Source organism: Schistocerca americana, chromosome 3 (assembly GCF_021461395.2).
Source record: "Schistocerca americana isolate TAMUIC-IGC-003095 chromosome 3, iqSchAmer2.1, whole genome shotgun sequence".
Classification (NCBI taxonomy): Eukaryota; Metazoa; Arthropoda; class Insecta; order Orthoptera; family Acrididae; genus Schistocerca; species Schistocerca americana.
The window spans coordinates 702,631,799-702,920,156 of NC_060121.1; positions in this window are offsets into that span (position 1 = coordinate 702,631,799).

Here is a 288,358-nt window from a genome sequence, read left to right on the forward strand (position 1 = left end):
TGCCATGGTATCAGGATATGGACACGGTACTGGTTACAGTACAAAGGTATCATTGTCTATGTTACGTCACTGACATGATTAAGGTTTTTTACCATGTTGTTCTAGCTTGCAGAGCCAAATTGTAGGACTGGTTGATTTGATACATCAATACATAATAGCTCTCATTCAGATATTTATTTAGTAGCTGTTTATTTTAATAACTTATTGGCAGTTGCTTTTATCATTTTTTCTGTACAATTAAATCTGTTATATCACTACTCCTCACTCACAGACGCGTCTTGGGAGCTATGTAGATTGAATGTAGTATAAATGATTGCTAAGATCACTCTTTCAGCACATGGTTATTGAAATCATGCTTTGTGTGACAACGAGATAGTCATAAGCATGCATTATTCATTGTTGTTGTTGTTGTTGTGGTCTTCAGACCTGAGACTGGTTTGATGCAGCTCTCCATGCTACTCTATCCTGTGCAGGCTGCTTCATCTCCCAGTACGTACCCGGCCGGAGAGGCCGAGCGGTTCTAGGCACTACTGTCTGGAACTGCATGACTGCAACGGTCGCAGTTCCGAATCCTGCCTCGGGCATGGATGTGTGTGTTGTCCTTAGGTTAGTTAGGTTTAAGTAGTTCTGAGTTCTAGAGGACTGATGACCTTAGAAGTTAAGTCCCATAGTGCTCAGAGCCATTTGAACCATTTGAACCCAGTATGTACTGCAGCCTACATCCCTCTGAATCTGCTTAGTTTATTCATCTCTTGGTCTCCCTCTACGATTTTTACTCACCATGCTGCCCTCCAGTACTAAATTGGTGATCCCTTGATGCTTCAGAACATGTCCTACCAACCGATCCTTTTTCTAGTCAAGTTGTGCCACAAACAACTCTTCTCCCCAATTCTATTCAATACCTCCTCATTAGTTATGTGATCTACCCATCTAATCTTCAACATTTTTCTGTAGCATCACATTTCAAAAGCTTCTATTCTCTTCTTGTCCAAACTACTTATCATCCATGTTTCACTTCCATACATGGCTACACTCCATACTAATACTTTCAGAAACGACTTCCAAACACTTAAATCTATACTCAATGTCAACAAATTTCTCTTCTTCACAAACGATTTCCCTGCCATTGCCAGTCTACATTTTATATGCTCTTTACTTTGACCAGCATCAGTTATTTTGCTCCCCAAATAGCAAAACTCCTTTACTACTTTTAGTGTCTCATTTCCTCATCTAATTCTCTCAGCATCACCCAAGTTAACTCGACTACATTCCATTGTCCTTGTTTTGCTTTTGTTGTTGTTCATCTTATATCCTCCTTTCAAGACACTGTCCATTCCGTTCAACTGCTCTTTCAAGTCCTTTGCTGTCTCTGACAGAATTACAATGTCATCGGCGAACCTTAAAGTTTTAATTTCTTCTCCGTGGATTTTAATACCTACTCTGAATTTTTCTTTTGTTTCCTTTACTGCTTGCTCAATCTACAGATTGAATAACATTGGGGAGCGGCTACAGCCCTGTCTCATTCCCTTCCCAACCACTGCTCCCCATTCATGTCCCTCGACTCTTATAAATGCCGTCTGGTGTCTGTACAAATTGTGAGTAGCCATTCGCTCCCTGTATTTTACTGCTGCCACCAGTCGACATTGTCAAAAGCTTTCTCTAAGTCTACAAATGATAGAAACGTAGGTTTGCCTTTTCTTGATCTAGCTTCTAAGATAAGTCATAGGGTCAGTATTGCCTCACATGTTCCAATATTTCTATGGAATCCAAACTGATCTTCCCCAAGGTCGGCTTCTACCAGTTTTTCCCATTTATCTGCAAAGAATTCACATTAGTGTTTTGCAACTGTGACTTATTAAACTGATAGTTCGGTAATTTTCACATCTGTCAACACTTGCTTTCTTTGGTATTGGAATTATTATATTCTTCTTGAAGTCTGAGGGTATTTTGCCTCTCTCATACATTTTTTCACCAGATGGTAGAGTTTTGTCAGGACTGGCTCTCCCAAGGCTGTCAGCAGTTCTAATGGAATATTATCTACTCCCGGGGCCTTGTTTAGACTCAGGTCTTTCAGTGTTCAGTCTTCACACTGTATCCTATCTCCCATTTCATCTTCATCTACATCCTCTTCCATTTCCATAATATTGCCCTCAAGTACATCGCCCTTGTATAGAGCCTCTATATACTCCTTCCAACTTTCTGCTTTCCCTTCTTCTTAGAACTGGGTTTCCATCTGAGCTCTTGATGCTCATTCAAGTGGTTCTCTTATCTCAAAAGGTCTCTTTAATTTTCGTGTAGGCGGTATCTATCTTAACCCTAGTGAGATAAGCCTCTACTTCCTTACATTTGTCCTCTAGCACACCCTGCTTAGCCATTTTGCACATCCTGTCAATCTCGTTTTTGAGACGTTTGTATTCCTTTTTACCTGCTTCATTTACTGCATTTTTATATTTTCTCCTTTCATCAATTAAATACAACATTTCTTCTGTCACCCAAGGATTTCTACTAGCTCTCATCTTTTTACCTACTTGATCCTCTGCTGCCTTCACTACTTCATTCCTCAAAGCTAACCATTCTTCTTCTACTGTATTTCCTTCCCCCATTCTTGTCAATTGTTCCCTTACGCTCTCCCTGAAACTCTGTACAACCTCTGGTTTAGTCAGTTTATCCAGGTCCCATCTCCTTAAATTCCCACCTTTTTGAAGTTTCTTCAGTTTTAATCTACAGTTCATAACCAATAGAGTGTGGTCAGAGTCCACATCTGCCCCTGGAAATTTCTTACAATTTAAAACCTGATTCCTAAATCTCTGTCTTACCATTATATAATCTATCTGAAACCTGTCAGTATCTCCAGGCGTCTTCCATGTATACAATCTTCTTTTATGATTCTTGAACCAAGTGTTAGCTATGATTAAGTTATGCTCTGTTCAAAATTCTACCAGGTAGCTTCCGCTTTCATTTCTTACCCCCAATCCATATTCTCCTACTACATTTCCTTCTCTTCCTTTTCCTACTATCGAATTCCAGTCACCCTTGACTATTAAATTTTCGTCTCCCTTCACGATCTTTCTTTTATTTCATCATACATTTCTTCAATTTCTTCATCATCTGCAGAGCTAGTTGGCATATAAACTTGTAATACTGTAGTAGGTATGGGCTTCATGTCTCTCTTAGCCACAATAAGGTGTTCACTATGCTGTTTGTAGTAGCTTACCCACACTCCTATTTTTTTTATTCATTATTAAACCTACTCCTGCATTACCCCGATTTGATTTTGTATTAATAACCCTGTATTCACTTGACCAAAAGTCTTGTTCCTCCTGCCACCAAACTTCGCTAATTCACACTATATCTGACTTGAACCTATCCATTTCCCTTTTTAAATTGTCTAACATACCTGCCCAATTAAGGGATCTGACATTCCACGCTCCAATAGCTGCATGCCCTCAGGAAAAATTACAGCTGTAGTTTCCCCTTGCTTTCAGCCGTTCGCAGTACCAGCACAGCAAGGCCATTTTGGTTAGTGTTGCAAGGCCAGATCAGTCAATCATCCAGACTGTTGCCCCTGCAACTACTGAAAAGCTTCTGCCCCTCTTCAGGAATCACACATTTGTCTGGCCTCTCAACAGATACCCCTCCATTGTGTTTGCACCTACGGTACGGCTGTCTGTATCACTGAGGCACCTCTACCTATTAAGTGGGAAAACCCATCAGTAACTCAGTTCCTTGCCACTTTCTGTTACTTCATAGCTGCCTGCTCCAATGACTAGCAATAGCAAAGTCCCCTGGCATCACTTGCTCAGGAGATTATGCCCTTTTAATTGTATCCTTAACAGTCTTGCACTTTTTATCAACATTTCCAAACGGGATGTTCATACCCATTTTTGCAACATTTCCAAATATATGTGGCCTCAGATTTTGGCTGTCTGCATTGTTTGCCTTGTTGTAATGGGAAAAAAGTTTCAAATGACCTGTATGTGATTGAGGATTATTTACTTGTTTCTGGTTATAAACATTGTGCCATTGACAATAACAGTAGGGATGAGCACAAGATTATAGCACTTTATTGGAAGATTCTTTTGTAACCAGAAAAACACCTTTATTCGCATAAGCAATGAATTATACATTGTGCCTTGTCAATTGGTTTCTCCAAATGGTAAAAGAAAATTTTGTGCTCTAGATATGCTTTGTGTGCTTTATATCTCTACTGTGTAAACTATGCAGGATGCGGCAAGCATTTGCAAGAATACACTGAGTGCATTATCTGTCATCCTGTCCATTGTTGACAGATTTAATGATTTTCTTTGGTGAAATACTATTTGATTTTGGTTTATTTTTCTCCTCTGTCCACTGTATTTTATGTCCATATATTGACTATGTCAGCATTCACATTTGTGCTAGTCCTTTGCGCCCAATAAAAAATTGAACCTGACATCAGTCTTTGTCTATCTGTATAAAACAAATAATATTCTCTTAGATAAGTTTCACTATCTCTTTCAACTTTAATTAAATAATTTATATACAGAAAATGTACATGATATAAATGTACTTATCCTGAACTTTCTACGACAACTGACCACTTTTTTTACAAGAACAAGCAAATTTAAACATCAACAGCATTTAAGACAGCATTCAAAGATCAATAAGTATTTTATATTCCATGGTCATTTTCAAAGGCTGTCTTCTGGTTCACAAACAGTGGCAAGCAAGTGCACCCTGCCACTTGTTGTTCATTATATGTGGGTATTAGTTGCATATTTTATGTGGGGATTCGCAACTGCTGGGGACAGGCTGAAAATTGATCTGATGACATATGTGGTTGGATAGAAAGTTTTCTAACAGACAGAGATCAGTATGTTATCGTGAATGGGGTGACTTCAACAGAAACAAGCGTAACTTCAGGTGTGCCACAGGGCATCCGTAATAGGTCCGCTGCTTTTTGCAATTTACATAAATGATCTGGTTGATAGTATTGACGGTGGCATTAGACTGTTTGCCAATGATGCTGTAGTCTACAGGAAAGTAGTATTAAATGAAAGTTGGAACAAATCAACGAGGATTTGCAGAAAACAAATGCATAGTGTAATGACTGGCAGTTATCTCTCCATTTTAGTAAGTGTAACCTACTGCGTATAACAAGGCGAAAATCCCCATTAATGTACGAGTACAAAATAAATGCCCGGTCTTTGGAAGCAGCAACATCCATGAAGTATCTGCATGTGACTATTCAAAATGATCTCAAACGGAATGATCAGATTACACAAGTAACCGGCAAGGTGAACTGTAGATTGCAGTTCATTGGTAGAATCCTGAAGCAATGCAGTTTTCAACAAAGGACATTGCTTACAATTCATTAGTTTGCCCAGCCTTAGAGTATTGTTCGTCTGTATGGGACCCTTACCAGTTGGGTCTGATTAAAGAGGTCGAGAATGTCCAAAGAAGAGTGGCAAGGTTTGTGACTAGTACATTTAGCCATTGCAAGAGTGTTACACATCTCATAGAAAGTTAGAAGTGGAAAACACTTGGAGACAGACGACACGCTAAACGGAAGGGGCTGCTCCTCAAAGTCTGAAATCCAGTCTCCACCGAGGATGTAGAGTGCATATTATTACCACCAATGTCTAAATCATGCAATGATCACCATTCAAAGGTAAAGGAAATTAGAGCTCATACTGAGGTGTTCAGGCAGTCATTTTTCCCTCGCACGATCCGCGAATTGAACAGAGGGTGGGAAATATGACTTTGGTGGGAATTGTGCCCTCCGCCACACACTGTTTTGTGGGTAACAGAGTATATATGTAGATGTAGATTAAATTAATCTCTAATAGGACTTGATACAACATCTGGTCAACCTCATTTATCAAGGTGATGCATGTCTCTTGTCAAAATAAATCAAATGTAGTACCCATAACTGTAGATAATTTTCTTAAAAATTTAATGTATGGAAGCTTATTGAGAGAAATACAGTTTTTGTGTGCAGTATGAGTGTCTTACATCTTTAAAATGTTACAGAAATGTTGGTAGACAGTGCATCATTTCAGATAGAATGTGTGTAAAAACTTAATGTATGGAAGCTTATTGAGAGAAATACAGTTTTTGTGCGCAGTATGAGTGTCTTACATCTTTAAAATGTTACAGAAATGTTGGTAGACAGTGCATCATTTCAGATAGAATGTGTGTAAAGTTGTTGTTGGTTATCTGTTAGCATGTTCTATGGACCATAATTGCAATCTCTTGCTATGATGTGGAACAAGCCAGCTTTACAATTGTAGTTTACTTTCCCAGCAAAAAATTTGATAACATTCTACTGATTAAATGATTTGTTATTGACAATATACTGATAAAAAATCAACTACCAAGCTGCGGCAGGAGTACACACACACAAAAAGGTTTAACTTTTACTAGCTTTTGGGGGCACTGACCCCTTCTTGTGACAGAGGAGTTGAAGGGAAAGGAAGAGTTTATGGAAATGGCTGCAACTCATAAAAGTCACACAGAACCCTAGGTCAGGGGAGACTTACTGGACAGGATGACAAGGAAAGGCTGATCGTTGGGGACTGCACTGGATGAGTTTTGAAAACCTGAGAGCTTAACGGTGGAAGACAGGTAAATATGGAAGACAGAGATTCCTACTAAAACAGCATGTACGAGAATAAGAGTGAAAAGCTAAGTGCATTATGTGTAGCAGAGGTGGGAGGGTGGAAGGTGAAAAACAGACAACTCAGAAAATGAGAGATGTAGGAAACTAAAATGGAGTGAAGAAAGGAATAGTTACTTTGAAGAAATGCTGAGACAGAAGAAATTAATATAAATTTTGACAAGGTGGGTGGTGAGAATGAAGGACATGTTGGAGCACTAGTTCTCAGCTGCAGAGTTCTCGGAAACAGACATCTGGGACAAGAATCCAGATGGAGTGTATGGTGAAAGAGGCACAGAGGTCATGTTGTACAGCATGCTCTGCAACAGGATATTGTGTGTTGCATGTGTACGCACTCTGCCTGTGCCCATTCATCCTGACTGATTACTGGTTGGTTATCATGCCAATGTAAAAGGCTGAACAGTGTTTAAGTAACAGCTGGTATGTGACAAGTGTCATTTCACAGGTGACTCTCCTTTTGATAGTATATGTTTCGCCAGTTACAGGGCTGGAACAGGTGGTGGTAGAAGGTTGCATCAGCAAGTCTTGCAGCAGAGATGGTCACAGAGGTAGGAGCTATAGGGTTGGGAGATGGATAAAGATGGAGCATAGGGTCCGACAAGGATATTGTGGAGATTGAGAGGGCAGTGAAAAGCTATTCTAGGTGTGGAGGGCAAAATCTCAAATAGAATGGCTCTCATTTCAGGGCATTATTTTAGGAAGTCATAGCCTTGTTGAAGTAGGTGATTAATACATTCAAGGCCAGGATAATAATGAGTTACAAGTGGCGTACCCTGAAGTTGTTTTTGGAAGTACTGCTGGTACTGCTGAGTACCAGGATTGGATGTGATGGCCTGGGAAATCTGCTTTTGAACTAAGCTGTTGATATAATTACATCCAGTGAAGGGTGAGATGAGAGTGGCAGTGTGTTGCTGTAAAGAGTCAGCATCTGAACAAATATGTTAGCCTCGAATATCAAGGCTATATGGGAGGGAATGTTTGACATGGAAAGGATGGCAACTATCAAGATATACATACTGTTGCTTGTTAGTATGGTTAATGTGGACGGAAGTATGTAGCTGGCCTTCAGTGAGGATGAGAGGATGAGATGAACATCAAGGGAGGCGGTATGGGATTCAAAATAGGACCATTTGAAATGTAATTGGAAGAAAGAAATTTCAACGGGTCAGGTTCCCCATGCATCCATATGGCAAAGATGTGATCAATGTATCTAAACCAAGCCACATTCTGTAGGTCTAAGGATACCAGGACTGCCCCCTCCAAGTGACCCATGAAAAGACTGGCACAGGAAGGAGCCATCCTCATTCCCTTGGCGATACCTCTGATCTGTTTGTGCATCTGCCCCTCAGAGATGAAGTAATTGTTGGTAAGTACAAAGCTGATTAAGGTGAGCAATAATGATGTCATAGGTCTGGAATCAGGTGGGCATCGACTGAGGAAATGTTCAGCAGCAGGCAGTACTAAACATTCATGAATTCTCCTATGTAGTATCGGGACTTGTAATCAGATATGTTATCTCTAGGTATCTGAAGTTAAGTTTATTAGTATTTGTTGAACACAAGTGTGTAACAAGAACAATATAATCCCTAGTAGACATCTCTTCAAACACCATCATAGCTTTTTATAGCTGAATACCTCACTTCTTTCTGTGCCGTACTAAGGTGAAGTGATAGTAAGTATTAATTATTTCTCCTTCTAGTATTGTATTTATGAACATTACTGTTTTTCTCAAACTGTGGCCAGTTCTTGGCAACAAGCTTCATAAGGGAGTAAACATCCTATGAGGTTGATGTCAGTACCTGCTGTTTGAAGAGATGTCTACTAGGGATTATATTGTTCTTGTTACACACTTGTGTTCAACAAATACTTTTTTCCTCAATGATAAGTTATCACAGAATATTACCCCAAAAGACTTCTGTAGGAAAATAAGAAAAGCAGGTTAATTTTTTGACATTTAATGCCTGTAAAATGTGATATTATGTTTAATGTGTGACTTGTAGAACTAAGATGTGTAAGAAGATCTGTAAAATGTGATTTTTAGTTCAGGGTCTTATCAATATGAACATCTGGGATGTAGTGCAGTGGGTTGTGACCACCTTCAACTGATCTCTGACAAATGTCCATGAATCGGGTGAGACATCTGCATAGTCATAGACTGAAATGACTCCCCAGTGCTTTCTGTGTCTCATGGAGTCCTTGACATGAGATTTAGCTTCTGCCAGGGGCAAAGAGAGTATTAGAAGCTTCTAACTAGGTGCCTCTAATTAAATTTCTTATGGATATACTGTTGCTATGCATATGCAGACAATGTTTTGAAATTTGTGTTGTTTTATTCTAGGAGCTTTTTAGAAGAAGCACTCAATGAAACAATTAAACAAAAGGATCAACTGGAGGACCAAATAAGGCATCAGCAGTTGGAAGTGCATTCTGTTTCTTCTAATGAGACATTCCATGATTGCCAGGAGGTCCAGCTATCAGGAATATCAGTGCAGGTTCTGGACTAGCATAGAGACTTAAGTATCACTATCATATAGATTCTCAAATATATGAACAAATGATTGCAAGAAAATTCATTGAAAAAGTACAGGTGAATGTAAAAGTCCACAAACAAACAGTACTCATTTTAAGTAATGTTTTGAGCAGAATGCCTATAATGGGATTAAACCTTCTGTAGCTTGGAAAATCACATTTCTCATATTATAAATAATATATAAGATCATAAATCCAGATAATTAGTAATACAAGCAGCTTATAAAAGCTAATTTTTAATGAGTAGCCCATATTAGGATACCAGTACAAACCTTCTTCGAAGAAAACATCTTCTCAGGGGCCTTAAGAGTACTCTACAACTTATAAATAGTAGAGAAGGCCTTATTTTAACCTCAGTCTTGCTAGTGTTAATCAAAAAGATTATCCTCATGGTATTTTGTGTGCCCTTATTTGATTAGATGGTATGATTTTTCTTGTGGAGTCTTAAGTGTTGCAATATAAATGACATTCCAGTTGCAGTGCTGTATCCATATAATTAAAATAAAAAGCAATTGCTCATATCAAGAGGTTATACACATACTTGGACTATTTATTTTTCTCAGACACTGCAAAACCATATGAGTCAAAATCTTGGAATGAGCCACAAAATACTCAAAAGTTGATAAGTATTTAAAAGCTGGAATCACAACACTTTGAAAATACTAATCATTTTATAGTAAACATAAAAATTTTTATGTGCTTTGTAGGGTTCAGTCAAGTTGTTGATTCAATATTTATGCCTAAAAATTCAATCAAAAACTACAGGTGAATGTAAAAGCCCATAAACACACAGTACTCATTTTAAGTAATGTTTTGAGCATGATGCCTCTAATAGGATTAAACCTTCTGTAACTTGGAAAATCACATTTCTCATATTAGAAATAATATAATAACATAATATATAAGATAATGAACAGCAACAGGTTAGCCAAACAGATTTTTAAATATCATTGGGACAAGGAGTCAATAGTAGTCTGGATTCAAGAAGTAAGGAAAGATTTGGAACGAAACAATATAAGTGAAGAAGATGCAATAGAAAGAGAGATTTTGAAGAAGAAAGTGTTAAAAATTTAAGGATTACAAGGAAGGAGGGAGAAAAAGAAGAATAAAGGAGGAAGCATTGAAATTGATGTGTGGTCCTTAGATGACACAAACTTAATAATGATAATAATAATAATATTTCTATTGGATATGTAGGTATTGCACAGTGTGGAATCAGGTAAGTCTTATATTTTATCTTAAAATTATTGCTTCACAGCATTACAATGATAATCCGTTATATAATATGTGTTCTCTCTTTAGATGCTTTTTGTTGTTGATACCTCTTGAGTTACAACATATTATGTATACAGTATAACAACAATATGGAAAGGACACCACGTAGAGGAGACACTGAGTGGCAGACAGGCACAATGAAGAAGACTTCTACATATAAGTTTCAGACTAAGTCCTTCATCAGATGTAGACAACAAGGCTCACAAACATTCACACAGTGTAACTTGCATACACAAGTCCCCTGCTTTCTCCTGGCAGTAAGGTCCTAATGTATACTGCATATGGTATTACATTATAATTTGTCTTATGGAGCATTTGAGAAAAATCTGTGTGTGTGTTCTCCTTTCTTTTCTGAAGAAGGCCTTGGCTGATAGCTCAGTGCTAAATAGTTTTTCTATTTTGCCTGTCTGCAGCTCAACATGTCATCTTTAGAGTGAGTAGCAGTCTGTTCTTTTCATAATGGTTGATATTCTGACCTGGGGTTTCCATTGTTTGATACAGAGTGCGAAATATAAAATTTGCAGTCCAGTTAGTAAATCCATTTACAAGCTCTTCATTATGTCTAAGAAAAAATGTGCATCGAAGAATGTTGTTACAACTAGCTGTGAGGATGACAGATGCTCATTTTCCTTCAGTGCATGTGGTAGTAAATGAAACAGGCAAAAAGGAGTGCAAGTGTCTCAAAAATGAGATTGACGGGAAGTGCAAAATGGCTAAGCAGGGATGGCTAGAAGACAAATGCCAGGATGTAAAGGCATATATCACTAGGGGAAAGATAGATACTGCCTACAGTAAAATTAAAGAGACCTTTGGAGAAAAGAGAACCACATCTAAGAAGATAAAGAGCACAGATGGAAAACCTGTTCTAAGCAAAGCAGGGAAAGTAGAAAGGAGTATATAGAAGGTTTATACAAGGGCAGCTAGGAGGAGGAGGTATTCAGACAGTTATACACTGCGTATATGCAATAGATGTGACCAACTGTCAGAGTTGAGTGGAGAGGAGCCTCTTGTAGCTGCAGATGTAGGAAACATGCAGCAGTACTCAGCAGTTAGGAGGCCTAGGTCAGTTGAAAAGTCTAACAGAAATAAGAGGGTTCTACTGCTAGGTAGTTCACACGGTAGAGGTGTGTGCCACCAGTTGCAGGAAGTGTTGGGGATTGAGTGCCAGTTCACCAGTATTCTGCAGACTAGTGCAGGGTTGGCTCAGGTGACTGACAGCATAGGGGAGTTATGTAGGAATTTTATGAAGGACGATCAGTTAGTGATAGTGGGTGGAGCAGGGAACATTCTTGATAGGGACGGGGAATATGATGTAGGTGGTGACCTGGTAAAGATAGTTACTCAAACTGGTGGCACTAATGTACATTTTGTGCAACTATTTCAGCGCCATGATTGACCTCATCTTAATGCGGCTGTTAGGTGTGTTAACATGTGGCTGGGCAGGACTCTGATGGCAGAGGGCACGAGTCACATTTAAGTGATGCCAGTTGGGCCTATCAGTAGATCAGACTTCACTAGGCATGGCCTGTACCTCAGTAGATATGGGAAGGGGAGGCTGGCAAAGCTTATAGGTGACAGTGTAGTGGGTGATGGTGAGATCACTCATAGAAAAATTCCTGTAGTAGTTGGTGTTAGAGCTGCACCTTTTTTAGCTGATAGGTATACCTATTTAAAGGAAGTCCCTTTGACTAAAGGGTCACCTTCAGAGGATGTCATGTTTCCAAGTAGAGAAGGAATTAGCATATTTCATCAAAATATAAGAGGTATTATAGGTAAAGTTAGTGAACTGCTTAAAGATGTTGACTGAAATTATTGGTATGTTGGAGCACCACTTAAATAATTTGATAATTTAGAGGCTTCGTGTACCAGGACACAGATTAGCTGGCTGTTTTTCAAGGAGTTCCTTGCAGGGTTGGGGAGTGGCCATGTACATAAGAAACAGTATTCCATTTGAGTCCATAAATGTATCACAGCACTGCACTGAACAGATTTTTGAATGTTGTGCAGGGGCAGTTGAATTTAGTGAAACTAAACTTCTAATTGTTGTTGTTTATAGGTCCCCCAACTCTGACTTTGGAGCATTTCTGCTCAAGCTACAGAGGGTCCTTGATTCAGTTTGTAGGAAGTACCAGAAATTAGTTGTATGTGGTGACTTCAATATAAATTTAGTACATGATGGTGAACAAAACAGGATGTTGGTAGATCTCCTAAATTCATATGATCTGATGCTGACCATGTTTTTTTTCCAATTAGGGTGCACGGGAACAGCAGCACAGCCATAGACAATATTTTTATTCATTCTTCATTATTAGATGGGCATTCTGTTAGTAAAAGGGTGAATGGTGTTTCAGACCATGATGCACAAATTTAATGCTAAAAGGCTTTTGTACTCAAACAAATGTCACATATAATTGCAAACTATGTAGGAAAGTTAATCCAACAGCAATAGAGAGTTTTTTAAACCTTGTCAAGGAAGAAGAGTGGCAGGATGTTTACAGTGCCGATAACATAGATGATAAATATAATGCTTTCCTTGACACATTTCTCATGCTCTTTGAGAGTTGCTTTCCATTAGAACATTCTAAACAGGATACTAGCTGTAGTAGGCAGCCCGGGTAGCTGACTAGTAGGATAAGAATACATGTAGAACAAAGAGGGAATTATATCAAAATGTTAGAAGTAGCCACAATCAAGCTAAATTAGCCCATTACAAACAGTACTGTAAGATGCTTAAAATCGTTATTAGGAAGGCATAGAGTATGTGGTATACAAATAGAATAGCTAATTCACAGGATAAAATTAAAACCATATGGTCAGTTGTGAAGGAAGTGTCTGGTCAGCACCACAAGGTCGATGATATAAAGTCAGTTCTTAGTAAAAATATTTATGTTACTGATAAATCAGATATATGTACAGTATTTAACAATCATTTTCTGAGCATTGCTGGTGAATTTAAAAAAAATAGTTTCTACAGAGAATCATATAACTTTCGTGGCATATGCCTTTCTGAGATTGATGTCTGAAGAACTCTGTGATACAGAGAAGGTGAAGAGTGAGTCAATAATTAAATCACTGAAGACTAAGGACTCTCATGGTTATGGTGAAGTGCCTAGCAGAATATTAAAGTACTGTGCTGCACATGTTAGCCCTGTATTTAGCCATATCTCTAATTTTTCCTTTAGCAATGGTCAGTTTCCTGAACGATTAAAGTACTCAGTAGTAAAGACACTTAATAAAAATGGAGAAAGGGATAATTTAGAGAATTTTAGACCTATTGCTATGCCATCAGTGTTTGCTAAAGTTATTGAAAAGGCTGTGTATGTAAGGATAATTGATCATTTTATATCACACGATTTGCTACCAAATGAACAGTTCAGATTTAGAAATCGTTTAAAAACTGGAAATGCTATATTCTCTTTTGTGTGTGAGGTACTGGATGGGTTAAACAAAAGGTTTCAAATGCTAGGCATATTTTTTGTTTTAACTAAGGCGTTTTATTATGTTGATCACAAAATATTGCTCCAGAAGTTGGACTATTACAAAATGCAAGGAGTAGCTCACAATTGGTTCATCTTTTACTTTAGCAACAGACAGCAAAAGGTCATTATTCACAGTGATGAGAATGGATACGATGTGGGATCTGAGTGGGATACGTTCAAGTTGGGGTGCACCAGAGATCAGTGTTGGGGCCACTCCTGTTCCCTATTTATATAAATGTTACACCCTCTAGTGTTAAAGGTAATTCTAAAATATTGCTGTTGCTGATAAGACTAGCTTGGTAGTAATGGATGTTGTGCACAGCATTGGCTTAGTTTCAAATAGTGCAGTTCATGACATAACTTCATGGCTCATAGAAAATAAACTAACACTAAATCAAAGTGAGACTCAGTTTTTACAGTTTCTAGCACACATTACAACAAAACCTGACATTTTAATTTCACAGAATGGGCATATGATTAGTGAAACTAAACTGTACAAATTTCTAGGTGCTCAGATAGATAGTAAACTGTTGTGGAAAGCCCACATTCAGGATCTTGATCAGAGACTTAATGCTGCAATTTGTACTATTAGAATTGTATCTGAAGTGAGTGATTGTTCGACATGAAAATTTGTGTACTTTCCTTATTTTCATTGCCTTATGTCATATGGTATTATATTTTGTGGTAACTGTTCCCATTGTAAAAGGATCATTTTGCCTCAGAAATGGGCGGTTCGGGCAATAAGTGGTATAAGTTCACGAACCGCTTGTCGACCCCAGTTCACGGGTCAGGGTATTTTGACATTGGCCTCTCAATATATATATTCCTTACTGTCATTTCTTGTTAACAATATTAGCTTATTCCCCAGAATAAGCAGCTTTCAATCGGTTACTACTTGGCAGAAATCAAACCTGCATTTGGATCTCTTGTGCAGAAAGGTGTGCAGTGTACGGCTGCATCCATTTTCAATAAGCTACAACTTGAATTCAAAAATCTTAGCAGTAATCCACGCACTTTCAAATTGAAACTGAAGAGTTTCCTCATTGGTCACTCCTTGTATTCTGTCAAGGAGTTCCTTGAAAAATTAAGCTGATTCTTCTTGTATTGTTGACTGCATTTACATAAACTTATGGATTGACATTTTTTGGCTTCATAAACATTTTATTTTTATCTGTTATTACTTTTATGTTGTAATTTCATGTTCTGATACGTTCAATGACTTTGGAGATTTGCTCCTCCATTTGATTCTATAGAATGTGATGTGTAAATAAATAAATAAAGGGCAATGTACTTGAGGGCAATATTATGGAAATGGAAGAGGATTTAGATGAAGATGAAATGGGAGATATGATATTGCGTGAAGAGTTTGACAGAGTACTGAAAGACCCAAGTCAAAACAAGGCCTTGGGATTGGACCAAATTCTGTTACAGGTACTGATAGTATCGGGAGAGCCAGCGATGACAAAACTCTTTCATCTGGTGAACAAGATATAATTCCAATCCCAAAGGAAGCAGATGTTGACAGGTGTGAAAATTACTGAACTGTCTGTTTAATGAGTCACAGCTGCAAAATACTAACATTAATTCTCTACAGATGAATGGAAAAGCTGGTTGAAACTGACATCAGGGAAGATCAGTTTTGATTCTGTAGAAATGTTGGAAGAGATGAGGCAACTTATCTTAGAAAGTAGATTTAGGAAAGGCAAACCTACTTTTCTAGTATTTGTAGACTTAGAGAAAGCTTTTGACAATGTATAATGGAATACACTATTTCAAATTCTGAAGGTAGCAGGGGTGAAATACAGGGATCGAAAGGCGATTTACAATTTGTACAGAAACCAGATGGCAGTTATATGAGTCAAGAGGCATGAAAGAGAAGCTTTGGTTGGGAAGGGAGTGAGACAGGGTTGTAGCCTATTCCTGATGTTATTCAACCTGCATATTGGGTAAGCAATAAAGGAAACAAAATATAAATTTGGAGTAGGAATTAAAATCTATGGAGAAGAAATAAAAACATTCAAATTTGCCAATGACATTGTAATTCTGTCAGAGACAGCAAAGGACCTGGAAGAGTAGTTGAACAGAATGGACAATGTCTTGAAAGGAGGATATAAGATGAACATCAACAAAATCATATCGAGGATAATGGAATGTAGTCTAATTAAATCAAGTGATGCTGAGGGAATTAGATTAGGAAATGAGACACTTAAAGTAGTAGATGTGTTTTGCTATTTGGGGAGCAAAATAACCGATAATTGTTGAATGTAGACTAGCAATGGCAAGGAAAGCGTTTCTGAAGAACAGAAATTTCTTAACATCGAGTGTGGAATTAAGTGTCAGGAAATCTTTTCTGAAAGTATTTGTATGGAGTGTAGCCCTGTATGGAAGTGAAACATGGACAATAACTAGTTTAGACAAAAAGAGAATAGAAGCTTTCAAAATGTGGTGCTACAGAAGAATGCTGAAGATTAGAGAGATAGATCACATAACTAATGAGGAGATACTGAACATAATTGGGGAGAAGAAAAATTTGTGGCACAACTTGGCCAGAAGAAGGCATCGGTTGGTAGGACATGTTCTGAGGCATCAAGGAATCACCATTTTAGTATTGGAGGGCAGTGTGGAGGGTAAAAATCATAGAGGGAGACCAAGAGATGAAAACACTAAGCAGATTCAGAAGGATGTAGGTGCAGTAGGTACTTGGAGATGAAGAAGCTTGCACAGGATAGAGTAGTATGGAGAGCTGAATTAAACCAATCTCTGGACTGAAGGCCACAACAACAACAACAACAATGTATGGTAGAAAGTATGTTTGCTAGTACTGTGTCTCCATGCTGTGTAACACACAGCAAAGCTTTGCAGTTTATCAAAACTAAATGCTGAGGATTTTCATGAATTCTCTCCCTGTCTGTAAGCACACTGGACTCATATTTGGGGCGACTGTTTAAAGCAGCATCCAGTCATCCAGATTTAGGTTTTCTGAGATTTCCCTAAATTTCTCCAGGCAAATGCAGGGGTGGTTCCTTTGAAGGGGCACGGCAAATTTCCTTGCCCATCCTTGCCACAATCCAAGCTTGTGTTCCATCTCTTAATGACCTCAATGTCAATGGGATGTTGAACGCAATCTTCCTTCTTTCTTTCTTCCATCTGTACACCTGCTTGGATACGTAGTTCAGCCAACTACTTTGTGACTACACTGCAACTTGACTGGTGTTAAGAGTGGTTTTAGGTGATGTAAGTGAAGGAAGGGAGGAGACAGAGAGCAGGAGGGAAGGTTGGACAGAAATTGCCTGATGTCTGTGGGAGAGAGGAAGCAAAACCTTTTGACAGTAATGTGGTGCACCAAGAGCAGTTATGTTTTGTGCAGAAGGTTTTGGAGAAGAATGTATCAGATGAAGAGAGATACTTCAATGGAGAGTGTGTGAGTGTAGGTTGAATGAAGCAGTGTCATTGTACAGAGTTCGTGGTTGATGTGCAACAGTGGCTAGTGGAGTTTGAAGCTGGGAGGGTTAAGGTGTCAAAATATGTGTGGCAGGGACAGTTCCTATCTGTTTGATTTTTAGAAACTAGTAGTTATGGGAAGGATTCAAATGGCATGGGTCCTTCCTCCAACACCAGCTTCTGTGGGTCACTGAGTTGGCATTTCTTCAAACCCCTAATCCTCCTGACCTCAAACTCCACTAGTCCCTACTCCACACCTATCTTAACCACTGTTCCCCTGACCCCTCTCCCCCCCCCCCCCCCTTCACCCCACACCCCACTTCATTCATATTATGGGAAGTTAAATTCTACTCTTCCTTCTATCATTTAACTTTTAGTCAAAGTCTACTCTCTCCCTGTTCCTCTGTTACAGTCTATTAATCCTCTTCTTTGTATGCTACATAAAACTCTTCCTAGTTGCACCACAGTAAGCTCACTGGTTCCAAATTACTGTCCTGTGTCCTTGCTGCCTCTCTCTCTCAGCCATCAGCTACCCTTCCCCAACTCTTCCTCCCAGTCCCCCACCTCATTTCTTCCAATGCCCACTACACTAGACCCAGCTCCTTACCAAAGCTGAGCTACAGTAGTAGCACAATGCTGTCACTCAGGACAGTGTAGCTGTGCAGGTGTGTGTATGTGTGTGTGTATGTACGTGTGTGTGTGTGTGTGTGTTCTATTGACTCTGAAGAAAATTTCATTCAGAATCTCAGAAGAACTCTCAGTCTTGTACGAATGTGTGATCTTGCAGAGATATGAGTGAAAAAGGGTTCTAGAGCTTCCAGCCATATTATGTGTATGTATATCCTAGAGTTTTCAACCTAGTGCTCCTTGACCATTGTCAAGCAATAACTGATTACTATGTGGCTACTGCCTGTGCATGTATATAGCCTCTGTACACTCTGTAACACAAGCACTGCTCTGTCCATTGCTGTGTCAGACAGTGTTTCCCTCCCATACCCCTTTTAATGTTTCTGTTACTGGGTTCCAGTTGCTTGGCTGCATTTACGCACAGTTATTGATGTGTTGACAGATATTTTTTTATATCTGTAGCTTTAATCACACTTTTGCAGGAGCCAGTAGCCTTCATGATAATACATGAGTCACTGGATGTAATTTTTGTCTCTTTTCCAATGCATGTTCAGCTGCTGTTGTATTGTCTGTGTAATGCAGTTGCAAGCACGTAACAAGTTCAATCCAGCATTGTTGTACTGTGTATGTGGTCGGAGCAATATGATACTGTGCACACTCAGGAATCAGGATTTTACTGTCTCATGACATATGAGGAGCATCTAGAAAGTAAGTTTCCCTATTTTTAAAAACAAAGACAACACAGTTATATGAAAAACTTTTTTGGCAATGGATACAGCAATGTTTGAGCTATTTTTTGATACACTTGTCATGTTATGAGATCACCTGTTGTATTCCTGTGTCATAGAAGTCTGCTGGCTGTGAATGGAACCAGCATGTGACAGTCATGTTTAACTCTTCATCATTGTCAAAATGTGGCTGGGAACTGAAATTTCTTGAGGTGCAAGAAAAGATGGAAATCACTGGGAGCAAGACCAGGACTATATGCTGGATGAGCATTTCATTTTGAGCTCATGTGTCAGATTTTTAACACCAACCTGGCACACAATTTCTTGAACAGCAGGTGCTTAGTGACAATTTCATGCAACAAGGATTGCAATACCCATGGAAAATGGCTGCTTAGCTCCATAATCATGGAGTGATGGTTCTCCAGGATGCACTGCCATACCAGCTCAACCAGGTAATCATTGATGAGGGAGGGTCACCCACTGTGCTCTTCATCATGGACACTTTGATGACCTTCAGAAAAAAGCCTATTCAAGCAACATATCATCTGTTTGTTCATGATCTTCCTGTAGACCTGAAAGAGCTGATGAATTTCAATGAGCACTTTGTTTTGTGTATTAAGGAGCCTTATCATGAGCCCCAATTCAGGGCACTGCTGCCATGGTAATGGTACCAGCTGGGACCTGTCCAACCAGAATTTGATTGTCATGTCATAGTTCTGTTGTACATGTACAGTTTTGGCAGTTAAATATATCTACTTTAAAGGAAACAACATTTGGAAACTTACTTTCTGGATACGCTTCATACATACATAAATCATTGACTTAAAGTGCAGGAGACTCATCAGTTTAAATAATGTAACAGAGGTATAAACAATGTCACAAAAAATCAGTCTTAATTTACAAAAATTATTACAAATTTTTTCATCACTCTGAAAAGAAATCTTCATCTCTTAAAAATTCCATTACTGAATCATAACAGGTGTTATTTGTGGACACCAGGAGTTCTATTTTTAATAGGCCTCATTATTTTAGCTTGAGGAATAAAGATTAACTTGATGTTATGTCTCTTCAGGTACCGGCTAGTTATCTGTGTCACTGAACAACACAATGGGATTAAGTGGAAGCTTTATACTGTCCTTTTCAATGGTATTCTGCCTGCATGTACAACCTGCATTTGCTTGTGATATTTGTTGATAGTTTTATCCATACTCACAGAGGACTTTTCATGTTTGCTTGTGTTTTGTGTTATACTACTTTGATGATGACATTAAATTTTGTGCCTAAGTGGATATGGAGACTGAGAGAGCTCTTTGAACACCTCAATAACACCCAGGAGATCACAATGTAAGTTGAAAACTTACTTGAAATCCTCATTTGACAAAAATCCATTGGGTATCTCAGCCATAATATAGCTTGTACAGACTAGTATCTGCATGCTTTTAGCTGTCATCACCTCGCTCAAAATGCACCCATTCTCAAAGGCTTTGGTTTGACAAAAATGTGTTGTATATCTCAGCTATAGTATACCTCATACAGACTGGTATCTGCATGCTTACAGCCTTCAGTACCTCACCCAAAAGCACACTGTTTCAAAGACTTTGGTTCATTGTGAAGAAGCTACCTCTTGTGCAGAAGACATGCCACAAGGCTCAGGTTTCCTTGGATCATGTAATTAAAGAATCAATAGAGATAAAAATATCTGAAAACACCAGTTTGCATTTGAACAATATGGGAGCTGGCCATCAGGATGTTAAAGTGAGTTCAGCAGACTTGGGAAGGCACCTTTGCTTTATACAGTAATGGATTGGGACCAGTAATTTCACAACCAGTACTGTGATTATATAAGTTACTTATTGACAATGGTCAATGAATAACTCAGCCAATAGCTCATGGATACGCAACTACTTGAAGGGACTTGAAGCCCAAAAAGAGATTATCTCAGTCTTGTTTATAAAGCAAGTGCCTACTCAGTGCATCAGCTACATTGTGCATTGTTATCTTTATTTCTATTATTATTTAGATTCTATCAGTTCACTTTTCCTAACCCTAGATATTTTTTAAAAATTACTTTGCAAAGTTGGTGAGCATATTGGTTCAGGAAGTTCAGAAGAGAAAGAAAACTATATGCTGTACAATCAACATAGACACAATTAAGTGAAATGAAAATTTCCCACTCATCCCCAATCGAAATAAGGAGGAATGAGAATTGTCATGACTGCCAAAAGTGAAAAGTACAACTTCATGGAGCTAGTAGTGTCTCCAATAAAACTCTAAAACGTTGTAACTTTAAGCATGTAGTGTTCTGAGTGACTTGGGTGATATATCATTAGTTCAGCCTGTCCCCAGGCAGATCGAATTGCGATTGATAGGTCTCTCTATATGAAAGGCAACTTCTCTTGTGTCAATAGCTAGAAGCCAGTTCATTTGTTACATTATGTTCCAAACTTTTTAAGGAGGTGCTATACTCAAGGATTGTCACCCATATGTTTAGCAATGGGATTCTCATTTCAAAAGGCTGCTTTACTAAAGCATCTATTTGTAATGTAACTGAGCACATAATAATATCTGAACAGATAAAGTATTACTATTTGATATTTGCTGTGAATGTTTAAAGCCCTTTGAGTATGTCAGTCATAATATTCTATTAGAGAAATTAAGTTTTATAGCATGCATTATTCATAACATGCCTGATTGATTTTGTATTTAATAAACAGGATGCAGAAAGCTGGACCAGAATTTTTGAGCTATATAAATTAATTGGGGTGCCACATCACCTGCCTGTGGAAAAATGATAGTTAGCATGCCATAGGATTTGGTCATGGGCCCAATACTGTTCTTGCTCTTTGGTCATGAGTTTTCATTTTATTTGAATGAGGAACCAGGGTAGTCCTTTTTTTGTGCTGATGATGGAAGCATTACTGTAAATCCAAACAAATAAGTATCAACAGTGAAAAAAGTTAATGATATTTTTTACTAAACTAGTAACTGGTTTTGCATCATTGATCTAACTTCAGTCTTAAAAAGACATGGCTCATCTAGATTTTTACAGTCAGAAATATCTTGTCTACTAAGATATATACAGAAAAGTTTTGACAAACTTGTAGGGGAGGTGGGGCATATCATAAGGATTAAGAATTGTTTGGCAACCCATGGCTGCAAACATTGGTGTATGCTGCTAGGTGCTGTTGTACATGAGAGCACTGGAGAGCAGTATGCTCACTGAGTTTTTTGTGGCTTGATGTTTTTCTGTTGGGAGTCATGAAATCTTTCATGTATCATGCTCTGGTGGCATCTGAAATGGATCTTGGTACAGTAACTGTCTGCACAGTACAATAAAGTACACTCCCTGTGTCTTTGAGCATGTCAGTGCTCCTTCAGTGTCATATATGCATGGCATCTGATGGTGCAGACTTCAAGCACCTGTTGAAACATTAGAGCTGTATTCATGTGCTACACCATGTGTGCTTCTTATGTCCAATAATGGAAAATCCAGAATGGAACATAACAATATTATAAAAAGGATAGTTTGTACTCACCGTATAGCAGAGATGCTGAGTCACAGATAAGTACAACAAAAAGACTGTCAGAAAGTGAGATTTCAGCCAACAAATAGCCGACATACACACACACACTCAATCAAAAGCAACTCACACACAGACGACCACAATATCTCTGGCAGATGGATCCAGAGTCTGGCTTCAGCCGCCAAAGACTGTGGTCATATGTGCATGAACTGTGTTTGCTTGTGTGTGTGTTTTTTGTCTATTGTTGGCCGAAAACTCACTTTCTGACAGTCTTTTTGTTGCGCCTATCTGTAACTCAGCATTTCCTCTATACGGTGAGTTACAACTATTCTTTTCATAATATTATTACATTCCATCATTGATTCAAAAGGAGACACTGACTTCATACAACTAAAAGGTTGATTGTCTCTAGTAGAAGACATGCTACAAATGCACAAATGCCCACTCACAGACATGTTCACTCCTATTTTAGCATGTTATTGCTTTTCTGAGGTAACCATTGCTTTTACTGATATTTGCTAATGACTCACTTGGCACCAGACTGAACTTCTTGACCACTGGGGTTTCCCAGGCAGCAGTGCTACATGTAAGGTACAAATACTGATACTCAAGGAGTAACTGTATCTGTAACCTAATAAACACATTCTGTATTAGCTAAAATCTCATTTCTCCTGACTCAATTTCTAATGAGTTTTGGGTCATTCTGCACTATCTCACAGTCTTCTAGCAATGGGAATTCCAGGATGAAATATTAACAATATTAGGAAAAGGCTAGATCAGTACTCACTGTAAAGAAGACCAATTGAGTTGCTGTTAGACACAGCAAAAAGACTTTTACACATTATAGCTTTTGGCCAAAGCCTTCAACAGCAAAGAAAATAAACACACATTCACACAAGGAAGCACAGCTCATAGAAACACGACTGCTAACAATGGCAGCTCTGACTGGAATGCAGCTGTCACGTGAATAGCAATCTCAAGTGGGGTGAGAAAGGGGAGGGATAGCAGGTTACGTGCAAGGAGGGGGGAACGGGGACAGAGGAGATCACTATCTGGTGGGGCGTGCAGGGAGTAGAGACTGAGAGACTGCTGTATATAGTCTTGATAAATGAAGTGTGTGTGTGTGGGGCCGGGGGGGGGGGGGGGGGGGGAGCAAAAAAGGAGAGGAATGGAAAAGGAGAGGAGTAGTGAAAGGGGAAAGATGGTTGAATACATTGGCAGAGGGCATCACAGAAAGAGGTTCAGGGAACAGGAGAAGGGAGGAGATGATAGGTCAAGGGGGCAGAAACTGTTGGGTGGAGAGTGTTGGGACAGTAGGTTACAGTAAGTTGAGTCGAGGATAATTTCGGAAGTAGAGATTGTGTAGTTAGGATAACTCCCATTTGCACAGTTCAAGAAAGCTGGTAGTGGAGGGTAAGATCCAGATGGCCTGAGTTGTGAAACAGCCATTGAAATAAAGCATGTTATATTCAGCTGCATGTTGTGTCACAGGTTGGTCTATTTCATTCTTGGCAACAGTTTTGTGGTGGGTGTTCATCCTGGTGAACAGCTAGTTGGAAGTCACACCAATATAAAATGCTGTACAATGGTTGCAACGGGGCTGGTATACTACATGCCTGCTTTCACAGGCGGTCTGGTCTATTATGGTGTAAGATAAGCCTGTGGCAGGAGTGGAATAGGAAGTGCTGGGCGGGTGGTTAGGGCAGGTCTTGCACCTTTATCCTTCCACAGGGTTGTGATTCATGAGGCAAGCGGATGGGATTTGGAGTGACATAGGGGTGCATTAGGATGGTGTGGACATTGGGTGGGCAACAGAACAGTACTTTAGGAGGACTGGGAAGGATCTTGGCTAGGATGTCACTCATTTCGGGGCCTTATGACAGATAATCGAAGCACTGATTAAAGATGTGGTTCATTTCTTTCCAGTCCAGGTTGGTACTGGGTGACAAATAGGGCATTCTTTTGTAGTTGGGTATTTAGGGTAATGGGAGGATTGGTGGTGTGTGGAGAAATGGCACAGGAAGTCTATTTGTGGACTAGGTCCAGGGGATAATGCCTGTCTGTGAAGGCCTTGGTGAGACCTTAAGCATACTGGGAATGGGAGTGAGTGGGATACTCTTTTTTTTTTTTTTTTTTTTTTTTTTTTTGGGGGGGGGGGGGGGGGGGATAGCAGCTATCAAAATGCAGGTAATATTGGTGGTTGGTGTGTTTAATGGGGGCAGAGGTGTGGATGGAGCTATCATAGATCATTAGGTCTGTGTCAGAAAATGGCACACTGGGTTGAGGAGGACCAGGTGAAATAAATAGAAGGTGCTGATGTCGTGAAGGAATGAGGATAGAGTACTTTGATCCTGAGTCTGCATCATGAAGATATCATCAATGAATCTGAACCAGACAAGGGATCTTGTGTTTTGGGGTTGCTAGGAAGGCTTCATCTAGATGGCCCATTAACTGATTGATATAGGAAGGTGCATGCCTTTGGCCATGGCTGTGCTGCAGATTTGTTCATATAAGTTCCATTCAATGGAGAAATAGTTATATGTTAGGATAAAGTTAGTTGGGTGAATGAGAAATGAGGTAGTGGGCTTGGAATCTGAAGGATGTTGAGAAATACAAGTATAATGTTCAGCTACAGAAAGACCATGGGTACGGGGGATGTTGGACTATAGGAAAGAAGTGTCAACAGCAATGAGTAGGGAACCAGGAGGTATAGGAGTGGGGATGGTGGAGTCAGAGAAATAAGTGATTGATATCTTTGACATGGTGACATGGGAGGCTAGATTATGGGCAGCTGACTGAAGGTGATGGTCAGTGAGAGCTGAAATCCTTTCAGTGGGGACATAATAATCAGCTACAATGGTGATGGGAGGAATGGGGGTGTGTGGGGAAATGACACAATAAATCTGTTTGTGGACTAGGTCTGGGGGATAGTACCTGTCTGTGAAGCCCTTGGTGAGACCTTCAGCATGCTGTGAAAGGTAGTTCTTGTCACTGTAGAGACACCCTCCCTGGATGATGACAAGGCTCTATGGGAGGTTTCTTTTCCTTTTGTCCAAATTTACTGCCCTGTGATACAACTCTCTGTAATATTGCTGTCTTTGATATGAACTCTCCCACCCATTTACTGTATTTTAGATATGCTGTCAATCAAGAAGCAGCTATTTCATCAAGACCCTGCCCTAACAGTTTGTTTGCAGTACCATGTGATTCACCCTATCAGAGACTTTGGAGAGATCAGTGGTTGTACAGTCAATCACTTCTGACGCATCAAGCTGAAAACCAGATAGCTGTTACTCACATGAAAACTCTGTTGTGAATCCATACTGGCACCTTATGACCACGGTATTTCCTTCAAGAAACCTCTTATATATTTGTCAATGATCCCTTCAGATATTTTGCTTATGATAAAGGTAAAACTTAACTGGTCCAAAGTTTTTGGTATTGCCCCTTCGTCCTTTTCTCTTGTATGCAAATAGTACTATGACTTGTTTCTAGTCATCCAGGGGTACACTATTATTTGTACAGAAGTCAAATAGGAGTCTTAGGTAAAGCACAGTACTCCAATCCATGATTTTTTTTAAATTTTCCACTTATTCAGTCCACCCTTACTGCCTTCCTTGTGCCAATTGCTTTATGACAATATATATTTTCCTGTTATTAAATGTAAACCCTTTGAAAACTTCCCTCTCTTGTTCCTTCACTCTTTCTTCCTGCACTTCCCCAGCCATACCCACTATTCTACTGTATTTCTGGTCAAAAACACTATTTTTTGTGCATCCCTAGATATTGCTTTGTTCTCTGTCTTAATGTTTGTAACTGTTCTTTGTTTTCCTTTAAGGCTTCTTATATACTCAGACATACTTTTTTACCCTTCTTAATAATCTCCTCTTTCATCCCCCCTCCCCTCTCACCTTCCACCCCCTACAATGCAACAATTTATTGCTGCATTGCTGCATAACTACTAGTAAGCAGTCTTAATCTCATTTAACTCCTGCATTAGTGTTTCCAGACAAGCCTTGCTCCCTTTTCCTTTGTGATCTCATTCCTCTGCATAGAAAACTTCCTTTTTATTATTCACACTCTTCTACTGTAATAGACTTGGACTTCTGATTATTTTATGACTTTGCATGGAACATGCTTTTCTTCATATTCTAATATAATCTGCTGCAGTTCTGATCACAATACATTAACTTCTTTTGTGGCATTAACCACTGATTGGACATCTCAGCAAAATATATTCTATTTCCTCTATGTTTGCTGTGTTAAATTTGACAACTCTTTTTTCATTTTCTTCCCCCGAACTATTTCTGTATTATCAGAAAAAACATCCAACAAGCAAATTATCACTCTATGTATTTTTTTTTATTTATTTTGGTAATAAATTATGTGTAGTCCCCTCCCCAGATCTGTCTGTTTGCTACAAGCCCATTATTGAGCTGTGAATCCATTTTTCCTTTCTAGTGCCTGTCACGTTTAAATTCTCTCCACTCCCTTCCCCCAATTTTTACACTTCTACCCTTCTTTCCAGACAGGTTATCACAATCCAAGAATCTTTCAATTGAACTCCAATTCCATTCCCTATGCCAGACCAAGCAGTTGTTAAAATGTCATAGTTACCAAAGTGGATGAAACTCTGTTATTAAATGCTTTCTCAATAAAGTTTAAAAAGACAGATAGGAGGGAGATGGGTCTATAATTAATGGATGCTTGTTTATCACCTCTTGTATGAACAGAATTTTCTACTACATATTTCAAACAATGGAAAATTGAGGAGGGAATAAAGTTTAAAAAGATAGATAGGAGGTAAATGGGTCTATAATTAAAGGATGCATGTTTATCACCTCTTGTATGAACATAAGTTTCTACTACGTATTTCAAACAATGGGAAATTGAGGAGGGAATATGGGTTAGGATAAATTACAGCTCACTGCACAGAGAAGGTGCTGAGTACACTGTTGGATATTATTAAACTATTCGACAAAGTTATTTCTCAGATTACAAGTACATAATCACATTCATACTGATACAACTCACATGCAGATACTGAAGCTGGATGGTGGTAATTAGTGATATCAGTTGGGATGTATAGTGGGAGTCCAAAAGAAGTACGGGGTGGCAAATGGGAGGGATAGCAGGGTAAGGGGTTGGAGAAGATATTGTGTTGGTAAGTGTATGAATGTGGAGGTACATGGTGGAGCAGTATGACGAGCTGCTAGGTGCAGCATTGGGAGGCTGTGCTGAAAGAGGGTATGGTGGTGGTGATGTAGGGGTTGGGGGAGTACAGTGCCACATGGTAGCTGCAGGAGTAGGTGGTAATGAGGGGATGTATGGGACAGGCTTGCATATAGGGCTTATATATATGGATGCGACCCATGTCACCCATTCCACACTAAGAAGTCCCTTCCATGCACACTAACCAACCCACATGCTGAGGTCATCACAGACCAAAATTACCCTCCCCACCTTACTGAGAAACAGATATACCACATCTTATCTCCCCAGTCATCTACAGCCCCCACATGCCCACTTATTGGTCACGAAAGGAGCACTACCCTTGTGACTACATAGTACCTAGGACTTGAGCAACACTATGTGGCATTTTTCATGGGAATTATGACTAACAAACTATGTGTTTGTTGCAGGCATCAGCCACTCTATTGTGGTCAAGAGACAGCTGGACAACCCAATTGTTGAGAATGCTGGACAACATAATGTATTTGCATTCCTGAATTGCACAGTTGCAAACTCTCCTAGTGACATACCCTTCATTCTAGTAATTACACTGGCCTCAAACTTTGCTACCCCCGGTCCTCTATCCGCTTCCCTACTACTACTCCAGCTTTACACAGGTCTTTTATCTTCCCAGTGTGTCTGCATAAAGTTTTCCTCTTCTCCACATCTCTCTTCCTCCCTAGGCTAGCATCCGAATGCTGCACATAGCAGCCCACCATCATTTCACCACCATGTCCCTAAATACTTCCACAGACAACATTACAAAAACTTCCCCAAATTGAACCCTACTATCCCTCAGTAGATCACACATTCTTATCCATAAAGTTGACAGGAATGGAATTGAGGGTAGTGTTCTGCATTGGCTTACTTCATACTTGTGCAATAGAAAAAAAAGAGTGGTAGTCTCTGCAAATGTAGCAAATTATTCTTCCAAATGGAAGAAAGTAACACAAGGTATCCTTCAAAGTTCTGTCCTATTACCTATTTTGTTTCTATTCTACTTTAATGACCGAACAGTCGATATAAATGCCCCATTGGCTTTATTTGCTGTTGATACATTGGTATTAACTGAGGACTATGAGTCAGAAAATATCTCTTGTCTGCATCATAAATACATACATCATTTAGAAACATGGGTACAACTCTGTGGATTAACCCTGAATACACTGTGATCCAGTTGAGAGCAAAACAGGCAACATCCCTTGACATTAAAATTAACCATAAAAATCAAAGTCTAGAAGAAGTGGATTCTTTGAAATTTTTTAGGGTTAAACACAGACAAGAATTTAAATTGGAATAAACATCTAGTAAACAAACTTTATAGCTTTGCAATTTGCAATGCAAATATTAGCTAATGCCACTGAAATGTACACATGGAAAGTTTCATACCACAGCTACTTCCAATCAGTTACAAGGCACAGTATTTACTGGGGGAAATTCAAGCAACATAATGCACATACTGAAATTATAGAAAATAATCATTAGAAGCCTGTGCTGTGCATCCAAGGAAACCATGTTGCCCATTGAGAGACCTGAACTTCCAGGATTGATCTGCAACCCAAGGTTTTAAATTCTCTTGCACAGTTCTTACTTGCTGCAATTATGTCCTGAAAATGGTGGAGTGTGCTCCTACCAAAATATCATGTTCAGGTAACTGATGGGAATGCATCCCGGTGACATCATTTACACCCTCATTATTTTGACAGGAGCACAGCCTGCTATTTGCATGACAAGTCTTGAAAATTTCCTTGTATAGTGCTTACTTCCTGCAATTATGTTTTGAAAATGACAGGGTGTGCTGTTATCAAAATATCATGGTCACATAACTTACAAGACTGCAGCCAGATGACCTCATCGACACACCCCAATATTTTGATAGGAAGACACCCTGTCAAGGCAAGGAGTGACCCTGTTGAAATATCAATGGTTGTCAATGACGTCACTTGCTTGTATTCCTATATAACTATGCAGGGCAAGCTGTTTTAATCACACTTATAATACAAGAAATAAAGATAATTTTATGTTCCCTGCTCATCATTTAAACTTACATGTTCTGACTCCCCAGTATACGGGAATGAAAAACTACAATGAACTAAAAGCCAAGAACATTCTGAGTATGGGCCTAGATTCACTGAAAAGAATGCTACATTATGCTCTACTTCAGCAATTCTACTACTCAGTTCAAGATTTCATGAAAGGTGAACTCAATATTTGAGCAGGATGTAGGTTATCAGTTGTCTTGTGATGTAAATATGGGTATCTTTTCACAAAAAGTTAAATCAATGTTTAAATACTGCTCTGACTTATTGACTACAGTTTTGTACCATTGAAACTGTGTTAACAATATTTAACTCTACTGAAACAATTGGCATATATGCATTATTAGATGAATAAATCACAATTCTTCCCTCCACCCCACCTCTTCTCTCTTCTGTACCCTCACTACCACCCCAACTGAAACTCGTTACTTCCTGCAGCTCGGCCTCTGTGCCTGAGATGATGGTGGCCATGTGAGTATGAGTTGTGCATGTTTTAGTGTGTGTGAAAGTGTGCGTTTCTAGAAGACAGGACTTTCAATCTCTGTTGGTCCATTACAACTACAGGACGCCGGGTGGTATGTACTTTTCAATGTCAATAAACTTTACCAACAGCTGTACATTTTAAGATATTTTATTTTGTTCTGAAAGCTACCAGTTTAGGCAATTCACTTTGTCATCTTCAGGCTTCATTTTTTTTTTTTTCAAATCAACGAACTTATGGCACTATACAATAAGCTTGTTGGTTTGAAAAAAATGTATGGGGCCTGAAGATGACAAAATTAATTACCAAAACTGGTTGCTTTCAGAATAAAATAAAATATCTTTAAGTGTATAGCTGTTGGTAAAGTTTATTGACATTGAAAAATAGAAATGACTTTGTGTGATGGCGTAATAATTTTCCTATCTGCCACTCAATACTTTTTCTGTAAGATGAGTAGGAATCCATCCTAATTCATATCACATTTTTCAGTCTTTTAGACTCATGTTATTGAATCGTTAGAGAGGATGTCAAAAGTTAGTTCTGCTGATAGAAGATGCAATCATGCCTAATGAATCTGCTTTTGATGGTTCATTTCCAGTCTTTGTGCCTTCAGCTAACTACAGGGAGAATTTGCTGAACTTAGGGGCTAATTATCTGAGTTTAAAACCATCTTCTTTGCTGTTACTGTCACCAAGGACTTGAATATGATTTGGCTCATTGAATTTATTTATTTTGTACCTAATAATTCTCCAAACTGCCATTTTTTCTGAGGGATTTTTAATTTTGTATGAGTTTTAATCTTTTTCATATTGTGAGGAATTTTGCAAAACTGCTAATAGTGCATGTTTGTCTCTTGATTAGATCTAATAATCTACATGAAGTAAAATTATTTATCTTCCTGGCAGAAGATACTTTAGTTCCAGCTGTTAGTCACTCTTCCTCTTGGCTCCCACTGCAAATGTTCCTTATCTTTTGTTAAGGGAAACTGGATTCATATAGTTATTAGAATATTTTTGTGAAAGAATTATGTCATTCACATGCCAAATGCCTCTGGTAAACTTATTCCTATTGTTCTTTCAGTAAATTCTTCCCGAATAGTGTGACTGAGACAACTGTATAATTCTGTACAGCTGCACTTTTCCCTTCTCTCTAAACCTCATTAATGGGATGCATCAGTGCTGCCATTTGACCATCCAGATTTATTTATTATTGGACTCACATCTATTAATTGTAAGACAGTTGGATTTTGAAATTAATTATCTATCACTATTATATTATGCCCTGCTGTTCTTATTGAAAATATTGTTTTGGAGAACATATCAAAGCTGGAAATCAATAAGTGTAAGTGCCTAGATGAAATCAATATTGAAATCTCCACACAAAATGACTTTCTATGGGAGACCAAGGAATTTTATGCACAGTGTATCATTTAGTTTATGATTATTAAAACCTAACTTTGATGCTAGTTGAATTTAAACAATGGAAAATTCAGGATGGAATAATGGAAATATTACGAAAAGTATAGATTGCTACTGACCATATTGCAGAGATTATTGGTCATAGACAGGCTCTACAAAAAGACTACTATAGACCAAAGCTTTCAGCCAGAAAATCATCTTTGTTGTGGCCAAAAAATTAGATGTTCAGTAACTGTTTTGATGTGCTTGGCTGCAACTCAGCTTCTCCACTGTATGGTGAGTATTAATCTATCCTTTTCATAACTTTGCTGCTAGTTGTCCATTATTTATTTGCTAGAAATTGCATAATATGAACCTTCATCAGAATAAGGCATCGACAACTGTTTTATGTGCGCCAGTTTTAGATATATTGAACTAACATCTGAACTTAGAAGGTTGAATGTGGACCTGTACCTAGTATCCTTGTGTCATCAGCAAAAATTACTCTTTTTTAACTGCATTTTAAAGATATAAGAAGTTATGTCCAGTGCAGGTTTTTAAAAGTATTGTTGATGAATCTTTTGCTTGGAGTTTTGAATTTCGTGTGTAATTAAGATCAGTATCATATTTGTATCAAAATGACTTTGAAAAAATTGCTCCCCATGAAGCACATAAATGGCAATCATTTTTGACATTAACTTTTAATTTCTAGCAGAAACTACAACAATCTGAACATGCCAAACAATCTATGAAGGAAAATGAGAAACTTCTTGTAAAAACATCAGATAAAAATGTTAATGCATGTGAAAATGAAAAACTTCCTGTAAAAACATCAGACAAAAATGTTAATGCATGTGATCCAAATTTTGACCCTGATGAATTAATCAATCTGAAGAAGAGGTTAGTAATATATGAATGATAATTATCCTTTAATTTCAATTGCTTGACATTATTTTACCATTATGAGTGCATCTTGAATAAATAGTGTTACATATGAGTAAATGGGTTTGAGTGTTATGTATTAATATATAGTAGCAACCATATGTATAACAATTTTACCTAATTTTCTTTGAAAATAAAATAAAATAGTGAACAATTCTGTTTCATTCTCATGATACTAGGGTTGTAATAATATGTCCATTTGTTTCCTTCCCAGCTGTAAATAGTACTTATGCTTAGATTATAATGTACAGAAGGTTCTGGTTGATAATTAGGAATTATTTAGGAATAAAGGAAACAACTCACAAAAACACAGATGCATTGTGTCATCAGCAGGTACACAAATGAAAGGTGCAGAGCTTTGCTAACTTTCAGAATGAACTTCCATTTTCAAGCGTGTAGGAAAAACAAGCAAATCTCTACATTGCGCTCAGTCGATGGCCAGCTCTTTCTTGGCAGGGAGGGGTTGGGGGGGAGCATCTAACAGATTGTGGAGGGTGCAGGTAGAGGAAGCAGGTGGCAGATGGCTGGGTATGTGATATCACAGACTAGAGTGTGAGATAGCGGCATACAACTAGCTGACACAAACTGGGAGGGGGTGCTGGGATGGGGTATGGTGTACACACACGCGCACACACACACACACACACACACACACACACACACACACACACACACACACACACACACACACTATTGGATGGGGGTTGGGGCGACAGCAAGTTACCTTAGTTTTAGGCCAGGGAAGTTACGGGAGCAAATATGTGCTGTAAGGGTAATGTCCATCTGTGCAGCTCAGAGAAGCTGGTAGTGGTGGAGAGGATCCAGATGGCACGGGTTGTCGAGCAGCCATTGAAATCTTGCAAGTTGCGCTCTGCTGCATGTTGTGCCACTGGGTGGTTCACTTTGTTTTTGGCAACAGTTTGGTGGTGCCCATTCGTTCTAGTTGAGAGCTGGGTGGTTGTCATACCAATGCAAAACACTGTGCAGTGGTTACAACAGAGCTGATATACAACAAGGTTGATTTCACAGGTGGCATGGCCACTGATGGGGCAGGATAGGCCTGTAATGGAACTGGACTAGGTGATGCTGGATGGGTGGACTGTGCAGGTCTTGCACCTGGATCTTCATCAAGGGCATGATCCCTGTGGCAGGGGATTGGGGGTGGGAGTGCATAGGGGTGCAGACTGGGTGGGTATTGGAAAACACCACTCTAGGAGGGGATGGAAGTGTTCTGGGTAGGATGTCCCTCATTTCAGGGCATGATGATAGATAATCAAAGCCCAGAAAAAGGACATGGTTCAGCTGTTCTTGTTCTGGGTGGTACTGGGTGACAAGGGAGGTACTTCTTTGTGGTATGTTCTTGAGATAGATGTTAGGATCAGTTGTGTGTGGGGATATGGCAAGGAAATCTGTTTGTGCCAACTTCTTCATGGGCCACATAGAGGAAACATTCCTAGTTTCCCAAAACACCAAAACCTTGGCCTGGTTCAGGTTTATTGATGACATCCTTATGATCTGGACCCAAAGCCAGGACACCTTACCCTCATTCCTCTACCAACACCTTCTCTCCCATCTACTTCACCTGGCCGTCCTCCACCCATTGTGCCACTTCCCTAGATGTTGATCCTCTCCTCCCAGATGGCTGAATTGACAGCTTGGTCCACATCACAACCACCTACCACCAACAGTACATAAACTTTGACAACTACCTGCCCTTTCTTACCAAAAACTCCCTCCCATACAGCCTGGCCACCTGTGGCATATGCATTTGCAGTGACAAGAATTCCCTCACCCAATATGCTGAAGACCTCACAAAGGCCTTTGCAGACAGTCAATACCCTCCACAATTAATACACAGATCTCCTGTGCCGTATCCATACACACACCTAATCCTCACGTCCACTCCAAGAACCAGCCACAAAGAAGCACCCACCTTGTCACCCAGTACCACCCAGGACTGGAACGACTGAACCACATCTTTCGTCAGAGCTTTAATTATCTATCATCAGACCCAAGATACTTATGTCCCCTCTCAAAATGCTGTTCTGCCTCCCACCCAGCCTCCAAAACATCCTAGTCCATCCCTATGTCCCTCCCAACCACAATCGCCTGCCACAGAGACCATGCCATTGAGGAAGAGCCAGATGCAAGACCTGCCAAAACTACCCACCAAGCACCACCTACTCCAGTCCTATCACAGGTTTATCCTACCCCATCAGAGGCCTTGCCACCTGTGAAAGCAGCCATGTTATATACCAGTTCTACTGCAACCACCATACAGCATTTTAAATTGGTATGACAATCAGCCAGCTGTCGAGTAGAACAAATGGCAACTGCCAAACTGTTACCAGAAAAAAGGTAGACCATCCAGAGGCACAACATGCAGCAGGGCACAACATGTGAGATTTCAATGGCAGCTTCACAACCTGTGCCATCTGGATCCTCCTGACTACTATCAGCTTTGCTGAGCTGCAGAGATGCAGCATGTCCTTTGCTCCCATAACCTCACTGTCCCCCCCCCCCCCCCCCCCTCTCAACCAAATAGTGTCGGTGTGTGTGTGTGTGTGTGTGTGTGTGTGTGTGTGTGTGTGTGTGTGTGTGTGTGTGTGTGTGTGGACACCCCCACCCAATTCATGCCAACTAGTTGTATGCTGCTATCTCATGCCATAGCCTGTGAAATCATGTGCCCAGCAGTTGACTGAGTACATTGTAGGGAGACAGGCATATGCATGTGAGTGGGTGTATATGTGTATTAGTGTGCACGTTTTTCCTGTAAACTTGAAAAAGTAAGTTTATTCTGAAATCTAACAAAGCTCTGTGCCTTTTGTTTGTGTACCTATCGATGTCGCAGTGCTTCTGCCTTTGGTGAGCCATCTGCTTTATTCCTAAATAATATGCTTTGATTAATTTCTTCTTCATTCTTCCATTTACATTAAAATTAAAGCCAAACAAAGTATAAGAAACAATAGTCACTCACCAGCTGGGAAAACACACACACTTCTTTGTTCTTGGGTTTGCATTCAAATTAAAACTGAACAACAGTGCCATATAAGAAATAATAAACATTCGTCAGTGGAGACAACACACCAATACAGATGCATAGCTGCGATGTGAATGAAGTTACTGTGTGATCAGAAATCAGGTACAAACTTTTACTAAACTGAAAGCATGATTCAGTAATGTGAATTGTCAGTTCTCCAGATGTAAGCTTTCATGAACTATTTATCGAACTGTTGGAGTACCCATTAATCCTAAGCACATATTCCTGGTATTGCATCTTATGTCCAAGGTGATACAGCTCACATGTTATGCTTGTGTGCACTATTGATCATACACCTTCTTTAGTTTTGGAATGATTAATACATTCATGAAACATACAAGTTTGACCAATTGATCAATTAGTACCAGAATCATCAAATGTGAACAATACTGCAGAGTGGGAGAGGTGGAGAAATCAACTCTGGCAGAGCACATGCTATGTGAATGTGATCATGTAATAAAATTTTCCAACATCTGGTTCTCTCTGCTGCCATTCCCATATGTTCAGGAAAACCATTGAAATTCATAAAAATGAATATAGTTTTAACAAGGAAGAAGAAAAGCTCAAGGAATGGATCCTGAATTCCCATGGTGCTACAGATGAGTGTTGCAGGTAACAAAGGTAGAACCACAGCAGTATTGACAAGAGAAAGGCCCTCAGACATTGGCAAGACATGTAAATATAATCTCTGGCCATGGACTTGACTTCTTTGTGCCACCAGCAATGGAGGGTAATGCTTAGAAGATGTCATCCACTCATGCTGGGAGAATGTCAGAAAAATCATTAAGCAAAAGTTGGCAGAAATTCCTGGGATGAAAGCCAAACACAATAAGTCTTACAATTTGACTCTCTCAGATCCAGGAATATGAACTCTTCATGAAAATTGTGTAGGCTGTAATTGGTATGGGGTCAAAACAGCTTGTTGATGTTGTTGTGGTCTTCAGTCCTGAGACTGGTTTGATGCAGCTCTCCATGCTACTCTATCCTGTGCAAGCTTCTTCATCTCCCAGCACCTACTGCAACCTACATCCTTCTGAATCTGCTTAGTGTATTCATCTCTTGGTCTCCCTCTACGATTTTTACCCTCCACGCTGCCCTCCAATACTGAATTGGTGATCCCTTGATGCCTCAGAACATGTCCTACCAACCAGTCCCTTCTTCTGGTTAAGTTGTGCCACAAACTTCTCTTCTTCCCAATCCTATTCAATAATCCTCATTAGTTATGTGATCTACCCATCTAATCTTCAGCACCACATTTCGAAAGCTTCTATTCTCTTCTTGTCCAAACTATTTATCATCCATGTTTCACTTTCATAAATGGCTACACTCCATACAAATACTTTCAGAAATGACTTCCTGACACTTAAATCTATACTCGATGTTAACATATTTCTCTTCTTCAGAAACACTTTCCTTGCCATTGCCAGTCTGTATGTTATATCCTCTCTACTTTGACCATCATCAGTTATTTTGCTCCCCAAATAGCAAAACTCCTTTACTACTTTAAGTGTTTCATTTCCTAATCTAAATTCCTCAGCATCACCCGACTTAATTCGACTACATCCCATTATCCTCGTTTTGCTTTTGTTGATGTTCATCTTATGTCCTACTTTCATGACGCTATCCATTCCATTCAACTGCTCTTCCAAGTCCTTTGCTGTCTCTGACAGAATTACAATGTCATTGGTGAACCTTAAAGTTTTAATTTCTTCTCCATGGATTTTAATACCTACTCCGAATTTTTCTTTTGTTTCCTTTACTGCTTGCTCAATATACTGATTGAATAACATCAGGGAGAGGCTACAACCCTGTCTTACTCCCTTCCCAAGAACTGCTTCCCTTTCATGTCCCTTGACTCTTATAACAGCCATCTGGTTTCTGTACAAATTGTAAATAGCTTTTCGCTCCCTGTATTTTACGCCTGCCACCTTTAGAATTTGAGAGAGAGTACTCCAGCCAACATTGTCAAAAGCTTTCTCTAAGTCTACAAATGATAGAAATGTAGGTTTGAATTTCCTTAATCTTTCTTCTAAGATAAGTTGTAAGGTCAGTATTGCCTCATGTGTTCCAATATTTCTACAGAATCCAAACTGATCTTCCCCGAAGTCAGCTTCTACTAGTTTTTCCATTCGTCTGTAAGGAATTCATGTCAGTATTTTGCAGCTGTGACTTATTAAACTGATTGTACGGTAATTTTCACATCTGTCAACACCTGCTTTCTTTGGGATTGCAATTATTATATTCTTCTTGATGTCTGAGGGTATTTCGTCTGTTTCATACATCTTGCTCACCAGATGGTAGAGTTTTGTCAGGACTGGCTCTCCCAAGGCCGTCAGTAGTTCCAATGAAATGTTGTCTACTCCAGGGACCTTGTTTCGACTCAGGTCTTACAGTGCTCTGTCAAACTCTTTACGCAGTATCGTATCTCCCATTTCATCTTCATATACATCCTCTTCCATTTCCATAATATTGTCCTCAAGTACATTGCCCTTGTATAGACCATCTATATACTCCTTCCACCTTTCTGATTTCCCTTCTTTGCTTGGAACTGGGTTTCCATCTGAGCTCTTGGTGTTTATACAAGTGGTTCTCTTATCTCAAAAGGTCTCTTTAATTTTCCTGTAGGCAGTATCTATCTTACCCCTAGTGAGATAAGCCTCTACATCCTTACATTTGTCCTCTAGCCATCCCTGCTTAGCCATTTTGCACTCCCTGTTGGTCTCATTTTTGAGACGGTTGTATTCCTTTTTGCCTGCTTCATTTACTGCATTTTTGTATTTCCTCCTTTCATTAATTAAATTCAATATTTCAGATTCAGATTCAGATTCAGATTCAGATTCAGATTCTTTATTAGTCATTCAGCATTGTTACATGCAATAGACTTCGTCAGTTCACTTAACCTATTAATTTTACAAAATAAATTTTTACATATTTAAGTTGATATTGCGCATTTCTAAAAATTCTTCTAATGAATAGAATGGATTAGTTAACAAGAAGTTATGAACATTATCTTTAAATAATTTGTCAGGCTTGATTGACCCATTTTTAGACAATTTGTTATATATTTTAATTGCCATATACTTATGACTATTGTTAGTTTTAGCTAATCTATTTTGTGGCAACAGCAGAGAAGTACACGTTCTTGTATAGTAGCCATGCCTTTCATTTGTTACACTTAAGTTAGGTAGTTCAGCAAGTATGTAGTTAACACTGTCAAGAATATATAAGTTAATTACTGTTAAAATTCTATATTTAATGAACAATGGTTTACAATGTGTTCTATTATCTACCTTAGCCATTACTCTGATTGCTTTCTTCTGGATCACCATAATTTCATTTATTTTTCTGCTGTTTCCCCAGAGTATTAACCCATACCTTAAAACAGATTGAAAAAAGGCGAAGCACGCTGTCCTTACGTACTCAAATGTCACACAACACATCAGTCTCTTCAACAAATATATAACTCTTGACAACCTAACCACTATGTGATCAACATGAGAGTTCCATGTTAGACTGTTGTCAAGTACAATACCTAAAAACTTTGCCTTTTGTTTTTCTATTTTTGTAGTCTTTGATAGACTGAACCACATATTCTGGGTCTTTTCCTCATTTAATAGCAGACCATTGGCATTAAACCATGATGTTGCGTTTTCTTTTGCCAATTTCATATCACTTACAAGGTTATCAAGTACATGGTTTACAGATAGAAAAGTTGTGTCATCTGCATACATATATGTCTTTACATCTATATTTCCTGGTAAGTCATTTATGTGTACAAGGAAAAGAAGTGGTCCCAATTTAGATCCCTGTGGCACTCCATGTTGAACCTCGAGTATGTTTGACAGATGACTTCCTGAACTCACCACCTGGTTCCTTTTATTGAGGTATGATTTGATGAGTTTTAAACTTTTATCACATATTCCATAGTACTCAAGTTTAGAGAGCAGAAGTGAGTGGTCAACACAGTCAAAAGCTTTGCTCAGATCACATAAGGTTACCTGTGCGTGCGCATGGTCCTCAAATGCTGCTAGAATGTCTCTGACTAAGAGCTCTATGGCATGTATAGCTGAACTTCCTTTTCTGTAACCAAACTGTGATGCACTTAACATACCATTTAGTTCTAGGTACTCATACATCTGCTTATATATTATGCCTTCAAACACTTTTCCTAGTACTGGAATTAGTGAAATTGGTCTGTAGTTTGCAGGATCTGATTTGACACCCTTCTTAAAGACTGGAGTTACCTTGGATAGCTTGAGAGGATCAGGAAAAAACCCTTCTATGAGACACAGGTTTATAGCATATGTTAATGGTGCTGCAATGTAATGTATGATTTCTTTCAATAGATTGTTTGACATATTAAAAATATCTGTACTGTATGAATTTTTCATTTCTTTGACTATTTTAAGAACTTCATGTTGGCATACCTCTTTGAAGTGTTTCAATGATGATCTGTCCCTATTATGATTTAGGTTTGCTCTCTTCAGATAATCTATACATGTTACATTGGGTTTACTGATCAGCTTTTTGATATCATCAGCACAGCTTACAAAATATTTATTGAATGTATCTGCTGGTATTGGGACTGTCTTGTCGAAGTTTCTGACTTCACCTTTAATAGTATTAATTACTGACCAGGCTGTTTTGCATTGGTTTTTACTATTTCTTATGAAATTTGTGTTGTATCTTAGTTTCGCCAATTGCAACTCTTTCTTATACTGTTTCTTAGTGATTTTTTCGAGGTCCTTAATTTCATTAGAATTGTTTACTTTGGCAAGGCGCTTCAACAGCAGTAGCTTATTTTTTAGATTCTCCAGTTCTTTGGTGTACCAAAATTTACCCTTTCTTGTTTTATGGTATTTCTTTTGAACAAGATGGGCTTTTAAAATATCTGTTAAGTAATTGTGGAATGTTTCATAAACTGTTTGGGCACTGGAATCACAGTTTTGAAATAATTTGTCCCAGTTTGTTATGTTCAGCTGGTGTGTTAGTTTTATGAGATTGTGTTTTGTTAATATTAAGGTATTAGATTTTGTTAACTTTTGTGCAGCCTTGCTCTCATCCCCTTTTATAAAATGTCTTAACTCTACCGTTAACATGGAGTGGTCTGAGAAAACAAATTCCTTTACCTTGGTGGAGTACATATCATGAGCACAGTTGACAAAAGCATTGTCCAAGCACGCTTGTAGTCTTGTTGGTTCTGAATTTACATGATGGAAGTTGTGCTGCCTTAGCATATTCAGTAACTTATTTACACTGGGTTTGTTACATGTTACATCAAAGCTTGAATTAAAGTCTCCCCCAATTACAGTTACATACTGTTTCCATTTCGTTATGTAGCAGAGTACACTGTCTAAATTATCTAAAAAAGTTTTATCATCTGAGTCAGGGGAATGGTAGATACATACTATGATAATTTTCATCATATCACATATGATCCCAGTAATTTCAAAGTGTTTCTCTACACATGCCCAACTAAGATCTAGTTCTCTACACTCTATTTCATTTGAAACATAGATAACAGTACCACCATTGCGGTACTGACATCTGCAAAAACTGTTTCCATATTTATAACCTTCTGGTACATAGTATTGTATTTGTTCCGGTTTAAGCCAATGTTCTTCTGTTACCCAAGGATTTCTACTAGCCCTCATCTTTTTACCTACTTGATCCTCTCCTGCCTTCACTACTTCATCCCTCAAAGCTACCCATTCTTCTTCTACTGTATTTCTTTCCCCCATTCCTGTCAATTGTTCCCTTATGCTCTCCCTGAAACTCTGTACAACCTCTGGTTCTTTCAGTTTATCCAGGTCCCATCTCCTTAAGTTCCCACCTTTTTGCAGTTTCTTCAGTTTTAATCTACAGGTCATAAACAATAGATTGTGTCAGAGTCCACATCTGCCTCTGGAAATGTCTTACAATTTAAAACCTGGTTCCTAAATCTCTGTCTTACCATTCTTCTTCTTCTTCTGCTTTTACGGCCTCATTGGACCACTTCAGCCAATCATTTCTGGTCCTCTTCTTTGGTATTTTCCCCTTCCGAGTGGCCCAGTATCTCTTCATTTGTTCCGATGCTTTTCGTCGTTCCTTATCTGTAAATACCCTTTTCATTGTATGTCGTTTGTCAATTTTTGGTTTAAATCTTATTTCTGTGTCCCTCAACTTCTTTAAATTTGGCGTTTTGTTCTGCAAATCATCCAGAGTTATTTCCAGTTCTTCCATATCCTCTCTTATTTCCTTAAGCCATCCTCCTTGTTGTTTCAAATTCCAGAGTTTCTCAATAATTTTCCTTGATAATCTGGTTTCTGGTGTCCTCAGAAGGTGACCACAAAAAGAGATCCTTTTCTTTCGTATAGTATCAGTGATGGGCTCCAGTTCTCTGTATACCACTTCATTTGAAACTATCCGCCATTGCCCAGCTTTTTGATATTTCTTATTTATGCATGTTCTAGCAATTCTTCTCTCTACTTTTAAAATTTTGTCAATTCTGTTTTTCTGGGTGACTTTAAAAAGAGTTTCACTTCCGTATGTAACCTCTGGTTGAACCACCTTACCATTATATAATCTATCTGATACCTTTTAGTATCTCCAGGGTTCTTCCATGTATACAACCTTCTTTCATGATTCTTAAACCAAGTGCTAGCTATGATTAAGTTGTGCTCTGTGCAAAATTCTACCAGGCAGCTACCTCTTTCATTTCTTAGCCCCAATCCACATTCATCTACTACATTTCCTTCTCTCCCTTATCCTACTACCGAATTCCAGTCACCCATGACTATTAAATTTTCGTCACCCTTCACTATCTGAATAATTTCTTCATACAGTTCTTCAATTTCTTCATCATCTGCAGAGCTAGTTGGCATATAAACTTGTACTACTGCAGTAGGTGTGGGCTTCGTATCTATCTTGGCCACAATAATGCGTTCTCTATGCTGTTTGTAGTAGCTTACCCGCATTCCTATTTTCCTATTAATTATTAAACCTACTCCTGCATTACCCCTATTTGATTTTGTGTTTACAACCCTGTAGTCACCTGACCAGAAGTCTTGTTCCTCCTGCCACCAAACTTCACAAATTCCCACTACATCTAACTTTAACCAATCCATTTCCCTTTTTAAATTTTCTAACCTACCTGCCCGATTAAGTGATCTGACATTCCACACTCCTATCCGTAGAGTGCCAGTTTTCTTTCTCCTGATAACGACATTCTCTTGAGTAGTCCCCGCCCGGAGATCTGAATGGGGGACTATTTTACCTCCGGAATATTTTACCCAAGAGGACGCCATCATCATTTAATCATACAGTAAAGCTGCATGCCCTCGGGAAAAATTACGGCCGTAGTTTCCCCTTGCTTTCAGCCGTTCGCAGTACCAGCACAGCAAGGCCGTTTTGGTTATTGTTACAAGGCCAGATCAGTCAATCATCCAGACTGTTGCCCTTGCAACTACTGAAAAGGCTGCTGCCCCTCTTCAGGAACCACACATTTGTCTGGCCTCTCAACAGATACCCCTCCGTTTTGGTTGCACCTACGGCACGACTATCTGTATCGCTGAGGCACGCAAGCCTCCCCACCAACGGCAAGGTCCATGGTTCATGGGGGGGGGGGGGAGGCAAAACAGCTTATCATGTCCATAATAATAATAAAAAAAGATTTTTCTTACATATTCGTGATAATGTTAAGCCTGTTACATTTTATCTTGGACGTAGCTGTTTCAACTGCAACAGTATTTACACCACTATCTGACTTTTGGGTGATAAAGATGCTTTGGAAACATTGGATGTAACTGGGAATGAATAGATAATGATGTGGTTAGTTTGCATACTTTTGACTTCAACTTCATATCAAAAGCATTGAAGTGCTAACCTTGTCGGATCTGACATATTTGACTCACAACACTGGATCATTTTCACCCACATGTGGATGTCCCTTACTGCTGAGTGATTCTCCAAGCTCTATATTAACATATCTCACAGAATGTTTTGACCAAAGCTTATTGCACCACCCACAGGATAACACCATCTTCACCGTAATGTGGGCAACATTCTCTGTTGGAGCATGATATAATCCTAACTTACACAATATAGATTATAATTCATGCTAGTTCTTGTCCTGTGATAGTTATAAGATGGTGTCCCTTGCAAACATATTTCCCAAGTACATCCAAGTAACAAGTGAATTTGCTGCAGAACATATTTAATATGTGGGAATGTTTGCAGCACTGGCTGGAGGAAAGTTTCAAAGTCTTATCTCTCAGAGTTGATGGTCACAACTCAGTTTGCTCTGAGACTCGGGTGGCTTATGTTGTGTATCCTTAAATGTATCGAGTTATTATGAATTAATGTGTGTTGTGTACTCCATACCACTGTGTCATCTGTCATTCACTATCACTATTTATCAGAGTTCCACATTGGTGACCCCAAACTTTGAGTGAACACTAAAATGGTGCAAATTCATGTCATGACCATGTCGCCATCACTCCTCTGTTGTGTTATGCTGACTGTGAATTTAGTCCACCATACATTGCCCACATGATGAAAAGAGGACATGACACTTCTCACAGAGCAGCCTCATTGCAATTCACAGGGGAAATACAGTGCAATGCAACTTACAATCCTCTTATTGACTTTGTTACAGTATCTACCAATGTAACGTCTACTCTTGCATTCCATCAACATTTTCACAACCTGGACTACTGAGCTGTGCCAACCACATCTTGGCCATTAATGTATGCACTGGACACATGTTCACCCAATATGTGTGCCATCTCATCCACGGTATATGGTGGGCCGTCTGTCCTCCAGTCCATGCACTGCCTGCGTACCACCCACCACCCACCCACAGTTCTTCCCATGCAGTGTGGCTATATTCCAACCACTTTACCAAACTAAGCATTCAACTGCTTTGTGGCTCACACTACAGACAACCTGCACCTGTGCTTCATGATTGTCGAAAGCATGTTCATCTCCAGTGCTGTCATCACAGATCACACAAAGTACGTCACTCTACTCAGCCACATTGGCACCCATGGTGACATTATGTTTTACACCATCCTTGCAGTGCATCTGTGGACAAGTATGAGACCACCAAAACAATGTTCTTATGATGCCTTTCCTAGACTCCTTAAGAGAAACTACACCTGGTACTTTACAATGAGAATTTACAGGATGGAAGCCCCTCCGAATTATGGCAGCATCTTCACAGCAAAGTAGACCCAGGCATCATTCCCAATGAGGTGCTGTGGACAATATGTATCATAAAACTCCCATCCCAGGTGATGATGACTTTACACACCACTAGTAACCAGTCACCTGACACCTGCCTATCCCTGACCAACAGTATTATCTCCATTTCTGGACATAGGCATAATATCAACAAAGCTCCCATACAATTGCATGGATATGCATACTGCACTGCCACGCGCATGATCTCCTGCAGCCACTGACAGTTTGCAGCCCTGCCCAATGCTGCTGTCACAGCGGCAACCATCCCCTGTGTTTACAAAACAAACTCGGCAGCAGCTGCCACTCCCGGTGTTGGCAGCTGTGGATGCTCAGTTTCATTGCTGTCATTACTATGTGTGTTTCGGTGACATCACACACTGCTGTCTTCGACCTAACATCACCCTGACCTGTGAATAATGAGAAAGCCATCGCGACACACACAAAGTCGCCGCCTGCTCACTGGCCTCTGATGTCACTCTGGCCAACCATCTGTATGTCCTCGACCACATCAGTGGGCTACATTTTCTGGTTGACACTGGACTGCAGTCCTGCATGGCACCTCACATGCCTGCCTTGCCTACGTATGAAGACTTCCATCTTTGCTTTGAAATGTAACAGCCCATTAAGGCCTATTTAAAATGAACATTTCCCAGTCTAATTCAGGATCGCACATGCAGACAAAATATGTAACTCGTCTAGAAAAACTTATGACTGAGAAAATAACTGTTTAATCTATTTCAGTACAAAGTGTAGAAACTCTGTAAATGAAGAGAATAATTCCTGTGAAGGGAGTCTCCAGTAATTAATAGAAAATATAAGAGTATTATTGTAATTCCTTATTTGAGAGTTTATTCTCGAATGAAATAACAGACATGTACTAATATTGTAGTGTACATACTGTTCTCGCCAGATATATGTTTATATATGTATTTTCAGTTTTTATATGTAAATTTTAATTGTTAATTAATCAAAAAATGATTTCAAACAATGCCGATGATTGTTCAGGATTGTTAAGAAATTATAAATAGTGACTGCCATGTTGGCATAGAGAGTCAGTCTGGTTTTAGTTTTTGAGCAGTGAGCATGTATCTGCTCCTTTTGTATTGTAAGTATTCTTTGCCTTTGTAATAATACTTTTATTTTGTTTTGAAGCTATAATAAAAATTAACAAAATCAATACAAGATTAAACTTAATCAACTCTCCAGTAGTTGTGTTACAGTGACCTTAATGTTCTCAGGACCACAAATGCAGCAGATAAAATGTAACTATAATCAACTCCATTATTACGAGTAGTTAGAGAAATGTTATAGCTTGATGGCTGGTAGTGGCTCTGCTATTGCTGTTAGGGACATCCAGACACAGACTGCTACATCCAGGGGCCAGTCCTGGGTGCCGATTTGCTAAGGTCTTTCATCTTGTGCCATTACTGCATGCAAACAAGCTCACTAACACACTTCCTGACTGCACTACTGACAGTGCATGCACTTGGCTGCCTCACTGCCCCAATGCTATGACACTGACGCTCCTTTGCCCCACACAACAGTACATACAAAACTGTGTGGACTGCACTGACCTTTTATGCAAATATGAACATGCAAGAGACACTCACTCACCTCCAACAGGACACTGCATCCCTACCCAGCTGCATCCAAACAGCACAGACAGAACCCACAGAGGCTCAATCCACCCTCGAGCAATTCCGTTCCTCATGTGCCAACTATGCTTGCAAACTGCACGTGTCACCTGACACCTCAAGGCACCTGACACAGTCGGCCCTGCCTCACCATTTATCCAGGTCAGAACATTGCCTACTGATTATTTTGTGCCCTCTCCTTTGCCACCTGTTGTCATCTGCACCACACTTGTGCTACTGTCGCTCACCTCCCTCATGTCTCTGTGCCCATCTCAGATGATGCCTGTTGTGTCATGTATGTACCTGTGCAGTATGCTGCCTCCTACTTTGTACCTGTTGTGCAAATTTATACTAAAAAAAGTATATATAATATAATTAATTGGACAAATGGCTCTGAGCACTATGGGACTTACCATCTGAGGTCATCAGTCCCCTAGAACTTAGAACTACTTAAACCTAATTAACCTAAGGACATCACACACATCCATGCCCAAGACAGGATTCGAACCTGCAACTGTAGCAGTCGCGTGGTTCCAGACTGAAGCACCTAGAACCACTCGGCCACTGTGGCTGGCTAATTGGACAAATTAATTTATGTTTTGCACTTTCATCATTTTGATTCCTTATAGATGCAATGTATTTCACTTTTAACTTACATAGATTCCTATATTCACTTTGCTGTTGAGATTTACACAAGTTGGTTAAATGGTTCTCCTTCCACCATAATTAGTTCTCATTTTTGACCGTGTGTACAATATTGATTCTTAATCGGACTTCCTCTTCTGATGCAGGCAGCTACAGTGACATGACATTGGGATAATGTGCAGAAGAAAAGAAAACTTTTGTAGTTTTGCACAAAAATGAACTCTCAGACTTCATATTTTCATAAAATTATTATTCAGACAACATACTGTATCACAAGAAATACGTCTTCTTGCCACAAGAACTAAAGATAGAGCCCTTCTAATAATTGAAGAAAGTTTCCATGATTTTCCTCTCACCTTCCTGCATAGCAAAACATCACTTTGCCGACACTTACAGTGGCAGCACTAGTATTTATTGTCATTGGTAATAAATTTTATTGTAGCATGTCAGGGCTTTTCCTTATATATACCTATACAATTGCCCCCATACTGTATGGTGACATGCAATGGTGGCGCACAGTGTTTTTTATACACCCGTACAGCTTAAATCAAAATTTTTGCCGAAAAGGGTACAATGACCTTTATTTGTTGGCGTATTTTTCTTTGTATTTTGGGTTGGAGATGTCAGCTTGTCTTGCTTACACATTATCTTACAGGAAATACACAACATACATACGTAATGGTAATTCACTAAGTATTTTAGATGACAACACTGCGAAAGCTGGTGCTTGTCCTTTTGGCAACATTGCCAGTCCCTGTGTGCGTGCGCATGAAATATGTTTGTTGGCTGGACAAAGGCTGTTAGCGCTCCACACATTATTGTGTATGGTCATTCTTGCTTCCACTCCTGCTTTAGTGTCACTTTCACACTGACAAGGGAACCTCCCCATCGCACCCCACTCAGATTTAGTTATAAGTTGACACAGTGGATAGGCCTAGAAAAACTGAACACAGATCAATCGTCAATCGAGAAAACAGGAAGAAGTTGTGTGGAGCTATGAAAAAATTAAGCAATATATACAAACTGAGTAGTCCATGTGCAACATAGGTAACATCAAGGAGAATGCGAGCTCAGGAACGCCGTGGTTAGCGTGAGCAGCTTCGGAACGAGAGGTCATAGGTTCAAGGCTCCCCTCGAGTGTAAAGTTTATTTTATTTATTTTCACAAAGTTATGATCTGTCCATTCGTTCATTGATGTATCTGTTCACTGTAATAAGTTTAGTGTCTGTGTTTTGCGACCGCACCGCAAAACCATGCGATTATTAGACGAAAGGACGTGCCTCTCCAATGGGAACCAAGAACATTTGATCGCAAGGTCATAGGTCAACTGATTCCTCCACAGGGAAACACGTCTGATATATTCTATATGACACTGGTGTCGAGATGTGCGTCACATGACAGGAATATGTTGTCGACCCACCTAACTTGTACACTTGGCGAATGGGTAGAAAGATTCTTCTACCTTGCCCAATTTAGGTTTTCTTGTGGATGTAACAATCACTCCCAAAAAAGTGATGAAAACATAAGAGTTTGTAACATAAGCTGCAACAAATGAATTCAACAGTTTCACAGTCGCACAGTTTTTCCTGTGCTCTGTCAAAACATATGTTTTTAATGTTTTAAAATTTTTCCGTGTGTAGACCGTCAAATCCTGCATATGTCCAAGCAAATCCGAACATGTCCTGGAATTTTGGAGAGCGAAGTTGATTATGTGTGAGTGCCTGAACTCTGATAATTGTCAGAAAATAAAAAATTAAACTTTTCACTCGCGGGAAGACTTGAATCAATGACTTTTCGTTCCACAGCTGCTCACGCTAACCACGGGACCACGGCACTCCTGAGCACATGCTATCCTTGATGTTGCCTATGTTGCACATGGACTACTCAGTTTGTATATTTTGCTTATTTTTTTCGTAGTCCACACAACTTCTTCCTGTTTTCTCAATTGATCTGTGTTCAGTTTTTCAAGGCCTATCCACTGTGCCAACTTATAGCTAAATCTGAGGGGGGTGTGATGGGGAGGTTCCCTTGTGAGTGCCGTGCCATCCATTGTAAATCTCTTCTTCTGTGCCGTATCAATGCACTGGTCACTGCAGTGTAAAAAACTTATAACTAACTTAAAATCTACTTGTGTTTCGTAGCTCATAGGCCATGCATATACTTGGTCATCACATTAATTCACAGACATTTCTCATATTGCATTCTTATTTGTTTATGTATTTATTTGTATTCCTTTTATTCATTTACTGCAAAGGAAGTTACTTTGACATCTCCTACAGTACCTTATCTTTTTGTTAGCTAACATGTCCTGTATGTTTCGTTGTAATGATTTCTTTTAATTCTAGTTACAATGTATGTACCTTAGTATTGACACAACTTCGCATGTTGATATAAATGTAATATTATATTCTTTCATTGCCTGATAGTAAATGGAGTTGTTATGTGTTATTATTTATTTTGAAATTGGGCTTGATACATGTGTAGCTTCGCCTTTCTATTTGGTTGCACCATGAGTTAGCCTGTTGTGCTTGTGCAAGGTCAATGTCTCTTCCCTAGTACTGACAGCATGCATTGTTGAGCGCACACAGCTGAGTCGTACGCTGCTCCAGTTTGCATTTCACACTGCATGAAGCTGTATTTCTACACTTCCTTCTAGTCAAATGTTTGTCTTTGCTTACAAAGCAAGAAAATTATTTGAGTTACAAACATTTCATTTAAAAATACACATAATAAAAATTTTTACTTATAAAACTATGACATTTACTTATATTTTATGAGTAAAAAAAAAACAAGCTGCTATGATACTGTGCCACTACTCGTGAAAAGCCTTTAAGTCTGTGAGGGTGGAGACATTTGTCTCTCCCCATTTCTTTCATATACCAAACCAGTAAGTTCCAGGTTAAGGTATTTTTGCAATAATATAGGGCCCAGAGTATGGAAATTGCCATTTTTTATTTAGCTTACTGACCTTTGTCGATTTGGGATGTGTTCTCAAGAGGATTCGTTGACCTTTGAAAAAATGAGTAATTCATTTTAACTTTTTGTCGTATATTCTCTTTTTGTATTCTTCTCTATTCCCTAGTGTAATTACTGTGTGTTTGATTTTATCCTGTAAAGTTAACTCTTTAATAGGTAATTTTGGTGTGGGCGATTCCCATTCATCAGTGGGAAAAACTTACCAAGATGTGTTTAATGCCCTGTGTGTTCATGAATTGTTTCCATTTTCTTCCCACAAAATAGGCTGTGTTGTCTGTTAATTTGACTTTGGGTTTCCCCACTCTTCATAAATAATCCTCTTCAATCCACCTTATGATGCTACTGGATGTAGTGATTTTGATAGCATAAAGTTTGATGTATTTTGTGAAAATATCATAAAGAGCTATTATGTATTTGACACCACCTTTTGCTCTAGGATATGGCCGTGCGATATCCAGAGAAACCATTTCCAGTAGAGCTTTGGTTAGTATGGAGTGTAGTTCTGTAATGCCATATTGGATGGTTTTGTTCTTCAGCAAATAGCACACTTTTTCAATATTTGTGAAACATGTCATCGTAAATTAGGAAAGTAACAAAGTTTGGAAAGCTTGTCTTTACATTTTGTTACTCCATAGTGTCCCCATACTTTGTGCATGTGTTTGATAAATTTGTTGATATATTCCTCTGGAATGCATTCACACCAATTGTTAGAACTTCCTTGCTTCCGGTGAAACAAAATGCCTTTATATAACTGATACCATTCACTTACTTTATGGTTTGTATTCTGGTTGAGATTTTGTATTACCTTTTTCCACCTATTGTCTTGGTGTTGTATCATTCCCGTCTGTTTACAAAATTTTTTGTAGTCTGATTTTTGTGTATTACTTTACATTAATAAAGTTTGGATTTCTGAATCATGTTCAGGCAGTTCACTGAACTCGTCTAGTTCTTGCAGTAATGTAGATAGTGCATCTGCGATAATATTCTGACTGCCTTTTATGTATATTATTTCAAAATTGAATTCCTGCAGGTGCAAACACCACCTCACTAGCCTTCGTTGTAACAGTTTACATGTTAAGAGGAAAGATAATGATTGATGATTACAATAGATCTTACCCCAAAGAAATACTCGAATTTCTTAAATGCCCAAATTACTGCTTAATTTTCCGGTTGTGATGTGGAATATGCTCTTATGCTCTTTCTGCCTCTGATAAAGTTCTGCTGACAAAGCTGATGACTTTGGGTACTGTTTTTCCTTCTTCTTTTTCTTGTATCTGAAACAAACATGCCCCCAGCCCCTCAAATGAGGCAGCCATGCTTAAACAAAAGTTCTTAGACATGTGAGGATGACTCAAAATGTTTCCTGATATCAATGCATTTTTAATTTTGGTAAAGTCCTCCTGGCATCTCTCATCCCATAGCTAAGGTGCATTCTTTCTCAACAGGTTAAGTAGGGCATCGCTATTCATAAGCTGTTGTGGTACAAATTTTTGGAAAAAAGGAGGTTATTCCCAAATATGCTTTCAATCGTTTTTTGTTCCTTGGGGGTGGGCAGTTATGTATGGCATCTAGTTTCTTTTGGCCTGGTAATACCATGTTCTGATATGATATGTCCAAAAAATTTTACTTGCTCTTTGCCAAAGTTGGATTTTTTTAAGATTTGCTGTTACTTTGTACTCTGTAAATCTCAGTAATATCTTTTCCATTATACTTATGTGTTATGCCCAAGTTGATGGGGCTATTAACATATCACCAACATAAATGGTAACTTTACTGAGCAATTCCGGTCCTAAGATCCTGTCCAAAGCTGACATAAATATGCCTGTGCTAATGTTTAAGCCAAAGGGTAGAACTTGAAATTCATAACTCCTGCCATTGCAGACAAATGCTGTGTATTTTCTGCTCTCCTCTTGTAACTTTATTTGCTAATAGAATTTTTTAAGGTCAAGAGTGCTGAAATATTTGGTGTTATGAAATTTTAGCAATTGTTCATCAAATTTATCTGGTTTTGTTCTTACTGGTACTAGAATTTTGTTTATGCCTCTAGCATCTAAAACTAGTCATACTGATCCATCAGGTTTTCTAACTGATAGTATTGGGCTGCAGTATGATGAAAATGATGGCTGTATGATTCCTTATTCACACATTCTATTAATTTCCTGCTTAACTGCTTCACACTTTGCCCACGGTATAGGGTAAGACATAACATAAAATGTTTCATGAGGATAGACATTACGTTTATGTTCATAATCTTTGATTACTCCTGGATTCTTATTAAAAACATTTGCATATTTAAAAAGTAAGTCAGAAAGCTCTTGTCATTGTGTAGCATCTAGAATGTTTGATTCATTCAGTTTTTGGTCTACTAATTCCTGGTTAACTTCAGTGCCAGTCTTGTGTTTGTTATCAAATTTGTTCAACAAATACATGGTGGGATATGAATACTGTCCAGTGACATGGGCTTCTGGGTTTACTGTGTCATACCTCTCTGGTGTGTAATCAGGCTGACAGAAAATCTTTGGTCTTTCCCAAAGAAATGACACTTACCATTACCTATGTCTATTTGAGTTTTGTGGGTTCTAAATTTGTCCATACCCATCAAGCAGCTGACTATAAGTTTGCCTACTATTACAAAATTACACTGCACAGAAAATTGTTCAACTTGCACGGTGATAAGAGCTTGGTGGTTTACTAACTTGGTTTTGCCGCCGTTAGCAGTTTGTACTCTGCAATTTTGTACTGGCAGAACAGGAAATTTATTCTGTCTTTTTAATTCTGTGAAAAATGCTTCAGACATTAAATTAGTTATGGACCCTGTATCAAGTATTAACTGTGTGTCTATACCAAAAATTTTCACCCTGGTTACTGCTTGCACTTGTTCTTCTGGTGTATTTTTCGTCAGTCCTAGTTCATGTTGGTATAGATCATCTTTTATGTCTCCTTGCTCATCGAATCATATGAAACATGTTTGAAAATCTGATTTGCCCCCATCGCTTATAATGTCTATAGTATGGGGCTCGACTACGACTGATTCGGGTTTTCCTGCGGTGTAGTCTGATCTACTTCGGTACACTGGACAGTTTCTGTCAGTTGTACTGTGTGATTGTTTCCCCAGTGTGTATCATTTCCAGTTCATGACATGCTTTCTTGTTTGTTCATATGGCTGTTGTGGAATGTTGCGTTACTGTGATTCTGCTCGGCAAAAGTTGGATGCGGTATGGCGTGCGGCATGGTATTATTGTTGCCTCGTGCCGGCCTTTGGTACAGCTGACTGTTTTTATTTACATGCGGTGAATAGTTGTGAGAGGAGGGATGGAAATTAGCTTGTGATTGGTAATCATTCCTGTTATATGGAAAGTTTTGTTTAAATCTCTTGTTCCTGCCATTTTCATTCCCTTATCCATTATCACGGTTAATGTATCCTTGCAGTTGCGCTTACCAGCCTTGCTATATGTTCACATCTGGCTTTTTGTACTGACCATTCAAGTTATGTTGTTGTGGTATTTGGCTGTCTGACACTCTATTTGTTATTACTTTCTCCTCATATATTAGATCGATTGACTCTAAAATGGATAGAAGATGTTCTGTGTCATGTTCGGGTGTAGTAAATAATTTCTCATGAATGTGTGATGGCAAACAACTTTTTAAAATGTTTAAAACATCAACACAAGAAATAAGATTTGCCCAATAATATCTTTTATTGAGATACTTCTCAAAATACCCTCACAAGCTACCATGTTTGCTATTAAAAGAAGCGGGGCTAAAAACCTTTCGCCTGAGTCTCTCCTGTATGGCTTCTGATCAGTATCTGTCAAGAAATGCCCGTTCAGATTGTAAATATGTGGCACAATGCTCAGCTACCTCAGTTGCCCACAGAAGTACATCACCTTGTATGTACCCAACAACAAACCTGATCTTTTGTGCTTCCATCCAATTTCTAGGAAACACATGTCGAAAAGCACTAACAAATACAACAGGATTCATCTCCTTACCTTCACTCGTAAACATTGGGAATTGACAGTGTCTTAATAGACCTTCCTCACCAAATATAGTGGACAAGCTGTTTGCATTTTGTGCTGTGTTTACATAGCTGTCATAATTATTTACATTTCTTGTAGGTACTGGTTCTGGTGTCATGCCTTGTAAACTTACACTCTGCATTCTTGTCATTACTGCTGGCATTGTTTGTAGGGTTTGCAATGATCTGTGTGCATACATTACTTTGGATTGCTGTGGCTGGCACTTTGTTTATGTATAGAACTTGTGTCTCTGAATCACTCACTTAAGTAGTTGCATATCCTGTGCTCTGTAGCTTGCAAATTGGTGTTCACTTTGTCGATAATATCATTTTCCTTCTGCTGAATAACTTTTTCAACTACACCATTGCTTTATCTATATTCCTTCTCTACCTTTTCCGCTGCAATACTGGTTTTGTCCAAAGTACCTACTTCAGCTTTTGAAATTACATGAGATAAATTTTTAATTAACTTTGTCTCTTTCCTTTTTGGCACAGACTGATTCGATTTCAAGTGATGCTACTTTTAAGGTGAGTTCATCAATAGCTATTGGTATATTTTTGTAATCCTTATGCAGTTTGTTCACTATGGTAGAGATGTTCTTTACTGTGGAAGTTAACTGTGTTTGTGTAGCTTCCAAGTTTGTGTGTGTGCCTTTAATGGCTTTTATTTGTTGCTCTACTGTATCATTCTGCTCGTTAAGAGTGTCTAATTTCTGATTTATTTTCATAGTGTCATTGTTTATTTCTTAAATTACATCTTGCTTTAGCTGTTTTTCCATGTCTCTAAATTTTACATTCATTTCCTTGCGGAAACTCTTTATCAAATCACTGATCTGTTGTGTGACTACATCCTGAAAATCTTTTAAAACTTGTTTTTGCTCTTGTTTTATGTTGTTTATGTCTTGTGTGACTATGGTAAGGTTTTGTGCCAGAATGTCAAATTTTGTATTTATGTCTGTTCACAAATTGTTGTTTGTATTTTTTATTTCAGTGCTCAATCTTTCAAGTTTTTGAAGTATCATGGCAAGTGCGCTATTTTGGTTGCTATCTTATATGCTTTGGTTGTTAATAACTGTACTTTGTAAGTCAGCATTTGAATTTTGTGTGATGGGTGATGGTAAAGTGTCATCAAAAAACATGCTATGTGTTCTTTCTATGTTGTCCAGTGTAAGCAGAATGTTGCTTGCTGAGATATGTGATGTAGTTTCAGCTGTTGTCATCAATGTTTCATCAAAGTTAGAGCTCTGTGAAAGCTCACTAGCACTTGTCACTTTGATTATGTTCATCTCTGAGCTATTTATATGGCTAAGCGAGGAAGACATGGCACTGGTTGTAGTGTAATGACGTAAGTTTCTTATAAATGATTTTATTTCGACATATGACCATGTGTAGACTTCGTCACCTACGTCAGTTACAACCCACTTCAAAATTATTTATATTCTTTTTAAATTGTCTCAGAATGGTTCTTGAACGAAACTGTAAAACATCATTTGAGTTGTATGCACAGAATTACGTCACTTGGGCCAATTGGTTTGCGTAAACTTTTTCAATTTTAGATGTCGTTTGTTTCTCCTCAGAAATTATATTGATACACGTTATCTGATTTAATCGATATTAGAACCACATTGAATAAACTTTTTGAGATTCAAAGTCACGATGAATGCTGTCAAAATTCAATAATCTTGTCAAATATATTATTAATTCATTCACATAACTCTTCATAAATAAATCCTCGGAACACGTATTTCAACTTTAGTAGCATCCACTAGTTTATTATCTTCCTACATACAAACGTGAACCTGAGCCTTGACGAGACAAAACTAACATTTTCAATAAGATTAAACTTCCTATGATATCATTGTTGTAGAAAACATTACAAATTCTCATTTATTTTATTTTTAGAAGCACGACGCAACAACTCGGTTTCAGGATCTTCTGTTGCTCCTTGGCTGTCGACCCGCGACATATAGTGGCCAGCAATTTTCTCTCTGGTCCCGGCAACGAAGATGCTGTCTCCGTTCGTTGCGCCACCCTCTCCGTACATGAAACATAAAAAAAATACAAAAACTTTAGACACTTCACAACCATTACAAATATTACAAAAATACATAAACAAAACTAAATTAAACTTATATCCACCTGCAAACTGGGCTGACACTGGTGGATGGGTGACGCTTCAATTTCGCGTCCCACTACATACCCCACCCACAAGCTCAGCTTGTCAGGTTTTAACTGAAAATAAAACTTTTCCTATATACAATATTTAACTGTTATCACATTTTCCTCACATTTTACGTAATCTAGAGTCCTTGCTCTTAAATAGATTTAATCCTTTTACTACAATATTGTTGTGACTATTTGTCATTTACTCTTAATTGTGTTATTATGGTAATTCATAACCGAATATATGGATATTACTCCTTTTTATTTAATAGTTGCTAGTAAATAATAATCTAGTACGTTCTTTAACGTTGTTACATTAAGACAGAGCGTTCAAATTGTGATAGGTTAGTTTCAGTTTTATTCATTTACTAGAGTTATTCTTTCCACTAATGTATATTACTAATAAGTTTCTCACAATAACTAATAGTACTATTTACTTTACGTCATTCTTTTCCCTAGTGCCCTATTTACGCCTGAGGTCAAGAAGAAATCAAGCAAACTTTCTTTAGAATCTTGGCACGGCTTTCTTTACCTTTGGACACCTTGTTGGGTAATGGCAATTTATTTAGGAGAACCAAGCGAGAGAGCCCCGTTTGGTGTGTTCTATATTAACACTATTACAAATCTCTATTAAGGGCACTCTGCTATGTTCTCATGAACCATATAGCTCTGGACGCCCATGGTCCCTAAAATTATTAACCATCCCCTTTGGTTCCTACTATCCGAGTAAATATAAAAATATTTTTGTAAATTTAAACGTGTGATTTACGTGTTGTCAAGCTTTAATTGGTTACTTTTATGACACACAAAATATTATGACACAAAAACTTCGAACTTTTCTCTCACTAGTCATTAAGTAAAATTTCTGAAAAATTCACTACAATACATTTAGGAAGGGAAATCACGGTAAAGGATGTCTAATTACTGTGCAGGAGATGCTACCAATCATAGCTAAGCAAGCGGTTGCGTAGCAGTCCTACCTCTGCTGCGATGAAACAAACAGCGTATTTCCAAAATTTTCCATAAATTCCGGTTTCACTTTTGATTCCCTTCTGAATTGGTTACTTTATCCACAATAATTTCTGGTTCTGGTTATTTTGCTCCTAGTCACAATGTTGCACATGAAAATTTGAAAATAATTAGTACATGCAAAAAACATTTCATACAATGTCATAATGTAGGTAAGATAGCGGCCACTGAGTGACGCGCGTTTCTTTGGCTCGCGAGTTTTTCCGCTCATTGAAGGTGTTACAGAGAAGTGCGGCAGTCCACAACATGTACATCCGACTAAACAAGTGTTACTTGCCATCATGTGTTGTTCTCCATTGATTACCACAAGTGATAAGTGATAAGTGAGTGAAAAATGGGAAGAGCACGAGTAAGCGGCAGCAGGCGAGGCTACAGGGGCGCAGGCAGCACGGGTGCCCGGTCTCTGGCGGCAGGTGAGGCCTCGCTTCCCGACATCGGGGAGCTCATCCGGTCCCAGGTGAGTGCAGCGCTGCACAGTAAAGACACGCTAGACGTAATAGTGCAATCCATCATGGACTCTGTGACGGCCGCGGTTATGGACAAACTGCAAGAGTCTGTCGGGTGCAACAGCACCGAAATCCAGTCTCTTAAAAAGTCCTTGGCCACACAAGAGAAAAAAACCAGTGACCTAGAAGCTAAACTGTCTGCGGCCACCGATGAAATTGAGCAGTATCAGCGAAGGAACAGCTTGCGCTTGTTCGGGGTAGCTGAAAACGATCGTGAAAACACTGACGACCTGGCCATTAGCCTCGTGCGTGAAAAACTTGGCGTGCAGATCGACGTGGCCAATATTGACAGAAGCCACCGTGTTGGGTGCAGGATACCAGGTGCGATGAAACCCAGGCCCATAATAATTAAATTTGTGTCATACTGGAAAAGAGCTGAAGTGTTTGCTCAGAAAAGAAAACTCACCAAGAGTGGGTTTACCCTGAGGGAAGATCTGACGCGTGAAAGACTAAAAGTTTTGAACACTGCGATCACACAGTTCGGCCTTCAAAATGTATGGACCAAGGATGGCAGGATAGTAGTCAAGACGGAAGGAGGGAGGAAAACGGTGACGAACATGTCCGAACTGAAAGACTGAGCGAAATCTCGTGAGACACAAAGTCTCATATTTTACTCTGTCTAATATAAGTTAATTTTTATTCTTTCTTTTCATATTTTTATGTAAATATTGCTTCGTTATTTCTATATGTACCATAAGTACTCTATTTAAAATCAGTCAATTGTTTCACATAAATATTGCTTCTTTAGTAGCCTATCATAAGTGCTCATTTATATTCATATTGTCAGTCAAACGGGAATTAACATTCGCCATTAACAGGAATCTCCTTAAAACCGCCTTTCTATATCTGTTATTTTCATCCTCATCACTACCACTACTACTACTACTATCTTTTTCGTAACCACTACTGCCACTTTCCATCTTTCTTTTCGCTCCTTTCTCCGATACCTCCAGCTTGTCTTTCACCTTTAGCCCACAGACGCTTGAGTCAGTCACGACCTTGGGCACACCTGTAAATATGTCTTCCCCCACGAAATCCAGCTTTTGTCCCTCTTCCGGCCAGCAGGTAGACGGAGCGCGCTCGGTCCTACAGGTGGCCACAATGGGACGGACCGGTTCCGGCGACGGGCTCTTTGTGGCCCACGCGAATGCTCAGTCGCTAACGGCTCACTTCGACGAGTTCTGTGACCTGTTCTGCCAATTGCTGTTCCATATTATCCTCATCTCTGAAACTTGGTTGAAACCAAACATTTCTTCCGACACTATCCGAATCACTGGTTACTCTCTCCTATGGGCAGATCGTGAAACACGACGCGGGGGTGGTGTGGGTGCCTATATTTGCTCTGATCTGAGACCTACTATACTATGCACATCGGATGCAAAGGACGAAGGAGAAGCAGAGTTCTTGTTTTTTGAAATAAATACATCAAATCAGAAACTGCTAATTGGAGTAATCTATAAACCTCCAAACGTCAGTGCTATGTCCTCCTTTCAGTCTGCCCTGTCCTCGCTCGTGACACTGTATGAACACATAATCATTATGGGCGACACAAACATCGACTTACAGTTAAAATCTCCGCCTGCAGAAAAACTTAGGAGACTGTTCCACTCCAATGATATGAGTTTAACACCGCTGGACCCAACTCATCACACGCCACACAGCCATACACTCATAGATATAATAGCAACAAGGCGACCAGATAAAATAATTCGCGCCAATCAGACATCCGCCCCAGGACTCTCTGCTCATGACATGATTTTCTTAAATTACTCAGTACATACTACCAAAGAAAAATCTCACCTGGTAACCTACAGAAACCTAAAAAATGTTAACCATGATGCTCTTCAAAAGGATTGCTCAGACATCCCTTGGCATGATATAAGCAATGAACCGACTTTAGATGGAAAAATTCGGGAATTATGTCGCAAAATTATTGCACTGTATGATAAACATGCTCCTCAACGCACTGTCAAGGTAAAGAGAGCTCCTGCCACATGGCTCACCACTGCATTACGCCAGTTAATGAATGAACGTGAAGCTGCACATAGGGCCTTCAAGCGTAACCCAACTCCCGAGGTGTACGAAGCTTATAGGAAACTCCGAAATAGAACCAAGCAAAGCGTGAGGAATGCCAAAATCAGACATGCCCGCTCTGTCGTATGCGGCATATCAAAACCTGCTGCACTGTGGAAAAAGCTGCGCAGTTTTGGTATAGGGAAGCGAAGATCTGACGCTGTTTATCAAGCGTCTGCAGAAGAATTAAACGATTTCTTCTCAACAGCCGTAAACTGCCATGCAGCGACAAATTACCAGCCCCAAGATATCAATCTCTCGAGAGACAAGTTTTTCCTAAAACATGTCACTACCGGCCCATACACAAGGCAATTATGAGAATCTCTTCCGAGGCAGTAGGAAATGATGGAGTGAGCATTGGCATGATTAAGAACGTCGTAAACACTATTACTCCAGTTATCACAGACATCTTCAACCTGTCTCTTGTCAGTAGTACATATCCTACTGAGTGGAAGCAAAGCTTAATTCAACCTATACCCAAGACTGACAACCCTAAGTCGCCAGGTGACTACAGGCCGATCAGCATACTTCCTGCAATATCTAAAGCCCTAGAATACATCGTCCATGAACAGCTGACGGATTACCTCAAAACTCATAACATCCACGACAAATATCAGTCAGGCTTTCTAAAGCACCATAGTACAGCAACTGCATTAATCAAAGTAACTGATGACATTAAACATGCTATGGACAGACGTGAAGCTACCATCCTAACACTGCTTGACTTTAGCAAGGCTTTTGATACAGTTGACTTTGATATATTACTAATTAAAATGAAGCAGCTGAATTTCTCAAACAGCGCAATACACTGGTTCGACAGCTACCTCAAAAACAGAAGTCAACAAGTCATTTGTGGGTCGGAAAAGTCATCATGGAAAAACATGCGCTCTGGAGTTCCCCAAGGCTCCGTCCTTGGTCCATTACTCTTCTCACTGTACATTAATGATATTTCTTCAGTGATTCACTCCTGCAACTACCATCTATATGCCAACGACATCCAACTGTACATAAGTGCAAGCCCCAAGAACATTGCTGACGCAGTAGCGTGTATGAGCGCAGATATTTGCTCTGTTTCTCGATGGGCACAGAACCTAGGTCTGAAACTAAACCCCAAGAAATCCCAGGTCATACTTATATCTCATCCAAAGTTAATCAGTCGGTACTTTCGCGAAACAGTCCCTCAAATACTCCCCAATGGTACCCAACTATCATACCAAAAAACAGTAAAAGACCTTGGAATAATCTTGGATGAACACCTAAACTGGGAAGAAGAAACAGTCACAGCTTGCCGGAAATCGCTCTCCTCCCTACATGCAATTCAAAAATTTAGAAAAATATTTCCAACCCATGTTAAACAAAAATTAGTCCAAACACTAGTCTTGCCTAATCTTTACTACTGTGATGTAGTTCAACATGGCACAAATAATGAAAATTCGAGATGCCTCGAGCTAGTGATGAATGCTTGTGTTAGATACATATGCAACATACGGTTGTATGATCATATCAGTCCTTCATACTCCCAGCTAGGTTGGATACGCCCACATAAGGCATGCGATCTCCACACGAGGTGCTTACTTCATCTATTTCTTAGCCACTGGTGCCCCCAATACTTATCTTCTCACATTAAACACCTATCATCATTCCACAACCGCAATACCAGATCGGATACATCTAGCATCTTGGCTGTACCTTTACATAACACAAAATCTTTCTCCGTGTCATTCTCCATCTCAGCCATACGACTATGGAACGCGCTCCCCTGTGATCTGCGTCTTATCCAAAACCACTCAACATTCAAGAGGGAACTTAAGACTTACATATTAGGGACGGTATAGCCACCATTGTTGTGCCCCCCCCCCCCCCCTCATCTTTTTCTTTCTCCTCTCCATCATAGCTTCGAATTTTACCATTCTATTTCTCTTCCTCTAACCTATCTACCTCTTCTATATCTCTTTCACCCCATTCCATCGTCTTATGTTTCTGCTTGATGAGAATAACTCACAAGCTGCAAGAATATAACGAGAAAATTCCCAGCTAGCAATAGGACTGACACTCATAAAAGAAAAATATGTTTACTTTCATATACATAGTCATTATTATTATTATTATTATCATTATTATTATTATTTTTATTATTCTTGATTATTATAATTATTTTTTGACTGTAATAATTATAATTGTACTACTTTTATAATCTCTATTTTTTTTCTTTAATATTAATACTGTATAACATGTTATATGTCCTAATTTTCTGTAGACACTGAAATTTGTTGAATCTGTGTATGCCTCGTTAGGTGTAAGAGAGGGCCTGAAGGCCCTAATCTTGCCAGGTAAAATAAATGCATAAATAAATAATAAATAAATAATTTTGAATAATTTACACAACTGGTTTGATGACTTTCTCAATGTCATGTCACCAGGTCACCAGTTGTGTAAATTTATACTAAAAAAGTATATATAATATAAATAACTGGATAAATTAATTTTATTCACAGTTTTATCATTTTGATCCCTTATAGATTTTTAAGCGAATGCAATGTCTTTTACTTTTAACTTACATCGATTCCTGTATTCACTTTGCTGTTGACATTTACACAAGTTGGTTAAATGGTTCTCCTCCCACCATAATAAGTTCTCATTTGTGACCGTGTGTAGAATATTGATTCTTAATCGGACGTCCTCGTCTGATGCAGGCAGTTATAGTGACATAACATTGGGATAATGCGCCGAAGAAAAGAAAACTTTCATGGTTTTGCACAAAAACGAACTCTCAGATTTCATATTTTCATAAAATTATTACTCAGACAATACTGTATGACAAGAAATACATCTTCTTGCCACGAGAACTAGAGGCAGAGTCTCTCTAACAATTGTCAAAAAAACTGAAAAAAGTTTTCACCATTTGTCTTTCGCCTTCCAGCATAGCAAAATATCTCTTTGCCGATGCTTACAGTGGCCGCACTAGCGTTTATTGTCATTGGTAACAACTTTTATTGTAGCGTATTAGTGCTTTTCCTTTATGTACCTGTACACTGTGACTACAGAAGAGCCTCATCAGTGATGCACCTGCACTTATGCAGTATGCCATTGCACGTGCTGAGCCAGTGCCTGCACCCTGTGCTGCCTGCTGTACCATGGCCTAATCTCCGCAGTTCATTGACCACACAGTACACGTGCACACACCAACCTGACATGGGTAGCCTGGCTCCATTCTGCAGCTGCCATTTGACAGCACCACTTCCTGGGCTGAGCCAGAGCCTGCACGTGGCACTGCCTGCTGCACTGTGTCTGAACCTCCACAGTTCACTGACCGCACAGCACATGCGCAGACTACCACCTTGCTCAGGCAACCCAGCTCCAGCCGGTAGTTTATGCCCAGTGTCATTTCTGCCGCTTGGAACACCAACCGCCACATGGCCCCCAGTGGCAAACTATCAACCAGTGGTTCCACCCTGCATGATCTTTTTGTCTTGTCAACCATTAAGAACGGCATGGTGCACCACATTAACGTCAGCCTGCCGGTTAGTCAGCACCCCACACAAGCCCCTACTGCCTCCACATTGCAAAGGCAGCAGTGGATGAGTTGTTACAAACTGGCATTGTTTGCCCATCAGATAGCAGCTGGACTTCACCTATCAGCCTCATCCCTAAGGAGGGCAGCTCGGTGAGACTTTGTGGGGACACTCATGCCTTACATGCTCGCACAGTCATGGACAATTACCCAGTCTCTAATATTCAAGACTTCACTATCTTGCCAGTGCTAAAGCGTTCATTCTAATTGATTGCAAGAAGGCATATCTGCAGATACTGATGACAGTCACAAGAATGCCATAACCACAACTTTTGGATTGTTTGAGTTACTTTTTATGCCTTACTGACTAAAACACACTGGACAAACCTGGCAGCACTTTTTAGGCAGCCTGCTTTTAAAATTTTGTTTTTGTTATGCATATCTGGATGATATCCTCATTTCTTTTTCCCAGACCTGGTCTCACACATCACTTTTGAAGTGTAGTGACCAACACTAAAAAATGTCAACTCCATCAGGTCACCTTCTTGGGCCACATCATTAATGCTTCTGGCATCTGTCGAACTCCAGAGTGCACCAAGCTGATCCATAACCTGCCACCACCATCCAACTACCATGAACTGTGCCATTTCCTCGGGACAGTCAATTTGCATCACCTTCTCTTGCCCCATGCTGCTGCCCAGCACAAATCCTTAAGCAGCTGGTCTCAGGAAGCTCACATGGTTCACAGACATGTAGCATGCTTTCCAAATGATCACCGGTGATCTGCTTCAGTCAGCCACCTTACCTCACCCTATTCCAGAAGCTCCCCTGTCCATCACCTCTGACACTAGCGATTTACGATAAGAGCTGTCTTTCAGCAAGAGGTCAATGGCTCCAATCAACCCTTGAACTTCTTCTCCTGTAAGCTGACTGAGGCGCAGCACATGTGGCTGGCTTATGACCAGGACCTACTGGCTGTTTACGAACCTCTGCGGTATTTCAGAGAACATATTGAAGGAGGACCCCTTGCCATTTACATGGACCACTGGCCCCTAGCTGACACCACCCAGAGCCCACCCTAGGATGAGTGCACCCACCTTTTGAAAAAGGCAGACAATGTAGTCACTGACTGTCATGCTTTGGTGCCATCTCAGCCATGATCGAATTTGACAAGCGTGCACTGGCTCAGCAGGATGTCCCTCAGCTACAAGACCTCTTAAATGATGCCACCTCCACCCTCACCATTGCGCCAAAGTTCATCCCTGGTTCAATCCTCCCTGTCGCCTGTGACACAATCCAGGGATGCACACACTCACTCTTCCCACAACAATTCTGCAGAATTATTTGTGATTGCCCACTCCAGTGTCAAACCTACTACTCACCTTATAACTGAGCGATACATTTGGCCGCATGTTAAGTGAGACTGCAAGCTGTGGACGAGGGTCTGTGTACTGTGCCAGAATGTAAAACTATCCAGCACACTCAGCCCCTGCTAGTCACCTTCCAGGTACTGCAGAGACACTTCCAGTACGTTTATGTGGACCTCATCAGTACCCTTCACCCATCCAGCAATTACTGTTACCTCCTCTCCATTGTTGAGCAGGAAACACTTTGGGTAGAGGCTATCTCCATCCAAGATGACACTGCTGAACCAGTTGCCAGAGGTCTTGTGTCTACCTGTTTTGTACATTTTGACTGCCCTGCATCCACAACTGTGGATCAAGGTAGGCAATTCTAGTCCTTGCTGTTCGCCAAACTGTGTAAACTATGCAGCATCACCCAGTACAGAACCACCGCCTACCCCCTTCAAGCTAATGGGCTTGTTGAGAGGTGGCATCACACCCTAAAGTCCACTCTTATGTGCCAAGGGGATGACTGGTCAGACCCACTCCCATGGATGCTGCTGGGTATCTGCACTGTGCATAAACATAAACGAGATCTCAGTGCCTCAGTAACCGAGATGTTGTACAGCGAGACTCTATCCCTCCTTGGTGATTTCATCTCTTCTGACTGCCCCCCTTCCCCTCCTTCCCTTGCCAGTCTCCATTCCCAGCTTGGTTGGCAATATCCAGCATCACATTGCCAACCTTCATGTTCCCCACTTCCCTCTGTCCCATACACCACCTAAAATTTGCATCTCTAAAGACCTAGCCACATGCAACCCCATCATGCTGCGTGTTGATACCCTCCTTACTGCACTTGAGCCCCTATTCTCAGGCCTGCATAGAGTTGTCTGATGTGGCACCAAAACCTATGACATTCTGGTTAATGGCCAACCAGTCATGGTCTCCATCGACCAACTGAAACTTGCCTGGTATCTCATCAATGAGCCCCCTGATATAGACTGTATCCCCACAGTGACTTTCCCCCTACTCCCAACCGTCCTCCCTTTTTGACTGTGTCCCATCCTTTCCAGCCACTACTCGATGTATGCTGCTTCCACCTGGAGGATTTTAGCCTCACAGTTATAGAAAAGGAGCTGGTAGTCAAAGAGGGCCATGATGACTCAATGGTCTTGCCTGAGTCCCTAATACACCATTTCCGGGAAGTTCTCACCTTACCTGATAACGTCAACCCCGCAACTCTGCACATGCATTTCACTGATGATGGCTGCCTGGCTATCTCCACTACTTGCCTGCCCCCTCCAGACAGTGAGCACTTCATGGACTCGCCCTATGTGCACATACTGTTTGATACATCTTCTCCACTTACCCCTCCCATACTGACTTACATGGGCTGCACAATCCACCCACCCGCTTTTTCCCCATTTTCATGACTATCAACTTTACATCCTACACTAGACCACCCTAACCAGCACCCCCCCAGTCATTGCCTCCACACTGTCTGTGGCAACATTAGCATTGCTGGCCAAAGAAAACAACTCACAGTCTTATCTCTGATTTTTGATTGTGGCAGAGTGTTATGTTGTATACCCTTGAATGTATTGAGTTTCTATAAAATAAAGTGTGCTATATATTCCATACCACTGTGTTGTCTATTATTTGCTATCACTATGTACTGGAGTTTCACAGATATAAAAATATTCTACATATGGAATTCATTTCCGAGCAATTTCTGTACTAGTTTAAGAGAAGCCATCAGTTTAAGAGAAGCCTAAAGGATTTATTGGTGGCCAACTCCTTCTACTCCATTGATGAATGTCTCAGTAGAACCAACTGACTTGTGTGTGTATATATATGAGTACAATATAGCTTCTGCACAATTTCAGTGCAGTAATGTGTTCATTGTAAATAAGTGTGTGTGTGTGTGTGTGTGTGTGTGTGTGTGTGTAAGTACAATCTAACTTCTTATTACCTATAAATAAATAAAAAACTTTTTTATTTTAATTCAATGCATTAGCATTTGTAAAATGATTCTTTCATATAGCGTTCATTAAAAAATGATGACCATGCCACTTGGGACCTGTGGAACGGTACATTAGCTTTTTTGTTTGAGTTGTAAATATTTATCACGTATTGTTGTTTTTCTGACATGTTCTACATCCTGGAGGACCTCCTCACTACAGATCAATTGGAATGGAAGTAAATCTGATCTAAGCTCCTGTTACATTAGTGCTAACCCACACCTTGAACTTGTTAAGCTCTTCCTTCCTGGTCTTTATGTGCAACTTGTGTCTTGTTTTGTGAGATGGGCTCTGTAGTTAGTGTTACTGATACGTATTTACTCACAACCTCCAACGCACTGGAACTAATGGCGATTTGTGGACTGAGACTGTAGCCTTGCAGTGGCTCCTGAAGATTTTGACTAGTGAAGAAGGCTGATCAAATCCAATCATGTGATGTAGTCCTGATATTAATGCTGAAAACTGTAGTCGCAACTAGGCTAAATCTTTTCACAATCAGTTGGTAAAAGTTTCTAAATGGATTCCTCTTGTTTTCTTTATTGTGTAATGTTATTAACAATGCTTCCATCACAAAACACAACCATTTTTCTTAGAAGTTCTTGTAGCATATTATCCTACATGAAAGTGACACTGGCATTGTTTGTACTGCTCCTCGTTAGTGACAAATTTGTGATCAAAGTTTATGAATACAGATAATTGTAACAGAAGTATGAAATACTTTCTGCATAAAACACAGGGTTATTTGGAAGAAACAAAGACTATTTTGCTACAGATATATATTTACTGAGAACAATGCTCATTTTCTAACCATTTAAGTGTTGTGGAATTATGAGAAAGGTTGTAAAAGAATTGTAGGTACTGTGAAAATATGAATATATCCATCTGTTTATGAACATGTTTGTAATTTTATAATTCCCTGTGCGGCTATGGAATTAGCCGTGAGAAAGTACCACAATCAGATGATGACTTACAGTTTGTGGGTTTTCATTCTATACTAGTTTTCTGTTTTTAATAGATATGTTAGCTCTCTCTGGTGATATCAGTTACACAGCAAGTGCAGGTGAGTAGCTTTTTTTTTAAATTTTTTTCTCAAGAACCACTTGAACACAACAGTAGACAGATCTCTTACTACTCAATGCAGTCTTCACTTAGAAGACCCATGATAACAAGTTTCTGAGCCTTCTGAGTGAGAGAGCAAGCTATGTCAATCAGTGGCATTCTGTTACCAAGAAGCAGCACAGCTTATGTTATGTATGATCTTGCAATGAGTTTTGTGCAAACTGTTGTCAGGTGATTTTACATTTCATCAGTTTTCCAAATATCATTGATCTACAACAGGATATACTAATCCAAATAGGGATAGCTTTATTGCCATAGAGAGGTATGCTGCCTTGTGCATCTTGTTATTTTGGTACTAAAATCAGGTGAATTGGCAGTCAGTCATCACTTCCAGGTATTTCATATTGCTTGAGTGAGGCATAGGTCTGCTGTAGATGATGAAGTGTGAAAACATTTGCAATGCTTCTCACTTTTCTCCACCTGCTGCTACCTGAGTGTCAGCCTCTTATTACTTCAAAACAGAAAATGCTGACGGCTGGCACATTAAAGAACTACTTCATCCACAGGGTAATCTTGGAAGTAGATGAAGATCACTGTGTTTGTAAAAAAAACATTGATATCAGTTATTATCTGACTGTATTGTTCATCACTGAAGATTTTACTGGAGTGCAATGAAATAAGGTTATTAAGAGAGCATGGTAGGCTGAACTGGGTTAGAATGTGATGCCTAGAGATGTGAAACACATTCTTTTACATTGTTCTTTGCACTTATGGCTAGGCCAAGAAAAGACAGGGCACTGGTGATGTCCTGACCATGTTCAGCACATGTAACATTTCTGGCCTGTGCCCACAGCTTGTGATGATAGGAGTTGAACTTTGGCTACTGTTGGGGGAAAAATTCCATCCATCAGTCATTAGTGAAAGTTTCAGTGAAAATACCAATTAGGTTTATATTACATCTTCTTCTTGTCTTGAGCTCTCACATGATGGAACATAGCAAGCTGGAATTACTCCTTATTTGACCACTAGGATAATTTGTCACTCATCTTGCCCTGGGATTCCCAATATTTCTCCTAGAACCAGTCCTACTCATTCTATTTGCTTGGTTATCTCATGTGGGTGGATATCTTGCATCAGAATTTCTTACATTTTCATTTTCTATCTGCCTGACCCTTTCTATCTTTACCACACAATTTGGAAAATCACTAATATTACTTCTGGGAGCTGACAAGAGCAGTTATTTTGTTATTTGAGGAAATTCTTTCTCTAACCCTACAATTACTGATTCACTACTTAATTCTTTGCCGAAACACTTAATCCTATTAATCCAGTATTGACAGGAACTTTTAATAGTTCCTCTCCTGGCATCATATCTCTATTATGGTTTAAGTGGCGCAATGTGGAGTGTGACTTTGATCATATGTAACTGATAGCAAGAAGAGGGTATCATTTAGCCATGGAGATGGCACAATAGCCTCATCTGGTTGGGGAACTACATTAATTTCCATGGGTCTCGGAAAGTGCAGGAGGACATGAGTCTAAGCTGTAATGATCAAGGTGTATATCCTGTATATTCTTCTAAATTTTTAGGCCTCTACATCTACAATAAATTAAATTGGTTGTGCCATGTTCTGGACTTGAGAAAAAGACTTAGTTCAGCAACTTATGCACTACATTTTATAGCAGTGACTGCAAATACTAACACTGTTAAGGCTGCTTATTTTGGCTATTTTCATTCATTGTTGTCATATGACATAATGTTTTGGGGAAATCAACCAGTGGCAAACAAAGTATTTGTCACTCAGAAATAAGTACAATCTGAATTCTAAGTGGAGTGAATAGAAATCATGCATGCAGAAATCTTTTTAAAACACACAAAATATTAACAGTGAGCTCACAATATATTCTACCCCTTAAGTCCTTTTTAATTAAGAACCTACCCATGCACAAAACCTACAGTGACTATGATGGCTATGACACAAGATCAACTTGTATGTGGATTGAAAAAACTTGAGCCTAGTACGAACAGGTATACACTACTCAAGCAAAAAAGTGTTTAATGCACTTCCTATAGACATAAAAAGTCTTACTAGTGTAATGCCACAGTTTAATAGTAAATTAAAAGAATATCTTCTCAAACACTCTTTTTACTCTCTTGATGAGTTCTTTGACATCAACACTTCTAAATTGTAGGTCAGATATTGTACACTGACTTGTAATATTTGCTGTTACCACTTTCTAACTGAACATGATGACCTATGTCAGAATAACAATGTACTTGATTTCTAGAAAAGTTATAACTTAATGTGTGATAACTGTAATTTATTGTTGTATTGTTTTATACCTCTGTTTTACTTTAAGAAGTGCCTAAGCTTGTAACATATTTTGTTCCTTTACATATATTGCAACTTGTTTCTATTAGAATCTATAAGTAAGATACTGTTCCCATATATAATTATGACTCATTCCAAATCCAAACAATTCTCTTGTATACTGGATCCATGGAACACAAATAAATAAATAAATAAATAAAATAAATCACCATTCCAAAATTCACTCAGAATGTTAGGCTGTTCATTCTTACAGCAGTATGCCTCCATAAATGCCTTACTATAGTATTCCCATGTTTTACAAGACTCTCTAAATTCAGCTGCCTGTCAATATGATTCTCCTATTAAATAACTTTGCACAAATGATGTTTTCTCATTATCTAACTACTGTGTAAATCATTGAATAAAATAATAAAATCAAGTAGGTGAATGTTACAATTTCATTCAAAACTGTTGAGCTTCTTACAATTACAAAACTTTGCTAGACACAGAACATACATTATGATATACATATAGGGCTTCATCAAATTTGTTTTCACTTTTAGTAAACTTAGATTCAATTACAACCCAATATTTATCTGTAGTTTCATTCATTTTGATAACTCTTTTCAATAACAGCCACACACTTGCTTTCCACTTCTCATCCTTCTGTATCTATTCTAGTGTTTGAATCTAACTTTCTCAAATTGAGATTGCTATTCATTCTTGTTTAATAATGAATAAAAAAATATGAGTCTGGGTAAGCTACTATGAACAGCATAGTGAACACAGTTTTGTAGCCAAGATAGACAAGAAGCCCATGCCTACCACAGGAGTACAAGTTTATATACCAACTAGCTCCGCAGATGGCAAAGAGATTGAAGAAATGTATGATGAGATAAAAGAAATTATTCAGATAGGGAAGGGAGATAAAAATTTTATAGTCATGGGGGACTGGAATTCAATAGTAGGAAAAGGAAGAGAAGGAAAAGTAGCAGGTGAATATGGAATGGTGGTAAGGAATGAAAGAGTAAGTTGCCTGGTAGAATTTTGCACAGAGAATATCTTAATCACAGCTAACACTCGGTTTAAGAATCATGCAAGAAGGTTGTATATGTTGAAGAGGCTTGGAGACACTGGAAGGTTTCAGATAGATTATATAATGATAAGATTTAGGAACCAGGCTTTAAATTGTAAGACAATCTATTGGTTATAAACTGTAGATTAATAATGAAGAAAATGCAAAAAGGTGGGAAGTTAAAAATATGGGACCTGGATAAACTGAAAGAAACCAGAGGTTGTAGAGAGTTTCTGAGAGATCATTATGGAATGATTGAGATGAACAGGGGAATGAAATACAGTAGAAGAAGAATGGGTGGCTTTGAGAGATGAAATAGTAAAGGCTGCAGAGGATCAAGTAGGCAAAAAGACAAGTTCTAGTAGAAATCCTTGGGTAACAGAAGAGATATTGAATTTAATTGATAAAGGAGAAAACATAAAAAAATGCAGTAAATGAAGCATGCAAAAAGAAATACAAACATCTCAAAAATGAGATCGACAGGAAGTGCATAATGGCTAAGCAGGGATGGGTATAGGACAAATGTAAGGATGTAGAGGCATATATCACTAGGGGTAAGAGAGATACTGCCTACAGGAAAATTAAAGAGATCTTTGGGGTAAAGAGAACAACTTGTATGAATATCAAGATTTCACATGGAAAACCAGTTCTAAGCAAAGAAGGGAAAGCAGGAAGGTGGAAGGAGTATATAGAGGGTTTATACAAGGTCAGTGTACTTGAGGACAATATTAAGGACATGGAAGATGGTGTAGATGTAGATGAAATGGGAGATATGATACTGCGTGAAGAATTTGACAGAGCACTGAAAGACCTAAGTTGAAACAAGGCCCCAAGAGTAGACAACATTCCATTTAAACTACTGATAGCCTTGGGAGAATGAGCCCTGACAAAACACTACCTTCTGGTGGCCAAGATGTATCAGACAGGTGAAATATCCTCAGAGTTCAAGAAGAATATAATAATTGCAATCCCAAAGAAAGCAGGTGTTGACTGGTGTGAAAATTACCAAATTATCAGTTTAATAAGCCACAGCTGCAAAATACTAACACAAATTATTTACAGATGAATGGAAGAACTGGTAGAAGCTGAACTTGGGGAAGATCAGTTTGGATTCCATAGAAATACTGGAACACATGAGGCAATACTGACCCTATGAAGCCGGCCGCGGTGGTCTAGCGGTTCTAGGCGCGCAGTCCGGAACCGCGCGACTGCTACGGTCGCAGGTTCGAATCCTGCCTCGGGCATGGATGTGTGTGATGTCCTTAGGTTAGTTAGGTTTAAGTAGTTCTAAGTTCGAGGGGACTGATGACCACAGTAGTTAAGTCCCATAGTGCTCAGAGCCATTTGAACCATTTTGACCCTATGAATTATCTTAGAAGATAGATTAAGGAAAGGCAAACCTATGTTTCTAGCATTTGTAGACTTTGGGAAAGCTTTTGACAATGTTGACTGGAATACTCTCTTTCAAATTCTAAAGGTGGCAGGGATAAAACACAGGGAGTGAAAGGCAATTTACAATTTGTACATAAACCAGATGGCAGTTATAAGAGACAAGGGGCACAAAAGAGAAACAGTGGTTGACAAGGGAGGCAGACAGGGTTGTAGCCTATCCCCGATGTTATTCAATCTGTATATTGATCAATCAGTAAAGGAAACAAAAGAAAAAATTGGAGTTGGAATTAAAATCCATGGAGAAGAAATAAAAACTTTGACGTTTGCTGATGACATAGTAATTCTGTCAAAGACAGCAAAGGACATGGAAGAGCAGTTGAATAGAATGGACAGTGCCTTCAAAGGAAGATATAAGATGACCATCAACACAAACAAAATGGGGATAATGGAATGTAGTCTAATTAAATCAGGTGATGCTGAGGTAATTAGATTAGGAAATGAAACACTTAAAGTAGTAAAGGAATTTTGCTATTTGGGGAGCAAAATAATTGATGATGGTCGAAGTAGAGAGAATGTAAAATGTAGACTGGCAATGGCAAGGAAAGCATTTCTGAAGAAGAGAAATTTGTGAACATCGAGTATAGATTTAAGTGTCTGGAAGTCTTTTCTAAAAGTATTTGTATGGAGTGTAGCCATGCATGGAAGTGAAACATGGACGATAAATAGTTTAGAAAAGTAGAGAATAGAAGCTTTCGAAATACAGTGCTACAGAAGAATGCTGAAGATTAGATTGGTAGATCATGTAACTAATGAGGAGGTATTGAATAGAATTGGGGAGAAGAGGAATTTGTGGCACAATTTGACTAGAAGAAGGAATGGGTTGGTAGGACATCATTTGAGCCATCAAGGGATCACCAATTTAGTATTGGAGGGCACCTTGGAGGGTAAAAATCATAGAGGGAGACCAAGAGATGAATACACTAAGCAGATTCAGAAGGATTTAGGTTGCAGTAGTTACTTGGAAATGAAGAGGCTTGCACAGGGTAGAGTTAAATGGGGATGTGCATCAAACCAGTCCCTGGACTGTAGACCACACCAACAACAACAACAGCAACAACAACAATAATAATGTCACAGTACTTACTATGTGAAACTCTTGACATCTCACTAGTAACCTGTCATCCATTTGATTGAGGTAGATTTAATCCAACACTGATTTAGATCCACTATGTCCACAAGGCTCACTTTTAAACAGTACCTTTTTGCCACTAATTCCTACTCCCTTTTCACCCCCATCAAGCAAGCCCCTTTCACAGTTTTGTCACTAATTTTGAAAAGATTCTGAATAAAAGTTTAAAATTTAAACACTTTACTTTATATTTCTTCTCAACCCTCTTCTGTTGCCTTGCAGTCCATCTCAGATTATCACCTCCAATATTGCATTCTATCTCATCCATCTGCTGTATTGATTTCTCAAACTTCAGGCTGATCCATTCATTGATTGAAGCTCATCAAATGTAGTGCTGATGTCCTCTTAATCCTATTGGATGAACCCCATATAGTATGGTGTTGAAATCCCTGAATTTTCACTGATTGTTTTCGAATATGTTGCTACCCATACAGTGTCATATGCAATCCTGCTAAGCATTGAATTATACACTCCTTCACTTTCTCATGTTAGTTGGTACATTGTCCACTTTATATAGTAAATAATAAGTCCCGCACTTTAAAACTTGTAGCTGAACCTTTTTATAAGTTCATTGTTTTATTACTACTCTGCCCCTTCACTGTCACTGTCTCTTCAATTTTAAACAGGGTTTTTTTTTTAAAAAAAAATTCATAATTCTTGCTTTCAGTGCCAAGGTGGGACTGATCCTCCTTCTGAGACAATGTGTGTAAGGATACTAACCTGGTGATGTCACTGTAAATCCTCAATGAGATTTCCCACTCTGAAATAGCTTTACTTGGTAGTCTCTCAGTTCAGTAATGAACACAACACCATTGATTTGAGTTGAATATCTTATTACTTTTATTAATATTAAAGCACAGTTCTGCAATGAACAGTTCACAAAAAATCCTCTTCACGTTGTTAATTGTGCCACATGTACAGTACGATTATTAACACTTTGGCAATCGAGTACAAGCGCAACTTGGACAACAATCTACATCTATACTATTCAGACCATTGTGAGGTGCATGGCAGATGGTACATCCTATTGTGTCATTTATGAGGATTTCTTCCTGTTCCATTCTCATATGGACTGTGGGAAGTATGATTGTTTGAATGACACTGTACATGCAGTAATTATTCTGATTTTGTGTCCAGGATCCCTATGTGAGTAATATTGTAGTATATTTCTAGAGCCATCATTTAGAGCTGGTTCTTGAAATTTTATTAATAGACTTTCTTGGGTAGTTTACAACTATCTTCAAAGAGTTTTCCAGTTCAGTTTCTTCAGTATCTCTGTGACACTCTCCCTCAGATCAAACAAACCTGTGGCTGTTCATGCTGCCCTTCTCTGTATATGTTCAATATCACCTGTTAGTCCTGTTTGGTACAAATGCTGTGTTCAGAAGATTTTCTTGAAGTGTGAGCCATTTGTCTCTTTAAAGCTGGACCCATATTTTATGAGAACAGTGCACAGACTTCTTGCTACCTAATCTTGACAGATGCTGCCTTTTGCTGTCAATTTCTAAAATTAATAGAAAAGAATTAGAAGAGAATATAATAGCTGCTGTGATGAGTGACAGGACCAATGTGTGCCCACATTGCCATATGTTTTGTGCATACACTCATTAGGTTTAGTAGTTTGCTGTAATTCTGCTACAATTTTATCATGTTTGCTGAGTGAGAAAGTAATTTGGAAACTTAAGAGTAAGAATTCAATGATTTGGGGCCAGAGGAAGAAATAGCAAAGTGGAAAAACTCTGAACTAGATTCATATTCAGGTAAACTGCCATCTGACACAATTTTTCATTGCTAATATTGTTGGAACTGTAATTACAGTTTAGTTATGCTATATTTGCCCTGAATCTCATCTTCTTTACACATGAATATCATGATGTAGCAGCATCCAACACAGGAATTCAAGATTTATTTGGAGAATATGTGACAATTTACTGGCAAAACAAGCAGGACAAGAAACAAGCAAGTATTATTCTGATTGCAACACATCTCCCTGCATTCCAGAATACTTCAGACTTTTCCACACATAAGCAAATTATGTGTGAAATTGCTCAAGAACTCATGTTATAGTTTTTTAGTGATAAGTATACTTTCTGCCATTATTGTTGTAAAATTTTTAATCTATCAATGAACTAAAATAAAAATGAAAAATCAACCTTTAAGTCTGTTACTTTTTAGTTTGTATTACCCTTTAAGATACAGCTACAACATTATGAAAAGGATTGAGTGCTAATTGCCACTCATTATAAAGAGAACACATTAAGCTAAGACAGGTACAATAAAAAGACTGCTGTACAATTGTCTCCCAACCAAAGCCTTCTTCATAAAGGAAAAGAGAAACACACCAAACACTCACACAAGCAACCATACCTCATGCACACTTGGCTGCTATCTCTGGATGTTTCTGCCAAAATGTGCTGTGTCACATTGAGTGGAAGCTGCAATCTGGGTTGGGGTGGGCAAGTGGGAGGGATAGCAGGGTACAGGCAGGGGGAAGAGGAGTCAGCACTGCCTGGCAAAGCATGCAGGGACTAGGTGGCAGGACAACAGAGAAGGGGAAAAGACTGGTGTATGCATTGGCAGAGAGTGGTACTCAATGATGGTGAGGGGACATACACTGGGAGGAGGTGATAGGACAGAGGGGGCATAAACTTTTGGGCAGAGGGTGTGAAGCTATAGGTTGCCAATGTGACTTTGAGAGCAGAGAATGTGTTTTTAGGGCAACTACCATCTGCAAAGTTCAGAAGAGCTGGAAGTACCCACACGGCCTTGGTTGTGAATCAGCCATTGAAATAAAGCACGTCACGCTCAGTTGCATGTTGTGCCAGAGTGTGAGCCACTTTGCTCTTGGAAACAGTTTGATGGTGGTCATTCATACTGGTGGATAGCTGGTTGGTAGTCATACCAATATAAAAAGCTGTACAATGATTGCAGCAGAGCTGGTTAATGACTGGCTGCTGTCAAAGGTGGCCTGGCCTCTGATGGGGTAGGATAAGCCTGGGGCAGGATTGGAATAGAATGTGCAGAGTGGTTCTATTGGGTAGGTCTTGCACCCTGTGGCAAGAAGTTGGGATTGGGAGTCACGTAAGAATAGACTAGTATATTGTGGAGGTTGGGTGGGTGGCGCAGCACTACTTTAGGAGGGGTGGGAAGTATCTTGGGTAGGATGTCTCTCATTTTAGGGTGTGGTTCAGTTGCTGCAGTCGGGGGTGGTACTGAATAATGAAGGGAACACTCCTTTGTAGCTAGCTATTGACAGTAGTGGGAGAATTGGAAGTGTGTTGGGATATGGCATGAGAAATCTGTTTGCCGGCTAAGTCTGGGGGATAATGTCCTTCAGTCTCGATCCCACCACCTCTTTCCTCATACATGTTCTTAACACACAACTTCTTCTCCTTTGAAGGAAAGGTATATAAGTAAATCTGTGGTATACCCGTGGGCACCTGTATGGCACTGTCCCATGCCAAAGTGTTTATGGACCATCTAGAAGAAACCTTCCTAGCCTTCTAAAACCCCAAATCCATGGTCTGCTACAGATTCACTGATGATATATTAATGTTTGAGGTGATATATTCATATTGGGGAGCCAAGGCATCCTAACCTCATTCCTCCACAGCGTCAACACCTTCTTTCCCATCTCCTTCAACTAAGTCTGCCATCTATACCCGTACACCCACCGTCATCGCAACTGCACAGATATCACTTTGCCATTCCCCCTCCCTGGCAGTGGAGTTGATCTCAGAAGTTTGTGTATATATTGTCCCAGCTAGTTAAGAACCATTCCCTGCCATGTGGGTTGGGCATAAAACATCTCTGAATCATGTTGTGAATCTTTTCGTGTGAACTAGCAGTTGAAAATTGATCGCACTTTTCCTGAGATATTTCATACACTTTCAACCATGATGGATCCAAAGATAGTTTTTTTATTACTCTGGAGTAAGATACCAATTGAGTTCCAGTCTATTTTTACCAATTTGTTTTCCTGAGTAATTTGATTTAGTTACTTTAGCAGTCTGTTTGCACTTGTTGAATTCCATTAAATCTGTTTGTAAAAAGGTTTACCAGCTTCCTTCAATAACCTTTGAATGTTCACAGATATTATTGTCTATGCACTAACTGATTATGGAATTAATTAAACACTGGGAATGTCTCATATATTTCTGTTTCATTGACTCAATTAAGTTCTTAAATTAATGAGAGATGGAACTGGGGGATCAATGAAAGGAGAGTTGATCCTAGTGAGCATTGTTTTGGTATGATAGCAGTCAGTCAATACCACATTCCTTTGTATACCTATCACCAAAGGTATGATTTCCCATGAAACTGTCATTTGCCATTAATGTCCGATAAATTATAAATATGTCTCTGGGCCTTACAATGTCTAAGCTTCTCAATTCTCTTGACATGGTATTAATTTTGGGTTTGTATCATTTCAATGTCTGTTCAGCTCAAGTTTAGTCTTTTAACGTGCACTATTTTTCATTTCTTGTTTAGTAGCAAGGTCACCTTGACAATGACTGGCAAAGATACTAGTGTGATAAGGTCTAAACTATTTTTGGTCCCAATACTCTTTAATAATTCACATACAGTGAATAAAGTCCTAATTCAACATAAAAGTTTCTGTATTGTCAATAAATCTCTTCACAATCGTAAGTATATGATCACAGCATTTCGTTTAACAGGTACAATTACCATTCACTTGATTATCAATGTTCGTACACCCAATCTCCTCTAATTGACTCCGTCTCTGAATTTATCCCAAAATAATCTATTCTCCACCACTCCAATGTCTAATCCAGTTCTAAGAATGCAATTTAATTGGGCTTCTAATCCCAAAATTCCATCTGCTATGGAAGAACTGTGAACACACTCACCACCGCTGAAAACAAAACCTCAAGAGACTTAAGAATGCTGCGCATTTGTTTATATATTACATTCAAAATAAAACACAGATCTGTTATGTCTTCCTTGGATTCCCTTTGCACTACTTTGCATTACTCTATTTTGAATATCTACTCTTTGAAAAATTTTAACTATTACTTCAGAATACTATTACCATTTTTTGGCTCATAGGTCATTTCCTATTACAGAATTTAATCTAATACTTGTTGCTGTATAACCACTCTCTAAAGAGCAGTTACACATCTCCTTTATGTGGGCCTCCTCTCTAACAGCTCTATACACACCTCTGTTCCCATTAAACCAACCAACCAATAACAGTACCTACAATTTTGCAGCTGCCATACCTTTCACAATAAAAAATCCTTCCAATACAGGCTGACAACCTGGGTATGGTGTACTGCAGTGACAAGAACTCCCCTGCCCATTATGCTGAAAGTCTTGCAAAACCTTTCACAGACAAGTACTACCCCACAGACCTAATCCACAAACATATTTCCGGTGGCATAACTGGACACACCTGCAATCTTTCTACCACAGCTACCAAGAGCCAGCTGCAAAGGGTGCTCCCTTTATCACCCAATACCACCCTGAACTGGAACAACAGAACCACGTCCTCTGTCAAAGCTTTGATTAGCAATTATCACAGCCTGATATGAGGGTCATTCTATCCAAGATCCCTCCCATGTGTCCTAAAGTAATGTTTCACCTCTCACTCACTATCCACAACATTCTAGTCCATCCATATGCCACTTCCAATTCCAACTCCACTCATGCTCATAAATTAAGGATAATGCTGATACATGGTGAAACAATGCTCTGGTGGGCAGTTTGAGGGTTTAAATCACCTCGGTGTTGGACCATGTGGTGCATTTGACCTGCAGTCATCACACGGTGGCGCTGGCAGCAGTCCACATACACAGAGATGTGTTGGTGCATGTCAGAGTACGGTGCAACGAGTGAGTGTGCAGACGTTTTCAGATGTGCTAATTGTTACTGTGAGTTGAAAATGGCTGAAAGGACACATATTGATGACATTATGAGGGGTAGAATACTAGGGCGACTGGAGGCTGGTCAAACACAGCAGGTCGTAACACCAGCCCTCCGTGTGTCACGAAGTGTGATCTCAAGACTATGGCAATGACTCCAGCAGACAGGAAATCTGTCCAGGCGCTACAGCACAGGATGTCCACACTGTACAACACCACAAGAAGACTGATATCTCACCATCAGTGCCTGCAGACAGCCACGGAGTACTGCAGGTAGCCTTGCTCAGGACCTTGCTGCAGCCACTGGAGTCCAGGTATAGTCTGAACAGTGATTCTTGCCGGGTTTTCATCTGGCGTGAACCAGGAACCAGATACCAACCCCTTAATGTCCTTGAAAGGGACTTGTATGGAGGTCATGGTTTGATGGTATGGGGTGGGATTAAGATTGGTGCACGTACACCCCTGCATGTCTTTGACAGAGGAACTGTAGCAGGTCAGGTGTATCGGGACATCAATTTGCACCAGTATGTCTGAATTTTCAGGGGTGCAGTGGGTCCCACCTTCCTCCGGATGGATGATAACACATGGCCCCATCAAGCTGCCATTGTGGAGGAGTACCTTGTGCTGTTGCACGACAATGCATGGCCACATGTCAGTCAAAAAACCATGGAAGTGATCACAAAACTCGCATGGACAACATTGAAACACCCACCTTACAGCCCTGACCTGGCTCCATGTGACTAACATCTCTTTGGGAAACTGAAAGACTCTCTTTGTGGAACAAGGTTTGAAGATGATGGCTCCCATGTGCATGCTACCAAACAGTGGCTCCAACAGGTTGGTCCAGAATTTTACAATGTGGGTATACAGGCGCTGGTTCTAATATGGCATAAGGCAGTTGAGAGGGATGGAAATTATGTGGAGAAATGAAAATATTGTGCCTAAAGGATGTATCTATACACTGTAAAACTTTCAAACATGTAGAATAAAAGATGGATTTAAAACATAGTGTGCATTTCTTTTGATGTGACCCTCATATGATCCAACATTCGTTAGTACACTTACGTCACCATAACCAGGTTTATTATGCTAGCCATGCTCTTTCAGTTAAGCTGTGTAGCCTGTTAATGAACAAGATATTGGGTTTGTTTCTTGTAGCTGTCATTTTGGATAGAACATTGCATCATATTTTGGGACTGCAAGTGGGACAGTATTATTTCTTGTTCTAATGCTTCAGCTGATAACTGCTGAAGCACTCTACCCTCTTTTTTGCAGCCAAGATATAAAATCCTGAATGAGCAAACTAATTAAAACATTTGCACTTTCCCATTTAGTAGCATTACGTTCAAAATTAAATGGCAATCAAAAAGTTTCTGTTTGAGGGATTGCTGCTGCATATATTCAAACCAAGATGACTCCAGTGCTGGTATATAAGCATTGATATGTAAGCAAGGAGGTAGTGTGGAGTTTTAACAAAATATTTCAACCATGCAAAATATTTCACAGTAATTTTTATGAATTGCATATGAGGTGGATGCTCAGGTGAGATACATCAAACAACACCTTATAATAAGGAGTTCATTTATTCACCTCTTCACACAAGTAAGGCTTACACAGTACTGGATGGCGGAACTACACAAAGATAATGTTTTGCTTAGTTCAAAGATGATGCTCGGATCGATACTGGTGTCGACCTCATCGGCGCCTCCTGAGGGGCCGGGGGGGAGGGGGAAAGGGGTGACTATGGCGCCGGCAGGGGTGGTCCACGGGAGCTGGACCACAGTCAGCTTGACAGTGTCGGTGGGGAGCTGTGTGGGTAGATGTCGTGAAGGAAGGTCCGGCCACCGAACTTGGAAGTCATTGAAGCGCGCAGGGCAACATACTGGGCATGCTGGTCAGGTGGCAACAGGTAGGCTGGCGGTTTGCGGGAGGAACGGAGCAGTGACGACGATGTCTCTGGTCGGTGTGGCAATCACATGCAGCATATCCAGGTCGACGTCGGGTGAGAGGGGAACACATTTCACCAGGTGGCAGGAAATGACGGAGGTTGTGTCATGAGTACCGAATGAAGGGAAACACATGATGAACAGTGTGTCATCGCGTATTATTATAGAGATGTCGTGGATTACGTCTGGGGGGACAGCCACAAACACCTTGAGCGAGGGTCCGTTCAAGATGGGGGGTCGTGAGAAACCTCGAGAGGGCGAGGCAGGCGACGGCGGAGAGGTCGAAGGGAAAGGAGAAGGGCCCAGTGGCAAAGGCGTGATCATAGGTAAGCTCGATGTGGGGAGCAAGTGATCACTCGACAGAGTGTGCGAGACTGGAGTAGAGGGCAAGGTCGGAGAAGAGCTCGACGATTATAGCTGGAAGTCACTCAACTGAGTGAGTAAGTCCGACATGGAGGGAGTGGTCAGAGGATCATGAGCCATGACAGTGAGTGGCGTGGTTGTGGCCTGAAAGGGGGTAGAAGCAGGTGATGTCATAGGTGTTGGCTGAGCACCAGAGGACTCGGTACGGGCTTGGAGGGGAGCACGGACAGTGTCATCTCAAAGCATGACGTACTTGCAATGGTTCAGAGATTTCGGGATGTGAACCTTAGGGTCGGAATGGCTGGAGGGCGGACGGATGCAGAGATTGATGAAGTGGCATCTGACGCAGTCCATGAAGGAAGGTAAGTCAGACTGAGGGAGAGAAGCAGAAGGGCTCACAAGTTCGCCAGGGAGAATGATGTTCTGGCCGTATACGAACTCAGCTATTGTGTCTTTGAGGTCTTCCTTATAGATGACACGTATGCCAAGTAGCACAAGGGGAAGGGCCTCTGTCCAAAGAGAGTCGTGGCATCGAAGAGCCGCCTTGAAAGTGCGGTGCCAGCGCTCAACTAGCCCGTTACTTTGCCGATGATATGCTGTGGTATAGATGCGCCGGATGCCCCAAATGTTACAAATGTTGAACAGGGCCAACTCAAATTGTCTGCCCTGGTCAGTCGTGATGATAGCTGGACATTCGAAACGCGATACCCATGACTTGACGAAAGCTCGAGCAACAGTTTCTGCCATGATACTGGGGAGGGGGACAGCCTCAACCCAGCGAGTTGTTCGGTTGATAGACGAGAGAACATAACGAAAGCCATTAGAGGGGGGGGGGGGGGGGGGGGAGGGGGGGGGCCAGGGCCGACAATGTCAATGTGAATATGCTGGAAATGCCCAGGAGGGATCGAAAAGGGGCCGAGTGGGCATGAAATGTGCTTGTGTACTTTGCAGTGTTGGCAAGCGACACAGGAGCTTGCCCATTCCTAGCAGTCCTTGTTGACATTTTTCCACACAAAGTGCTCCACTATGTGGTGGGCGGATGCATGAACACCGGGGTGGGCTAAATTATGCAGTGTGTTGAAGACAGCTTGACGGAGTGTGGTTGGATGAGGGGGTGTAACGTGCCCGTACTGTTGTCGCATCAGATCTCACCAGAAATGCCAGGGAAGGTGGTGCGGACGAAGTGTAGTGAAGAGGTAGAGTCTGAAAACAGGTTTTGTGTGTCCTCGTCAGCGGGTTGGAGGTTAGGCAGTTCAGAGAGGTTTAACAGTGAATGAACGGCATCGACTCATGATAGGAAATCAGCAACTGTATTGTCTGCACCCTTTATGTGTCTGACATCGGTGGTGAACTGAGATATGATGTCCACGTATCTGAAACGGTGAGGGGGCGGGTCAGCTGGCGGGTTTGAAATGGCCGCAGCCAGGGGTTTGTGGTCTGTCAAAACATAGAAAGGGTGTCCCTCAACGTCGGTCTTAAAATGCTTGATCACTTCATAGACCACAAGCATCTCCCTGTCAAATGCAGAATATTTCCATTGTGCATTGGTGAGCTTGCTCAAGAAGAACTTCAGAGGCAAGCTAAGGACAGCGCCAATGGCAGTATCAATTGCGTTTGTGGTGATGAAAAGCTGTGCATTGGGATGAGGGTGCACGATGGTGCTGGCCTCAGCAAGAAGATTTTTGAGGGTAGTGAAAGAGTCAGTCATAGCAGGGGTCCATGGAACAGGCCGAGATCCAGAAGCCTTGATGCCTGCCAAGGCGGCTGTCAGTGGAGCCTGAATCTCCGCAGCCCGAGGTAGATGACGGCGATAATAATTAACTGTCCCCATAAAGCGCCGGAGCTCTTTGAATGGTGGAGGTCTGGGTAGGTTTAGTATTGTTTGTACTTCGTCATGGAGTGGTGAAATGCCGTCGGCAGAAACCCAAAAACCAAGAAAAGTGACAGTGGGTTGATGTAGCTGCAACTTGTCTTGTGTGTCCATAACAGTTTGCACATGTCAAATGTTGTCCTCAATGGAGGAGCTGAACACAAGAATGTCATCAAGATATGCAAAGCAGAATTTTAGTCCAAATAGCCCTTCATTGATGAAGCGTTGCCAGGCCTGGGTTGCGGTTTTCAGACTGAAGGGCATGAAACGAAACTGAAATAACCTGATTGGGGTGGTGATTGCTGTCTTCTTGATGTCTTCAGGAGCCATGGGGATCTGGTGGTAGGCCTATTTGCAATCAATGACACAGAACGTGGTCGCACCTGTGAGGGAACTGGTAAAGTCGGCAATGTTGGGTATGGGGTAGGTGTCCATAATTTTCGTGCGTTTAGTCGACGGTAGTCTCCGCACATGCGCCATGACCCATCTTTCTTGGGTGTCATATGAATGGGTGTAGACCAGCTGCTGGCAGATGGTTCGATGATGCCAGAGCTTAGAAGTTAAGAAATCTGCTTTTTAAGGTCGGAGAGGCACTCGGGACAAAGTTGACAAGGTTTACTGGATATGGGGGGGCCTGGTGTGAGGCGAAGCTTGTGAACCGTGCCATTGATGATGACGGAAATGTTGCCGGCAGCACAGGAGGCGGTTTTTTTACAATGTGAGACAGGTGGGGTAGGCGTGGCAAGGTCGTGGTGTTTGGAGTCACTCGGCAGATCCGACGGGAGCCGAGGCGTTGTAGTGTCCCAGGAGTCAACGTGACAAGATGGCTGCCGGCCCAAACCAGTGGCATTGCGGTTGGGTGAGGTTGGTAGAGCTCATTAAGCATTAGTGAGTCCATTGTCCGAGTGTGCAGACTGTGGCAGCACGGTCGAGGTGAAGTGCTAGTGGCGAGTCAGCCATAGTGCCACTAGTGTCAGTGTCATCATAACTGCCGTCTGCTTCACGTCTGCTGTGCAGCGAGCTACCTTAATTTAAGTATTAACTGTATTTTTCTTACTTGTCACTTCTTCTTCCATGTGTTTTTTGCTTTTAGGAAGCTTTAATTGTCGAGTGCTAATAATAGTGTTCCATAGATTTTGTGTTTGTTTTGAATACAGTCAGAGAGAGTCCCTTTAGTCAGCCATAGTGCCAGTAGTGCTAGTGTTTGTTCTCAATACAGTCCAGAGGCAGGTAGTGCTATTTTCATTGTTTTCTACAAGAAGTGTCTAGCAACCATAGTTTAGTCAACAATCAGCCACCTTTAGTGAATTAGCAGTCTAGTTAAAAGTTGATTAACTCTCTAGAGTAAATTGATTTCTTAGGATGGATAGGATGTGTGACTGTTGTGTACGGACACAGGAGGAGCTGGCCACTGTTTGTGAACAGCTGAATGTGTTGATGGCCGTGGTCAGCCATCTTCAGGCTGCTACCTCGGAGTGTAGTGGCAGTGGGGAGTCTAGTGCGTCGCATGGTACACCCCAGGTGTTACATGCTTGACCCACTGTCCCTGCTGTCGAGACATCTTCACGGGTACCGGGCAGGTTTGGGCCACCCTCTCCCCAAGGGGAGTGGCGGGTTCAACGGTGTTCGCGGCGCACGAGGCAGAGGGTCAATATGGAGGCTTGCTGCGTGGTATCGCCCGCTCTGCCTGTGAGTGGACATGTGGCCGCTCCTCCAGCAAGGTCCAAGCAGGCACACTGGGGGAGGGGTTTATTAGTTATTGGGAGATCCAACGTTAGGCGGGTGATGGAGCCCCTTAGGGAAAGGCCAGTGTTCACTCTGTCTGCTTGCTGGGGGGTCTCATCCGAGATGTGGAGGGGGCCCTGCCGGCGGCAAAAGAGAGCACTGGGTGCACCCAACTGCAAATTGTTGCTCATGTCAGCACCAATGACTCCTGCCGTATGGGTTCAGAGGTCATCCTCAGTTCGTACAGGTGGTTGGCGGAATTGGTGAAGGTGGAAAGCCTCGCTCGCGGGGTGGAATCAGAGCTAACTATTTGTAGTATCATTCCCAGAACTGATCGCAGTCCACTGGTTTGGAGCTGAGTGGAAGGCTTAAACCAGAGGCTCAGATGATTCTGCGGAGATCTGGGGTGCAAATTTCTCGACCTCCGCTATCAGGTGGAGAAATGTAGGGTCCCCCTGAATAGGTCACGCGTGCACTACACGCCGGAAGCGGCTACAAGGGCAGCGGAGTATGTGTGGAATGCACATGTGGGTTTTTTTGGTTAGAGAATTCCCTCCTTAGGCCCGACAAGACGTCTCCTGAGATGCGGCAAGGTAGGAGTAGGCAAAATGCAACAGGGAATAACAATATTAATGTGCTAATAGTAAACTGCAGGAGCATCTATAGAAAGGTCCCAGAACTGCTCTCATTAATAAACAGTCTCAATACCCATATAGTACTATGGACAGAAAGTTGGCTGAAAGCAGACATAAACAGTAATGAAATCCTAAACTCAGATTGGAATGTATACCACAGAGACAGGCTGGACAGTGAAGGGGGAGGCATGCTTATAGTGATAGTATCGAAGGAAATTGACGGAGACCCGAAATGTGAAATAATTTGGGTGAAGGTCACGGATAAAGCAGGCTCAGACATGGTAATTGGATGTCTCTACAGGCCCCCTGGCTCAGCAGCTGTTGTGGCTGAGCACTGAAGGATAATTTGGAAAATATTTCGAGTAGATTTCCCCACCATGTTATAGTTCTGGGTGGAGATTTTAATTTGCCGGATATAGACTGGGAGACTCAAACATTCATATTGGGGACAAAGAATAATGTGAAATTTTTTTAAGTGCTTTATCTGAAAACTACCTTGAGCAGTTAAACAGAGAACCGACTCATGGTGATAACATATTAGACCGTCTGGTGACAAACAGACCCGAACTATTTGAAACAGTTAACACAGAACAGGGAATCAGCGATCATAAAGCGGTTACAGCATTGATGATTTCAACAGTAAATAGAAATATTAAAAAAGGTAGGAAGATTTTTCTGTTTAGCAAAAGCGACAAAAAGCAGATTACAGAGTACCTGACGGCTCAACACAAAAGTTTTGTCGCAAGTACAGATAGTGTTGAGGATCAGTGGACAAAGTTCAAAACCATCGTGCAATATGCGTTAGATGAATATGTACCAAGCAAGACCATAAGAGATGGAAAAGAGCCACCGTGGTACAACAACCGAGTTAGAAAATTGCTGCAGGAGCAAAGGGAACTTCACAGCAAACATAAACATAACCAAAGCCTTGCAGACAAACAAAAATTACGCGATGTGAAATGTAGTGTGAGGAGGGCTATGCGAGAGGTGTTCAATGAATTCGAAAGTAAAGTTCTATGTACTGACTTGGCAGAAAATCCTAAGAAATTTTGGTCTTATGTCAAAGCGATAGGTGAATAAAAAAAAAAAATGTCCAGACACTCTGTGACCAAAATGGTACTGAAACAGAGGATGACAGACTAAAGGCCGGAATACTAAATGTCTTTTTCCAAAGCTGTTTCACAGAGGAAGACTACACTGTAGTTCCTTCTCTAGATTGTCGCACAGATGACAAAATGGTAGATATTGAAATAGATGACAGAGCGATAGAGAAACAATTAAAATCGTTCAAAAGAGGAAAGGCCACTGGACCTGATGGGATACCAGTTTGATTTTACACAGAGTACGCGAAGGAACTTGCCCCCCATCTTGCAGCGGTGTACTGTAGGTCTCTAGAAGAGCTTAGCATTCCAAAGGATTGGAAAAGGGCACAGGTCATCCCCGTTTTTAAGAAGGGTTGTCGAACAGATGTGCAGAACTATAGACCTATATCTCTAACGTCGATCAGTGGTAGAATTTTGGAACACGTATTATGTTCAAGTATAATGACTTTTCTGGAGATTAGAAATCTACTCTGTAGGAATCAGCATGGGTTTTGAAAAAGACGGTCGTGTGAAACCCAGCTTGCACTATTCGTCCACGAAATTCAGAGGGCCATAGACACGGGTTCACAGGTAGATGCCATGTTTCTTGACTTTTGTAAGGCATTCAGTACAGTTCCCCACAGTCGCTTAATGAACAAAGTAAGAGCATATGGACTATCAGACCAGTTGTGTGATTGGATTGAAGAGTTCCTAGATAACAGAACGCAGCATGTCATTCTCAATGGAGAGAAGTCTTCCGAATTAAGAGTGATTTCAGGTTTACCGCAGGGGAGTGTCATAGGACCGTTGCTATTCACAGTATACATAAATGACCTTGTGGATGACATCGGAAGTTCACTGAGGCTTTTTGCAGATGATGCTGTGGTATATCGAGAGGTTGTAACAATGGAAAATTGTACTGAAATGCAGGAGGATCTGCAGCGAATTGATGCATGGTGCAGGGAATGGCAATTGAATCTCAATGTATATTCACAGTATACATAAATGACGTTGTGGATGACATCGGAAGTTCACTGAGGCTTTTTGCAGATGATGATGTGGTATATTGAGAGGTTGTAACAATGGAAAATTGTACTGAAATGCAGGAGGATCTGCAGCGAATTGATGCATGGTGCAGGGAATGGCAATTGAATCTCAATGTAGACAAGTGTAATGTGCTGTGAATACATAGAAAGAAAGATCCCTTATCATTTAGCTACAATATAGCAGGTCAGCATCTGGAAGCAGTTAATTCCATAAATTATCTGGGAGTACGCGTTAGGAGTCATTTAAAATGGAATGATCATATAAAGTTGATCGTTGGTAAAGCAAATGCCAGGATGAGATTCATTGGAAGAATCCTAAGGAAATGCAATCCGAAAACAAAGGAAGTAGGTTACAGTACGCTTGTTCGCCCACTGCTTGAATTCTGCTCAGCAGTGTGGGATCTGTACCAGATAGGGTTGATAGAAGAGATAGAGAAGATCCAACGGAGAACAGCGCGCTTCGTTACAGGATCATTTAGTAATCACGAAAGCGTTACGGAGATGATAAATAAACTCCAGTGGAAGGCTCTGCAGGAGAGACACTCAGTACCTCGGTACGGGCTTTTGTTAAAGTTTTGAGAACATACCTTCACCGAGGAATCAAGCAGTATATTGTTCCCTCCTACGTATATCTTGTGAAGAGACCATGAGGATAAAATCAGAGAGATTAGAGCCCACACAGAAGCATGCCAATAATCTTTTGTTCCACGAACACTGCGAGACTGGAATAGAAGGGAGAACCGATAGAGGTACTCAGGGTACCCTCCGCCACACACCGTCAGGTGGCTTGCGGAGTATGGATGTAGATATAGATGTAGATGTTTGTGTTGTCAGTGGCGGTCACACGGCTGTGCGCAGGAGCCGAAGTTGCATAGTTCGAGGTGCTGTCCGCGAGGGGAGTGGTAGGAGCTGTCAGTACGGGAACATGTGATGCTCATTGCGCATGCACACTTGTGTCTAGCCGAGTGTCAAATGCTGCCATGTTAGGGGGGTGTGGTCCTGTGGAACTGTCAGTACACGTTATGGTAGATTGATAGCACAGTTGCGAGGGGTAGCGGGAGGTAAGCACACAGAGGCCTGATTGCTGGGACTACAAGCAGATTCGGCACACTTACAGACCTTGCTCTGTCCTTGCTACACTGACTATAATTCCTTTGCTGCGCCGGATAGCTGGAGCTGAGTTCGTGGAGCTGGGGGGAGAGCTCAAAGTTTTCCTTTGCATAGGCGAGCGATGTTTTCAAGCTCGACAAGGCACTTGTGCATTGTTTCTTGTAACGTCATCGACAGAGCCGAGCATGTACAGATGAGATGAGCCTGGACCGATGTGTCATGGTGGGGGGGGGGGGGGGGGAGGACGGAGGAGGGGGGGAGGGGGGGGGGGCCCTCAAAGTAGCACAGGTGAAGTGAGTTTTGGACGGGTGATGAAACATGGTGTTTTGCACCAGGTCCGGTGAAAGTTTGTGGTGTCACAAGAAGTCAATACCTAGTATAGGTTCCTCAATATTGCACATTAAAATAGTGCACTCGAGTTTGCAGTTTGCGGAGAGTGAGACAACGTGGGAGGTTGAACCCGAGCATTGTAGTTTAGTAGAATTCACAGCTTGCAGTGAAGTATGATGAGGGCAGATGTTCAACAACACTAAGGACATAGGCAGCAGCGAAACATCGGCGCCTGTGTCCACTAGGAAAAAGTATCCCGACGAAATGTCTTTAATATAAAGTCTTCCGTAATTATCCAATTGTTCCCAGAGAGAATGGAGCACTTGGATGTGCCTGTCATGTTGTGCACAGGAGGCGCACCTGGACCTACCTGTGGTTTGTGTTTGGGAAGCAGCAGGGTGGTCTGCAGTTCCGTGCCGCCTCACCAAACAGTGTGTGGAAGTAACAGTATGGGTAGTGCTGCTGCATTTCCTGCGGAGGTGGTGGCTGAGGTTCGGTGGCCACAGCTGGTTTGGTTGCAGGAGGGGGCATGACTGAGGACAGAGCCTGGGACATCCCAGCTATTTGTATACTGTGTCCCGGAGCAAGCGGAACAGTCGGTACAGTGCGGCCCTGGCTGCGTCCGGCCACGGGACGTGGAGCCTGAACCTGAGACTTGCCTGGTGGCTGGCGAAATAGAGCAGTGATGCATCATGTAGTTTGTCAGCAATTGTCATTCATTGCTCGACAGGTTTAGGGGCCCTCTGAGCCAGAGCAAAGCGGATGTGGGTAGGTAGTTTATCTGTCCAGATGGCGAGGAGAGCTGTGTCAGAGTGCAGATCGTCGCTGACCAGGGCCCTTAGCCATCTCCAAAGTTGTGAAGGTTTGTCATCGCCTAGTTGCTCGATGTAGAGCACTTGCCGTATTGCTGTCTCAGTTTAGCGCACAAGCCGATGTAGAACTGTCTTTTTGGCTATAGTGTACCGGGTAGCTGAGTCCAGGGCATCGACCAGGTCAGCAATCAAGTCCTCCTGGTTGTGCAGGTGGGTGATACGGCACAGAAATCAGGTTGATTTGTCGAGTTTGAAATGGTCGAACACTTCATCCACAATTTTGAACATGGTTGTTGCCCTGTCGGGATTGAACGGCGGCAGCGGCAATATGTGTTGTAGAACATTCGGAAGAACAGGGTGAGTTGAATTCGTTGTGGCACTGCCTGAAAAGAGCTGTTGTTGCTGTAGTATTCCAGGAGATTGTGTCTCCAGGGTACGTGGTGATGATGGCTGGCCAGGTGGCAGCGTGAAGGTGACGCATTGTGGATGAGCACAATCCAACGCGACGCGGAATGCCGACATGGGTGAGCCACCATAATGTGACAATTGCGTTTGCAGAAGTTCGACACGTTGTGGGTGTGTTCGGATTGATGTGTCGCAAAAGACCGACATGGATGAGGCACCGAGATGTGCTGAGAATGGGAGTGGAAGCTTGACTGGAGCCGGCGCAGGGGCAACAGGTGAGAAAAAGTTCAAAGTTTGAAAACGCGTGCCAGTCCATGGAAAACTCGATGTACGATCGGAGTTGGAGCCACCTGTGTTGCAGGGAGGCTGTGGAGGTGCGGGCTGTCCAGAAGCACAGTGAGGAAAATGATGTCGAACGTTGGGCAGAATGTGTGAATGTTCACTGTTCATAGACAATTCACTCAAAACGGTGTGCAGATGAGGTGAACGTAGTGGCATAAAACACTGAGGCATAGCAGTAGGACGAAGATGGAGGTCAGGCACAGATAACAAGCCATTGTTCCTGCTGCCGGCTGAGGTACTGATGCAGGAAGGCATGTGCTGATGCTGAACCAAGGCAGGTGCAAGCTGGTTGGATTCTGGGGAGGTTGACCTGTGAACATAGCAGTTCCAGCCACGTGGCAGGAATCCATGTGGTACTGCAAGGATTGCCACATGGCAAACCATTGTCCTGGTGGTGGTAGGTTATCCAACGAAGCATTTGCAGAAATTGGCATTGATTCTGCACTGCATGGAGATCCGTAAAAGGTAACTGCACCATCGACGAGGGAGAGCACATGTGGTGGGGACAAAGGCATCTGATAGCCGGAGTCATGCACACTCCTGACCTCCCTTATTGTTGCTGGCACGAAAACGTCCGGCGAAATCAGCATAATCAATGACTGAGAGGCATCGTGTTGCAGTCCTGGCGGGTGTACACTGCCCGCAACATGATGCATTTTGATCACAAAATCCGGCATTAGGCGTTGGGCCAAAGCCATTGTTCGAATGTTGTGTTGATGTAATACATGCAAAAATAACTGACATGGAGGCCGCGGACACAGTAAAATGGCGAAAATGGAAGATGTTACAACTTGGGGTCACCAGTGAGGTGGATGCTTGGGTAAGATACACCAAACAACACCTTATAATCAGGAGTTCATTTATTCACCTCTTCACACAAGTAAGGCTTACACAGAACTGGATGGCGGAACTACACAATGATAATGTTTTGCTTAGTTCAAAGATGATGCTCAGACTGATACTGGTGTCGACCTCATTGGCGCCACACATAAATTACAGTCGCGCTGGTAAGTGCAGGACTAACGTGGCATATGATGTTTTGAGTGCGGAAGGCAAGCTTACAAAAACATAACCTAATGTATTACTCTTCATACCTGAAGACAGTTATAGATTGGAATTTTGGTTTAGTAAGAACATCACAGGTCTTTTCTTGATACAAATGAAACAATGGTTATTTGATTCTAATTATTTATTGTCCTTCATATTCTTGAATAATATCTTCGTGAAACTTCACAACTTTGTTCCTGTTATGATTCAGAGGGCAGAAATCAACAAATAACAATTCTGATGAGATTTTGCAATTTATTCATACACAACTGATGATACACTTTTACAGTATAAAGAGATTGCAAGAACTATCAGTGTAACAAAAAATCATTGTTGTTTATTTGACAACCAAGGGACAACTGAACTGAACTGAAGTTGGTACACATTTACACTATTTATAGCTTATGATTGGTGATTTTGTTTGTTTCTGGGATCCCAGTTGTTGAGAGGAATTATTGTTGAGAACTTAGATTGTGAAAGTGTATTGGATTGTGACATCATCAGGATTCTTGAATATTGATTTGGATTTTCTGTTTAGAGTGAAATGATTCACAGTTTCTTTGGTGTGTTTTTGGTACTAGGGCTCAACAGTTTGCTTTTCAGATAGGTTTGTTGTTTCTTTTGTACACTGACAATGACTTGGCATTTGTTTTGGACTACTGATTGTCTTATTGATATGGCTATAGATTATAAGGACTCTATCTCTCTTTGTTGAGTTTGCTTATTTCTGAGATTTCGTTTTCAAATAGATTTTTGATTGTATATTTACAGGCACTTCTTGGATTGGGTTGTTTGTGGGAGGAGACCAAACAGTGAGGTCATCGGTCTCATCGGATTAGGGAAGGATGGGGAAGGAAGTTAGCCATGCCCTTTCAAAGGAACCATCCCAGCATTTGCCTAATGCGACTTAGGAAATCACAGAAAACCGAAACCAGGATGTCCAAACATGAGATTCAACCGTCGTCATCCTGAATGTGAGTCCAGTGTGCTAACTACTGTGCCACCTTTCTCGGTACACTTCTTGGATTAATTATACTGCATTATGGCTAGTTTACTTAGTTTTAGGTTAGATTCTTTATGTGGATTTTTTATGTCATCAGTTCTCTTATTTAGATGTAGCTTTTGAAAGCAAGTCAAACATTTTGCACAGCTCACAAAGAGCATGAACTATGAAGGTAGCTAGACAGCAAGAATCTTCGCTTCATGCTGAAGAGTGAAAAATTGAGCAAGCAGGGCGTCAGGCAAATATCTGAACAGCTGAAACCTAGGCAGATGATGATGTTTGGCACAGACTGAATTGTATCTCAGCATGCCGCTGAGACACTAGAGCAGTTGGATGCTTGACAGCAGGATATTGCAGAATGCATGGCCTCTCAGCGTATTTCTGAGGCATCCTAGGAGGTGATTTCTCAATGTCAACAGCACAAAGAATTTATGGCCTCTCAGCTTGCTCTGAGACAGCTGGAGAGTTTGTTTCTTGGCAGCAAGGAAATTCAGAAGACATGGCCTCTCAGCATGTTTATCAGACAGATGAGGAAGTGGCTTCTCAATGTCAAGAGAACACAGAATGTATGGTGACTGACCACATGCTTCTGAGACAGCTCAAGATCCATAATGTCAGTTTGCTGCAGAATCCTTGAACACATTCTCAGTTCAAATACAATAAACTTTCTTGAGACTGAGAAGCTTATGTCCTTGAATCAGCATGGTTTTAGAAAGCATTGCTCATGCAAATCTCAGCTTGCTCTTTTCTCACATTACATACTCTGAAGTGCGGATGAAGGGCAACTGACAGAGGCCATATTTCTAGATTTCCAGAAGGCATTTGACACAGTGTGCCCCATTGCAGGCTGTTAATGAAGTTACGAGCATATGGAATAAGTTCAGAGACGTGTGATTGGCTTGAAGACTTTTTAAGTAATAGAACCCAGTATGTTGTTCTTGATCGCAAGTGTTCATCAGAGACAAGGGTATCATCAGTGGTGTCCCAGGGAAGTGTAATATGACTGCTGTTCTTCTCTATATCCATGATGTTTTGGCAGACAATGTGGTAAGCAGTCTATGGTTGTTTGATGATGATGCTGTGGTGTGCTGTAGGGTGTCAAAGTTGAGTGACTGTAGGAAGATAGAAGATGATTTAGACAAAATTTATAGTTGGTGTCATGAATGTGGAAAAATGTAAGTTAATGTGGATAAGTAGGAAGAACAACCTACAATTTTTGGATGTAGTATCACTAGCATCCTGCTTGAAATATGCAACGAACCAAGTTGGGATATTTTTACTTCCCCTCTTGTTTTACCATCTGCCTCCTCAAATTTGTTTAGTTACTTTTAACTATTTACCATTAGCATAACAAGTATAATCTGCATTTTCTTATAAGAGAAAGGCTGGCCATCAGTTTTAATGTATATAACACCAGATATAATTTTGTGTTTAGTTTTATAGGTAATTGATGTTCTAGTTTATTTTGACTGTGGTTTCTTTTATTATGGGGTAAAATCAGTAATGGTTTCATAACTTAAATTCTATTGTTGACAAATAAACAAATAGAAATTCTATAATAATTATAAACGTTTGGAAGACAAAATACTGTTAATATTAAAGTATCTGTTTGCCTCTCTTCAAAAACATATTAGCAAAGCCAGACCTTAATTAATTGCAGAGTAACTAACAGTTTTGTCCAAAGTATTATTTGCATAACTATATTTGTTAATTTCATGATTTAAACAAATAATTTGGCCTAACTCTTGTAGTAGAAGAAACTGTTAAAAGGAACAAATTTTCTGATGTATTCAGTTAATTTAATGAGTTTAGTTTTAACTGTAATTTCTGTACGTTAAACTTCGAACAAGGTGTAGTTTCAGCTCCTATTATTGTGATGATATATAAGGGCCTGATATTTGGTCACGAGTCAGTCTGTCCATGGTCGAGTTTCAGACAAGAAACCTGTGCTGGTTAGAACAAGAACAATGCTTCAACTTAACTGTAAATGTTGCACAATTAGGCTGTGTTTTAAAACAGTGTCAGCGTCTGCTCCATATGCATCTTTCTATTCTTCAAGAACTGTGAACTTTGTGGTTAGGGCTTTACTGCTTGTAGATGTTCAACAGTAAAGTATTGTAGCAATATGTGGAGGTTTCCCTGCAAATTATTAATGAGGCTTGTTGAAAGTTAAACAGTAGTGCACTGGCCATAATCTGTGTATTATTAGGGGGTTGTGAACAGTGAAATTAAAGTTCTGTGAAATGCAACTGTGCACCTGTCAGCTACATTATTTAAAGTAGTCAGTGTCAGAATCCACAAACCCCATTTCTCAGCCAGTGTATCAACGCAGTACGTCGGCACCAAGGACAACAAATGAAGAAACAAAAAAGGCGAACTGCTACAAGCAGTCAAGTTGTTTAAATATCTGGGCGTAATGTTGCAAAGTGGTATGAAAAGGAATGAGCATATGAAATTTGTGGTAGGGAAGGTAAATGGTTGACTTCAGTTTGAGGAAAATTTTTGGAAGGATTGGTTCACCTATAACAGAGACCATATATAGGATGCTTGAATGTTTGGGATGCGTACCAGATCAGATTGATGGAAGACATTGAAGCAGTTGAGAAGTGGGCTGCTAGATTTGTTACTGGGAGGTTTGAATAACATGTAAGTGTTCCGGATATGGTTCAGGAACTCATATGGGAATCTCTAAAGAGAAGGCAACATTCTTCTTGAGAAACACTATTAAGAAAATTTAGGGAACGGGATTTGAAGCTGACTGCCAAACGATTCCAGTGCCACCAATATACATTGCATATAAGCATCATGAAGATAAGATACAAGAATTTAGGGCTTATGCAGAGACATATAGCAACTGTTTTCCCCACCAAGCATTGTATGGTGGCTTGTGGAGTACCTATGTAGATGTAGATGTAGATGTGGCTTTTTGGCATTAGGAGATTGTGGCAAGTGTGTGCTGCTGAAACACCAGAGGAGGTGGCTTCTTTGTATCAAGAGAATGTAGAGTGCATGGCTTCTCAGCATGCCTCTGAGACTGTTGAAGAGATGGCTTCTCAACATGAGTGGAACTTATAGTTTCTCAGTGTACATAAAGAAATACGGGGCACTGAAATGGAAGGAGAAAACGTGGTGCAAATATGTTGCTCTGGGGACAAGGCAGCCAGTCCCAAATTAGAGGAACCAGTAGAAGCTTTACAGGAGTAATTTACTGTCAAGGCTGATGAGCCATGACACTTCCTAAACCTTATCAAAAAACATACTTCATGTTTTCACCTTTGGGGCAAATAGAATTTTTGTCATGCCTAGGTTTCCACTGACTTTTATGGTGCAGGGCAAGTGCATTGTAAAATAGGGTCACTTTTACCATCATCTTCCTTTGTCCTAAGAGATAATAATGGAACACATTATTCCACAGAATCTCATTATACTACAACTCTCACTCTCCATCTTCACATATGTGCCTACCAAAAACTGGGACAGAGGTATGTTACCCACATCAGCAGGCTGAAGTCATGTTCATGGACCATCACATGAAATGTGTAGAAATCCATGCAGGGCACTTTTTTGTTCAGGTTTGGTCACCCACTTGCTGAATTCATTTGAGGGATACTGAAATGATATCCCTCTTGCCCTTTTCAGAGCATAGTGTGGTAGTGGAGGGCATTGAAGTGATGTGTGTTAGCAATCATGCCAAGTGAGTCATCATACTTGTGCAGGATGATGTCCCTCTGGGGCCGGCCACTGTGGCCAAGCAGTTCGATGCACTTCAGTCCAGAACTGCGCTGTTGCTATGTTCGCAGGTTCGAATCATCTCTCAGGCATGGATGTGTGTGATGTCCTTATGTTAGTTAGGTTTAAGTAGTTCTAAGTCTAGGGGAGTGATGACCTCAGATGTTAAGTCCCATAGTGCTTAGAGCACCTGTCCCTCAGGGCGGCTGGATAAACGCCCACAACCAAAGCCACAAACTCAGTAGCAGCTGGAATGTTGTAGCAGCACACATGCTGTCCACAACTCATACAACAACACACTATGATCATGCATAACTTTTTGCATTTTCAGTACAGTCACCCATTCAACTTCTGAATAATTTGAAATCATCTATCAGTCTCTGCTTGTCATCAACCATAAAGTAAACATGCAAAATATTGTGTTTGATGATTGAAAGATGTTTGTAATAGTGAACCTATTTTACAACGCACTTGCTCCTGCATCATAAAAGTCAGTGAAAAGAATAGATGTTTGTATGTGCTAAAAATATATTTTAAGTGTTTAGCAAGTCTGAGGCAGTTGACTGTGCACACCCTGTGTGGTGTATGTGCAGATCCACAGAAAGAGGAGTGAACTCCAGACATAAACAAGGCATGGCCATGTTTGCAGGTCTCAACCTGCTGTGGAGGCCCGCTGGTGTCTTGGAACTTAAGAAGAAAAGGGGCACTGGTGAAAATCCCCACATCTAGAAACTGAGGAAGAAATAATCTGTAATCTGTTGATTATTCTGTCATAAAGTTTGAATGAGAGCTTCTGTTACAAGAGTAACTGTATGATAGTAGTAACATAACTATCTGTTTATCCACAACTGTACGTGTTAATGAAAGAAGAAGAATATAGAAGAGTTTGTCAGGAGTGATTATGTTATTCTCTAGTGAGTTGGGGTAGCTGTGCACTCTCTTACAGCCCTCGACTCTTTGCAAATGGAAAAACAGCCACATGGCCAGAAATTAGTGGAAGTGCATAACACGTCCATTGCATCAAGAAACTATAATATGGTGACTGTCAGTATTGAATAAGGTAACATTTGCAATGGATAGCATCAGGACAAGAGATCATATGTAAAGTTGTTTGAAGAGTTCTACCACAGGAACTCACACTTATTTTATTTCAGCATCTGAGGCTTATAGTGCTAAACCAAAGCAAGTTGCATGCAAAGAACTATGTACACTTGTCAAGATGCCATTTCTAATGGTGGCAGTGTGAAGACAAACATTTAGGGCAGAAGGTAGTACTCCCATCTATGTCTGTGAACAGTCCACAGTAACACCATGAATACATCCAGGATGTATTCTCCTGCATCTGGAAACATGGGCAGCTAGACTCTTAATATTACCTTCATAGCAATGAAACCTGGACCAAAATCAAGAAAGAACTGATGGACAGGCAGAAGCTGATGGACTTCCACAGTTTTACAGCATGGTCTTTTAAGGTTAAGTACAAAATCCGATGGACTTCCTCAACAAAGGGCAAGTTTTCAGTGAGACTCAATGCTTCATGTACTCAACTGAGTGGCAAAAGTGCAGCTTGTCCCATGTTCACTTGCTTCTGTGCTTAAAAAAGAAACTGCAGCTAAATAAAATCGTGGACAATCATCTACATGGCATGATCACTAAGAGCTTAATTCATGGTCCTTGTGGAGTGCTGAGCACTATGCCCCTGTGCACGAATGATGGGAAAAGCACCAAAAAGTATCCTTGGGCAGTGTTAAAAGAGACACAAATGAATGATAATGGGTATCAATTGTATGGATGCAGAGCACCTGAGGAAAAGGGAATACAGTCACAATTAAAGTGACAGACACAGCACATGACATCGTAGTGGACAACGGCTATGTACCTTTATAAAATATTTACTGCTCACATTAATACGGATTTTTGTTACTCAGTCCAGACACTTAAATACATTTCTAAGTTCATAAAAAAACTGGCCTGGTGTGAGTGGGACTTGTGCACTGAGGATTCGATTGAAACTTAATTATGTATATAGACTTTATCCATTTTAGGAATTGAAGGTCTTGATGATTTTTGCCTGTTACTGGCATCGATACTGATAATCTGTCTGTCCCAGGTGTTCTGAGACTTTTTTAAATATCAAATTTGAAGTGGCTTAATAATTTTTTTCGTGTGATATTATTACAAATTAACAATTTCCAGATTTTTTTCTTGTTCTTGTACTGCAAAACCATTCTTCTTGCTAAATTTAATAATTCTGTGTCAAGGGAAAGTTAATGAATGAGTTTGCAAGAACCAAAACATGATTGACTGATTGATTTTTATTGTTGTAAAGACCTCAGACATCATCTGAGGCATTACGAAAGTCAATATTACACAGTATAAATGTTACACAAATAATTACAAAAACAAGAAAAATATTACACAATATAAATATTACACAAATAATTATGGTACCTTCACACAAATACAAAACAGAGAAACTGATGGTATAAATTGATATTACATATTAAATTTAGCCAATTACAGACTTACTCATATATAGAAGCATATGAAAAACTGATCACAAAGTGTAGTCATATTATATTCTTTGCCTCCCTTAAAAATTCATCAGTTTCATAAATGCAGAGTTCAAGAAGAAATTCTTTTACTTTTTTTGTGAATTGTTGAATTGGAAGTTCCCTGATACGTCTGGGTATGGCATTAAAAAATTTTATGGACTTTTATAAGAAGCACTTTTGTGTTTTTTTTATAGTTACATCGGAAAGAAACTAGGTCCTGCTTGTTTCTTGTGTTATAATTATGTTGTATGTCATACTGTTGATAACTCGGATAGTTTTCCTTAATATGCATTACACACTGTAGTATAAATATTGACAGCAGAGTCATAATCTGTAATTTTTTAAAGCTTGGCCTACAGTGAGCTCTGGGTGCCAAGTCTTATTGCCTTCTTTTGTAGTTTGAAGACATTAGCTGCCTTGCTTTGATGTCCCCACAGTATTGTACCATAGGAAATGTGACTGTGTATTAAAGCAAAATAAACCACTTTAAGTACTGGCACGTTTAGACAAAGACGCAGCTTCCTTAGAGCAAATATTCCTTTACTAATGCTGCTTCCCATTTTTTCTATATGACTACCCCAGGATAATTTTGAATCAATTGAGATTCCAAGGAAATTAACACTATTTGAGCTCTGCTCAAGTTCAGTGATATTATTTCACGATACATACAGGTCTTGTATTTTTTTTCAGTTGACACAAAGGGAATTAGCTTTACACCAATTTTCAACTTTGACAGTGCACTGATCTGCTTCATATTTCACCTTCTGTGCTGTTTCTGCAGCTATACAGACTGCAAGATCATCTGCAAATAAGTAAGTCCTAGTTGACGGCCCAACTATGTTACATGGTAAGTCATTTATATAAACAATAAATAGCATTGGGCCAAGTACAGAACCTTGTGGGACACCCATGCCCACAGGTAAGTAATCTGATTCTGCACCATTAAAAACCACCTTCTGCACTCTATTACTTAGATAAGATTTTATCAATTCCAGAGCACTTCCTGTAAAGCCACAGAATTGCAGTTTGTTCAATAAGATTTCATAGACACAGTGTCAAAAGCTTTGATAAATCAAAGAGTTTATTCTGAACCACTAGCTTGCTTTCTAGTTGCTCCACACACTGTGTTAAAAGTGATAAGGCAGATTTAGCAGTTCCTAACCCTGATCTGAAGCCAAATTGACTATAAGTAAAGATTTTGTTTTCTCCAAAGTATTTTACTATTTAATTATTTAATATCACTTTATATTATTTAATATCACTTTAGACCAGATTGGCGCAATTAAAACAGGCCTAAAATTATCACAACTTGAGAGGCTGCCTTTTTTGTGTATTAGAGTGACTTTAACAAACTTTAGTGCCTTTGGGAACTGAGCCTCCAAAATACATGTATTTACTACATGTGTTATCAATTCTGGCAGTTGAACTGAATCACACTTTAACATGGCTAAACTTAAACCATAAACATCATTACTAAAAATGTTCTTCATTTTCCTCAGTATATTAGTAACATCCTGTACCTTGACCAATTTAAAGCTAAATGTACTTTCAGGTTTTGTGGTGTTTCTCAGGCAGTATTTATGGTCAGTGGCTATATTGGAAGTGCCAATCATCTTTATTATTTCTTGCACCTTCTCAGTGAAGAATGTATTTAACTGTGCAGCATTCAGATTACTACTTTCAGCCTGTAAAGTCATTTTCCTGTTGCACTGACTAGATTAGATTAGATTAATACTAGTTCCATGTATCATGAATACGATATTTCGTAATGATGTGGAACGAGTCAAATTTTCCAATACATGACATAATTAAGTTAATTTAACAACATAATTAAGTTAATATAACAACCTTTTTTTTTTTGTTTTCTTTATTTTTTTTATAATTTTTTATTTGGTTTTTTTCTTTTTTTCCTAATTTATATCTAAAAATTCCTCTATGCAGTAGAAAGAGCTGTCATTCAGAAATTCTTTTAATTTCTTCTTAAATACTTGTTGGTTATCTGTCAGATTTTTGATACTATTTGGTAAGTGCCTAAAGACTTTAGTGGCAGTATAATTTACCCCTTTCTGTGCCAAAGTTAGATTTAATCTTGAATAGTGAGGATCATCCTTTCTCCTAGTATTGTAGTTATGCACACTGCTATTACTTTTGAATTGAGTTTGATTGTTAATAACAAATTTCATAAGAGAGTATATATACTGAGAAGCTACTGTGAATATCCCTAGATCCTTAAATAAATGTCTGCAGGATGATCTTGGGTGGACTCCAGCTATTATTCTGATTACACGCTTTTGTGCAATAAATACTTTATTCCTCAGTGATGAATTACCCCAAAATATGATGCCATATGCAAGCAATGAGTGAAAATAGGCATAGTAAGCTAATTTGCTAAGATGTTTATCACCAAAATTTGCAATGACTTTTATTGCATAAGTAGCTGAACTCAAACGTTTCAGCAGATCATCAATGTGTTTCTTCCAATGTAATCTCTCATCAATGGACACACCAAAAAATTTTGAATATTCTACTTTAGCTATATGCTTCTGATTAAGGTCTATATTTATTAATGGCATTATACCATTTACTGTACGGAACTGTATGTACTGTGTCTTATCAAAATTCAGTGAGAGTCCGTTTACAAGGAACCACATAGTAATTTTCTGAAAGACATTATTGACAATTTCATCAGTTAACTCTTGTTTGTCAGGTGTGATTACTATACTTGTATCATCACCAAAGAGAACTAACTTTGCCTCTTCATGAATATAGAATGGCAAGTCATTAATATATATTAAGAACAACAAAGGGCCCAAGACTGACCCTTGTGGAACCCCATTCTTGATAGTTCCCCAGTTTGAGGAATGTGCTGATCTTTGGATATTATGAGAACTGCTTATTTCAACTTTCTGTGCTCTTCCAGTTAGGTACGAATTAAACCATTTGTGCACTGTCCCACTCATGCCACAATACTTGAGCTTGTCTAGCAGAATTTCATGATTTATACAATCAAAAGCCTTTGAGAGATCACACAAAATCCCAATGGGTGGTGTTCGGTTATTCAGATCATTCAAAATTTGATTGGTGAAAGCATATATGGCATTTTCTGTTGAAAAACCTTTCTGGAAACCAAACTGACATTTTGTTAGTACTTCATTTTTACAGATATGTGAAGCTACTCTTGAATACATTACTTTCTCAAAAATTTTGGATAAAGCTGTTAGAAGGGAGATTGGACGGTAATTGTTGACATCAGCTCTATCCCCTTTTTTATGCAAAGGTATAACAATAGCATATTTCAGTCTATCAGGGAAAATGCCCTGTTCCAGAGAGCTATTACACAGGTGGCTGAGAATCTTACTTATCTATTGAGAACAAGCTTTGAGTATTTTGCTGGAAATGCCATCAATTCCATGTGACTTTTTGCTTTTAAGCAAGTTTATTATTTTCCTAATTTCAGAGGGAGAAGTGAGTGAGATTTTAATTCTACCAAATTGCATAGGTATGGCCTCTTCCATTAACTGCCTAGCAGTTTTTAATGAACACCTGGATCCTACTATATCCACAACATTTAGAAAATGATTACTAAAAATATTTCCAACTTCAGACCTTTTTTTCGTAAAGTTTTCATTCAATTTGATGGCAATACTGTCTTCCTGTGTTCTTGGTTGACCTGTTTCTCTTTTAATAATATTCCAAATTGTTTTAATTTTATAATCAGAGTTGCTGATTTCAGACATGATACACATACTTCTGGATTTTTTAATAACTTTTCTTAATATAGCACAGTAGTTTTTATAATGTTTGATAGTTTCTGGGTCACTACTCTTTCTTGCTGTTAGATACACATCCCTTTTCCAGTTACAAGATATTTTTATACCCTTAGTAAGCCATGGTTTCTTACACGGTTTCTTACGAGTATATTTAACTATTTTCTTGGGGAAGCAGTTTTCAAATGCATTTACAAAAGTGTCATGAAATAAATTACATTTTAAATTGGCATCAGGTTCATGGTACACCTCATCCCAGTCTAACTGCTGTAGGCTTTCCCTGAAATTTGCAATTGTTAAATTGCTGACTGAACGTACTACTTTGGAGGACTCTAGTAATGCTGAATGGAGCTATGTCATATGTTGTAACTAGCTGTGCACCATGATTAGAAAGACCATTCTCAACAGGCTGAGCATTTATCTGGTTAAAGTTATCCTGGTCTATAAAGAAGTTATCTATCAGTGAGCTGCTATCGTTTACCACCCAAGTAGGAAAATCAATAATGGGTGTCAAATTGAAAGAACCAAGTAATACTTTAAGGTCATTTTTCCTATTACCCTCTATCAGAGAATCTACATTGAAGTCCCGACAAATAATAATTTGCTTCCCCCTGTCTGACAGATAGCACAACAAGGAGTCCAAATTTTTCAGAAATAGATGACAATTTCCTAATGGGGACCTATATACAGTTATAATTATAAATGTGCCTTTATTTAATTTAAGCTCACAGGCACATGCTTCTGTATGTTTCTCTACACAAAACTTTTTTGTTTCTATAATTTTTGCACAATCATAACATTTGACATATATGGCAACTCTTGCTTTCTCCATATTTTCTCTAATTACATGTGCAGAGAGCTTATATCCACTTACATTTACCTTATCCATATCAGTAACAATGTGATGCTCAGACAGGCATACTATATCTATTTCATCCTCAGCTTCTAAATCATCTAAACAAACCAAAAGCTCATCTATTTTATTCTTTAAACTCCCAATATTTTGATGAAATATACTTACATTATTTTTAATTATACTTTTATGAGAACCTTTCCTTATTCTAACATTTGCAGTACTCTCCTGTCTGTGTTTCTCATTGTGCTTAGGCCTAGTTCCTATACCAGTGGTCACATGGTGTTCAGAGAGGCAGATTATGTCAACTGGGTTGGGTGACTTTAATTCATCAATGCAATTACCTAGGACTGAGATACAACTTGGTGGAGACAAAATTTCTGGTGATTGGTGAAAAAGTATAATTGACAGCTGTGATTGGTGATCCAATGTGCTAAAATTGTGCTCTCTAATTTCTTTCCTAAACTGAAGATTTGTTTCAATCCTGACCTCTTGTAGAACTTGACATCTTTCTGTCTTACCTATCCTAAAAAAGGTGCTGCTCCAACACCTGTAACCACTGGTATTTTACCATTCATGGCAGTGCCTACCCCCCTTAAATTTCCTGCTATTACCCCAGCCAATTTCCCCTTCCCTTTCCTGTTGAGATGTAGGCCGTGCCTGGTATAGTCCCACCTACTGAGATAATCAACAGGAACCACACCAATATGAGCCCCCGCACCCGACACAAGCAGCCGTTCCAACTCCAAATTAACTCTCCCAACAGAAGAGTTCAAATGAAGCCGGTCATGGCGTCTCAGGACAGATACAAATTCAACATTGGTGTGTATTGATGCCGACGCAATCTTTACCAGGTCACTCTCTATACTGTACCCAGGAACTCTGTCGATACTGTTCCCTGGCCCTCCCACAATAACCACGGTGTCTTCCCTGGTAAATCCTTTACAGAGTGAACCTAAATCCTCTGTCACCTGATCCAGACTAGCACTTGGTTTGAAAAAATTTGTGACCTGGTATTCTGGTCCTAATTCCTCCTGCAGAAGTTGGCCTACACCTCTGGCATGAGAACTGCTTAACAACAAAACTTTCTTTCTTTTTAATGACTTTCCTACATTCTTTTTCAATTTCCTATTGAAAGTTTGTTGTGTCCTGTCTACACCCACCTCTGCTTGAGGCTCATCAGTTTCTAACTGAAGCAACAGGTCAGACTTATTTTTGACATTCACCACAAAACTGTCAGACTTAGTTCTAGGCCTGTTCCTTCTGTTACCTGTTGCCACTTCCCACCTCTCTTTGCCCTTCTCCCTCCTTAATCTGTCCAGATCTTCCCTAGCCTGATCTAGCTCAGCCTGAAGGGCAGCAATTTTCCCCTCCTATTCCACTATCTTCCTATCTCTGCTGCAAATCTTACATAACCACTGATGAGCCTGATCCACTTTCCCAACATCCACGCCACTGCAGTCCCCCCAATGAAAAAAACTACTGCATCCATCACACCAAACCCCGGAACTAACAATTCTATGGCAAGTCAGGCACTTCTCACTCATGGCAAAAATTATACTTTAGGTAGAATAAATCAATTATATTCTGAAAATCAAAAAAGACGTTACAAGAATTAAGCCTATTCACAAATATATAAGCAAGTTTCTGATTTAAAATTTTTCTGTTTTTCTGAGATCTGTATTAAAACAATGAAGGTATACGATATTTATTATATATTTCACTCGATGGAATGAAAAAAAAGGACAATTAAACAAGATACTTTAAGTTTGATTCTCCAGAAACGTTACGAGAATTAGGCCTATAAACAAATGTATATAAGCAAGTTTCTGATATAAAGTTACGCTGTTTTTCTGAAATCTGTATTAAAACAATGAAGTTATATGCTATTTACGGTAGTTTACTTATATGTTATCGAGAAACTAGTCAAATTACCATGAAGCAAGAAACAAACAGGTTTACAAAATTTAATCCTAAATGTGACTTCGCGAAGTTACGATCTTTTCGTGTTTTCTTGAAAAATACGCAAAGATAAATGAAACCTTTAACAGCAAGACTAAACGATACACTAATGCACGTATTTAATTTTTTGTCAATGTTAAACTAAATGATATTCCTGTCTAAATCACTTAACCTTCTGGGAATAGTTTCTGGCGTCACTTACTCGGAGGCCATCTTGGAACAGGAGTCGAATGATATTCCACTTGCATGTATCTTGTGACATGAAAGGTTGTATCTTTGACTGCATTGATTTAGGAGCTTAACTTGATACATCTATGTGTTCCTGAGAGGAAGTGTTCTTGACATGTGGATGGGCAGACAGTCTGATAACACAACGACAAAAATTTTGTTAGTTTGATGTAATTACAAATTAATAATTTCCAATTTTTTTTACTTTGGTTGTACTGTGAAACCTTGCTTCTTGGCAAATTTTTTGGTTCTAGGTCAATGGGAAGTATCCTGTAAGTTCTGTAGGTGAGTTCGTGAGTATCAAGATATGTGACCTAACTGGGAATACCTTTGATTGTATTGACTTAGGGCTCCACGTCTTTACTCCACCAAGAGATTGTAGACCTTAATATGCAATGTAAATTTCAACTTGATACATGTACTCATTCTTGAGAAAAGGGGTTTTGAATAATCAGCCAGCCAGCCAGACAGACAGACAACAAAGTGATCCTATAAGGGCTCCATTTTTATTGATTGAACCCTAATAAAAGGCAGTGACCAGGTGATATTTATTGTTCAGCAGCAAGGCTATTGCTAATATTGCCCCAAGAGATTGCAAATGTTGACTGGGATGATATGTGAGCAGCAATGAAATGGCATGGTAGATAATGGGCTTGCCACCTCACAAGAGGCACCAGACAATGACACATCTTGCATTGGACCATTTCAATGTCGAGTGTGTTTACTTCATGAATGCCAACTTGAGGGACTGAACAGTGACACTGTCCACGACCAACCAATCACATTTCACTGTGTGTGCTGGATGGATGAATTTGCCTGAACTTTGCTTTGCCTGTATGTACCAAAATATTACATGTCATGGAAAGAATGGAAGCATCACGTGCAGGGCAGCCTCATCGAAGGCTGGGATGAAGTGAAGTCATCAGATGCCTGGGCCAGAATTTACTCTATCCACCTACTTTGTATGGTTGCTGCTGACCCATGTCTGTTCCCAGTCTGTTTCACTGTCTCATAACAGTGGATAGACAGGAAAAATCCACATTCCAGATGCATGTTAGGCAATGTGACTTTTGGAAGATAAAAAATGTAAACGTTGTGTTACTAGGGCCTCCCATCAGGTAGACCGTTTACCAGGTGCAAGTCTTTTGAGTCGACACCACTTCGGCAACTTGTGTGGCAATGGGGATGAAATGATGATGATTAGGACAACACAACACCCAGTCCCTGAGCAAAGAAAATCTCTGACCCAGCCGGGAATCGAACCTGGACCCTTAGGATTGACATTATGTCATGCAGACCCCTCAGTTACCAGGGGTGGACTTTTGGAAGATGATGGCCACTGAGACATTATGATTGAGGGTGACATATTGTGCTGGCCAGCAGTGAAGTTGAAAGAGAGAGCTCTTTGCTATCATGTTGACCACCTACGGGCTCTTGAACCCCCTGCAACATTAGTACAAATATAAAACCTAGTTACTGGAATAGGTCACCCACAGGTATGGAGGAACAGTGTAGGCCACTGACATCATATATTTGAATGAAGTGCTGGAATTTATTGAGGACAAAGTTCCGTTGATGGTGGGAAAATGGTTGTCTTATTTTGGCATGCTCACCCCATAATGAGCGGGAGAGTGTTCCTCTGATTTGCTCAGGGAGCTGAGTTATGACACTGCAGCCTTGAGGGCTCAAGTAGCACAAACTGAGCCCCAGCTATTACCAGAAGGAAGGCAAATTTTTAACAAAATTTTGATTCATGTGGAGATCAGATATTTCTTGGGCATGTCAGAAGGCAATTCATGTTGAATTTGCTGCTGGAGCAGTTGTGCAAGGACAGGAATGTCACACTACCAGTTATGTCCTCTACCCACTTGGGGATCAAACTTCTGTTGAACAGTGCAAGTGAAGAAACGTCCACTTGAAATATACACAAGAACAATGGTTCCTGCGCTCTATGCAGCAGTGTATATAGATCTTATAGGATAAATACTCAATGTCACACAAGCATGTGACAAAGATATTTTATCACAGCTTGCATGATATCCGCAGTAACCAAATGTTGGTGGGTGCATTGCTCACCCTGCTAGCAGGTAACTTTTTGCATACACAGCCAATGACTGAGAGAGGCAAGTGGGCGATTTCATCTCAAATCATGCAGATCAAGAGTGAATGTGTTACATCACTATTTCACAGTTTGCTAAAAAAAAACATGTTGAAGTTTCACATAATATCTCTCCAAAACTACAATATTTAGATTTTCGGATATTTTGTTAAAATGCTATAGGACTCTCTGAGGGGGAGAGTTTGTGAAAATGTTGTAATGAAAGGGAAAATTGAAAAATAGCAATAAAGAAACCAAAAGTGATAGAGATCTGAATTTATTTTCAATAAATACTTTGTTCCTAATCCTATGAGACATGATTAATACATACACACTTATGAGCTTCTTCTTTTTTTTTTTTTTTTTTTTTTTTTTTTTTTGAATAAAGTGAAGGTCTGCTAGCTGTCAGCTATGACATTAATGTGCATGAAATTCTTAAACTGTCAAAATATATGTACATTTAGATGGAAGGATCAGAATTTTTTTTTAGGAATTATTTTCTCCAAAATCCCCATCCTAAATCTTCTAAACATTTTGTGGTACTGTATTTGGTCTTTGTACTTAGGTAATTTACAAATATAATGGGCAGTACTTGTCTCTACAAAATGTGAGAAATTTTTGAGGTAGACCCGACTTTAATCTCAAGGTCAAAGAATCATGGACACTTAAATATTTAAACTGGTCATTGAATTTAAGTGAATGTTATGCAAAACTGGTATTTCTGAATCAAAATAATTACTTTACAAAATTATAAGTGAGTAGGAAAACAATTCATAATTTTGTTTGAAAGAATTTTATAACAAAATTTAGATATAGAATATTTACATCCAATTTTCTTTTTATGATATTATTCACAAATCATTATAGTCTTCTGTCATAATTTTACTTCTTCATGACTTTCCATGAATTAAAATCGCCTACAATGTAACAACTGCACTGTTGAAAAAAGTTCATTTGTTTTTTTCATCTGCCTCTTATTAAACTTGTTTAGCCAAGCTCAATTTGCACATGGGCAATGATGATCCAAATGGGAATTGCACACTGATACTTTGATGATGGCCATTCAAAATAATCAGCAGGACCATGATGTGTCATAAACAAGAAGGTTATATCTTGCAGCTCATGAGAGACATTCATTATCTGTCCCACCCACCACTAATTGTCATACACACAAGAAATGAAGCAGCTCACTACAAGGTCTTCTAATATATCCTGTGGTCTCTGTATTTCACACATGGTAACAGGATGCATTTTGTGGAGAACCGTTCTTGCAATGTATGTGTCACTCTGGGATGCAACCCAGTACGGACTTGACTGAATTCCTACCACAGGGTTCATAGTAGGTCACTCTTTTCTCCCTTTTAATAGAATTCCCTTAATCTACTTTAATTTAGAATTAAGAGTTCCATGTTTGTTACTAATGTTGATATGGTGTGCACAGATCCAGCAGCATCTCTTATAGCATCTACAGTTTGATGCTGGAGATTAATTTTATTGCAAGATGTTTATGGAGACCTCCTACCCCATCACATGCACTATTTCCATGACCTGTTGCTGAAAATATTCATTTGTCTTAATTCCTGTACTAAAGTGTTGGTCAAGCTCATAGAGCTGAAAGTGGTTTTTAAAATGAGATGCTGCACAATCAGTCACATACACATGTTTAGGAAATGCTTGGGCTACAGTTGCTATGTCATCAATTATCATGCTGATAGCGTAGCATGCATGTGCAATGTCATGAATGAGGTCATCACTGACAATAGCAAAACAATGCAATGTTCCAAGGAAGTGAGCAACAAATGTGAATATTGATTCCTGCAACGTATGCCAGTGGTAACATTGAATTTCGTTCTATAAAGCAACAGACCAGTTCTCAGCAAAGTCGAAATGAAGAACTAAGGTGTCAGTATTCTGGGATGTGGCTGATTTTGATTCTGCTATGGCCTGTCTCTTAATCCTCCGGATATGATGGTGAGCTATTCCTTTTACGACCCAATGCCTAACCTCTGTAAGAAACTTCTCCGGCACTACTGTCTTGTTCACCAACTCTCCTCACTTCCACAATGCATAGGTTACGCCATTTCCAGTGTCCTGAAGGTGTAATGCTTTAACAATCATCACTTCAGCAGCAGGACATGTTGCACACTCCTGCATCCAACATTTATCTTGGGACTCTTGATATATACACAAAAGCATCAGGTCCATCGCTGTGTATTTTATTCCTGTGACACTTCATATGGCAAAACAAACAAGTTTCAAATTAGTGCAGTAAATACATGTGCATACTTTCTTCACTGGCTGTCATTTTACCCATTTTGGTTGTTAGGAGCAGAATTTTGTGAGACCAGTGTTTAAATTTGGGCTCTCCTTTATCATTAGGGGATATGCTTTTCTTATTCATCTTTTCATACATCTTGTTACCTTTTTAACTTTTTAATCATTTTTTCTAACTGAGATAACTTCAGCCGGGTTAGGACTTTGCCTGTTGCTGTCTTTGTCATCACTTAGGTAAAATTCCAGAGCAACAGTATGCGTACCATCTTGCAATAGATGCCCACAGTAAAAATCTGGGCATGTCCAAATACCTTTCTCATTCTTTATTTTACAAACTTTTGAAATAAAATAATGTGAGGAAGTGGGTATGTATTTTTATATCTGCTGCTTGGAGTAGCAACCTGGTATCAGTGTCAGTAACTGTACATTCTCAGTATAGGTTGCTGCTGAGATAGCAGTATTTAGATTTTAAAACCACACACCACATTTCATTCACATATCACTGTCTTCAGGTTCTGCACCAAGTTCATCTACATTATACACTTCACAAAGTTTTGAAGCTGTTGCTTGTGTAAAACCTGTTTCAACTTCTTCCACTTTTCTTTTTACATACTGTTTTCTGTGCTTTTGACCTTTCCTGGATGTTTCAGTGGGGTGTTGAAGGGGGCTACAGCAGAAATGCTAATATTCAATGCATCACCAACTTCCCTCACAGGAATATAAACATCTGCACTGTCTTCTTCAGTTTCACATCTGGGTGACAATAATCATTCAGGTGGGTTGTCGCTAAACTTTTCCTTGTAGTGAGTGTAGCAATTTCTGCACAACGGATTTGGTACTAGTACCATTAATTGATGACCAAGATATATCTACAATACCTTTCACAGATTTCTAACAACTATGAAGTGTTTTTCACTTTTCTTAAACACCACCTTCTTGTGCCTTTTGTCATAGTCCACACACCTTACTCTTTCAATACTGTATTTCATCACTGGCATTATATCTAATAAAAAGTTCAAACCAAACACAAAACTCAATGCAGAATGGTTTATGTGCAAGTTCCCATTCATTTATTGTAAACAGAAGAGCCCTGGAAGCAGTGGTGCCAACATGCATATTTTCATTAGAAATCAGTGATGCAAAATATGCAAAATGTTGAAAAATTTTTAACACTTTACATTGAAAAATATTGCCCATTGTGTTTGCACTGACTACTAACATATTAACCAAATAGTATTTTGTGTAATTCTCAAAAGTGGAGGTTTTTGAGTAAAAAATTCATAAAAGCTAAAAAAAATGCAATATTTTACACTTTTAGTAATAAATATTAACATAATACGGATAGCTGTAGCAGAGAATGTACTGTTTATGATTACATAAATAGTATCTGGCAATACGACAGAAAAGATAGCTTTCTGTTACTTTCCAAATTAGAAAAAAAATTTAAGTGGATAAATTAACTCCAAATTTCATGGTTTCTTTTTAAAATTTGCAATTTAAAGGAAGCCTATAAGCGTGCAGGTCTCAACTAAATTCCGTCACACTAAGAGGGAGCTTTCACACACAACATCTGCTGGGTCTCCAGTACTTTTGGTGTATTAGTTACATTATTTTTTGTTCTCTGGTGTTTTAAGAATTATTCACAAAGTATACATTTTCCAAAGGATCATATCATTCACAAAAATTAGGGTAAAATGAAAACACTTTATTTCTTAACAGTTATGAAATAGAGGTCCACTATTTTTTCCAGAGACATTCATGACCACAAGTTGACATGACCTGTATGATTTGAGAGGAAATCATCCAACTATAAATGTATCAGCATAAAACCCTCCTTAGTTGAAGGGAGTGACCTACATTTTTCCCAGTTGTGTAGAATGCTCCATTAGTTCATACAGTAGTAAGAAACTACTGCTAGATGCGAGCAAATTATTTCACATACTCTGTATCCGTTCAGGCCCAGTCACCTTTCTTCCACTGGATAATTTTTGGTTGGTTATCTATTGCTTGATGACATATCACAATGTCTGTTACAGTATCATTCATATAGTGACTGAGAGGAGGAACTGCATTATGATTTTCATAAGGGAAAAAATTTTGAAAAAAAGATTTCAGAATTTTGGCCTTCCTTTTGTCATCTATGTCATTCTCTATCTTGCATTCATAAATATGCCTGACACCTGAAAAGGCAACTTTAACGTATTTAATGATGTAACATAAGGCAATAACTATTAATTACATTAGTAATAAGAATTTTACTGTCAAATATATAGAACAGCATTTTCAGTGCCTCATATTATCTTACATTATTTACATTTTTATTTCTCATAATCTCTCTATGTTAATTTAAATCTGCAATGGAATCTACTTTCTTTCTTATCCACTTTCTAGCAATAGCTATTAAGTAATAATAATAATAATAATAATAATAATAATAATAATAATAGCTTTGTTCAACATCAAATTATACAAGGGTATGTATATGATTTTCCAATATATATATTCGATTGATATCCACTGACGAACTGAGAAAGATGGCCCTTGTATAATTTTATCTTGAACAAAACTATTATTATTATTTTATTATTATTATTTAATAGCTATTGCTATATATATTTCCAACAAACTGGGATGTGACAAGACAGTTTCACAGATAATTTTCTTACAGATGAGGCTTGATTTGGAGGTAGAGAACATTACACTGTGGCAACTATGATTATTTTACAGTAGTTATTTAAGAAATGACTGAAACAAAAACTGGATTACTGTTTGTTTATGTAATAAAACTAAACATATATAATTATGTGTATACAAAAGTTTTTCTATTCTGTACAAAACAAAGATGCTCATATAATGAGTAGTGTGGATTGCAATCAGTATTATTTTTAGTGTGGCTTTAAATTTTGCAGTGAGCAGTGATGTGACTGAAGTCAGTAGTATACTGGCAATTTTCAGTCCTCGATGTAATGGCTTTCTTTGATGTTTGCAGTTATATGGCTTTTGAGATGAAATTAATGTTTTTTGCTAGATTGTGTTTGCGTAATTTAGAGTTTACTTTTGTTTAAGCATTGGGGCTAACATACTTGATTTTAAAATATAGTTATTTATAACAGTTAATTTCTTAGCTTAAGGAAATAGATAATGGCACAAGTCTCCAGATTCTGAACCAAAAATTATTCTTAGAGTCTTCATCTTTAATTTTAAAGGGCTCTAGGGTTTGCTTTTGTTAGCAGAGTAACTTGCTGGTGATATCTGATTGGAACTATAAATTTTATTTAACACATTAACAAATTAAACACAGTTTCACAAACTCTTGTGCAATTCAATCCACAGACTAAAGAAGAGAGTGTCTATAGCAACACATAAGATATTTACACAAGTGAAGCACAGATTCTAAATTCTCCCACCATCACTAGAAACATGACTCCAAAAACTCTGTTTTCAGTCCAAGATCTTGTAGCAGCAGATGATGGAAAGGCTTTGGCATAGGTTTTGTTGTCATATTTGCCAAATATCTCCAAAGATATGTGCACCACTGTGACTTGGGCTGAGACTATTTTTTTCTCTTACGAAGTTGTGTCTAGTGTCTATATGTTTGGCTCGACTCTTCTAGCCACTAGCTTTAGACAAATCAGTTGCTGCTTTGTTGTCATATAACAGTTTGATAGGATCCTTCTTCGGGTTTGGAAATATTTCACTGACCTATCCTTTGAAGCCATAGAGCCTCCTGATATGTTGAGGTCAGGACCATATTTTCTGTCTCAGTTGTGGATAAGGCTACAGATGGCCATTTCTTCCTCTGACAGGATGTTATTACTTCTTGAGATTTAAACAGATGTTTAGTTGTTGACTTCCTGTCTTTGGAATTTCCAGCCCAGTCTGCATCACAGTAATCTATTATGTGGCAGTTGTCTGTTTTAGAAAACAGTAGCTTCATCTCCTTGATATCTTTGAGATATCTAAAGATCCTTCTGATTGGTTGCCTGTGTGATATGCCTGAATTGTTTCAAAAATGGCTCACAATTTCTATTAAATAAACTGGGTGTGATCATGTTCTTAATTGAGCACACATTAAACTTCCTCTTCTTCACAACAGGGTATATTTTTCATAGCTTCTTGCTCTTGTTCTGTTTTTGGCTTGACATCATTAAGTGAGAATGAGATTATTGTCCTGTGGCATAGATATCAGGTTACATACCTTCATATTACATATGTTGGAAATTTTCTCCACATGGTGTGTCCGGTCTGTCCATAAATAACCTTAATCATTTCTAGCAATTTGGATATCTAAATGGTTTGTAGCTCCACCAAGATTTTTCAGCTTCGATTTTTCTTAAACTGTTTTTGAAAACTTCTTTCTCTGATGACCTGTTACTAAAAACTAGCATATCATCCACATAAACAGTGAGTATTAGAATGTTTGAACATTTATTTCTGTAATTGACACTAGGGTCAGGTGTTGATCTTTTGAAACTGCGATTCAACAGTGTAATGTCTCATTTCAAGTTCCAACAGCAACCACCTTGCTTTATTCTACGTACTGCCTTGTTTAGTTCTTTAATACCAGTATCCTACAGTAACAGGATGCACTTCTAAAACTTCCACATAAATCCCACCATGTAAGTTATCTTGTAAGACCAAGTGAGGTGGCGCAATGGTTAGCACACTGGACTTTCATTCGGGAGGACGATAGTTCAAACCCTCATCCGGACCACCTGATTTAGATTTTCTGTGATATCCCTAAACTGCTTCAGGTAAGTGCCAGGATGGTTCCTTTGAAAGGGCATAGCTGACTTTCTTCCTCAACCTGCCGTAATCCAGTGGGACTGATGACCTTGCTGTTTGGTCTCCTCCCCCAAATCAATCAACCACCTTGAAAGAAAGCCATGACGACATCTAGATGAACAGTGTCAAAATTGCTATCAGCAGCCACAGCAAATAAATATCTTATTAATGGGAAGTCCAGATAATTGTAAATAAATATCTTAATAAGTTATAACTGGTGCATCATAATCCAGACCTTGCTTCTAAGCACAACCTTTCACTGTTAGCCATGTTTTATTGCATACAGTGTGGTCTTTTAAATCTTTCTTTGTTTTGACACTGAATCCAAATTTACTGATTTCTTATCCGTAAAAACAACAGACTAATATGTGTGGTCCTATGTGTAAGATTTTAATTCATCCTGTATTACATTCTGTGTTTTTTTTTCTTTTTTTTTTCCAGTGACAAAATATTGGTGTTGGTTGACTGTTTCGGCCGGCTGATAAGTTATAAAGTCATGCAGCTTCATTGGCTTTGAAATTCATGATAACTTTTGTATTGACTCAAACTGCTATGGATGCTCAGTATCATTATTTGCATTGCTTAGACTTGATTCCTCATTGCAGTTAGTGTTCCTTGAAGTACTGTGTATTGTGAAAGTCTCTGATTGAGGTTCAGTTTCTTCTACTTCAGTTGTTATTTCATTTTTATTCTTTTCTGTCAGTGGGAGAAACAACTGACTTGGTTCCTGTGACTCTGTGTCTTCTTTATACTGTGTAAAAGTATCCTCATCAAAAATAACTTCCCTCATTTTTATGATTCTCTGGTTAGGCTAAAAAAGCATGTATGCTTTTGATTTTTTATAGTACCCCACCGAGACACATTAAATAATTTTTTATCTCCTTTTTGTCAGTTGGCATTCAGAATGTGGATATAGGCATTTGTTCCAAATATTTTGAGGTGGTGGAGATCTGGCTACTACTTTGTCCAAGCTTCTTCTGGAGTCTTCCATTTCTATGCCCTAGTTGGAAATCTGTTAATTAAGTACAATGCATCAGGTTATCATTCACATATTCAGTGCCATTATCTGTATGTAGAGTGTAGATCCTTTTCCCAGTTTGCCTTTCAACTAGAATTTTAAGTATTGGATCAGCTGTTATATTTGATTTTTATTTCTGAGAGTATATAAAAATACTTTCCTGGAATAGACATCAGTCAAAGTAAGAAAGTATTTGGCTCCCTTATTTGATATGTTTTGTATTGGCCCATTGCTATTTGAGTGAACTAGCTTGAAAATTTCTATGACTCTTGAGCCAGATATTGAAAAAGGATGTCTTGTATGTTTGTCCCTAAAGAAAATTGTGCATGGAGTATTAATTGCCCCCTCAAATGAAATTCCATTAGCCAAGCCTTTGCAAAGAGCATGTATAGCTTCAGAATGCAGTTGGCATAGTCTTTTATGCCACAAGTCTTTGCTAGTTAACTGTAATATGCTTTTGCTTCAACAATTTGATCACATGGTTGGGCTAACTTGTATACACCATTTTTTAATGAAACACTGGCAACCACATTGTGCTTAATTGAGACACATACAGAATATCCTCCACTTAACTCTGCCTATCTTGTTGCCCATGAGAACATCTGCAAATGAAGATATTATGCCTTTTGCATGTTGATTATCATTATTTGCTATTGTAACATGTGAGCCAATCACTGTTTTACCATTATTTTCATCACACGGATATTCAGACATGTTCTCTGATGCATCTGAGTCTACATCATATTCTGTCCAGCCATCCTTATCTGCAGCTATGTGTGAAAAGAACATCTCATATCTCACTTTCTCGGCTGAGGTTTTTCCATCACTTGTGCTCTTGCTGCTGTAATTTTTTGCCAGAGGCCCAAATATGTTATAGCACATGTGACCTTTTTTGAATGTAACATCATTCTTCTTATTGTTAACTTTGCAGAGCAGTGTTGTGTGTTGATGGTTTATTACAGGCATCATCATTTATTTCTTACAGTAATTTATTTTTTATGGAGTCACCAGTGATTGGCAAGATTGAATTTTCTGAACTTTTAATCATATGTTTATATTTGTTTGTTAGTTGTCCATATACAATACATGCAATCCATTCTAAATTAACTTCAAAGCTCAAGCCATTTCATTTTTGTGATTTGGAAATTATCTTTGATATGTATTCTGTGATTGATGAACAATTTTATAGTCTGTTTGTCAGCAGAGTCTTTAGTAAACCTATTTGTCAGAAGAGGCCAGAGTCTTTGTAGACATGCTTTAACTTGTCTCATGCTTCTTTAGACGTAGATATATTTTGCAAATGAACGTATATTGATGGATGGACAGAGAGAATAATTTTTGCTGTTACTGTGCAAATCTTAATTACATTGATGATTTTGCCATTTATGCAATCCCACAATTGTTTGTGTTCTAGATAATTTCACATAGTGAACTGCCACATACTGTAGCTTTCTCTACCCACCAGTTTCTTAATTGGAGGTAGTGAACTGGTATTTAAAGAAACCATTGTATTAGGTATACTTTCGTGATCTCCTTGGGAGTTATAAGTAGGGGGAAGCAATATATTTGATACCTCATCCAGAAACGCACCCTCTCGAAACCTGGCGACCAAGCTACACCACGATGCAGAGTGCCTCTCTTGCAGAGTCTGCCACTTGAGTTTGCTAAACATCTCTGTAACGCTATCATGGTTACTAAATAACCTTGTGACGAAACGCGCCGCTCTTCTTTGGATCTTCTCTACCTCCTCCGTTAACCCGATCTGGTACGGATCCCACACTGATGAGCAATTCTCAAGTATAGGTTGAACGAGTGTTTTGTAAGCCACCTCCTTTGTTGATGGACTACATTTTCTAAGGACTCTCCCAATGAATCTTAACCTGGTACCCGCCTTACCAACAATTAATTTTATATGATAATACCACTTCAAATCATTCCGCATGCATACTCCCAGATATTTTACAGAAGTAACTGCTACCAGTGTTTGTTCCACTATCATATAATCATACAATAAAGGATCCTTCTTTCTATGTATTCGCAATACATTACATTTGTCTATGTTAAGGGTCAGTTGCCACTCCCTGCACCAAGTGCCTATCCGCTGCAGATCTTCCTGCATTTCGCTACAATTTTCTAATGCTGCAACTTCTCTGTATACTACAGCATAATCCGCGAAAAGCCGCATGGAACTTCCGACACTATCTACTAAGTCATTTATATATATTGTGAAAAGCAATGGTCCCATAACACTCCCCTGTGGCACGCCAGAGGTTACTTTAACGTCTGTAGACGTCTCTCCATTGATAACAACATGCTGTGTTCTGTTTGCTAAAAACTCTTCAATCCAGCCACACAGCTGGTCTGATATTCCGTAGGCTCTTACTTTGTTTATCAGGCGACAGTGCGGAACTGTATCGAACGCCTTCCGGAAGTCAAGAAAAATAGCATCTACCTGGGAGCCTGTATCTAATATTTTCTGGGCCTCATGAACAAATAAGGCGAGTTGGGTCTCACACGATCGCTGTTTCCGGAATCCATGTTGATTCCTACATAGTAGATTCTGGGTTTCCAGAAATGACATGATACGCGAGCAAAAAACATGTTCTAAAATTCTACAAGAGATCGACGTAAGAGATATAGGTCTATAGTTTTGCGCATCTGCTCGACGACCCTTCTTGAAGACTGGGACTATCTGTGCTCTTTTCCAATCATTTGGAACCCTCCGTTCCTCTAGAGACTTGCGGTACACGGCTGTTAGAAGGGGGGCAAGTTCTTTCGCGTACTCTGTGTAGAATCGAATTGGTATCCCGTCAGGTGCAGTGGACTTTCCTCTATTGAGTGATTCCAGTTGCTTTTCTATTCCTTGGACACTTATTTCGATGTCAGCTGAAGTAGAAGAAACTGAACCTCAATCAGAGACTTTCACAATACACAGTACTTCAAGGAACACTAACTGCAATGAGGAATCAAGTCTAAGCAATGCAAATAATGATACTGAGCATCCATAGCAGTTTGAGTCAATACAAAAGTTATCATGAATTTCAAAGCCAATGAAGCTGCATGACTTTATAACTTATCAGCCGGCCGAAACAGTCAACCAACACCAATATTTTGTCACTGGAAAAAAAAAAGAAAAAAAAAAACACAGAATGTAATACAAGATGAATTAAAATCTTACACATAGGACCACACATATTAGTCTGTTGTTTTTACGGATAAGAAATCAGTAAATTTGGATTCAGTGTCAAAACAAAGAAAGATTTAAAAGACCACACTGTATGCAATAAAACATGGCTAACAGTGAAAGGTTGTGCTTAGAAGCAAGGTCTGGATTATGATGCACCAGTTATAACTTATTAAGATATTTATTTACAATTATCTGGACTTCCCATTAATAAGATATTTATTTGCTGTGGCTGCTGATAGCAATTTTGACACTGTTCATCTAGATGTCGTCATGGCTTTCTTTCAAGGTGGTTGATTGATTTGGGGGAGGAGACCATTACTGAAAGATACTAACTAGGAATAGTCAAAATAAATTGTAAAATCAATTACATATATAAAACTGGTGTTATATTCTTTAAAACTGTGGGCCAACCTGCATCACTTCAGAAACAGATGTGAGAGATAATGTAGTTGTGTGTGTGTATGTGCCTGTGCCTGTGCCTGTCCCTGAACCTATGTGTGTGTGTGTGTGTGTGTGTGTGAGAGAGAGAGAGAGAGAGAGAGAGAGAGAGAGAGAGAGAGAGAGAGAGACAGAGACAGAGAGAGAGAGAGAGGGGGGGGGGGGGGGGGGGGGGGAGCTGAAAAGTCTCCATGCTGTTACATGTTTCTGTTTACCGCACAATAATCAACTACAGGTGAGGAATTGCATTTCCTCATTTTCTGTGAAGTTCAGTATCTTAAGACTGAACATCCACACTCTCATTTCAGGGACAGATGTTAATACTCACATTTACATTATGAACATATATGCCATGCTGGGAGGAAGGGAAAATTATTGGGAAACTAAAACATGGAACTGAAAGTCAAATTTAGAAATGATATCACAGTAATAAACCTTAAATTTAGGTAGTTACGAAACATAGAAAGATATTTCTTCTTAGATTAAAAATCACCTGGGACGATGTCATCATTCATATATTGAGCTAAATATGCTGTGTTCTGTTTGCTAAAAACTCTTCAATCCAGCCACACAGCTGGTCTGATATTCCGTAGGCTCTTACTTTGTTTATCAGGCGACAGTGCGGAACTGTATCGAACGCCTTTCGGAAGTCAAGAAAAATAGCATCTACCTGGGAGCCTGTATCTAATATTTTCTGGGTCTCATGAACAAATAAAGCGAGTTGGGTCTCACACGATCACTGTTTCCGAAATCCATGTTGATTCCTACAGAGTAGATTCTGGGTTTCCAAAAACGACATGATACACGAGCAAAAAACATGTTCTAAAATTTAGAATATTGTACTGGATTATACAGCCTGGCCTCATAACCTGTTATCACAGTAATTTTCTGACAGTATATGATTGTAACTATAAGATTTATTATACACATTAACAAATAAAACACAGTTACATGAACTCTTGTACAATACATTCTGTGGAATAAAGAAATGAGCATGCATAGCAATGCAGAAAGAAATTTACACAAGTGAGTCATAAATTATAAATTCTCACCACTTGTATTGTGACACCGCATACTTCTGTTCTGTAGCTTATGCTGGATGACATCAGTTCACGATAAGCAGTCTGTAGTACATAGGTACATTGCAGTATCTGCCTAGCATATTTATTGCAAATATATTTTCAGCCAGCTTGTTTCCCAGAGAGTGAACATGCTTATTCCCCTGAAGTGTATCTTGTATTGTTATTTATGGGAATCATACACAGTTTTGTTTGATGGCAATGTCAATTCTGTTTGTCTTGTGGAGCCAAAATTCATTACTGCTGTTTTCTTTGTGCTGATACTGGGAAGCTTTTTACTGAAATAGTGATTTATTTCATTTCTGATACAGTCAGTAAATATGTTGTAAATAGCTTCTGAGTTAGAATTAGAAAGGATAACTTCATTAGTGACCTCATATTAAGTTGCAGTTGTCCTAAAACATAATGCCAATGGAATATTGTAAATATCTTTTATGAATATTCCTCTCCTTTTGATAAATCTATCAATGATAAGTTCATTAACCATAAATATAACTCAGAGGGTGGTGCTTCTGCATACAGATACAGGGTATACCTCGCCCCAACAGAAAATAATTAAAAAAAAAAAAATAGCAAAGTCATTACAAAATTCCAAACCTCCAAGATATGATGAGCTAAATATGAACATCATAAAATCCTACACTGTGAACACATCTGGACCCCTTTTCACTGCCATTAATAGAAATTTAAGATTAGGAAGTTTCCCTAATGCAATGAAAACTACGCAAGCAACCACAGTATGTTTATAATGATTGTTAATGTATTTATGAATGGTTATTGTGATGGAGGTGATGAAGATTGAGGTGTGGAGTAGCTGGAAGGGGCATATCACTTAGGTGAAGGAAGGAATTGTGAAGTCGGTGGAGAACTGAAATAGACATATTGTTTTTAGTGAGACATGCAAAATCTGTGATCTGTGTGATTTGTGGTAATAATCATTGAACTTAGTGTGTGTAGTGAAAGACAGAGAAAAAGAAGAGAAAGGAGATGGGGGTGGAGGGAGGCGAAGGTGGAAGACCTGGCCATATAATCACCCATCATGTGGAACTGTGTAATCTTACCCTCCATCCCATCATCTGTTGATTGTCACTCATTTCCTAATTAATTTCTTTTAATAATTTTCAAGAGAAGTAAGATTTACAAGTAACTTTTTACGTATCTTCTTTTTTCTTAGTTGGCTCCAGTTCATCACATCTAGAGGTTGAGTCTTCAGGCTGAAATTTTTGACATTGTAGGTTCCAAATGACATGATAATGTTTAAGTAAGCCTGCTCTGTAATTTCCATTTCTGTAATGTTTATTGTGTCACATTTTTCTATATCACACCATTTTTCTGATTTCCACTTCATTTTCAAAAATTATGTTGTTATTGCCAAACATAAAAACATATCTGATCACATCACTACTAACTCATTCTGTGGTACTAACATTACTCCACAGAGTTTACCCAACAAAGAGAGTTTAGAAAATTTTCTTGACAAAAGAAGAGTCTTGACCAAGTTGTATCACTATTTTGTAAAGGAATCCCTAAATAAATTTGATAATTGGCATCAGATTGTGTTATCAATGATAGAAATTTTAAGTATGCTTTTAACTTCAAATGTTTCTAAAAGAAAAATAATTTCAACTGTACATACAGTGTTAATACATGTCAATTGTAAAAAACTATAAAGTAATTTCTTTTTATAAATTTTAGCCTGAAAGATAAAAATCATATGAAATTCCTTCAGGGAAACAACTGAGATAATATTAACCTATATGAGATTTAAAATTATTTTTAGTATTGATTACTTCTTTTGAATGATGGTAATAATAGTGGAGGGTGTCCCTTTACAATGTCCCCCTCACAAAATTTGGAAACAGTGTGTTTACAATATTTTGTGAGAGACTATAAGGTTTACGAAATGATGTACAAAATGATGCCAAAAGATAGAATACAGATGTATAGAAGTATCTGATTCATAACATATTACAGAATACGCAAGAAAAATATCTACTATACAAGACATAATCTATACATATATTAGGATATGGCATTCAGATTTTCAGCTGTGTGGAACATACTGGAACAAGACAAATAATACAAAGTCAAAACTAAAACATTACAACACTACACTACAGAAATAAATACAGAGACAATGTAAGTAACTATAATTACAAATTGCAACTTTACATCTATAAAATAACGCCTTCAAAAACCTTCAAAAGAGAAGAGAAAAAAATTCAGAGCCTAAATGTACAATGAGTGAGCCGACTTGAAAAACTCACAATGACGGGTAAAGACCAAAAGAATATACTGAACGAGGAGTAGGTATATAGCACAAAATCAATTAACCACATAAACCAGAGTATTTATGGAAATGTTGATTCATGAAAGGACAAAATAGTGAAAAAATATTAGGTCCTAAGCTTACGATGTGGGGACCAACCCATGAATCCAAACCACACCAGGTACAAACCAGCAAAAAATGTTTCAACACAACAAAATGAATAAAGCTCATAATCATATCAATAAGTTCAACAATTTGTAGAGCAGTTGTAAGAAGCATCTAGTCCCAATCAATGGTTGTAAGCTCTCCTTGAGGACACACACACACACACGCACACACACACACACACACACACACACACACACACACACACACACACCAGTCGCAATGAGCAGGGTACCCAAAATAGATTTAAGGATGAGTCTGTCCACAACTAAAGTTCCAATCAGATACAATATTGCAGTACTCAGGATAAATACAGGCAAACAGAGTCATAATTAGCTTTGAATGAGGATATAGTCCAGTAGCTTCAGAATCAAAATCAGTGTATGAAAGCAGACATATATACATCTTGTTATATTGTCTAGACTAGTAAATCTCTTCCACAGTATTTGCTATTTGTCCATAAAAACTAACCTACATACATAAAGACCTAGTAGTTTCATTTACAATTGATAAAAAATACATACCAATTTAAAGTTACATAATGTATTGGAAAGTCAATCCCACTACTTGAAAAAAACCTGCATTTATGTGGATTAACACTATCTTTGGCAGTCTTGGCTAACAATTTACAAAACTCAGACACAACACTGATGTAGTGAACAGATGGTTGAGTTTATTACTCAGCACCTATGAGCTCTTGTAAGTCAACTGGTCAGACAGGGTACAACCATACAGCAGTGTGGGAAGTGGATCTGCCCACATCCTTCAGTTTCCTCCCAAGAGTTCTCATCACACATTTCACTGGATAGATAACTTCCTACCTAGCATTAACTACAAATCCTGAAACATTGGTTTGTGTACGAAATATGTTGTTCAATACCTTCTTCACATCACATGTCATTTGCTCTCCCTGTTTATATTCCAAAAGCAATTATGTTTAATTTGCATCAGATAAGATTATAAAGTGTTCACATATGAAACATTAATAAACAAAATTAAATGCATTGAGAAAAAAGGGCTAACAAAGTGATACACACAGATATACTTAGGTACTATTCCTAATTTTTGCACTACAAATTATGAAAATTTTCCTATTCCAAAATTGTAAAAGGATCTACTCATTTAGTCTCATAGCATATATGTCTCAAATTCTAAATCACAAATCTATTTCAAAACATAATTATATAGTGTATCACAGATTTTAACTCAGTCAATAGATAAGACAAAAATTTAGAAATCACATCATCTTACATACTACATTCATGACAAACAAAACACAATTATATAGTTGTATCATCCTGCAAATAGATTTTATCTGAGTCAATAGATAAGACAAAAGTTAAGAAATCACATCATCTTACATATTAAATTCATGACAAACAAAACGCAATTATTCAGTCATATCAATCTGCAAATAGATTTAATCTCAGTCAATAGATAAGACAAAATTTCAGAAATCATGTCATACATGCTGCATTCATGACAAACAAAATACACTTATACAGTCTTATGAATCTACAAACGTAGATTACATTTCCTTCTAGAGTAGAGGTCATTATGCATCCATATTCAAAGGTCTTGTCTTCTATATTAAACACTAAGAGTGGCTGAGATTTTACCAATTTGCTTTGCTTACCTGTACCTCCTCTTATCTTTACACCTACAATGGGCATTTCCAAAAAATTGTTACTGTACTTATACCACAAATTGGGCTACCTATATCAATCAAAAGTTCCCTTCTCACTGATCAGTCTTAATCTTAATGTAAGGACACCCAAAATCTGACTCATCATTTCTGTTATTAGACACTTCATATCATCTTTGCAGGGTTTTATCAACTTTACTGGTATCACAGCATTACTTTGGTTACTCATGTTGTCAGGTTAAGATTGAACACAATGAATGCATCCCATAGTGCAACTAACATCACTAATTACAGAAGGAGCACAAAATATATTACTGTCAAAATTACACTTTCTACTTTGATCATCTTTCACTTCATTCCACGAATCTGGATAAACATTTTGACTAACCACAGCTAAATTACTCCAGACTGCACACTTATCTATGTTGTCGGCAATCTGGTCCCACACAAACTTCAAACAGCTTTTGATTTTATTCTCTAGGCTTAAAGGTAAATCACCTTTACTGTTTGGATCATTACTCTGCATGACATTAATGAAAAACTGATTTGACTGGACTGGTATTTCATGACTCTCACTTAGATCATCACATACACACTTACCTTAGTCGTATTCACAAATAACTCTGAAACTTCCTTATTCTTGAACTCCACAAAAACCTGATACTCATCATCATCATTATCATCATCACAATACTCTTCCATAATTGCTTCATCAGTAGCATAATTAACAACACAAGTCCCATCTCCATCAAAGTCACATACCTCACCTACATTCGTTAGCAATAACCTACCAGTCTCAGACTTACCAACTGCAGTCATGCAGTCATTTCTCAGTTCTCATTCACATCTAAATAAAAAATACCACCTAACTCAGATCCATTAATACTGGACTGGAGTAGGTGGTGGTAGGAGAATGTATGGGACAGGTCTTGCATCTAGGTCTATTATAGGAGTATGAGTCATGGTGTAAGGTATTGGGAGCAGGGGTTGTGTAACGATGGACGAGTATATTGTGTACGTTCAGTGGATGGTGGAATACCATGGTAGGAGGGGTGGGAAGGATAGTTGGTAGGATATTTCTCATTTCTGGTCACGACAAGAGGTTGGCGAATCCCATGCGGAGAATGTAATTCTGTTGCTCCAGTCCCGGATGGTACGGAGTTACAAGGGGAATGCGCCTCTGTGGCCGGACTGTGGTACTTTGGGAGGTGGTGGGAGACTGGAAAGATATGGCACAGGAGATTTGTTTTTGTACAAGGATGGGAGGATAATTACAGTTAGTGAAGGCTTCAGTCAGACCTTCGGAATATTTAGAGAGGGACTACTCATCACTGCAGATGCGACAACCATGGGTGGCTAGGCTGTATGGAAGGGACTTCTTGGTATGAAACGGGTGGCAGCTGTCGAAGTGGAGGTATTGCTGGTGGTTAGTAGGTTTGATATGGATGGAGGTACTGATGTAGCCATCTCTGAGGCGGAGTTCAACATCTAGGAAGGTGGCTTGTTGGGTTGAGTAGGACCAGGTGAAGCAAATGGGGGAGAAGCTGTTGAGGTTCTGGAGGAATGTGAATAAGGTGTCTTCACCTTCAAACCAGATCGCAAAGATGTCATCAATGAATTTGAACCAGGTGATGGGTTTAGGATTTTGGGTTTTTAGGAAGGATTCCTCTAGATGAATAGGTTAGCGTTGGATGGTGCCGTGTGGGTGAGGATATAGTTGGACATGGAGACTAGGAAGGAGGTTGTTAAACTTAACAGCTACTCACTTGAATGCCACCGTCTAATTAACTTTTCACATATATAGCCACCATCAAACTGTTGCTAACTTCAAATTGCCTATTTGATGGCTGAATATGATATGAAACAACTTTGGTCACAGCATCACTACCTGCTCTATTTTGATCTTGCATCCCTTTCTTCCTTTTCCAAAAATTTTCTGATCCTCTGAAATGCCCACATGCATATTTCCCCTACAGCACATTCACTGTTCTCACAAAATCCTAGCCTAAACCTCTGCTACTTCCGTTTTCACTCAACCTGATTCTTCTCTTGTTTTGACAAGATACATTATATTCCTCCCCCATCCTCCTCCCCTTGACCCCCATCCTACTTGCATCACAACATTTGAAAAACTCTCTCACACATTCTTATTGTCTGGGGAAAATGGTAAAAGAAGCAGTTGTCAGTGTCATATCAGTAGCTAAAGCTGCATAAAGAAGTACTCTATGATAACTACAACAGTGATTTGTTCTTTTCAGAATTCTGAATTTTCTTCTAGTCAATGGCTATTACATAATTTTTTTAATGTGTTACAGGTGTGCTGAATTAGAAAATCAGCTCAAACAAACATTTACAGTGTCACAGGAACTAAATGCTGCAAAAAAACGGTGTAATGAGCTAGAATCACAACTGAAGGAGTATACTGCTGTTAGTACAGAATTGAATGAATATCGTGAGCGGCTTCAAAAAAATGTTCAGCAACTACAAGATGTACAAAGTTCTTTCACTCAACTACAAAGTGCATTCAAATCTGCTCAGGCAGAAAGTAACATGAGGTGATTTTATTCTGGTCTTGCTGTAATCATTATGTTGAGCATATTTCATGTATTTAGAGTATATTTAAATAATATAATTTTAATTTAAGTTGTGGACTAGAGTAGATGGTGGTGGGAGGATGTATGTGACAGGTCAGGCATCTAGGTCTATTACAGGGATATTAGCCATGAGGCAAGGCGGATATTTCGACAGGGTCTGCTCCTCACTACCGATGCAACTGCTGCAGATTGCTAGGCTCTATTGAAGGGTCTTGTTTGTATGGAATGGGTCACTGCTATCGAACTAGAGGTATTGCAGGTGGTTGGTAAACTTGATATGGAGGAGGTGCTGATGTAGATATTTTTGAGGTGTAGGTCAACATTGAGGAAGGGGGCTTGTTGAGTTGAGGAGGACCGACTGAAGTGATTGGTAGAAAGGGTGTTGTCATTCTGGGGGAATGTGGCTAGGGTGTTCTCACCATCAATCCAGACAACGATGATGTCAAGAATGAATATGAATTAGATGTGGGTTTGGGGTTCTGGGTGGTTAGGAAAGATTCCTCTGTATGACCCATCAATACATTGTCATAGGATGGTGCCATACAGATACACAGTTCTGTACTCCAGATGTGTTTGTAGGTGATGCCTTCAAAGGAGAAGTAATTGTGGTTGATCATGGTGACCAGGAAAAGGGTTGTAGATTTGGAACCCATGAGCCACTGGGAAATGTAAGGTTCAATAGTAGTAATACCATGGGCATTAGGAGGTTGGTGTACAGGGAGGCAGCATAAAAAATGATGAGTTGGGCACCATGTGGTAAAGGAACAGGAACTGAGGAAAGTCAGTGGAGGATATGTTTGGTATTTTTTATATAGGAGGGTAGGTTGTAGTAATAGGCTGAAGGTGTTGGTCTATGAGGGCAGAAATTTTCTCATCAGGGGCACAGCAACCAGCCACAATGGAACATCCTGGGTTGTTGGGTTAATGGACATTAGGAGGCATGTAGAAGTTCGAAGTAGGGGGACTTGAAGGGGTGAGGAGAGAGATAGATTCCTGGTAGAGGCTCTAGGATGGACCAAAGGTTTTGACAAAAGACTGGAGATCCAGCAGGATTTCTGGAATGGGGTTACTTTGGTAGAGTTTGTATGTGGACAAATCTGGCAGTCTTTCCTTGAGACAATACTTATCGTTCAAAACAATAATAGGAGAGCCTTTTCCAGCAGGTAGGGTTATAATGTCAGCATCATACTTTAGGTGGCAGATAGCGGTTCATTCTGCAGTTGTAAGGTTAGTTTGCATGTTGAGGGATTTTGGGAATGTTGGTGAGGTGAGGTTTGAGGTTAAGAAATTCTGGAAAGTTAACAGTTGCTGATTATGGGGCCATGGTGTGAATCATGGACAGATGGAGGAGTAAACTGAGTCAGGCAGCATTCAAACTAGGTCTTTGGTTGAAGCTGACTGGCAAGATTGGTGCTAAAATATGTGCTTCTACTGTGAGGACTGGGAGAAGGAGACAAAGTGATTAACAAGTCCAGCATGATTCAATTTGGGTGTGGGGAAAGTGGCAAAGCTTTGGAAGGGACTTACTGAATTACTGTATGCAGAACCTAAATGGAACCAAAGGACAGTCAAGAATGTTTCCTCCAAAAGTCTTGGTTCTGCAAAAGTATCAGTCTTTCCAGAGACGTTACATTTTTCCCCACTTCAAAATTCAATTATGATGATGAACTGGTTAAAGACATCCTCTCCTTCTCCCAGTCCCTACAATAGAAACACTTTTTGCCACCAACCTTACCAATCAGACTCAACAAAAGATCAAGTTTGAAAACTGACTGTCTAAGTTCACTCCCCCATCCAAATGTGATCCATCCCAAGTGCCCCTGTTAACTTTCCAAAATTTCTTAACCCCAAACCTTGCCTCACTGTCATAAAACTGATCTCAATCCTTTAATTATACCTGTTGACAGAGACTCCACCACTGTGGTTTTGAATTGCGAGTATTTCCTGGTAGCAGGACTCTGCCAACTATCAGATTTGTTCACCAACAAACCCTGCCACAGTGACCCCATTGCAGAAATCCAGCAGGATCTCCAGTCTCACCTCAGAACTTTAGGTCCATCCCAGAACCTCTCCCTGGAGTTTATCAGTCTCCTCACCCCTACCACTCTCCACACTCCTACCTTACACATGCTTGCTAAATCCCATTAACCCAACAATACAGGACACCTCATTGTGGCTGGTTATGGTGCCCCCACTTAGAGAATCTCTGGTCTCATAGACCAACACTTTCAGCTTGTTACCAAAACCCACCCTCCTATATAAAAGATACCAACCATTTCTTCTATTGACTCTCCTCAGTTCCTGTTTCTGTACCACAAGGAGCCCTGCTCGTTAATTTTGATGCCATCTTCCTGTACACTAACATCCCTAATGCCCATGGCATTACTGCTACTGAAACCTACATTTCCCTGTGCCTGATGGATTCCAAAACTACAACCTTCTTCCTGGTCACCATGATCAACTACATTCACACCCACAATTACGTCTCCTTTGAAGGCATCACCTACAAACAAATACAGAGTACAGAAATGGGCATCTTCATGGCACCATCGTAAGCCAACATATTCATGTGTCATGTAGAGGAATCCTTCCTAACCACCCAGAACCCCAAACCCCTCACATAGTCCACATCCATTTTTAACATCTTTGTTATCTGGATCAAGGGTGAAGACACCCTAGCCACATTCCACCAGAACCACAACACCCTCTCCCCCACTCACTTTAGCAGGTCCACCTCACCTCAACAAGCCACCTTCCTCAATGCTGACCTCAACTTCAAAGATACCTACATCAACACCTCCATCTATATCAAACTTACCAACCACCAGCAATTCCTCTTGTTTGAAAGCTGTGAGCCATTCCACACAGCCTAGCCACCTGTGGTAGTCACATATGTAGTGAAGAGTGGTCCCTGTCAAAATATGCCAAGGGTATCACTGAATCCTTTCAGACAATAGTTATCCCTCCAAACTTGTACAAAACCAGATCTCACAGGCCTTATTCCTCCAGTCAACCACCACCTACCAAAGTCTCACCGTCTAGCCACAGAGGAACATTCCCCTTATGACTCAGTACCACCCAGGACTGGAGCAACTGCACTGCATTCTCCACCAGGGTTGTGCCCTGAATTGAGGAATGTCCTACCCACTATCCTTCCTAATTGAGGAATGTCCTACCCACTATCTTTCAAAAATGGTTCAAATGGTTCTGAGCACTATGAGACCTAACTTCTAAGGTCATCAGTCCCCTAGAACTTAGAACTACTTAAAAATAACTAACCTAAGGACATCACACACATCCATGCCCGAGGCAGGATTCGAACCTGCGACCGTAGAGGTTGCACGGTTGTAGACTGTAGTGCCTAGAACCGCTCGGCCACCCTGGCTGGCCCACTATCTTTCCCACCCCTCCCATAGAGGTGTTCTGCTGCTTACCAAACCTAAACAATATCCTAATCCACCCTCATATATATTTTCCATATATTTTGAAAATATGTTTGTTTATATTTTCACTCTGCCTCTGAAAATCTTAATAATACTGTGAAATCTGTTTTGTTTTCGTTTGTCAGATACATGCAGATAAACTTGTTGTTGACAATATACAAGTTACTAAAAATTCACTACACAAATTATATTTGAGATCAGCTAATCATTTATGTTTTACAAAATGAGTTCGTGACTCGAATAATACATTATACAAAAAGGTTACCTCAATCTGACTGCACTGACATCTTTGAAGTAGAGAAATGTAACATCTTTGTTAACTTCATAATTTCTTGAAAGTTAGCTGGAACAGGATATATGTGAAAGGTTCATGGAGAACAGACATGGGTAGTGAAGTGTGGAACTCATCTCCACTGTAACTAACAAAAATATATTAATTAAAATGCAATGATGTTTGAAATTGTTCTATTCAAGAAATTTTCTGATTTGACTGCAGCAGCGTATATTAGTATGAGGTTTAGGAAGTGTTTCATTGAAGAATATTAATAATGAATCCAGTCTCATTGTTTTTAAAGTAAGCAGAATCTTACTATTGACATAATTGTTTCATAAATGTGCTACAAAGTAAAATCACAATCAGGGAAAATATTTTTCTGAACCTTGCCAAATCCATGGCCTCCACAAAGATCAAATCACACTTTTTTACCAGCCAGGGACCTGAGCCATGACCTAAGACAACAAGAATGTCAAGATGAGTTTAATTGTTTAGCTCCTGTACATTGCAACAGACAAAAAAGGCACTGCCCATCTACGACTTCTCTTCTCAAATCGATCTGCACATATTTCTATGTCTGTTACTTCAGACAGAAATGTCATAAAAAACTAATTTAGTGTTTGGTTAATTGTCTGAATGATTATTAGACTATGGGGACATGATTGTTTAGAACAGTGTATTTGTTTGTGATGTAATTGGCACTGTGCGTTCTGAAAAATAGTCACCACAGGACAAGGCAGGTTGTGGAGATAATTGAGCCATGGACAGAAGCCTGAGTACAAGGCATCTGTGAGCAGGTAACTGGATTACTAACAGTGATGTAACAATTGATGTAGTAAGTAGCAATAAAGGGTTGGTGAGCAGGGTGAGGGAAAATAGGTGGGTAGCGATTCCTATGAAAATTTAAAAATGGATAAAAATAATATGTTGTAAAAAATACATTTCAGTTTGGAAGAGAGAATGGTGTCTGTAAATGGAATACTAGCAAAAGAAAAGAAAAAGACTTTCATTATTCTTAAGTAAACTTAAATTGAGCCCAAAAAGGGTGAATAATGCCTGATAGCAAAGCTAGATTTTAAAGTGAGATGAGAAATTTCTTCTGCTCTCTATTCCATAGAATATTTATTTAGAAATTTCTCTTGACTTTTTTTATTTTGACTAAATATAGTCTTGTCTAATGTGAACTTGTCTATACACGGTCAACATGCAACCATTTTAAAATACCAATTAAGATAATATTCTGTGAAAATCATTATGAATATCATGCAAAGTGATCCATAGAATGTACACCTAATTACTGAACAGCAGTGATAAAAGCATTTACATGTGAGACTTGTGTGTGTATGTGTGTGGTGCCTGCTTGTGTGAATGTGTGTGTTTTCCCTCCTGAAGAATACTGTAAAGTAGTAGACACAATGGTTCACAGTTTTAATCTTATCTCAGAGACAGAAAGCGTAGACTGTATGTTCCATATTGATCAGATTACAACAGGTGCTTAGAATCTGAAATGTTAGTGGTGTACCGCAGTGTTCTGATTGTGTCCGCTGTTGTTCCTGATATAGGCCTACATAAATGATCTCCCAATTACAGTTTCATAAGATATAAATTGGGACTTTTTTGCAATTTATACAAATATGGGAATATAAAATAGTACCAGTCACCCTACAGAAAGGGGGGGGGGGGGACTGTTAAGAATTGGTACTTTCCCCCTCCTGGAATTTGCCCATATTCTTTTTATTAATTATAGAATTTTCACAAATTACATAATCACTGCAGAGAATGATGGCTCTAGTAATGACTATGTAGCTTGGATTGTATGGCTGGCTGTCTGTTCACGTGAAGCTACATTGATTTGTTTATGCAGTCATGGATTTCACACCATTCTGCTGTTGAAATGGATGTGAAGCATTACAGAACTGTGCTTAAATAGTGTTCTTAATCTTTCCTCCCTGGCTTCCTTGTTTTGATCTTATCATGCTGGCTTGTGGCTGCCATCCATCCCCAGTTTTCATAAGGATTCCTCATACCTTATCCTTCCTCACAAGGAAATGAAAGCAACAGACTAAGTAGTAATAGTAGTGCTAGTAATTATAAGTGATAATAGTAGTGTTAATCATCCATAGATTTATTTTAGGATGACATTTGTTGTTTTATGGTTTTAGAGTATAAGAACAAATAGATAAAAATATACAAGGGGGAAACCCCCCCCCCCCCTTCCCACCACGAACAAAAAATCCTTATCCCCCTTAAAATACTCTCCATTACAACTAATGCATTTTTTTACAAATTGATGTCATTTCATGCCCCTCTTCATGTGTGGAAATTAGGAAAAGTTGCATGGAGCCAGGTCAAGCAAGTAAGGTGTGTGGGGCAGCAGAACCATGCCACTTTTAGCCAAAAACTGTCTAAGAGAGATGGCTGTGTGTGCAGGTGACTTGTCATGATTGAAGAACCAGTCTACTGCCTGCCACAAATTCGCTGAACCAAGTTCCAAGATATTCCACTAATCTCTGACAGTTGATCAATTGTCTGTCAATGGTGTATGAGTAAGAGCTCTTGAATATTTTCAATATTTTCGTCAGTTTGGGCAGCTGATGGATCTCCAAAACGAGGTTTGTCATCAATCAACATGTCACCATTTTTAAATTGAGCAAACCACTCATACACTTGAGTTTTTACCATAGAATCATCTTGGTAAGCTGTTTCCAACATTAAAACAGCGTTTTTACTGAGCAGAAAATGAAATTTTACAGCTGCACATTGTACACTTAAACTTGCCATCATAAAAAACGTAGCAAGAACAAAACAGCATTAGTAAAAATAATCACTGCAGATGAACAGAACAACCCCAGATCAACAACAGAGGCAGTAATGAACTGGTAATGAGTTGTGCTATACACACCTAGCAGCAGAAATGTGTACTACACAACCTCCACCCAAGGCAATGGTATTCTATTTTTCTTTTAATCCCTCATAGTCCCACCACAGTGGCCAGAGAGAGTCATCATGTGTGTGTGTTGTGATTGCATAATATGTGTGTGTTGTCTACTTTTGGAAGAAAGCATTTTGGCCAAAAGCTCAAACATTTAGCAATCTTTTTGCTATGGCTGTCTGCACTGCAACTTCTCTGCTATATGGTGAGTAGCAGTCTATCCTTCTCATAATATTGACTTTATTCCCTCCTGAATTCTCCATTTAATTTGTCCATATATATAGGAATACTGATAAATCTGGTTTGGGAAGTATGGCAGCTATCACCTTTTAACAGGAATGATTCTGGTATTTGATTGAAGTAATTTAGAGAAACCTCCAAACACCTAAATCAGGACGGTTGAATGGTAATTGATCCTCCATTTTCCTGAACACAAGGCAGTCTTTGGTGAACGTTCCTGTGCATGGGCCTCCTGCAGTAAGTGGCAGATCCATGCACCTATGCTGACTGCTATTCATCAGTAACAAAGGATGGAATTTGCACACCAATATCAAAACTGGATGTTCACTGAGTGGCAACAGGTGACCTTTTCTCATGAGTCATGTTTTGTGTGTCCATCCAGCAGATGGCCATTGTCATCTATGGCATGAAACGTCTGTAAGCAAACACCCTGCAACAATTATCAGATGGTTCCACATTAGAGGAGGGAGCTTTATTGTCTGGAGAATATTTTTGAGTCATTCCCTGGGTGATCTCATTATTCTGGATGGCACACTGGATCAGCACAAGTATACATCTATCCTTGGAGACCATGTCAATATCTATGTTAAAATTTGTTTTTCCTTGGCATGATAGCATCTACCAGCAGACCAATGCAGCCCTGTCACACAGCTCATAATATAAAGTCATGGTTCTAAGAGCACCAAGATGAGTTTACCATACTTCCGTAGCCTCCAAACTCTCCACATTTAAACCCAGTCAAGAATCTTTGGGATGATCCCAACTGGGCTGTATGCACCATGGAATCTTAGCTGAGAATCTAGCCTAGCTAAGTAGGTCATTGGAGTTTGCTTAGTTCCACATCCCCTTTGGTACTTTGCAGAGCCTCGCCCTCAGTGACTCTCTTCCTGCTTGGCTTGCAGTCGTCCCCATTGAAAACTGTGGTTATTCATGCTTTTGACAGGATATCACATTGATGTGGCTGAATAGTGTATCATTATCAATCACTACATGTACTACATACACACAATATGCACATTATTTCATAATGTAACACTACTGATACTATCAGGAGAGAATAGGACCACAGAGATGGTGTTTGGCTTCCATTTTGTGTACTGTAAGTTGCCATTTTCTTGCCTGAAAAATAGAATCAATGCCTGTCCATAATGAGTGAGAAGAGGAGAAGGTGTTGGTACTATACATTGGAGCACTTTGGGAGTAAGGTTTTCCAGTTCAAAGAAAAAATAAACATAGCACAAAATTGCTGTATGAAATGAGCAAGATATTTAATATTGTTGTTATTTTTTACTTGTGTACTTTTCTTACCAAACTCCTATTCTGTATTTCGTTAGTGGTCATTCACTGTACAGAATGTACTGCTAAATAGCTACTTTTTTACTACTGTCTTGGGGGATGTTTGTATTACTAAGCACTTAAGTCCCCTTCACTACATTATTGCACATTTTATTCCTTTGTAGAAAATACAGTGCAGAATTTCATGTATACTCTGTAATGGTAAATGTAGATTCAGTCTGTATCTTGTACTGTGGTCATGGAGAGAGCTGTTAGTTTAATAATCATCAAGGCTATTTTTGATGTGCATAATAAATTGATAAATTCACTCACATGATACAGTAAGTATCCCCATTGTTTTGAATATATTTTAAACTGAGCCTGATTTCTATACTTGGTTATTAGTCTTAATGGGGTTTTTTGTTGTTTGAAACTGTGTTAATGATTGTACATTTGTTCCACAGTAAAGAATTCCATAACCAAGAATTTAGCAGGCATATGGATATTATGCAATTAAAAGACACTGTCCTTTATGGCTGTTATGTCCTGATGACTGGACTGTATGTGCCTAACTTAACCTAGAACTATCCTACCCCATCATAACTTGGCATATTAATGACATTTTATTTCCAAGTATCTTTGTGTGTTTGCACCATTTCAGCTGAGAATCAGTATTCATTTCTAGGGATTTTGTGTATGTTATGCAGTCAGTAAGGTACCATCTGCATTTAATGTAATAGTGTATTTTTTTCTCTTGAAACTGACATTTATAGTGTTTGTTTTCTTTGTGATCAGCGTAACCTTAAGTGAAAAAAATTCCTTGCTTTATCTGCAAGGAGTTCTCTTGTTTTCTTGGTGACTGTGTAGTGACTCGAAAATTTCGGTGAAAATTCTAGAGACACTCCGCCTTCTACCATCTCAGACACCTGATATTTTAAAAGTAAGTAAGAGAGCAGATACATTTCTACTGCGTCACTAGATTCTGCGTGCAGGTTGGAAGTTTGTAATGAGAAGACAATAAGTGGGGCAGTCGAACGACGCCGACAAGTGTTTGCTGCAAGAGCCACAGACACTGTGTGAGAGGACATGGAGCAATTAAAAGCTATTCTTTGCTGTGTTAGTGAATGCAATTGTCGGGAAAAAAAGGAAAAGAAAAACAAACATTTGACTATAGACTTTAGCTCTGAAGGAAGCAAGATGCATGGGACGTATATAAATTATTTGGTTGTTAAAACCTGGCAATTGTGATTATATTTAATTGTATCTAATGGGTATCAGTGTAGTTGACTTGCAAGAGTTTGTATTCTTATATGAAACTTTTGGAAAGGAAAATACATCTGAGCTGAACTGAAAGTATGAGAGTACTGAGTTATTTCAAGTGAGAGAGATAGTAAATTTTTGGTTCCTCCTACCAGCATTATCTCTTCGGAGAAGAAGTTATGGAGATTGATGCAGCCACATATCAAGAGAAGAGAATTGGCTAAACATTTCAAGTAAGTCAACTGTAGTAATAGAAGTGTGAAGTTCGCAATACAGTTTTGCACCACTTCTCTTGTGGCCGAAACCATTAGAACTGTCATAAGCAAAGAGAATTTTTTCCCCATGGCTTGCACTACAAGGGGAGTCATTTATTCAGATCGGGAATAGTACTGATATTAATATGCTACCTCTAGGAACCACTGTATTAATGTATTTTGGTTCTAATTAGTGTTTCACTATGGGCTTAGCTTTATTTGAGGTGTTTCTTACCTCTGTTCTTTGTACCCCATCTGCTATGTATGATCATTACCAGTTACCAGCTGTGCCTCATATCACATTTTCAACAGTAACAATAGCCTTAGGAAGATCTGTTTGTCTGTGGACAAAGAAGACTAATGATTGCTTGCTGATTACAGATTCACTTTTACATGTCAGAGGTACTGTAGCAGACTTTGAAGAACACAGCTACACTAGACTGTAGATGGTTACATCTATATTTAACCCAAGGAATCAAATACATCAGCTGAAAAAAGAAAATGCCACTTTCCATCCTAGAAGAGAAGGAAAAAATTGATGTATTTCAAGTTCAAAAATATGTAATGTTTACAAATTGAGACCATCTCAAACACTAAGGGCCAATTTGAGGGTAGTTTTCAGGAACTGTCCACATTCATCTAGCTACTGCAATGTTCCCTGTATATGTTCTTTGATTTGAGTCTGACGATTACTTGTAGTTCTGAATTTCTGCATCTGGAATGTATTTGTGTTTTTCACTGTGTCAGTACAGTTCTATTGGATATTGGTACTGTTGTGTTCTTGGTTTATGCTGAATTTAGAATTTTTCACAATTGTATGAAACATTCATAAATTAAGTTGAATAGTTTCTTTTATAACAGCTTTCATATATTGTTCCATGATTTTACAACTGCTGTAATACTAGACTTTGGATTACAGGAAACACCACATAAGAGTGTATATGTCTGTTTTACAGATTGTTACATGAATGAAACAATATCCTAAACCTTCATCAGCTTGTGCATGTACCTTTCACAGTATTGTTACATTGCAGGCATATACTATGGGATTTTTGCATTTCTTCAACTTGGGATGATAATGCATGGAGTGCACACAAATGCCCACACAGTTAGGGGGAAGTGTCCTAAAATGACATAGTCTGGCAAAATGACTTATCTTGTTTCTTTTAACTGCCACAATGTGTGGCATTTTATGGCACAAGGGTATGTTCTCGTGTTGGTGACATCATTACATGTGAAATGGTCAGGTCATTTGTTTAGATGTTTGTGTGTTATGTGGTGGACCAATACACATCAGATTTTAGAAGTTGTGACAGTTGTTCTTCTGTACCTGGACCATTTGACTTATAAAATTGTTTACATAGAAGGTGAGTAAACTCTTCTTTGCAAACATTTTAAGCATATTACTGGGTATGTAGGTCCACTTGTATATGACTATTGTCCTTATACACAGAAAAATGACATATCATGAAGCATAGGTATGTCATTTTACCCACAACCCCTGTTTACACTCCCTGTCTCCCCATTCATTTCTGTTTATGAAAATGTGTAGTTCGTCGTTTTATTTCGTAATAATGGTTGGAGATTATAAGAAAATCAGTAATACCCAGTCATGGGATTCAGAGAACATGCAGAAGGCTAATTACATGTTTAATAACAAGCAAATGACCTGGGATGTGCCTCAAAAATGTTTATTGTTACTGTAGGCACTTTAAGAAAGTGAGTACAAGGTAAGAATAAGCAAGTTGTAGGAGTTGATAAAGGTTTAGGTTGGTTCCACCAAACACTTATAATAGATGTAGAAATTAAGCCAGTACAGCACATTAGAGACCTTGAATGGAGGCTATCTGGACTTGCATTGAATGATGCAAGGAAGCTGCATTTGAGTTAGCCAAGGGGAATGAAACTGGTAATTGATTCAGCAGCCAAGGGAGGCATAGCTCAGGTGTATTAATTGCTCAGTGTGGATTCAAACTGAATGTATTAGGGTTTCACAAAGGACAAAGATATGCGTATGTGATGTTTGCAAATAGTAAACGTAAGAGTACAAGGGTTGACTAAAAAGTAATGCCTCCACCTTTGTAGCTCTTCAACAGTTGGCAGCATTGGTATCCAGCAGGTACTGGCTTGTTTTGTAGCCTCTTCTCTACAACTCCAGTTGTCAGAAAACCTTAGCATTGAATGGTTGTACTATTACAGTGTAAAGTATGGAATCCTGTGCAGACAATCGGTCAATGCTATTTAAGCAATGTGCAGTCATTGAATTCTTGAAAGCAGAAGGTGTCACCCCAAAGGAGATTCATCAGAGAATGAAAGCAGTTTATGGTGATGGTGTTGATGTGAGTACTGTGCATCATTGGATGAGTAAGTTGAAAGATGTTGACATGGGAACATCTGACCTGCGTGACAAAAAAAATGAGTTGGAGGTCCTGTGACAGCAACCACCGAGTTTCACAGGAAAAATGACAGATTGATTCAGGATGATCATTGTGTCACTCAGAGAGAAATTGGAAGTATGATCGCCAATTCACAAGACCATGTGGGTCACATTATTGCTTTTCTTGGCTATTGGAAAATCTGTGCACTATGGGTAATTTAAAAAGGGAGATGGATAGGTTAAAGTTAGATATAGTGGGAATTAGTGAAGTTCTGTGGCAGGAGGAACAAGACTTTTGGTCAGGTGAATACAGGGTTATAAACACAAAATCAAATAGGGGTAATGCTGGAGTAGGTTTAATAATGAATAAAAAAAATAGGAGTGCGGGTAAGCTACTACAAACAGCGTAGTGAATGCATTACTGCGGCCAAGATAGACACGAAGTCCACGCCTACTACAGTAGTACAAGTTTATATGCCAACTAGCTCTGCAGATGATGAAGAAATTGATGAAATGTATGAGGAGATAAAGGAAATTATTCAGGTAGTGAAGGGAGATGAAAATTTAATAGTCATGGGTGACTGGAATTCGGTAGTAGGAAAAGGGAGAGAAGGAAACATAGTAGGTGAATATGGATTTGGGCTAAGAAATGAAAGAGGAAGCTGCCTGGTAGAATTTTGCGCAGAGCATAACTTAATCATGGCTGACACTTGGTTCAAGAATCATGAAAGAAGAATGTATACATGGAAGAACCCTGGAGATACTAAAAGGTATCACATAGGTTATATAATGATAAGACAGAGATTTAGAAACTAGGTTTTAAACTGTAAGACATTTCCAGGGGCAGATGTGGACTCTGACCACAATCTATTGGTTATGGACTGTAGATTAAAACTGAAGAAACTGCAAAATGGTGGGAATTTAAGGAGATGGGACTTGGATAAATTGAAAGAACCAGAGGTTGTACAGAGTTTCAGAGAGAGCATAAGGGAACAATTGACAGGAATGGGGGAAAGAAATACAGTAGAAGAAGAATGAGAGAGCATAAGGGAACTGTTTTGAATCACGTTCACACTTTTACTTATAAAATACTTTATTAAAATATACATATGTTCACTTTACAAAAGACACACGAAGACTATCTATTGCGCCTCATCACTCACGCATATATACACAAGCATATCTGTCACCACAATCGATACTTCTCGAACATACTCAATATAACTTATTCTAGAACGATGTTCTGGAACTTTCTCATATCCGATATAAATGTATTACATAATTCCAACACACTTCCTTACATTTATATCGCGATGTTTAACATATTCCTAATTTTAATGAATTTTTCTTTACATAACGACTTTGTGAATATAACTGCAACATTTTCATTTGAATCTACTTTAACAATATTAATGAGTCCCTGTAAATAATACTCATTCACAAAATGGTAATGCACTTCTATGTATTTTGAATTCTTTGTAAAATTATCAAACTTCGCTATATTTAATGCTCCTGAATTATCTTCATATATGACAATAGGTTTTTCAAATCTAACATTAAAAATGTCTAAAATATCATGTACAAGTTTCACCTCGCTTACAGCTTCAGACAATGCTACATATTCTGCGAAAGTTGAAGCCTTTGTAACACTCGCTTGTTTTCTTGACTTCCAAAATACAACATTACCAAATAATCTAATTACATAACCAGAAGTTGACTTTCTATCCACACTATCACCTGCCCAATCTGAATCCACAAAACAATCTAATATCTCAGCACTTTCATTCCTACAATAGTTTAATTTCAAATCTTTGGTTAAATATAAATATTTCAAAATTCTCAAAGCATATTTAAAATGAGTACTACTGTAACAACTCTTTGGAATCTGCTCAAGTAATACACACTATAGCTAATATCTGGTCTAGTACCCGAACTTACGTACAAGAGTGCACCTATCAAGTTTCTATATCTAACGTCATTACAATCTTCATACGCTGGTTCTAACTTTAAATTTACTTCCATTGGAGTTTTGTACAAGATTGAATTTTCAATTTTATATTTCACAGCTAACGAATCAATATATTTTTCTTGACTCAAACTCATAACTCTTGTTTCACAATCATAATTAATATCGATGCCAAGATATCTTTTTACCTCACCTAAATCTTTCATATTAAATCGTTTTGACAATAAGTTCTTAATCTTAACAATTTTTTCTTTTCTCACACAGCAAATGAGCAAATCGTCGACAAAAATAATCAAATAAATCAAGACATCTCCATCTCGCAATACATAAAGACAATAATCATATTTACTCCTTTTAAAACCTAAACTTCTTAAAAACTCGTCAAGACAATTGTACCAAGCTCGTGAGCTTTCTCGCAAACCATACAATGCTTTATACAATTTACAGACTCTATCCGTACCATCATCATATCCTCTTGGCTGCTTTACATAAACTTCAGATAAAACTTTAGAATTTAGAAACGCAGTCTCTACATCCATTTGTTCTATACCCAAGCCTTCTTGACAACAGTATGACAACAAAATCTTTAATGTTTGCATATTGGTTACTGGAGAATAAATATCCTCAACGACTTCTTTTTGTTGAAACCCCCTGACAACTAATCTTGCTTTGTAAACACTTTCTGATTTCTTTGTGAAAACCCACTTTACATCAATGGCTTCTTTATCAACTGGTTTATCTACTAATTCCCATGTTTTGTTTTTGTTCAAACAATCAATTTCCTTATTCATCGCTTTTTCCCAATAATTTGATTCGGCGCTGTTAATCGCCTCCTCAAAGCTTTCCGGACTATTTGCACTGCAAAAGTTTACATAAATAAGATTGCTGTAAACATAATCATTTAATATTTTTGGTTTTCTTTCTCTAGATGATCTCCTCAACTCAAGTACTTTCTCTGGTTCATGATTATCAGAAAGCTTTTCATTTTTCTCAATTTCCTTCTGTTTTTCTATTAGTTCAGTTTCATTTTCTATACTTTTGTGTTCAGAATCACTAGAATATTCACTTACTGAATCATAATCTTTAAACCCAATACATTTAACACCACTTTCAACAATGTCCACATGTCGAGCAACAACTATCTTATTATTTATTAGCACTCTGTAGCCTACTTCACAATAACCCATTAAAACCCCCAAATCGGCTTTCCTGTCCCATTTCGACTTCCTCAGTTGCTCAGGTACTCTTACAAAAACTCTACTCCCATACAACTTCAAATGATTAACATTAGGTCTTTTCCCGAGTAATATCTCATAAGGAGTTTTCTTTTCAATGGTGTCAGCTAAAGTTCTGTTTTTGAGGTACGCTGCTGCACAAACCACTTCAGGCCAAAATCTTGTGTCTACTCGCGCTTTGGCTAGCAGACACCGAGACATGTCCATGATGGATCTGTTATACCTTTCAGCAGCACCATTAAGCTCATGCACATAAAGTGGACAATCATTCAGTACAATTCCTTTTTGTCTCACAAATTCATAGACATTTTCATTTAAATATTCCTTCCCATTGTCACATCTTATCTTTTTAACAGTTTTCCCAGTGATATTCTCAACTTCATTAATATACTCTACAAAACAATTGTATACTTGATCTTTACATTTTATGGTGTAAACACGAGTTGCCTTACTGCAATCATCAATGAAAGAAAGAAAATATCTTTCCCCATGCATTCCAGTAGTTGAGTGAGGCCCATTTAGATCTGTGTGAACAATTTCTAAGATTTCTTTTGCTTTGGTTCTATTATTTTTAAAAGGAACATTATGCATTTTGTTTTCGATACAGATTTTACATTTCATAAATTCTGATTCTAGTTCTGAAGTAACCCCATCTAACAATTGATGTTTACATAAAGTATTTAGATAATTGAAATTAACATGTCCCAAAATGCGGTGCCATTTTTCCTTTGTTGTCATATTATTGTCTTTACTCATAACGTTAACATTAACTTCTCCTTTATTAATAGTACTACTCATTTTATACAACCGACTCTCTTTCCATGCAATCGCAATCAATCCATTAGCTTTATCAAAAATTTTAGCATTATTCCCTACTGATACAATTTTGTGATTATCTGTAATTTTGGCATAACTGATCAAGTTTTTGTCTATGTCTTTTACAAAGAAAACATCTCGCATATTAATTGGAACCATTTGATTATAGACAGGAAAATTACTAATTACATTACCAACTTTAGTAGCTTGCAAAATTTTTCCATCAGCAATTTTTACATTAATAGGTTGTTTTAAAGTTATACTCTTAGAAAAATATTCCTCATTATTAATAACATGATCAGTACAGCCACTGTCTAATAACCAATTGATTTGAATTTGATTGTTGTTACTTGACTCTACTGTTCTATTTTGACCTATCATAGAATTAACCTCTGTTATAAAACTACTCATACCATGATCACTCTGATGGTAACCTTGCTTGCTGTGATGCCGACCGCTGCTAAAACCATGCTGCTCTCCTCGACCACGTTGCCTGCTGCCATAACCTCCACGCTGCATGTTGCCGTAATTTCCACGCTGTACATTGCTATAGCCTCCACGCTGCATATTTCCATTACTTCTGTCGCTACTTTGAAAATGTACTCCACGATGCCTCTGTTACTTGTTCTTCCCTGGTTACAATCACGTTTGAAGTGACCTGCTTTGCCGCATCGATAACATACTTGCTCCTGATTTCTTGAATTCAATTTTCTTTCTGTGTGAAATGCATTTGATTTTACCTCTTCATTTCCAGTTTTTGCATTCAATAATTGAATCTTACTTTTAACGTATTCAACTGTCTGGTCCTCTTCCTTCAAGACGTTCACTAAGTCCCCAATATAGCTCATTGACTCTGGTAACGTTCGCAGCATATAATTTAACTTCTCCTTTTCCGTTACTTTAGCGCCTGCAGATTTCAGCTCATTTAGTTTTTTCAAATGCACTGAAAAATGTCCCCATATCACTGTAATCACTTAACCTCAATTTGTTTCTGCATAATATTTGAAGGGCTGTAGACTCTTTCGAATATAATTCATCAAATTTCTTCATGATCTCGAAAGCACTTTCTCTGTCACTCACAAATTCTAGTTGCTTATTTGTGATTGCACCATAAATATAGTTGATAGCCTTCAAGTCCTCTACATCCCACGTTTCGTTGTCTGACCTCACTTTTGCCCTCGTAGTCACTGTATGGCATTTCTTCATTTTTAGGTACATGATTATCCGCTGCTTCTAGTTCCCATAGTCCTCGCCATCAAATACAGGAATAGTTATATCAGCCATGTCGAACTTTCTGAATAACACGCGACGGCCACAATATAATATTTAACTTCTACTTTTCTTTTCGCAACCACGCTCTGCTACCATGTTTTGAATCACGTTCACACTTTTACTTATAAAATACTTTATTAAAATATACATATGTTCACTTTACAAAAGACACACGAAGACTATCTATTGCGTCTCATCACTCACGCATATATACACAAACATAGCTGTCACCACAATCGATACTTCTCGAACATACTCGATATAACTTATTCTAGAACGATGTTCTGGAACTTTCTCATATTCGATATAAATGTATTACATAATTCCAACAGGAACAATTGACAGGAATGGGAGAAAGAAATACAGTAGAATAAGAATGGGTAGCTCTGAGGGATGAAGTAGTGAAGGCAGCAGAGGATCAAATAGGTAAAAAGACGAGGGCTAGTAGAAACCCTTGGGTAACAGAAGAAATATTGAATGTAATTGATGAAAGGAGAAAATTTAAAAATGCAGTAAATGAAGCAGGCAAAAAGGAATACAAACGTCTCAAAAATGAGATCGACAGGAAGTGCAAAATGGCTAAGCAGGGATGGCTGGAGGACAAATGTAAGGATGTAGAGGCCTATCTCACTAGGGGTAAGATAGAAACTGCCTACAGGAAAATTAAAGAGACCTTTGGAGAAAGGAGAACCACTTGCATGAATATCAAGAGCTTTGATGAAAACCCAGTTCTAAGCAAAGAAGGGAAAGCAGAAAGGTGGAAGGAGTATATAGAGGGTCTATACAAGGGTGATGTACTTGAGGACAATATTATGGAAATGGAAGAGGATGTTGATGAAGATGAAATGGGAGATATGATACTGCGTGAAGAGTTTGACAGAGCACTGATAGACCTAAGTCGAAACAAGGCCCCCGGAGTAGACAACATTCCATTAGAACTACTGACAGCTTTGGGAGACTCAGTCCTGACAAAACTCTACCATCTGGTGAGCAAGATGTATGAGATAGGCAAAATACCCTCAGACTTCAAAAATAATATAATCATTCCAATCCCAAAGGAAGCAGGTGTTGACAGATGTGAAAATTACTGAACTATCAGTTTAATAAGTCACAGCTGCAAAATACTAACACGAATTCTTTACAGACGAATTGAAAAACTGTTAGAAGCTGACCTTGGGGAAGATCAGTGTGGATTTGTAGAAATATTGGAACACGTGAGGTAATACTGACCCTACAACTTATCTTAGAAGAAAGATTAAGGAAAGGAAAACCTACATTTCTAGCATTTGTAGACTTAGAGAAAGCTTTTGACAATGTTGATTGGAATACTCTCTTTCAAATTCTGAATGTGGCAGGGGAAAATACAGGGTGCAAAAGGCTATTTAAAATTTGTACAGAAACCAGATGGCAGTTATAAGAGTCGAGGGGTATGAAAGGGAAGCAGTGGTTGGGAAGGGAGTGAGACAGGGCTGTAGCCTAACCCTGATGTTATTCAATCTGTATATTGAGCAAGCAATAAAGGAAACAAAATAAAAGTTCGCAGTAGGTATTAAAATCCATGGAGAAGAAGTAAAAACTTTGAGGTTTGCCGATGACATTGTAAATCTGTCAGAGACAGCAAAGGACCTGGAAGAGCAGTTGAATGGAATGGACAGTGTCTTGAATGGAGAGTATAAGATGAACATCAACAAAAGCAAAACGAGGATAATGGAATGTAGTCGAATTAAGTCGGGTGTTGCTGAAGGAATTAGATTAGGAAATGAGACACTTAAAGTAGTAAAGGAGTTTCGCTATTTTGGGAGCAAAATAACTGATGATGGTCGAAGTAGACAGGATATAAAATGTAGACTGGTAATGGCAAGGTAAGCGTTCTGAAGAAGAAAAATTTGTTAACATCGAGTATTGATTTAAATGTCAGGAAGTTGTTTCTGAAACTATTTGTATAGAGTGTAGCCATGTATGGAAGTGAAACATGGACAATAAATAGTTTAGATAAGAAAAGAATAGAAACTTTCAAAATGTGGTGCTACAGAAGAATGCTGAAGATTAGATGGGTAGTCACATAACTTATGAGGAGGTATTGAATAGAATTGTGGAGAAGAGGAGCTTGTGGCACAACTTTCCTGGAAGAAGGGATCAGTTGGTAGGACATGTTCTGAGATATCAAGGGATCACCAATTTAGTATTGGAGGGCAGCGTGGAGGGTAAAAATCGTAGAGGGAGACCAAGAGATGAATACACTAAGCAGATTCAGATGGATGTAGGCTGCAGTAGGTACTGGGAGATGAAGAAGCTTGCACAGGATAGAGTAGCATGGAGAGCTGCATCAAACCTGTCTCAGGACTGAAGACCACTACACACAACAACACAATGGGTACCCCGGACATGGACTCCTGAAATGAAAACAGACTTGAAATTTACCAGGACCTCCTTTCGCATTACGAGAATGAAGGTGACAACTTTCTCCATTCAATTGTGACCTGGAGATGAAACATCAGTCTTTGGAATATCGACACAAAGACACGCCCCAGAAAAAGAAATTCAAAATGCAGGAAATGCTGATAGTGTGTTGAGTTCATTTTGAGGTTTTGGTCACAGAGAACTTTTCAGACTCAACATCAACCCTTTTCAAAAGGAACCTTAGCTACAGGAAAATTTTGTTCCAAAAAGTGTAACTAGTAATTGCAGTGCTATGTGGGCCAGTGCTCTTATAACAGAATTTCCTGGGGGTAATAACCTACATACAATTCATTTTATACATCACTGTAGTGGTAATTTTGTTTATAGCATGGAAATTAACCTTTTAAAAAATTTTTTGGCTAGGGAGGCACTATCATGAGCAAAGCTACACACTAACACATAAATAACCTACAGTGATTCTGAGAGAAGTTTTCTTGCTAAAATTATTTCAGAAACTGAGCAGACAAGGATTAAAACAGAATTTTTGAATGTTCCTCATTATAGAGGAGACCATGAAAACATGAAGGAGTATATTAAATGGCTCTGAGCACTATGGGACTTAACATCTGAGGTCATCAGTCCCCTGGAACTAAGAACTACTTAGACATAACGAACCTTAGGACATCACACACATCCATCCCTGAGGCAGGATTCGAACCTGCGACTGTAGCAATAGCGCGGTTCCAGACTGAAGCACCTAGAACCGCTCGTCCACTGTGGCCGGCTTGAAGTAGTATATTGAAAGACGATTAAGAAGACTGCTCCATTAACACAGACCATTTGATTAACTGACAAAGACAAATGTTTTGAAGACAAGGTTAACCAGGGAAAATACAGTATCTAAATTAAGAGTATTTGGAAGGTGTGGACAAACTTGATAGAGATTCAGAGGGAAACAGTAGGGAGAGTTTTAATCGAAATGAGCCTGGTGGATTTCTGTTGGGAGGTTGGAAACACAATTATGGTGTGGGAAGCCATGGGAAAGAAGTGTAAATTATTGCAGGAATGATTATTACAGGGGGGTAACAGATGAGAATTGCAGTGGAATCATGGGTATAGGAAGGGAGGAAGAAAATATGACAACAGAAAAAGCCCATGGGAAGGGAATAAAGGATCATATGAAAATAGAAGATGAGGCAAAATAGAGGATGGCCAGGTAAACTTATGTTTGTCCCATTGGGAGCCTGTCAGTTTGGGGTGAAAAGAAGCAATGGAAATCAGGCCAAGTACAGAGGAAAGAGAGACCAGGTGGGAAGAGACGTGAGATCTTATGGACAGCAGAACTGAGGCACATACTATGTAAATAGAATATCCTTCAACAGAAAGTTTTGGAAGCCATCAAGTATGATGAATAAGGACAGGAGAAGTTAACATAAAACAGAACAGTGAACCAGAACTGGATGCAGAACCTGTAAGATCATTACAGTGGAATAAATAACATAGTTTTTGTTGGTGAAGAATTGACTGATCATAGCTGTGACATATATGGTATAAACAAGTTACTGAACAATGTAGTAATTGAAGTGGGAAATGAAAAAGCTGGTGAGTCTGACAACTTTGTACTCGAGGCAGGAAATGTTATTGAAAGCAGTTATGATAAGAGGAGATAAGATAATATTTCTAATGCTTATGAGGAAGTCACTGAAGAATTTGTGTCAGCTAATGACAAATAAGTTGTTAGGGTTTGTTTTTTTTGGTGAAGTAAGAACTGAGATTGTTTTTGGTGAGGAATTGGATGGTGAGATATACAGAGGTTAAATAGGAAGTATTAGAAGAAAGTAATATAGGGAAAAAATATGATAATAATGAGGGAGGCTAGGAGATTAATACATGAAAGTTAGGTTTTACCTGCTGATGTTAATAGAGCTGTGCACACTTGTGATTATAAGAAGAGAGTATGATGACATTCGCCTTCTTCATTTCTTTGGTGTCAACATACTGCATTGCTGCACTGACTGAAAAATGGGTTGTGAAAGTACCATACTGACTGCTTTAAATGATGTAGCCAACACATACACATTTGTGTTTCATGTTTGTTTATTTTCACTTTTCTTAATCCTCCATACACACATTTAAAATGGCCAGTTCGCTATTGTTTTACTTCCGATAAGCCTCATTAATAGCTTTAAGGTGAACATCCACATCTTGCTACAAAAGTTTAATATTGAGTATCGATGAGCAGTAAAGACATAACCACATTATTCACAGATTCTATCAGAATAAGTGGGTATGTATGGTACAGACACTGTCATTGTTTTAACACATGGCCTAATTGTGTTACACTTATTTCACAGTTACATTGCTGCAGTGCTGTGGTTCTACCAACAAAGGTTTCTCATCTGAAACTTGGCCGTGGACTGAGTGTCTTGAGACCAAAAATTAGGCCCTTATACATCCTCACAGTAATATGTACTGAAACTACACATTGTTCAAAGTTAAATTTACAGAAATTACAATTAAAGCTTAACTCATTAAATTAACTAAATGCATGAAAAAAAACCATCTTTTTAGCAGTTTGTTCTACTGCTAGGATTAATCCAAATTATTTGTTTAAATGATGAAATTAACAAATATCATTATGCAAAGAATATTTTTGACAAAACTGTTAATGACTTAGTAATTAATTAATTAATGGCTTTGCTAACATGTTTTCAAATAGAGCCAAATAAATCCTTTAAGAATACATTAGTTGTTCCTCCAAATGTTTATAACTGGTACAGAATTTGTATTTGTTTATGAGTTGACAATAGAATTTAAGTTATGAAACAATTACTGATTTCACCCTTTACTGAAAGATACTAACTAGGAATAGTCAAAATAAATTGTAAAATCAATTACATATATAAAACTGGTGTTATATTCTTTAAAACTGTGGGCCAACCTTTCCCTTTCATGAAAATGCAGATTATATTCACATATATTAATTGTAATTAGCTAAAATTGAAAGACATGAATTTTAAGGAGATAGATGGCAAGACAAGAGGGGAAGTAAAATATCCCAGCTTCCTTTGTCACAAGAGAAGTAAAAACATTGATGATAAATTGTTGAGAATAACTTAAGATCATTATAGCAATACAGATAACTGCAATAAAATCACAGAAAAAATACAAGAAATTTGTGAGAGTTAATGCCCAGTCTAGTGAGAGAATGTAAAAAGTAGACTGAATATTGTAGAGGAATGACCTATGCTTGTTAGTCTCATGCAGTCAAGAGTACATGCATGCATTGGGAGTGATGACATAAAAGATATGGGGTTTAAAGAAACTGAGGAGGACCTACTACATGAGACAAAGATGGTTGAGAGTTAAGTGGACATACATACATTTTTATTCAGACTGATAGTTTGGAAGGAAACTGCCTAATTGTCACTAGTACTCCTGAGTGAAAAACTGAAAGACAGAATTAAGCATAGTCCACATTTTGTAGAATTACCTATAAATGGTGTTAAACTTGAGGAAGCTACTGGGAAATACAGTAAAGTTGTGTAGACACAAGTAATGCTTGATTTTAAGAGTAGTGAGATAACTTTTGTGAGGGGTGTATTTTTGTTTCAGATTTGAATGATAACCTTTTTCTGGTCATGGACTGGATACTAAAAGCATAGGTGGGATTCAGTCACACAAAGAAAGTGCTAGTTTTTATTGAATTTGTTTATGTACCAACAAAGTACTACTCTTCATAAAAGTAAGCACACTGAAAGAAGAAAATATCTTCACGCATAATTATGATTTCCATGCTCACGGTACTAGACAGAAGCATTACCTGCATGTCAACACAGTAAGTACAAACATGTATAGGAGAGGATTTTATTATACTGCCCTTATGTTATATAACCACATGCCATCCTAACTGGTACAGATACAAAATTTACCTAAGTTGAAAGTGAAACTAGAAGAGTACTTATTTGATCACTGCTTCTGTTCAGTTTCAGAGTTTCTGGACCACCAAGAAAATATAGCGTAATTGATCACATAATTATTCTTGACCATAGTACTCTTTGCGTCATTGTATTGTTTTTGTATTACATTACCAGTATTCAACATGTCTTGACTGTTGTTTTAAAAATCACAGCCTGTATGAACTTGTATTTACTTTATCAAACCTGACTTATCCTGTATCTTTTGTACAAACTACATATTTAATCACAATTTACAGGAAGTATAAAGAAATGCAAATACAATACAATACAACCACTCTTGTATTAATATGTTGGTAGTTGTGCTCTACACACTAGACACAAAAGACAAAAGTTGTTCCATCTGTGGGGAAATGGTGACCACATTGTTTGACTATTGTTACAACAACATAGTACAGATAAACTGAGAAAGCACATTGGAAGAAAATAACCAGAACTTTCTTTAACTGGGTAGCAACTTCATCATGACAATTCTGCAAATCGAATCATGCAGGTTCTGGTTCAGTTTAACATTACCAGTGTACCACATCTGTCTTATAGCCCCTGGTCTTGAACCCTGTGATTTTTTTTTATTCCCATCACTAAAGGCAAAGCTTCAGGCATTTGATTTGAGAACTCTGAAGCAGTGCTCAAGAAAATTAATGTGGTTCTTAATGACCTGACAAAGATTGGCTTGCACAAGATATATGAGGAGTGGGAAAGTCACCATAAAAAGTGCATTCAAGTAGGAAGGGAGTACTTTTAAAAAGATCACAGAAACATTGGAATGGAGTAATAAACATCTGCAAAAAAATCAGTATCAGATTTGATCAGCCCTCATAATGCAGAATATCCATAAAATACTAAATTAAAGTACCAAAGTCTGTGATAGTCAAGTGACTGAAGAAACCACCCAGTAAATTATGTAGTAATGGAAACATAGCGATGCATGTTGTGGTCATCAGAGAAGAAACTACTTTTTTTTTTACACACACATATTAAAACTAAAGCATTCAATGCAGATAGGCAATGAGATCACCGAAGTTAAGCACTGCTGGGCATGGCCGGCACTTGGATGGGTGACCATCCTGGCCACCATGTGTTGTTGCCATTTTTTGGGGTGCACTCAGCCTCGTGATGCCAACTGAGGAGTTACTCAATTGAATAGTAGCGGCTTATCTCAAAGAAAACCAACATAATGACCAGGAGAGCGTGTGCTGACTACATGCCCCTCCTATCCGCATCCTCAGATGAGGATGGCACAGCGGTCAGATGGTCCTGATTGGCCACTTGTGGCCTGAAGGTGGAGTGCATTCAATGCAGATGATGTGATATCAGAACCTTACTATGTAAAGTACAATTATTGAACATTATTTATATGTACATAACAAATATAATTTATACTATGTTAGAAAGATTATATCCCTCAGGAGAAAGCAACAACTACACGCATTATGTATATGGCATGCACAAGAGCTCCAGCAACATTATATTTACTTCTGAATTGTGGTTTCTAATATTACATTTTTAGGTATGTGGCACAATACTACTAAATAAACTCTATTGAACTTTCTTCAATTTATTATGTACTATCTTCAGAGCTTATACGAAAAGCTTACATCACAAAACAGTAACCTAAGTTCATAACTTGATTCAAATCAATTCGGTCCCACATTAGTTCCCTCCCCATTTTTTTTTGGGAGAGGTGTAGTTCGTCTAACAATATACATAGACACAGAATGGAAATCATAAGTTTTGAGAATTCTTTGTAAAATTAAGCACCCTGGTACCTCAGTGTACTGAGTATGACATTTCTACCTGAATAAGTTTGAATAACATAAGGTAGACTCACACTTGAAAGAGTTTGAAGCAGACTATTGCTATCATTGTTTGATGTGGAACAATTCCCAAACTGCAATTCCAACATGCTGGCTTTATGTAATCAATTGAGGCTGTATCTGGTTTACCATTTCTGTGAAATATAGATATGTTGTCAAACTGTGGGACCCTGAAAGGGCCAGAATAGTGAGGAGCAAGGGGTGCTCTGACAGCATCATTGTGTAACCAGATGCAGTGTGTAAGGGGTCCGTAGGCCCTTACTATAAGTTTTGCGACAGCACAGGTTGACAGGACAAACAATCGATAGTGTGCATTGTGTGGCGAGAGCGAGTGTTGAGACAGCAGTGTGTGGTACGCGCTGCAGGCCGAGCCGGGTGGAGGTCTGTTGCTGGAATGCAAGACCGTACCGACAAAGGGAGTGGCCATCGCCGCGGTTTAACCCCTTTTGTGTTTGAAATATATGGGAAAGTGAACAAGTACAACTACTAGTGTGATTCAGTGATATTTCAGTGCCGATATTTGTAATTACGCGTCTACCGCGCCGGCATTATTTGGATTGCAGTGTTGGATTGCAGTGTTGGATTATAGTGTTGGGTTACAATGAGTGAAATTGCGTGTGAAGATAATGAATAACGAAAGGGCCTGTGCTAAGATTAGCCGTTATTAACTCTGTAAGACGAAGGCAGTGGCTGTCTCCTTATTTTGGTGTTTTTGTGATGAATATAGGTCGCTGATTAATGAAGCTGTGTTGTTGTTCTTCTTGCCACCAGACATTTCATCATTACAGCATTTGAGAAGGACAAAATGGAATGTAACATCTCCGTAGCAGTCCAATCCGATTGCCAGCCCATTAGGTACACGGTCACATTAATTATTATCTATTTGGGCTGCTATCAGATCCCGATCGAGCAGGATAAATCAGTAGATCAAACCGGAGTGTTACACCCTTGGCTTACCATGAAAGGACAAGTGCAATTTTCGGACGAATCGCAAAGAACAATAGGTAATTTTGTCTTATTTAACGCGAAGAAAATATTTTCCAATGTTGAATCGGGACAGAGCATAAACTTTCAAATTGCGACAAGAATCAGTGCATTTTTGAACAATACGAAGTGATAATACCCTACGATAGTGACTAAACTTTTTCTTGCCATTTTAGATGAGAATAATAGTGTCAATAAACTGTGTTATAATGTGCAAATGCGTAAATCCGCAAGAAAAACTGTGAAAAGTGAACACTAAAGAAAGACACGTGTGAACATTATCACGACAAACGGGCCAAGAATTCGTCACGAAAGCTTTACAGAAGTGTTTAATAGTAATATTGTGACTGAAATTGTTTTTTGAATAGTGAAATTCAGACAGCTTCATGCGGACCCATAAACTGGTATGCGGATGACAATTCGTGTGGCGACGCAATTGTTGAGTGACGTCACACAGACCCATGTAGCAGTTGTGCCAAAGAGTTTCGATCTGCGAGGTGATTTCACACATCATCCCAACTACCTGTGCAAAGAGTAGTTCAAGCACAGACGCACTACACCGAGCGCCGTCCCGACATCTAGCAGCCGAACTACAAACTACGCCCTCCTGCAGCGCCACGGAGCGGCTGGCTGAGAACTACGACGTCCCGCCACAGCAAGCCGCGAGACCTTCACGCGGCCGGCGGCAGTACAGCGCCACGCCCACTTCAAACGTCAAAACATCGTGACTCGTGGTAACGTCGGTTGGTGAGTGGAGACGACTGGTTGACATAACATTAAATTGCAATGTGCAGTTTTCGCGGTAAATAAACGTTTGTAAACTGAATTGCATGTTAGGAAAAGTGCCCAATTGCAGTAATTTCCGAAAAGTTTGCGAAAAATACTCTGAAATTGAACATACTTATTTATGCATACTGCGCAGTCTAAATGGTAATTATACAGATATGCTTATTGTTTTGAGGGTTTTACATTTATAGATTTTATGAGTGGTATGATTTATCTTATTTAAAACATTTTACATAAACTGTGTAGGTGAAAATTAATATGTGAAGTGATTAAGTAGTTAAGGTGTAGGGAGCTAGCAACTCTTTTGCTGGTATACCAAGTGGCGACTGGTACACTCCCAGCTGGGTGAGACTTTATTTCTAATTTCAAGTGTCACTCCTCTACCATCTTTCTCTATCCTTAGGTTAAGAAAATTAGTGTAGTAGTTAGGATTGGTAGTGGTCATCCAAGTAATTCAGTCAGGAACCATGTAGTAAATTTGTAGTAGTTGCTGTTGATGTAGAGTGTGAGATGTCAGAGAATCAATAACTTAAAAAAAGCTCAGTTTACTGTGAGTAAATAACCAAAATTAATAATGCCAGAAGGAATAAAATGAGAACCATACCAGAAAGCGAATGTTTACATAATGTCGTGGTAAGCTAATTGGTTAAACAAGAATTTGGGTAATCTCATAGAGTTGTTTTATGAGGCATGAAAAGATCAAACTGTTGTAAGAAAATTGAAGTAATGTATCAGCTTGTAAGTAGATGAACATATAAAGAAACAAATACACAAGGAGATAGTTGTTCGGATAAATGATGTGAAATATGATGAATGGAGAGGCTAAGGAGCCTGAAGTAGTATTTTTATGTGGTTATTGCAGCGAATATGGAGAGTTGATGTAGGTTGAAGATATATATGTATTTGCAGTTGAAGTTGGTGTTAAGTTATGTGTAATGAAGAGTATGGAGTATGAGATGTTTGAAATATTGAAGTATGTCATTTAGCACACGAGCAACATCTGTTTGCAAGTTATTTGTAGGTATACATGTTTATCTGAAGTATGCTGATAAAACAAGGTGTAACTAATGAATAATTAGTAATTCATGTATCCAATTAGCTATCAGAGTCAATTATGGTTATACGTAGGTCAAGCTTTAGAAGCAGAATTCTGGCACTGAGTAATGAATGACAAATATCCATATAGTGGATTTAAATTAGTGTGAATATAACAGGAAATATTGTACCTCTCATCTAAGCTTTCTTGATAACAATTCACATATGGCAGTAATGTTTGGCAAAATAAAATGATCAGTAGTTTAAAATTTTTCATTGGGTGACCACATTAGTTGTAGTGTTGCAAATAATTATGTAAGACATGCTTAGCGGTACAATGTAGCATTTAAATTTATGGAATCTGTAATGAACAAATTGTGAATTTCTTCCTTAATTTTTATAAGTGTTGGCCAAGTGAGTTATAAATTAGAGTGATAGTAGTATGGACGGCACAAACCCCGCTGAAAGGACGGCATACCAAAGGGGTAGCCGGCATTCAATGTATAAATGTCATATTTTGTCTCAGTTTCAATTTGCTTGTGTTAAGGATTTAAATAAGTTGTGATTTTTTTTCTTTCTTAACTTTTATATGCGTCGGGAAGGGAGTTATAAGTTAGTGTGGTAGTAGTATGGACGGCACGAACCCCGCTGAAAGGACGGCATACCAAAGGGGTAGCTGGCATTCACCTAGTTGTTTTCTTGTCTTTGCTGTAGGAATAAGTTGTGAATTTCTTCCTTAACTTTTATAAGTGTTGGCCAAGTGAATTATGAATTAGAGTGATAGTAGTATGGACGGCACGAACCCCTCTGAAAGGACGGCATACCAAAGGGGTAGCTGGCATTCAACTAGTTTCTTTTCGTGTGTTTGCTATAGCAAGTTATAACAGATATGTAGTTAATGACTCGTACAAACCTTTGAAAGTGAAAAGTTTTTGGAAATTTTTGATAAGATAAGATTATAAAAAATATTTACCATGCTATGTTAAGTAAGTAGGATTGATGTTGTGTGTTATTTGGACAATGCCATATTTTTGAGATGTAATAACTTTTTGTAGAAAATTATTGTAGAGGCAGCCCACTACCGGAGTCAAGGATTTTCTTGGTGATTGTAATTTCATTACTTATTTGCACTGAGTGTTTTGTTCATATGTAGTGATGTCTAATTCCCTAGCTGATTCTTTTACGCCTGTGGCTTCAAAGAAGTTTTCGAGGGCGGGGATGTAAGGGGTCCATAGGCCCTTACTATAAGTTTTGCGACACCACAGGTCGACAGGACAAACAATCGATAGTGTGCGTCGGGTGGCGAGAGCGAGAGCGAGTGTTGAGACAGCAGTGTGTGGTACGCCCTGCGGGCCGAGCCGGGTGGAGGTCTGTTGCTGGAATGCAAGACCGTACCGACAAAGGGAGTGGCCATCGCCGCGGTTTAACCCCTTTTGTGTTTGAAATATATGGGAAAGTGAACAAGTACAACTACTAGTGTGATTCAGTGATATTTCAGTGCCGATATTTGTAATTACGCGTCTACCGCGCCGGCATTATTTGGATTGCAGTGTTGGATTGCAGTGTTGGATTATAGTGTTGGGTTACAATGAGTGAAATTGCGTGTGAAGATAATGAATAACGAAAGGGCCTGTGCTAAGATTAGCCGTTATTAACTCTGTAAGACGAAGGCAGTGGTTGTCTCCTTATTTTGGTGTTTTTGTGATGAATATAGGTCGCTGATTAATGAAGCTGTGTTGTTGTTCTTCTTGCCACCAGACATTTCATCATTACAGCATTTGAGAAGGACAAAATGAAATGTAACATCTCCGTAGCAGTCCAATCCGATTGCCAGCCCATTAGGTACATGGTCACATTAATTATTATCTATTTGGGCTGCTATCAGATCCCGATCGAGCGGGATAAGTCAGTAGATCAAACCGGAGTGTTACAAGTGACACATTGTCAAGTACTTAAGTATGAAAACAGGTTTGGTCCCATGACAGCAGGAGATTTTAAAACCAGGCTTTGCATTAGCTTTTGTAGTTTGTTTTTAAAAAATCAACAAATTCCCTGGATTCTAAGGCAGGAAGTTCAGATTGAGGAAAAAATCACCAGACACATTTATTAATTCACCATAAACCAGCTGTGCAGGGGAACATTGCATGTCCTCCTTAACACTAGCACACAATCCGAATAAAACCAAAGACAATTCCAAGACACAAGATTCTGGATGACATGCAAATGGTGTCTTTAAGGTCTGGTGCATATGCTCTTCCATCCTGTTAGTGGAGAGATGATAGCTCATGGCTAGTAGCTCTCTATCAAAAGCACTCCAAGTATGTTATGTTTGATGATACTGTTCATTATAGACAACAAAGACACAAAGTCGTCTTTCTTCATTTCAACCACAATGAATGGGTTCTTTTGCTTGCTCTTTATTAAAAGTTCAATGCATTTTGCTGGAGTGTACATGGCCTGTATCTTACCTTTCAGCTTCTCAGTAACTCCAAAATCCCTGTCACGTGGCAGGAACGTGTGACCAGGGAGGAGAAATTTGTGCTCAACAACATCAAAACATTTTTTACGTAGGAGGTACAGCCACAGACCTAGGATAGTACAGTTTCTATTTTGTCCAACATACAAACCAGAATAAATGATGAGCCTTCAATGATGTTCTTCCCTCACGATGTCTAAAGCCTTTAAAACACAGCTAGGTATTTCATCAGCCCCTCTAGATGCAATATTCTCGGACCAGACACACATCACTGCCTTCTCATTTCTACAATGGTGAATACACAAATTATATGTCCAAAGTTGTCTCTTATAAAATAACTGTTTCCGTCAGAATATATTCTTGGCAATGCTTGTTGTAAGTCCATGCACAAAAATGAGTGCATCACTACCATCCTGTTTTGACTCATTTGAGCCATTTGTGGATGAAGTGTTCTTACATGCCTTAGCAGAATCATGAATATGACATGTATCACTTGACTGCAGTTTAAAACTAATATTATATTCAGCGTTGAAAATGGTTTCATACACGTGTTTTTCATTGGGACTTCATCTGTTTTTTTAAGACCTCCACAGTACAAATGACACATTCCAGCAATCAAGTGAATAGAGGTTACGTAGGACTTGTTCGGATTCTGTGTTGTACTATAATGTTATGTCTGCCTTGTGTAATCTAACAGACTACTGAAACTACTGGTACCACCAGCTGGCGAGGTGTGCAGTGCCGTCAATCAACTTGAAGGAGCAAGTGAACTTTAACTACGTAAACATAAAGTGAAATATTATTATTTTGTTTCAAAACTGTTAATATGATGACAATAATGAGGTATATTGCCACAGAACTGTATTATAAACACTTTTCATCTGTCATACTATGTTTTTCATATATGTATATGTGCGATGTGTAAAATATCGATATACAACCAAGGTTGGCAGTACTGCACAGTTTGTAAGCTCTGTGAACAGGAGCCGGTTGTTGGTGAGTGTAGAGACAATGGGCTGTTGGTGTTGAGACGTCTTGTAATATGCATGCTTTGAGAAGGTCAAGGATAAAGGGAACAAAATGATGTCTTGGAAAAGCTGTTACATTGAAAATTATTGAATATAATCATGATCAGCATTTATAAAATAAAAATTGGAAATTTAACTATGTGTCAGTTCTTAAGCAGCAAAATACACAGCCTGGAGCTCAAATTGATTTAACAACCAGCGGATGGCGAGATTCAGCACTGGATGACGAGCGTGCAACAATGACCAATAAAGGTAAGAAAGTTATATTACTCTAAATTCAAATTGTGATGATACCTATCTTTCTCCATGTCTTCAACCCTGTATGTACTCTGTTGTTAGAGTGAACAGCGTGATGGGGACTGGTGGTCGACTAGGCACACCAGGAAGACCACACAGGTTTAAAATGATAATTTGTAGCATAATATACTGCTACTGGTAATAATTAATATTTGTCCCCCAGAGAAAGAGGTGCATTACACTTGGAAACTTTTGATGTGATTTCTAACCTTATTTTTTCTCTCAATATCAATGGCATGAGGTCTGTTAGAATACTTGCCTCTTCTATCCTATTTAGGTTTATGTACAAATACATGTGTTGTAGATTTATGACTAGTAGTCACATTCTTCATTGCTATGGACAGTCCTCAAAATGTTTAACAGAAATGTCATGAACAGCTAAAAATGCAGTCCTACACGCTTCAACCTCAGTAACTGGTGTGTCACAAATAAAATATCTGAAACTTTCCTCTGGCTTACCATTGGAACCTTCCTCTTCTTTGGATACACTTTTTTGCACTTGTTAGGCCACACTAAGCCAAATAAATAGGCATTTTGCTTATTATAATCTTCCAACTGATAAAACTCAGTAAATATTGCCTCCTTCTGTTATTCATTCAATACCGAATATTTGCAGAAACTAGTTTTGGAGCATGGATCACTGGCACTATGAAACACTTTCTCGGGCACAATCTTATTTTTACAGGATTTATATCCTTTTCCATGGTTTCTTAACCTCTTCCTTTCATTATCTTTCCACTCATTTTCTTTATGAATTCTTTTTTTTTACATGTACTGTTGCATTTTCTTTGTGAGTAACATTAATAGCAACACCTATTGCTGCCATCTTGGAAACACATGAACAACATTTGAGAAACACTTTGTGATTGGCTTTCCAAAACCAAGTCAACCAATGAGATGAATTGAGTCATTAGGCACAGAGATACTATTGGCATGGACATCTTTTCCACTGGGAATGTCTCGCTCCTGAATAACAGCAAATGTAATATGCTCTCTTTAAAGGAATGGACACATGCCACTGTGCGAGAAGTTCCCACCTACAATATTGTATGGCATCAGCTGTCTTCCTGTTCCAAAATCATGTGCCCCGTTTTCACTGGGCCCGTCAATTGCTACTGTTGGCACAGGCAACAGCAATTGTGTCTGCTTTAATAGCCAGTTTGTCAACAGATAGTTCAATAGAAGCTGATACACAGTTTGTTGGATCCTGTACTCCAAATGATCTTTAACAAAGTATCAGTTTGCAGTTTGTTAACCATGAATACATGAAGAGAGTGAAGAATTATAAATGAAGAATCACCCATATGTGTATTACCATCAATGATTTTCTGTAGACAAACTTCTGGCATGAAAGCAGAGTGTCAGAGTGCTGTCTCTTTTAAACACATGGAAAGACTGCAGGTGCAGAATATCATTGATCTGTCAATTACATTAATATCAACTGTGAAATGACCAAGGTAAATTTGTCTGAGTCTCACATGATGCTATGGAACCTAAAAATAACTTCAACCTATGTAAATCGTAATTGTGCCCTTGTAGGCCAAAAAGCAGGAAACTAGATATTAAAATTTCTATTGCAGTCTCTAGAAATCAGTGAAACACTGCTGCTAGATGTGACTGTGGGTGAAGGCTCTGACTTCATGCCCATGTTTGTCATGGTATCTACACTCCTGGAAATAGAAAAAAGAACACATTGACACCGGTGTGTCAGACCCACCATACTTGCTCCGGACACTGTGAGAGGGCTGTACAAGCAATGATCACACGCACGGCACAGCGGACACACCAGGAACCGCGGTGTTGGCCATCGAATGGCGCTAGCTGCGCAGCATTTGTGCACCGCCGCCGTCAGTGTCAGCCAGTTTGCCGTGGCATACGGAGCTCCATCGCAATCTTTAACACTGGTAGCATGCCGCGACAGCGTGGACGTGAACCGTATGTGCAGTTGACGGACTTTGAGCGAGGGCGTATAGTGGGCACGCGGGAGGCCGGGTGGACGTACCGCCGAATTGCTCAACACGTGGGGCGTGAGGTCTCCACAGTACATCGATGTTGTTGCCAGTGGTCGGCGGAAGGTGCACGTGCCCGTCGACCTGGGACCGGACCGCAGCGGCGCACGGATGCACGCCAAGACCGTAGGATCCTACGCAGTGCCGTAGGGGACCGCACCGCCACTTCCCAGCAAATTAGGGACACTGTTGCTCCTGGGGTATTGGCGAGGACCATTCGCAACCGTCTCCATGAAGCTGGGCTACGGTCCCGCACACCGTTAGGCCGTCTTCCGCTCACGCCCCAACATCGTGCAGCCCGCCTCCAGTGGTGTCGCGACAGGCATGAATGGAGGGACGAATGGAGACGTGTCGTCTTCAGCGATGAGAGTCGCTTCTGCCTTGTTGCCAATGATGGTCGTATGCGTGTTTGGCGCCGTGCAGGTGAGCGCCACAATCAGCACTGCATACGACCGAGGCACACAGGGCCAACACCCGGCATCATGGTGTGGGGAGCGATCTCCTACACTGGCCGTACACCACTGGTGATCGTCGAGGGGACACTGAATAGTGCACGGTACATCCAAACCGTCATTGAACCCATCGTTCTACCATTCCTAGACCGGCAAGGGAACTTGCTGTTCCAACAGGACAATGCACGTCCGCATGTATCCCGTGCCACCCAACGTGCTCTAGAAGGTGTAAGTCAACTACCCTGGCCAGCAAGATCTCCGGATCTGTCCCCCATTGAGCATGTTTGGGACTGGATGAAGCGTCGTCTCACGCGGTCTGCACGTCCAGCACGAACGCTGGTCCAACTGAGGCGCCAGGTGGAAATGGCATGGCAAGCCATTCCACAGGACTACATCCAGCATCTCTACGATCGTCTCCATGGGAGAATAGCAGCCTGCATTGCTGCGAAAGGTGGATATACACTGTACTAGTGCCGACATTGTGCATGCTCTGTTGCCTGTGTCTATGTGCCTGTGGTTCTGTCAGTGTGATCATGTGATGTATCTGACCCCAGGAATGTGTCAATAAAGTTTCCCCTTCCTGTGACAATGAATTCACGGTGTTCTTATTTCAATTTCCAGGAGTGTATTATGCCACTCTGAAGACATAAAAAATGCAAGAAACTCACTCAGTATTGGGAGTCACCACTGTAGATATACCACATAATACCGCTGAATAAACACTATTAAACATACTGAACATTCTTCAATTTATTATATACTTTCTTCAGAGCACATACAATAAGCACACATCACAAAACAGTATCCAAAGTACTCAGTCCCTATACATACATGCCACATTCTATAGTAACTTTGTAACTTGATTTAAATCAGTTCCTACACACATCTTTTCTACATATTTATTTCTGTCTATTCATAGAGCCTGATAAGTTTGCTGATAAAGTGTTGTATTTTACTAATATTTCTATAATACTACTATACAGGGTGATTATAATTAAAGTTAAACTTTTGAACCACTGAAGAAATAACATCACTGGTCAGAATGATGTCAAATTGCAATGGAATATTATTGAAGAAGGGGTAAAACATATGGCAGAAGAAACATAAAAAGTTACAAAATGTAGCAATAGAGGGCACTTAGCACCATAGTTTAATAGTGGTCAACTACAAATGACAAATGAAACATATAACAATGTCTGAGGTGTGCATATGGCATTAAACAAACTGTACTACTCAACGTGCAAGGGCATATAGGTGTGATACATAAGTCCATCCACCAAGGCAAGGTCATATCACATCAGATGGGAAAAATCAGTTTTTAATCGTCCTGAGGCCAAAACACACATAAAAAGCATCAATCACATCGGTTTTTAAGTGTCCTGAGGCCAATAACTGCTTAAAAAGCATTAATAAAAATCAAATTGGATTTTTAATGTCTATGTGACTGCCACAAAACATGTTCATATTGCTGTTCACTGTTTTCTGCAACAAGTTGAAATCGAGAAACAGCATGTTCCACAACTGATCAAAGTGTTTCAGGGGTCATGTTCAGACTGTGTTGTGCAATGCATGCCTTCAATGCAGCTAAGTTTGCAATTGGAACACTGAACACAAAATCTTTAAGATATTCCCACAGCCAGAAGTCACATGGATTAAGATCAGGTGATCGGGGCAGCCAGGCTGTAGGGACATGGTGGCATTTCTGAAATGGCGCTTCAGCAGCTGCTTAACTGGATTTGCAATATGTGGAGGTGCAACATCTTGTGTAAAAATGATCCTGTCCACACATCCACACCGTTGAAGGTGCTGGAATGACAAGATTGCACAAATGCCACTCGTAGCGCTTACCACTGACGGTACAGGTGATAGGACCAGAAGCACATGTCCTTTCGAAAAAATATCATCGTATGGTAAATGATTCCATAAACCAGCACCACACAGTGACATTTCCAGGATGAAGTGGTACTGGTTGATTTGCGTGCGGATTTTCCATTGCCCATATTCAACAATTCTGTGTATTGACATATCCTGTCAGACAGAAGTGGGCTTTGTCTGTCCACAAAATCTTCAAAAAAATGGTTCAAATGGCTCTGAGCACTATGGGACTTAACATCTGTGGTCATCAGTCCCCTAGAACTTACAACTACTTAAACCTAATTAACCTAAGGACAGCACACACATCCATGCCCGAGGCAGGATTCGAACCTGCGACCGTAGCGGTCACACGGTTCCAGACTGTAGCGCCTAGAACCACACAGCCACACTGGCCGGCACAAAATCTTCCACAGCCCATCATTGTCCACTTCCAGGAAAGCAAGAAATTATAAAGCAAAAGTCTCTTTTGCTTGCAGGTCGACAGGAAGCAACTCGTGCAGATCCGTAATTTTGAATTGATAGCAAAGGGGGATGTTTCGTAGGTTTTTCACACCATGCTCATGGGTGTGTCCAATGTTTGGGCAATTCTCCATGCTCTACATGTTTGCACATCACCACTCATCTCCTCCTGCATTGCTGTGGCCACTGTTCCCACTAACATTGAATCAATTCATTTCCTCCCTCGACCAGGTTGCACACCAAAAGAACCCGTCTTTTCAAATTTTTGAATTATTTTCTCCAGTCCGACAGCAGTCATTCAACCAAAGCCTTTTTTCAAGCCCTTCACTGTCTGGAACTTCTGCAGAGTGATGTGTGCACGATCATCATGCTTGTAATACAGCTTTACAAGCAGAGCGCAATCCGGCACTGAGATAGTCATGGCGAACGTCGCAGATGTGAGAGGAGGAAAAGCTGCATACCCGTCGAGTTTATATCAACTTCAATGGGTCATGTGCATGACAGGTGTTTTTATTTACGTATTCTGACACACACAATAGCATCTATTGATCAAATTTCACACTATTTTTCTTCTTCTGTCATATGTTTTCCCCTTTTCTGATAACATGCCATTGTGATTTGACGTCATTCTGAGCAGTGGTGTTATTTCTACAACATTTTGAAAGTTTGAATTTAATTATAATCACTCTGTAGATTTATAGCACTAAGTATGATTCAGTTTCATTTAAGAAGTTTATTACATATGTTGCAACACATGATTATGAACTTAAGCCACAAACCATTCATTCTACTCTCATAAATTTTGCTTATGCAGGTTACAAGTTTATTGTTCAAGTAACAACTGAATAAATGATGGGATATAATTGCCCACACTTGTATTTTCAATTTTAACATGTTATATATACTGAAACGCAAAAGAAACTGGTATAGCCATGCATATTCAAATACAGATATATGTAAACAGGTAGAATATGACGCAGCACTCGGCAATGGCTATATAAGACAACAAATGTCTAGCGCAGTTGTTATATTAGTTGTTGCTTCTACAATGGTAGGTTATCAAGATTTAAGTGAGTTTGAATGTGGTATTATAGTCAGTGCATGAGTGATGTGACACAGTATATCTGAGGTAGCTATGAAGTGGGAATTTATGCCTCACCTGAGCCCATCAACACCAATACTGGACTGCTGATGATGGAAAACATGTTGCCTGTTCAGAAGAGTCTTGTTTCAGATTTTATCAAGCAGATGGATGTGTGCAGGTATGGGGACAAATGCATGCATCCATGGACTCTGCATGTCAGCAGGGGATTATTCAAGCTGGTGGAGACTCTGTAATGGTGTGGCATGTGTGCAGTTGGAGTGATATGGGACCCCTCATATGTCTGGATATGACTCTGACAGGTGACAAGTATGTAAGCATCCTGTCTGATCAGCTGCATGTATTCGTGTCCATTCTGAATTCCAACGTACTTGGGCAATTCCAGCAGGACAATGTGACACCCCAAAGGTCAAGAATTGCTATAGAGTGGCTCCAGGAACACTCTTCTGAGTTTAAACACTTCTGCTGGCCACCATACTCCCCAGACATGAACATTATTGAGCATAACTTGGATGCCTTGCAACATGCTGTTCAGAAGAGATTTTCACCTCCTCATACTTTTGCAGATAAATGAACAGTTTGCAAGATACATGGTGTTGGTTCCCTCTAGTACTATTTCAGATGTTAGTTGAGTCCATGCCACATTGTGTTGTTGCACTTCTGATTACTCAAGGGGTCCCTACATGATAGTAGTCAGGTGCACCAATTTCTTTGTCTCTTCAGTGTATAAGAAAATGCATTTACTGTCAAATATACAGAAGTAAGGAAAAAACTCACATAATAAACTTCTGTTGTCTGTATTTATACTTTTTGGAAAGTCTAAATTGAGCATCCTGTGTTGATGCATACCAGTACATGAGTTGTATTAGTTGTGGAAACAATTGGGTGCACTTACTTACTGTAATTAGTCATGAAATACAATTTATGTTACCATATTGCTGAGTATCTAGCAAGTTTTGAGCTGTTGACCTCCTGGTTATCACTATTTTACTTGAAGTTTGAGAAATTTCATTTAGTTCATTCAGTCACTTATAACGGTACAGCCTCCCTCAAGATTCATGTGAGATGTCTGATACCACCTTTATTTCTTTTGTGCATCTGGATAGTTATCCAGGGTCTTGTATGTGTGTCTTTACACACACACACAGATATATATATATATATATATATATATATATATATATATATATATATATATATATATATATATATATATATATATATATATCATTCTGTCCAATTTGATAAAAAACTCTATATTCATTGTGAAAGCACATAGAAAGTTCTGGAAGCATGCGTATTTTCATGATTTTCAGGGGATTGTTGTCATTAACAAAATTATGTACAGGTGCTGAGTTAGATGTTGAATCAGGAAATTGAAGTGTTAAATATCTGGCAGCAAATATTAAGAGGCTGTGGAAATGTTGGCGTAAGTGGCTGGCGCCTCTAAGTACCTTACTTGCAATTGACTGGTGGGTTGACACAGAAACAGCTTCAAAGTTATTACCAAGTCATGTATTTTCATTTGTTATCTATTTTTATGTACTCCTCTGTTACTAATGTCCTTTGGAATTACATTTCTAATTGACTCTCCAATTGTTTACACCACACAACTTCCCGATTTTCAGAATTTAAGGCCTTATTTGTAAATTTTACAGATAAAGCACAAGATTTGTACTGTCATTGAATGTTAGTAACCAAATCCAAATTTTAATTAATTATGTAACTAAAATAATACAAGAGATATTATTGTAATTAAAGTTCAGATTGATTTTTTATATTTAAAACTACAGATAATACTAAAAAATTTATGTAATATGATATTGCATCTTATACCTTATTTGGCAGTAAAATCAGTTTCTTTACATTTTGTAAATTTTTATTGTAACATCAAAATTGTGCAAAATTAATAATGGGTTGATTTGAAATGTATTGATAAAATTCTATATAAAGCAATGCAGTGAGGCTGCAAGTTAGTTGTTGAGTTGTTGTTTTGTCAGTCAGTCAAAGAGATCTGTGAAGTATGTGTTTTGTTGAGATGACGAGTATGCAGTTCAGTTGTCAATAAATTTTGTGAAAATGGAAACTGTTATATTCTTTCATCAAATGAACTCCAGGCAATAGAAAGTTTAGTTAAATGTAATGATCTGAGAGGAATGTTATACATTGAAACTTGTGCATGTTGTACTAAACACATATCAAATGTCATTTACGAAAGCCTGCTTATGAGTTGGTGTCATGTAGTATATCTAACTTACTGGAACAAAAATCAAACAATGGAAAGTCCAGGATGGAATAACAACAATATTATGAAAAGGACTGTTTGCCACTAACCAACAAAAGACTGCTAAACACTCAAGCTCACAGCCAAAAAGGCTTTCTTCTGAAGTAGGAAATGCATATACAATCATAAAAGCACAGCTCACTCACACATGATCATTGTTTCTGGCCAATGCAGTTGGACTAATTGATAACTTGCCTGGTGTGAGCAGTAATGCAGTGGTCATGGTAAGGTAGAAGCTTGGGGTAGGGAGGGAGTGGGATATCAGAATGGTGGATGGGAATGTGAAGTGCTGTTCATGATGTTGTGGGGACAGGGCAAGGGTTGCTAGTTGCAGTCTGGCAGTTTGGAAGGGGGAGGGGAGGGAATGGAAAAGGGGAGTAGAAGAGAAATGAAAAGGGCTACTGGGTGTCTTCATGGAATAGAAGGCTGTGCTCTGCTGGGATGGGAGCAGGGAAAAGGACAAGTAGCTGGATTACAGGGACTAGTGAAGACTGAGACCAGGGAGGTTATGTGAATGCAGGATATATTGCAGGGAGAATTGCCATCTGCACAAATCAGAAAAACTGGCGTTGGTAGGAAGGATAGAGATCTTGCAAGCTACGAAGCAGTCATCTGAGATAAGCACATTGTGTTGGGCAGCATGCTCAGCAACTGGATGGTCCAGCTGTATCTTGGGCACAATTTGGTTGTGGCCACTCATGTAGACAGACAGGTTTTTAGTCATCATCCCCATGTAGAAAGCAGCACAGTGGTGGCAGCTTAGTTTGTAAACCACATTACTGCTTTCATAGGTAGAATTGCCTTTGATGGTATAGGAGATGTCCTATGACCAGAGCAGGTGGTGGTCTTGCTTCTAGGTCCATTTTAGCGATATGAGGCATGAGGCAAGGGGTTTGAAAGCTATGTTTGAGTAGGGATGGACAAGGATATTATGTAAGATTGATTGGCAGTGGCGTACCATTGTGTGAGGGGTGGGAAAGATAGTGGGTAGGAAAGTTCTCATTTCATAGCATGAAGATAGGTAGTCAAAACCTATGCAGAGTGCAATTCAGTTGCTCTAATTCTGGGTGATACTGAATCATGAGAGTTGTGCTCCATTGTGGACAGGTGGTGAGTATTTAGCAGGTTGTAGGTGACTGGAGGGACATGAAATGGGGGCTCTGTTTCTGTACAAGGTTCAGTGGGTAATTTTGATCTGTAAAGGCCTCAGTGAAACCTATGACATATTTGGAGAGGGACTGCTAACCATAGCAGATGTAATGATCACTTGTGGTTATGCTATGTGTAAGGTACTTCCTGGTATGGAATTGGTGGCATCTGTCAAAGTGGATGTAGTGCTTGTTTGTCGGTTTGGTATGAACACACGCACTGATGTAACCATCCTTGAGGTGGAGGTCAAAGTCAAGGAAGGTGGCTTGTTGTGATGAGGAGCACCAGATGAAGCAAATAGGGGAGAAGGTGTTGGTATTCTGGGTGTATGTTGATCAGGTGTCTCCACCTCGGTCCAGATGATGGAGATGTCATGAATGAATCTGAAAGAGATGAGGGGTTTGAGATTATGGGCATTTAGAAATGATTAATGGAAAATCATGAAGGCAAACAGAAATTATATCTAGAATTCCCCAAAGGAAGTGTTACGTGCCCTCTGGTGTTCCTAATTTATATAAATTATTTACGAGATAATATGAGCAGTTCTTTTAGATTATCTGCAGCTGTTGCTGTCATTTACCATATAGCAAAGTAATTAGAATATCAACATCAACTGAAAAATGATTTAGACAAAATATCTGTATGGTTCAAAAAGTGCCAATTGTCTCTGTACAAGGGAAAGTGTGAGGGCATGTGACGAAGCAAGCTGGGATATTTTTACTTCCCCTCTTGTTTTGCCATCTGCCTCCTTAAAATTGGTTTTTTTCATTTTTGAAGTATTTACCATTAACATACGTGAATATAATGTGTATTTTCATAAAAGAGACAGTATGGCCCTCAGCTTTAAAGAATATAGCACCAGAATCAAATTTTGTGTTTAGTTTTATGTATGCAATTGATTTTCCAATTTATTTTGACTATTAGGTAAAACTCAGTAATTGTTTCGTAACTTAAATTCTATTGTTGACTTACAAAGAAATATAAATTCTGTACTAGTTACAAATATTTGGAGGAACAACTGATAGTATTCTTAAACAATCTATTTGGCTCTATTCGAAAACATGTTAGCAAAGCCAGCCCTTAATTAATTACAAACAATTAACAGTTTAGTCAAAAGTATTGTTCATGTAACAATATCTGTTAATTTCATCATTTAAACAAATAATTTGGCCTAACTCTTATAGTAGAAGAAACTGTTAAAAATAATGAATTTTTTTATGTATGCAGTTAATTGAATGAAGTAAGTCTTAATTGTAATTATTGTAAATTTAACTTGGAACAATGTGTAGTTTCAGCACCTATTATTGTGAGGATACATAAGTGCCCAATTTTTGGCCCTGACACAGTCAGTCCACAGCAGAGTTTGAGACAACGAACCTGTATTGATTAGATAAACAATGCATCCATGAAATAAGTGTAACACAATTAGGAGGTGTGTTAAACAATGACAGTGTCTGTATGTACCTTGTTATTCTTCAAGAACTGTGTGGTTAGGTTCTTATTGCTCATAGATGTTCAATAGTAAATTATTGTAGCAGAATGTGGATGTTTGCCTGCAAACTATTAATGAGACTTATTGAAAGCTAAACAATAGTGCACTGGCACTGGGGGGTTTGTGAACAGTGATTGTAAACAACTGTGGAACACAGATGTGTCACCTGTCGGCTGCATCATTTAAAGTAGTCCATGTTTGACTTCCACACCCCATTTTTCAGCCAGTACAGCAATGCAGTACGTTGACACCAAGGGCAAAAAACAAAGCAATAAAGCAGGCAATGATCCCATTTGGTATCCCGTGCAAAGAATATTGAATGTGGGCATAATAAACAAGTGAACTTTGACAGTGAACTTGTGGCGCCGATGAAATCGACACCAACATTGATATGCATTCATCTTTCAACTCTAAGCATTATCTTTGGCTGTTCCGTCATGTTCAGTTCAGTTCTTTGTGATCCTTGTATGTGTTAAGGTTAATAAATGAACTATTGCTAAATGGGTGCAACCAAACCGGTAATCTTCCTCACTGGTGACTCCGAGTTGTAATGTCTTCCGTTTTTGCCGTTTTACTGTGTCCGCGTCTTCTGTGTTGGTTATTTTTGCTTGTATTACATCGACACAGCATTTGAACAATGACTTTGTCCCAGCGCCTAATGCTAGATTTTGTGATCAACATGCATCGTGTTGCAGGCGATGTACACCTGCCGGGACTGCAACACGATGCCTCCCTCTTGATGATTCCACTGATTTTGCCGGACGTTTTCGAGCCTGCAACAATAAGTTAGGTTAGGAGTATGCATGACTCCAGCTATCAAACGCCTTTGTTCCCGCCACATCGAATGTGCAGTTACCTGTTACGGATCACCGTGCAGTGCAAAAGCAATGCCGATTTCTGCAAATGCTTCATCGTACAACCTACTACTGCCAGGACAACGATTTGCCATGAAGCAATCCGTGCAGTACCACGTGGATACTGCCACATGGCTGGAACTGCTTCTTTCACTGGTCTACCTCCTCAGCATCTGACCACCAACGTGCCTGCCTTGGTTCAGCATCACCACATGCCTTCCTACTTCGATACCCAGGCCTGCAACAGGAACAACAACTTGTTATCTGTGCCTGACCTCCACCTCTGTCCCAATGCTGTGCCTCTGTGTCTTGTGCCACAACATTCACCTTATCCGCACACCATTTTCAATGGAGTGAGTATGTACAGTGAACATTCACTTATTCCGTCCCACGTTTGACATCATTTCCCACACTGTGCATCTGGACAACCCGCACCTCCACAGCCTCCCTGCAACCAAGCCCCCCTGCTCTGATCATACGTCGAGCTTTCTACGGACTAACACGTGTTCTCAAGCTTTGAACTTTTTCTCCCCTGTGTCCCCTGCACTGACTCCAGTCAAGCTTCCGCTACCATTCTCAGCACATCTTGGTGCCTCATCCACGTAAGTCTTCCATGATGTGTCAATTCAAACATCCCAGCAATGTGTTGAGGTTCCACAACCACAATTGACACATTATGGTGTCTCCGCATGTCGGGCTTCCACGTCGTGACGGATTGCGCTCAACCACAACGTCTCACCTTCACGCTGCCACCCTAACACCCATCATTGCCACATCCCCTGGGGGAACACTCTCCTGGAATACTACAGCAACAACAGCTCAATTCAGGCAGTGCCCCATCGAACTCAACTAAACCAGTTCTTCCGAACATTCTACAATGCTTACTGACGCTGCCGCCGTTTACTCCCGACAGAACAACAACCTGGTTCTAAATTGGGGATGAAGTGTTCGACCATTAGAAACTTGACGAGTCAACCAGGTTTCTGTGCCTCATCACCCACCTGCACGACCAGGAGGACTTGATTGCTGACCTGGTTGATGCCCCGGACTCATCTACCCTGTACACTTTAGCCAAAACGACAGTTCTATGTTGGCTTGCACGCTCAACTGAGGCAGCAATATGGCAAGTGCTCCATGTTGAGCAACTAGGCAATGACAAACTTTCCCAGCTCTGGAGATGGCTATGTGCCCTGGTCAGCGCTGATTTATCCTCTGACACAGCTATCCTCACCACCTGGTCAGATAAACCATCTCATCACATCTGCTTTTCTCTGGCTCAAAGGTCTCCTGAACATGTCGAGCAAAGAATGACAATTGCTTACAAGCTACACGATGCATCACTGCTCTGTTTCGTCAGCCACTGCCTACCTGGCAAGTCTCAGGTTCAGGCTCATCGCCCTGCGGCCGGACATGGTGTGGGGGGGGGGGGGGGGGGGGAGGCGTATTGGCATACTGTGCCCTGTGCCGACCATTCTGCTGGCTCCGGGAATCAGTAAACAAGCAACTGGGACGGCACCGGATCCGCCCACAGTCATGGCTCCTCTTGCAACCAAACCTGCTGCAGCCACTGAATCTCAGCCACCGCCACTGGCAATGAACTTTCTGCAGGAAATGCAACTGCACTAACCGATCTGTTACTTCCACACATGGTTTGGTGAGGCGGCATGGAACTGCAGACCAGACCACCCTGCTACTTCCCAGACGCCAATCGCAGGTAAGTCCGGGTGCTGCCTTCCGCGCACAACATGACAGACACCCCCCCAGTGCTCCATTCTGTCCAGGAACGACCGGATAAGTGTGGACGACTTTACATTAAAGCACCTCAAACTATGCAACTTTGGCTACTGCGTGCCACCGTGCAACCACCACTGACAACACAAGCAGTGCACTCATGCTAAGCGTTTCGCCCACGATCGTGCTGCCACAGGCCATGCCCTCGGACAGTGGACTCACTAATGGCTCACGAGCTCTACCAAGCTCACCTGACCACAGTACCACTGCTTCAGGCTGGCGGCCATCTTTTCACGTTGACTCCTGGAACACTTTGCTGCCTCGGCTCCCGTCGGATCCGCCGAGTGGCTCCGAACACCACGAACACGCCTTGCCTGCTTCCTCCAACACACATTGTAAACAAACCACCTCCCGCACCACCAGCAACATTTCCGTCATCACCAATGGCACGGTTCACAAGCTTCACCTCATGCCAGATCCCCTGATCTCCAGTAAACCATGTCGACTTTGTTCCGAGTGCCTCTCTGACCTTAAAAATCATATTTCTGAACTACTAAGCTCCAGCGTCATTGAACCCTCTGCCAGTAGCTGGTCTATGCCCATACATATGACACCCAAGAAAGACGGGTCCTGGCGCATGTGCGGAGACTACCATCGACTAAACACATGAACAATTATGGACACCTACCCCATACCCAACATTTCCGACTTTACCAGTTCCCTCACAGGTGTGACCACATTCTCTGTCATTGATTGCAAATGGGCCTACCACCAGATCCCCATGGCACCTGAAGACATCAAGAAGACAGCAATCACCACCCCGATTGGGTTATTTCAGTGAAATGATAATTAAATAGACACCCTAGCTGCAAGCAGGCGTTGATACACTTCATTGGGGACATGTTGAAAATGTGTGCGCCGACCGGGACTCGAACCCGGGATCTCCTGCTTACATGGCAGATGCTCTATCCATCTGAGCCACCGCGGGCACAGAGGATAGTGCGTCTGCAGGGACTTATCCCTTGCACGCTCCCCGTGAGATCCACATTCCCAACATGTCCACAACACTACATTCGTAGTGCGCCTAATAGATGTTTGCCCATCATACTCATTACTCGTGGCAGATTAATCTACCAAGTCCCGTACGAGTTCGGGCATAGCGTGTGTGTTTCGATTCATGCCCTTTGGTCTGAAAAACGCAACTCCGACCTGGCAACGCTTCATCAATGAAGTGCTATTCGACCTAAAATTCTGCTTTGCATATTTTGATGACGTTCTTGTGTTCAGCTCCTCTGTCGAGGACAACATTCGACATGTGAAAACTGTTATGAACACTCTCACGGCAGCACGCATCATGACCAACCAGGACAAATTGCAGCTACATCAACCCGCTGTCACTTTTCTTGGCTTTCGGGTCTCTCCCAATGGCATTTCACCGCCCCCTGAGAAAGTACAAACAATACTAAACCTAACCAGACCTTCGTCATTCAAAGAGCTCCAGTGCTTTCTGGGAATGGTTAATTATTATCACCGACATCTACCTCGGGCTGCAGAGATTCAGGCACCCCTGACGGACGCCTTGGCAGGCACTAACACTTCTGGATCTCAGCCCATTCCATGGACCCCAGCTATGACTGACTCTTTCACTGCCTTCAAAAATCTTCTTGCCAAGGCCTGCACCATCGCGCATCCTCATCCCAATGTGCAGCTTTTCATCACCACAGACGTGAGTGATACTGCCATTGGCACTGTCCTTAGCTAGACAATCGATGCCCAAACTTTGCCTCTGCAGTTCTTCTTGAGCAAGCTCACCAATGCACAACGGAAATATTCTGCATTTGACAGGGAGTTGCTCACAGTGTATGAAGCGATTAAGCATTTTAAGACTGATGTTGAGAGATGCCTTTCTGTGTTTTAACAGACCATAAACCCCTGGCTGCGGCCTTTACAAACCTACCAGCTGACCCGCCTCCTCACTGCTTCAGATACATGGACTTCATATCGCAGCTCACAACTGATGTCACACACATAAAGGGTGCTGACAATATAGTTGCTGATTTCCTTTCATGAGTCAACGCCGTCCAATCACTGTTAGACCTCTCCGAACTGCCTAACCTCCAACCTGCCAATGGGGAAACACAAAACCTGATTTGAGACTCTACTTCTTCACTACACTTCGTCCACACCACCTTCCCTGACATTTCTGGTGAGATCTGGTGCGACGACAGTACAGGCATGTTATGCCCCCTCATCCCAACCACGCTCCGTTGAGCTGTCTTCAATGCATTGCATAATTTATCCCACCCCAGTGTTCATGCGTCCGCCCGCCTCGTACCAGAGCACTTTGTGTGGAGAAATGTTAACAAGGACTGCCAGCAATGGGCACACTCCTGCGTCACGTGCCAATGCTGCAAAGTACACAAGCACACTTCCCCCCCCCCCCCCCCCCTGGCGCCTTTTCGATCCCTCCTGGGCGTTTCCAGCATATTCATATTTACATAGTCGGCCCTCTCCCCCCCTCTAATAGCTTTCGTAACGATCTCTCATCTATCGCGCATGTCCAGCTTTCATCACGACTGACCAGGGCAGACAATTTGAGTTGGCCCTGTTCAACGAGATTTGTAACATCCATACCACAGTATATCACCTGAAAAGTAACGGGCTAGTTGAGCACTGGCACCACACTTTCAAGGCGGCTCATCAATGCCATATCTCTCTATGGATGGAGGCCCTTCCCCTTGTGCTACTCGGCATTCATGCAATCTATAAGGAAGACCTCAAAGGCACAATAGTTGAGTTTGTATACTGCCAGAACATTGTTTTCCCTGGTGAACTTGTGAGCCCTTCCGCTTCTCTCCCTCAGTCTGACTTACCTTCCTTCGTGGACCGCATCAGACACCACATCATCAACCTCCATATCCCTCTGTCCACCAGCCATTCCTGCCCTAAGGTTCACGCCCCAAAATCTCTGGACAACTGCGAGTATGTCATGCTCTGAGATGACACTGTCCATGCTACCCTCCAACCTCCATATACCAGCCCATGCTGAGTTCTTTGGTGCTCAGCCAACACCTATGACATCCAGATGAAAGATTCAGCTGTTACAGTCTCTCTCAACAGACTTAAGCCTGCTCATGTCGAGCCTTCTTGTACCCCCCTCCAGGCCAAGACCATGCCACTCACTGTTGTGGCTCATGACGCTCTGACCACTTCCACCACGACGGACTTACACACTCAGTTGAGTGACTTCAAGCTCCAATCTCCGAACTCTCCTCTGACCTCGTTCTCTACACTGGTCTCATACACTCCGTCAAGTGACTTTCAGCTCCAATGGTCGAGCTGTCCTCTGACCTCACCCACTACTCCAGTCTCATGCACTCCGTCAAGTGACCACATGCTCCCCACGTCAACCTTACCTATGATCATGCCCTCGCCGCTGGGCCCTTCGCCAGTCCCTTTGACCTCTCCACCGTCACCTGCCTCGCCCTGTCGGGGTTTCTCACACCCCCCCCCCCCCCTCCATTTTGAACATGCCCTCACTCGAGGTGTTTGTGCCTGTCCCCCCTGACATAATCCATGACATCTCAATAATATTACATGATTATACACTGTTTGTCATGTGTTTCTCTTCATCCAGTGCTCATGACACAACCTCTGCCATTCCCTGCCACCTGGTGAAATGTGTTCCCCTCCTGCCTGACGTCAACCTGGACATGCTTCGTTTGTTTGCCGTGCCCACCGGAGACATCGTCATCATCGCTCCGTTCCACCTGCAAACTGACAGACGACCTGTCACCTCATGACCAGCAAACTCAGTACGACGCCTGGCTCACTTCAACGACTTCCAGGTTCGGTGGCCGAACCTTCCTTCACGACATCTACCCATACAGTTCCCCGATGATGCTGTTGAGCTGACCATGGTCCGGCTCCCGCAGACCACCCCTGGCGATGCCATAGTCAGCCCCCCTCCCCCGGCCTCTCAAGAGTACTCCGTACTGTGGTGAGGAGGGGGGGGGGGGGGGGGACGGGACTATGTGGCGCCGATGAAATCGACACCAACATTGATATGCATTCATCTTTGTACTCTAAGCATTATCTTTGGCTGTTCTGCCATGTTCAGTTCAGTTCTTTGTGATCCTTGTATGTGTTAAAGTTAATAAATGAACTATTGCTAAATGGGTTTCATGGCCACAGTACAACAGGAACCAATCAGCAAGTGGGTTCTATGGAAGCAGCCACTCAGTACAGGAGCAGCCAGTCAGCATGCAGGTGGGCACTGCTGACTGGACACAAACAGATGCCTCGCGAAGAGAATTACTTCTTGCTGCAGCTGTACAGAGTAAGACGACAACCGCAGAGCAGTAGAATAAGAGTGAATGAGAATAAGGTAATTTCATAGCAAAAGTCATTTCAGTTTAAGTGATACATAAAGAGTGGCCTTAATAAACAAGACAGTGCGACTGAGAACAAAGCTGTAGAGGTTAAGTTTTTAAATGAAGAGAAAGACTTAAGTGGGTGGGACTGGTTCTGTAGACAGTAGCAATTATAAATCAAACATGAATACTAATGAGAAATTGGCATTAATGAGTAGTAAATGTGTACAAGAGAGAAAGAAGCTTTTTGGTGACTATAGTAGGAGGGCGGAGGCTTCTGAAAACCAGAGTAATGATGAAGTCAAAGCTGCCAGGAAATTTTCTGCTGAAAACAGGGTGAAACTTGAGAGAGCCAAATCGATCAGATTAAAAATTATTTATAAACAGAGGTAGAAACCAAGTGTACAATAGTGGTAGAGGAAAAACTGATAAAAGTAAATAAAAATGTAGTTTCCAAATTGGCTGAAATGGAGAAAGAGGTGGAAGAGGTACAAAATCAAAAACATAGAATATGTAGTGTCCAAAACAGTCCATCATTTGTTAGTTGTAGGAAATTTAATAATTTTGAACCACATGGGGAAAAGCATCCACTGGATTTCGTTGGGGAATTTAATGATTTGCTTGAAACATGGAATGACAAAGAGAAAATGCCTTTTGTGAGATGTTTTTTGAAAGGGGATGTTATGGATGAGCAGCTCAGGTAGCTGATAGCTGTACTTTGTGGAAAAGCTTTGAGAAAACATTTTTAGACGAATATTGGTCCAAAGAGAAGCTGCAGACAATTTTGAGTGAATTTTGGTAGAGAGAGATTTGACTCTAGGAAGAGTACTGTGAAAGGTTTCTGTCAGCTTTGGATAAACAAACTGAAATATCTGGTCAAAGGCCTAGTTAGTGAATCAATAATTGTCGGTTTAGAAACTAAGTCACCTGAGAAAGTTAGAGAATTGCTTGTCGCAGCCCCTAGGGGTCATATTAATGATTTATTGAATTATGTTGATAAAATGGATAGCATGAAGCCCTGAGTGGAAGATTGTAGGAGGAATTTTGATGACAATACTCAATTAGTGAAGGAATTTCTGGTAAATAAGAGGAAAAGGACCAATTACAATAGAAATTCAAAGAATGGTTGGGTGGAGGTTAACCAGAATGGGCACAGAAATGGTAGGAGAAATTCAAGTAAAAGAAATGGAGATGTTTTTAATTCTGGATTAAACCATTTAAATAAGATAATGTCCCTATTTTGGCTCACACCATAACAGGTAGTGATTAAGACCCATGTGTATATAAATTTGCTGTAATAACAGGTAAGGGTAATGTAAATGTTAGTAGTAAGACGGGTGTCATTTCTAATTCTAGTGAGATGTTGAATGATGGTGCATGTAGAATTGTTTATCGTGTAAAAAGAGAGGAGGAACCTACTATAATGTGCATTGAATCAGAAGTAAGACCAACAAGCAAGTAGGGGTTCAACATTATGTGTTGAATTCATTATGTGGCAGTAATGGTACCCCAGCTACCTGTCTCATTTTTCGTGTTTCCTGAGACAGTTCAACTTTTCTTCTATCGTATAAGTAGTTTATAAGTGAATCAGAAACATTCTACTTTGACATTCCTGTGATTTAGTTCAGTAGAATTCTGTAGTATAGAAATATTTTAGAATAGGTTTCTCCAGTGTTTCTTTGTTGCAACTGGGTTCCTTGGACTTAATGTAACTAGTAGAACAATCTTCTTAACAACATGCTTATTTTGACATTCAATAAACCAGTTCACATGAAGGCATCACTTTGGATTCGAAGCAGCAGCATGATATTGACACTTCGTAGATGTAGTATGATTATTCCTATAAATCTCAATTTACTGATGAGATAGATAATTTGTTTTCTTGTATAAAGGACACATTTGACTTCCAATCAGAAAGACTGATATAAATCAAGAATAACAGTCTTAGTTCTATCTACAAGACTTTTTATTAGATTTATTATCCTCTTAGAAATGTAAAAATCACTCTCAAATCTAATTCATGGTTAACTGTGGAAATTAAGAAATCTGCAGGTACTCTTACGAATCTGGGTTGGCATTCAAAGTGTAATGCAGCATAAAGCCATATCTTAGTTGCTACAGAAAAGTCTATAGAAAAGTTATTCATGCAGCAAAAAACTGACCAATGAGTAATTATCAGAAAAGGCAGACTTTTTATCAAGAAAATTAGTGAAGCTGACCTACTTGAGAAAATAACTTCAACAACAAATGAGGCAGCTGAATGGTTCAAGGACAATTACTTAATTATAAATGACAAAAAAACCACTTGGATGAATTTTAGTCATATGAGGAACAAAGTAAAAAGTAACATAAGAGTAGAGATTGGGAAAAGTCTAATAGAACAAACTTCCTTTACAAAAGTTTTAGATGTATGGCTGAACATTAACTTAAGATGGGAAAAACATGTTGAACTATTGAATAAAAAACTTAGTAAATTCTGTTATATGTTAAGAAAACTTAAGGAAAACTGCAATTTTGAAACAGTACTATGTGCCTTCTACTCTTACATACATAGTAATCTAAGATATGGTATTATATTTTGGGGGAGTACAGGTTTCGCAAAAAGTTGTCTTATGCTCCAAGAGAGAGCTATTCGTATTCTGAAGGGTGTTGCCTACAAAGATCCACGTAGAGGACTCTTTAAGGAGTTGAAAATTTTGACACTCCCTAGTTTATTCATCTAATCAATGTGTTTCCTGAGTCCAATCAAGAATTCTCTTCTCTAAACAGTGAAGTACTCAACTATAAAACCAGAAACAGGCATCATTTCCATAAAAACATACATTCAAAAGCCCTGCACCAAAATAATGTGATGCATCTACCCAAAATAATGTTCAATGCCTTACCAAAATAAATAAAAAGCATACAAAACTTACATATATTTAAAAAAGCATTAAAGAGACTAGTATCAGGTCAAAGTTGCTATGATGTTCATGAATTTCTTTGCTATCTAAACAGATAGTGCTCATATTTATATTTTTCTGTATAAACCTTTGTTGTTTTTTTAACTTTTATGTAACAAGAAGACAAAATATGTGAAGTGTAATTAAGAAACTGTTAAAGTCTAATTAAAAAAAATGTTACTTCCCTTAATGGACTTTTTTGTTTAAAACTTGTAATCTCTCTCTCTCTCTCTCTCTCTCTCTCTCTCCTTCTATGCGACAGTTTCTTTATCATGTGTATGATAAAATGGATGATAATAAATTGAATTGAATTTAATTGTCATAATACTCGCAACAACACTATAAAAAAATCAATGACTGAGAAAAAAGATCACCATTTGAATGTGGATTTGACCCAAATCACTGCAATTTTTCTAAACTTTCATGTAGAAGATCCAACATGGAGAGGGGTGGAACAGTGATTTATGTTAGAAATAATGTAGTATTTAGAACTCTTGATGTAAGCAAATTTTGTATTGAGCAGCACTTTGAAGTGTGTGGTATAGAACTGGCAACAAATAGTGTATCAGTAGTCACATTATCAATTTATAGAGCACCTGCAGGGATTCTTTCTCAACAGATTGAAGCAATGTTATCAAAATTGAACAGGAAAAACATGTCAGTCATATACTAGGTGACTTTAATGTAAATTTCTTGAATGAAAGTTATGACAGAATGGAGCTGGAGCAACTAATGAGCTGTTAAAATCTAATGCAAGTAGTTGAATTTCCCACTAGGGTAACTGACCCCTCCAGTACTCTAATTGATAATGTGTTTGTTGATAAGTCTAGGCACAGTAGCTTGACAGTCAGTCAAGTCTTAAATGGATTGTCAGACCATGATGGTATACTTCTGACAATCCCCCATTTAAATCTTAACAGAAAACCAAAATCTATCTGGAAAAATGTGAGACCAATAAATAAAGAAACAATGGAGACATACAGGCAGAAGCTACAGTTAGTTGACTGGTCTGAAGTATTCAACTCAGCAGATGTCAACACAAAATTTAATATATTTATTAATTTAACATCAAATCTTTTTGAGGAGGTGTTTCCAAATAAAAGAGTCAGAGAAAATCAATGTAACCCTGCATTTAAGCCATGGGTATAACCAGGGCATCAAAATTTCATGTAAAACAAAGAGAGAATTGTATGCCTCAGCCAGGCAGTCTAACAATACTGCAGTGATGGGGCAATATAAAGTGTACTCTAAGGTATTAAGGAAGGTGATCCAGAAATCTAAAAGCATGTATCTAAAAAAGGTAATTGACAAATCAAATAACAAAATGATTACCATATGGAAATATATTAAAAGTGAGATGGGGAAAAGCCTATCTGCCAAAGAAGTGATTAGCTCCCTGCCGCCATTGGATAAGCAGCTGAGCAGCAAGTCGTATACTCCTAGCTCACTCGTTTGTTACATAGTTTAATTCTTAATTTCTTTGCGTGTTTTTGGTACTTGCATTGTTTAATTCATAAATTTCGGGCATATTATAGTATTTGAGAGTTGTAGCATCGTGTTTTAGTACCTGAATAGTGTAAATTCGCGTAGTCGTTCGTCTACTGTTTTTATTTTGAACGGCCAGTGTCGGTTGGTCACAGTCAGTGTGCTCCCTGCCGCCGTTGGATAAGCAGCTGAGCAGCAAGTCGTATACTCCTAGCTCACTCATTTGTTACATAGTTTAGTTCTTAATTTCTTTGCGTGTTTTTGGTACTTGCATTGTTTAATTCATAAATTTTGGGCATATTATAGTATTTGAGACTGTAGCATCGCGTTTTAGTACCTGAATAGTGTAATTTCGCTTAGTCTCCTTCCGCCGCCGAGCAGTGTCAGCAGTGCGCAAGTAGCAGCATTACTGCATTTACTAGGCAATCTTGTATTTTAATAACCGTTTAAATTTTGTCGATTTGTTTGCGCTCTCTGTAGATTAGTTCAGACGTTCTTTGCAAAACAGTTTTTAGCATGGATAGGGACTGCAACTGCTGTGTTCGGATGCAGGCTGAGTTGGCATCCCTTCGCTCCCAGCTTCAGGCAGTGTTGGCTTCGGTCACACACCTTGAGGCTGTTGCCAATGGGCATCACTGTGGGGGTCCGGATGGGGGTTTGTCGGGGACGGCCAGCTCGTCCCACGCATCCCCTGATCGGACTACGACTGTGGTTGCCCGGGATACTGCCCGCATTGAGGCTGATCCCTCACCTGTGGTAGAGTGGGAGGTCGTTTCAAGGTGTGGCAGGGGGCGAAAGACATTCCGGAGGGCTGAACGGAAAGCCTCTCCAGTTAGTCTGACGAACCGGTTTCAGGCTCTGTCTCAGGCTGATACTGATCTTCGGCCTGACATGGCTGCTTGTCCTGTTCCAGAGGTTGCCCCTCAGTCTGCTAGATCCGGGCAGTTGCAGAGGGTGGGCTTACTGGTAGTTGGGAGCTCCAACGTCAGGCGCGTAATGGGGCCCCTCAGGGAAATGGCAGCAAGAGGGGGGAAGAAAACCAATGTGCACTCCGTGTGCATACCGGGGGGAGTCATTCCAGATGTGGAAAGGGTCCTTCCAGATGCCATGAAGGGTACAGGGTGCACCCATCTGCAGGTGGTCGCTCATGTCGGCACCAATGATGTGTGTCGCTATGGATCGGAGGAAATCCTCTCTGGCTTCCGGCGGCTATCTGATTTGGTGAAGACTGCCAGTCTCGCTAGCAGGATGAAAGCAGAGCTCACCATCTGCAGCATCGTCGACAGGACTGACTGCGGACCTTTGGTACAGAGCCGAGTGGAGGGTCTGAATCAGAGGCTGAGATGGTTCTGCGACCGTGTGGGCTGCAGATTCCTCGACTTGCGCCATAGGGTGGTGGGGTTTCAGGTTCCGCTGGATAGGTCAGGAGTCCACTACACACAACATGCAGCTACACGGGTAGCAGGGGTTGTGTGGCATGGGCTGGGCGGTTTTTTAGGTTAGATGGCCTTGGGCAAGTACAGAAAGGGCAACAGCCTCAACGGGTGCGGGGCAAAGTCAGGACATGCGGAGACCAAGCAGCAATCGGTATTGTAATTGTCAACTGTCGAAGCTGCGTTGGTAAAGTACCGGAACTTCAAGCGCTGATAGAAAGCACCGAAGCTGAAATCGTTATAGGTACAGAAAGCTGGCTTAAGCAGAGGTAAATTCTGCCGAAATTTTTACAAAGGTACAGATGGTGTTTAGAAAGGATAGATTGCATGCAACCGGTGGTGGAGTGTTCGTCACTGTTAGTAGTAGTTTATCCTGTAGTGAAGTAGAAGTGGATAGTTCCTGTGAATTATTATGGGTGGAGGTTACACTAAACAACAATCATATACTGTCAGAAAATTACTGTGATAACAGGTTATGAGGCCAGGCTGTATAATCCAGTACAATATTCTAAATTTTAGAACATGTTTTTTGCTCGCGTATCATGTCATTTCTGGAAACCCAGAATCTACTATGTAGGAATCAACATGGATTCCGGAAACAGCGATCGTGTGAGACCCAACTTGCTTTATTTGTTCATGAGACCCAGAAAATATTAGATACAGGCTCCCAGGTAGATGCTATTTTTCTTGATTTCCGGAAGGCGTTCGATACAGTTCCGCACTGTCGCCTGATAAACAAAGTAAGAGCCTACGGAATATCAGACCAGCTGTGTGGCTGGATTGAAGAGTTTTTAGCAAACAGAACACAGCATGTTGTTATCAATGGAGAGACGTCTACAGATGTTAAAGTTAACTCTGGCGTGCCACAGGGGAGTGTTATGGGACCATTGCTTTTCACAATATATATAAATGACTTAGTAGATAGTGTCGGAAGTTCCATGCGGCTTTTCGCGGATGATGCTGTAGTATACAGAGAAGTTGCAGCATTAGAAAATTGTAGCGAAATGCAGGAAGATCTGCAGCGGATAGGCACTTGGTGCAGGGAGTGGCAACTGACCCTTAACATAGACAAATGTAATGTATTACGAATACATAGAAAGAAGGATCCTTTATTGTATGATTATATGATAGCGGAACAAACACTGGTAGCAGTTACCTCTGTAAAATATCTGGGAGTATGCGTGCGGAACGATTTGAAGTGGAATGATTATATAAAATTAATTGTTGGTAAGGCGGGTACCAGGTTGAGATTCATTGGGAGAGTGCTTAGAAAATGTAGTCCATCAACAAAGGAGGTGGCTTACAAAACACTCATTCGACCTATACTTGAGTATTGCTCATCAGTGTGGGATCCGTACCAGATCGGTCTGATGGAGGAGATAGAGAAGATCCAAAGAAGAGCGGCGCGTTTCGTCACAGGGTTATTTGGTAACCGTGATAGCGTTACGGAGATGTTTAATAAACTCAAGTGGCAGACTCTGCAAGAGAGGCGCTCTGCATCGCGGTGTAGCTTGCTCGCCAGGTTTCGAGAGGGTGCGTTTCTGGATGAGGTATCAAATATATTGCTTCCCCCTACTTATACCTCCCGAGGAGATCACGAATGTAAAATTAGAGAGATTAGAGCGCGCACGGAGGCTTTCAGACAGTCGTTCTTCCCGCGAACCATACGCAACTGGAACAAGAAAGGGAGGTAACGACAGTGGCACGTAAAGTGCCCTCCGCCACACACCGTTGGGTGGCTTGCGGAGTATCAATGTAGATGTAGATGTAGAACTGGGAGCCTTTCGGTGGATGCTCCCAAAATGGTGGCTATATCTTTAACAATCATTTCCTAACAGTCACCAACCAAATGGGATGCCAGGGTTCTGTAAAGAAAGCTACACAATACTTGCATAACACCTTAACTAACAAAATAGATGAGATGCATCTTCGAAAATCTACATTGATAGAATTAGAAAAAATAATTATGTCTTTAAAATGTAAAAATTCTGCTGGACTTGACAACATTTCCAGCAAGATACTGAAATACTGTTGTAAAGAAATAAGTACAGTCCTCTGCCATATTAGTAATACATCATTGGAAGAAGGTGTTTTTCCCGACAGGCTAAAATATGGGCTTATACAACCAATTTATAAAAAGGGAGAAAAGACTGAGGCTACAAACTATCGACCAGTTTCATAACTCACAGTTTTCTCCAAGGTACTAGAGAAATTGGTGCATAGCAGAATGGTTGAGCATCTTCGTAAACATAACATCCTCAGCAGTAGCCAGTTTGGCTTTCGGAAAGGGGTATCAACTGTGGATGCAATACATGCCTTTGTTGACAGTGTTACGGAAGCCATAAATAATAATATGATGGCAGTTGAAATATTTTGTGACCTGTCAATAGATTTTGTCAGTGTAAGTCACCATATTCTCTTGAGTAAAGCCAAGACCCTAGAAATGGGTGGAACTGTAGGCATGTGGCTTGAATCCTATCTGTGTGGTAGGAAGCAGAAAGTAATTGTGGAAGGACTGCATGGTGGCCAGGTATCTTCAGAATGGGGCTCCATTACTACAGGAGTACTTCAAGGCTCAGTATTGGGCCCACTGCTCTTTCTAATATTTATGAATGACTTAGCACTATGTACAGAATATGGGAAAATACTCATGTTTGCTGACGACACCACTTTATCAGTTAATAATCTCTCAGGGATTGTGCCAAATGATGCTGCAAATAAAGCTTTTGCAGGTTTGACAAACTGGTTTGAAACCAATGGCCTTACAGTCAACCTAAAAAAGACAAATTACATTCATTTCCCTTCTAACACAAATGTTACTAATAAAATGAACCTAAAAATGGGTGAGCATGAGATTTCAAAGGTTGAGTCCTCCAAATTCTTGGGTCTGCATATAGGTAGCAAAATGAAGTGGCACCACCATATTCAAGATCTGTGCAAAAGGCTAAGCTCAGCAACATTTGCCTTAAGAATAATTTCAGACACTAAGGAAATGAGCACAATAAAAAATGCATATTTTGGCTATTTTTCACTAACTTGGCCTATGGTATAATATTTTGTGGAAATCAACCAATAGCAAAAATGTGTTCCATGCACAGAAGCGAGCAATAAGAATTATGTGTGGAATACATCCTAGGCACTCGTGCAAGGATCTGTTTAGAGCTCTACAAATCCTTACAACACCTGCCCAATATATTTTTTCCCTGATGTGCTTTGTTTCAAAAAATAGCAACTTATTCAAAATCAATAGCTCGTACCACAGTTATAACACCCGAAGGAAACTGGATATCCATCATGAGCTAAAAACAAAAAGCATGGTCCAGAAGGGGGTTTTATACAGTGGCACCAAGATTTTTAATGCCCTCCCACCACACATTAAAGAACTAGATTAGATTAGTACTTGTCCCATAGATCATGAATACGACCCTTTGTAATGATGTGGAACATGTCAGGTTAATAAAAGGTGTCTATACAAGATATTACATTAGGCAAAATATTACATGACATTCAATTTTTTTTTCCAAATATTCATCTAATGAGTAGAAGGAGTTGCCATTAAGAAATTCTTTTAATTTCCTTTTAAATGCTATATGGCTATCTGTCAGAATTTTGATGCTATTAGGTAAGTGACCAAAGACTTTTGTGGCAACATAATTTACCCCCTTCTGAACCAGAATTAGATTTAACCTTGAGTAGTGAAGACCATCCTTTCTACTAGTGTTGTAGGCATGTACACTGCTATTACTTTTGAATTCGTTCGGATTGTTAATAACCAATTTCATGTATATTGTGAGGCTACAGTGAAGATCTCTAGCTCTTTAAATAAGTATCTGCAGGATGATCTTGGATGAGCTCCAGCAATTATTCTGATTACACACTTTTGTGCAATGAACACGGTTTTACTCAATGATGAGTTACCCCAGAATATGATACCATATGAAAGCAGACAATGAAAATAGGCGTGGTAAGCTAATTTACTCAGATGTATATCGCCAAAATTTGCAATGACCCTAATAGCATAAGTACCTGAACTCAAATGTTTCAGCAGATTCTCAGTGAGTTTTTTCCAGTTCAACCCCTCATCAATGCATACACCTAGAAATTTTGAATATTCTACCTTAGCTACCAATTTCTAATTGAAGTCTATATTTATTAATGGGGTCATTCCATTTACTGTGTGGAATTGTATATACTGTGTTTTGTCAAAGTTTAATGAGAGCCCATTTGCAGAGAACCACTTAATGATTTTCTAAAAAACATCGTTTACTATTTCACCAGTTAAATCTTGTCTGTCGGGTGGGATAGCTATACTTGCATCATGGTTGGAAAGATGCCGAAGTTTAAAGAAAATCTGAAGCAGTTCCTTTTAGATGAATCTTGTTACAGTATTGATGAATTTCTTAGCAAAAATGTATAGAATCTCTTGTTTGTGCTTAAACCTTACTGTGTGACCTCTGCAATTGATTAATCATACTCTGTAAGTACAGTGTAACTTAATACAATACCCAAATTTATGTATGTCTGTATATGATGCCTGTATAACTTAAGAACAATACCCAAATTTGTGTATGACTGTATATTCTTTCAGAGGTCCTGTATCTTAACTAATATGTAAGGGTATATGCTAAACTTCATAGTTTCTTTAATCTAATGATAGGATCAATGTAACTGTGCACAAAACAATAATCTGTAAAAACCTTGACTCATTCTAAATCCATGGATATGTTCCCATATGGATCTATGGAGCTCAAAATAAATAAATAAATAAGTTTAAAGGGAAGATATAAATCATGTAGAACGAGAAAATCTAACAAAAGACAACATATTCAAATAAAATAAATTATGAGAAAAATTAACCTTAGAAATAAGATAACCTAAATAAGCACCTAAAACAACAACAATAACTATAAAAAATTTCAAATAATAAGGCAAAGCATTCACATAAGGAATAAGAAATGTTAATCAAGACAAAAGGCTACCACAAAAACAGCAAAAAAAAAAAAAAAATAAACCAGTTATACCAAATAAATATAACAACCTTTATCGTCAAAAGAAAATCTCAAGTAAAAATTATCTCCAGATAATGAATAATAATATAAACAAAAAGAATAAGAAGCACCTGTAGAAAAAAAAATAAGGAAAAAATAAAACAATTAATTCATCTCAAAAAAAACATCTCAAGAATTAAATCCTTTGAATAAAACTCAGCCAAGAAAGGCAAACCACATAAAGACAAACTAGAAACATTAAAAGAAATGGAAGTTAAAGGTAGCAGTAGTAGTAGTAGTATCTTTATTCATCTGTATATATCTATTTACAAGGATATAGGTTATGTCAAAGTATTTACAGGTTTGGACCAATTTAATATAAGCTAATTCGTATATACATACATTTACAGACTTCTAGTTGGACGTAATCATTAGATTTACTCCTGGTACACAATACTTTTTTTTTTTACAAATAACTTATTAAATAATGTAATGCCACACTGTTCACTCATATCCCACTATCAGTCACTGCACACACTATATACACATCATTTCATAACATTTCACTCACTACACACACAAACACACACACACACACACACACACACACACACACACACACACACACACACACTGGTGATCTTTGGGCCATTTTCTGTACTGCAACTTCCCATTGGCTATCCTGAAAAACTGAGTCAGCATCTCTCTATCTAATCTATAATGAGTGAGATGTTGAGCTCAGAAAGAGGAAGAGGTGTTAGTATTGTGCTATGCATAGTTTGGGGGTAAGTAGTTCTAGCAACATGAGTAGAAGAATGAACCAAGGCAGAAACAGGAGTACGAGAAGCTATAGCAGTAGGAAGCAAGGAAAAAAGGAATCTGAGCTCTCTTAGTTATTGCAGCTAAAACAATTAATATAGTAATACGCCTTATTTCAAAAGAACTTGAATTATAGTCATAATAATAAATATAATTCCAACCACCAAAATTTAATATTCAAGCAATAGAAATTAAAACAAGTAACACCACCAATCCGATTACATAAAGCGGTTAATATACTAGCACTATAAGGCTTTACATTTTGATAATAAATAACTAAACAGTAAGAAGCCAAACCCAAACCATATCCTCCCCAATAAAATTCTAATCAAATTAGGACTAATAGTTAAAAACCCTATTGAAAGAATAAATATTAAAACAATGATAATAAAATAATTTATATTCTTCACACCTGATATATACACCTTTCTATAATAAATTTCCAAAGAAGAACTATATATGACAAAAGACATAAAAATTAGAGATATTAAATCTAAATTAAAGTCATCACAACCATAAAACCATTTAAATTAAAAAATCTCACTCAACAAAAACTTTATAATCAATGATTAAATGATAAATACCCAAAACAAAAATGATAGCTTTAGAGAAATACAAAGGAAAGAACCTAAAGACCAAATAGAAAATGAATACATAGCCTAAGATGAAAAATGTCATATCATTGATCACACAAAACAATATTATTAAATAAAATACTTTAGCATATTAAACAAATTCACCCTTTTAAAACAAAAAATATTTAAAGGCAATCAATGTTAAAGTAAAAGATGACATTCCTGAAAGTAACCAACAGAACAAGATTAATCCCAAGAATAATAATTACCATGCTGAAAATAAGAATATACCTATAAAGTACAAACAGCTCTAAAATAATGATTAAAAAACAAGAAGCAAAAATGTAACAGAAGATCAAGATACAATTCTAGTTAATAATCTTAACTCACCTATCAAATTTAATGAAGGAGAATAAGCCATATTTGATAATCTTAAAAGAAATCACCACAAAACCATTCTAGGCACTAAATTACTTATACCCTTGTTAATTAATGGTCTTCATCTACCTAAATGCTCATAAATAATATTAGATAAACAAAACAAACCAGAAGAATATAAAGAATGACCCAGCAACAAAGATAGTTCATCTATACAACCCCATCGTTTCATGGTTATCAAGCCAGCAATAACAATTCTTATATGAGCAACAGAAGCATAAGCAATTATATCAGTTTGGCAAAAACAAATAAATCTAAAAACAACACCACAAGATAATCTCAAAGATAACCAGAAATAATTAAACTTCAACCCCAAATAAGAAATAACCTTCATCACATGGAAAATTCCATAACTTCCTAACTTCAACAATAAACTTACAAGAACCATTCTACCAGAAATAGAACCTTAGGAAGTCATAGATGAACCAAAAACATAGGCATCTTAACTAAAAACCCAAAATAATAAAAACATAAAACATAAAATAATACGAAAAAATCAAACAACAAAGGAAAATATTGTGGTGTCGATCCACCGATTGATAGTCCACAACATCATATGTGTATTATGTCTTCGAGTTGATCTTTGTTTTGGAAACACTTCCAGGACCTCAGTTCCTGCATAGTCTTCAACCTGTACATTTGTCGTGCAATAAAAGTATTGATGATTAAAAGAGAGAACCATCGTCATTACCTTACCACCTTGATATCTCCTTCAGTGGTGACCCCAAAGTTCGAATAATCCATCGAACCGAGTACAAAGCAACTACCGTGCCAGCTTCGGCGCTCCGCGTGGACCTTTGTCAGCTACACAATGGCCTTCTACAATACGCATCCGCTGGCCGGTTTTCACCAGCAACAGCAACTAAATTCAATCATGCCAGCTGTAGTCAGTGCCCGATGTGAATTTCCGCAGTCCTATAGCCTCGAGAACCCAGGGATCTCGTCAGGTGCAGTGGTTTGAACATGACACCAGCGATCTCCGAAGTGCTTCAGTTTTCGATGCACAGCAGTACAAGAAACCACTACCTACTGATACTGAACTTTAAAGCAAGTAAATAGTGGGGAGCATAGTTTTCATAATGTGCTACAACAGGACGCCTTTTTGAATGTGCAAGCTCCACATGCATATCACTCCGCACCACTTGTACACTACGTGATAGACATTCCCCAGCCTGTTACACCGAGTGTTCATCAGTGCAGTAACTTGAGCGCATCAGGTTCCATCAAGTTCATCAATGACTCTGTGATGGACAATTTCACTGCAGATGTGGAGGACCAATTGCATAATAAAATGTCAAGCGACCACTTTGACCTTCTGCCGCAACAACTGGTCCCGCTTCTCTCCACGCCAGTTCCTGGTAATGGATTTCGCTTCCCCTATGAACACAGCTACTATGAACTCAGCTGGCACATCTGCTCCCTCTCTACCACCCTCACAACGCAGAGTTAACTTTGACTTGCCTACTCCTGTTTCCGTGAGCGGCTGCCCGCATTCTTCGACAGCCAGTTCTTCGAATTTACCGAAACTTCTGGCATTCAAACCTGCCCACCCACAATTCTGGTTCAACCTGGTCGAGAAAACTTTCAGTGTCTGTGCACTTGATGACAACACTTGTTTCACATGTCTCATGAACCACCTCCACAACCGTGTCGACTTAATTTATGATCTGGTTAAGTCACCTCCTCTGAACAAGAAGTAAGCTACAGCTAAACAAGCAATACTGGAATGTGTCTCCAAGACAAAAAGAGAAAACATTCGACAGCTCGTCCATGAAGAACGCCTCGGCGACAGATCTCCATCCCAGCTGTGGTGATGCCTTCGACTTCTCATCGCTGAATGCGACATGCCAGACGCCACGCTCACCGAGATTTGGACGGAAAAGTTGCCTCTGTCTGTCCAAACGGCCATCTCCACCTACAAAGATAGACTAAGTAGTGAATGCTTGTGTGCCACCTACTGAGCTTACTCTGCTCTACTACGTGAACGCCGTGCCCAGCAGTCCGGCAGCTACACCAGTTTCCAAACACAACCTGGGCCACAACGAGCACGCCCCACTAAACCTATGTCTGTCAAACTCGCCGCACTACTGGCATCTTCACATCCACACAACAACAGCACATCTAACTCTGCAGAAGATTCTGGGCCTACGCCGTCTGACCACTCGCAGGAGCAGACGCCCGCCCATAAATACTGTTTCTTCCATGCAAAATGCATGGAAAAAGCATGCAATTGTAAACCACCATTCTCCTACACAAACTTCAACCACGGGTAGGCAGCGGCACCACCTCCTGTGACGTAAACAACAGGCGCCATCCCACACTCCATTTGGTGTCCAACACTAATGCTTCGAATGGACGAGACTACGTCCGCGACTGGAACTCTGTCACAAACTTTCTCATCGACACAGGCGCAGATGTTTCCCTACTTCCATCTCGTCTTGCTACCAAAAAGATCAGACTACACAAAACTGTCCTGTGTGCTGTAAACTTATCTGGTTTGTCATGCTTAGGTTCTACTTCATATGCAGTGTCCCTCTCGCCTAAGTGCAACCTGAAGTGGTCCTTCCTGGTGGCTGAAATTGATGATCCCATTTTGGGCATCGACTTTCTATGACACCACAAACTGTGGCCTGACCTCGTCAGAAATACAGTGTTCTACCACCTTACCCAGAACACATCCCGTGAGTTTCGTCGAGTGTCAATAGTACTGCTAAACAGGTCCACCTGGCTAGGAAGTGTAATAAATCCTCCTCTGAGCTCTTGTCATGGACCAATAATTGGCTCACGGGGCGTGTTGAGTCTACATGCCTGGGCTTGGAAAAACTTGAGCTACGCTGTTGGCTCAATGACTTAAGTAACGAGTTATCTTCGGCACGGCAGCAGCTTGCAGCAGACGACGCCTCGGCAACATACTAGGTTAGTTGGTGCCACTACAGTGTTCTCGCGCCCGAGTGCATTTGTGACCGTCTGCCACATAAACTGCACAGTGTCTGCTCTCCCGCCAGCTCTAACTGTGTTAATTCGAGCGCACATTCATCCCCCTCCTCGCTTGGGTAGCTAACTTCCCAAGCGCAGGTTAATGTTTTTGATTTGCTGCCATCAGCTGTTCATTCATGCCCGCTGCTGCCACCAAGCTTGACAGCGGCACCTTCGGCTACTAATAAACAGTGTACCAACCTTGTTTCGAGTAGCTCACTTGTTTGTCACTCCCAGCCACCCAACAGTTGGCACTTGTGTAAACTTTCGCTGTCTGCGCCACAACCCAGCCCAGCCGCTGCCGCGCACACTATTCCACAGACAGTCGCCTCGTGTCCCACGTCTTGCGTTTCTGTGGTTACAGACAGAACTGCCCACAAACTTCACACAGCTGTTACAACACCTTTCGGCCTTTTCCAGTACCGGTTCATGCCCTTTGGCCTCTGCAACACTGCACAAACTTGGCAGAGATTCATAAACAAGGTGTTTCATCTGGATTTTTGTTTCGTTTACTTGGACGACATTCTTATTTTCAGTCCTACTTTGCAAAAGAACAAGGAATATTTGCAGATTGTTAAAGACACTCTTACCACTGCTGGTGTTGAACTGAATAATAATAAGCTCCAGTTGCACCAGACTTCGGTAAGATTCTTAAGCTACTTCGTGTCAGCTAAGGGCCTCACTCCTCCTGAGGATAAAATCAAACCTGTTTTGGATTTGCCATGCCCTCACTCATTTAAGGAGCTGCGCAGGTTCATTGGAACAGTTAACTAATGTAGGAAGCACTTGCCTGCCGCAGCCGAGGTTCAGGCTCCCCTAACAGACACCCTTGCTGGCAAAAATATGACCAGTATCCGCCCAGTACCCTGGACCCCTGCCATGGAACAAGCTTTTGACAAACTGAAGCACCTACTAGCAAACGCAGTAACTGTTGCCCACCCGCATCTGGACACTACATTTTTAACTACCGCAAATGCCAGTGATACCGCAGTAGGTGCTGTCCTCAGCCAAACTGTCGGAGATACTACTCTCCTTTGCTGTTCTTTTCTAAGAAGATCAACGGCACTCAAAAATAGTACTCAGCCTTTGGTGCGGGGCCCTTGGCAGTTTACGAGGCTGTGAAACACTTTCGCGCCGAGGTTGAGGATAGGGACTTCTACATTTTAACTGACCATAAACCTTTGGTTGCTGCTGTAAAGAATTTCCTGACCGACCGTCCACTGAGACGCTTCTGTCATTTGGACCTCTATATTGCAATTTACCTCTGATATATGATACATCAAGGGTGCAGATAATGTGGTTGCAGATTTTTTTGTCTCGTGTCAGCGGTCTCACAACTCTGATAGACCTCTCTAACTTGCCTGAGCTGCAGTCTGCCGACATGGACACTATGGACCTTATTTCCGATCACAGCTCGTCACTCAAACCTGTGCGATCCACCTTTTCTGGTGTCATAGGCGAGTTTTGGTGTGACGAATCAACTGGTACACTGCATCCCTTCATACCCGAACATCTACAGAGACAAGTGTTCGACAAATTACACAACCTAGCTCATCCAGGTGTGAGAGCCTCTACCAGACTTATTTCAGAGTGCTTTGTCTGGTGCCACATGCATCGCGACTGCCAAGCCTGCGCCCATGCCTGTATTCCATGCCAACAAAATAAAGTTTCGCAGCACACATCGCCCCCACTAGGTAGCTTCACTGCTTCTCCCAGTTGCTTCCAGCGCATTCACATCGACTTCGTGGGCCACTGAAGGAGATATCAAGGTGGTAAGGTAATGACCATGGTTCTCTCTTCTAATCAGCAATACTTTTATTACACGACAAACGTACAGGTCAAAGACTAGGTGGGAACTCAGGTCCTGGAAGTATACAAAACAAAGATCAACTCAAAGGCATAATACACATATGATGTTCTGGCCTATCAATCCGTGGATCGATGCCACATACTAAAATGTAAGAAAGTCAGTGGAAAATATATTTATGTACAAAATTCTGCAACAACAATCTTTCAGTTTATTTAGTTCAAACCAACTGTGAGGACCTCATTTTAGATTTTCAGCTTCAAGAATCAGACCCCTAGACAAGAAGAACTGGAGCCATCTCAACATGACAACCTAATTAAACCTGAAAGTTAATTGTAATCTTTTCTCCTCTCAAAGTAAGGTAAGTGCTGTATGTGATGTTGAAAGTGAGGGACATGGAGTACCAGTCCAGTCAGAACAGTTTTTCATTACTGTCATGCAGAGTAATGATCCAAACAGTAGAGGTGAGGTATTTGTGAGCCTGGAGAATAAAGGTGAAAACTTTTTGAAGTTTGTTTGGGACTGATTGATGATAATTTAAATAAAGATGCATTCTGGAATAAGTTAGCTGTGATTAGTCAGAATTCATATCCCAATTTGTGGAATGAAGTGAAAGAGGATCTAAGCAGGAAGTGTAATCAGTAATGTGTTTTGTGTTCCTTCTGTGATGAATGATGTTAGTTGTGTCATGGAATCTATTCATTGTGTTCAATATTTACCTGACAACATGAGTAATCAAAGTAACCTTATGGTGCCTGTAAATATGATAAAACTTTGTGAAGATGGTGTGGATGTAGCATTTGATGAAACTGAACATGATCTCCTACATAAAGTGTCCGACAACAGAGAGGATGATTCAGTTTCTGGGTGTCCTTACATTAAAATTAAGATTGAACAGTGGTTAGGCAACTGTTTGATTGATACAGGTAGTCTGATTTGTTGTATACCTGAACAATTTAGAGACAAGGTCAAGTATAGTAAGAATTTTGTGGAAATGCCCATTGTAGGTGTAAAGATGAGAGAAGCTACAGGTAAGCAAAGCAAATTGGTGAAATGTCAGTTGCTTTTAACTTTTAGTATAGAAGACAAGACCTTTGAACATGAATACTGAGTGATTCCTAGACTAGAAGGAAATATAATTCTCAGTACAGATTGGATAGTGAAATTTGAGGGTTGTTTTTGGAGAGCCTGCTAAAGAATTGATTATTTTGGAACCTAAAAACTAATTTCTGTATTTTAAACTGTGGGAAAAGTTGCTCGGCCACCATTGACCAGACGTTTTCAATTGGTGAGAGATCTGGAGAATGTGCTGGCCAGGGCAGCAGTTGAATATTTTCTGTATCCAGAAAGGCCCGTACATGACCTGCATCATGTGGTCATGCATTATCCTGCTGAAATGTAGGGTTTCGCAGGGATCGAATGAAGGGTAGAGCCATGGGTCGTAACACATCTGAAATGTAACGTCCACTGTTCAAAGTGCCGTCAATGCAAACAAGAGGTGACCGAGACATGTAACCAATGGTCCCCATACCATCACGCTGGGATATATGCCAGTATGGCGATGACAAATACACGCTTCCAATGTGTGTTCACCACGATGTCGCCATCAGGGATGTGACCATCATGATGCTGTAAACAGATCCTGGATTCATCCGAAAATATGATGTTTTGCTGTTCATACAGCCAGGTTCGTCATTGAGTACACCATCACAGGCACTCCTGTCTGTGATGCAGTGTCAAGGGTAACCGCAGCCATGGTCTCCGAGCTGATAGTCCATGCTGCTGCAAACATTGTTGAACTGTTCATGCAGATGGTTGTTGTCTTTCAAACGTCTTGACTCAGGGATCGAGACATGGCTGCACGATTCATTACAGCCATGTGGATAAGATACCTGTCATCTCAACTGCTAGTGATACAAGGTCGTTGGGAACCAGCACAAGGTTCAGTATTACCCTCCTGAAACCACCGATTCCACATTCTGCTAACAGTCATTAGATCTCTACCAACGCAAGCAGCAATGTCACGATACAATAAGCCACAAGCATGATAGGCTCTAATCTGACCTTTATCAAAGTCGGAAACGTGATGGTATACATTTCTCCTCCTTACACGAGGGATTACAACAATGTTTCACCAGGCAACACCGGTCAACTGCTGTTTGTGTATGAGAAATTGGTTGGAAACTTTCCTTATGTCAGCATATTGTAGGTGTTGCCACTGGCGCCAACCCTGTGTGAATGCTCTGAAAAGCTAATCATTTGCATATCACAGCATCTTCTTCCTGTCGGTTAAATTTTGCATCTGTAGCATGCCATCTTCATGGTGTTGCAATTCTAATGACCAGTAGTGCATGTACTTGAGCAGTGTGCAAGAGGAAAAAAGATCTTCAAAATTTGCAAAGTCATCCACAGGTATCAAAATCATGACTGAAATAGGAAACTGGTTAAGCGAATGTTGTGTAAGGAAGGAGGAGAAAAGACTGAACAATATTATAAGGTATACATGGTTACTTTATTCAGGAGATGTAAGACTGACTCAGATGATTGGAAACTATGTTGGCCAGAACAATGTATTGATACTTTAATTATTTATACACATGAGAGTTTTGGTCATTGTGGATCAACCAAATGTACACAAAAGATTCAGGAAAACATCTATTTTTATAACATGGGAGGGAGATTCAAAAAGGAGAATTACAGTTGTGACAGATGCCAAAGAATTAAAGTAATTAACCAATCAAGTAGAGGCCAAATGCAAAACATACTGCCTAATAGTAACGTAGACCTCATGTCTGTGGACCTTTGACTAAATCTAAGAATGAATTTTGTCATGTTTTTGTGGTGGTTTATCTATTGTCAAAGATCACAAAGCAGTTTCCTCTTAAGAAATCTACCTTTAAGCATATCATTTCTATGTATGAAAACACATATTTTCATAAGGTGCGTATTGCTAAAACAATTTTATCTGACAATAGTTCTCAGATACATCACAAGCTTGGAAAAACTTTGATGATCACACAAAAAATAAGGCATATTCTAACCTTCGTGTACGATCTGTCAAGTAATCCTGCCGAAAATATTTGAGAGAAATTGGCAGACTATTTAAAAAATATTGTAGTAAGAATCATACCTGTTGTAGATTATGCCAGTGATTTTGAGGATGTTATGTACAGCTTACAATATTCTTCAACAGGTTTTTCACCACATGAAATCATGTGTAATTGCAGACCAGCTGACTTTATTTCTGAGAATGTTGAGTTTCCATCATGTAAAATTCTGACACTGCAAGAGAGAGAAGAGTGTGTTAGGGAGATGAGAAAACAGGGGGATAGGAGAAAGCAGAGACATGATGGTAAAGGCAGATTTTCTATGTTTGAGGTAGGAGATATTGAGTTGGTGAAATCCAGAGAGAATTCTAAAGTGTTGATATTTGAGATAAAGAAATTGTTCTGCATTTATATACAACCATCTGAAATTCTTGAAAATCCCCATGGTAATTCATACAGGCTCTTATAACCTAAATTTAAGAAGTTTTCTGGATTATGCAATATCACTGAATGGAAAGCTTATGGATGTGATCCATAAGTATCAATTTTTTTCTTCCTCTGTTGTCAGGAATGTAGTATGTAAGATGGTGTGATTCCTAAAGTTCTGTCTTATCTATTAATTCAGTTTCCATCTATGCCACACTATATGTACAGGTTTGTGCAACTATATAGTTCTGTTATGTAATAGATTTGTGCTTTAGATTTTGATATGCATATGCCATGTCCTCATATATGTATAGGTTATGATATGTATAGTAGATATTTTTCTGTAATATGTTCTGTAACACATTAATCTAAATCTATATTGCACTAAAATTGTACTTGCTTCTTAAGTTGCTGATTTGAAGCAGTGTTTCTGGCATAACTTCGTTCTTAATTATCAGCCTGTTACTAACACTGATAGAGATCAAACAATGTTAAGTATATTGGTTAATGAGACCTATAAAATAGTGTAGCCAGTGTTCTTGTAGTTGATATGTTATGTATCAGATACCTCTGTACATCCGAATTACATTTTGTGGTGGTTAATATGCTTACACTTGTGGTATTTACTACGTTTGTAGGAACAATATTTCACTTTTGTATTATGTTATTATGGTAACATTTTTCTATAGTATTTTATTATTCATTTTTACATAACATTAACAGACACTTAAACCTCATTCATTGTAATGCTGAAAGAGACAAAGATTATACTATACCATTTTGTATGAAGCAAGATATGCAAGAGTAACTTCAAGTGAATTTCATTGATAATTTTGGAAATTGTCACTGTATGTTAATTTTGCCATTTCACTTGTCAGGTTTCATACTTAGTTGGACTATAAACAAATTGTAAGCAAGAAGAACTCTGTTCGTTGTAATCAGGAATTTGTCAGATGCTATATATTTCCTTGTATGCTTTCTGCAGTGTTTTGAAAGCTAACCTATACTTATGTTCATAGGGAAGTGATGATCATACCACCTAAAATTTTCTTGTAATTTTGTAATTTAACTTTGACAGTCTGTATTCTATCTTTTGGGATCATTTTGTACACCATCTGGCAAACTCTGTGTCACAAAATATTGTAAATATGTTGTTTCCATATTATGTACAGGGGATGTTGTAATGCAACATCTGCCTCTAGAATTACTTTTCCTCAATAGTAGCTGTCAATACCAGCAATATTCTTTTTTTTACATTTTGGACAGGTCAATATTATCTCAGTAGCTTTTCTGGAAACTTTCATATAATTTTATACACAGTATGTTCTATTTCAAGCTAAAATTAATGACAAGGAATTATTTTACAAAATATTTTAGTTTGAGTTATTTACACAATTTAAAATTTCTATTATCAATAAAGCAATCCTGTACTGTTTACAATGTTTCTTCCTGGATTCATTTATCAAATAATAATCAAAATTAATACTGTAACAAAAGCTAATAGGAATTCATTTGTTAAGAAAAATTGTAAACCCATTGGAACACTGTTATTCTGCAGAGAGTGAGAATCATAATCTTGTTTCTGATGTGATTGGATGTATTCATGTGTAATAGGTGAAGACAGTGTAATTTTGTCTTTGTTAATGTGAAAAATCAAAATACTGTATGATATACAAAAATATGAAAATATAAATACGCAAAAAATTATGCGACAACTGTCTTCCAATTTATTTATTCCAAACCAACTGTGAGGATGTGATGTTAGATTTTCAGCTCCGAGAATCAGACCCCTAGACAAGAAGAACTGCAGCCACCTCAACATGACAAGCTAAGTAAACTTGAAAGTTTATTGTAATCTTCACTCCTCTCAAATCATCACAAAAGACTTTGGTATTAATTACTACGACTGAGAAGTGTTTAATGTAGCCAATAGATGGAAGGAGGAAGGAGAGGGGAGATTCCGCGTTCCAAAATGGATTATGATGTTTAAACACATATTGCATTTACTCACAAGATATAACTTTTGTTTATTGTACACACATATATAGTTAACAGTAGAACACCCTTACTCACAAGAACTTGTAGTTAAACTGTTAAGTAATGAAAATGGTAAAATATTCATTAAAATTTACAGTTACCAAATGTTTCATCATTATTGGAACATAAACGAACTCCAAAATCCACATATCATGACTTTTATAAATAAAATGCTTAGCTCACTAAAAAATACTTAATGTAAAGTATCAGAGAACATGTTAGCAATGTTTAATTCACTATACTGTCACAGTAGTTCATACATATATTTATATATGTAATTGCTTTCTGGAAAAGCTTTTCATGAAATAATAGGCCTAAACAATAACGATCATGAAAGCAGACCAATCATAGCCCTAACTAACGAGGGAAACTAGTGAGCTGGGCCAACTCTAGTAGGATTTGGTCCAGTAACAAAAATCTGCAACAAGTAATTAATACACAAACGAAAGTTCACTCAAACAGCAATACAATTAAAGACAAACAAAAGTTAACAGTGTTTCATCAGAACATAAGAGGCCTATACTGCAAGCTGGATCAGTTCACAGCAAATATAGAAGACACAAAAGATATAAACAGTGCCCACATTCTGTGTCTAACAGAACACCACATCACTGCTGCTATTGAAGTGATCCCTATTCCCAACTATGTTTTGGCAACGTCTTATTGCAAGAACAATATGGACAAAGGAGGAGTAGCTGTATATGTAAAAAGCAATGTCTTGTTCGCGGCAATAGATGTACAAAGATTCTGCTTTGAGCTACATTTTGAAGTATGTGCTATAGAGGTGCCAGACACTGTCTCCAGATTAACAGTTGTGGCAGTTTACAGGGCACCATATGGTAATTTTAAAGTTTTTGTTAAACAATTAGATACTCTTTTGTTGTACTTAAGTAGAAAAAATAGGGGCATGGTAGTTGTTGGGGATTTTAACATAGATTTCTTGGTTAATTCTCCCTGCAAGGTGGAGTTTGAAAATCTCATGTGCACGTACAACCTTGGTCCCGTGGTTAGCTCGCCCACCAGAACCACAACCTCTTCCAGTACTCTCATTGATAACGTTTTTGTTGATCAGAGTAAAGTCAACCATATTAATATTGAAATGGCTATAAATGGTCTGTCTGACCATGACAGACAACGAGTTACTTTCAACAACTTGGGAATTCCTCTGAGTGACACCTCACTTAGATGGAAAACAATAAGGAAAATAAGTGAGGAAGCTATTCAAACGTTCACATCACGTCTTCAGCATACTGACTGGACACCTGTTTATCTAGCAGAAACTGCTACTTCAAAATACAATTTATTCACAAATGAGATAGCAGGTACCTTTGAAAGTGTATTTCCAAAACAGTCATACAGAGTCCAACCTGCTAGGTCTGCAAAAAAACCATGGCTCACTAAGGGCATCATAGCTTCCTGTCAGAGAAAAAGGCAACTCTACATAGCATCAAAGACTTCTAACAACGCTGCTCAGCTAAAACATTATAAACTCTACTGTAAAATTCTTGCCAAAGTAATTAAAAACTCTAAAAGTATATGTATAGCATCTGAAATTACTAATTCTGAAAATAAAATTAAAACAATCTGGAATGTGATAAAGAGAGAAACAGGGACTGTAAACTACACCAAAGACAAAAATATTGTTTTAACTGTTGACAACTCAGAGATAACTAATAGTGAGGAAATTGCTGAAATCTTTAACCAACATTTTTTAACTGTCCCATCACAGATAGGTTGCCATGGTTCTGTAGATAAAGCTGCCTGTATAATGAAAAATAATTTTCCAGAACCTTTCAGTCAAATAAGTGTGCTTCCCATTACTGCCAATGAAATCAAAAAAATCATACAGTCTTTGAAAAATAAAATTCTGCTGGTATCGACGATATTTCAAGCAAGCTGTTGAAGGCTTGCTGTAGTGAATTGACCGAAGTTTTGTCTCACATCTGCAACACATCCATGCAACAAGGAGTGTTTCCAGACAGAATGAAATACTCTGTTGTCAGGCCCCTGTACAAAGCAGGGGATGCTACAAATGTGTCAAACTATCACCCTATCTCTCTATTAACAACATTTTCAAAAGTCCTAGAAAAAGCTCTGTACAACAGGATTGTGGCACACCTTGGTGACCTGAACATCATTAACAGTCAGCAGTTTGGTTTTCAAAAGGGAGTTTCAATAGATAACGCAATTTTCTCATTCACAAATGATGTTCTAGAGTCCATAAACAACAAGAGGCTGCCAATTGATGTCTTATGCAACCTATCAAAGGCGTTCGACTGTGTAGATCACCATATACTCTTCAAGAAGGCCTGTCATTATGGAATTACAGGACCTGTAGGAAACTGGTTAAAATCATACCTCGAAAATAGGAAACAGAAGATTATTCTAGATGTTTCAGATAGTGTATCACAATATATAGTGGACTCTGAGTGGGGAATTGTGCAGCATGGAGTGCCACAGGGATCAGTGCTTGGGCCCTTGCTGTTCCTCATATATGTTAATGACCTGACTTTATCCATCAATAAGCAGTGTAAATTTACAATGTTCGCTGATGATACGAGCATTGTGGTGGGTAATGTGTCAACTACTGACTTAGAATCCGAGGTCAATGATATCCTTAAAGAAGTTCTGGGTTGGTTTAGTATTAACTCCCTTTCAATAAACCTGAAAAAAAAACCAATTTTATCCAGTTCCAGACAACCCACAAAAACCCGAAAGAAATAGTTATCACACAGAATGATCAGATGATAAAGCAAGTGTACTTATCAAAATTCCTAGGCGTATACGTGGACAGTAAGCTGAACTGGGAACATCACCTTCTACAAACACTAAAACGGCTGACGTCGGCAACATTTGCTTTACGAATTTTGTCACGCTTCAATGACATTACCATCTCAAAGTCAGTTTACTTTGGCTATTTTCATTCAGTCATGTGTTATGGCATCATCTTCTGGGGCAATACAGCTGCCGCAAAGTAAATCCTCTCAGCACAAAAAAGAGCAATAAGAATCATTTGTGGTGTACACCCCACGAACCTCATGTCGAAATATCTTTAAATGACTTGAAATACTGACAGCAACATCTCAGTACATGTATTCACTGATGTGCTTCATAATAAATAACCCCACTCTGTATGAAACGAATTGCCTACATCATGAACATAACACCAGAAGAAAAGAGGATTTCCACTTTGAGTTAAAGAACTTGACACTTATACAGAAAGGGGTAAGGTACACTGGAACGAAAATTTTCAATTCCCTACCCAACAGCATCAAAAGTATAAGGAGTAGTACATCAGTATTTAAACGTAGCTTGAAAAATTATCTACTTGAGACCTCACTTTATTCACTAGAGGAATTCTTTCAGAGAAATAAGTAAAACCCAGATTGGAAAGATGTTTTTAAATTTTTTGACACTGTTTACTGTTAAACTAATGTAATAATGCCCTAATGTAAAAATTCCTGTTTTTCTCATTTCCATTTTTCGGTCCACTTTTAAACCCAAAGTGGGAAGTTTTGATTACTGTTCAAGGTTAAAATAGATGCAATAATGCCCTAAATATGAAACTGCTATCTTCACATTTATGTTGACTAGTTTTTAAGCTAATAAGTATGACTTTTGTGCACTGTTATTAATATTATAACAATGTCTTTATTCTATGTATTTTATTATGTACATTGACACATTCCACATCTGAGTGACTTGCTCACATGTACAGATCTATGGAACAAGTATATAAATAAATAAATAAATAAATATGTAATTACACATAAAAATGTTGATGGGTTCATGAAATTAATATCTTGTGAAGAACTTTGGAAGTTGTCAGTGATGTTTTCATCTCAAAATTTGTTAGTTAATGAATATCTTGCATGGAAAATTGGAAAGTGTCAATGCTGTTTCCATCTAAAAATTCATTAGTTAATGAAACTGTAATTGTAAGAAAATATAATGCACTATTGAAATGTTATTCATGAGATTTGGCTGAAGCCACATGAAATGTCAGTGTTTATTCAGTTTACAGAGGGAAAGTCTTGCTGTCTGTCTGAGTAAACTGACTTCTAAAATATAACTACTTCACAGTTTCAAAACTTGTTCCTAGCCTGATACTTTTAGAAGACATTGATACTTCAGCAGCATGGAGAATACCAGAACATCAATATTTCTGCAATGAAGTAAATGAGATACACCTACACATGCATAATATGAGTCCTAGTCACAAAGTTAAGTGTGCTAATTGTGGCTGAATTTTGTATGTCATTTTAGGATGCCTTCCCCTACTTCTACTCATGGAGATACTGTAATCACTGCTGCACCTTGAAGGCAAACACCATCCCACTGTACACTCATTACATACAAAAACAAATAACAAAACCACAAACTGTTGAATTCTCCTAAATATTTAATCAGTATATTACATTTAGTCTGCAAATATAATTCATCTGTCGGATAAATGAAAGGCTCCACATCACTCTATTGAAATGATACAAAACACCACATTGTAATAGGTCATCACTTAGACTTTACTCAACCAACATTAAAAATGCAGCTTTCAAAACACATTTTGTTCAGTGTTAGTAATGCAAGTAAACAGTTAAAAATTGAAACCATGAATGTGGTGCAATAAATTTCTTGATGAGATCAGATGTGAAATTTTGTATATAAAGTGTAATACATGTCTTTAAAATTTAGTAAACATTATGTAAAGTTTATTTTCAAATCTTCACTCTCAGCAGCATTAATGAAGCATTTTTTGTTGGTTATTTTCCAAATCATTGGGTATTCCATATCTAAGCCAATTAAAAAAACCTGTAAAACTGTTGTGTCTCTTTAAATATTCTAATCTCCTGAACTACTACACTAATTTTGATGGGGTTTTCAAAGGTAGCTTGAGGCCACATATAGACTTTATTTGATCAAAATAGGAACACAGAAGAAAGATACTGTAATTTAAATTCTTATCCAAAGTTGTCTGCTCAGCTTAGTAGTTCTGATGTTACCTCAGTGACATGATCATCATGACTCAGTACACCAAAGAAACAATAGATGCTGCTGTTAGTCTTGTAGTATACCAAACAACCGATAGATGTCACCGTTACTTTTTTTTAACTCAGTGACATATGGTATGTATTCAAATAGTGTCTGTGACAGATTAGAGCTGCAATCTTATCTTTAAAAAACAAATCAAAAGTGATTTTACTTGGCTAGGATGTACAGTATGTTCAAAAATTGTAAATAATTGTGAATGGTGGTACAGGATTTCAGAGCTAACATGTCCATAGCAGTGATCACATGGCCAAGTTGAGGAGAAAAAGAGCAGATCAGGACTAGAATTCTTTTATCGGTATCCTTGGTTGTGGTAAGAACTGAGTGGCTAGAAGTGGCTAAGTTTGAACTTTTCATTTTCGGTGACCACTCTTTGCAGCTGTGGAGACATTTTATTCATTGTCAGTTAACAGCAACAACTGTGTTGATCTTTATATCACTTTGTGTTGCTCAGGAGGAGTTTTCACATTAATCAGCAACTGTCATAAATTTAAGAACATAGACATTCATAAATTTTGCCTGGAACAGCATATGGAAGCATGAACAACAGAAGCAGAATTTCACAAAAAATCCTTCATAATGTTAAACGTATACTGAGCATGTGCAGGTAACTTTAATCTGTTCATAAACCACCTTGAAGCTGTACTGGCCCATTTAACAACCAAAAACAGAGACATAGTGGTTGCTGGTGGTTTCAATGTAGATTTCCTTAAAGACTCTCCCAATAAGAACTTATTTGAGTTAGTAACACTATCATTCAACTTAATTCCCACTGTAAAGTTCCCCGCTAGGGTAGCCAATTGCCCACAAACAGCCATTGATGATATCTTTACAGAAAAGTCCAATGAACAAAATTATATTACACAACCAACAGTCAATGACCTCTCAGACCATGACATGCAGTTCCTTCTGTTAAATGTTAATACCGAACAGGATCTAAACTCTGTTAAATCTGAGCTCAAGAGGGTAATCAATAAGCCAAAAATTTATTATTTTGGGACACTCCTCAGAGACATTCACTGGACTGATGTTTACAGTGCTCATGGCATGAATGAAAAATATAACACTTTTGTTAATAAACTGCTTACCTTATTTGAACACTGTTTCCCCCCAAAACTAACCAAGGTTATATCACAGTCTACAAAGAAGCCATGGATTACTCAAGGAATAGAGGTATCTTGTAAAACAAAAAGGAAACTGTATATGTCAATCCGAAGCAGATCTGATGTTGATGCTATAGCACATTACAAGATATACTGCAAAATATTAAAGACTGTAATGTGAACATCAAAGCAAATATATTACAAGGACAAGATAGTTGTGTCAGATAACAAAATAAAGACAAAATGGGATATAGTGAAGGAGGAGACTGGTAGAACCAGACATGAAGAGGGACAAGTAGCATTAAGAGTAAATGATACATTGGCGACAGAAGTGTATAGTGTTGTAGAACTTTTTAACAAGCATTTTATAACTGTTACAGAAAAGATGGGGTAGTCAGGTTCTGTAGATGCTGCTGTGGAATACCTCAGACCATGCATTTCAAGTAACTTCCATAATATGAATTTGACCCTCACTATCCCAGCAGAAATAATGTCCACCATAAAATCTTTAAAATAAAAAACATCTAGTGGGTATGATGAAATACCAACAAAGTTAATTAAAGAATCTGATTCTGAGTTAAGTATCATATTAAGCTATCTGTGAAATCAGTTGTTTATCAGTGGAATATTTCCTGAATGGTTGACATATGCTGAAGTTAAGCCACTGTTAGAGAAGGGAGATAAATATATAGCAGAAAATTTCCATCCAATTCCACTTTTGCCAGCATTCTCAAATATTTTAGAAAAAGTAATGTACAATCATCTTTATAACCATCTTATCTCAAATAACATACTGCCAAAGTCGCAGTTTGGATTTATGAAGAGTTCTGATATTGAGAAGGCCATCTACACTTACAGTGAAAATGTGTTTAATTCACTAGACAAAAAATTGCAGGCAACTGGTATATTTTGTGATCCGTCAAAGGCATTTGACTGTGTAAATCACAATATCCTTTTAAGTAAATTAGAATATTATGGTTTAACAGGTAATGCGGCAAAATGGTTCAAATCTTATATCTCTGGCAGGAAACAAAGGGTGTTATTAGGAAAGAGACACATATTAAGCTATCAGGCATCATCCGACTGGGAAATAATTACATGCGGGGTCCCACAAGGTTCCATTTTAAGGCCCTTACTTTTTCTTGTGTATATCAATGACCTTTCATCAGTAACATTATCAGATGCCAAGCTCGTTTTATTTTCCGATGATACAAACATTGCATTAAACAGCAAAAAACACACTACATGCAGTTCAGAACTTGTAAGGGGTGTCCCATGAGTATATGCCTAACTTATGGTGACAAGCAAATAGAAGAAGTGGACAGTGTTAAATTATTGGGATTACAGCTTGATAATGAATTCAACTGGGAGGAGCACACCACAGAACTGCTGAAGCATCTTAACAAATCTCTATTTGCAATGTGAATTGTGTCAGACATAGGAGGTATAAAAATGAAAAAGCTGGCATACAATGTTCACTTTCATTCCATAGTGTCATATGGGATTATTTTTCTACATCTACTTCATCTACATTGATACTCCGCAAGCCACCCAACGGTGTGTGGCGGAGGGCACTTTACGTGCCACTGTCATTACCTCCCTTTCCTGTTCCAGTCGCGTATGGTTCGCGGGAAGAACGACTGTCTGAAAGCCTCCGTGCGTGCTCTAATCTCTCTAATTTTACATTCGTGATCTCCTCGGGAAGTATAAGTAGGGGGAAGCAATATATTTGATACCTCATCCAGAAACGCACCCTCTCGAAACCTGGCGAGCAAGCTACACCGCGATGCAGAGCGCCTCTCTTGCAGAGTCTGCCACTTGAGTTTATTAAACATCTCCGTAACGCTATCACGGTTACCAAATAACCCAGTGACGAAACGCGCCGCTCTTCTTTGGATCTTCTCTATCTCCTCCGTCAACCCGACCTGGTACGGATCCCACACTGATGAGCAATACTCAAGTATAGGTCGAACGAGTGTTTTGTAAGCCACCTCCTTTGTTGATGGACTACATTTTCTAAGCACTCTCCCAATGAATCTCAACCTGGTACCCGCCTTACCAACAATTAATTTTATATGATCATTCCACTTCAAATCGTTCCGTACGCATACTCCCAGATATTTTACAGAAGTAACTGCTACCAGTGTTTGTTCCGCTATCATATAATCATACAATAAAGGATCCTTCTTTCTATGTATTCGCAATACATTACATTTGTCTATGTTAAGGGTCAGTTGCCACTCCCTGCACCAAGTGCCTATCCGCTGCAGATCTTCCTGTATTTCGCTACAATTTTCTAATGCAGCAACTTCTCTGTATACTACAGCATCATCCGCGAAAAGCCGCATGGAACTTCCGACACTATCTACTAAGTCATTTATATATATTGTGAAAAGCAATGGTCCCATAACACTCCCCTGTGGCACGCCAGAGGTTACTTTAACGTCTGTAGACGTCTCTCCATTGATAACAACATGCTGTGTTCTGTTTGCTAAAAACTCTTCAATCCAGCCACACAGCTGGTCTGATATTCCGTAGGCTCTTACTTTGTTTATCAGGCGACAGTGCGGAACTGTATCGAACGCCTTCCGGAAGTCAAGAAAAATAGCATCTACCTGGGAGCCTGTATCTAATATTTTCTGGGTCTCATGAACAAATAAGGCGAGTTGGGTCTCACACGATCGCTGTTTCCGGAATCCATGTTGATTCCTACATAGTAGATTCTGGGTTTCCAGAAATGACATGATACGCGAGCAAAAAACATGTTCTAAAATTCTACAAGAGATCGACGTAAGAGATATAGGTCTATAGTTTTGCGCATCTGCTCGACGACCCTTCTTGAAGACTGGGACTATCTGTGCTCTTTTCCAATCATTTGGAACCCTCCGTTCCTCTAGAGACTTGCGGTACACGGCTGTTAGAAGGGGGGCAAGTTCTTTCGCGTACTCTGTGTAGAATCGAATTGGTATCCCGTCAGGTCCAGTGGACTTTCCTCTATTGAGTGATTCCAGTTGCTTTTCTATTCCTTGGACACTTATTTCAATGTCAGCCATTTTTTCGTTTGTGCGAGGATTTAGAGAAGGAACTGCAGTGCGGTCTTCCTCTGTGAAACAGCTTTGGAAAAAGGTGTTTAGTATTTCAGCTTTACGCGTGTCATCCTCTGTTTCAATGCCATCATCATCCCGTAGTGTCTGGATATGCTGTTTCGAGCCACTTACTGATTTAACGTAAGACCAGAACTTCCTAGGATTTTCTGTCAAGTCGGTACATAGAATTTTACTTTCGAATTCAATGAACGCTTCACGCATAGCCCTCCTTACGCTAACTTTGACATCGTTTAGCTTCTGTTTGTCTGAGAGGTTTTGGCTGCGTTTAAACTTGGAGTGGAGCTCTCTTTGCTTTCGCAGTAGTTTCCTAACTTTGTTGTTGTACCACGGTGGGTTTTTCCCGTCCCTCACAGTTTTACTCGGCACGTACCTGTCTAAAACGCATTTTACGATTGCCTTGAACTTTTTCCATAAACACTCAACATTGTCAGTGTCGGAACAGGAATTTTCGTTTTGATCTGTTAGGTAGTCTGAAATCTGCCTTCTATTACTCTTGCTAAACAGATTTTTGGGGGTAATTCATCAAGCCAAGCTAAAATTTTCCAGGCACAAAAACATCCAGTAAGAGTTGTATGTGGTGTGAACTCAAGAACATCCTGCAGAAGCCTGTTTAGGGATCTAGGGATACTAACTACTGCTTCCAAATATGATTATTCTTTAATGAAATTTGTAATTAAAAATATATCACTTTTTCAAACCAACAGCTCAATTCATGGAATCAATACTAGAAATAAGAATAATCTTCATAAGGATTTAAAGTTACTTACTCTTGTACAAAGAGGTGTGCATTATTCAGGAACACACATTTTCAATAACTTGCCAGCACCCACAAAAAGCTTAACAACCAATGAAATTCAGTTTAAGAGAAGCCTAAAGGATTAATTGGTGGCCAACTCCTTCTACTCTATTGATGAATTTCTCAGTAGAACCAACTGATTTGTGTGTGTGTGTGTGTGTGTGTGTGTGTGTGTGTGTGTGTTTGTGTGTGTGTGTGTAAGTACAATCTAACTTCTGTACCATTTCAGTGCAGTAATGTGTTCATTGCAAATAATTATTATGATAGTTCTATTACATGTTTATTACCTTCTAAATAAAAAATAACTTTTTTTTATTTTAAATTCAGTGTATTAGTGTTTGTAAAATGATTCTTTCATATAGTATTCATTAAAAAAATGATGATCATTCTGCTTGGGACCTGTGGAATGGTACATTAGCTTATTTGTTTGAGTTGTAAATATTTGTCATGTATTATTGTTTTTATGACATGTTCTGACATGTTTTACTTCCTGGAGGACCTCCTCACTACAGATCAATTGGAATGAATCTAAATCTAATCTAATCTAATCTGATCTGCAGACTGTGTGAACTAGATAAATGAGGAAAATTAACCAACATTAAAGAGTTGAAAGTATTATCCTATGCCACTTGAAATATATTGGGCCAAGAGGGTGCAATCAAAATTTTTCTGAAGTTAATACACTTTTTTGTGTGTGTAACAGTTAATAGAAAATACTAATCTTTTTTGGTGAACTACAATGCTGTAGTGGCTGCAAAAGAATTAGAGTATTTGCTCCGCCAAATTTGCTGCAATTTGGCAAGCTTTTCACATTACAGCTAATGACTGGGTACACCATGAAATACTTCAAGTAATCAGTTTGACGATACATTTTCACTTTTACAAGTACATATTTATTGCTTTGACTGGTACCGGTTTCATGCACAAAAACTCTTATGAAACTGGCTCCCCCATGGATGATATGCAATTGCTTGTATATCAGTTCTGTAGTTGCAGGTGATGTCATCTATTATTACAGACAGAAAAAGTGTGCATTACAGTCAAAATCACACTGGATTTCATGACCTAATTAGAGAGTACTAAATAGAAACCAGTTCTTTTTATGTTTTAATAGTGAGTATTGCTTCGTTCTTTTTAGTACTGAAATTTACAGTGTACATTCACAAACAATACATTTTACAATATCACTTATATCATGAAAGTTATTCACTGGAAAAACATTCCTAACATGTACATAAGTTCTTTACATAAACACAAATGAAAATTTAATTTCACTACTTGTGAAAAGTATTCTAGAATTACAAAATGAGAATTGTTTATGATTTCTGTTTAAATACTGATGTCAAAACAGAACAGAGATGTTTTTGCACTTGACAAAATTAAAGTGAAATCAGTGACAAAATATGAAGCAGTATGAAGTATAATAAATGACTCCTAAGGTCGTACTTAGCCTAATGATAGTATATATTGGTACATTTCACACTGCTCAAGTAGAACATTACCTGTGTAGAAACTAATGGAATGCTATGCTAAATTCATGGTAATTATTTTGAATAATAATTTCTGTACAGCCACCAATTGAGAAAACATGTTTGTTGACTATAATAAAATTAAAGTTGAGACAAAACCTATATCAGGATACACCATTGGCCACACTAGTCTCTCCCAGTTTCTTACTTGATCTTCCATGTTTGTGTCTGAATTTTTGATTTGAATTATTATTGATTTCTATGAACATTTATTGTTAATAGAATGGTTTATTAATATTAATACAAAGTTGCACAACCAGCCCCTAGTCCAAAATTCAAGCCAGTAGTGACTAAATGTATTAAATAGTTGTGTGTCTGCTGACTTGTAGCTGTACCAGAGACATTGCTTTGGGCTGGTTTCATCAGGGAATAGTCAACAGTAGTGGGTCATATTGTGACTCATACACACACACACACATGTGCACACACACACACACACACACACACACACACACACACAAAATTGTTGGTTGTATCATAAATTTTACTTACATTATCAGATCTTGAATGCTATTATATTCTTTACATTGTCATATTTGTGCATGTTTATTCAGCATTATATGTGAGTGATAAGAATTTTATCAAAGTTCTCAATATACTCTTTAATTCTAACTTCTGTTTTTCCATTTAAGATGTTACTGTGATTCTTAGCAAATTGTGTGTAGGTTTCTGTTTTCTCTAAGATTTTCATGTAGCTTCCTTTTTTGACTGTATGAAACATAGAAAGATTAGTGCTATTTTCCTCTGTAGAGTGTCAGTTTTCATGAAGATTCATCGTAAATGCGAATGTCTGTTTTCACTTTTGTTTGTGAGTTCACTGCATCCAGTACTATATTTTTGTTCTATTTATCCAATGTACAAATGTCTCAATAGCTGCATTTAATCTTATATATTCCTGAGTGGCTATAGGTTTGAGCTCCATCTGTTCTGTGTATTATCTTAATTCCTTGCCCTCTCTGTGGAAAAGCTAATTTTGATATTAGTATTATGAAATGTGTGGCTTATTTTTTAGAACTATTTTCATTTTATGGTAGGGTAATGAATTTTTCCTTCTGCTTTTGCTAATGTTTTATCATTATCATTTGGAAATTTGGTGCTAATTTTCTTTCTGTATATTTGATCAACTGAATTAGGATTGTAGCTATTATTTGTGGCTACCGTTTTAGTTGTATCTAGTGTTGCTTTCATGTGGTCTTCAGGAAGGGTAACTATAATTATGTGAGTAGTGTGAAAATACACTATTTTATGTGCAAGTGAGTGACATGATCAGCTGCATATTACACTTTCACTTGAGGTTAGTGCGCAAATTGTCTTAAATTTATGGACACTATTAACATTAGCTAATTTTATGTCTAAGAATTTTTAACCCCCCCCCCCCCCCTCCCACCATCACGACAACCATCCTGTGGACCCTTGACCTTGCTGTGGTAGGTGGTTTTATGTGCCTCAGTCATACAGACAGCTATACTGTAAGTGCAACAACAACTATCTGTTGAGAGAACAGACAAATGTGTAGTTCCTGAAAAGGGGGAGCAGTCTACTTAATAGTTGCAGAGTCCATAATATGGATGATTGACTGATCTGGTATTAATTCAACAGCCAACATGGCCTAGCTTTGCTGATACTACAAATAACTGAAAGCAAGGCAAAACAAGCCATAGTTTTTTTCTGACGGCTTGCCTCTCTACTGTTCACTTAAATGATGATGGCACCGCATTATTCCGTGATTTATTCAGTTTTGAAATTTACGCTGACTTTTTGATCACCCAATATTTTGGAAGTTAAATAGTGGGTAAAATAATGAAATCTATGGTTAGGACTACTCAACAAGATGGGACAGATAGGTTAGATAATTAAAAAAGGGTAAAGTATATGTTGAAGAAATTATATATAGTGGGTATTAGTGGAGTTTGGTGGTAGGAGGAACAGGATCTTTGGCCAAGTGAGTACATGGGTATAAATGCAAAATCAAATAGGGGGAATGCAGTAATAGGTCTAATAATTAACAAGGAAAATAGAAAATGGGTATAGCACAGTGAACATATCACTGTAACCAATATTATGAAAAGCATAGTTGCTACTCGCCATATTGTAAACAAGATAGACATTAAGACAACACCCACCATAGTAATACAAGGTTATATGCCAACTATCTTCACAGATGATGAAGAGATCGAAATAATTTATGATGGAAAAAAAAAAAAAAATTATTCAGACAGTTAAGGGAGAAGAAAATTAAATGTGAAAGGTGAACAGAATTTGATAGTAGGAAAAAGAAGAGAAGAAAAAGGAAGAGAAGGAGAAATAGTGGGTGGATAAGGACTGGGGAAGGAATGAAAGAGAAAGCCACTTGGTAGAATGTTGCACAGAGCATAATTTAATCATCGCTGACACTTTGTTTAAGAATCATGTAAGAAGTCTGTACACATGGAGGAGACCTGGAGACACTGGAAGGTTTCAGACTGATTATATTGCGGCAAGAGAGAAATTTGGCAACCATATTTTAAACTGTAAGACATTTCCAGAGGCAGATATGGACTATAAATACAATTTATTGGCTATGAACTGTAGATTTAAACAGAATAAATTAAATTAAGGTGATGGGAGATGAATAAGTTGGAGGAACCAGATGTTGTTGAGAGATTGAGGGAGAGTATTAGACAACTGAAACAGGGGAAAGGAATGCAGTAGAAGAGGACTAGGTAGCTTTGGGAGATGAAATAATAAAGACAGCTGAGGACCAAATAGGTAAAAAGACAAAGCCTAGTAGAAATCCTTGGGTATCATGTGAAATAGTGAATTTAAGTGATGAAAAGAGAAAATATATAAATGCAAAAAATGAAGCACTCAAAAGGGAATACAAAGGCCTAAAAATGAGATTGAAAGGAAGTGCAAAATGGCTAAGCAGGAGCTGGTAGGAGACAAATGTCAGGGTACAGAAGCTTACCGTACTATCACAAACATGGATACCACCTCTAGGAAAATTGAAGAGACCTTTGGGAAAAGAGAAGCACTTGCATGAATACCAAGAACCCAGATGGAGCAAAGGAAAGAAAGATGGAAGGTGGAAGGACTATATAGGCAGGCTATATAAGCGAAACAAAATTGAAGGCAATGTTAAAGTAAGGGAAGAGGCAATAGAATATGAGAAGAATTTGACAGAGCACTCAAGGACCTAAGTCAAAACAAGGCCCCTAGAATAACTGGTATTCCAATACAACTACTGAGACCGTTTGGAGAACCAGCCATGACAAAACTATTCCACTTGAGATATGAGAGACAGAAATGTCCTCAGCTTTCAAGAAGAATATTATAATTCCAATTCCTAAGAACACAGGTGCTGACAGGTAAGAATATTACCAAACTATAAATTTCATAAGCCATAGTTGAAAAATTCTAACATATGCTTTACAGATGAATGGAAAATATGATAGAAGTCAACCAAGAGGGAAGATCCATTTTGATTTCCTTAGAAATGTAGAAACGCATGAGGCAATATCCCCTATTTGGCTACTTTTCTTAGAAGACAGGCTAAGGAGAGGCAAACCTGTGTTTATAGTATAGTGTTTGTAGACTTAGGGAAAGCTTTTGACAATGTTGACTGGAGTGCTCTTTTTGAAATTCTGAAGATAACAGGGGTAAAGTACAGACAGTGCAAGGCTGCTTGCATCTTGTACAGAAACCACTACTGTAGTGTTTCGAGAATTTCTGCATAAATTCTAGAACCACTCAGCCTTCTACCATCTCGAACACACAATATTTTAGGTATGAATGTGGGATGATTGAATCCTACCTACTGCACGTCACATGTCTGTGTGTGCAGGTATAAATTCAGTTGCAGAAAGAGTAGACATGGCAGTCAAACCGCACCGACGAGTACCTGTTGGGCGATCCATGGAAGTTTTAGTGAAAATGCATATGAGAAGACCATGGGGTATTTATGTAACTCTGTGATAATAATGTCAGTGACTATTTTCAGTGAAAAAAGAACAGCTAAGAAGGTACTCTTGAGAAAAACTCTTGTCTTAACCTGTTTGAAGGGAAGATGTGTATTAAGATTCATGTTGTGAATGGATATGGTGTTAAGCCAACTTTCTCTTATATGTTTCTGATGTTTGGAGACATGAAAGACTTACAAAACAGTATATGTTTATGTGAAGAGTGAGATTTGTAATAAGTATGAAATTTAATATACACCATTAATTGAAGGAAATGATAATTTGTGTGTCTGCTTATTTTTATAAGTAGATAGTGTCTTAAGAAACTCCTGTACCTAGCAACATACTTCAGAGAAGAGTCAAGAGGAATGAAAGGTAAGCAGTGGTTGAGAAAGGAGTATGATAGGGTTGTTGCCTATTTCTGATGTTATTCAATATGTACGTTAAGCAAACAGTAAAGGAAACCAAAGAAAAATTTGGAGAAGGAATTAACGTTTCAAGAGAGGAAATGAAAACACTGAGTGTTGCCAGTGACACTGAAATTCTGTCAGAGATGCCAAAGGGTATCATCAAATAATGTTTATGGCCTTATAATGAGAAAATATGATAATGGAGTCACCAACTGTACTTCTACATGGATATAATAGATATATATGCTGATAATATCTTGATTTTGTCTAGGTACTGCTTGAGAATAAGCCATCACTTAAAACTGGTAGTAGCAAATGAAATGTAAATGAAAGCTGCTGTGGTAGAGCAATATTACAACAGTATGCATTTCATGCAGTTTTTTAAGGCTGCATAACACCACACACAAGAAATATTCAAGTGGATTACCATTTAATTTTAATACATCTCAGTACATATCGTTCTGTACCTCTCATCAAACTACACACATCGTAAAATAGTTTTCTCAACCAACAGTGCTCAAGACATAGAACTTATTAAGTTTTTCAGACTACAGATAAATCACAACCTTAATTGAAAAACCCAGCAGCTAGAATTAATAAAATATCATAGGATAACTATGTTTTCTGTATTCATGACTATTGATATAGGCAGTTTAAAAATCAAGAAACAAGTTTATTCTGCATATATGCATTCTGTTTCATTTTTGGGGAAAATCCAGATTCCAGGGGCTGTAGTTTCAGGACATAGGAACATGTTATAAGAAATGCAAGTGATTTGAATTCATGTGGTTCACAGCAAATGGCCTCTCTCTACTTTCTTTTGCAAAAGCAAGTACTATACAGATTCATAGACAAATAAACTTCAAGTTCCTGAATTGGTTATCAACAATCAAGAAATTAATGAAATCAAGATATAAAATACCTAGGCATCCAGATGGAGAGACAGTTAAGATAGAAACAAAAATTTGCTCAGCTGCCCAAGAAACTTGGTTTACCATATTTGAAATGAGAGTCATTTTTCACTTTGTTCGTAGAAAAATGACGCTGTTGTCATATTTTGCATATTTTGATTGTATTAACTCCTTTGATATAATGTTCTGGGAAAAACCTGCATGAGCTGAAAAAGTTTTTATGCTTCAAAAACAGGCAATGTGATTAGTATGTATTACTACAGCTTGCTCAGACATCTATGCTGAAATGCTAGCATGTGTGCAGAAGCCATTCACTACCAGACTGGAAGTGCAGATTGCTGCTATAGGTAGTCATTTTGAAAACAACCTGTGATGGTAAGTTGTCTCATTACTACTCTGAATTCATATAACTAGTGTATGCATCAGAGTTGTTGTTTACTATGTGTTGCCACAGGTATCATACAATTGTCAATATGGGAACTTTTCAAAAAAGAATCGTGCAACAAACACCACTGACTTTCTAAATTACTCTACTTTTAGTTTGTTAATGTCAATAGGCATTGTTCCATGTAAAAAATAATGTTTGCATGAAAAATGCACTATGTAAGTATTATTACAATCTATTTATTGGCTAACAATATAAAAGCAACTGACTACCAATCCATGCTGTGAAAATAACCAATCAATAGCTATTTTCACTTCCGCAGTATTTGCAATGCAAGTTTTAAGTGATTCACTCTGTATACTTTCAAATAAAAGTTGTATGCTCAGTGTAATAATGTTCTTTATTAGTTCAACAGAACATGTTGGCTTTCTAGCAACAATGATATTAATATTTCATCTTACTGAATAAAGTGTTGTCTTTTTGGAGGTCTAATCATGAATAATCCTTCTGTAAAATCTTTCCAGATCATTCCTTTTTGTTCATATATTGTGACATCATGATAGCTTCTACATAGAATGATGTGAGGGTTATGGAGACCTGGGAACCTACACTGTATGGTGTTCATAGGATGTCATCTGCATGAAAAGGACAGGAAAATCAGCCTCCAGCTGATACAGTTACCACTGGTTGTTGCAGGCATCGCAGAAATGCATGCAGTTTTTTTACTTGAAACAAAATATTTAATACACTCATGAATACATTTTAATCTCTCAAAGTTAACATGTGAGCACTTGAGTAAATGTCCATTGACTACTTATATTAAAATTTGATCCAATACAGGTATGAGTTTCATGTTGCAAAAAAAAAAAAAAAAAAAAAAAAAAAAAAAAAATGAAACAGGGTTTTATAACATCTCAGATGCAACTGCTTCTGTTACTGCATGTACAGGTTGGAATGTCAAGTGCAGCACCATTTGATTCACATATAATTATATAATTTATGAGTTGCACTAGATATCCAATTGAGCACCTCAACAGCAGTAGAGCTTGAAGAAAAAAAATGAGTTATGAAATGAAATGTAATTCATGCTACCATCGCTGGGAGAGTAGTCATAACAATGTGACTGACAGGGGATGACTAACAATGCAGCACCAGTCACCACTTGTGTTAGTTTTTCATGAAACCAAAGGTCCTTTTGTGACTCAGAGGTGCTTTTGACAACAATGCAACACACAATGGGCTTTTACAAGAGAAACATTCACAGGCTGTATGGCCAATTTGTACACAAAGGATCAATGTTGGAAACAAATTGACCTCAGCCAAAGTCTGTTTGTTTCCCAAAAAATATTGAAGTAGAACAAGTTGCTCTACAGAGAAGCCTCAGCATATCATCCAGAAAGGCCAAAACTGCTGGCCTTAATAGTGGATGTTGTAGTGAATGAGGGAAAGATTTCCAATAGTCAATGACAAACAATATTCAGCAGGTACAATAAAGAACACTTAACCACCCAAAATTTACAATACTTCTTATGACAATCACTCTATTGCTACATCTACTTTTCTGAAGTAGCTAAATATATTTTATGTTTATTTTTTTAAAAAAATCCTTGTATGATATCTGTGTTTCCAACTAACAAAAGAGTCTGAATTCTCTTAACAGTTTTTTGAACTCAAATAAATAACACAGACCAGTTTCAGGAATATTAGTTATTGCCTGACATCACTGCAATTTTTGAGACTTTAAATGTGTTTTGCTTTCTGTTGATCAGCAACAGAAGGGCATTAGAGGAAAATCAATAGTTTTAATTCTGTAATGTGGAAATAATTGTTACAGTTTTGTTCAAATAATGCCAAAAAATACAACTGTTTGTCGGAAAACAATCATACGCAAACTTTTAACCCTGTTTCAGGTTGGAAGAAAAAGAGAAATTAATTATGACACTCAAAGAAAATGAAAGCCTAATGAATACAGAAAATGAAACTTTGAGAGAAATTGTAAAGGATCTTAATGCACTGGCCCAAAGCTATCTAGAAAGGTAACAAAGGAAGTTACAAATTCTAATTATATTGAGATTACCAAAATCTTCTCATTTATTTTGATATGTAATAGGAAATAAATTTTTGTTTTGTGCTGACGTAGGTAGTTCTACCAACCGATGGCATCTTCTAAAGCTACTCTGAAGAAATTGTTACAGAGTCAAGCTACTACTGTTGCATATAATGTTTTAAATGCTACTATTTATAATTTGAATTTTTATGTAATGGTTTCTATGCTTCTGTGATGCTTTCATCTGTACTTCTGGTGAGTTATACCAATTCTGCAATAGAAAAACTTTTTTATACATGGAAATAAGATTCATAATAGTTGAAATCTCTATCAATGAAAGGAAGCACCTTTTAGAAAAGGATTGTTCAAGATTCCATCTCTAAGAGGTGAAATAGGCGATGAATGGCTTTTTGAAATTATGTCACAATTAAGGTAATTTTGATGGTAGAACTATGAAAACTGGTATTTGGTTTCTTGATCATAAATAAAAAATAAACGCTTTGGCATTTTTGAAAATTCATGCACTGGGGGGGGGGGGGGGGGGGGGCAGATGGGTGAAAGTTTATTCTGAAAATAAAACATTATTAAGGCTCCACTAAAACATTTTAAAGCTACATCTTTAAAAACTGGTATTTGGCTTGTTGCTTGGAAATGAAAAAATAAGTGTTTCATTGTTTTTGTAAATTCAACCCTGAAAGTGGTGAAACAGAGGATAAAAATTTTTATGAAAATATTTCATTATATTAAAACATATGTAATGCTAAATCTATGAAAATTGGTATTTGATTTCTAAAGAAATATTTGTTAGGGAATGAAAGTTTTTATGGAAATATCACCACAAGAACTCAAAAGGCAGGATTAACAAATACCTCTAACTCCAACCAACAGAATCATATTTCAAAAGCATCATGCTCCTATGGGCTTGATTGGTGTAAGAGTTTAGAAGATACTGCATTTTATGAATGACATAAAAACTGGATTAAAGGAGAAAAAAGAAAAAGAAAATTAATGTATGCATCCCATATAGTCTACATGAGCAAAGCAGTCGGTGCTCAGCTAGTTTAGGATAAAAGAACAGAGCATCTACTGCAAATGTGTGGATATAGATATGTGTGTGTGTGTGTGTGTGTGTGTGTGTGTGTGTGTGTGCGCGTGTGTGTGTGTGTGTGTGACAGATAAGAGACAGAAAGATGATTCATCCCTAAACATCAGACTACTCAAATGAAACAATGGAATGTAACAAGACTACTCAAATATCATTTTTAGCCACTTATTCAGAAGACAAGCTTTGTTGTGCTCCACAACTATCATTCCTTTTGTGGGGTATCTTTGCACTTGAGTCTTCATTTTTGACACCACAGTGTAGAAGGTGTCACAAAACCAGTCAAGTGAAAAACTATTGTATTTTGCACTTTTGTATAATAGTTACATTATAAACTGACTTTGATTTCTTTTTCGTCTCCAATTGAAATCATGTGTGTAAGATAGTGAGTCAGAAAAGCTTGATCCTAAAACTCCATTTAAAATTGAAACACACATTTCGTGTTTATTGAATCATTGCTCATGATATATTGTGTATTTTTTAACATTCAGTGCCAAGAAAAATACATTTCATGCTTTAAAAGTTAGAGATGCTATTAATAAACTAAAAAACAAAATGTCTTGTGGTATTGATTGAATTCCAGACAAGGTAATTAAACATAGTTCTACAAGTATAAATATTCACCTAATGGGCATTATTAATACTTCTTTCAGGACAGCGGTATTCCCATCAAAAATAAACTCTCCATAATAGAGCCACTTCACAAAAAGCATAGTACAGCTGACATAAATAAATATAGGCCAGTGTCGTTATTGTCAGTCTTCTCTAAAGTAATTAAAAGAGCAATGTATGAAAGACTAGTTGACTTCCTGAATGAAAATAAAATACTGACTAATGCTCAAAACGGGTTTAGAAAGAACAGATCCACAGAAACATCAGTCTCCCAATTCATGAAAATGGTCCTAAATGCCTTAGACAAAAATGAATGAAGCTGATTTATCTAAAGCATTTGATCTAATCAGCCATGAAACTAGAATTTTATGGGGTCTGGGGAATTCCCTTCAAATGGTTCAAGACTTATCTCTCTGATGGACAACAGAAAGTACAAATATGTGATGAAGGCAAAGACTATCCTTCAGATTTCAAAGCAACTAGCTATGGAGTCCCCCAGGGCTCCGTGTTAGACCCTCTGTTGTTCTTGGTGTACATAAATGATTTGCCAAACCATCTGACAGTTGCAGAAACAGTGATGTTCACTGATGACACTAGCATTTTCATATAAGGATACAACAATTGAATTATGTGCAGCACGTATAAAGATACCAAATGATGAAATTTATGTTATATGTTTATATAGACCACCAGGTGGAAACTTTGAAGTTTTCTTAACAAAGTTTTGTGACATGATAGAGAATGTTTTTATATCAAACCTGAACAAGTTAGTAATTATAGGAGAATTCAACATAAATGTATTAGCAGATAAGTTACACACTAGGCTATTCAAGAATACGCTGCTTGAATATAATGTAAGATACCTGATAAACACTGCAAACAGGGAGACTGAAACATGCCAGTCTGGAATAGATAACGTAATCACTGGTATTCATCTTTACGATCTTACATCTTCTGTTATTATAAGTGCTTTGTCAGACCACCATGCTGTAGAACTAAGTGTGCACATAAAAAAGGTTCCTACACACAGTTGCTATAGATATATTAGGATGAATACAGACCAAAATATAACTCAATTGAATAATATGCTAAGGAATGTAGATTGGAACAGTGTTCTAACAACACTTCATAGTTATGCCAAATTCTCAAGTGAACTATTCTACATTCTTAACCAAGCCTGCCCATTAATAAAAGAGAGAATTCAGTCACATGCTGTAACCCAAAACTGGATATCAAGTTCAGTGACTGAGGCTATAGAATATCTAAGATGGTATGAGTATGCTATGTTAAATGACTTGAGCAATAAAAAATTAAAAGAAGAGTTCAAAAGTATCAGAAATACTATGTAGACGTCCTAGTTTCAGAAAAACGGAAACATTTTGAAAGCGTCATTCAGAACTCAAATAATATCTCCAAAACATCATGGTCACTAGTAAATAGAGAAATAGGTAAATCTGGGAACCATACAACTGAAAATCATTTGCTGATAAACGGCATAATAGAAACTGATCAGAATAAGATAGCAGATCTATTTAACAATTACTTTGCTTCTGTTGGCTCCAGCATCAGCAATCAGCTTAAAAATCATAAATACAAATTCAGAGGAACACCAGTGTCAGGAAGTATATTTTTGATGCCAACAAGTAAAGAAGAAATAATTAAAATAGTGAGTAGCTTAAAGAATTCCCATGCAGCAGGATATGATGGTCTTAGTCTGGACACACTTAAGAAATGTATACATAAAATTGCATCACCTTTATCAACATTTATCAATTCTCTTATGGAAGATGGTCTCTTTCCAGATGAGTTGAAAATTGCCCAAGTTGTGCCTATTTTCAAAAAAGGAAACAGGAATTTAATAGAAAATTTTCGACCCATTTCTGTTCTTCCAATAATATCCAAAAATCTTTGAGAAAGTAATATACATAAGAATCTGGAACTTCCTGGTATGCAAAAAAGTGATTTCTAAGGGGCAGTATGGGTTTGTCAAGGGGTCGTTCACCACTACAGCAGCATCCAACTTAATCGAAGGTGTCACTCAAGCAATAGATAATAAAGAACACGTATGTGGCATCTTTCTAGACTTACAAAAAGCGTTTGACTGTGTTGATACGACCACATTGCTGGACAAACTTTGGAATTATGGCATTCGAGGCACAGCCCATAATCTGATGAGGTCCTACTTGACAAATAGGAAGCAGTTTATGTCTATTAGCACTACAGAGGGAACATACAAATCAAACACCACTGACATAAATTTTGGTATTCCACAGGGGTGAATATTAGGACCACTTCTTTTTATTATCTATGTAAATGATGTTCAGTCCATAACAAACCATGCAACAGCCATCTTATATGCAGATGATACCATGTTAATATGCAGCAATCCAAGCTATTCACAGCTTGAAGTGGACTCCAATACTCCAGCAGGCTTAATTCTGCAGTATTTTAATGAAAACAAACTAAAATTAAACACAAATAAATCTGTCTATATTGAATTTGATCTTGGGAAGCAAAAATCTCATGAAAACCAAAGCTTAATGGGTGACGAATACATTAAAAAACAATACGCGACCAAATTTCTTGGCCTGACACTAGATGCAGAGTTAAACTGGTCTGATCATGTGAATGATATTTGCAAAAAGCTATGTACTACCATATATGTCCTAAGAAAACTGACACCGTTTTGTAACATCACCACTCTGAGGCAAATATATTTTGCACTATTTGAATCCCATCTAAGTTATGGGATAGAGGTATGGGGATCCAGCACTAAAGGTAATATGAAAAGTGTACTTACCTTACAAAAGAAGGCACATAGAATTATTGGAAAGAAATGTGCCAGGGAGTCCTGCAGAAATTTGTTTAAAGAATTTAAAATACTAACTGTTCATAACCTGTATGTGCTGAAGATAATCATTATGGCAGTAAACAGTAACAAAACATTTAATAAAGAAATACACGATCACAACACTAGAGGTAGAGAGAGACCCTACATCATCTCTCATAGAACAATACTTTATGAGAAAAGCCCTCACTATGCAAGCATAACACTACTGAATTGCTTCCATCCTAATATCTCCAAATTGTCCATTACAAAACTAAAAATGAAATTAAAATGATGGCTCCTAAACAATCCTGTATATTCAATAGACGAGTTTCTAGATTTAGTACGCTCGTATGATGGAAGACCATCTATCTAAAAATATATGTAATCTCAGATCTTAGACTGTGTCACAAACTGTAAGTATTTGAATGTCAGATATGAATACTGTGTTACAAACTGTAGATTCTTTAATCTAAGTATGGCAATAACAATTTTTTTATTTATAGTCCATACATGTAACTCTGTTCTCTCAACTAAATTTAGAAAAAGTTGTGTAGATAAAAGTGTCAGCCAATAATATGTAACCCTAGTAAGTAAGGCTCTGACTTATCCAGAAGACTGGAACAAAAAAAACCTTTTTTTGTAATCAGTTTATGTTGGATCAAAATAAAATAAATAAATAAATAAATAGACAGGAAAATGGTTTAGCTATAATGCTTTTATCATAAATAAGGATAAAATTGTATTGATTAATTTCAGTAATATTAAAAGTAAAGCTAGAAGAAGAGTAAAAGCTGAGTTAGGGAACTATGTTATTGCACAAGCTCCATACACAAAATTCCTAGGTATGTGGGTGGATGAGCACTTGAGATGGAAAAGCACCTAGAAGTTTTGAGTAAAAAACTAAGTAAAAGCTGCTATTTGCTAAGAATGCTTTGGGAATGTTGCAACACTGAATCACTGCTGTGTGCCTATTATGCTTTTATGAACAGTTTGCTTAGATATGGGGTGATCTGGGGAAATACAGGTATAGCAAAACAAGGTTTCAGACTTCAAAAAAGGGCAAGTAGAATAATGAAAGGGGTTCCCTGCAGAGTGCCATGCAGGGAAATATTTGCAGAATCTAAAATAATGACTCTTCCTAGCTTATACATCTATGGATGCGCATGCTTTCTAAAAACTCATCAGGAATTTTCAACATTAAATCATCAGGTTCGTAACCATGAAACAAGGAACAGAGATGATTTTCACAGAGGCAAACTACCAGCCCAAAATATTTTTAGTGCATTATCTTCTACAACAAAAAAATTAAAGAATTTCATAAATTCAAGGTAGATCTTTAACATTTTTTACAAACATATAGTTTTTATAACACTGAAGAACATCTGAATATGGAAAAGTAATATTACTTATATATACTGATATAAAATATTTGTGTTTATTATCCAAGGTTTTGGAACAAATTAAATATTAGAAACTATATTGTAATTGACTACGACCATATAATGTAAATTGTTAATGGATGGATAAAGAGATTGAACTGAAGTGAATTGAAGCATCAGTTGCAATCTGTATTTGTGTTTTATAAAATTTTGCAGTAGTTCCCTTATTCAATAAGTTGTTCATCCTAAATTTCAATGTTATCTTTGTGAATAAGAGTATGTTTTTAAGAATTTTTGGGAGGTACAAGTTACAAGAATTACTAATTTCAGGCATCACATATTTGTAGTAAAACTGCATTCTTTAGTTAAGTTACTGCAGTACATACAACTATGATATTGTGTTACATTAGCATTTCCTTTCTACAAGAGTCTGTATAGTCTGCATTTTTTGCAGATTTCTGTTGCTTTAAAGTTTGTAAGAAGATCAAGAAGTTCCATGTTGCTTCAGAGAATCAACAAATTTTATCCTATATTTCATAGCAGAAATCTTCTTACTGAGTGTAAATTGCTTCAGTTCCTAAATGGAACTTGTAATATCTGTAGTGTAACAGGTCCAGGAATTAAAACAGGATCAGCAAGCTTAGTCTAAAATTATTTGATTACTGTTCTGTAAAACATTACACCAGCCACAATGAAGCCCCACTATGAATGCTGTTCTCAGGCATGGGATGAGTTCGCAGCAGTTTGTAAGAAACTGGCAATCATACTGACTGTTATCACAAAAGTGGAAGCTACTACCAAGAGACATTTTACTGTAGTTACTGAAGGTACCTAAAGTACCATTCAGGCCTGTATAAACTACATATTTTACAGGAATTATAGGATATAGCAAAAATCATCCACTTTGCTGTAAGTGGTGTGTCAATTTTAGATCTTGGGGCCCACTTCAGGGGAGACAGGGAAAATTTGGAATATTATATTTACTCCCTAATCAACAATTTTGAGCCGTTGTCTTTCTCTTAAACTGAAACTTGCCCAGTGACACAAACTTCACATCCTGGGAAACCTAACCAACAATTTTGAGCTGTTGTCTTTCTGTGAAACTGAAACTTGCCCAGTGAGACAAACTTCACATCTTGGGAAACCTGCTGTATTCCACATTAAGGGGAAGGAAAAGCAAAGTAGCCGAGGTCTGTCAGTTCAAATCCATGGCATGTAATGGTACCCCTTATGAAAATGGCAGTAAGGGATCAGATAAATCACCTTGAGCACTCAGTAGGTATGCTTACATGTTGAAAATTCTGTCACTGCAGCCATTGAGGGAACAATTTGCAACTAACTTCAGATTTTACTATGCACTGCAACAAACAATGTGTCCTGCATGGTCTCCAAGGTCATACTTGACTGAGATGATTGAGAAAACCAGCCTTGCTCATGAAATTTCAAGAAAGATCACAACCTACAGTATTTAGCCCTAGTTCTGAATAGAGTGAGAGACTTTGCAGGTTGTAAGACAAGATAGCTTACAAATTTTTAGATTTGTGCCATGAAATTGTAGAGCCCTCCTAATTCGATTGGATGTGTACTAAATGTCAATGCCTGATACCTAAGATGCTGAATGTGTCTAGGGTGCATGCAAGGATTCTTTAAATTTAAGCAACTCTCCATCCAGTCCCGGTAAGGAAATCTGTAGGAGACCCTAAATATCAATGCAAAATCCAAAGTAATGTCCAACATGTAAGAAGTATTAAAATTCTAGTGACAAACTGCTGAAGCATTTGCAACAAAGTGCCAAAGTTTGAACCACTCCTAAAATGCAATGAAGTCACTATGATACTGTAAATTACCTAGGTACTGAAATTGATAGTAGTGAGATTCTTGCATAAAATTTAAGTTTATAGTAAAGCAAAGGCTAATGGGTAATGGAAATGGTGTATATGTTATAGAAGGCAAGAGACTCAAATCCACCAAGATAGAAATTTAAGCTGAAGATTGCTTTGGCAAGTAGAAGTCAAGGGTTGACACAAACTTACATCTGAATCTTTCTATTGACCACCAGATTCGCTCTGATATGTAACCAAAGCCTTAGAGAAAACCTCAGTATGCTAGTACATGTACTCCATTGTCATAATGTCCTGATCATAAGAGATTCTAATCATCCAAAAATCAATTTGGATAGCTACAGTTTTATAAGTGGTAATATAACCTGCTGCAGTCATCGTCCTGAGTACATTTACAGTCACTGTAAATTAAGTACTCGAGAGTTAATGTAGTTTAATCTTGTGTTAAGTTTCAAAATTTTTGTTATACATTCAAAACAAAATTAAAGCATTATTACAAAGGCAAACAATACTTACAATTCAAAAGGAGCAGCTACATGCTCACTGCTCAAAAACCAAAACCAGACTAACTGACCTTGCCAACATGGCTGTAACTATTTACACTTTCTTAACAATCCTGAACAATCCTCAGCATTTTTTAAAATGATTATTCCATTAATTAACAATTAAAGCTCTCATCCTAAAACAAATGACACATTCCAATGATTACCTAGATTCTTATATATTAAACACATGAGTACATTCTAGTCTATATACTAATTGTATTGTGTATAAACACTTGGGCATTAACAATACACTTGTTATATTTACTAATTACAGAAGATTCATATCATATAAGATGTTCCTACCAATTATTGGACTTCTACACATTAGTGTAATTAAGATTCCGTAATTGTTTTCTTCATAACTTTTTCACACGTACATATTTCCATACACTTCTATGTCAGAAATTACTGATTATGGTTAAAATTTACGTTTAATAAGTTTCTATTAGACTATTACGTTTCAACACCCCCAAAACGATTTGTGCAACTGAAAGCTGAGCAAAACCTTTTCTGATAGATCTATGTAACAGTCCTCATTTTACAACCAATTGGATTAACAAACAATTTGTGAAAGATATGTGAAACCAAATATGTAAAATTATCATAAATTATTTTGTATAAGATTCAACTAGAGTAAACAAAATATTAATTAATGGCACAAAGGAAGAACAAGTTGATTTGCAGAATTTGTCTGCAGCTTGCATTACAACAAGAATATGAGGATCTATTTCAATCAGAAAATTATCTATTGGAAGTTAGCTGGATTGGTCTTGTTTTTGTATATTTATGTCTGTCATTAGATCCTCCAGCTTCTCCTGAGTGCAATGGAGACACTGGTGTGTATAACCCTTTCTCAATATTGGCGAAGCATTGTAGAACGAATGTTAGTATCAGATACTACAATACTCAAAATCCATATTAGTTTGTATTTAGGTACCTCCTATCTTTGGCAAGTACACCAAGTATTAGACCATAATATAATAGAGTGTTCAGTCTCCTCTATGTGCAATGAAGAGCACTGAACTGAAGTACACTGTAGATCTCTGCTCATCAGAAATCCTTTGTTGCAAAACCTCAAATGTGTCTCACACTCCACTCCTTATGACCATCATATATGTTGTGTAATTCACTGTTTTGAATAGAATAGTTCAATTCAGCAAAATTCCAACTGTTCATATTTAAACACTTCCCGTTTTAAATCTCATATTGTAATTTTAACTTGTTCTTTGATAACATTTCACTAAAATCATCCTAGTAAAAAAAATTTTAAAAAGTGTTACAGTACAATTCTCTGCAATTTATATTGACATTTACATATACTACTGAATAACAAATGTATCATTATAATATAGTACAAGTAAATTCTTGGAGTACAGTCCCTCAGCAGTTAACATAATTCACCCTACATATATAGAATGAAATGTCTGACTAATGTCCAATCTTTCCATTTTTCACTTGTCAAGACACTTCCAATGCTTCACTCCCATCCTTTACAATCATCCAAACATTAATTAATGTATTTTTTCAGGGATATTTGTGCAATGCAATTGTTGCTTTTTCCCTTTACAGTAAGTGCTGACAATAACGGAATGAGACATAAGAGTGTGGTTACGTATGACTTTGAGTGACAATATACAATAACTTGTGTAAGTGACTAATACATCATATTAGTTGTGTTTTATAACTAATTGAAACAGCACCAACAACTATGTGGTTGGGCCTTATATACAGGTACGTGTTCACCACTTGGTTGAAAATACACTCTGATATCTGTTGATGCTCAAACATTATTATTATATAAATATGAAAAAATAGAAATAAGGTAGCTAAATGCACCAAATTGCAGGACATCTCACGTCAAAAAATAAACAAATTCAGCTGTCTCATTGGGCAGATCATCCAAGTGTTACAATGTTCACATTATGTGAAGTACTTTCATATGCATCAATATATTTGCTAAACATTACAGAGTCAAGTGTGATAATGACAAAAGAAAATTTTCTTACATTTTCAAAATTATACAAGAGGCAGGTCTGAGATATAAAATTAAAGTTACTGGAATCTCAGCCAAGTGATATAGAAGTTACCTTCCCAAATGTTCAAGGATATATTTCATGTGTTTATAATGTTACCATACTTTATATATTTACGGATGGATGTGTGTGTGTGTGTGTGTGTGTGTGTGTGTGTGTATGTGTGTGTGTGTGTGTGTGTGTGTGTGTGTGTGTGTGTGTGTGCGCGCGAGTGTATACCTGTCCCTTTTTCGCCCTAAGGTAAGTCTTTCCGCTTCCGGGATTGGAATGACTCATCCTCTCCCTTAAAACCCACTTGCTTTCGTCTTTCCCTCTCCTTTCGTCTTTCCTGATGAGCAGCTGTGGGTTGCAAAAGCTTGATATTTCTGTGTGTGTTTGTATGTTTTTTATTTTTTTATTGTGTCTATCTACCAGCGCTTTCCCGTTTGGTAAGTCACAGCATCATTTTTGAAAAGACACAATAAAAAACACACAAACACACACAGATTTCAAGCTTTCGCAACCCACAGTTGCTTCATCAGGAAAGAGGGGAGGAGAGGGAAAGACAAAAGACTGGGTTAATGAATGGGTTAATATTAGGAGTAAAATGGTTAGTTCAGCCACTCTAAAGGTATGATAAATATATATTCCCTCATCAATTAGTTGATATATATATATACATATATATATAAAAAACAAAGATGAGGTGACTTACCGAACGAAAGCGCTGGCAGGTCGATAGACACACAAACAAACACAAACATACACACAAAATTCAAGCTTTCGCAACAAACTGTTGCCTCGTCAGGAAAGAGAGAAGGAGAGGGAAAGACAAAAGGAAGTGGGTTTTAAGGGAGAGGGTAAGGAGTCATTCCAATCCCGGGAGTGGAAAGACTTACTTTAGGGGGAAAAAAGGACAGGTATACACTCGCACACACACACATATCCATCCACACATACAGACACAAGCAGACAAGAGGTCTGGAAAATTTCGAAAAAACGGCGTGTAAATGTATTAAAAAGAGTGGTTTTCTGGTGGCAGATTATGAAAATGAGGCTAACAATTGTCTGGCGAAGAAATAATGACGTTAAAACCTGTGGGAAGCGGCTAAAAATTATCAGTGATGTGGGAAAAACGAAAATGGAAATAAAGCGAAAGTTATCAGAACTAGACGAAATGGTTGTTTAATAGGTGAAAGGAACTGTTTGTGGACTAGAAACGGTGGATTTTATGGCAGCGGTAGTGATGAAAGCAAAAAAAATTTTTTTGTTATGGTTTGGAAGTGGGTGACGTATTATTGAGTATATATAGGCGGGACAAAAATTGTATAGTAGATTACAGTAAAAAGGAGAAGGTGAATACAAAGTGAAACTAGAGGCAAAAACAAAAAGAGAAAATAAGACGACAGAAATGATTTCGAAATGCAACAGTGACAATAAATAACGTAATTGTTGGGTTCAAATTAATGATATGAATTAATAGAGGGAAACATTCCACATGGGAAAAATATATCTAAAAACAAAGATGATGTGACTTACATGCCTTCACCCTAGCCAGATTACGCTGGCATATTTTATTTTCTTAGGCTTGTCTGACATTTGGCATAACCCTCAAAGGCCTCACACTTAAAGTTCCCATCTCTGGCTGCAACCCTTCTTTCCATCAGTCCCTATACCAGTTCAAACCTGAACAATCCATTGCCCTCACCCACCTAATCCCTCACCTACACATCAACTCAGCCAATGAACACACCCGTCAACTCCTATCCTTAATAAAAGTTCTCAATCTTTCCTCTCCCACATCCACACTGGCTATTCAGAGCATCCTCCTACAGGCCAACCGCCAATTAGAACAACATGCCACCCTTCACCTCAAAAAACTATCCAATCTCCTGGTTTCCCACCTCTGGAAAGGCAACTCACTCACCCTTCACAACCTTTCCAGCAAACCTCAACCTCCTCTCATTGCAGACAAACCCAGTCTCTCCCATCTACTCAACCTCCCATTTTGAGCTCCACTCCCTCCAAAACCTCAAAATTCCAATCAACAGAATCTGGAATCACAACACCCTATTTCGGTAGTTAACCTTTCCTCCAAACCTCTCTCCCAATCCGAAACCTCTGTCCTATCCAAAGGCCTCACCTTCAGCCCCACTCCCAGATTCAACCAAACAGCCCTCGTCAAAGATTTACTGTCCTACACTCGTACTCTCTGCTGGAAGTATCACTTTGCCACGAAGAAATATGATCCTAATCCTACTCCTAATGATCCAACTCCCCAAGACACTATCCAAAATGAACCCTGCCTGGAACAGTTCCGTCCTCCATCACAGTGGGACCCACCTCTTCTTCCTCAAAATCACCCTCTCCAAACCTTCCAGGAATTTCTGACTTCCAGCCTTGCCTCTCAATCCTTCTTAAAAAACCTTAATCCTACTCCCAACATCACCACTGCTGAATCCCAGGCTATCCGTGATCTGAAGGCTGACCGGTCCATCATCACCCTCCCAGCGGACAAGGGTTCCATGACCGTGGTACTTTATCATCGGGAATATGTTGCTGAGGGACTGCGTCAGCTTTCAGACAACACCACATACAAAGTTTGCCAAGGTAATCCCATTCCTGATGTGCAGGTAGAGCCTCAAGGAATCCTCAGAACCTTAGGCCCCCTAAAAAACCTTTCACCTGACTCCATCAACCTTCTGACCCCACCGACACCCCGCACCACTACCTTCTACCTTCTTCCTAAAATTCACAAACCCAATCATCCCGGCTGCCCCATTGTAGCTGGTTACCAAGCCCCCACAGAATGTATCTCTGCCTACGTATATCAACACCTTCAACCCATTACATGCAGTCTCCCATCCTTCATCAAAGACACCAACCACTTTCACGAACGCCTGGAATCTTTACCCAGTCCATTACCCCCGGAAGCCATCCTTGTAACCATTGATGCCACATCCTTATACACAAATATCCCGGTACGTCCAGGGCCTCGCTGTGATGGAGCACTTCCTTTCACGCCGATCACCTGCCACCCTACCTAAAACCTCTTTCCTCATTACCTTAGCCAGCTTCATACTGACCCACAACTTCTTCACTCTTGAAGGCCAGACATACCAACAATTAAAGGGAACAGCCATGGGTACCAGGATGGCCCCTCGTACGCCAATATATTCATGGGTCGCTTAGAGGAAGCCTTCTTGGTTACCCAAGCCTGCCAACCCAAAGTTTGGTACAGACTTATTGATGACATCTTCATGATCTGGACTCACAGTGAAGAAGAACTCCAGAATTTCCTCTCCAACCTCAACTCCTTTGGTTCCATCAGATTCACCTGGTCCCACTCCAAATCCCATGCCACTTTCCTTGATGTTGACCTCCGCCTGTCCAATGGACAGCTTCACACGTCCGACCACATCAAACCCACCAACAAGCAACAGTACCTCCATTATGACAGCTGCCACCCATTCCACATCAAACGGTCCCTTCCCTACAGCCTAGGTCTTCATGGCAAACGAATCTGCTCCAGTCCGGAATCCCTGAACCATTACACCAACAACCTGACAGCAGCTTTCGCATCCTGCAACTACCCTCCCGACCTGGTACAGAAGCAAATAACCAGAGCCACTTCCTCATCCTCTCAAACCCAGAACCGCCCACATAAGAAACACAAAAGTGCCCAACTTGTGACAGGATACTTTCCGGGACTGGATCAGACTCTGAATGTGGCTCTCCAGCAGGGATACGACTTCCTCAAATCCTGCCCTGAAATGAGATCCATCCTTCATGAAATCCTCCCCACTCCTCCAAGAGTATCTTTCTGCCGTCCACCTAACCTTCGTAACCTCTTAGTTCATCCCTATGAAATCCCCAAACCACCTTCCCTACCCTCTGGCTCCTATCCCTGTAACCGCCCCCAGTGTAAAACCTGTCCCATGCTGCCTCCCACCACCACCTACTCCAGTCCTGTAACCCGGAAGGCGTACACGATCAAAGGCAGAGCCACGTGTGAAAGCACCCACATGATTTACCAACTGACCTGTCTACACTGTGACGCATTCTATGTGGGAATGACCAGCAACAAACTGTCCATTCGCATGAATGGACACAGGCAGACAGTGTTTGTTGGTAATGAGGATCACCCTGTGGCTAAACATGCCTTGGTGTATGGCCAGCACATCTGGGCACAGTGTTACACCGTCCAGGTAATCTGGATACTTCCCACTAACACCAACCTATCCGAACTCCAGAGATAGGAACTTGCTCTTCAATATATCCTCTCTTCCCATTATCCACCAGGCCTCAATCTCCGCTAATTTCAAGCAGCCGCCACTCATACCTCACCTGTCTTTCAAAAACATCTTTGCCTCTGGACTTCCACCTCAACTGACATCTCTGCCCAAACTCTTTGCCTCTGTATATGTCTGCTTGTGTCTATATATGTGTGGATGGATATGTGTGTGTGTGCGAGTGTATACCCGTCCTTTTTTCCCCCAAGGTAAGTCTTTCCACTCCCGAGATTGGAATGACTCCCAACCCTCTCCCTTAAAACCCAAATCCTTCCGTCTTTCCCTCTCATTCCCTCTTTCCTGATGAAGCAACCGCTGGTTGCAAAAGTTAGTATTTTGTGTGTATGTTTGTGTTTGTTTATGTGTCTATCAACGTGGCAGCACTTTCATTTGGTAAGTCACATCATCTTTGTTTTTAGATATATTTTTCCCATGTGGAATGTTTCCCTCTATTAATTCATATGATTAATTTGAACCCAACAATTACGTTTGTTATTGTCACTGTTGCATTTCGAAATCTTTTCTGTCGTCTTATTTTCTCTTTTTAATTTTGCCATTAGTTTCATTTTGTATTCACCTTCTCCTTTTTACCGTAATCTACTATACAATTTTATCCCGCCTATATATACTCAATAATACGTCACCCACTTCCAAACCAAAACCAAAAAAATTTTTTCCGCTTTCAACACTACCGCTGCTATAAAATCCACCGTTTCTAGTCCACAAACAGTTCCTTTCACCTATTAAACAACCATTTCGTCTAGTTCTGATAACTTTCGCTTTATTTCCATTTCCGCTTTTCTCACATCACTGATAATTTTTAGCCGCTTCCCACAGGTTTTAACGTCATTATTTCTTCGCCAGACAATTGTTAGCCTCATTTTCATAATCTGCCACCACAAAACCACTCTTTTTAATACATTTACACGCCGTTTTTTCGAAATTTTCCCGAATCTCTTCATCCTTTAACGTGTTTTGGCTGCAACACAACCACCTAACCTTTGTGCACATCGTTGTCTACCAACCCAAGTTCACCACAGGATCAACATAGCCCAGCTTTATCCAACACTTTTTCGCCTTTTTTCGCAACAGATCTCCAGTTACTTTCTCCAGTTATTTTCATTTTCATTTCAACCTCATGTTACACTTTCGACCTTCTAATACCATGTCACCCTCACAACGACCCCATTAAGTTTTATTTACATTCCCTCCGCAAACATGCCTTCACCCTAGCCAGATTACGCTGGCATATTTTATTTTCTTAGGCTTGTCTGACATTTGGCATAACCCTCAAAGGCCTCACACTTAAAGTTCCCATCTCTGGCTGCAACCCTTCTTTCCATCAGTCCCTATACCAGTTCAAAACTGAACAATCCATTGCCCTCACCCATCTAATCCTTCACCTACACATCAACTCAGCCAATGAACACAACCATCAACTCCTATCCTTAATAAAAGTCCTCAATCTTTCCTCTCCCACATCCACACTGGTTGTTCAGAGCATCCTCCTACAGGCCAACCGCCAATTAGAACATCATGCCACCCTTCACCTCAAAAAACTATCCAATCTCCTGGTTCCCAACCTCCGGAAAGGCAACTCACTCACCCTTCACAACCTTTCCAGCAAACCTCAACCTCCTCTCATTGCACACAAACCCAGTCTCTCCCATCCACTCAACTTCCCACTTCCAGGTCCACTCCCTCCAAAACCTCAAAATTCCAATCAACACAATCTGGAACCACAACATCCTAATTCAGTAGTTAACCTTTCCTCCAAACCTCTCTCCCAATCCGAAACCTCTGTCCTATCCAAAGGCCTCACCTTTAGCCCCACTCCCAGATTCAACCAAACAGCCCTCATCAAAGATTTACTGTCCTACACTTGTACTCTCTGCTGGAAGTATCACTTTGCCATGAAGAAAAATGATCCTAATCCTACTCCTAATGATCCAACTCCCCAAGACACTATCCAAATTGAACCCTGCCTGGAACAGTTCTGTCCTCCGTCACAGCGGGACCCACCTCCTCTTCCTCAAAATCACCCTCTCCAAACCTTCCAGGAATTTCTGACTTCCAGTCTTGCCTCTCAATCCTTCTTAAAAAACCTTAGTCCTACTCCCAACATCACCACTGCTGAATCCCAGGCTATCTGTGATCTGAAGGCTGACTGGTCCATCGTCATCCTTCCGGCAGACAAGGGTTCCACGACCGTGGTACTTGATCGTCGGGAGTATGTGGCTGAGGGACTGCGTCAGCTTTCAGACAACACCACATGCAAAGTTTGCCAAGGTAATCCCATTCCTGATGTCCAGGCGGAGCTTCAAGAAATCCTCAGAACCTTACTCCCCTACAAAACATTTCACCTGACTCCATCAACCTCCTGACCCCACCGACACCCCGCACCACTACCTTCTACCTTCGTCCTAAAATTCACAAACACAATCATCCCGGCCGCCCCATTGTAGCTGGTTACCAAGCCCCCACAGAACGTATCTCTGCCTACGTAGATCAACACCTTCAACCCATTACATGCAGTCTCCCATCCTTCATCAAAGACACCAACCACTTTCTCGAACGCCTGGAATCCTTACCCAATCCGTTACCCCCGGAAACCATCCTTGTAACCATTGATGCCACTTCCTTATACACAAATATCCCGCACGTCCAGGGCCTCGCTGTGATGGAGCACTTCCTTTCACGCCGATCACCTTCCACCCTACCTAAAACTTCTTCCCTCATTACCTTAGCCAGCTTCATCCTGACCCACTACTTTTTCACTTTTGAAGGCCAGACATACCAACAATTAAAGGGAACAGCTATGGGTACCAGAATGGCCCCCTCGTATGCCAGCCTATTCATGGGTCGCTTAGAGGAAGCCTTCTTGGTTACCCAAGCCTGCCAACCCAAAGTTTGGTACAGATTTATTGATGACATATTCATGATCTGGACTCACAGTGAAGAAGAACTCCAGAATTTCCTCTCCAACCTCAACTCCTTTGGTTCCATCAGATTCACCTGGTCCCACTCCAAATCCCATGCCACTTTCCTTGATGTTGACCTCCACCTGTCCAATGGCCAGCTTCACACGTCCGACCACATCAAACCCACCAACAAGCAACAGTACCTCCATTATGACAGCTGCCACCCATTCCTACAGCCTAGGTCTTTGTGGCAAATGAATCTGCTCCAGTCCGGAATCCCTAAACCATTACACCAACAACCTGACAACAGCTTTCGCATCCCACAACTACCCTCCCAACCTGGTACAGAAGCAAATAACCAGAGCCACTTCCTCATCCTCTCAAACCCAGAACCTCCCACAGAAGAAACACAAAAGTGCCCCACTTGTGACAGGATACTTTCCGGGACTGGATCAGACTCTGAATGTGGCTCTCCAGCAGGGATACGACTTCCTCAAATCCTGCACTGAAATGAGATCCATCTTTCATGAAATCCTCCCCACTCCACCAAGAGTATCTTTCCGCCGTCCACCTAATCTTCGTAACCTCTTAGTTCATCCCTATGAAATCCCAAAACCACCTTCCCTACCCTCTGGCTCCTACCCTTGTAACTGCCCCCGGTGTAGAACCTGTCCCATGCACCCTCCCACCACCACCTACTCCAGTCCTGTAACCCGGAAGGTGTACACGATCAAATGCAGAGTCATGTGTGAAAGCACCCACATGATTTACCAACTGACCTGCCCACACTGTGACGCATTCTATGTGGGAATGACCAGCAACAAACCGTCCATTCACATGAATGGACACAGGCAGACAGTGTTTGTTGGTAATGAGGATCACCCTGTGGCTAAACATGCCTTGGTGCACGGCCAGCACATCTTGGCACAGTGTTACACTGTCCGGGTTACCTGGATACTTCGCACTAACACCAACCTATCCGAACTCCGGAGATGGGAACTTGCTCTTCAGTATATCCTCTCTTCCCTTTATCCACCAGCTAATTTCAAGTTGCCGCCACTCATACCTTACCTGTCTTTCAACAACATCTTTGCCTCTGCACTTCCACCTCGACTGACATCTCTGCCCAAACTCTTTGCCTCTGTATATGTCTGCTTGTGTCTGTATATGTGTGGATGGATATGTGTGTGTGTGCGAGTGTATACCCGTCCTTTCTTCCCCCAAGGTAAGTCTTTCCACTCCCGGGATTGGAATGACTCCTTACCCTCTCCCTTAAAACCCAAATCCTTTCGTCTTTCCCTCTCCTTCCCTCTTTCCTGATGAAGCAACCGTTGGTTGCGTAAGCTAGTATTTTGTGTGTATGTTTGTGTTTGTTTGTGTGTCTATCTACGTGCCAGCACTATATCATGAATTCGAATCCTCAATCTTTTGTTTTTCCTTTGCTAGTCATTACAAATGAATCATTAGTGTTCATCAGAGTATTCTCAATAAGATATTGGAGAAATTTAACCAGTTTTCATTAAGAAACAGAGTGTAAGTTAACATCTGTATATATTGAAAAGCATTGATGTTGTAACAATAAGCAGTATTAAACAGTTCAGAATTGTGTAGACTTTTTGACAAAGAACACCTTGTATATGTACTAAGGAGAAAGCATGACTTATACATATAGCAGACATGTAGCAAAGATAATCCCTATCTTATAGTACTAAGATGCTAAATGAATAATTAAATAAGACTACCAATGGTTTGGTCATTGAAGCAGTAGAAAATTACATGAAAATAAAACTATGTGACTCTTAAATCCTGGGGTTCAGAACACTTCTGTCCCAATAACTATCCACAGACTGATTACAGAAGTAATACAAAGATAATAAATTTCTTTCTGATAAATGTTCCTTTTCCAATTACATATTAGATCTAATACGCATTAAGGTCAAGGTTATGACATAAAGTATTTTCATACTTGATAGTAAATCAATGTCTATCCAGTGACTTTCACATAATAGGTATAGTAACAGGTCAAACCAAATGAGGACACATATATAAGGCTACAAACAGTGTAACCTAATTCTAATCACATCTCATTTGTAAAGTAATAAATTGTCTCTATAACAGCACAGATATCTTAAGTAAACTTCACACCAACTCTAAATATTTTCTCAACTTTTCCCAAAGTAATCAGAACAATGAGATTAAAACTTTATCAACATAGTGAGAATACCTGTACAGACAAGATAAGTAAATATTACACCAACTCTCCTCAAAACTCATACATATGTTGCATTATTAAACCACACATTATTAAACCTTCCCAAAGATTGTAACTGTACTCGTATCCAGATAACCAGGAAGAAAAAAAAGGGGGGGGGGGGGGGACCTTGCTTAGTATAAAATACGTGCACCAGTTCCTTTTGGCATCCAGTCTCTAACTAAGTGGAAGAGGGTGGGTTTGTACAGATGTGTAAAAGAAGATGTGACTTGAAAAGTAAAGTGTCACACCAGCTCGGAGCCTTGGGTTCGCCACCTCCAAATTTCAAAAAGACCTTGCAGCCTCCAGAGGAAAATTTCATTAGAATGATTTGAGGCTGTCATCATTTGAAATAGCATCTGTTCTTACTGTCATCACTCAATTGTTATGCGTGTCACTACAAGTTTAATCAGAATTCATAGCTTTCATAGAATCACACAATATTTTTGAACATCATCTGTCGGATATTCAATATCCATACCACACAAACAGTCAGTCACATCATCTGCTTTTACATTGAAAATCTCATGTAATAAATCGTGTTCCTTCACATTGAATGACCATATACTAAATTACTGTGTTCATATTTTACTGGTATGCAGTAGCAAATCACTACATGATGAACCTTAGTTTTAAAAAAATGGATACATTCATTTTTGAAAATACTGGTCTCTAATCGAGAAAAAACTAATTGGTGTTGTTTTGTTCTTCCACACTCTAAGTTAAGTGCCTGGTAAAGATATAGACTTATGTCTTACTCTATACTCTAGGATCGTAAAAGGATCCTAACTGCTCTTTCTAACTAGATAGTATAGTAAAAGGAAAGTGATTTCAGAAAATAAATATGGAGTCACTGGCTGGGGCAAGGCACCGTGTGCCACATGCTGTATCTATGAAAGTACCACAGATCCCCTGTCTGTTAAATTTCACCACAAAACTACAGAATAAATGTGTCTGAGAGGATGTTCAACCCCAGATTTTGTCTTGACTATACAGTACACAGAATGTATTCTCAACTACTTCAACTCCTCAAATCACTATTTAATTCATAATTTATGATGGATATAAGAATTTTTAAAAAAAGTTCAAATATTCAGTGATAACAAAAAATGAATATAAATCTCCTCTTATTGGTTATTTCACTTTCACTGGGTTAAAGTACTCACTGTAGAGTTTGCTAAACTATACAGTATAATCTTGACTGTGTAAAGTAAAATGCATAACAAATAATTTTCCATGGTATGTCAAATATCAAAGAACAAATATCATAATGCTAAACGGGTGATTAAGGTTGTCCGCACAATTTCAGCTGTGTCACTTTCCTATGTCCAAATAACAACAAATTCAAATGGTCCTACATAAAAATCTAACAGCCCCCAATCTATGCTAGATAAAAGCATACACAAATGTTCAAATATACTCTTTTGAAGCCCCTCTATATGAACAGACAAAATATAGATAAAAAGTTGCAAATATTCACAAATAAAAGAAATATGAATATAAACTACAAAAATTTTTTTACAGTATTAGCTTCAAATGTAGTAAGTTACCTGTTATCTCACTTGTCAGTGTTTGCATTTTCAAAAGGGAGTGAACATTAACTGTACTTTTTATGAGTTGTAATTTTCTTTCAATTAGTGTTTTCTTTATTATTGGATCAAAGTATTCATAATGTGTCTTAACAAGGTGTACAGCATGGGTTTGTCTGTGTGGCATAGCGTATACATTCTTCAACACAAGTTTGCTATTTGCTGGTTGTTTATTTGCTTTTGAGATACTTTCATTATCTAGGTAATTGTTTTTGCAAAACTCCCTTAAATCTGTCTTCAAGCTACTGATTTCAACACACACATTCCCTTCCTTCACTACTTGTAAACATTCACTAATTGAGTTACTATCAGATGCCTGTTCCAAATTTCGAAAACAACTTTCCTTTCCTAAATGCACATTTTGATGCATTTCATTTACGGTTTCAAACTTTTGGCCACTATGGTTACATCTGTCACCCTAGTCACTAACTATTTTCACCACTTTATCACAGTCACTTTCTTTTACTACAGATTCTACACATTTACTAATCATCTCACCACCAGGAGACTGTTCCATATTTTTCATGGCTATTTTATCATCTGTATACACACTCTGACAAATTTCACTTAAGGCCTTACACTTTTGATTTCCGTACTGATATTTGCTACTATAGTTATTGACTACACTTAGTACTCTATCACTAATTAAATCTTCTTTTCCATTTTCACAAACACATTCAGACACAACATCACTAACATCAACTGGTAACATTAAACTATCAAGTACTCCTCCAGTGATTTCTATCTCATTACTCATACACACAATGGAAATTCCAGAATCATTCAGCATCAAATCATCAACTTTAACTTCTACATATACCATCCCATCTAATTCTGTAAGTAACATATCATCATCAACATCATTATCATCATCATCTGAAACATTATCATCAGAAACATTATCATCACACTTAATATTATTTTCAACACCAAACTCATCTCTCTCTTCACACACTTCTTCAACAACCTCAACACTGTGACTACTCTGTTCTGTCACATCTTCATTTTCCTATCTATTATCTATTGCAATTTCATCTGGAATTACTCTGTCATTCTCTCTTCCATTGTCAAGCACATGAACATCAGCTTCCACGCATACAGCACCAGTATCAGCATTTTCACTCATTTCACAGTCACTCAACATTCTCACTAAACCATACTCATCAGATCTGTTCTCATCACTATCAACAGCTACTACTGCATTACTACCGTTAAAGAAATTTGTCAAAGTGTTTTCTTATAATTCAGATTCAGATTTTTTACTTTTTTGTTCATTTTTGTTTTCAGATAAAAAAATTTCACAAAATTCCTTATCAAAATTTATTCTGTTCACTTGAGGTTGTCTTTTGGATTCATAGCTTTGATATGTCCTGTTTGTTCTACCCCTTCCCTTTCTGAAATTGAAGGCTCTGTTTCTGTTTCTGCTGCCATCTTGCCTGTCATTATAGATGTCATTTCTTTCCCATGCTAAGTCTAATTTGTCTACAAATCTTAAAAATTCTTCAATGGTGTTGTCAGGCCAATAGGCCAACTCTACTGTATCCTGTGTGGCAATCTACATTTTAAAGTATCTATTTGGATCCTTTCATCAAGTTTATCTAGATATGCTTAAGTTCTTAAGTGTTGTTCACAAAAGGTTTTCATGCGACCATTACTTTGCTTGAAATTTGGCCCATTCAAAAATTCTGACTTAATTCTAGCTCGTTTAGTTTCTTACCAGAATTTGTTCATAAAAGCTCATGGTACATCATTAAATGACATTTTGGGTTTGATTGATTGGTTCACCCATGAAAAATCCTCCCCATCTAAAAACTTTTTGCAAAATTTAATTTTTAAACTATCGCTCATTTTATCAGTCAAGTTCAGTTTCATCTAGTACATGAAATCAAATGGATGTATATTGACCTCCTCTGAAAATGTTTTTATGTTAACATTATTCCACAATGGACTGTAACTACAGAAAGATTTCGCACCAAAAGAATCTGAGATTTCTTGAAATTTAGATTTGAAGTTCGAAATTTCGCCTAAACAGTGCAATTTTGGTGAAATTTTGTATATTTTTGTCTGTTTCTGTGAACTTCTTTACAAAATCTTTGTTGAGCTTTTTTAATTGTAACCCTTCATTTGTAGCAACTTTTTCGAAATTTTCCACAGAATCTAGCCCCTCTTCAAAGTTTTGGTATTCCTGTTTTAAGGTAACAATTTCCCCATCTATAGTCAACACATATTTGGTATTCTTGACTGCTTTCTCCCACCATTTATCTAAACTCTCCTTTGTGTTGTGAATTTGGGTTCCAAAGTTGTCTAACTTTTTTCCGATAGAATCAAACTACTGATCAAAAAAGGTTTTATGTTCATCAAACAATTTTTCAATTGTCTTTTTCTGTTCTTCCATTGATCTTTCTTGTTCTTCCACTGATCTTTTTTGTTCTTCCATAACTTGAACCAACCTATCCAAGGCTAATACATTAGGTTCAAATCCACAAAAGGGTCAACATACACTACTGTGATCACTGTCCTCTCTGATTTCATTGTCTCGATTAACTACAGTTTACATTAACCTACCCATTATCATCAACTTCCCTATTGTTGTTTACCTCCCTGTTATCCTCCACAATGACAATGCAGACAAAAAACTATTTACAAAAGGGAAAATTCAAATAAATTTTGTACTTACAATTGGTTCTCCAAGTTGCATTTTCACGTAAGTATCATTACATCCTTTGTAGTGTTACTCATTGTCTTCATTGTTCTATTCTCAAGAAAATGGAATATTATTTCAACAACTGGGATAACTCTGAAACAAAATAAAAGATTAGTTTACAGAATTACATTGTATCCCAGCTCCATACATCAATTATAACCTGTCTTAACATCTCATAATAATGGGGTTGTTCATAGTTACTCACGATCTGCCATAGTCATCTTCCTGAGTATATTTACAGTCACTGTAAATTAACTACTGGAGAGTTAATGTAGTTTTATCTTGAAACTTCCAGGCAGATTAAAACTGTGTGCTAGATCGAGACTCAAACTCAGGACCATTGCCTTTCGCTGGCAAGTGCTCTACCAACTGAACTACCCACGCACAACTCACGTCCTGTCCTCACAGCTTTACTTCTGCCAGTACCTCATCTCCCACATTCCAAACTTTACAGAAGCTCTTCTGCAAACCTTGCAGAACTAGCACTCCTGAAAGAAAGTATATTGCAGAGACGTGGCTTAGCCACAGCCTGGGTGATGTTCCCAGAATGATATTTTCACTCTGCAGTGGAGTGTGCGCTTGTACAAAACTTCCTGGCAGATTAAAACTGTGTGCTGGACTGAGACTCGAACTCAGGAACTTTGCCTGGCAGAAGTAAAGCTGTGAGGAGGGGGCATGAGTCATGCTTAGGTAGCTCAGTTGGTAGAGCACTTGTCTGCGAAAGGCAAAGGTCCCAAGTTCAAGTCTCGGTCCGGCACACAGTTTTAATCTGCCAGGAAGTTTCATATCAGTGCACACTCTGCTGCAGAATGAAAATCTCATTCTAGTTTAATCTTGTGTTACATTTCATAATATTTTATTATACTTTCAAAACAAAATTAAAGTATTACTGCAAAGGCAAACAATACTTACAATACAAAAGGCGCAGCTACATGCTCACTGCTCTGAAACCAAAACCAGACTGACTGACTTTGCCAACATGGCTGTAACTATTTATACTTTCTTAACAATCCTGAACAATCCTCAGCATTGTTTAAAATTATTATTTCATTAATTAACAATTAAAAGTCTCATCCTAAAACAAATGACATACTTCAATGATTACCTAGATTCTTATATATTAAACACATGAGTGAATTCTAGTCTATATACTAATTGTATCACGTATAAGCACTTAGGTGTCAGATGTTAACAATACACTTGTTATATTTACTAATTACAGGAGATTCATATCATATAAAATGTTGGTTGGTTGGTTGGTTTGGGGAAGGAGACCAGACAGCGTGGTCATCGGTCTCATCGGATTAGGGAAGAATGGGGAAGGAAGTCGGCCGTGCCCTTTCAGAGGAACCATCCCGGCATTTGCCTGGAGTGATTTAGGGAAATCACGGAAAACCTAAATCAGGATGGCCGGACGCAGGATTGAACCGTCGTCCTCCCGAATGATATAAAATGTTCCTACCAATTAATGGACTTCTACACATTAGTGTAATTAATATTCTGTAATTGTTTTTTCATAAATTTTTCACAAGTACATGTTTCCATACCTCTCTATCTCAGAAATTACTGTTTATGGTTAAAATTTATTTGTTTAATAAGTTTCTATTAGACTGTTACGTTTCAGTAAGCAAAGCAAAACATTTTCGTAAAACCCATTTCAAAATGGAAATTCATTTGAAATAATGGCCCTGAGCTCCTTGTGTGTGTTAGTGTTAAACTGGTATCAGTGACCATGAAGTAGCTGTAACAATAATCATTACCAAAAGACAAGGGACAACTAAATTTAGTAGAAAGAGTCATATGGCCAGCATGCTAGATGAAGTGTCAGTAGTGTCATATCTCAATGCTGAATTTAAATGTTTATCTCTGCAGAAAAACATACAAAAAGGTTGGTGGAAAAAGTTTAAAAGAATTGTGGTCCATGACATAAATATGTACATACTTAGTAGAGCTGTTATTGGTTGGAAGAACTGTCAACTGTACACAGTCGCTGTAACGAAAAGCAAATGGAGACTATTACATATAGTGCGTAAACATAGCATAGGGCTGTAGCAAGATGAATGCTGGTTAAAGCCATCTGGCTGCCAAGAGGGCAATGCCTGAAGTCTTCAATAAGTACAGTAATGTAATATTATCAAAGAAACTTTCAACTATCCAAATAAGTTCTATTCATATGTCAAGATTGTTAGTGACACCAAGTTAATGTCAAGACATCATGGGAGACACAAGACCTAAAACTGAAGATAAGAAAGCAAAAGCAGAAACGCTCTGTGAAGGAAAATCCAGAAGTATTGCCACAGTTTAATTCTTGTACCACAGCAAAAACGAATCATATTTGCATGAATCACACTGCGTGTGATGTGGAATAACTTTTATCACTCTCCATCCAGCTGGCAGTTCTGTTCTGTCTCTAAACTGTCATTCATGAAAATGTGTTTTCAGTGCTAAATGTTGCACTTCACTACGACCCTGTTTTCAGATTTGGACTTGGCTTTAGTTATGATGTAAAAGCATGGATGTTAGTATCAGTAGCGTTGTAAAAAAAATTCTGCACAAAATTTGAGGCCAAGTTAGTCCCCACTTTATCCATAGTACACCATAGATTGTCTGAAGAAAAAAGTGTGCACAATGAATGGAAGGTAGCAAGGGTCATACCTGTCTACAAGATGGGAAGCAGTAATCTTCCACATGACTACATCCCAGTATTCTTGACAGCCATCTATTGTAGAATATTAGAACATATTATGAACTCAAAACTATTGAGGTATCTTAAAGAGAAGGAGCTCTTCCATATCAACCAACGTGGATTCAGAAAACATTAGTCATTTAAAACACAATTTGCCCTTTTCTCACATCTCATACTAAAACCATCAAACAAAGCAGTCAGGAATATGCAGTATCTCTTGACTTCCAAAACACATTTGACTCATTACCGTACCTACGTTTATTATCAAAAGTACCATAATAGCATATAGTGTATCAAATGAAATTAGTGACTTGATTGTGGATGCAGCATATAATCTTGGATGGGGGTGACTTTGACAGACATGGAAATACTTTGGATGTTCCTCAGGGAAATGTGTTGGTTCACTTGTTGTTCATATTATATATTAATGACCTGACAGACAAAATTAATAGTAACCTCAGATTTTTTGCAGATGATGCTGTTATCTATAATGTAGTACTAAACTGGAGACAATTGCACAAACATTTAGTCAGATCTTGATAAGATTTCAAAGTGCTGCAGCGATTGCCAACTTGCTTTAAATATTCCTAAATGTAAAACTGTATACTACAAAAATCTTAAAGAAAAACATATTATCCCCTGACTACAATATCTATGTGTCACAACTAGAAGCAGTAAAATAACACAAAAATAATACTTCAACAATGTAAACTGTGTGTGGGAGTATCAACAATGTAGGAAAAGATTGCTGCTTAATGTAAAGATAAGGCAATATGTTGCAGACAGTCACAATTAAAAGGCATTTTCATATAAGCTTTCAGCCACAGCCTTTGTTAGAAAAAGAGAAACACACAAGACCGCCAACTTCGGCAGCTCAGGCCAGCACTGGCAGAGTTGGCAGTCATGTGTGCATGAGATGTGCTTGCTTGTGTGAATGAATAGTGCATGTTTCTCTTTTTCCGACAAAAGCTTATCTGTAGGTTTCTTTTAATTGTGCCTGTCTGCAACTTAGCGTGTTAACTTCACATTAAATATCAGTCTATCTTTTCCTACATTATAAATACAATACTTTGGCATAACAATACAAAGCAATATGAAATGTAACAATCACAGAGGCTCAGTTGTTGGTAAATCAGATGGCACATTTGAGTTAATTGTTTGTTTACTATGAAAATGCAATCAGTGTTTTGCAAAGTCTTCTGTGGACCATCATAGAATATTGTTCAAATTTCTTGGACCCATACCAGATAAAAAGTATGAAATGTTTAGAAATCTAAAATTGTTTTTTTCACAGGTGAACTTATACAGACAGAGCAGCCTGAATTGTCACAGATCTGTTGGACTTGTAGACATGTGATGAATCTACCGGAAAAATTGACCCTGAATGGGTTGGAGAGGGGGGGGGGGGAGTACTTACAAAGTTACACAATGAAAAGGGAAGAATCACTAATAAGTATTAAAATCCAAAGTGCCTTCTGCCATGCACTTCACGTTGATTTGTATAGTATAGAGGCAGATGTACATGTAGACACTCTGTCTGGTTACTGCATCAGCATTTGTTCTGACTCTAATGATGTGTAACACATTAGAAAGCATACTGCTTTGGAACTGTGCTGTCCTTCCATTCTACAAATGGCTAGAAATAAAAAGAAATTTAACCTATTTCTGTACAATTGCTTGTGAGCAATATCAACTGGTAATAATTGTTCTGCTCCAGCCTGCACACTGTTGTTAAATGTCTGTGGCAGTACCATTTCTTTCAGTAATGTAGTGTAGAAGATGCCTGCTCATTACATTTATTGTCATTCAAAAGGGCTTACTTGTATAGCAAATAAATGTACAGACTGCATTTCTAAATGGTAAAGTTCCTCAGAAATTTATGCAAAGCTACCTCTGGGTTATGGAGATGAAACAGGCAGAGTTTGTAAGTTATTTAAGGCATCAAATGGCTTGAGAGAAAATCCTAGAGCATGGTATGATTGTCTGGATGAGTTTTTAAGAAATCTAGGTGTAGAAGAAGCAAATATGATTATTGTCATTATGTATTGGTAACAGCAAATTATGTTATATGTATAATTGTGATTCTTTATGATTTGCTAATTTGTGGTAAAAAGAAAAGGAAAGTACAAGAAATAATGAATCCATTATCCAAGCAATTTCAAATAAAAGGCATACGTGAAGAAAAGAATTATCTTGGCATATATGTTAACTATAATTATGCAAATAATATAATGACTCTTAGCCAAGTAAGCTATATTGAATATCTAGCTAAGAAATAAAAGACTGAACATTGTTGTACAGTACACTAATAGAAGTTAATTTGAAATCAGAACCAGCACAAGAAGTGAGTCATGATATTTAGTACAGGAACTTGGTATGTGCTCTCATGTACATTAGCTCAGGAACATGACCAGATCTATCTTACAGTGTAAATTATTTGAGTGGATTTCAAAATTGTTATAGTGCCATTCACTCTCAAGTATGGTTTTGCGAATGCTGAAATATTTCTGCCAAACAAAAATGTATGAAGTTAACATATGGAAGGACTTAAATTACTTATCTCTTAATTTTTTTTAGATGTCTTGTGACTGTGTAGATCATGGTATGTAATGAGATTATTTGAAAATTTAATATTTTGAAAAATCTAAGAAGCAAGCCTGATGTGAGTCTTAGAGTGTATTAAGACAACTCAGAGGCACTCTGTACTGCTAGATATGATAATTTTATAAGAAATTCAAAATATAGTGAAGCACACTACCATTTTCTGAATGAATGTTGTATGAATGTAGCTACAGACATTTTTAAAAACAGATTAAGAAAACAAGGTACCTGACATTTTACCAAATTTTTGAGGAAGGGAAAATTTGTAAAATTTTGTGAAATGTTTTATGCAATTTGATTGTGATACAAATGTAAGAGCCGACAATGTCAGTAGGGCTCTCAACAATGAGGATAAATGTATGTAATATTTACTCAGTTCCACGCTTTGAGTGTGTTAACTGTGTGAAGAAAGATGTAAATTGTATTTAACTTTTTATTAATAAGTACTCTTAACAGGTTTAAATTGGAAAATGCATTGGTATTGTTTCAGTTTCATGGAAGGAGCATTTATCAGAGGCCCTGGTTCTTTGTTATGCCCTACCTTATGTTAATGAGGCATATTAATTATAGGTTTCTGTAGGATGGTTTGCAGGTGCTGTGGCCTGGGCAGGAGCATTCTCAGCATTCGCATGGTCCATTACAAAAGCATTTTCTGTCATTTTCCCATAGTGAAATTGTTATCATTAACCTAAAGATAATCATAACATTTTATTTTACATCATTTAAAACTCATTAATTGCATTTTCAACAGCAGCTGCTTTGAAATAAGCAATTGCCAACAGATAATGAATTTCTTATCTCACCCCAGTGAACTTCCTCCATTCAGCTGTAATAAAAATGTTTGATTTTTGGAATGAGATTACCAAGAATAATATAAAATAATACAAAATACTCTCTGTGGATTTCATCATCTATAACAAAGACTGAGCAAATATCTTACCACTAATTCCACAAGATGTTGTTGAATCTCTTGAAACATATAACACACCAAGGCATGCACATGACAGTACCACACAATGGTGTCCTGCCATGTCAAGCATTTGTAAAATTATGTTTCCCAGAAGCATGAAATTAGGTTAAGTGATTAGTCATTCTACCCCAGCTGTCATCTTGACCCAGTCTTGCCTACATAGCTTCATTTATTTGACTGAAACATTCTTGAATTCCATCAATAAAATAGAATCATGAAGAGTGAAAAATAGGCGATGTAATAACAGGGAAAATCACAACCATAATAGAAATTGGAGGGATAATAGATATGATAATAGATATGATAATAATAATAGATTCCAGGAGAACAATAACAGCAACACAAATGAAATTTTGGTTCAAGGAGGAATGAGCACAGGAATTAACAAAATAATGGAATAATAGCAGAAACCACTTGTGAAATTAAAATTGACCCAGATACAGACCTGGAGAGAGGCTTGTAGGAAGAAGGCATAGAACAGGACCAAATTTGGTAATGGGGAAAAGAAGGCAGGGACTAAAGTCAATAACATGGATTTGACACAAAAAATCAAATACTGGAAAGTCCAGAATTAAATAACACCGTATCAAGGAGATTCTGAGTTACAGAATGGCACAACAAAAAAACTGATATACATTTAAGCTCTTGTCCAAAAGATCTCCTCCTGAAACAGAAAACAAACACACACACACACACACACACACACACACACACACACACACACACACACACACAAGCACACCTCTCACACACTGAGTTCTCACGTGTGTGTGAGCTGTGTTTGTGTGAATGTACATGTACTTTCCATTTTCAAAGAAGGCCTTTTGGGGTACAGATTAAATGCATAGTAGTGTGCAGCTCATCTCCTCTACATACCATGTATTGATCAATCCCTTTCATAATAATGTTGTTATAATATGTAGATGGAATTATGTGCTAACTCCCCACTTACAATCAATCAATCAATCTCTTTATTCATCCATTAACAACATACATTGTATGGAAGTAGTCAATTACAATATAATTTCTTATATTTAATTTGTTCCAAAAACTTGGATAGTAAATACAAATAATTTATATCAGTATATATAAACAATACTACTTTTCCATATTCAGAGATTCTTCAGTGTTAGAAAAATTGTTTAATGAAAGTCTTTAATTTTTTTATTGTAGCAGGCAATGCACTAAAAAGTATTTTGAGTGGGTAGTTTACACTTTCGTGGTAGAGCTCTCCTTCATGGGTGTTTCTGTGAAAATTATCTCTGTTCCTTGTCCCATGGTTATGAGCCCGATTATGTAATGTTGAAAACGTGAGTTTTCAAAAAGCAGACACATTCATAGATGCATAAGCTAGGAAGAGTCATTATTTTTCATTCATTAGATATTTCCCTGCATGACACTCTACGGGGAACCCTTTCATTACTCTAATAGCCCTTTTTGAATTTTGAAAGCTTGTTTTGCCATACCTGTATTTTCCCAGAAGATCACACCATATCTAAGCAAACTGTTCATATAAGAATAATAGGCACACAGCAATGATTCAGTGTTGCAACAGTGCTGAAGCATTCTTAGCACACAGCAGCATTTACTTAGTTTTTTACTCAAAACTTCTACAAGATTTTCCCATGTCAAGTGCTCATTCACCCATATATCTAGAAATCTTGTGTATGGAGCTTGTGCAATAACATAATTCCCTAACTCAGCTTTCACTCTTCTTCTAGCTTTAATTTTAATATTACTGAAATTCATCAATATAATTTTATCCTTATTTATGATTAAAGCATTATCACTAAACCACCTTCCTGTCTCATTTGTTGTCCTAGAGACACTCTGCTGTAGATTATCCTGTGTGCATCCTTTTATGAAAATGCTAGTATCATCAGAGAACATCACCATTCCTGCAACTCTCAGATGGTTTGAAAAATTGTTTATATACAATAGAACAACAGAGGGCATAACACAGAACCCTGGGGTACTCCACAGCTAGTTTTTTACAATTCTGAAAGATAATCTTTGCCTTCATGACATATTTGTACTTCCTGTTGTCTATCAGACAGTTAAGACTTAAACCATTTGAAGGAAACTCCCCAGATCCCATAAAATTCTAGTTTCATAAGCAATAAGTCATGTCTGATTAGATTAAATGCTTTAGATAAATCTTAGAATATCCCACAGCATACATTCTTGTCAAAGGCGTTTAGGACCATTTTCATTAATTGGAAGACTGCCATTTCTGTGGATCTGTTATTTCAAAACACATTTTGACCATTAGTCAGTATTTTATTTTTATTCAAGGAGTCATCTATCCTTTCATACATTACACTTTCAATTACTTTAGAAAACCCTGTTATGTCAGCTGTACTATTCTTGTTATTAAGTGACTTTAATATGGAGAGTTTTAGTTTTTATTTTGATGGGAACACCCCTGCCCTGAAAGAAGTATTAATAATGTTAGTTAGGTGATTATCTATACTGGTAGAACAATGTTTGATTACCTTGTCTGGAATTCAGTCAGTACCACAAGACATTTTATTTTTTATTTTATTAGTAGTGTTTCTAACTTCACATTCTGTTACTGGGTACAGAAACATAATCTTTTCACAAGTCACTACTTTTATGTTTTTGTTGTTTGAATTTCACAGACTTTTAATGCATTTTGGTGCTATGCTCACATAATATTCATTGAATATATTGGTTATCTGTTGAGCATCTTCTATCACTTTACTGGTACATTTAATTTTGAAATTATGGGCCTTCAATTTACATTTTCCTATGCTATTGTTTATAACCTTCCAAATCTATTTTGATTTATTGCTTCCCTTGTTAATGTACGAATCATTGCTTAGTCTTTTTGCTGCCTGTAAAACTTTTCTGTAGACCTTTCTATATTTTATATAGCATGGTGTTGTTGTAATTGTTTTAGCATGTTTGCTTAGGTTTCTAAGGTCGATTGCTGATTTTTTAATCCATGTTACTCATGTGTTTGTCTTCTCACTGATTTTAATTCTCTTTAATGGGAATGTGACATCATAGCAATATCTATAATCAGCAAGAAAACTGTCATATTTTTTTTCTACATCATCAGTTTGTTCTATGCCCCACTGCACCCTTTTTAGCATATTATTAAAAACCCTTATGTTGTTGCACTAATAAATCTTCTTTGTACATATTTTTCAGTGACTGTGGATTTCTTATTGTTGTCATTCCTTGTCATCACTTTAAAGCCATGTGGTGAGAAAAGCCTGTATCCATTACTTCAATATTCTACTCATAGCTTTTTTTGTTGGTAAATATCTGATCAAGTGTTGTTTCAGACCCATCCCCATATCTGGTAATTTCCTGCACTGTAGGTTGCATGTTGTATGAGTTAAATAGGTATAATAATTGTACCTTGTTCTTATTACTTTTGTTAAAATTAATGTCAAAGTCATCAAGAACTATTGTGCATTTTGATGTGCCTCTCAATTCATTTAAGGGGCCCCGGAAAGGCTCAAAATCATGAAAAGTTTAATTTTTACTTTTTTGCGTTTTCTGAATCTGCAGACTATTACCTTTTAATAGATATATAATTTATTCAATTACGAAGACTACAACTATTTTTAAATTTTTTTTGAAATGTGTTCTACATGGGCGTGACCCACTGTGGCGCTGTTAAACTGCTGTCAAATGGTGTAATTATTAACGTCCATATTCATCAGGTACATTTTAGTGATGTGAGATAAAGTATGTGTTGTGGCTAACCTGTGATGGTTCAATATATATCGCTGGTGTGATTGTCGATTGTTTCATGTTTATTTACTCTGTCGTTATCTCGAAAATATTCGTAATTAATTCTGTTTCTTGAGTCTCTGTTTTGTTGAAGTATAATAATGAGTAAAAGTAAAGTTATTAGAAATCCTCTGAAGGCTTTTAAGAAAAGGAGAAATGTTGGAAAGCCAAAGTTATGTGTTATTACTGTAAACAATAAAGACGATAACCAAGTGAGTGAACCTAACCTCTCAAGTACACCTGGCCATAGCAGTCAAAGTGGGAAAGAAAATACTTCACAGAAGAAGCTTGGTTCAATGAGTGAAAACTATGAATGTTTTATGGGCGAATCGGATGTGAATGAAATATTTAATATGTCGGTTCTCAAAGCAATTTTTTCAAACTGTGTAAGATGTATTCATTGTAGTGAAGTTGGTCTGGAACTCTCCATAATAAAGCACGTAGGACTTGCTAGTGAAATACAACTGAAATGTGATAAGTGTTCATACATGACCACCTTTTGGAACAGTGTTGCAGTAACTGCAACTGTAGAAAATGGTAGCAAAATCTACGAACACAACATTAGATTTGTTTATTCCTTGCGTTCAGTTGGTAAGGGTGCTACTGCAGGTGCAATTTTCTGTGGCATCATGAATCTTCCAAATCCCCCAACCAAGTTTACGACCTATAATAAATTAATAGGGTCTAAAGTAGACGATGTCTGTATAGAATCCATGAAGAACGCTGTGGAAGAGGCAGTAATGGAAAATAATGGTAACAGAGATTTGACTGCAGCGTTCAATGGTACCTGGCATAAACGGGGACACACATCTCTTCATGGTGTAGTATCTGCCACCAGTATGTATACAGGGAAAGTTTTAGATGTAGCAGTAATATCAAAGTATTGTAGATGTCCACAAAAATATAAAGGTACACATGAAAACAATTGCAAAGCTAACTATAGTGGCAGTGGTGGAGGAATGGAAGTGGCTGGTGTTGCCAGTATATTCCAGCGTTCTGAGGCGTGTGATAAAGTGCGATATGTTAATTACCTTGGTGACGGTGATTCTAAAAGTTTCAATCATGTTCAAGGACTGAAGCCCTATAGTGATGATGTTGTAGTGCAGAAATTTGAGTGTATTGGACATGTACAGAAGCGAATGGGAACAAGACTTTGGCGACTGAAAGCTTCGTACAAAAACAAAAACTCAGTGATGGTAAAGGGTTGGATGGGAAGGGAAGGTTAACTGACAGTGTAATTGACAAAATACAGAACTATCATGGAATGGCTATTAGGCAAAATACACAAAGTGTCGACGAAATGAAGAAGTCTGTTTGGGCTCTTTTTTTTCATACTTCTTCAACCGATGAAAATCCCCAACATAGCTTGTGTCCCAAAGAAGAAGACAGTTGGTGTAAATATAACAAAGGATTACTAACTGGTAAAGTGTACACTCATAAGCATAGTCTGCCTCATGCAATAATGGAGGTGATAAAACCTATTTTCAGAGACTTATCAGCACCTGAACTGTTGAAAAAGTGTATTCACGGAAAAACTCAAAACCCCAATGAAAGTGTAAATAGTGTTATATGGTCGAGAATCCCCAAGACTGTATTTGTTGGAATAGAAACACTTCACTTTGGTGTGTATGATGCTGTTGCGACTTTCAATGATGGCAACATTGTAAGGTGCAAGGTATTTAGAAATATGGGAATGAAAATAGGTTCTAACATGGTACGAGCGATGCTTGCTTTAGACAAGGAATGCCTTCGGGCTGCAGACAGGGCTGTAAAGAGTCTAGAAATACAAGCAAGAGTAAACAGGAGGAGGAACAAGAGGAAGCTGGAGGAGGAGTTTGCAGAGGATGAAGATACTCCATCCTATGGACCTGGAATGCACTAAAAAGTTAATCCAATCTTTGTCGCTCGATTCCCAAAACTTTTATTTTCTCATACTAATTACATGTTTTCTAAGGATCTTCCAAACATATTTGTTTCAAACTTTCAGTAAATGTTACACAGTACCTTCTGCATAATTTGAAACAGCCTTTTTCCAAAAAACTGTATATTTTTGAATATATAAATAAAAAATTGCAAAAAAATGTTGTGAATTTTCATTACAATTGAAAAAAAATCATCTTTAATAACTGAACTAAAATTTTGTAAAATCCCTGTGTTAAGTTGTAGCCCATATTCCAATAAATAATCTGTAAAAAGTTCAACTTCCTACCTCAAATACTTTGTGAGGAAAGATATAATTTATAAGCGTTATTTTAACATTGCAAGTACAGGGCGTTCTGGAGCCCCTTAAAAGATTATCTATATAATATAAGACTTGGGTAAAGTCACCTGATGGGTACCTATTGTTTGACAGTCTGTGGGTTCACAAATACAACATTCAAAATCTTTTTCTGCACACTTCACCTTGCTAAGATTTGCCTCTTTAGATTTAACATTACTTCTAACATACATACATACCATTCCACATTTGTAAGTTTCCCTGCAAAAGCTACTTATTAAGCCAAAGTCCGGTATATTTGAGGCACGAATTTGAATGTCCTGAAGCCAGAGATCATTGATACATGGCAAAGAAACCTCCTTAAGATTACAGCTTAATACTACTTCCAGCTCACATATTTTGTTGCCTAGTCCTTGTACATATTGAAACAGCAAAGTCAAGACCCCTAGATTTGGTGCACAACTCACCTCAGTGTCCCTTCAGGCCACTTGGTAGAAAAAAATCCTTCAAGTGTGAGGGGTCTATCACTGTTCTTCTGATTGAAACTCTACTAATTGTTTCTACTGGACTGGATTCCATTGTTGATTATTGTGGTATGTCTGCTGCTGCTGCTAAAGCTGACAGATTCTCTGGTACTACGGGTGGTTATTGTTGATCTGCAGTTGATAATGATGATGCATCTGTTGCTTGTTGTTGTTGTGCTGCTGCTGCTGTTTCTGGTAATGACAGAGACTCAACTGTTGCTACTCTTCTTTCTACAAGTATATCTGTCTTCTTATATAGTGTCTTCTTTCTTGCCACATCATTTGCTGCTTCTTCTAACTTTTGCACTGATCTCTCGGGTATGTTCATTTATTGAGTACTTGTGCTTTCCACAGATACAGTATTCACTTTTAAGGATTCTGTTGTTATCTGTGCAGGAGTTGTGTCAGTAACCATTATCACTGATTCTTTATCTGAGACTGCAGTATCCTTCCATTTAAGCTCTATTGCTGTTTTGTACATTTCCCTGTTTGTTTCCACTGATTTATGAATTCTTGTAACCATTAGTTCTTTACCAGTTGCATTTAGGTGCTGTCCATGTTCTGTATATAGCTCCTTGTTACTAGGAGCATTAATAACGTGTTATGGAAGATTTTCACTATTTTTTTTGAATGTGGGTTGAATTTCTTGGTTTACACACAACCATTCAGGCAGGTCATGCCTATGTGGTACTCCAGCTACAATCATCTTTGTATTTTATAATGCTGACAAGGCTTTTTGTAATGAATGAACTGCCAAGTTGGCTGTTGGCTTCATTCTTTGCTACATCATTAGCTCCTGCCCAAATAGCTGCAAAAATCCTCATTTGTCAGCTTATGAAGGTCACTGCATTTTTGTAATATTACATTAGTGGGGGCACCTGGTATCACTTTCTCTTAAATGTCATATTTATTTGAAGCTAAATTAAAAATGTTTTTTGCACAGTCTCTGCTATGGCTATCAGAGGCAACAAATATTTTGGGTCTCCTACTCATAAACTGATTCTCAGGAGCAAAGTTTTGCATTTTCATTGTTTCACTCTTAGATTGCTTTGCTTTTAAAATGACATTCTTTGTTGTGGTATGCACACTGTGTTGTGAATCATACTTTACGTTGGAAGACTCGAATCTGTAGTTTTTACACATTTCCTTCTTGACTAATTCTTGCTGCTGGAGTTCATTTGTTAGTAAACATATAACTGTTTTCAAATACTTGAGTTCCTTTCTGCTTATTCAGAGTTTGTTCTTTAACTTTTCACACACACACACACACGTTTTTAACAAGAAAAACTGCTGGCTTTACAGCAGGTGGAGTATGGAGACAACATATCAAACTTATTGGAAAGGTTAGAGTGAGGTGGACGCATTTTCAGGAGGACTGAACTTAGAATCCTTATCTGAACATCCATATTTTGATTTACCATGGCTTCCCTCAACTGATTGTGGTAGATATCTGAATGGTTTCTTTGAAAAAATAGCGCCTGTGTCATTTTCCATCCTTTTCAAATATTAGCTTATGTTTTGTCTGCAATGGTCTTCTTGCTGATATTGTGATAAACTCAAACTTTCTTTCCTTTCTTCTTTGTTGGTAAAGGGAGTGGAGTATCTTAATTAAATTCTCCTTGGTTCATGCTTCCCAAGTATGACTGACTCACCTCTCATAGTCAAATCAATGAGTGAAATATCCTATATTGTGAAGAGAGGAGATATTATCCACAGGAGAAGATAGTATTTGAGGTGACTTTGCCATCACTCATTTGTGATTCTCAGTACATTCCAACAGCATACCAGGGGATTAAAAAAGGAAAGTGTATGAGCTTCTTGTTTGTTTAGAAGATTTAGAAACTGAGGGTGGAACAAATGTACTATGCCTTTCTGAACATCATATAGTCACAGATTTCGAAAAGGTAAATGTAGATGGGTATAAGCTTTCAGTACATGTAAGTAGAGATATTATGGGGAGAGGAGGAGTCGCTAAATATGTTTGTGGCTATTACATGTCATAAGGCAGTAGTAACACACTTTAGACATCGAATATACATTTATTTAGCACAGAAGTAAGCGAATACAACAGGGCAGTACAAACGTAGCACGTCGAGAGAGCAAAGACTAAGATAAATCAAAGACGATCAAGTCCAAAGATATGGCACCTTATGCCAGAGACACCACAGAGCCCCCCCTCCCCCCCAGCAGTGCAGAGCACAGCAGAGGGAAGCTTTCTCACTCAAACACAATATCTTTTTGCCAGTGTGGAGGTCGAATGCAACATCCAGCACAAGAAATGCGTGCATCAGAAGCCATGCCGACAGAATCACATGCGTTGGACTCCTGCTGCATAGGTGGCTGAACATTGCTCAAGGTCACGCTGGCAGCGTCAGCAAGCATGGTGGTGATGGCAGGCAGATTGGAAGCATCGGAATGCTGTTCAGATAGGAACCACACCGGTTTTAAGCAGTTAACAGAGGACAACCATTGAGATGTGTTATGAAAGTATTCACTCCATGACGTAAGACACAGTGTGGGCCAGAATAAGGCAGTTGCAATGCCAAACACATGGAGTCATCACACAGCATAATGAATTCACATGATGCCAGGACCCTTTGGACAAACACCAGTGGCATTGTATGAGGGCGAGGTGGGGCGGGTCATAGGTGAGTGACATGTGCACGCACCCATTCAACAATGGCCGGGAGGTCAATGGCTTCAGCCAGCGGTGTGTCCTCCACAAATTCTGCTGGCAGGAGTAGGGGTTCTTCGTACAGGATCTCTGCCAGCAGTGCCTTCAGGTCCTCCTTAATTGTGGAATGGATGCCATGTAAGACCCAAGGGAGGGCCTTGGAACATAACCCACTATGGCACTTAAGTGCAGCTTTTAGAGTTCAGTGCCATCATTCAACCAGGCCATTTGCCTGCAGGTGATAGGTTGTAGTGTGGAATTTTGCGACACCACACAGCTCACACAATCAAGCAAAGAGTGTGGACTCGAATTGTCATCCTTGATCAGTAGTGAGTGAAAGAGGGCAGCCAAACATCATGACCCATACAGATAAGAAAGCCCATGATATGGACTCTGCTATTACATCAGTGATACGGACCACCTTGACCCAATGGGTTACACAGTCAATCATAGATAATATATATTTGATCATAGATAATACGTATTTGTACCCCTCAGAAAAGGGGAGTGGTCTGCACGTAAATGTGGACATGCCGAAGGTGACCCCTTGGGATGTCAAACTTGCCTAAAGGAGTCTGCACAGGTCTGCCAACTTTACCATGTACATCAATCAAGATGCATGCTGGCCCAGACGAAGTGTTCTGTGACTAGTCATTGCCCGCATTTCGGGGTGGGCCAAGTTGTGTAAGGCATCAAAGATCCTGTGCTGAAGAGTGAACGCTACCAAGGGATGGGAGGAGCCCGTAGAAATGTCTCAAAAGACTGGGGTCATTGATCCGTGTGGGAGAAGAGGTTAAATAGTGAGCAAAGTCTCGTTGTCCAATAATTATCGCTGTGTATCGATGTCTTGAGTCTGGAGTCGGATGAGATTATCTAAGTTCAGGGGTGCAGTTAGCACCAAGATATGAGATTGATAGTCAGCTACAATATTTTCCTCACCACAGGTCTAGCAAGCATCCGAGGAATGTTGGCAAATATAGTCCATGTCCAGAAACGCCACTGCAGTACGTCCTTCACCAGTTTGCATATTGTGGCCACAAGCAACTTGTGATCCAAGTAGATGGTGAAAGGGTGCTTCTCAAGGTTGCTCCAGAAGTGTTTGGTTGCCTCATAAACCATGTGAAGTTTGCGGTTGAAAGCTGATGACTTACACTGACTCTTGTTTATATTTTTATGAAAAGAATACGAGTAGTTGGGAGGAGTCAGCGGTGTGCTGTTGTAAAACGGCACCCACAGCTGACTTGCTTGTGTCAGTTGTAATAGAAACAAGGGCCTCAGGACTGGAGGGGGTGAGAGTGATGGCTTTCGTGATTGCAGGTTTGATATCATCAAGTGCATTGAGCATGGGTTTGGTCCAGTCTAACTTTCATTTCCGTGTGGTATTTTTACCGGTGAGGGCGTCAGCAAGGGCCAATTGAATGGAGGCAACGTGAGGGATATGGCATCAATAAATGTTTACCTTAGCGAGAAAATGATGGAGTTGAGCATAATCTTCAGGAAGAGGTAGTACGAGAATGGTTTCAATATGAGAATGCATTGGCCGAAGGCCGTTGGCCGAGACAGTACTGCCTAAGAATGTAACTGACTTAGAACAGAGTTGATATTTATCATGGTTGATCACCACACCATTTTCCATGAGAGGTGAATGAATTGCATCAAGGTGAAACTGGTGCTCCTCAGCAGAGGAGGAAAATATCAGAATGTCATCCAAATAAGCAAAAGCAAAAGGCAGAAGTAACAAAATGGAATCAAACAACCTTTACCACATCTGGGCAACATTTTTCAAGCTGTAAGGCATGTAACAGTATTCAAATAGACTGAAGGGTGTGACGATGGCTGTCTTTGGAATATCTGGTGGGTGCATAGGAATTTGGTGACACGCCTTTGTACAATCTAAGACAAAGAAGAACTACAAGCCATGCAGTAATTGCATGAAATCCTGGCTATGAGAAATGGAATAGTTATCAATAATTTTCCAAGCCTTAAGGGACCTGTAGTCCCCACACATGTGTAAGGATCTGTCCTTGTTAGGAACAATTTGAACAGGTGAAGACCAGTTGCTGTCCGATGGTCGGAGCAAACCAGAGGCCAATAAATCCTGAACGATTTCTTTCGAGCTCAGAAGTTTTGTTGTGTTAAGATGCCTAGCTTTATAATGTACAGGTCTGCCATCTGTTGTGTGGATTCTTTGACAAGGGCCAATGCTGATGGCCAATACCCACAAAGGGAAGCATGCAGGGTGGTGGTGGGGGGGGTGGGAGAGGGAAGGAGAGAGGGGGCCAGTGCGATGACGGTTCACTGAACTTACCCCACTATAATGGCCTGGGTGGGGCATCAACAGCAAACAATGACAGAGGGCGTGGCACAACAACCATGCAATGCGAGGAATCCCTTGAAGAGAGAACATGAGTGTCCTGGAGAAACACCTGTGACGACGCAGACATGGCAGCAGGCAGAGGGAAAATTGACACAGGAATGATGTAGTGTGAAGGCACAGGAGATGTGAGTGTTGGTTTCGTACATTGCAGCTCTGTAGACGGGCTATGAATCATACTCTGTGCTTTTGATAATTCAACAGAGGTGCAGACAATGTGAGTGATTAATGCCTCATTATCTGCGTGAAGCTTTTCGATTTGTGAACACACGTCTGATAAATCAGAGAGTCGTGCAGTAATATGCTCAAGCAGAGTTGCACATATGGAAAGCATAGCCAAGGAGGCAGAGAGTGGAGTCATGCTGAACTTGTTCAAGCATGGAATGGTAGAACCAGACATGTGGTGGAGTATGGCGGCCTGCAGGTCTGGCTAAAATTGGTAATGATGTAGGAAGTCCAACCCAATCACAGGTTCATCCCCATTGGCGATGTGTAAAGTCCAAGGGAAGGTGGTGATTGGTGACAGGCAAAGCAACATCTTGATGGAGCCAAGGACCATGATAGGAGAGTGATTTGCAGCGATCAAAGTGAGGTTAGCTGGAGAAAGCATGTTGCCTGCAGGATAACACTGACTTTGGCACCAGTGTCGACGAGAAAGCGAGTGCCAGATGACAAGTCCATGATGTAGAGGCATTGCACCACTGGAGCAAGTGGTGTGGCATGGAACAGTAGGCAACATGAAGGATTGAGGTGGGACGTGGCACCTAAACGTGCCTGCCGGAATCACTCATTTGGATACGTGCAAGGGGCGCAGCAATTGTGAGTGGTATCCCCATAAGTGGCATGGTACCAGCATAGTGGATAAGCTTGGAGGTGAGGCATTGTGGAGATGGAGAAGAACACAGCTGACTGCATCGTTAGTTGAGACCGCTGAGGCTGCTGGTCAGGCAGGGTCGGGCTCTGTCGGGAGGCTGTAGGCAGTACCTCCTTTAGGCCGCTAGGTGTCAGCTCCTAACAGGCCACTGAGGTGCTGAGGTGAGCACTCCAGCATCTGCTGGTAGAGCACAGAACTGAAGGTGCAGGTGTGCCAACTGATGGTAATGGGGATGTCATCTGTGACAGGCGATATCGGTGACGAATGTTAGTGGTCGCCCATGCATAGGTGAAACTTGAGAAGGTAGGAGACTTGAGATAATATGTGAAGTTGTAGGTCTGATGGTAGTTTGACCATCCACAAAGTCCAGAGTATGATGTCCGATAGTGCTTGATCATCAATTAATGCATGAGTGCACCGTCAATGCTGCGAAGGCTTGTGGTGGTCAAGGTGCTCATCATGAATAATGTGGGGGATTGCCTCCACTGGTGGGCAAGTAAGGCATTCAATGAGCAATGATTTCACCATTAAATACTTGCGCAAGGTGGGTGGTGAGAGGAATAAATCACTGATGAGGTCCAGATGAGCATGGACGTGGCTCACCAGGTAGATTAAACACGCGTCATCGTCCGAAATCCCTTGGATATCCAGTAGGTGATCCACCAATGCAGACCAAGTCTTAGGGATGTGTTTTTGCAAAGCAGGCAGCTTAGAAAACCTGACAGGTAACACATGTTGATGCAGCACTGGTAGGTGGAGATCAGTGGGGTAGGAAGCATCCCAAACCAGGAGTGCAGTAGCAGTGGATGGTGCATCGCCCGAGGTCTGTGTGGGAAGGTAGCTGCAAGCAGCACACATTGTGAGGTGAGCAGGTGCAACCGATGGCACAATGTGTCCCAACTGCAGTCCCAATGGCAAAGGTGGCATGGGTGAAGGGGCCAGTGCAGTTGCAACAGTGGGTGGAAGGCAGTCACTGTGCAGTCACAGGGGGGGCTGATCCAGTAACCGGTGTGAGTGGAATGGCCACTGCCATTACAAAAGTGGGCAGAAGGTGATCGTGGTGCAACCACAGAGCGATGGTCATGGAAACCAGCATGGTTGAAGTGACTGGCATCTCTGAGATGGCAAGTGTGTGGGGGGAGGGGATATGTGTTGCTACGTTAGGCATATAATAATGTGTGTCCTCGGCCATTGGTATGTTCGAATTTCAGTTCTTGAACTTCATCGGCACATCAAACCAAACCGAAGGAGACTGCATAGCTGAGGGCTGAACCACAACATCCTTCACTGGATTGTCATTCACAATGTCACTAAGCGGCATGCACTGTCTGAGTAGCAGCCATTGCTGCATAGTTGCACTTGACGGTGGCCATGATGAGCTGGTTAAGATTAAGTGGCTGCCGGCCTGACTAGGCATAGGTAATTGTTCAGTTTTAACCAAACAAACATTAGGTTCACTTGTAAATATGCAAGCACAGTTAATACGGTGCGAGACACTAGTACAGAAAGACCCTGGTAGATCCATTGTTCCGAAGATAGTGTGGGACTGCACATGAAGTTTTTTAATGGTGAAAAGAAACACAAAACAATTCACAAACACATGTCAATGATGTCAGGGTAACCACTGTGGCTATTATGTGTCGTAGGATGGTAATAACACACTTTAGATGTCAAATATGCATTTACTTAACACAGAAGTAAGTGAATACTACATGGCAGTACAAATGTAGAGTGCCAAGAGAACAAAGACGAAGATAAATCAAAGATGATCGAGTCAAAAGGTATGGCACTTTATGCCATAGGTGCACAGTGTGAAAAATTTAGAAATTAAAAAATTTTGTGTAGAGCAACATATAGAAACATGCAAGTGAGCTTAAACTAAATGATGGTACTTTTGTAATTGTAGCTGTATATAGTTCCCCATTAGAAAGTTTGCAGCTATTTTTGAAAATCTTGGATTCTTTGTTGTGCAATCTGTCAGACACAGAGGGAAGGGAATTATTGCTTGTGGGGATTTCAATGTAGATTTTCTGAAAGCATCTGATAACCTTGAAGTACTACTTCTTCCTTTCAGTTTGAAATCAGATATTGATTATCCTACTTGGATTGTACAGGAAAGTGGTACACTGATAGATAACGTTTTCATACACTAAGAAAAATGTAATCAAGTAAAAACTTTTCATATTAAGAACAGTCTGTCTGATCATAGTGCCCAGCTAGTTACAGTATATGACATAGCTCCATACAGTAATGCAAAACAGTCCTCCAAAACAGTGCATTGAGTTAACAATTTAACAATTAAAAATAATAGGGAATGCTGGAATTGGCAGTCGTGTGTGTGTGAGGTGTGCTTGCTTGCTTGTGTGTGTGTGTGTGTGTGTGTGTGTGTGTGTGTGTGTGTGTGTGCGTGCGTGCGTGCGTGCGTGTGTGTGTGTGTGTGTGTGTGTGTGTGTGTGAACAGGTGCGAGAGTGTGTATCTGTTACTGACTTAGGCTGTGAGCTACATGTGAGTGTCTTTTAATTGTGCTGTCTGCAACTTGACGTGTCTTCTTTATGGTAAGTAGCAATCTGTCTTTTCGTACATTGTTGACATTCCTACATGGAGCTTCCAGTTTTTGACAAAGAGATAAAAATATCTTTTAAACAGAAAAGGGACATGTATCTTACAGATAGGAGTAGTGATACAGAAATAGTCAAACATTATAAAAACTATTGCACTATGTCAAGAGAAGTTATTAAAAAGGCCAGAAATATATGCATAATGTCTGAGATTAGCAGTGCCTTTACAATACATATAGCTACTTATGAAATTTGTTATTATAACCCACCCTAGTTCTAAAATAATAGAAAATAAATGATGATCTTCACTATTCTGTGTTAAATCTGACTTTGGCACAGAAAGGGGTGAATTATGCAACCACAAAAATCTTTGGTCATTTGCCAAGTAGCATTAAAAGTCTGACAGTTAGCCAACTAATATTTAAAAATAAATTTAAAAAATTTCTGAATGACAACTCCTTCTACTCAATAGATGACCTTTAAAATATGAGGTAGTAAAAACAAAATTGTGTAATTAAAACTTATCTTAAACTGAAATGCTCCACATCATTACAAAATCTTGTATATATGATATATGGAACAAGTATTAATGTAATGTGATCACCCATCATAACCATTCACTGCTGCTTCCTATTCATGATTGTGATTTCCAACTGTTTTGAAACAGCAAGTAACCAATCCCATATTCGAGAACAGCATCTGCTGTTGGAGTACTGTGTGGTGCTGCAGAGTTGTTATAAATAGTATGACGATAGAATGAGATTTTCACTCTGCAGCGGAGTGTGCGCTGATATGAAACTTCCTGGCAGATTAAAACTGTGTGCCCGACCGAGACTCGAACTCGAGACCTTTGCCTTTCACGGGCAAGTGCTCTACCATCTGAGCTACCGAAGCACGACACACACACGGTACTCACAGCTATACTTCTGCCAGTATCTCGTCTCCTACCTTACAAACTTTACAGAAGCTCTCCTGCAAACCTTGCAGAACTAGCATTCCTGAAAAAAAGGATATAGTGGAGAAATGGCTTAGCCACAGCCTGGGGGATGTTTCCAGAATGAGATATTCACTCTGCAGCAGAGTGTGCGCTGATATGAAACTTCCTGGTAGATTAAAACTGTGTGCCCGACCGAGACTCGAACTCGGGACCTTTGCCTTTCGCGGGCAAGTGCTCTACCATCTGAGCTACCGAAGCATGACTCACGCCCGGAACTCACAGCTTTACTTCTGCCAGTATCTCGCCTCCTACCTTACAAACTTCACAGAAGCTCTCCTGCGAACCTTGCAGATATAGCGGAGACATGGCTTAGCCACAGCCTGGGAGATGTTTCCAGAATGAGATTTTCACTCTGCAGCGGAGTGTGCGCTGATATGAAACTTCCTGGTAGATTAAAACTGTGTGCCCGACCGAGACTCGAACTCGGGACCTTTGCCTTTCACGGGCAAGTGCTCTACCATCTGATTTACCAAAGCACGACTCACGCCCAGAACTCACAGCTTTACTTCTGCCAGTATCTCGTCTCCTACATTCCAAACTTTACAGAAGCTCTCCTGCAAACCTTGCAGAACTAGCATTCCTGAAAAAAAGGATATACTGGAGACATGGCTTAGCCACAGCCTGGGGGATGTTTCCAGAATGAGATTTTCACTCTGCAGTGGAGTGTGCGCTGATTTGAAACTTCCTGGCAGATTAAAACTGTGTGCCCGACCGCAACTCGAACTCGAGACCTTTGCCATTCGCGGGCAAGTGCTCTACCATCTGATTTACCAAAGCACGACTTACGCCCGGAACTCACAGCTTTACTTCTGCCAGTATCTCGTCTCCTACCTTCCAAACTTTACAGAAGCTCTCCTGCAAACCTTGCAGAACTAGCATTCCTGAAAAAAAGGATATAGTGGAGACATGGCTTAGCCACAGCCTGGGGGATGTTTCCAGAATGAGATTTTCACTCTGCAGTGGAGTGTGCGCTGATTTGAAACTTCCTGGCAGATTAAAACTGTGTGCCCGACCGCAACTCGAACTCGAGACCTTTGCCATTCGCGGGCAAGTGCTCTACCATCTGTTTTTCCAAAGCACGACTCACGCCCGGAACTCACAGCTTTACTTCTGCCAGTATCTCGTCTCCTACCTTCCAAACTTTACAGAAGCTCTCCTGCAAACCTTGCAGAACTAGCATTCCTGAAAAAAAGGATATAGTGGAGACATGGCTTAGCCACAGCCTGGGGGATGTTTCCAGAATGAGATTTTCACTCTGCAGTGGAGTGTGCGCTGATTTGAAACTTCCTGGCAGATTAAAACTGTGTGCCCGACCGCAACTCGAACTCGAGACTTTTGCCATTCGCGGGCAAGTGCTCTACCATCTGATTTACCAAAGCACGACTCACGTTTGGAACTCACAGCTTTACTTCTGCCAGTATCTCGTCTCCTACCTTCCAAACTTTACAGAAGCTCTCCTGCAAACCTTGCAGAACTAGCATTCCTGAAAAAAAGGATATAGTGGAGACATGGCTTAGCCACAGCCTGGGGGATGTTTCCAGAATGAGATTTTCACTCTGCAGCGGAGTGTGCGCTGATATGAAACTTCCTGGTAGATTAAAACTGTGTGCCCGACCGAGACTCGAACTCGGGACTTTTGCCTTTCACGGGCAAGTGCTCTACCATCTGATTTACCAAAGCACGACTCACACCCGGAACTCACAGCTTTACTTCTGCCAGTATCTCGTCTCCTACCTTCCAAACTTTACAGAAGCTCTCCTGCAAACCTTGCAGAACTAGCACTCCTGAAAGAAAGGATATAGCGGAGACCTGGCTTAGCCACAGCCTGGGGGATGTTTCCAGAATACGATTTTCACTCTGCAGCAGAGTGTGCGCTGATATGAAACTTCCTGGCAGATTAAAACTGTGTGCCCGGCCGAGACTCGAACTCGGGACCTTTGCATTTCACGGGCAAGTGCTCAACCATCTGAGCTACCAAAGCACGACTCACGCCCGGTACTCACAGCTTTACTTCTGCCAGTATCTCGTCTCCTACCTTCCAAACTTTACAGAAGCTCTCCTGCAAACCTTGGAGAACTAGCACTCCTGAAAGAAAGGATATAGCGGAGACATGGCTTAGCCACAGCCTGGGGGATGTTTCCAGAATGAGATTTTCACTCTGCAGTGGAGTGTGCACTGATATGAAACTTCCTGGCAGATTAAAACTATGTGCACAACCGAGATTCGAACTCAGGATCTTTGCCTTTCGCAGGCAAGTGCTCTACTATCTGAGCTACCAAAGCATGGCTCACGCCCGGTACTCACAGCTTTACTTCTGCCAGTATCTCGCCTCCTATCTTCCAAACTTTACAGAAGCTCTCCTGCGAACCTTGCAGAACTAGCACCCCTGAAAGAAAGGATATAGCGGAGACATGGCTTAGCCACAGCCTGGGAGATGTTTCCAGAATGAGATTTTTACTCTGCAGCGGAGTGTGCGCTGATATGAAACTTCCTGGCAGATTAAAACTGTGTGCCCGACCGAGACTCGAACTCAGGACCTTTGCCTTTCACGGGCAAGTGCTCTACCATCTGAGCTACCAAAGCATGATTCACGCCCGGTACTCACAATTTTGCTTCTGCCAGTATTTCATCTCCTGCCTTCCAAACTTTACAGAAGCTCTCCTGCGAACCTTGCAGATATAGCGGAGACATGGCTTAGCCACAGCCTGGGAGATGTTTCCAGAATGAGATTTTCACTCTGCAGTGGAGTGTGCACTGATATGAATCTTCCTGGCAGATTAAAACTGTGTGCCGGACCGAGACTCAAACTCGGGACCATTGCCTTTCGCGGGCAAGTGCTCTACCATCTGAGCTACCAAAGCACATCTCACGCCCGGTGCTCACAGCTTTACTTCTGCCAGTATCTCGTCTCCTACCTTAGTATGCTGATATGCACAGATTCTTTTCTAATTTTGGTATCTATTATACTACAAGGGTAACAAGTTATATCTAAAAACTGAAGTTACAGTATCCAAGAAAGTGGTTTGTGTTATAACAACAGGAAAATCTGCAATAAAATATATTGGTTCCTTGAAGATACTTGGAACTTAATGTCTCAAACTCTTGTTTTTTTACAAAGTTATTCTCACTAAAAGGATTATGCAACTAACTCAGTATTAATGAAAATTTATGGCAAACATGGGCAATATGCGCTGTAGTCCAAGGGGAAATTAATTGGAACTTGATGTGACAGATATTGGATGTGCAGAAGATATTAAATTTCTTATCTGATTTAGTATGAATGAAAATTTCAGGATTGGGTCTATGGCAAAGACAGTAAATTCCACTGGGGCAAACCTCAGGTAGTCCCGTCCCCCTCTGGTTCTTTCCCACTCTTTTGTTCACATCTTTCCTCACTTGACATTGTTAATGGTATTCCTTACTGGCCCCAACATTCAACTTGTGAGTTGACTGATCTTCTATTTGAGTTCATAATTTTTTTCATCTTTTCTAAAATGCAGTGCACTTTAAGCAACTTTCTATAATATCATGAAAGCAGATTTTCAATTTTATGGATCAATGTTTCAATGATGATCAATTTCAAAATATTATGCTTCATACTACAAGGAGTCTAAGAAAATTAAACAACTGTAAACTACACTCTGTCCATATTTATTAAGTGTCCAATTGGGAATTTACAAAAGTGTCTGTCTACTGATTGACTAACACAATGATTGCACATGATTTTAGCTCTGCAGTGACTGAATGTATTGGCATTACTCCATGAAAATGCAACCAGGACTGATTAAACGTGGACAGTGTGAACACTGACAGACTTGATACCTTTAATTATACTTTACTATAGCTGGCCACAAACTGAGCTTGCCTCTGTCACCAGAGTCTAACTCAAAATGTGTTTTTATAAACTGCATAGAAAAATTACAATATTTTAAATAATATCATAAAGAATGGATGAGTAGATGATACATAGTCTTATTATGACAAAACACAGTATCTACAGTTCCACACTGTAAATGGAATGACACCATTAATAAATATAGTCTTTGACCAGAAATCGGTAGCTATGGTAGAATATTCAAAATTTCTAGGTGTACGAATTGATGAGGGGTTGAACTGGAAAAAACACACTGAAGATCTGCTGAAACATTTGAATTCAACTACTTATGCCATTAGGGTCATTGCAAATTTTGGCGATATACATCTCAGCAAATTAGCTTACCATGCCTATTTTCATTCTCTGCTTTTGTATGGCATCATTTTCTGGGGTAACTCATCATTGAGTAAAAGAGTGTTCATTGCACAAAAGTGTGTAATCAGAATAATTGTTGGAGCTCATCCAAGATCATCCTGCAAACACTTATTTAAAGAGCTAGAGATCTTCACTATAGCCTCACAATATATATACTCACTTATGAAATTTGTTATTAACAGTCCAAATGAATTCAAAAGTAATAGCAGTGTACGTGGCTACAACACTAGTAGAAAGGATGATCTTCACTACTCAAGGTTAAATTTGACTTTGGCTCAGAAGGGGGTAAATTACGCTGTGAAAAAGCCTTTGGTCACTTACCTAATAGCATCAAAAGTCTGACAGTTAGACATATCTTAATGGCAACTCCTCCTACTCATTAGATGAATTTTTGGATATAGTAAGTGGGCAACTTCCCCCCCCCCCCCCCCCCAAAGAAAAAAAAAGGTCAGTACGAAGTGTCATATTCATGTTTTATGGAAAAGTACTAATCTAATCTAATCCAATCTAATCTCTATGATGTGAAATATTTTGAGAAACCATTGTCTCATCCATAAATAGATATAAATCCAAAGTTCTGTTTTATAAAGTGAAAATTTTGGATGTGCTCCACAGCATGTGTTCCTGGGATTTAGATAAGTGTGACAAATATTTTCTGACCTAAAATTTTCTTATTTAAATATTTCATTAGCTAACGATTTTAGCAAAATTATACATTTTTGTAATAAGTAAAATCAGTGCTACAATAATAAGAGAGTGGATATTTCAGAGGATTACATTTAAGATTATAAATTCCTGGAGTACCAATGATGACAACGATTTTGATTGAGCATAACTTTTGAAATACATAATTTACAGAAAATCGAACAATGGAAAATCCAGGATGGAATGAAACAATATCAGCGAAGGAAAGCTGCTACTCACCATATAGCAGAGATGCTGAGTTGCAATAGGCACAACAAATAGATTCACACATTTATAGCTTTCAGCAATTAAGGCATTTGTCAGCAATAAACACACATACACACACACACACACACACACACACACACACACACACACACACACACACACACACACACTCATGCAAACGCAACTTGCACACATGTCTGCAGTCTCAGACAACTGAAACCACATTGCGAGCAGCAGCACCCTTGCATGATGGGAGTGGCAACTGGGTGGAGGTAAGGAAGAGGCTGAGGTAGGGAGGGGGAAGGATAATATGGTGGGGGTGGCAGACAGTGAAGTGGTGCAGTTTAAACAGAGGGCAGGAGAGAAGTTGGAGAGGGGCGGAGGTGTAAGTAGTGGCAAGGAGAGAAATAAAAAGAAATTAAAAGACTGGGTGTGATGGTGAAATGATGGCTGTGTAGTGCTGGAATGGGAACAGGAAGGGGGCTGGATGGATGAGGACAGTGACTAACGAAGATTAAGGCCAGGAGGGTTACAAGAACATAGGATGTATTGCAGGGAAAGTTCCCACCGGCACAATTCGGAAAAGCTGGTGTTGGTGGGAAAGATCCATATGGCACAGGCTGTGAAGCAGTCATTGAAATGAGGGATATCATGTTTGGCTGCGTGATCAGCAACAGGGTGGTCCAGTTGTTTTTTGGCCACAGTTTGTCGATGGCCATTCATGCAGACAGACAGCTTGTTGGCTGTCATACCCACATAGAATGCAGCATAGTGGTTGCAGCTTAGCTTGTAGACCGCATGACTGGTTTCACAGGCAGCCCTGCCTTTGCTGGGATAGGTGATGTTAGTAACCAGACTGGAGTAGGTGGTGGTGGGAAGATGTATGGGACAGGTCTTGCATCTAGGTCTATTACAGGTGTATGAGCCATGGGGTAAGGAATTGGGAGCAGAGGGTGTGTAAGGATGAACGAGTATATTGTGTAGGTTTGGTGGATGGTGGAATACTACTGTAGGAGGGGTGGGAAGGATAGTGGGCAGGACGTTTCTCATTTCAGGGCATGACAAGAGGTAATTAAAACCCTAGTGGAGAATACAGTTCAGTTGCTACAGTCCCAGATGGTACTGAGTTACAAGGGGAATGCTCCTTGAATGGTTGGCTAGGCTGTATGGAAGGGACTTCCTGGTATGGAATGGGTGGCAGCTGTTGAAGTGGAGTTATTGGTGGTGGTTAGTAGGTTTGATATGGACTGAGTTACTGATGTAGCCATCTCTGAGGTGGAGGTCAACATCTAGGAAGGTGGCTTGATGGGTTGAATAGGACCAGGTGAAGCAAATGTGGGAGAAGTTGTTGAGGTTCTGGGGGAATGTGGATATGGTGTCCTCACCTTCAATCCAGATAGCAATGTTGTCATCAATGAATCTGAACCAGTTGGGTGCTTTAGGATTCTGGGTTTTTAGGAAGTATTCCTCTAGATGGCTGATGAATAGGTTGGTATAGGATGGTGCCATGTGGATGCCCATAGCCTACCCAAATTTGTTTGTAGGTAATGCCTTCAAAGGAGAAGTAATTGTGGGTGAGAATATATTTGGTCACGGTGACTAGGAAGGAGCTTGCTGGTTTGAAATCCATAGGGTGTCTGGAAAGGTAGTGTTCAGTAGCAGTAAGGCCATGGGCATTAGGAATGTTAGTGTACAGGGAGGTGGCATCAATAGTGATGAGCAGGGCACCCTGTGGTAAAGGGACAGGAAACGTGGAGAGTTAGTGGAGGAAATGGTTGGGATCTTTTATGTAGGAGGATAGGTTCCGGGGAATAGGTTGAAGGTGTTGGTCTACAATAGCAGAGATTCTCTGTGGGGGCACAGCAACTGGCCACAATGGGTCATCCTGGGTGGTTGGGTTTAAGGACTTTAGGAAGCACATAGAAGGTGGGAGTGCGGGTAGTGGTAGGAGTAAGTAAAGAGATGGACTCTGGGGAGAGGTTCTGGGATGGGCCTAAGGATTTGAGTAGTGACTGGAGATCCTGCTGGATTACTGGAATGGGCTCACTGTGGCAAGGTTTGTAGGTGGCAGTATCTAACAGCTGATGGAGTCCTTCCACGAGGTAATCCTTGTTGTCCAAACCTAAGGTGGTGGATCCTTCGTCTGCAGGTAGGATTATAAGGTTAAGATCAGATTGTAGATGGTGGATTGCAGTTGTTTCTGTGGATGTAAGGTTAGTTTGCATGTTGAGGGATTTTCTGAATGATGGTGATTCAAGGTTCAAGGTTAAAAAATTGTGGAAAGTTAACAGGGAGTGTTTTTGGGGGCAATGGGGATGGATCACAGTTGGGTAGAGGGCTGAACTGTATTAGGCAAGGTTCAATTTTGGTCTTTGCATGAGTCTGATTGGTCAAGTTGGTGGTGGAAAAGTGTTTCCATTGTAGGGACCAGGAGAAGGAGAGAAGGTCTTTAACAAGTCCTACATGATTGAATTTGGGAGTGGGGCAAAAGGTGAGGCCTTTGGAAAAGACTGATATTTATGTGGGCCTAAGGCTTCTGGAGGAAAGGTTCATAACTGTGTTGTGGGTTTGCTTAGGTTCTGGATTCTGTGTGGTGGTGGGAGGGAGTTATGGAGGATTGGGTAAGTGTAGTAGGTCTGCGAGACAGGATTTGTCAACTATGAGGGGACATGGGGGAGGTTTGGAGGTTGTAGTAGAAGTGGTGAAGAGTGGTACTGCAAGGCAGGAATAGGAAGTGAGCAGGATGGAGAGCTTTTTGAGGTGGTGATGTGCATGTTGCTCAAGTTCTTGCAGGGCAAGTGTTTCAATGTGTGTTCCAGCACTACAGAGCTGTCATTTCACCACCACACCCAGTCTTTTAATTCTTTTTATTTCTCTCCATTCTGCTGCTTACCCTCCCCCCCCCCCCCCCCCCCCCCCCCTACCTTCTCTCATGCCCACTGTCTTAACTGCAGCACTTCACTGTCCACCACCCCCACCATACCATACCTCCCCCTCCCGGCCCCAACCTCCTCCATGCCCCCACCCAGTCGCCTTTCCCATCCTGCATTGGTGCTGCTGCTCACAGTGTGGTTTCAGTTGTCTGAGAATGCAGACATGTGTGCAATTTGCATCTGCGTGAGTGTGTGCATGTGTGTGTGTGTGTGTGTGTGTGTGTGTGTGTGTGTGTGTGTGTGTGAGAGAGAGAGAGAGAGTGTGTGTGTGGGTGTGTGTGTGTCTATTGCTGACAAAGGCCTTAATGACTGAAAGCTATAATAGTGTGAATCTTTTTGTTGTACCTATTGTGATTCAGTGTCTCCACTGTATGGTGAGTAGCTTCCTTACTTCTCTGATATTGTTCATTTTCAGCAAAAGGTAGGATATTCTTTATAAAATGGGAATGAGAGATTTCAAGTAAAGTATGTTGGTTGTAAAAGTAACATTATTAGTGGTTTTGACCTTTGAAGTGGACTTTTTTAGTGAATAACAAATTTTCAATATTTCATCAAAAAAAATATATCTACATGTATTATTCACAGTGTCATTATCAGTAGGAAATAAACTGTAAACTGAATAACAAAATTTTGAAAATTACGGTTTCAAAAAAAGTATGAAGGGTATATGTGCATGATATATGTACTTGCATACAAAACAGAGAGTCAAAAAGAGTCTTAACAGTGTCATTATATCGTGGGTAGCTATTATAGTTTGCTGTGTTTCTCAATCATTATCCCCTAATTTCATGTCTCTGTTTCCTTCTGTTCCACATTCACCCTGTCACTCAATTTTATAATTCTTTCCAGAATTAATTCACATACAACATCCCTGCCATCCCCCCCCCCCCCCCCCCCCAATCACCACCCTCTCCCTGCCCTTGCAAGCAACCTCCACACACACTAACTTTTTCATCAATCACCTCATCTCTCTGCCAAAACAACTAAGAACTCTTTATAATCAATTGTCACTTGATTTACTTTTACCTCTGGGTATAACAGAGAGAATGTTTTATATTATATATGAAATAAGTATTACAAATAGGATGTTATTCTAACTGTTACAAATGATTATACACCTTCCATCACTCATCTTTGACCATTATCTATAAACATTGATTAATAATATAAACTGCAATTTTATGACTTGAAGTTACATTGATGGTTTGTTACGCATATATATGAATTTTGTAAATTCTTACAAAAATATTAAATATTAATAAAATAATTTACACAGGATTCAAGATTTGTGGAGAAAGAAGATTAAACAGGAGGAAGAACTGGAACAAAAAATAAAAGAACTCAAAGAAAAGGTAACAGTTTATTCTGTTGTGCAAATGCATTTATTAGTATAACATAGTAAATGCATTCAGCTATATCTAAGTAATCTACATCTGCATAGATACTCTGCATGCCACCATTAAGGTGTGTGGTGAAGGGTATCCTGTACCACAACTAGTCATTTCCTTTCCTGTTCCACTCACAAATAGAGCAAAGGAAAAATAATTGTCTGTATGCCTCCACATGAGCCCTAATTTCTTGTATCTTATCTTCATGGTCCTTATGTGCAATGTATGTTGGCAGCAGTAGAAAGCTTCATATGCCAGTTCTCTAAATTTTCTCAGTAGAGTTTCTAGAAAACAATATTGCCTTCCCTCCAGGGATTCCCATCTGAGTTACCAAAGCATCTTTGTAACACACGTTGTTCGAATCTAGCAGTAACAAATCTAGCAGTCCACCTCTGAATTGCTTCAATGTCTTCCTTCAATTTGACCTAGTGTAGATCCCAAACACTGAAGCAGTACTCAAGAATAAGTCGTACCAGCATTCCATATGCTGTCTTCTTTAGAGGTGTACAATTCTTTCCTAAGATTCTCCCAATGAACTGAAGTCAACCATTTGTCTTCCCTACTACAGTTTTGACATGCTTGTTCCACTTCATATTGCTTTGAAACATCATGTGCAGATATTTAATCTAATTGGCTGTGTCAAGCAGAACACTAATAATACTGTATTCAAACATTACAAGTTTTATCTTCTACTCATCTGTATTAACTTGCATTTTTCTACATTTAGGGCTAGCTGCCATACATCACACCAACTGGAAATTTTGTCTAAGTCATCTTGTATCTTCCTACAGTCACTCAATTTCAACACTTTATCATACACCATGACATCATCAGCAAACATCCACACATTGCTGTCCACCTTGTCAACCAAATATTTTATGTATATAGAGATTAACAGCCATTCCTGATGATGCCCTTGTCTCTGATGAACACTTGCTGTTGAGGACAACATACTGGTTCTGTTATTTAAAAAGTCTTCAACCCACTCGCCTATTTGTGAACTTATTCCATATGATTGTATCTTCATTAACAGCATGCAATGGGGCACCATGCTGAATACTTTCTCGAAATCTAGAAATATGGAATACGCCTGTTGCCCTTACTCCGTAGTTCTCAGTATATCATATGGCAAAAGGGCAAGTTGAGTTTCACATGAATGATGCTTTCTAAAACCATCCTGATTCATGCACATAAAATGCTTCTTGGTCTCAAGAAAGTTTATGTTCAAACTAAGAATAAGTTTAAGGGTTATGGAGCAAACAAAGTTAGGGATATTGATCTGTAAGTTTGAAGGTCCTGTTCTTCTACCTTTCTTATGTACTGGGGTCACCTGTGCCTTTTTCCAGTTGCTTGGGAGTTTGTGATGTGTGAGAGACTCATGATAAATGCAAGCTAGGTAAGGGGCCAATGCCACAGAGTACTCATTGTGAAACTGAACTGGGATCCATCCAAATCTACTGATTTACTTGCTTTCAAATGTTTCAGTTGTTTCTCTACGGAAGGTATACTTATTACTACGTCATCCATACAGGAGTCTATCCAGTGGTCAAATGATGGTATATTTGCACGATTCTCCTGTGTGAAGGATTTCTTGAATATGAAATTTAAAACTTCAGATCTTGTTTTTGCTACCTTCAACTGCCACACCAGACTGAATGGAACAATGGACTGAATGGAAGCTGTAGACCCACTTAACAGTATTACATAAGGACAGAATTTTCTCAGATTTTCTGCCAGATCTTTTGCTAAGGATTGATTGTGGTAGTTGTTGAATGCTTCTTGTATAGCTCTTTTCACGGTTGCACAAATCTTTACTACACTTCACTTGTCATCATTTATGCATTCCCTTTTGAACTGAGAGTCTAACAGCCTCGGTTTCTCCATCATCTGCAGAATTTCTTTATTAAACCATGATGAGTCTTTTCCATCCTGTATCTGCTTACTAGGCACATAACTCTCCAGACAACAACTTAAATCTGCTTAAACTTTGCCCATAATTCCAGTACATCCATCTTACTGGAACTAAGTGATGCCAATTCACTGTCAAGTAATTATTTGGCATAGCTCCATAAATTTTAGTCCTTAGCTATATACATCAATTTTGTTATCTTATGTTTTCTAATTTCATCTACCTACCATCCATTATGGACAATATGGGACGACCATACCTCAATCCATGTCAAACCTACCAACAACCAACAATACCTTCACTTCAACAGCTGCCAACCTTTCCATATTAATATGTCCGTTGCACACAGCCGGTACACCCATGGTTATTGCATCTGTAGTGATGAGCAGTCCCAATCAGATACTAATAGGAAGGGTAATGACTCTCAGTTGACATGGTGTAGTGTAACGTAAGATTGTAAAGAATAACCTGTTACACTTTTATCCTACTGGGCCTAACAATTCAATTCAATCAATTCAATCTCTTTATTCATCTGTTAACAATATGCATTGTATGGATGTAGTCAATTACAATATAATTTCTTATATTTCATCTGTTACAAAAACTTATATTTCATTTCAGTATATATAAATAATATTACTTTTCCATATTCAGAGATTCTGCAGTGTTATAAAAACTATATGTTAGTAAATATTGTTTAAAATCTACCATGAATTTATGAAATTCTTTAATTTTCTTTATTGTAGAAGGCTAGGCACTAAAAAGTATTTTGGGCTGGTAGTTTACACTTTTTTGGTAGAGTCTCCTTTGTGGTTGTTTCTGTGAAAATCATCTCTTCTTGTTTCACAGTTATGAACCTGATTATTTAATGTTGAAAATTCTTTGTAAGTTTTCAGAAAGCAGACACATTCGTAGACATATAAGCTAGGAAGAGTCATTATTTTAAGTTCTTTAAGTATTTCCCTGCATGACACTCTACAGGGAACCCTTTCATTATTCTAATAGGCGTTTTTGAAGTTTGAAATCTTGTTTTGCCATACCCTCACTTCCCCAGAAGATCACATCATATCTAATCTAACTGTTCATGAAAGCATAACATACATCAATGGATCAGTGTTTGCAACATTCCCGAAGCATTCTTAACACATAGGAGCATTTACTTAGTTTTTTACTCAAAACTTCTAGATGATTTTCCCATCTCATGTGCTCATCCACCCATATACCTAGAAATTTTGTGTATGGAGCTTGTGCAATGACATAGTTTCCAAACTAAGCTTTCACTCTTCTTCTTGCTTTATTTTTAATATTACTGAAATTCATCAGTACTGTTTTATCCTCATTTGTGATCAAAGCATGCTTCTCCTTGGGTTTTAATATAACTTGACAATGCTTCACCAAAGGTTTTAGTGCCATTTGGGTTTTCTCCAAATTAAACTTATTTCTTCTTGATTAGTCAGATCAATTAAGGCAGCACCACTGAATGTGCCTGCTTATATGTTCTCTGTTATTGATGTGACATGCTCTTTGTAATGTCATATCTTTGTTATTTTCATTGAAATTCATGAAAAATCACCTTTGTTTTCACAAATACTCTCTTATTTTAGCACATCTGATTTTTTCCCTGCTGTAGGGTGCCAAATTAAATGTAAACTTGTGGTTGGTTATGGTATGATGCACTTCAAACACACTCTGCCACCTGATAACATGTGAGTCAACATTATATTCCAAGTAATTTATCGGTTAGCGTTCTTGAAGTTAATTGCTGTAGTGTATCTGCTATGCAGTGCCACTAAAACATGCCTTGTGCCTTCTTCTAATTTGCAGTATTTGTATGTACTTGTAATCTTATCCTCTCTCACATTGTTTGTTCATTGTCACTCTTCAAAATAACTAACTCATTTAGTAAGCTTCTAGAGGAGTAAGATGTACAAATAACTTTTTTACTTATCTTCTGTCTCATAGTTGGCTCCAGTTCATCACATCTAGGAATTAATTCTTGAGTCTGAAATTTTTGACATTGTAGGTTCCAAATGACATGATAATTCTGAAGTAAGCCTGCTCTGTAGTTTCTGTTTTATATCACTCTGTCTTTACAACCTCAACTTTTAAATTAAAAATTACATTGTTATTGCCCAAATTAAAAACATGTCCAATCACTTGGGAGGAATGCCCACTATTACTTCATTCTGTGGTACTAACAATGTTACAAAGAGTTTGCAAACTTTCTTGATGAAAGCAGAATCTTCATCAAACTATATCATTATTTCATAAATTATTCCAGAAATAAATTTAATAATTATTGCCAGATAGCAGAATTAATGATATGAATTTTAAGTGTGCAAGATATTTCATAATTAAGGGGAAAAAAACTTTTAACTGTATGTATAGAGCTAGTACATATTGATTGTAACAAAGAAAATAAAGTGGTTTATTTTTTAACATTTTAGGCCGAAGTATAAAACCTCATATACAAAATCATATGAAATTCTTTTAGTTAAACAGCTGAGATAATGTTAACCTGTTTAAAAGGTAGCAAGTATTTGTGGTATTGACAGTTTCTGTTGGATAAAGATAATGTTGGAGAAGGGTGTCCCTTTACAACATCAGCCTCACAAAATTTGGAAAAATTGTGTTCACAATATTTTGTCACAGACTATAAAGTTTGAAAAATGGTGTACAAAATGAGGCCAAAAGGTAGAATACAGACATACAGTAGTATCTGATACCTAAAATATTGCAGAAAACATAAGAATATCTACTATACAAGTCGTAATCTATACATATTTTAGGATATAGTATTCAGATTTTCAGATTTGTGGAACATCTTGTCACAAGACATTTGATACAAAGTCAAAACTACATGGCAACACTAAACTATAGAAATTAATACAGACACAAGGTAAATTACTAGAATTGCAAATTGTAAGTTTACATCCATACAATCACACCTTCAAAATCTGTGAAAGACAAGAGAAGAAATTTAGAGCCTAATGTACGACAAGTGAGTTGACTCGAAAAGCTCACAGGTATGGGTACAGACTAAATGAATATACTCAATCATGGTTCATGGTGTGGGTTCCTGTTGTCATGTCCTAGTTCATGAACCAGAGGCAACATATGAGTGGCCAAGTAAGTGGTCCTGGGAGTTGGGATACCAGTTACTTTGGAATAAGGCTAGGCATCTCGGACATATTCTGAGTCGTGGTCACATTTGTGCTCAGACGGCAAAGACTACCAAATCCACCGATTAGTCCCTCAACTGTTAGGGGTAAAACTCAATGCAACCCAGGGCAAGTAAGGCTAGCATCCTGCTTCCATGGTACTTTAAATATGATGCTGGCAACAATCAGAGCAAAATGCCTTGGACCTGGAGGTGACGGAGTCCCACCTCTAATTGACAAACCAGGGTCTCCTAAAATACGACTCGGCAAATGAATGGTAACGAGATGGGGAGCTATTAAAATCGATGGGGGCTATTCTGGGAAGAAGGTAGAGCTGGCAGAAGCTCCAAGTAAGATGGGGTTGGATGTTTTAGCTGTTAGTGGCATTCAGGTAAGTGGTGAGAAAGAAGAGGAAGTGGGAGAATACAAGGTCTACCTGTCAAGAGTCAAAGCAGGAAGAGCACAATGGGGTGTAGGGCTTTACATCAGGAAAGAAATGGAACCCAGCGTAGTTGCAGTAATGTATGTAAATGAACGACTGATGTGGATAGATTTGACAGTGTCTAGCAAGAAAATTGGGATTGTGTCAGTATATTCGCATTGTGAAGGGACAGATCAAGATAAGATGTATAGTTTTTATGACACACTCAGTGATGTAGTTGTTAGAGTAAAGGACAAGGACAGTGTTTTCTTCATGGGTGATTTTAATGCCAGGATTGGAAATCAAACAGAAGGGTATGAAAAGTTATGGGTAAATTTGGAGAGGATATGGAGGCCAAAAGGAACAGGAAACAACTCTTGGAGTTCTATGCGAGTATGGGCTTAGTAATCACAAACTCCTTTTTTAAACATAGGAACATTCACCGATATACTTGGGAAGGAAGGGGAACCAGATCTGTCATTGAATATATAATAACAGATCTGGAATTCAGGAAGGCTGTGAGGGACACACGTGTATTCAGGGGATTCTTTGATGACACTGATCACTATTTATTCTGCAGTGAAATTGATATTGTGAGGCCAAAAGTGCAGGAGGTCAGGTCCATATGTAGGAGGATAGAAGTGGAGAAACTTCAGGATAAGAAAATCAGGCACAAGTACATAACAGTGATCCCAGAAAGGTACCAGTTAGTTGAATGTAGTCAATTACAGTCACTGGAAAAGGAATGGACAAGGTAAGGGACACAGTACTAGAAGTGGCTAAAGAATATCTTGGAACAGTAGTGTGTAAAGCTAGGATGAAGTAAACAGCTTGGTGGAATGACACAGTCAAGGCAGCCTGTAAAAGGCTACATACTAGAACTCAGGTAGACAGAGAAAGTTATGTTGAAGAAAGAAACAAAGCCAAACAGAAAATTGCAGCATCCAAGAAGAAATCTTGGGAAGACTTTGGAAACAGGTTGGAGACTTTGGGTCAAGCTGCTGGAAAGACATTCTGGAGTGTAATTAGCAGCCTTCGAAAGGGAGGTAAGAAGGAAATGACAAGTATTTTGGACAGGTCAAGAAAACTGCTGGTGAATCCTGTTGATGCCTTGGGCAGATGGAGGGAATATTTTGCAGAGTTGCTCAATGTAGGTGAAAATACAATCAGTAATGTTTCAGATTTCAATGTTCAATGGGATAGGAATGATGATGGAAATAGGATCACATTTGAGGAAGTGGAGGAAATGGTCAATAGACTGCAGTGCAATAAAGCGGCTGGGGTGGATGAAATTAAATCGGAACTCATCAAATACAGTGGAATGTCAGGTCTTAAATGGCTACACAGGATAATTGAAATAGCATGGGAGTCGGGACAGCTTCCATCAGACTGGATGAAAGCAATAATCACACCAATCTTTAAACATGGAAACAGAAAAGATTGTAAAAACTACAGAGGTATCTCTTTAATCAGCGTTGTGGGTAAAATCTTCTCAAGTACTGTTGAAAGGAAAGTGCAAGTATTAGTTGAGGACAAATTGGATGAAAATCAGTGTCGGTTTAGGCCTCTTAGAGGTTGTCAGGACCAGATCTTTAGCTTACGGCAAGTAATGGAGAAGTGTTACAAGTGGAACAGGGAATTGTATCTATGCTTTATAGGTCTAGAAAAGGCATATGACTGGGTTCCTAGGAGGAAGTTATTGTCTGTTCTATGAGACTATGGAATAGGAGGCAAACTTTTGCAAGCAATTAAAGGTCTTTACATGGATAGTCAGGCAGCAGTTAGAGTTGACGGTAAATTGAGTTCATGGTTCAGAGTAGTTTCAGGGGTAAGACAAGGTTGCAACCTGTCTCCACTGTTGTTCATATCATTTATGGATCATATGTTGAAAACAATAGACAGGCTGGGTGAGATTAGGATATGTGAACACAAAATAAGCAGTCTTGAATATGCAGATGACTTAGTTGTGATGGCAGATTCGATTGAAAGGTTGCAAAGTAATATTTCAGAGCTAGATCAGAAATGTAAGGTCTATCTCCAAAATGAAAGTAATGTTAGTGGGAAAGAGATATAAATGGATTGAGTGCCAAATAGGAGGAACTAAGGTAGAACAGGTGGACGGTTTCAAGTACTTAAGCTCATGAAAGGACAAAATAATGAAAAAATATTGGGGCCTAAGCTTATGATGTGGGGACCGACCCATGAATCCAAACCACACCAGGTACAAACCAGCAAAAAAATGTTTCAACACAACAAAAAGAACAAAGTTTGTAATGATATCAATAAGTTCAATCATATGTAAAGAGTAATTGTAGGAAGCATCTAGCCTCAATCAATTGTTCTAAGCTCTCCTTGAGTACATACACACGGTTGTGACAACCAAGGGTACCCAAAACAGAGAAAAGCATGAGTCTACCCACAACTCAGGTTCCAGTCAGATACAATATTGCAGTTCTCAGAATTAATACAGGTAAACAGAGTCATAATTAGCTCCAAATTATGACATAATCCAGTAGCCTGAGGACCAAAATGAGTGTATGAAAGCAGACATGTACACATCTTGTTATATTGTCTATACTAATAAATGTCTTCCACACTCTTTACTAATTGTCCCTACAAACCAACCTACGTATATAAAGACTTAGAAGATTCATTTACAATTGATAAAAAAAGTACTGACTTAAAGTTATATAATGTATTGGGAGGTCAATCCCCTACTTGAAAAAAACCTGCATTTAAATAGAATAACACTGTCTTTGGCAGTCTCGACTAACAATTTACAAACCTCAGTCACAACACTTCTGGCAGTTTATACTAACTAGAGGAAGCAATGTGATGCTGTTGTGCTGGTGTGCAAGACTTACATGTCCCCTTCATCACTGGACTTACTTGGAGGTGCTTTGCTGATCTGCAATGATCTGCCCAACATCTTCTCCAAAGATAAGATGCTGTTTGGAGGAATTTTCTCTACTCTTAACATGATTGTGTACACTCAAGATACTTTTAAATAAATCCTGGCATATTTCACACCAACAAACAGATCACCACATAACAGGTTTCACGTAAATGAATCATATTTCATAAGCCCAATGACTCGCAGTGAATCAGAAACTATCACGCACTTTTACAATAAATACAGTTCCAAAAATCTCTCAAGGTCCACACAAGTCCACCATCCACAACTATAGAGAGTCAGTAAGTAAGTAAGAATAAGTGTCTTTTCTTTTCTCTTACACAATTCAGCTGTTCACAATAATGACTGATGAAGCACCATCAAGGAGCAAGGCGAGATTGCTCCTAGTGCTGGTCTTGTAACTTCAGTGATGAGCGGGGCAACCACTTGCCCACACTGATCAACTATCCACATTGTAGCATTCTCTTGACACACGTCCACCCTGCGCACTCAAAAAACCGGCATGCTGTAGACACTCTCCCATCTCTCATGCTTGTACGTAAAATATCGAGTGTTCAAGTTGGTGGAAAGCTGAGGGTCCCTAGAATTTCCATCAAAATTCTCAAGGCACTAGATACTGACATAGTTTACAGATGCTTGTGTACATTACCCAGTACCTATTATCTCCTGTAAGTCAACTGGTCAAGCAGGGTACAGCCACACTGCAATGTGGGGACTGAATCTGCCCAAATCTTTCAGTTTCCTCCCTAGAGTTCTCATCACGTGCTTCAATGGATAGGTAATTTCCTGTCTAGCATTCACATCAAACCCTGAAACATTGTTTTGAGCACTGAATATGTTGTTCAGTACCTTCTTCACATCAAACAGCATATGCTCTCCTTATTTATATTCCAAAAGCAATTGTGTAGGATTTATATCAGATAACATTAAAAAGTGTTCACATACAAAACATTAATAAACAGAGATAAATGCAATGAAAAAAGAAGAGAACTAACAAGGTGATACACACAGATACACTAAGATACTATTCCTAATTTTAGCAGCACAAATTATGAACATTGTCCCATTCCAAATTTGCAAAAGGACCTACTCATTTAGTCTCATGGCATATATGTATCAAATTCTAAAGCACAAATCTATTACAAAAGATAATCATATAGTGTATCATAGATTTAAACTCAGTCAATAGCTAAGACAGAACTTTAAAAATTACATACTAAATCCATGACAATGGGAAAAGAACAAACAAAGGAAAATTTAGATACTTATGGATCATGTCTATACACTTTCGGTTCAGTGATATTCTTAGACTTAGGGTATACAAGTCTTTGTGCATTAGGATGTGAATTTTCCAGAGATTTGAAAGGTCCTAAATAAATATCAAACAATTTCTTTATCTCACATGTCAACACTTAAGGTTTCTCTTTAGCTTTCACCAACACAAGACCACCTACCTCAAACTTAGAAAATTTGTCTTTACCATCATGTCTCTGCTTTTTTCTATCGCCCTGTTTTTTCATCTCCCTAACATACTCTTCCATCTCTTGAGGTGACAGAATTTTACAGGGTAGAAACTCAACACTTTCAGAAATAAGATTAGGTGGGCTGTCATTAAAAATAGTGGAAAACCTGTTGAAGAATGTTGTAAGCTGTTCATAATATCCTCAAAATCAATGACATAATCTATCCAACTGGTATTATTCCTACAACAATTCAGAGCAAGATGGCGACAAGTGTAGTGATGCACAGTGAACGAGTGAATAAAAGTTACTGTTCTGTCGTAAAAAAGGAATCCTGTGTAAACTGTAAAAGTGAAATTGAAAAACTAAACGAACACATTTCAAGTTTACAAAAAGTTGTCGATGTTTTAAGACGTGAGATTTCGTATATAACTAATGAAAACTTTGAGCTGAAGAAGTTTCACCATATTCTAAATGATAAAACAATAAAGCCACAAAACGGGAACCTGGTGAGTTATGAGAAGCAGAAAGGAAGCAATAGACAGGCATCAAAGGCAGCAAATGAAATTATAATTACAGATAAAAACAGGTACAGTGTTCAGTCGAATTGTAGTGATGCCTGCAATAAGGATATGCAAAACGCTAGTGAAGTGATGCAAGACAGTGAAACAATGTCCAAGTGGATAAAAGTGTCACTAAAAGGTAATACCTTGTCCACTAAAAGAATAACAAACTCCGTAAAATCTGTCACATTTTTCGATAAAAACAAATACGACGTTTTGCAACAAAGTGAAAATACAAATAAACAAAAACCGACGTGTGTGACAAAGAAGAAAGAATCAAAAGTCGACGTCTTTGGAGACAGTCACGCCAAAGGAATTTCTCAAGAACTGCAAGAAAATAGTAAATCAATGACAGTCACAAGCATGGTTAAACCAGGTGCTGGTTTCAAAGAAGTGACGGAAAACATCGTAAAATATAACTATGACAAGCAGGACAGTGTTGTAATCTGCGCAGGAGCTAAAGACATTTGCGAAAACAATGCTATGAAAATGTATAAACAGCTCTTGAGTGTTTTGCTAGTACTGTCAAATACAAACATTTTACTGGTGAACTTTACCCACAGGCATGATTTACCTGAATGGTCATGTGTGAATAAGGAAATTCACAGTAGTTGTAGGCTATTCAGCAATGTGAAATTAATTGACTCAAGCACACTTGACAGAGAATGTTTTACGAAACATGGGCTTCACCTTAACAGAAATGGAAAGGCCAGGTTAGGAAACTTAATAAGGGAAGCAATTAAATGCAATTACAAAGTGACAGCCACTGAACTGGGATGGTATAAATCTCCAATAGCAGAAACACCAGCAAAAACGGGAGCAGCACGCAAATGGACCATCCAAAAAACAGTAGCAACAGAGGAACCTACTACTGAACCAACAGCACGAAGAATCCTGTCAGCACCACCACCACATCCACTACCATTACCACCACCACCACCTCTGGCCACAGAAGCACCAGCAGCAACAACAGCAGCAGCAACTGAACCAACAACAACAGTAGCAGCAGCAACAAAACCATCAACAACAGCTGCAGCAACACAACACTGCCTAAGGAGGAGTCAAAGACAAGGTACATCTACATCATTAAATAAGGATTTTTTATGGCTTCAGACAGAGAAATGGAAAAGATTGTGACAAATCAGCAAGAAAATTTGCAGATAAGTCACAACTACTATGGAAAAAGCAGCACATTACCACGTAATGACAAAAGAAAAAATACTTGCAAAACAGTCAGGATAATGTGTCAGAATATTCAATGCCTCAGAAACAAAGTACTAGATCTAGAAGTAGCTTTAAATAATCTTGCTGATGTCTCTTGTATTTGTATATCTGAACACTGGTGCAAGGCTAGTGAATTAAGTCTCATAAATATAAGCAAGTTTAATTTAGCAACACATTATTGCTGAAGTGTTTTTATAAATGGTGGGGTATGCATTTACTCTAGAGTAGGACTGCAGTTCAAAGTAAAAACAGAATTGGACCATCTAAATATAGAGAAATATTTTGAATCATGTGCCATAGAGTTAAAAACTGAGGAGAAGAGTGAAAAACTAGTTGTCATTACAGTATATAGATCTCCACTGGGTGACAAAAACATATTCTTCAAAACAATAGAAGCAGCATTAAACACTTTTTATAGTAATGAAGTGAAATTATTTTTATGTGGAGATTTTAATATTAACCTGTTAATTGAAAGTGATGAATAAAGACAGCTTTTGAGTATACTCAGCAGCCTCCACATGAAACCACTCTTTACAGATGCCACCAGAATAACAGAACAGCCGGCCGCGGTGGTCTAGCGGTACCGGCACTGCAGTCCGGAACCGCGAGACTGCTACGGTCGCAGGTTCGAATCCTGCCTCGGGCATGGGTGTGTGTGATGTCCTTAGGTTAGTTAGGTTTAAGTAGTTCTAAGTTCTAGGGGACTTATGACCTAAGATGTTGAGTCCCATAGTGCTCAGAGCCATTTGAACCATTTGAATAACAGGACTGTCATCTTCTCTTTTAGACAATATTTTCTCAAGTATGGAGAATGGTATCACTGAGCTATTAAACGTAAACTTAGGTCTTTCGGATCACAATACACTATTAACATACATAAATTACTCTATCCCCAAGGCAGTAAAATATAAGTGGGGATACAAAA